At 41.2% G+C, this 253190-nt stretch overlaps 1 protein-coding gene across 1 annotated transcript; it reads left to right on the top strand.

Annotated features, from left to right (window-relative positions):
- The first annotated feature begins 26891 nt into the window (after positions 1-26891).
- slc2a9l2 (solute carrier family 2 member 9, like 2) lies at positions 26892-143042 on the top strand. The gene is made up of 12 exons (XM_067255760.1): positions 26892-26972; positions 29135-29233; positions 31145-31305; positions 40937-41061; positions 43691-43836; positions 62765-62897; positions 66819-67006; positions 70969-71079; positions 82407-82508; positions 83108-83183; positions 105563-105690; positions 142573-143042. The coding sequence occupies exons 1-12, from the start codon at positions 26892-26894 to the stop codon at positions 142831-142833; spliced, it is 1611 nt and encodes a 536-aa protein (XP_067111861.1). The 3' UTR covers positions 142834-143042.
- Positions 143043-253190: the final 110148 nt, after the last annotated feature.

Here is a 253190-nt window from a genome sequence, read left to right as displayed (position 1 = left end):
GGTGAACTTGTGAAAACAGCAACAACAGCGGTCTCCGCCCCATCGTCTGCCGACATCAGGGTGGCTATGGGCGGCACATTAACGATGCGCGCGGAGATTATCTGGTGTCTAAATACCGTGGTGAATCACCACTCACTTAACTTAAACGAAGGTATTTCTGATGTTTTCAAGTCAATGTTTCCGGATTCGGACATAGCCAAGACATTCACCTGGGGCAAGGACAAAACTGGTTACATCCTTCGGTTCGGGCTTGCAACCTTCTTTAAGCAGCAGCTCATTGACACCATCAACCAAGCGGGCCCGTTTGTGTTAATGTTTGACGAGTCTCTCAATCACTCAACAAAGAAGAAGCAGCTCGACGTACATGTTCGTTTTTGGGATGAGGACTGTGTCCAATCCAGGTATCTGGACTCTCAATTCCTGGGACACGGAAAAGCTCAGGACCTGTTGCATCACATCAAAGTAAGTGTATCTACTAGTCAACTAGCATTTCATTTTTCTCTGTTTGTGTGTGTGTGTTAGTTTGTTCATTATTCAGCACTTGTTTGTTTAAGGTATAAATACTGGATCTTCTTGTATTTTTGCTTGTAAATCTGAACAACAAATAGTTGAATTTCTAATATTTACATAACATAATACAATTTAATAATGTAAAGCACTTTGTGCTGCATTGTGTGAAAAGTGCTATATAAATAAATGTTGATTTGATTGTCTGCGTATTTCAAGAATAAACATTTCAGGCATATTGTCATTCACAGGTGTGTTGCAAAACTGAATATGAGGCAGCTTGTCTCCATCAGTATGGACGGCCCCAATGTCAACTTGAAGTTGGGAGACCTTCTCCAGAAGGAGCATGCAGAGCTGTATGGAGCTCATCTGGTCAATGTTGGAAGCTGTGGGCTTCACACCGTCCATAATGCAGTGAAGGCAGGCTTTACCATGTGGCAGCTGGACAAGCTCCTTCGGGCACTCCATTTCCTTTTCCACAATGTTCCTGCTAGGAGGGAGGACTTCACTGCCTTGACTGGGTACACCTGCTTTCCACTGCCATTTTGTGGCCACAGATGGGTTGAAAATCTCCCTGTAGCAGAGAGGGCAGTTCAAGTTTGTATTATGTTTGTTTACTATTTACTTGTCATCTTTTGATAGTGCTACATTTCTTATAATTTACTATATTTGTAGCAAATATATTTCTCCAGGAGCTTGCATGATTGTCTCACTTTGAGAGTTCATGGAATAATTTTTACAGTTTTTTTTGCTTCCCCCTGGAAAACCAATCTAAAGTGCTTTAGGTTGCCAACTATGTAAATATTATTTGATTTGATTATGCAGTACGTGGATGCTGTCAAGCAAAAGAAGCTCCCAAACCCGGGCACTGCTTCTTACGACACCATTGAGGCAACACGAGCTGATACCCTTATCATTGCCAAACTCCAGTTCTTCCTGGCGATATCCAGGACCTTCAACCCCTTCCTGACCAAGTACCAGACCGATGAGACAGTTTTGCCCTGTTTGGCCAAATATCTGAGTGAGCTGCTAAAGGTAAACAATTAAAGTAATGCCTAATTCAACTGAATATGATAAATCTATATATTAAATAGTCCTGCCACTAATTGCTTGCTGTATCCTCTTAAGAGTCTACTGAGACATTTTTTAAAGAGAGAGATCCTGCAGGACCTCACCCCCCTGCAGCTGACCAAAGTCAATGTGGCTGATGAGGCGAACTGGATTCCATTTACGAATGCTGATATAGGCCTGGGCGCTGAATCTGCCATAAAGGTAAGTTCGATATATTCTCTTTGTAGCATTGCATTGCATGTATGGATTTTTGCACTGTACACCAATCTAACCAGTTAGTGTAAATGTTAATACATTTACCTTTTTAAAATGTTATTGTACTACTAGCAATGATTAGCAGTTACTGTATGTAGTTTAAAAAATACATTTATTTATTATATATTTATTATTTATTTTATTTATCAAGTTCAATGAGAGGGCGATAACCTTTGTTAAAAAACTATATCTTACTCTCTATACCATTTACAGTGTGTGTTTACAATTGATGCAACCCGCCCTCTTCAGAGGATTCAGAACGCGGCGGCCCGCCTGGTCTACAATCTACCCAGACGCTCCCATGTTACCCCGCTCCTCATCTCTCTCCACTGGCTACCTATCATGGCCCGTATCAGATTCAAGACCCTGGTATTGACCTTCAGAGCAGTGAACGGGACTGCACCCGTCTACATCAAGTCTCTCCTGCAGCCTTACACCCCCACCCGTCACCTACGGTCTTCTTCAGACAACCGCCTGGTGGTCCCACCGCTCAAGACCGCCCGGTCCCAACACAAGCTCTTCTCCTGTCTGGCCCCCCAGTGGTGGAATCAACTCCCCACCTCCATCAGAGACACTGACTGTCTCTCCACCTTCAAGAAAAGGCTCAAGACGCACTTGTTCCGGGAGTACAACGGTACTTAGGAACGGTTCGGTTGACCCGATGTTAGTTTCCTCAAGGATCACAATGACTCTTGCTTAGAGACTTGTTGCTCTTGTGGTTAGTGGTAACTGATTTAAATGTTTGTTCTCGCTGTGATATATTGTTTTACTACTGTTGCTTGCTTTTTTTCCCACAGGTACACTTGCACTTATAGCTGTTCATGTTGTTTAATTGTAACTTGTTTAACTACATGCTCTTATGGTTCTTCCCTTTGGCACTTACTTTGGTTGTTCACAATGTGTGCTTCATGTTTTGGCTACTCGCGATGTTTTTTGGCTATCTTGTTGTTATGATCAGTGACCTATGCACTTTGTAAAGCTCTCTCTTGGAAGTCGCTTTGGATAAAAGCGTCTGCTAAATGAATAAATGTAAATGTAATGTAAAAATGATGTTCTACTTGTCTGGCACTTCAGAGTGAGCCAGGAGGCAGGGTAGGGGAGCTTTCTGTGCTCATCTTCAGGAGAGAGTGTAGGCAGGGCCTGGTTAGCACGGTTAAGAAGCTACAAGAGAAATGTCCCTTGAAGTTTCCAGTGGTCAGGGCCATAGCATGTTTGGACCCCACAAGCATGCACAGGGATCCAGAGTGGTGCCTTACAAATATGAAGACTACAGTGCAGAAATTCCTGCAGGATAGTCAGTTGGTAGGAGGCATCTCAGCTGGTTAGGAAAAATATATATAAAAATATATATATTTATAAATAAAATACATATGTCCTCTAATATTGGCATATTACGAAATTCAACACATTAGTGATTACTTATTTAATTCTCTCATTGCAGGTGATGTGATCGTCCAATAGTTTGAGAGCTTTCTCACAGTTGAGGCTAGAGATGAGCGTTTCCTCTCCTTTCAGCCACTGCAGCAGCGGATTGACGTGTTCTTGCACTCAGCACTCAGAGAGTCTTACCCTGAGTTGTCAAAGTTCTGTCAGAGCCTTCTAACTCTCTCCCATGGACAAGCCACAGTCGAGAGAGGATTCTCAGTCAACAAGCAGGTCGAAACCTGCAACATCCTTGAAGAGTCGATGGTGGCTCTGAGGTTGATTTGCGACAAGGTCAGTGCCTGTGGGGGTGTTCTAAAGGTACCTCTGACCAAGGAGCTCCTGGCTTCTGTAACCTCTGCAAGGTCAAAGTACAGAATTCACTTGGAACAAGAAAGGAAGAAGAGACTTCCAGACAGAGCCTCAAGAGGAAAGAAGCTGAAGACGAGTTAGAAGTGCTGAAAAAGAAGAGAAAAGTCTTAAGAGAGGTGTGCGACTCACTGCAAAAAGATGCAGATCAGCTAGCAGAGAAGGCAGAGGGGAAATCTGGGTCATTAATGGCCCAACTGATCACAAAATCCAACACCTTGAGGAGAAGACACAAAGAAAAACTCAATGATCTGGAGCAAACTAAAAAGTGTATTGAAAGCAAATCAAATGAACTGAGGCACATGTCAGGAGTTTGAATCGGTATACTATTCACCAAGTTGGTGAATGAGTGTTGCTCTTTGTTAATTAACGTATATTTTAATAAACCTTGCCTTTGCTTTAATTTATTCTTTCAAGCTTTGTTTCTTCCGAGCTTATCTGAGTTCTGTTGTATGGTTGTGCTCTATAGATTTATTTGCAAACTACAACTGTTTATTAAGTTAAAGGTTTGTTGCAGCTTAGAACTTGAAGTGCCGATGAGGTCTTAAAATATTTTGAGAAGGTCTTAAAAAGGTATTGAAATTAACTTCAGGATTCCTGCATATACCCTGTAACTTAAAGGGGTTTAAAATAATTCCTTACCTCATATTGCTGTGCCTAATTCCCTCGCTATGTTATTGTGTTGTAGCCTACTTTGCTAAACTTCATGTTACTAATCCTGCTTGTTAACGTTGTTAACAAGTTGCTGTCAAGTAACTTGTTGCTGTCAACTTTTGAAGTTGATTAAAATAAATACTGTTATCCACAGGGCTTTATAATTTCACAAAATTGAATGAAGGACTGAATTAATTTGTTAATTCTCAATCACCACAGGTATGCTAGATGAGGCAGTGGATTGCATCCAAGACTTGGAAGCCAAGCTGAAGAAAGCCTTACCACCCCCGGACCTCTTCAGCCGGTATTGTGCGTTAGATGACCAGATGAGATTTTACACCAAATTTCCATCTGAGCGTGTGTTTAAGATGTTCTGGGACTCCATTGCCCCATCTGCCTCTTGACTGGTCTACTGGAGTAAAGCAAAGAGGATAAGTGAAGGCACCAGTGAAAACATCAGTCCCAGTCCCCCTCGCAGCATGCCATTAATTGATGAAGTCCGTCCAGGAAAATTCAAGAAGTACTGTCCCAATGTCCATGTGATACTGGACTGCACTGAGATTGCTGTGGCGGCAGCCTCTTCACTGACCCTGCAATCAGAAACGTTCTCCCACTACAAAAACAGTACAACCTTGAAGGGACTGATCGGAGTCGCTCCCCATGGTTTGGTGACATTCTTCTCGCCACTGTACACTGGAAGCATCTCTGACAAGGAGATAACAAAGATCAGCGGAATCCTTCCCTTGAGTCAGGTGATGGATGAAGTGATGGCCGACAAAGGATTTATCATCCAAGATCTCTTTTCTGGTGTTGGGGCCAAACTCATCATTCCGCCCTTCAAGCGTTCAGCCCAATTTACAAGAGAGGATACTGAGAAGACACAAGCCATAGCGTGTCTCAGGATAGTGGTCGAGAGGGTAATAGGCAGAATCAAGTCCAATCACATCTGGGACTCACCTGTACCTCTCTCTCTGATAGGCACTGTCAGCCAGATCTGGCACAACTGTTGTGTTATGGTGAATTTTCAATTTCATTTTACAGTACATTCACATTTAGCAGAAGCTTTTATCCAAAGCGACTTCCAAGAGAGTTTTACAAAAGTGCATAGGTCACTGATCATAACAACGAGATAGCCCCAAACATTGCAGGTAGCCAAACATTAAGCATACAGTGTGAAAACCCAATAAGTCCCAAAGGGAAGAATAATAAGAGCATGTAGTTTGACAAGTTACAACTAGAGAGGGTACAATTTCTGGGGAAATTGTAGGGTGTGCTTGCTTGCGTCGGTTGCACAGGGGTCCGTATTTTAATGACATTTTTACAACTGATATTTCTGTATATTTTATATAAAAATGCATAGGGCCTACTTATTATTTATAAAGATTAAATAGATTTAAAAGCATCTTTTTTTTGCTGCTCATTTACAACTCAAAATACGAGTGAATTGTAGAATGAAATCATGTCTTCTCATTTTCCCTGCAAGAGGCAGCCTCATAGCTGAATCAAAACGAATAAATTTGGCAGACCGGTGTAAAAATGTACCTAATCTTATATTCCTAATCTGATATTTTCAGTCATTTAGCCTACTCATATTGCATTCATTCATTAATAACGAACCCCCTTTGAAGATTATTCGACGACGTTACCGGCAGTAGAAAATGGAATCGCGATTCAAACAGTACCATCTGCTAACTGAAAATATGCCCCCCAAAACGTAAATAAGCTTGACATTTATTTAGTGGAAAATCGCTCATTCATAAAAAACTCACTGGGAGCGATCATTGTCAGTAACAACGCAAAATGCGATATAGCCCTGTGTGGAGAAGCTGCCCCGGTAAATTCTACTACTAGTAGGTCTACAGTACAGTACTAGACTGTCTTCGTCTTGGTAGCGATTGCGTTGGTTGAATTCGATTTAACGTTCCGTTGTACGGTTTAGGCTGAAATTAATTATTTTCATGAACAGATTGACAAAGTTTAGGCTGTGGCAATGAAGTTCAGGTTAGTAGTCAGATAGTTTCACCTATTCAAAGACTTTTGATTTAAGTAAGGGGAGTGACGAACATGTTCTGTCGCCATTGGACTTCCTAAACAGCTGTGTAGATGTTTTTGTAGTGTCTCGCGTAGGCTACAGCGTTGCGGTGAGCAACACTGGTTTGAAACCACAGGTAATGATAATTTCACCAACAAATCGTTTACTTGTAATGTAATGTCATAATAAATCCTACAACGAAAATGCATTTGTGAGGAATGTTTATTTTACGAAACTTTTGACACCTAAGTTGTCTATGTAGGCCAAATATTGACTGAGATTTAGGGGTGCAAAAATAAATAATAAAAATAATAATATATATGTGAGAGAACAAAGGTTGCACACCCAATTAAACAGCAAGAACCTCAAAAGTGCAAGAGTGTACCTGTGGAAAAAGCAAGCAACAATAATATATTTTACAGCGAGTACAATAATTTTAAGACAGTTACAACAAACCAACAAGAGCAACAAGTCTCTCAATAAGAGTCATTGTGATCCTGGAGGAAACTAACCTCAGATCCAGCCAATCATTCCTAAGTGCCGTTGTACTCCTGGAACAAGTGCATCTTGAGCCTTTTCTTGAAGGTGGGGAGACAGTCAGTGTCCCTGATGGAGGTGGGGAGTTGATTCTACCATTGGGGGGCCAGACAGGAGAAGAGCTTGTACAGTACCAGTAAGTAAGGCAAGTAGGAGCATTAGCGAGGCAATGTGATAATTACTTAATTAACTGGATAAGAGCATCTGCTAAATGTAAATGTAACTGATTAATAAATGAACTATACAGGTTAATTCATGAACATGTAAAATGTTGAATGAGTAAATGTAACTGATTAATAAATGATTAAAATACATATAGTGAGAGGCCAGGACAGTAAAGTGTAATTATGTAAACATCCATGTATGTATATGAATGAATCATCTCTCCAGATTCTTTCAACATATACATTTGTCGAGTGTCTGTGACAAAGTCACACCATTCAAGGCCGGTTACTGCTAATTGTCCCTGAACCTGCCAGTAGTACCGGTGTGCCTCAGGCTGACAGAGCCATTTTCCGTCTTAAGGTGCGCGACCTGCGAAGCATCATGTTTTGTGGTACTCTTCACTTCTACAAGTCCATACGGCAGTGACTCTGAAGGGTCATAGACCCTACCGTCTGGACTAGCCCCAAGATGTGGTGCTTCTGGGGGAATGACAAATCCAACAGACAGCACATTAACTCGCATTAATTCAGCATAATTAGTCAAGACTTCTGACTCCATTTGCAGACCTCGTATCATTGCAGCAGTTTGCTTTTTGGAGCCTCTTATCATTTGGCCAGCAAGGGCCTTTGCTGCAGCTTCTGGATCTGCATTTCCCTCCCAAGAACAGCAGGCCTCTCGAAAGCGACTGGCAGTTAACTGTGGTTGACGTAACTGCGCCCATGCAGAACATTTGGACTGCTGCCTGGTTCCCTTCTCAATTTCACTGGCCATTTGTGGTGACACTAGCAATGACTGTAGATGCAGTTGCTGGTGCAATGTGAGCACAAAGTCCAGTTTAGAGAAAGTATGCTGATCCAAAGGAAGAGGAAGAGCAGGGAATTCAGGAGCCAAGTGGTGCAGGATAATGTCACTTGATGTTTCCTGTGGAGGTGGACAATGGTATGATAGAGGGGATCCACGTGGAACAGGGCCAAATTTGGATGGAGTCAGCTCTATCTCAGACAAGCCATCTAACACAAGGGCAATGAGAGGCTGGGGTTGCACCTCGTGCAGCTTGGCTCCAGCAGCCATCAAATCAGGGTCAGGAAATGGTCCTAAAGAAAGAAAAGATACAGTAAGTCAACCACTTAATTCAACATTGATTTCATAGTAAAAGTAAAATGGACATAAGTTGTCACTTGACCTGAGTATGCCTGGTACAATGTGGACCTAAGACCACTCTTGCCTACTGTTGTTGGCTTTCGCACCACCACATCACTCACAGGTTCTGGATGGATTCCCTAAAATTCAGAATAAAATATGATTGCTGTTTGTGTGTGTGTCTATAGCCTGGCTCCACCCGTCTACTTCCACTTAATTTTCATTTTCCTTCAATACTTCAAATCAAATGAAGTGAAGGGGTCTAATTAGGACCAGGCAGATGTGTGTGTGTGGAGCAGTATTTGAATCATCCATCATCATCAGTCATGTGAAAAAGAGTAGGCTAAATAAACAACCTTATCTTTCACCCACCTGTGTTCTCGGTCTATGCCATCGCTGTAAATCACTTGTGCAGGCCAGAGGTGGAGGAACAGTCTTCTGGCCAAGCTGCAAATAATGTGCTGTCTGGTATAGGAGGGCCACAATGTGATTGCAGAAACCTTTTCCAGCTATGCAGCTGCAGGAAAAGGCCATAAGATGTCAATTGTCAGCGGCAAGTGATATCTATACATCCCTAAAAAAACATAAGAAAACATTTTTCCTCTGAGATGGGTAGCATCTAGCCCTCACAAAAACCTGCCCCTCTACTACATTTGATACTGACACGCAAACAAACGCACATCAACAGACATTGCCAGAGAAAAATGTTAACTGATGATGTTAGCATTCGGCTAACATTATTGTCGCTACACACAAGACGTTCACTTGGACAACCACAGACATCCCAAGTCTCCCGGAAGTTCCGGGAGTCTCCCGCATTTCAATAGCGGCTCCCTGACGCCCGCAAATGCAATACAATCTAGCGAGAGGCTGTCCAATGGTCATTTCTGGTGGAGACAGGTGCATATCGCGCATCCTGATTGCATCCCGGGGTGGGGGTGGGGTGTACGTGCTGGTTGAGGGGGTACATCATGCGTCCGGATTGCATCCCGGGGGGGCTAATTTTAATGCTTCATTAAAATTAGACTATAATGCTTTAGTAAGGTAGTCTTTATCCTTTATACTCTACATACATTATGTCTAAGTGGACACGCTACTGATATGTCATTGTAGTTAACAGGCTGCGTTTCCCGAAAGCGTCGTAAGCCTAAATTGATGGTAGAATCCATTGTAGGACGAATCTTAGTTTTACGGGCCGTTCCCAAACACATCGTAGGTAAAGTGTCTCTTAAAAATTTTGTAGCTCTTGAAAGCGCACAGATTAGCCTACTCCTTACGAGCATGTTTGTTCCTCGGGTGTTTTTGCTGTAGGAGGAGAAATTCTGCAGATTTCTGGCCGGACTCGACCCGGTCCTGAGGGCAAAATGTCATGAGCAGGGAGCTACTAATTTGGTTGAGGCCCTGACCATCGCCGGACGATGTGAGATAGCCAGGGAGACGTTGAATATGGGCTGTTCTAGCACTTATGCACATCTAGCCCCTACTGGGAATAACACAGCGGCGACGGTGCACTCCATATCTGATGGAGGCTTGTATCGAGTTATGGACCGGCTTGCAGGGGGCAGAAATGAGACTTGAAATTAGACGAATGGCAGAGGAAGATAACCTACTGAGATCCAATGGCTGGAAGAATGAATGGAAAACTCCTCCCCAGGGGCGTGTGTATCGATGTCAGTGTGACTGTGGGGGACGGGGCTGTCAGTCACGTAGCTCACAGGGTGAACAGAGAGGGCGTTCCCCTGACCGTGGCTGGCGTGAACGTGGAGCAGAGAGGAGTCCCGGGGCAAGAGGGGATTATCTGAGGTCCTACGGTGACCGAGCCCCCTCTCCAAATGGCCAAGACCGGAGAGCTGCCGGGGCCTCATGTAACGATGAAACACAGGGGAGGCGCGGAGTGCGTTTCCTCTCGCCCAAGAGGGAATACCCGGCCAGCCAGTCGGGAAAAGACTTGTAGCTGATGTTGCGGCCCAAACATCAGCTACAGAACCCATGGGTCACCTGGTGGAAGAAAAAAAGATCACGTGCAATGTACCTGTGGAAGGCACACCAGGACTGCAGCGTACCTCATATGTGAGGGGCAACATTGAGGGGACGGAAATTAACGTACTGCTGGATTCAGGAGCGACAGATTCCTACATCAGTGCAGACTTTCGCATGTCCGTTCCAGCTCTTCGCAAGCGTCCCTTCAATGCTGATTTTATTGCTGCTTGTGCTGTGAACGGTCAAGTGCTGGACACGTTGGGCACCATAACAGCCACTCTGCATCTAGGAAATGAATCCTGGCAGCATGTTTTCCATGTGCTTAGGGGGTCTACTCAGGCAGCACTGCTGGGCCTGGACTTTCTCGTGGCCAACCATGCCCTCCTGGACTTGGCTCTTGGCAGGCTGCTGTTATGGGACACTGCCATCCCACTGTTAAGCAGCAAAGACTTGATCCCAGAATGTTGTAATGTTTCCATTGCCGCTGCTATGACATTGCATAGGGAGATATTCAGCACATCCACAGGAGTGATTGGAAGTGCAAACTTATCAAACATCACATCAAAACAAGTGATCACCCACCTCTACGACAGCGTGCCTACCGGACCTCACCAGAAAAGAGGGATGAGATAGACAGACAGGTGACTGCCCTGTTAGCTGACAGGGTAGTTGAGGAGAGCTGCAGCCCCTGGGCCTCGCCAGTCGTTCTCGTGAAGAAGAAGAATGGTGGGTGGAGATTTTTCATCGACTATCGTCGCTTGAACAATATCACAGTAAAGGACTCTCATCCCCTCCCAAGACTGGATGATACCCTGGATGCATTAGCAGGCTCCCTCTGGTTTAGCACTTTGGATTTTTCTAATGGTTACTGGCAGGTTGAGGTCACTGAAGAGGACAGGGAAAAAACAGCCTTTACAACGGGCAGGGGCCTATATCAATGGCGTTCAATGCCTATGGGACTCACCAACCCACCCGCTACGTTCCAGCGCATGATGGAGCTGGTGCTTAGAGGGCTCCCCTGGCAGGTGTGTATGGTATACTTGGATGATGTGCTTATATACAGCCCCGCCTTTGAGCAGCACCTCTCCAGTTTGCGTGAAGTTTTCTCCAGGATTCAAGCAGCAGTCCTCAGGCTTAATCTGAAGAAATGTTACCTAGCTCAAGACCATGTTGTGTTCCTGGGGCATGTTGTGTCTCGTCATGTTCTGCACCCGGACCCTCGTAACACGTCCAAGGTCAGGACCTGGCCTACACCACAAAACCCCACTGAGGTGAGGGCGTTCTTGGGCCTCTGTTCTTACTATAGGCGTTTTGTCAAGGGCTTTGCCCTACATGCTGCACCTCTGCATCGCCTAACCTGCAAAGACACATTTTTCTGCTGGACGTCTGATTGTGATGCAACCTTTGAGTACTTGAAAGAGGTGCTCTCATCTGGCCCAGATGTCACCATGCCTGACTTCAATGTTCCCTTTAAGGTTTATACTGACGCCTCCTTGGAAGCAGTGGGGGCTGTGCTGGCTCAAGACCGAGAAGGATTGGAGAGAGTGGTGGTTTATGCCAGTCAGTCACTCTCACCCACTGAACGGCGTTGGTCCACCTTAGACAGGGAACTGTGGGCTGTACTGTGGGCTGTACGCCAGTTTAGACATTACATTGGGTCAGCCGCATTCACCATAATAACGGATCATAAGCCTCTTCTTGGACTTCGTGGCATGTTTATTGACAAAGACCCCACAGGGAAAAGGGCGAGGTGGATACTGGAACTAGATCCATTTAACTGGGTCATGAGACACAGAGATGGACTGAAGCACACTAATGCTGATGTGCTCTCACGGCGGCCTCCGGACCCTGAGTTTTGTACAGAAAACAAGGCCTTTCCAGCAGCTGCCAGTCAGGTGAATGCTGTGGGCTCGGACGGAGAGCCAAGTGTGCCCGACACGGACTCCATGTCCTCAACTGTCCTGATCCCCTCTGCTCTTCTCACAGGGGTGCAGCCTGTGGGAATGGATGGTGACGCAGATGACCAATCCTTCATGCATGCTCTATTGCATGATGGGATTGGCATGAGAGACCTGCAGTGGGCTGACACTGATATAGAGACAGTGTTGGACTGGATTGCTGAGGGGGGAGTTCGACCGCCTCGGGGAGACCTGAGAGGCAGCTCTTGATGGCTCAGGAAATTATGGACCGAATATCCCCGCCTCTCAGTTGTAGATGGACTGCTCTCCCGAGCTGTGTCTTCGCCCCTCACAGGGGGTTCTCTGTGTCAGGTGGTTGTGCCTCCCCCACTCATCCCTGAGGTGCTGCGACACCTTCATGGGGGTCCTGCTGCAGCACATTTCTCTGCGGAACGAGTGTGGGTTGCAAGGCAAACTTGTTACTGGCCTTCCATGCTGAAAGACATTCAACGGTGGTGTGACCAGTGCGTTCCATGCCAGACCCGCAGGGCTCCTGTGCCTAGGCACCGGGCACCAATGGGGGGTCTCCAGGCGACTCGACCGTTCTAAAGAGTGGCTACCGACATTCTTGAACTACCAGTGACTTCAAAGGACAACAGGTATGTCTTGGTAGTGGAAGACTACTTTACGAAGTTTGTGAATCTGTATGCCCTCCCTAATCAGACAGCACAATCTGTGGCCCAGTGTTTGTTTGAGGATTATGTGCTGGTGCATCGCATTCCGGAGGTCATCCACAGTGACCAAGGGCGGCAGTTTGAAGCGGAGATTGTACAGAGGATGTGTCAACTTTTAGGGATTAAGAAGACACGGACCACGCCCTACAACCCCAAATCGGATGGCATGGTGGAACACTTCAACCGGACTCTCATAGATCAGCGGGCCAAGTTGTTGCTCGCCTGTGGAGGCGAATGGGATGATTACCTGAAGCAGGTGGCTTTCGCCTACATCACATCTGTCCACACCTGCACCGGCTTCACTCCCTACTACTTGACTCATGGGCGGGAGGCTCGTGTTCAAGTGGATGTATTGGTGTCCTCTTGGACAGGATGTTCGGAAGGTCATTCCTCTCATGCTGACTTTGTGACTTCTCTGGTGGGGAGGCTGGAAACAGCCTTCGGCACTGCCGGTCGGACTGGGAGACCGCCAGTTTGTTTCATGTACTTTGTTACCTATTGTTGATGGTTGTCCATGTTGACTCTGTATGTGAGGTTACTGCGTTTTGCAGGCTGTTGTTGCAGTTGGGATTTGTCTTAGTTTTCTTCTATGGTTGTGGTGTTTTGATGTTGTGTATTGGTATCCTTCATGTTTTGGTTGTTTCTGTGTTGAAACGGGGACGTTTTTTTGGGGAGGGGGGGGGGGGTATGTAAGCTATTTTCTTGTGAGCTTTTATTGTGAAAAAGGGGGTTGTTGTTCAGACGGTCTAACGAGAGAGTGTGGTCCTGAAAAATAAAGTGAGACATGCGGTGCCGTCTTGGTTTCGGCATCGGAATCCCGTGTCCTTATTTTACAGCCAAAAATAATAGCTACTGTCTAAAACCTTCGGATACACAACTATGAGGCTGCCTCTTGCAGGGGAAATGAGAAGACATCTATTTCATTCTACACTTCACTCGTATTTTGAATTGTAAATGAGCAGCAAAAAAAATATGCTTTTAAATCTATGTAATCTTTATAAATAATAAGTATGCATTTTTATATAAAATACTGAAATATCAGTTGTAAAAATGTAATTAAAAAACGGACCCCTGTGCAACCGACGCAAGCAAGCACACCCTACAATTTCCCCAGAAATTGTACCCTCTCTAGTTCAGTTCATGTAATACATACAGCCCAACCGTTCATCATGGCCAATATTACCACTGTGTGTACTCCCTGCCTGAACGTTATGACTATGGCGAGCAGCTCTCTCCCCTCTGACCTTTCTGTACTAGGGGTGAGGTCCACTGCACGTTAAAACATCACATTCAACATTTCTCTCATGACAATTCACCCAGTTATTGGCACACACGTTTAAAACAAATCAACCCACCAGTCACCTCCAACACAAGGAGCAATGTTATCAAGGTGAAATATACACACGTATGGTACTTAGTGGCCTGAGGTTGGGGCGCTGCGAGGAGCCACTGGGAGAACTGGCCCAGAGAGTGAGTGACTTGTCCAAACAGGGTCGACCACAAACTGGTTGGAGCAGTAGACAGACAACAGGGAACAAGTCAGTTCGGTCGGCAGTGGTCTTTGTCGAGTGGTCGTGTACAGTCTTCTTCCTCTCCGTGTTTCCTTCTGCTCTTGCCGACATGCCAGCCCTTTTCTCCTCTCCGCGGCCGTATTACCACGCCGCTGAGGGTCAATTAATGACAGGACCTTTCCTGTCAGTCCATCCTCACTGTGCTACATCACACAAACACAATATACCATGATCGGAGCCTGTCCATCGCGACAAATGTACAGGTCTGTTTGTCCAGAAAAGCTCAGGAGTTATGTACAGAACAATTCTTTCAACTTACATCTACAACAATGAATATACATGTAAACGGTTGAGATGCAGGTAAAGCTTACAAACTGCTTGTAGAAGCTCATATAAGTTCCCTTATCCCTTAGACCTAGTTTCCCCCAAAGCACTAGCTAGACTATTAGATGGGGATAGATCTCCTTCCTATACTTTCACAGTGTACAGTTTCTCTCCATTTCAACCCCCTGTTGATGAAATCCACATGGTCTTCTTGAGAGCAGGGCTGCCTTCCCATGTTTTCTTAAATTTCTGCAAATTAAGTTACCCTCAACCATTCCTCCCTGATAATGCTAACAAAGTTAGCGAACCACTAAATGAAGACCTGAATAACTTGAATAAGAGGATAGTCACAGAATAAGTGTGCAAGAGACCAGAGACTAAAGACAGAAAGGGGCTGTAGTGGTAAGTTTTTGTTTCTCATATTTACATTGAAGAGATTGAGTTGCATGACTGTCATATTTCGATTTATGTTTGTATCATGTTGTTAATGTTAAATTTAAAATAGGCACTCTTTATGTAATATGACTTTGGTATTCAGCGCAGGATTGTTTGACTGGTCTGGCTGTATGTGGATATGGCCAACAAGCAAGTAACCAAAAAGAAATGGGAAATATTTTTGTACAAATAAAGTTACCCTGGCTGATAAGGTCTTTTGTCTTTGGAAATAATTTTCTGGACACTGATATTGACTTGGAACCCATGGAATTTGCAACCAAAACCAAATGTGCTCTTGAAAACAACTTATTTTTGTAAATGTTCATGTATGAGTTCATTTTGCGAGTGTTCATGCAGTGGACAAGAAACATGTTTTGTGGGCTGGACCTTTCTGGAACAGTTTCAGGGTAGTCAAATTAGTATAATGTTCATTGTTAGTGAAAAACAAGTACACATACTCAATCTACTTTCCTATTAGGATCTATGTTGCCATGCAGGTTAGATCTGTCAAATTTAAGCATATGAGCATATGAGTTTCTGCGTTGTTTGAATCAGTTTCTTACATTTTTCTTTTTAAATTATTTACATACTCAACATTTATTAATCTGTTGTATCTTATGGTTTCATGTCACCAGAAATTACATTCAAGTAGAACTTTTTTGCTTTTTAATGGTGTTCCTCCCATGGATGAAAAGCTGACTGCTTATGATTGAGTAATACAGTGCAGTATAGCCAAGAGAGAGTTCTCAGATTACTACTTGGTTTTCATTCCCTGGTGATTTCTCACTGTGGCAACAGCAGTGTTTCAGTTCCAAAGGTCAAAAGCAGGGAGTTCACAAGACATTACAATCCCAGCCTTATCATCAAGCCACTTGTACAAGGTATTGTAAAACTGAGTGAGTGCTTTGGCATCATGCGTCATAGATACAGAATTGTGGTGTAGATGTTTTGCGGGTTCATTTGATATCTTTATTTTGTCCCTGTTTGTATAGAATCTATCTTTATATGCACCCAGAAAAAAAAGAATGTAGGGAGTATTTTGGTAGTTCTGTTGCATATTCTGTTGCAGTCAAAACTATAAATTCTCAAAAAATATACAGAAATGCATTTTTAGGAGCACATGGCAACAATGTATTGCCTTTCATACATACCCATACAGACTACCACCGAACAGCATTCCAGAGGTTCAGGCAAACTATTAAGAAGGATTAGTAAAATGGGTTTTGTCTGAAAGAGATTTCTTGGTGGTATAAATATGGATCTGAAATTATTAAAATAAACAAGAATGCTTGTTTCACTATTAATTGGGTGTGCTTTGCCTTAGGCAAGGGCACAACCTTTGTTCTCTCACATATATATTATTATTATTATTTTTATTTCTTTTTGCCCCCTAAAACTCAGTCAATATTTGGCCTACATAGACAACGTAGGTGTCAAACGTTTCGTCTTGGTAGCGATTGAGTTGCTTCTATTGGAATTTACGTTCCGTTGCATGGTTTAGGCTTAAGTTAAGTTTTTGTGGCGAAAAGTGAAGCTAACGGTGGCTAATTTGCTAGCCACAGTCACTGACGTTACTAACGTCACTGCGTCACTAACGTCACGAAAACACGCGTGACTACCTTTGGCAGAACATTCGTTTCGCATCTGTTAACTTGGGGGATAGCTAGGCTAACTATAGCTTTACTGCAAGGCAGCTGCAGAAACGCCACAAGAAAAGAGGCCAGGGTGATAACTATTTACTCATTTTACTTTGTGACACACAATTGTGATGTGTAATGTACAATATAAGCTGATATTATTAAAGAAGTACATCTACTTTCGGAAACAGTAGTCTACTATTTCACTGAAGTATTAGCATCATGACATTAGCCTGTGTTGCCCGGGCAACACATACTACAGTGGTCTATGATGTAGCGTTATCTGTTTTCAATCGTTAAAATATACATTCCTCACATATACATTTTCATTGTAGGATTTATTCTGACATTAGAAAACGATTTGTTGGTGAAATTACCATTACCTGTGGTTTCAAACCAGTGTAGCTCACTGCAACGCTGTAGCTTACGCGAGACACACTACAAAAACATCTACACTACACAGCTGTTTAGGAAGTCAAACGGCGACAGAACATGTTCGGCACTCCCCTTACTTAAATCAAAAGTCTATCTAACTACTAACCTGAACTTCATTGCCACAGCCTAAACGTTGTCAATCTGTTCATGAAAATAATTAATTTCAGCTTAAACCGTACAACGGAACGTTAAATCCAATTCAACCAACGCAATCGCTACCAAGACGAACACAGCAGTAGTCTAGTACCATCTGCTAACGGAAAATATGCCCCCCAAAACGTAAATAAGCTTGACATTTATTTAGTGGAAAATCGCTCATTCATAAAAAGCTCACTGGTAGCGATCATTGTCAGTAACAACGCAAAATGCGATATAGCCCTGTGTGGAGAAGCTGCCCCGGTAAATTGTACAATTTACGATTTAGCGATTTTCCACTAAATAAATGTCAAGCTTATTTTGTTTTGGGGGGCATATTTTCAGTTAGCAGATGGAACTGTTTGAATCGCGATTCCATCTTCTACTACCGGGTAACGTCGTAGAATAATCTTCAAAGGGGGTTCTTTATTAATGAATGACTGCAATGAGTAGGCTAAATGCCTGAAAATATCATGAGAAGGGAAAAACTTAAAATGACGTTTAAGTCATAGAGATTAGGTCAATTTTTACACCGGGCTGCCAAATTTATTCGTTTTGATTCAACGATGAGGCTGCCTCTTGCAGGGGAAATGAGAAGACATCTATTTCATTCTACACTTCACTCGTATTTTCAGTTGTAAATGAGCAGCAAAAAAAAAAGCTTTTAAATCTATGTAATCTTTATAAATAATAAGTATGCATTTTTATATAAAATATACAGAAATATCAGTTGTAAAAATGTCATTCAAAAACGGACCCCTGTGCAACCGACACAAGCAAGCACACCCTACAATTTCCCCAGAAATTGTACCCTCTCTAGTTAAATATAATACTCTACCTCAGCTCTTTTAAATCTGTCCTTTCCCATTTTTAAAACACAGTTTAGATGGGCATGTTAAAACTAAACTAGAAAGGTCAGTAGAAGGGAATGGGAAAGTGCCATTGGTTGGTAATAAAATCCATTCAGTGTACAACTGTACATTGAATGCAGGTACCTGACAAACAGTTACCTTCTGCTACCTTGGTAGGATGAGGGGTGGCAGAGACACACTGAACTGACACCCCAGCGCCCCCTTGGGTTTCCCCTTGCATACAGCAGATGTAGTAGTGCTGTGGTCTTGTCTCATCAGTGACAGGGTTTTGGCAAGTCACTCCCACTGATGACTTACCAGTAGTATGAGTATGGCATTAGTCATGTAAACACCATGCTCTGATCTTTTTTTTTTTTTTAGGTGACATAGTCCACTTAAATTCTATCATTCAAAAAGTGGAAAAATGTAAAAAGATATAATACAGCTGCAAGCAGCGATGCGGGTTCCTCCGCAAAATGGCAAAATATTATAAACATGTACACTGTAGAAGATCTTGGACAACAAGAGAGCATAACTACTTCATGTTTGGCCAACAACAACAGGTTAAATGGGGTTTTGAACTCATGAGCATAAGGTTACACGACAGTCTCTCTATCCTCTCTGCTACACACCAACTGTAGAGATTGTATGAATAGAAAGGGAAGAGTATTAACTTTGGTCAGCTTTGGGACAAAGGTTAAGAAACGGTTGACATTTCCAGGTGAAATTCCATGAAATTGCGCATGGTATTTCAGAATGATGTCATCCTGTTTAACGAAACAGATAATCAAAATTATGACAGGCCAAAAGGTTGTGGCTGGATTTGAACTTACGACCTTAAACTATGCAGGTCATCATCTCAGCACATTGAGCTATTCTCAGTATTGAGCATTTTAAAGTTCTGTTACTGTATAAAAAAGTAAGCTGTTTCTCCTGTGGTAAGCGTTGTTAGATTCAGCCAAAGTTGAAACTACTCTAATTCAATCATATTTTGACATACCAAGGTGAAATTGTTTATGGTACTTCAGAGTGATGTCGTCTGTCAAAATTATATTTGATTTATTGACACAAAGAAATTGAGGCAATGTGGATTTAAATAAATACACCTCTTTCAGTCATTTTGTATTTGATTCAACTGTCTTAAGTAATTGTCTTCCTCCTACCGGAGGAACCCTAATAATAATATTAGGAATACTAACAAAAACAATAGTTTCCCTCCTACCGGAGGAACCCTAATAATAAAACTAACAAAAACAATAGCTTTCCTCCTACCGGAGGAACCCTAATAAAAAAAAGCATAGAGTAGCTGATTGGTAGGCTGGCATGTGTCACTGGGGTGGTTTGCTGATGATTGTGGTTGCATTGCAGCTTTGCATATTTCATTTTCTTCATTTACCAGATGGTTTTATCCAAAGAAAGCTACAAATCGGGCATATAGAAAGTACAGCAGAAGATCAAGGGTCAGAATTGCATAGTTCTACAGTATTTCAGTAGTTAGAGTAAAGGGACAGTCTGTTTTTACTAGACGCATTGCAAAGTAACCACATCTCAGCTACCAAGCACGCTGAATAAAAAAAGAATATACAGCACAACGATAACATATCAATGACCTAAATATACGAATCTTGATTAAAGTAACTAGCGAATTATTGTATGGTGAACAAAGAATTAGTACAATAATAAGATCTCAACTCCTCAACTATAGTCTCACAATAATGTTTAAATGACAGCATTTCATAGTAAAGTGCAGCAAAAAATTACATAAGTGCAACATCAAGCACCCATGGGTGCGATCTCTTTCCAGACTGTGAGAACAGGATCGTGAAAACAATGTGCAGAGAAGGGATGTATTTCAAGGTATCGGTAAGAGTAATGAGCTGCTATAGTACCGGTAAGTGTTGCTTTTAGGTGTCTTAGGTGGCCAGGCAAAAGAGAAGTTAGTCGTCATTCACCACTGTGGGGCACGGAAGTAGAAGCACCACATAATTGTGGCAAGCCGTTTTAACATTTATTTCTACAAACGTACTAGTCACTATTTTGAGGTTACTAGTACTTATTCTTTAGTTACTAGTAACTAATCCAATAGTTACTAGTATCTATTCCAGTTTTACTAGTAACTTTTCATTAGTTACTAGTACCTATTTTTTAGTTACTAGTAACTAATCCAATTCTTACTAGTATCTATTCCCGTTTTACTAGTAACTTTTCATTAGATAGTACCTATTCTTTACTTACTAGTAACTAATCCAATAGTTACTAGTATCTATTCCCGTTTTACTAGTAACTAATCCAATAGTTACTAGTATTTATTCCCGTTTTACTAGTAACTTTTCATTAAATACTAGTACCTATTCTTTAGTTACTAGTAACTAATCCAATAGTTACTAGTATCTATTCCCGTTTTACTAGTAACTTTTCATTAGATACTAGTACCAATTTTTTTGTTACTAGTAACTAATCCAATTCTTACTAGTATCTATTCCCGTTTTACTAGTAAAATTTTAATTTTTACTATCAAGTAGTCATTTTTACTCGTCATAGGCAATGACGAGTAAAAATGCAATTGTTACTAGTAAGAATAATAATGTTACTAGTAACAATTGTAATAGTTACTAGTAACTAAAGAATAGTTACTAGTATCTAATAAATAGTTACAAGTAAAACTGGAATAGATACTAGTAACTTTGGATTAGTTACTAGTAACTAAAGAATAGTTACTAGTATCTAATGAAAAGTTACTAGTAAAACTGGAATAGATACTAGTAAGTATTGGAATAGTTACTAGTAACTAAAGAATAAGTACTAGTAAATTCAAAATAGTGGCTAGTACATTTATAGAAATGAATTTTAAAACGGCTTGCCATACATAATGGGAATGCGAGGACCCTTCTTTCTTTGAGTAGGAACATCTATCTATATATTATCAGGTCATGAGAAGACCTGATGTTGGAGATTAAGCACCCGAGTCACATACACAGACATCAGAGGCATGAGGGGGATTGTCCTGTGTGCCGCAGTAAAGGCAAATGCAAGAATTTGTGTCTGATCCTTGCGGCGACTGGCAGCCCAGTGGACTGATCACAGCAGGGGAGTTGTGTGTGAGTACTTTGGGAGCATACATGTTGGAAGGGCAGCTGCATTCTGGACCATGTGCAGAGAATGCATGGAACATGCCAGTAGGCCAGCCAGAAGGGAATTACAGTAATCAAGACAGGAGAGGCTGCCACAGAGATGCTGCCACAGAGATGCTGTCGATAGTGATGGAGAGCTCTCGTCCTGGAGAGGATCTGGCAGGGATAAATCAATCCATCACCTTCACAATTGCTGAACCAGCAGTAAACCGAAATGTTTTCAGGAGACTTCCGTATCGTAGATATCAGCTCCTTTGTTCTTCCTTTTCTTTGAGTTTACTGGAAGTCAGTAGCTCCCTTAGAGGTTTTGCTTTCTTTAAAAACATGGTTTTATTGACGTGGCCTTTTCCACTCACTGATGTGTGCCCATTCGGGAAAACTTCTTACTGAAGTCTACTGAAACATATGCCATTTGTGTATATGGTTAAAGAGATACAAAAGTAAATTTTTTGATGAATCCATTGTAAAGAAACCTCCACCTAATGAAAATGAAACGAAAAAGACATTGGCACCATGATAGTAAAATCAGCACGTTTTATGTATATTTCTCTCCATGTCTAATCCATTGTCCATAATTACCAACTGTAGAAAACACCAGTTGCCACCAAAATTCATTAAGCTAGCAGTTGCATATTAGTCTGGAACATCTCCGTAAATGTTTGATTTCCATGGGGTGTTGTCAAGGGGCGCACACTAAAATGCATTGTGATGCAATTGGATAGAATTGGATGGATACATCATAAATATAATCATCAGAGCAACAAAATGTCATCTTGGTTGTCTCGCTCCTCATCACATCATCATATCCTCATCATATCAAACCTGCTCATATTTTATTGACGATTGTGATTGGCCCGGTTCTATCCAGGTCGCATGGAAATCTGTTTGAATGAGAAGGTGGTCCGCATTATCTGCCAGAGTAAATAAAACATGAGCTTGCAGATTCTTTTGGTTCCCAGACCTGCTAAATATCTCAAATAACTGATCCAACTGACCGACCAACCTACTTTAGCTATTTTCAAGGGTCTCCCATTGCAAGGTTAACCTACCATAAAGAGTATAGTTGCCTTCTAAAATGCATCAAACTAGCTATTCTACATGTGTCAAAGGATACTTAAACTAAAAAAATGCTATAATAAATAAATACTATGTCTTGTGTTAAAGACTAATACCAACTCCCTTGTTCAATGGAGTCCCACAAGTTGTGGTTGTCTGTGATTCATGATGTTACTTGAATATTTGATCTCTGATGTATCTGCTACAGGTTACCTCACCTCTGTTCCTCTGTCTTTTGGTTTGCAGATTCTAATTCATTTATGGACAGAAGCATTGGCAGAAGGTCCGACAGATGCGAGAGAAGCCATCTGTTTGTGTCAGTAAGTGTGTTTTCTTTGTGTGTGTGTGTGTGCACGCACACGTGTTTGCACATTGTCATTTTCTTATGTTAATCATTTGACAGGGGGAGTTTTTATTGACACAGCACTCTTATGTTTCCTGAATGGATATAGGTCAGTTTGAAGTTTTTCCTTACTGCTAGCTCACTGGACTGACTGGGGGTGAGTCAACACGTTAGTAAATGTGGTACAAATACCGGCAAGGGACACATTTTAAGGCATTTGTGATGCATTGTGGTGCAGCGTTGTTTGATTATATATACACTTTTCCTCTTAATAATGATTTAGTATGAGTTGATCTTCAATATGTAAATGTGGCAGTTAAATTAAAGTTTTAAACAAAAGGGATTCTGGTTTATAAGTCTATACTGGAAAGTAAGATGATGTGCATGATTTGACTACATGACAGCTATAAAATAAAATAACACAAAAAAGTTGCGGAGGTGTGAGGTTTCCCAAAAAGAACATTTCATGTTCAGTTGACACCTTTTATACAAACTTCTTTAAAAAATGTATGCTAATATGGAAAGATATTCATCTAAACTGATATTTCATGAAATTAATTTAAGTAGCCTAATCCAAGATGGCACACGTCTTTTCCAGATCACCAATATTTCTACCTACGTGAAGTTCTTTGTAAAAAGTACATTCAGGTTACTACGTAGAAATGGCAGGTTCACTTCTGATGCAACACTTGTGTTGCGTAGTAATAGTGAGCACTGAAAAGGCTGACATACTTATTTGATCAATCGGTTATAAGATATTTGAATTATTAGTAAAACATCTAAAATACACATTTACATTATCAGATGCATTGTTAAATGTTGGTGTACAAATACTCCTAACAGGTTAACATTTGTCTTAGAGGGACACAGTTCTGTTTTTTTAGTTGACCTTTCAAATACAGTATTTAATTATCAATCAACACAAAACTATGCATTTTGTCTTTTAGACTTGTACTGAGAGAAAAGTTATACCATTACTGTTCAAACTTTTCTTGCACTGTTTTTACTTATTCAGTTCAATAAAGGTTTAGTCCTCATTTACTATAATAAAAAACGAACATGTACTCAGTGTGCGAATTATACAATGACAATCGGGGGGGTCAACTCGTGGGGGTCAAGTCACTCTTCTGTATTGTACACTGCCTGGTCACTCGCGCACGGTGTTTCTTGAGTTTTATTGGGCACTGGTCACTCGCGCTGTGTTTATTGAGTGAATTTTGACTATGGCAGACAATGTAATAATGTGTGATATTCCCTGCCAAGAACGTTATATAAATGCATCGACCCCCCCGACCTATGGTTTTTACCTCTTTTGGGGGGGGTCCGAGTCTGCAGTCTGTTGATGATAATAAATAAACTAAGTGGTCACCAACAAAGTATCGTAAAGCAAAACTTGCAGCAAGTCAGACCCACACACACAACAGCCGACCATAATTTCCGCTCAAACACAGACCCACACAGTGATGTACCAGAACAAAAGACACTATCAACATTACAGGTAACAATCTTTTTTTTAATGACCACCAAGACCTGTTGTTCTTACCTCTTTTTTGGAGAGGGGGTCCAAGTATTAATTAGGGGGGTCAGACCCCCCCCCCCCCCCCTAAACCTTCCTGTAATTCGAACTCTGTGTACATATATGCTGTACACAGAGTTCGAATTACAGTTAGTTACAATTAGTTATAATTCAGCAATATTGTCGATTGATTTGATGTAATTCTAAAAGACCCTTGACCAAACTCCTCTAGGAACTATACTGAAAAAGGTTTCTGTGTCAGTCAGTTTGCAGACTCGAGTGTATGATGCACTGTTGTTCATTGACTACAAAAATCAGTGTGAATGGATATTTATGTTTCATTGATTGCTGCATCCAGTTGAGCACACTTACAAATAATATACTTGACTATAAATATATTGACTATCATAGATAAAAAGTGACTTATGTGCTGCCATTGCACCAAGGCTGGAAATTGATTGGACATAAATGAGTACCACCTGGATAACTATCATGCTTTCATTAGGTTGCAAGGAGCCTTATTAATTCCATTCCCTTTTATATATTTTTTGTAATTGTAATGACCTCACCTTCAGTGTTTACAAAGCTTTGGTAATGATTTACCTATTTATATCAGTTCACAAGTCATGTACAAAAAGTTTAAACACTTGTTAGTAGAAGTCATTGACGCGAGGCACCCCATGTGAAAGCTGAAATTTGTTTATACTGTTCTACATACTACTACGCCACAGAAGATGAATCACCAATAGTTAGGGCCCCGGTTGTACGTTTGAATGTCTTTTTATTTAAGGCTTTGTGCAAAGTGTTTCTCATAACAGAAAACAAACATCAATTATCAAACATCATTTAGCAAACATGAATTATTGGCGTAGCCAGAATATGTGTTGCAAGTGTGGCAAGATGAACCAAACTGAACAGAAAAGGGTTGTACTAAACCAAAGTGTGTACCATGTTGTGAGCCCTCTTGTTAACAGATACTACTGCCCTTTGGACGTCAGCTGTTTTTCATAAATGTTTTAAGTCTGTGTTTCATTTCCTTCTGAGGGGGAATCTTGTATCATCTTCAGGGTTCTCTGAGAATGGAGCAACCCATTCCACCTTATTGGTTAAAATGGAGTGCACTGTAGGGGCCAAGTATTTATTTTTGGCACCATCTGTCTTTCATTTGTATCTTTATATTTAGCTATAGACAGTAACTGAAGCTCTGTCAATGCAATTGAAGGTGGTAAAATCTATCAAACACCTTCCCCAACAATGTGGGGCATAACAAAATTAGATGGTACTGCACAATTCAAATCACAAACAAAGCCTAGTTAACTGTGCATGAAAAGTACCCATACGAGCCTGGAAAGTTCTGGAACAGTAGTAGGAACAGAGGAGATGAAAATGAACCTAAACCAGGCGGAGGAAAGAGGATTTGCCTGTTGAAATAAATAAATAAATAAATGGCCGTTATCCATCTGTAAAACATGGTTGGAGGTAGTGCTACATGTGTAAAAGTGCTTGCCTCAGATCAAGGTTCAAGTTACTACTGTCATTACTCCACAGTTCATTCCCTCTGTTATTTGCATAGCTATCACATTTGTTGGCAGAAGTGTATTGTGGGGGAAAGTATGTAACTTACCAGACTTTGACCAAGGTGCAACCTTTTTTGAATTACTACTTTTTGGTGAAGTAATCCTAACCCACACAAGTTATAATTACAAATCCTCAACTGACAAGATATATTGCTAACCATAGGGCAGTGTCAAACTGAAATCCTAATTCTGGGATTATTGAACATGCTATTTTCTAAGGCAAGAACATTTTTACTTTAGGGCATTAAGGGTATTTATATAATTGTTAACACTCATGATGAAGCAAAGATTGTTCAGAATGGTACTGCAGATAAGCCCATGAAGATTGTCCGTACCATTGCAAGGTTGCCATAACTGCATCAACTTATGTGCATGCCACGACCAACCAACAAAGGGAGTACAGCTGTACTTATCCATGTGCTGTCTAGATTCACGTATTCATGTCATTGATGAAACACGCAGTTATTTGAAAAACTCTGTGTGTTTATCAATGATACATGTTTATGTGAATATGTTTATCAATGATAATTGTTCACACAGTCCCTGGGTAGCCAGTGGCAAAGTATGGGGGTGTGCCAGTGATCCTTGAGTTAGTTTGCATTTTTTGTTGCATCAGTGGCATTTTTTTTCTCAGCAAATGCTAAGCATTAGAGCATTACTATGGTAATTCTTTACCCCTCTTGACCTCTGGTTGTTGCACTTTACAATTAACCACTAGGTGGCAGACTAAATATAGCTTATGCTGTCTAACCCTCAATTAGAGAGCCATATCTTCATCTGATATTGAAATATGTTAGCATTGTAGCCTCACCTAGCCATCTAAGATCCGACTTGATAAAATTATATCTGGAGATTATCCAAATATAACTTTTTTACACAAATATGCTTTATTAAAGAGTGTCATGGTTAGGCTTATACTCTTTCTATTCCACTCTGGGCATATATTACATATTGAATGTTAGAGTGCACCATTGTGAAAAATATACTGTGTACTGTATATTATATATTTTACTAGAATTTTTGCTTGGTAGCAAATTTCCTCTTTACGTTGAGAAACACATTTATTTCCCAAAATGAACCACTTCCTTAATCACATTTCCTGTCACCATGTCTCACCAGAGTGAAATAAGTGAGTAACTTGACATCACTCTCATTCCAGTGCCCTGAAAACTAGACATGGAGAAAAACGGTCAAAGTCAACATGTCGAAACAAACAACAACAGCAAGACAGACAATTCCAAAGGCCAACCCAAAGAAGTGAGTATGTAATTTTAGTCGAATTGCTGGATAAGCACAATAGTTGTTTTTTCCTCACCCCCGTCGCCATCTCAACTGATACATTTGTCAATCATTCATGTGTAAAAAGCAGGTGGTTGAGATAACAAATATGGGACAAAGCTGTGTCTAGGAATGCTAGTAACCTCTTTACAGACTATTATGCCCCTTGACCCTGACCCATGCTGATAATCAGATGTGATTATTATTGCATTATTTACTTTATGTACAGTGTCTTATGGTTAATTATGCAATTCAGGACATGCTAATAAAAACAACTCAGAATGTGGTTTTGTGCAATACCACTTGTTTTAACTAAGCAATTTAAGATGTGTTGAATCTGTTCCATTTGTAATTGTGTTAACACAAATTCACTAAGGATGTAATTTTTCACACTCAAATCCATGTGTTTGTACACAGATCAATCATATCCTATTATAGTTTCTGACAAGTACTTAGATAGCTTTTAACTGACAACTATGTTAACAGACCTGTTGCACTTCATCCTGAAATACCTTATTTAGGTTTTCTGTACAGACTATGATATAACTCTGAAAGTAAAAGCCAACTGTTGCTTAACATACCTGTAATTTCTTCTCTTCATCCAACATTGATACAAATATACAGTATGACATTACCTTATTCTTGCCTTATAATTAATGTCACATTATGGTCATAGAGGAAGTCAATTAATATTTAATGTATTTCCTCTTTCAGTATTTAATGAATGCTATTTCTGTGCAATGACAAGTTATCTTTTAACACTATTATTGGAATTATAGCCCCAGGTTGCATTTTCCACAAATCACTAACATATGTAACCCTCTATCACTGTTAAATCTAAAAATTAACTTGACCTTAGATGAACCATTTAAACCAAGGGCTTGACACATATATTGTTATCAGTTCATACTGAATGTTTAAAAAGATACAGTATTTCCTTCTTGCATGGTAATAAGGGGAATACATCTTCACAAAATTGGTTTGTTGGTTAAAAGTAAGGTAGAAGTATGTGGGGGGAGGAAGGGGGTAATTAATACAACAACAAAAAAACATATACACACGTGCAAAACCAAACAACACATAAGACAGGTAATTTAATTCCAAAGTAGTTTAGAATACCACACAAAGCTGTGTCAGGATGACAAAGTGATAAAGGGTACTAGATAATATGACTGGAACCTACAGTATACATCAGTGGTATTTGGGATTCTTCAAGCCATTTGTATGTACTGTAAATGCATGTATTGGAATCTTACACATATATGCAATCACTAAGAGAAACCTTGAGTTTGCAGCAATCCATCTTTTTTCAATCCTCGCACATAGTAGGCGTGCTTGGAGTCCCTATTCCTGCCATTTCAAACAAGGAACTTGTTACCAATCTGTTGGCATTCACTCATTCAATTTTTTGTCAAGGCTGTAGGCTGCTTCCTTCTTTACGGTATGTCCTGAAAGTCAAGGACATATGAAGTAGCCTTCAGTCGTTGCCATCATTTTTGGCAATGACAAATTTTGTGTTTTGCAAAGTTTTCTGGTTCAGGATTTGTGGATAATTTTGTCACGTTTCTATGGAATACTGGAAAACAATGACACACATTTCATAGGTTTTAAAACCTTTTAACGGTGAAAAGGTTTGATATATGGAAATACTCCCCTCTTTTACAGCAATCAATCTGCTCTTTATAAAATCCAATCCGAATGATAGACTGATTTCAGCTGACTGGAACAAGTTCAAACTTTCCCATATGCTGATGATATTACTTAGTGAAATTATGTTAGCAGTCATTTTATGCCAGGGCCCAACAACTGTGAAATGTGGGTTTTTGTGATGAATTTTGTTGGCCAATGAAGCTTTTATTTAAAAACCATCTGATCACTCCTTGGGGGGTAGGTTGGTTGAGGGGCAGTTCTATGGACAAAATGTATGTCACTGCCAATACATTTGGACACAACTGTATATTTTAAGGCCCACGTGGAATGTCTTTACTACCCTAGTTTGAAATGTCACCTTGATTGAACTAAAAATACAGTTATAAAGATCCCTAACTGTTTTGTAAGCAGTATGCAGTATATGTGTTTGTATGTAGATTTTTTTATTGCATATTAAAATGACCTCATACAGTATGTGTATTACCCTGCAGAAAATCACAGCCTGCCTGGTGAGTGCAGCCTTCTTCAGTGCTCTGGGGTCATCTTATCTCTATGGTTATAACCTTTCAGTCGTCAACGCTCCAGCATTGGTGAGTCTAACTATTGGATACTTTTGTTGATAGCCCCGTTGGAGGGTTGGGGCTTGTCATTTATGTTCTCATCCAAGGCCTTGTTCACACGTCATGATATATTGCACCAACTAATAATATGGGATTATTAGTTGATTCTGAAAAATTGAAACAATATGCCTATGATATCTAACAACATCTTCAAAGGCTCAGAACACAAGATCATTGAAGCATGCCAAATGCCTCTTTAGTGCTTAGAATTATGATTGCTGCTTGATTGGAAAACATCACATTTTAATCACATGTATCTCCTGAACTCCCTGTTAACAAACCAAAATGGCTGCAATTAAACCTCATGAATAGATTATTGAGAAAGAAGGAAAATCACCAAAATAACCAAACATCCACTCAATTCTAACCGGCCCATTTGGGAATTTGATGAGATTAGATTGGTTTGTAGCAAGTGTCATAGCCTTTACTTAATCACCCAAACCTCTGTCAATCTTTTTTCACAGAGCCCATCAAGCAGCTCAATGATAGGGATTATGAACAACATTATAGAGGACCCATTTTGAGTTTGCAACATGTGTATGGAATGCACAATACAGAGACTCTGATACATTTTTGTATTGCTAGCAAGAATGAGTTGTGGCTACTCAATGGTAAAATATCAAATTCAGTCTATCATCTGTATTTTGCAAAACCCTCAACAGAATGTAGACGCTTACAGTCTCAGTGGGTACACTACTCAGCAGTCATTCTTGGGTGGTTCTTGGCTTTAGGGACCAGGCAGAATGACTGCCATGGAATTAGACATTCCACTATATTTCTTGAAAGGGAAATTAAACTCCCCATTAGTTGGTTAATTTGGTGTCCAGAGACATGGCCTATCTCGTCCATAGTTTTTCCCCGTCAATCTATTTCCCACATTGACACACACACATTCAAACTTAAATTGTAGAACATTCAACGTTCACATGCTAGACATAATTTCAATATAATAATTTCATTTAGACATCTATGAGCAAGCACACAGACAACAAGAAAGAAGGTGGCCAAGCACAGTACACTGTTCACTGTAGAGAAGTCGTTGATAGTTTTGGTCTTTACATTTATAAGAAACATTTATTGGTGGATGGCGTTTGGAAGGAAAAGTTCAAGTAAAATAAACTGAAGCTGGAGGAAATGCGGTTTATTGCTACCCTGCAGGTGAGATGTTGCAGTAGTGTAATTTATTTTTTATTTGTTCCCCTCAGTCGTAAAGTCTAAATTTAAAAAGGGTATTCCTATTCAGACAAGATTTAATAAGGCAATATTTAAAATTCCTCTTTGGCACATCTGTAATATGGTTCATTGTCATTTCTCACATGTGACAATGAACTATTCTTGTCACGCTCCCACCAGGTCATTCCACTACAGCACTCACCCTCTCCAGAGTACTAATCACCATCACCTGTTCCTCATCAGCAAGCTCCACCAGTACTTCAGCACACACCTCTGTTACTCAATGTCTATCCTTGAACATGGTAAAGGACTCCTTACCTGCTCGACTTAAAATGATTAGCAGCGTAAGCTTAGTTATTCTGTCTCCAACGTTTCTCTCCAGCGTTCTCCTCATCTTCGTGCCTGTACCTCGTCCAATAAACTACCGGTCACACTAGTCATCTGTCTTTGGGTCTGGTTTATCCTGACGATTCTAACCTACCAAAGAGCATACATAACTGTCTTGAAAAAGAACTGCTACAATCTGTGAACAATTGCGTGACAACTAGAGATCTTGTTATCTGTCCACCTATTTGAAACATGTGGCACTCAAAGGTTATGCAAAGGTCTGTGCCAATAACAAAAAAGGCTTTCATAATTTATCCATCAGTTGTGAATTATAAATTGCTTTGCTAAGTCACTTTCCCCCTCTCCCTCTCATATGCACAGTATATACAGGACTTCTACAATAAGACCTGGATTGAGCGATATGGAGAACCAATCGGAGAGGAAACAGTGAAATTGCTGTGGTCCATCACAGTTTCTATATTTGCCATCGGAGGCCTGATTGGAACACTTGCTGTCTCCCTTCTCATTAAAGTAATCGGAAGGTAGGTTGGACGTTAATGTAATATATAACGAAAAGTGCATTTTGGGGTTAAATCAAACAAAGACACATGACCCTTGAGAGATTAGGTCCCCAATGCAGATTGTTTTATTTTTGTTCTCCCCTTTGTCTATACCCCATAGTCACATGTTCTAATTTATGCAAAAGAATATTCATAAGAGTTAGGGCACTGGTGGACGTTTGAATGTCTTTTTATTTAAGGCTTTGTCAGAGTGTTTTTCGTAACAGAAAACAAACATCAATTATCAAACATCATTTAGCAAACATGAATTATTGGCATAGCCAGAACATTTGTGGCAAGTGTGGCAAGATGAACCAAACTGAACAGAAAAGGGTTGTACGAAATCAAAGTGTGTACCATGTTGTGAGCCCTCTTGTTAACAGATACTACTGCCCTTTGGCCGTCAGCTATTTTTCATACATTTTGTGTTTCATTTCATTTTGAGGGGGAATCTTGTGAAACAATTTTGACATGAACAGTCCATTAAGTGAGATGTTTGGCTTCATGACAAGGTCCCTAGTTCCCTTCTAATCTGTCATTAGAGAGACTGGTGGGTGTTGGGTTTTGGACAGGACTTACATGTCTTACAGACACATTCAAATGTGTAAACAGGGAAGACTTTCAGCTCCAGCACAGCTCTGGCTTTATTTAATGTAAGCTACTGTATTCAGGTGCTGTTTAGTGTAACCTACACACCATGAAAAATGGCTGGGAGCTTTAATATTCATTATAGTCTACTGGGTCAGTAATTATCATGGCACAGATATGAAATTATAACACAAAGTAAGTAGCTTCCTAAGTCGTGCTCTGTCTATTGTCTTAGGACATTTAATGTACTTTCATTGTCCCCGTAATATACTCTCAGGATTGTAGAACAAAATTATCTGCAACAGAGGGTCATTGTCTGTACACCCAACAGATTTAACATTGGTATACTGCTCTAGGAATTTGTGTGCAACCTTTGTATATGTGCTTTCTTAAGTTCAAACAATCCAGCAGATTTCATAGCATTAAAAATGCCCAAATGAATCTCAGAACCAGACAGATTCCTTTTCATTTAAGCTAGATTTTCAGTTTATTCATGCTGATGATTAGATAGTTTCAACTGTCCGTCATCATCAACTCTTGTTTTCAAGCTGAATATTGAGAATACAATGCTAGCAGCAGGCTCCGTATGACTTTGCCATATCCTTAGCGTAGACATGAGAGGTTGTTTCTCTCGTCAAAGCCCATAATGATTCAGCAGAGTTAGATTTCCCCAGTTGCAACTCTTGATTTCTGAACTGGGATAGAGGGTGATAATGTAAACCCTAGTGGCATGTTGACACCAGCAAGCAATCATTCCTTGTTTACCGTAAATCCTTAGGGAGCTAGGTGACTGAGCAAGAGAGAGAGAATGGCTAGACAACCACTTGCTGTAATGAAAGTCAAGGTGTTAAAGTCCCTTAGCGTCATTTATCTCACATTTCTATCAGTAAGAATGTTTTTATGATTGCATAAAAGCATAGCCAGAATGGCCACAACGCAATCCAAAAAATCCTGTATCTCTGAGATTAAAGAATCGCAGTGAAGAATGGTGAGGCTGTCTCATTGTGTAAATAAGGGGATTTGTCTTTGCCCCAAGAGAAATTGTCCATAATAGCCTTATGGATATGATCCACAAACACTAATTTGTTGTATGTTTCAAATTGGGTTGATTTACTTTCAGCATGGCCTAAACTCACTTTGCGAATGTGCTAATGTGGTAATGACAGAACATTTTGTGAGGAATGCAAAGTGCTATCTTTGAACAGAATGAATGTAAATAAAGCATGGCGACAGTGGAGTGTGTGAAAATAAGCTGTGGGAAGTAATACATGTAATAGCATTATGTATTTTAAATACCTTAAACATTAACTGTAATAATTCATGGCTACTTGAAAAAAGAGTAAACATACTACAGAAATGCTTGATAAAAAAAATGCTTGATGCATTATTTAACAATTACAAAAACAAGTTCACATCCAACTGGTAGGGCAGATTATATTTTCAGAAATCAAAGGAGACTTTTACTGCTCTCCAAACATAGGCCAGAGATCTTTCTATAATCTAAATTAATTATATAGTTTGAATCAATGTTACTCTAGAGTAAAGTTCTTTAAGTCCATTCTAATTTATAATTACCTATGGCCAGGTCCAGGTTTCATTGTCTAGTGTTCTTAACTGACAGTATATTTGTATGATACAATTTAGAATACTGGCCACAGTTCAGTACATATACTGTTATGGGTTGATTTGCTATTGATTTTCCAGACTGAAATCTGTAGCCTGCCAGCAGAGTTGGGGATTGGTCTTGGTCTGATCTATGCGATTCTGTCTGCCTTGGCACAGTTGGGTTGACACTATGGTGTTGAAAGGACTTTGATCTATAAGAATATTACATTCACAGGGTTATTGTAAATAAACAATTAACAATGGAAGGTGTACACAAGTCCCCAATCAACAGAAATATGTTGTCCTAAATCTCAGCTAAGCTAAGCCTTTTCAAAATGCTTCTTGGCTTCATCCCAAACAACAGAGACTAGAAGGCTATGGCCCATTTTCAGGTCATGGGATCCAGCATTAACATTTCAGATGAAAAGATGACTATGGGACATTATAAGAAAGAGCAACAAACTCAGTTGTTTAAGTAATATTATTTTATGATTGCTAGGGAAACAGCAATGGTGGGTGCCAGAGCACCTCACCATGAACTACACACAAATTTATGCTCTTCCCAGTGGGACGTGCCCAGAACACCTCACCAGGGAGGCTTCCAGGAGGCATCCTTATCAGATGCCTGAGCCACCTCAACTGGCCCCTCTCGACGCGGACGAGCAGCGGTTCTACTCTGAGCCCCTCCCGGATGACCGAGCTTCTCACCCTATCTCTAAGGGAGAGCCCGGACACCCTGCGGAGAAAACTCCTTTTGGCCGCTTGTATTCGCGATCTCATTCTTTCGGTCACTACCCACAGTTCGTGACCATAGGTGAGGGTAGGAACGTAGATCGACATCGACAGAAACGACATTACATTAACTCAAAAACACATTACGTTAACTCAAAACGGAAAGGGTTGGTACTACACTTCGTCGCTGATTGGATGCAGTAGGCTAACTAACAAGAAATAAGAAATTGATCGACAGAAGTACAAAATGCAATAGCCTGACCGAGTTACGTGCACCAGGACATTTGTTTGGCTATCGAAGAATGTAGCAAATGGTACACTTCTTATGCAAAAGTATAAATTGCGTGTTAAACGTAAAAATCGATAGCCAAACAACCATTATGGCATTTCGTACTTCTGTCGTGGACTATTAGTTTTTTCTTCTGAAAAGTCCTGCTTCCTTCAACTGCGTTTTTAGCGTGCGCATAGGCCTACTTATTTTTATGTTGTGAAACGTTAACAGCATATCTAAGATTATTTCATAGGAATGTCCCTGATTAAAATAAAGAGTAGTGCAAGTCATGACTCTGAATTGTTAACATGTTTCTTCTTTTCTTCCAACCAAAACGATCAACTTCATGATAATGACAGAGTTACGTGGACCAGGATGGTTGTTTGGCTATCAATTTTTACGTTTAACACGCAATTTATACTTTTGCATAAGTAGCCCACTATTTGCTACATTCTTCGATAGCCAAACAAATGTCCTGGTGCACGTAACTCTGTCAGGCTATTGCATTTTGTACTTCTGTCGATCAATTTCTTATTTCTTGTTAGTTAGCCTACTGCATCCAATCAGCGACGAAGTGTAGTACCAACCCTTTCCGTTTTTAGTTAATGTAATGTGTTTTTGAGTTAATGTAATATCGTTTACCATTTGGGAGAGCGTGTCTTTGTATTGGGGAGAGGTGAGCAAGTCATCCTATTTGGGGGGAGTTGACTCATATTTGGGGGGAGTGTTTTCATTTGGGGGATGTACTCATATTAGGGGGTGTGGTTTGCACTTCAGGGCCACCGTAGAAATCGCCTGCATGTTACTGCCACCATGGGTGATTCGAGGAAAAGAAAAAGAAGGTTCAGCGAACAGGAGATAGAAATATTGGTTCACGAAGTTACAGCTAACATTAACATGTTACAAGGAAGAAATACACCTCTCCTCCCATCTCTTTGCGGCACACGCCCACTTTCCCATAATTCAGGAAATGGATCATGGGAGCTAGGAATAAGCTGGATACCCTCCTAGCAGCGGTAATCTGCTTTTTTACTCAAGTGCGCTGCCTTTGTAAATACGGTTTTATGTCTTTACCCGCTATTGTAATTGCAATCCTCATAGTAAATGAGGCCCTGAGAGCCATAACAAAATATTCAAATGAGAGCCATGACAAAATGAACTTCCCAAATAACTAAATTTACATTTCATTATTTTGGGTTTACTGTAAGACCTCAAATAAACAGACTGATTGTTAGCAAAAGCAATTAATTAAAAGTAATTTATATATGAGACCAGAATAGGTAGAATTCCAAAACCATGTACAAATAGTAACCCTGATAATATCAGCAAATTACCCAAAAGTTAAGGATTATTAGTTAGTAGTGCACAGTGCTCGTGATGCAGTCAATGATTAAGATGTCAGTGAAACACAAATACAGATTACTTGAACTATATATAGTGCACAGTGACCATGATAAAATTGGTGGCACACACACACACACAAAATATTTTGGAATTATAAATAGACCTCCACATCATCTATTTTAGTCACTTATGCACATCATAAAATACATTTCTCATTATTTTAAACAAATTGCGCATGCATTCATGCAACTGATTATGTAGCCTTAATTTGTCTGCTGTTTCCTACATTATCAATTGCTCATATTATGTTGATCAAAATGTATTCAATTGGTTCTCTGTAAAATTGTCTTGCCACCACAAACATCTAGACATTTAGTTCATAACATAAGTCATTACATGCACAGTGGTTGAACCAGTTGTCATAATTTTAGGCCTAATTCACCATACAGCACTTGCATGTACAGTTCTTTCTAAGGGATTTCTTCCTAAGGGGTATTTTCTATGTTAACATTAACGTTTGTATTTTTTCCTTTGTGCTATGCAATGTTTCAAAATCGTCTTGTAATTTCAGAATCATAATACCCAAACAAACAGAGATTCTTGGCGATATTAGAGAAAATTGTATGCCAAATGCATGTTATTTAGTTGGTGCATGTTCCTCATACCAGGTAACATTGGAACGTGGTGGTGGGGGACTTATTTAACTCTCCAGGATATAATTTCAGCGAGTTTTGTAATTAGAGTGCCAGGTTTTGTGCTCATTTTGTTCTCTGTGTTGCTTTTGCACTTTCAAGCTTGACCTGCCTCCTAAATTTTCACTCCATTTCTCAGTAGTACATGTACATTTCAAAGAATCCAATGTTCTACTAATGATCGAAAGGTCAACTTGTCGGTGCATGGGCTTCTCAATTTTCTTGGGCTTTGTTCATTTAATAAAGTAAAAGAAAACATCTATAATGGTCAAGGTCAAGGTTGAGATGGCCCTTTGGTTTGGGATTGGACTCAATTTGAAGAGGGTTCTTCAGAATCTAATCTGAGAAAAACTATGTATTCATCATTCTTACATAAATATACCTTATCATTCTTACAGTACATGTGAGGCAAGTCACAGGGGCACCTGGCATAGTATCTTCTAAAACAGCTATTCTGGCAATATGATTAAATAATTGGAAGAATTATTAAGTAGGTGAATAGATATGTATAGTATGTGTAAGCATTAAATATTGTAAGTCAATCCATAAAATTGGCAAGATGTTTTTATTGTTGTTTGTTGAAAATTGATTAATAGCATGACGAGCTTTCATCTTGGCTTCTTGTGAAATAGATGTGAATGCAGCCTAAAATAAACTAATCTATAGGTTTGGATTTTGAATATTCAAGCATCACACAGTATACAAGACAAAATATGGAATTTAAAGTCCATTTCAAAAAGTACATACTGTACTGTGTCCCTTGTTTTTAACTTTGACATATCAGTGCCTCTCTAGATTTAGATTCAGCCCATTAATTGCTGGTGAAATAAAAACCTAGGTGTTATTCAAGGGAATGTATTCACATTGAAAAGGACTACAGGGTCTTTATTACAACAGACATACCGGTAAAGAGATTGCACCTTTGTTGGATTTCCAGCTCAATCACTTGCACTTGATGATGTATTCTTGGTTTGGAGTCAATTATCCTTTTAAAGACTGGAATAATGTCTTGGCTTCATCTAATATTTTATCCAATCAAATACAAATATTCTTGGATTTGATCAGGATCCCATAGAGTTCTTGCTTGTCAACTAGTGTATATGGCAAAGTTAATTATAATAAACTAATATCTCTAACTACCTCTAAACACAGCTGGAATTCCTTGTTGTGCCTTGAATTTTGTATCATTATGACACTCATTCAATAGTTCATCTTAGTTAAAGTTTCATCATTATGACAATTATTAAGTCAAGGACATTGATTTGAACCCTTTGTGCCAGGAGAAATAAGTATTTTATACCATGGTCTGGGTGAATAGCCTACTCAATTGGCTGCAGGGTGTCCATTAAGTAAGAGATAATGCCCGGCGAGGTGTCCATTTACGAGGTATCCATTATGAAGAGTTAATTCATTATAATGAACACCTTTGTCTAGCATTATCCCTTACATATACAAGACTCAGATAATTGTTTTTTAAATAAAGTGTACAAAAAGTGTCAGTCCCCAAAGCGATTGCGCTGTTTCTGTGTTTTACACCTGCAGAATCCCTAAAGTTGCATTTCTCGGGTGAAAATCCATTTCAGGTTAATGATGTAGCTAAAGAGGTCCAGAGCTTTAATTCAGTGAACCAGGCTTTTATTTTCATTTCCCAATCAACAAGCAATGCACAAGTAAGGGCACTTTTAATTACTACCCATCACATAATTATTGACTTGTTTAGGAAATGTTAAAAAACATTTTTGATATAGTCAGACATCCGAGTTTTTGTGAAAATAGTTTGGCAGTCACTTTGCAATGGCAGACGATGTGAGCAATCTATCTCAGCCTTCGTTGGTCTTTTTCTTGAAGGTGCTTTGTCTTAAGTCATTTTAGCTGATGCTGGCAGACAGAAAAGAGAACTGAATGAAAAACATAAGTGTATCAGAATTCCATGGTCTAAGCAACAAGCAGTACGCCATCAGACAGCAAGTACTTAGTTTTGATGATAGATGACTTTGGCCTTTGGAGCAAAGTGAGCAGAAACCAGTCATGGCCTCTAAATGTGCTGTCTCCAGAAGAACCATGCATAGATTTGAATGTATCTTTTTGACAGTTTGGAGACACATTTACCCAATCTCTGCAGAAAAACTATGGAGGGGGTTATTTTGTATAAAAATTTAAATTATGACTTTTTCTAAAGAAGGGTTACAGTATGCTGGTTTCCTTCCCCCAAAAGGAATAAATGCCTTAATCAGTGTATGCCTTCATTTTCATTGCATCTTTTGAGTAAAATCCTCATGTTATTTTGCACCCTATGGGTTCACTTCTAACCATGCTTTCGTGTACATTTGAATGCTTGTTTTGCCCACAGCTATTCAAATCTGATATTGCTTTGTCAGTAACAATAAAAGAAAGAGCTTAAGAGTGGTTGTGATCATCACAGGCGTAAAGGCTGTAGTCAGAGAGAGAGAGAGAGAGAGAGAGAGAGAGAGAGAGAGAGAGAGAGAGAGTGAGAGAGACAGAAGTAAGAGACAGAGAGTGTATATGGACCAATAGCCCTGTGTCTGACTGATTGTAAAGAAATAACCATTTATAGCAACAAAGAATACGATTATATAACCAATAAAAGCAAAGGCACGTTATATGTTCTCAAGGGTTCTCCTGCTTTCATCTGATTTTGTTGTAATTGAATCGGATGGACTTGGTGAAGCGTGAAGAAAACGATCACAAGCTTGCACAATAATAATAAAAACTGGATAGGGAACCAATGACAATTGTAATGAGTTCTAAACACCAAAAAGAATTGCAGTGATTTTTGGCGTAACACCAGCTGCACTTGGCATGAAGAGTGCATGTCGTGGCTAACGTATTATTCCAAAAATATACAATGATGCAGTTTTTTGGTGGATGGGTTAGGGTTTGAATTCTCAATCAGGTCTTAGTTACTCTAATGGAAATGTGGCTGAGATTCCTTCCCTGAATTGCCAATGAAGATGGTTATGTTGCGTTTCCGAATGACTTCTGCTGTGATTTGTACCCCTGAGGGGATAATCTCCTTTCTGCTCTCCCTCCTCTACCTTTCAAGTATTCATATGGCAACATGTTGTCAGGGTTATCTATAGGGGCTCCCCATATGAGGGATTTTTTTTTTGATCCACTGCTGATTTTATACGTTTGCCCACTGACAAAGAGATGATCAGTCTATAATTTTAATGGTAGGTTTATTTGAACAGTGAGAGACAGAATAACAACCCAAAAATCCAGAAATACACATGTCAAAATTGGTATACATTGATTTGCATTTTAATGAGTGAAATAAGTATTTGACCCCTCTGCAAAACATGACTTGGTGTTTGTTGGCAAAACCCTTGCTGGCAATCACAGAGGTCAGACGTTGTAGTGGGCCACCAGGTTTGCTCATATCTCAGGAGGGATTTTGTCCCACTCCTCTTTGCAGATCTTCTCCAAGTCATTAAGGTCTCGAGGCTGACAACCTTACAACCTGTGAGGTGTTCCATTTCCACCATGCTGTTTTGTTTGAAGTAGCCTATGGTATATAAATAAAATAATAGTTTCTTCACAAGACCTGCAGAAATAGACTACCATACTGCCCCTATTAAACATGGGTTTTGGGATAAACAATGTTAGGTATGAATAAATGTAAGGTAACCAATGTAGAGACACTACAACAATGTTTCTCTGTCTCACAAGCAGGCATTTTAATCAGTATCCTATATCCACTGTCATTGTTCTTTCAAACATATTAGGCCTATTTGATGCAACTGACATCTGACATATAGATAGATATCATTAGTTTGTAGCAGTAATTAAGAAAATGTTATTGTTATTTTATGTGTTATGTCCTTGCAATGTTACATGTCAAATTACAGTACATTTACATTTATGATTTAGTCATATAGCAGACGCTCTTATCCAGAGAGACTTACAGTAACAGGGACATTCCCCCGAGGCAAGTAGGGTGAAGTGCCTTGCCCAAGGACACAACGTAATTTTGCACGGCCGGAAATCGAACTGGCAACCTTCAGATTACTAGCCCGATTCCCTAACCGCTCAGCCACCTGACAGTATATCTATCCAGACAGATTAAAGTTTTACTTAAAAAAACAGTACAGTATATACTGTACATACAGTACACACACACACACACACACACACACACACACACACACACACACACATAAATACATACTGAATAAGCAGTCCGAATCCACTACTGTATGATATGCAAATTAATGGTATTTTTAAAGCAAACTGTTATGCTATTATTTTCACCAATAAGGGATTATCCTCATAACCACACACATTCTCCCCTCTCAGCCACCCATTCTTTTTTTGCTCTCTTTCTCCTCACTCTTCCGTCTCACCCTCTTTCTTGCTACAGGAAGGGAACCTTGCTCCTGAATAATGTCTTTGCAGTGATAGCAGCTTTGCTGCTGGCCCTGGGGGAAATGGCAGGATCTTTTGAGATGCTCATCATTGGCCGTCTTTTAATGGGGGTGGACTCTGGTGAGTGCCTTTTTCTACAAGGCTCAAGACATGTTCCCCATTATATTTGTGCTCTGGACTCCAGAAATGTTGTCATGCCACAGCTAATGGAAATCTTCCCCACCCCAAAAAAGAGAAAAAAGGATCCTTGAACTGCTAATAATAGAAATAGGGAGAGACTCAATATTCTCAGTTGCTGATTCATAAAGCCTTCCATACTGTATAAGGGAATGAATCAGTGCCAAAAATTCCTTAGTCGTAATTAAACTGCAGAGAAAAAGCATTGTTTATGTTTCCTGCACCTCCATGTAGAATCACAATGTTAGTCAAACTCAAGTATCCAACTTGTGTACAATGCACATTTTCCTTTGGACATGGCCGCTATACTTCTTGTAGTATGCAATGCGTCAACTACTGCATCCTGTAACAGTAATAATTTGAATAATTTAGTAATAATAGTGTAATCAACTTGGGTTAACAATCGTTTGTGTAAGTTAAGTCAACGTTATTGAGCATTTCAACTGATCATTCGCTAAATTCAATAGCTGTAATAATAACTTAAATGACAGAGGCTTCCACATTTTTGGTTGATCTTACTGGGCAAATACTGAAATATATAAATGTAATTAAAATATATAGCAATTCAATATGGTTGACCTCAAATTACCTCAGTAATTGTCAAAATGGGAAATTGGTAGCCATTCATTATTGCAACCCTGATAGTAAGACATTTCCATAAGTACTTAATTTGTGGGGAGATATTTCACATCACTTAGCTATTACATACATTTTTATATAGAGCTCATGTTACAAACCAAAAACAACTGGCTGAGGTAGCCGCAAATACAGTTGAAGACAACACATTTTTCTTAAGGCTACATGAACTACCATGTAACTGAATAGCAATACCCATTGAAAAATTGTGTAGGGACATGTGAATTGTTATGTAAGTAAATATAGTAATAAGTAATGTCATACATTTAGTTTCAACTGTATAGGCAATTACAAAAGTGTAAGAAGGCACAGAATGGGGAAGAGTTGTAAGGGTAAGTGGTGTTGGAAAGCTCAGCCTCTCAAATAATAAGGTTTATTTGTGTAATAACTTGAACCGCAAGGAAGCATTCCTTTGTAACTACAATGTTGTCACTGCACTGTAGGTCTGGCTTTGTAGTTACATGGTAGTTGTCCAATAATGACAACATATTATATATTCTCGTTAAGCTTCTCAAATGTGAATTTAAAAGCTTACATCTCTGTGTTTAATATGACACACATTAAGGACATTTGTATCATTGCCTTTGGGAGTGTGTTGAATTTATGAGATTACCCTGAAATCATATCAATCACATATATGCATGAATAAAAAAGAAAAGAAAATGGTATAAGTCTTTTGTAAGTTTTGCAGCAACGTGCTTGATTGCTCTCATTTGTATTCATGTTGCACCTCACTGATTCACTGGTTCAAAATCAGTTTGTTAACTTCAAGCCAGTATAGTGTAGCTTTGTGTCAGGATACTGAGTTCTTGCTAATTAATTCTAAATCAACCTAGCTCTATAACGAATCTTCATAGCCTAATAACGGCTGTCCCAACAACTCCTATTAAACTCTACAGTAAACAAACCACCCATATCTATCCAGCCTATACTGTCATTGTCTTTGAATGTTCTAAACTGAAGCAAATTAGTCCTTTAAAATCCATGAAGCATGATCAGTGGCGCCTTAATGCACGGGCTTACCTGGGCTTAAGCCCGGGGCCTCGACCAATCAGGGGCCTCTTCATAATAATACAAAATAATAATGATGATAAACGTCCGTAGGCAGGGGAGGCCCCCCCCCCTCCCCCTTATCTAAACAAAATGTAACAAAATGTAACAAAAACTAGAGAGAGTACAATTTGTAGGGTGTGCTTGCTTGCATCGGTTGCAGATGGGTCCATTTAATATGAAACAAGCTGAACCCCCTTTGAGACAAGCTATTCTAACAACATTGTCACCGGCAGTATTTTTCAGATGGAATCGCGATTCAAACGGTACCATCTGCTAACTGAAAATATGCCCTCAAACGCAACTTTTTGGTCTCAGTCTAGAGCCCTGCGTGGAGAAGCTGAATTGTGCTACAAGCAAGCTAGCCTAGCTGCTGTTTATAGCCAAACTTCACTGAGGGGATTGTTTGAATGCGCCAGAAATTAACGTTTCTTTTGACATAAAGTTTAGGCTGTGGCATTGAATACAGCGACGCACCACACAAGCTTGTGTTACTTACTGTACATGCAAGTCTTGAATTGCTTAAATGTATAATGCTGCTAGTACACCACGGCACGATACGATACTTGCTGTGCAACATTAATGCACGTTGTATCCATGCGTCGTTGCTAACGTGTGCTGACGTTGTGACGTAGGCTAGCACTGAGTTACCTTCGTTGACACAAGACACTTTTTGCCACAAAAACTGAATTTCAGCCTAAACCGTGCAACGGAATGTAAATAACAATACAAGCAACTCGTGCGATTGTGCGATTGGCGTGTGGGGGGCCTCAAAAAATGAAAAAAAAAGTCCATAGCCCAGGGGCCTCAAGTGCTATTAAGACGCCCCTGAGCATGATGTCCTACATTTTGTGCCAATTATGTTGTTTGTTTTTGTTTTGGATAGGTATTGCCCTCAGTGTCCTACCCATGTACCTTGGGGAGATTTCCCCCAAAAGCATAAGAGGCTCCATTGGCCAATTCAATGCTATCCTTATCTGTTTGGGGGTGTTCACAGGACAGGTATTGGGACTTCCTGAACTACTCGGAAAGGTAAGGCTTTTATTGAAGGGGTTGACTGTTTGAATGTTCATTAGCTTAATAAAAAAATTGACATTATTAAGGACTGTAGTGATCCTCTTCCATTTGATAGGACCCCTTTCTGGCCAGCCACTTTTGATATCTATATTCAAATTGTAAATTTAGCAGTTGGGGTTACACACACCAGGTTTGCGCCCTGAACCCATTATGCATTCAATATTTTGTCAGGTTTACTGTGAACATATACTTGTTGACACATATTTCCTGGGGGGTGTTGCTGGCGAGGTGAGAGGTAGAGTTTGATTTTCGCAATGAGTTGCTTGGCTTTGTCATGACTTTGAAAGTGAACTGGAACATAGCCAGGGAACATAGATTGATGCTTCCCCTACAAAAAGTGTCATATAGTAGGTTACAATAAATGCCATAGGCAACCAATCCTGAAATCTAGGTTAACCTGTGGATCAGATACTTATGGTGCCTGCTTGGTTTTCTCCTGATTATTTTAATTTGGCTGACTGAACTTCTGGGGCAGCCACACTTGAAGACCAGACCTCTCCTATAGCCACATCCACATCTTCCTGAGGCAGTGATTCTTCCCATTTCAGTAATAGCCTCTATAATGCTTTCAACCCACGTACTGTACCTCTAAAAGGTTCCATCTGTTCCAGTCCTACTCAATAAGGTATCAGTTGGAATTCTCAATCAGGTCTTGGTTACTCTAGTGGCAATGTGTCTGAGATTCCTTCCCTGAATTGCCAATGAAGATGGTTATGTTGCATTTCTGAATGACTTTTGCTGTGATTTGTACTCCTGAGGGGATCATATCCTTTCTGTTCTCCCTCCTCTACCTTTCAAGTATTCTTATGGCAACATGCTGTCAGGGTTATCTATAGGGGCTCCCCATAGATATACACTGAGGGATTTTTTTGGGGATCCACTGCTGATTTTATACGTTTGCCCACTGACAAAGAGATGATCAGTCTATAATTTTAATGGTAGGTTTATTTGAAGAGTGAGAGACAGAATAACAACCCAAAAATCCAGAAAAACACATGTCAAAATTGGTATACCTTGATTTGCATTTTAATGAGTGAAATAAGTCTTTGACCCCTCTGCAAAACATGACTTGGTGCTTGTTGGAAAAACCCTTGTTGGCAATCACAGAGGTCAGACGTTGTAGTGGGCCACCAGGTTTGCTCATATTTCAGGAGGGATTTTGTCCCACTCCTCTCCCTCCTCTCCCACTCCCTCACCAAGTCATTCAGGTCTCGAGGCTGACGTTTGGCAACTCGAACCTTCAGCTCCCTCCACAGATTTTCTATGGGATTAAGGTCTGGAAACTGGCTAGGCCACTCCAGGACCTTAATGTGTTTCTTCTTGAGCCACTCCTTTGTTGCCTTGGCTGTGTGTTTTGGGTCATTGTCATGCTGGAATATCCATCCTTGACCCATTTTCAATGCCCTGCCTGAGGGAAGGAGGTTCTCACCCAAGATTTGACGGTATATGGCCCTGTCCATCACCCCTTTGATGCGGTGAAGTTGCTCCTTCTGGCCCTTAGCGTGTTTGACGGTGGAGATGGTGTTGTTGGGGTTGGAGAAGCGAGTTGCAGTAGTCCAACTTGGAGAGGACAAGTGCTTGGACTAGCAGCTGGGTGGAATGCTCAGACAGGTATCTCCTAATCTTCCGGGTGTTGTAGAGGGTGAATCTACACAACCGGGAGACTGCAGCAATGTGGGCTGTGAGGGATTGTCATCCATGGTAACCCCGAGGTTCCTGGCAGAGGATGAAGGGGTCACCGTCGCAGATCCCAGGGTGATTGAGAGATCGTGGGAGATGGAGGGTTTGGCTGGGATGATGAGAAGTTCTGTTTTGGCAAGGTTCAGCTGGAGGTGGTGCTTGTTCATCCAGGCAGAGATGTCTGTGAGGCAGGCTTCGATTCTGGCTGAGATCCTCGGATCAGTCGGGGGGAACGACACGTACAGCTGGGTGTCGTCAGTGTAGCAGTGGTAGGAGAAGCAATGGTAGGTGATGATCGGTCCAAGTGAGGTGGTGTACAGGGAGAAGAGGAGGGGTCCAAGGACAGAGCTCCTGGGACACAAGTGGAGAGCTGGTGCGGGGCTGACCCTTTGCCTCCCCAGGAGACCTGGTAGGACCTTCCCGACAGGTACGATGTGATGGATTGGAAGAGAGGAGAGGGGAGGAGAGAGGACTGGATCAAGGGGACAGGAGGTGGGGCGATGAGAGAGGATGAGGTCAGAGATCTCTGCCTCGGACAGGGGAAAGAAAGAGTTTAGACATTTAGTTGGATTAGTCATAGAGGGTGAGTGAATAGGAAAGATAGGTTCAGGAAACTGGCTACAACTACTTTCTTCTCAAAGAAGGAGGAGAAGTAATCTGCTGACAGGGAGGAGGGGGAGGTGGGTTAAGGAGGGTGGAGAAGGTAGAGAAAAGTTTGTGAGGGTTGGAGGCAGAGTTAATTTTGTTCAAGAAGTAGTGAGTTTTAGCACCAGTTATGTGAGTAGAAAAGGATTTAAGGACTGAGTGATACTTATCGAGGTCCAGTCCGTCTTTGGACTTGTGCCATGTCCTCTCTGCTGCGCGAAGGGTGGATCATTCTTCACGAAGAACATCCGTGAGCCACAGGCAGGAGGGAGAAGATTGTGCAGGCCTGGTTGACAGGGGACAGAGAGTGTCAAGTGATGCAGTTAATGTGGATATCAGGGTGTTGGTGGCAGTGGGGTGAGACGTGAACTCGTCAATGGGAGGGAGGATGTAACAATGGAAGACAAATGGGAGGGGGATAGGGAGCGGAGATTGCGGCAGAAAGTTACGAGCGGTGGGGAGGTAGGAGGAGTTGGAGGGAGAGAGACAGAGACTTGGATAAAGAAGTGATCAGAAATGTGTAGTGGGGTTACAGAGGTTACGTTAGTGATACAGTTACGTGTCAGAGGTCAAGCTGTTTTCCTGCCTTGTGGGTCGCCGGTGTGTTCAACAGCGTCAGGTCGAAGGAAGTCAGGAGAGATATGAAGTCGACAGCCTTCAGGTCCCCATCATCACCCTCGCACCCCAAAAGTGAATGAGGAAGATAGGCGAAACAGTGGCTGTCTGAAGATGTTGGCCAAATCAGCTATAATTAGATTAGGTTACCTGAACCACAAAGTGAGTTTACAATAACGTCCAAAAGAAAACACACAGTTTGTGTAAATTCTGCAAAGAGTTTTACTGGCATTTAGAAAGAAAACATTAAAAAAGGTAAGCTGGGCGTAAGTGACAATGTGCCTTTGTACCAAAACTCTTCAGAAATCTTTTCCCCCACTACACAAAGAGATTTAGCTAGTATTAGCTATGTAACATACTGTATGTTTCAGGGCGTTAGTTTCGGTTGCTAGCCAAATTTGGTTTGTGATAACAAGCCAGGCCACATAAAGCAATGTAGCTAATGATGAATATAAAGTTATGTTACATCAACGTTAACTCATGTCAGCTGCATATCTCTCCCGACCTCATAATGTTAAGTTAAACGCTCCGGTACCGCGCACCTTCACTTGGGTGAGAGAGAGATGTGAAAGCAGAGACCTGTTTTTCCTGCCATAAGCACACAGCAGTACTAAGAGTGTTTAAGAGATTTTTTGTCCAAATGCAGTTACAGATCAAATCTAACTTATTACTTAGTCAAACCATACTGCTTGTGTATTTTGAGTGATCTGGTCTTGACCCGGTCTCGCCCTGCCTTGGTCTTGGTCTTGACTCGGTCTCGCCCTGCCTTGGTCTTGGTCTTGACTCGGTCTCGACTACAACACTGATGTACAAGGAAAATATTCTACAATTTTTAAAGCCTTAAAAAGGTTGTGGTAGTTCGACAAGAGGGATCAGTAGTTACATCAAAATTACACAGAAATAAATTGTTTACTGGCATTTCATTTGAGCATTCTATAGTTAGCTTGCTTTAACAGAAAGTTGAACAGCTCTTCTCTGCAAAAGCTAAATATGTTTTTACAATACAGTAGCAGATTCCAACTGTTATTATATGCGTCTTTCTTCAATGTCTCTTTCTTCAATGAGTGAATATACAAAGACATCTGTTTGTCTAAAATAACTCAACTAAATTATTACAGGTACATCTGAAAACTATGTATCATCCCTCCCACTTAACACTTACATCAATAGATGTTGGCCCAGTAAAGCTAGAAATCAATTCATTGTGGATTTTAAATGAGTTCTTGAACTTCAAATCCCCCTGGAATTCTTGGTGTAAATTCCTGAGGATTTGACCAAGTTGCGTAAATATGGTCCTATCTCTGTCACTTTCAGTTTGGACTGACATTTATATGTCAAAAGTGTGGCAACAGAGCACATGGCGAGCTCAGATGCTCATTTTTAATTCATAGGGATTGGCTGATCTCATCAATCATTCCATCCTCCAGATCACCTTCATAAATATTGTATTACAATGCATATGTAAAAAATGTTTTCAATCTTTTACAAAGATCTTTTACCCTAGGAAATAAGTGCTCTGTCTACATAAATGGCAGACATGACTCTTTGTTGGCCTTTCAGTGTGAGAGGAGACTCCATGCAATTCAAACAGGTCTCTGGTGCTTTGTGACACTTAGTGGCAGATGACCTCTGTTGTCAGTCTCTCTCTGGGTGCAATTTCGTTATAGACTTTGACGAATGATAATCCTTGTGACCTTAACGTATGTCTACCGACCTCCTTGCAGTGGATAAACACAATCATTTTAGCTTTATTCAGCAAACACCTTTGTAGCAATTCCATAAGGAAATTCCTTCTTGAGGAACATGCCTTCAAAAAGGTATACTATTGTAATTGGACAATCAATTGAATAAACTTCTTATCTCTATCATCAAATACTTTTACCATTTATAATCCTGAAACGTATGTGCTGGTTGATAGCAAGTGGAAAGAAAATCTATGGGAAGTCTCATAGGCATGGCCCCTGGAGTGCAATTCATCTCAGTGTAAACGTATGCTTGGATGGACGATAGAATGTCTTCAGGAATATGAATGTCTTAGCAGACAAAATTGGTCATTGTGTTTCTGTGGAGAAAGTGGTTCTACATGTATGTGTGTCCTTGGCATATACATACAGATTTGTATATTAACACTTGTCAAATGTGGTTGATTTTGTGTATTTAATATTTTCACATCTTAGAGCGTGTCTCTGTACTTTTGTATTTGTGTGGGCAACAGTATGTGCATGCAGGACGGTGCATGTTTGCACTGAGTGTTTATATTCTGGTCCACTCTCTTAGTATCCAACCCTAGCCACTGATTATGAGTCCTCTCTAAGGGAATTGTTTGTCAGGCCATGCTGAATGATTGGCCTTAATCCCCACTTGACACACACTGCCATGGAGAATGTGAACACAGACTAAACATTACTGCATTTCAAAGCAGAGGTAGGTTGTAGAATAATGTCTTACTTACTGGTATATCAACCGTATTTGTAGTACAGCATTTACAGCTTGTGGTATTTGAGTTTATATGCATACAATTGTACCACTTTTACACACCAGAGTTTGTTGCACTGTCTAATAGAAAATTAGCCTGGTCCTAAACAGACTCTCGTACATTTCATTTGTACAGAGTCTGGCCTCGCTCCATTGACAAGCATTGACTTCCTTGTAGGCGGGTACTCTGTTGAAGTTGAAAACTATTGGATCTGCCCAGAGCCACTCTGATCTGCCATAACCAATCGCTAGCGTTCGCCTTAGCCAATTCCTTCACCACTACTGTAACAGAGCTAGCTGCCGTAGCTGGAAAATCAAACTGTTCCCGAACCCCGTGGGGAGGAGGGCCACAACATCATGGCCACCAACAAAACTCAGCAAAACTTGTTCTTGCTCTGGCTTTAGCTTATGGATATTCGGCAGGGTTGCCACAACGGACCGAATGTCTTCGCTCGCATCTGTCTCCGCTGCCATTACGGACAACACAAACTAGCGCACGACAGCCACTCCCTCTGTTTGCTGATTGGCCGGTAGAAAATTAACCAGAGACATCTGACTTACTTACCTCATGGCCAGACCTAGTACAGAAGCAAAATCAAAATTGAGCGGAAGTACGTAGGAGGGAAGAGCCAGGCTAATAAAAAAGTGTTGAATACCCCCAAAATGGTAAATCTTTTTGTAAACAATCTTAATTTTAAACTCTTTTTAGAAAACTGTTCTCTGATCATGAGCAATAATTGAAGTAGTGGAGTAGTACTGAAGACACTTTAAGTAGTCTACTCAAATTGTGAGTGTAGACTTGGCACACAGTATTTACATATTGTACATTGGAAGGAGCTTGACCGTCTCCAGGCTGTTCAGAACTCTGCTGCAAGGCTTTTAACGCATATTAACAAAAGAGCACACCTGTTTTAGCATCACTTCACTGGTTATCAGTCCAGTATAGAATTCAATTTAAAATCCTAGTCCTTACCTTAGAGCCCTGCATGGTCAAGTTCCTCCCTACATCTCTGATTTGATACAGCTTTATACCCCCACTTGTAATCTGAGGTCATTAGGGCAGAAGTTATTAGTGGTTCCCTGTACACATTTTAAAACTAGAGGGGATCCCACATTCCGAGCAGTGGCTCCTAGGCTGTGGAATGTCTTGCCTCCCTTTCTACGATGTGTGACTTCTGTTGAAGCTTTTAAAAAGCAATTGAAGACTCTGCTATTCAAGCAGGCTTTTTGTTAGTCAAGGCTTTTTATGGTTGTGTAGGGCTGTTTTGGCAGCCCCTTTGTCACTGGTCACCCAGACACTCGTCTGGGACAGTCGTTGATTTGCATGAATGCTAAAATGACAATCACACCTTAATGACACACCTCTGGAAAGGTGGTCTCAACAGTTGAAGAGGAAGGTGGACCGAGGAAGACTCTGAAATTATCATTAAAAGTAAATATTGTTCTAAACAACTTTTAATGTCATGTTTGATATGATTTTGTTTCTTATTTTATGTATTACATTCTAGAAATAGCGTTGGCGTTAGGCGCCTAGTCTTCATTGTGAATACCTTTGGTTAACCATTGCTCTGAAGGTATGTTTTATATTTGATGATATTTCATTATCATTGTATTGATTACATTTACATTTAGTCATTTAGCAGACGCTCTTATCCAGAGCGACTTACAGTAAATACAGGGACATTCCCCCGAGGCAAGCAGGGTGAAGTGCCTTGCCCAAGGACACAACGTCAGTTGGCATGACCGGGAATCGAACTGGCAACCTTCGGATTACTAGCCCAATTCCCTCACCGCTCAGCCACCTGACTCCCTTGATTATTATTATTATTAATTGATTAATTATTATTATTACTGATTATCTTACTATTTAGATAATAAACTATTATTGTGCATTTTAAGTTACTTGTTCTCCTTGAAACGTATCTATCACGCTACGGCGGTGAAAACTTTGATCTAGTCTGGTTGATGCGGCTAATACTGATTATAAACATTGACTTTTGGAGTAGGTTTTAACTTAAGGCCTCTCTGAGTCACTTACGGTGGATCTCCACTCTCCGAAGGAATTTACCGGAGCTAATGAGTGATTGGTTTACATACCAGGTATACTATGGTTAAATCCATATTATAGTAATGATAAACGACTGATTAGTGAACACGCATACTTTAGGGTCGATGCTCTGATCAAGCAGACGATTTTTACCTACGCCAGAGTTTCATGTCATTAACTGTTTAGCGCTCAAGGTCACAGGTAACGCACTTGTGCACATTTCTAAAATTGGAGTCAGATATTAACGAGTCAATTATCTCCCTGAACATCTAACCAGAATTGAATTGGGTTTCCCAAGCCGGGGACAAACACCAAGCGTCTCCAGCCTTACGATCCTCTTACCTACAGTTGTTTGTCATATTGTTTTATTTGAAATGTTCTTGTATCTTAATTTGTGGTGTATTGCATTTTGTTGTGAAGCACTTTGTGATTTTTATCTGTGAGAGGTGCTATACAAATACATTTGACTTACTTACTTACATCTACTGTAAAGCATCTTATGCACAATTTGGTGTTGATTTTCCAGTGGCACCCTTTAGCAAATAGTTGCCAACAAAGACAATTTATATTCATACTGAAGCATTGCATAATAAAGTAAAATTGTGTGCAAAATCAGGGAAACTCATTTCCCTCCCTCGTTGCCCTCCAACCTCTGTTCATCTACAGGCTCTACCTTTACATGTCCTCCTGTCAGTCTGACTGGATGGGATCTTTCTCTCTGGAGTGTTAACTTCAAGAGGGCAGTAGGCTATTTGGTTAATTAAATGGCAGGTTTGGTCTAAGCGGGGAAAACTTCATTATGTTGACTTGAAACCACTGTCATTTTGCACATGCATTGGATAAAAGATTGCCTTTTTTTGTAGATTTCTTGCAGCCAGATGCTGGTGAAGAGATGCTATGTTTTCTAGGTAGCTTGCAGCAAATCTTGTTGATATTACTTTTTGATATGACTTTCCCCTAGCCTGGTCCTAACCAGACTCTCATACATTTCATTTGTAAAGAGGGTCTGGGATCGCTCCATTGACAAGCGTTAACTTCCTTGAAGGCGGGTACTCTGTTGAAGTTTAAAACTATTGGATCTGCCCAGAGCCACTCTGGATCTGCCATAACCAATTGCTAGCGTTCGCCTTAGCCAACTCCTTCACCACTAACGGAGCTAGCTGGAAAATCTAACTTTTCCCAAACCCCGTAGGAGGAGGGCCACAATATCATGGCCACCAACAAAGATCAGCAAAGATTGTTCTTGCTCCGGCTCTAACTTCTGGATATTCGGCAACGTTACCAAAACAGACCAAATGGCTTCGCTTGCACCTTTCTCCACCGCCATTACTGAACTACAACTCAAACTAGTTATAGTTCAGTCCCCTATTATAGAGAGTTGTGGTCACACGGTGGGCTTCCCTGTCATACATCAAGTGAATCTAACTGTTAATCAAGTTAAAAGACAAGTAATTGCATAATACCTCTGTTGCCAAATAACCTACAGGCCAGGAGCCCAAACTTTTAATTATTGTCAGTTGTTGATGATTGAAGGGTTGATTCCATTCAAATGTGGTCATTCAGTGTTTTTGTGTTGGCGGAATCAGAGTTACTCTGTTTTTGTTCCTGGTATTTTGCAGAAAATATTTTATTATGTCCAACTAAGAATACATTTATCTACACCTTTTATTGGCAAGGCATTTGATCAATGGATCAACTCAGTCAATTATTGCTTTACATAGAATGTCGGTGTCTAAATGTTCATCTTGGTCCCGATTGCGTTGCGCGTATTACCGCGAACGTTCAGTTTGACGGTTTAGACATAATTTAAGTTTTTGGGGCAAAAAGTGAGCTAGCGGTAGCTAACTAGCTAGCCACAGTCACAAACGTCACAACGTCACAAACCCGCGATTACCTATAGTAGAACATCAGTTTAGTCTCTGTTAACTTCTGGGAGATAGCTAACTAATCCACACTGTGGAAGTCTATTTTACTCTATACTACACCCAGAATGTCCAGGAGGATTGTGTATTACAGATATGCTGCATCTAGCCAGCGTATTAGTTTTCTTGTCTGGGGTGTGTGATAGTGGTATTTTGATTGATATCGTGAGCTTAGTTGGACAATACTGAATTGTCGTTCAACTCAGTCAGGCTCTTTCATTGGCAGTCTGATTCAGTATTTACTGTCATTGGTAATGATATTAGTTTTCTAGATGTGTAAATTCAACAATTTGAAGCAAAATACTTTGTCCAGACATGGGATCGAACTAGGGATTCTTGTGATCTACAGAGGCATCCATCAGATCAGTGGCAGTCCTAGTACATTTGGCGCCCCGGGCAAGGGGCAAGGTTTTTTTTAAAGTTTTTTTTCTGCGTCAATCCTGGTGAATCAGATGAAGCACTCCAATGTGTTCATGCTTCAGTTTTTGTGGTTCAAATCCCACAAGGGTCCTTTTGGAGTCTCCAAAAGAAAATGCCTGGATGTACTCTTAGAAAAACTTGTAAAATATGAATATATTGTGGCAGGCCCACCCATAGAAATTGCTGGGCCCCTGAAAAGGTCCAGTGAATGGGCCCGGCCCAAATAGTAAGTAAGTAAGTAAGTAAGACTTTATTTATATAGCACATTTCATACAAGAATTGTAGCTCAAGGTGCTTTACACAAAATCAATAAAAACAATAATACAAGTGATAAAAGTAATAATTAAAATAGCAAATTATAAAAACAATAATATAACTAATAAAAGTAGTAAACCCGTTCTGAGATAAAATTACTTAAATGCTTTGGTAAAAAGGTAGGTTTTAAGCTGTCTTTTAAAAATGTCTAGCGTATTTGCTTCCCTAATATTTATGGGTAATTTGTTCCATAGTTTTGGGGCGTAATTGACAAAGGCCGAATCACCAATCTTCTGGTGACCTCTAATAGGCCTGCATTTGATGATCGCAGTGTTCTAGCTGGTGTGTAGTTTATAAGGGAGTTAGCAATGTAGCTAGGTCCTTGTCCGTGTAGAGCTTTGTATGTGAGGAAAAGGACCTTAGTCAATTCTGAAGGTAACGGGGAGCCAGTGTAAAGTAGCTAGGACAGGACTAATGTGTTCTCTCCTTTTAGTTTTGGTTAATAATCTAGCTGCAGAATTTTGAATGAGCTGTAGTCTTTCAGTGGTTTTCTTGGGAAGACCAGTGAAAAGTGCGTTACAGTAGTCCAGCCGGCTGGATATAAAAGCATGAATTAACTTCTCTGCATCATTTTGGTTTATGAAAGGTCGTACCTTTGCTATATTCCTCAGGTGAAAGAAAGCTGTTTTGGGCTTTACTCAAATTAACGCATGCGCATGTGTGCTCTCTCTCTCCTACATAAAACATTATGTTAACCGAGAGTGACTTATTCAGTGATGAGCAAGCCCAAACAGAATCTGCAGATTATTTTTTCAAATTTTCTGCGGTTATTCAGACTGAAAATCAGCGGAATTCCGCTAGCCTTCCTGTTCTTATGTCGGAGCGACCGAAGATGTTCCACAACAGTTTGACGCCGAATATGGTCAATTGAATGTTGACAGACAAACGTTTTAATATTGGCTACAGTAGCTAGTCCAACGTGAACGTTAGGCCAAGTGTATCAGTTTATGGGTTGACAGACTTCGTTCGATTGCTATCACAGACCTACCTACACTGGTGGCAATGGGCTCTGTTTACAGGTAAAATATTTCAAAAGATTAGAGACGTAATATGAATTGACAAGTTCATTTAAATTTTGGTAAGGCTTCATGCTGTGGTCCAATTTTGTCTTCCAGCCAGTAGGGTACCACCTCTAGGCCTCTTCAGGCATGTGTTTTCAAAACAAAGTACAGGTGGAAATAAAAACTTTCAATTTCATTGTGTTCAAGCTTCAATTATTCAGAACCAGTAGGACTTACATGGGTCCTGACAACAGGGGAAATAACTTCAGAGTGTCACCTTTCAAAAGAGACCACAATCATGTATGTACTACAAATGGTTCAAGAACAGCTTTCAATTTACTTTGGGTATGCCCTTTTTTATTAGCCTGGTCCTAACCAGACCCTCGTACATTTCATTTGTACAGAGGGTCTGGGATCGCTCCATTGACAAGCGTTAACTTCCTTGAAGGCGGGTACTCTGATGAAGTTTAAAACGATTGGATCTGCCCAGAGCCACTTTGATCTGCCATAACCAATCGCTAGCATTCGCCTTAGCCAAGTCCTTCACCACTACTGTAACGGAGCTAGCTGCCGTAGCTGGAAAATCTAACTTTTCCCGAACCCCGTGGGGAGGAGGGCCACAACATCATGGCCACCAACAAAACTTAGCAAAGATTGTTCTTGCTCCGGCTTTAACTTTTGTTGCTGGTTGTTTTTCCCGATAGACTCTGGTTATTAAGCATGTCTCTTGAGTTGCTAATAGAGATTGATCTGTGGGACAGATTAATTTATGTTAGACAGATCCGTCTAATGCACAACATCCGCTGTTGGTTTATTTTGGTTGCCCTTTCTTACCATCAATGGTCAATTTAATTTTGTTATTTTTTACTCTCCCCATCACTCTAGCTTGAGTGAATCTATTTCACCTTGGATCTGAATGTGGTGTTTGGTCTCAATAATTTACGATTCAAGACAGTGGCTCACTTGACTTACTTCACCTACCACCTCCGCCTTCTTCCTTTTTTCCCTCCCGTTGATGCACACACACACCCACACAAACAGATTGGTTCACTTAGCCACATTTGTTATGCTGGAGATGAGCTACAATTACACACACCTTGAAGATCTATGTACGATAAATATCAGAAAAGCATGTAGAACATGTATTATTAAGTATAGTTTTTCCTATTAAGTATATTATTTCGTATTATGCATACATACAGCATATGCATATATTTGTTTAAAATTGTTTTAGTCAAGTGTATTTAAGTATATTAGAGTTTAGATATTATCCCGAACCCTACAGGACTACAGGTTCATGTTGGAACAGGACAGATCTTCAGACAATTGTTTTGGTCTTTGTTGGGCATCACATTTCCCTCTGTATTGTTTTACTTCACCACTACAAACTGTTGCTACTGTTTTATCTTGGAACTGCAGTTCAAGTATTTTGGTCTCACTTATATCCTGTAAGTGAGATGAAAACTGTACATACTGTGGCAACCAAGGGGCGCAGCCAGGACCGCACGGCACAGCACCACTCAAAAGCACGGTTTGTGATATGCCAAAGCAGGCGTTTATTACCATAAACAACCCCAAAAAATGTTCTTCTTCCTCGGTTGAGGGAACGGTCGGGACTGGTCTGGGTGGGCTGTCTGGACTCCTCATTCTAGCGATCTCCCTTTGCGGCAGGGGTGGCCCGCCTTTTATAGTGGGGCCATCCTCCATCCCACTCATGAGCCGCACCTGTGGAGCTCGTTGTCTCTTCTTGGGGCGGAGCCCGGACATACCTTCCCCCGATCACCTGACCCCGGGCTTGCCGGTGCCGCTGTCCAAGGTGCTGCGCCCCTGGGTTGCCACAATACACATTTGAAAGTGTTTACATGTGACTGGTTTACAGAGAATGTATGTATGCATAAGCAATTCACTATTAGGTAAACATGTTTTTAAGTCCTAAATGTCTCCTCATATTGCACAGTTTTATAGTTTTAGTTTTTTAGTGCATTTTTTCTGACTGTATCTATGTAGAGTGTGTTCATGCATATGCATACTTGCTAAGATGTTTTGGCATGCGTATGCTTTCCTTGGAGGTTTTACATAGCCAAGGGACATTGGAGCAGAACATTTGAGCCAAAGAAAACATCCCTTCATACGAGACCTGTAGAGTAGTGTATCATTAAGAGGCAGTAGACTTCCATCCTTATAGGTTCCTCTAAAAGACATGGCAGCTCACAGTGCATAACTGAGATGTGTGTTCTGCTACCGCAAAGGCACTGATGAACCAGCTAAGGCTCTGGGGTACAAGCTAAAGCACTGGTGTAACACTTGCAAAATTACAATAATTTAGTACCTTGCTCACACAATTAATCCAAATGTTGGAGACCTGCACCACGATGTGGGTGGAATGATTGCATAATTGAGTAGTATCGTGGAAGTTTTTGAGAGAATCAATCGTTAAGCTGAAGTCGGGTGAAGTACAGAGTTAATGTTTATTTGACGTATACATAATAACGTTACCAACATAACATCATTGACACACAAACATAAGACAATAACACAAAGACAATTCCATACAGCTCCATCTAGTATTCTAGAATGGAACCGGAAGAATCCAGCCCACCAGCAGTACACAGCTGATGGCCCTGAACCCCCCAGAAAATTCTTCAACAGACTATTTTATAGATACGACAGTTCTCAAAAGTCATTGGTCGATCCTACAGACATGCAGCTATACCAAATCTCTTCTGTTATTGGTTAACTCCTTAGAACAATACAGTTGAATCCACAGTCCAACTGCTTCTTCCTCCCTAGGTGATAAGAACTCTTCTAGTCAACCAGACTTCACGTCTCCTAGACTTCACATCTCCTAGTTAGGTGTCATAAAACTGCAGGTGGCATCTCTGCTAAATGGAGTTGAATCAACATTCATTGTATCAAGCTTCTTAGCCAACTGTAAACTTATTTTAAAACACATTCATTGTACATAAGCCCGAAATGTATTTCACAGTAGTGGCTAGTGACCAGTGGCGGTTCTACATTGAATTACACCCAGGGCGAGATGCCCTTCGCCCCCCCCCCCCCCCCCCCCCACCCCTAAAACAGCCTGGGGTCAAATTGACACCAAACATAATAGGAGGGTTACATAAACATGCCCTTACACGCTAAATGTCTGTTATTACATGCTATATTAATATAACTTTTAGGGAGGAACACTTTTAGTTATGAGTTAAACTATACTTTGTCACGAAATATAGTTGTAGCAAATAGCAAATGTTCGTCTTTGAAACTACCTACAGATTTGAAAATTCCGTTGGCTAATTACAGGGCCTAACCTAAATAATGAAAATAAATAACTGAACTTGTAACAGTTTTGTTGCAAAGCACACTATTATGGTGAAATGTTGTCTCGTGTTTGTTGAGTTAAAACCGAAATATTGTTGTTGCATAGCAAGCATCATAGCAAAAAGGCTAACAAACGTAAGAATTAGCCTATACCCATTTTTTTTATTTGCCATCTCACACAATAAAAAAAAACAAAAATGTGCAGGAACTTTAGGCCTATATTTATAATATTATGAATTGTCCGTCCCATTTGGGAGACCCAGTCAGATGAGCTGTCAGTCCCTCTCCCCTTTTTTCACACAGCTTCTGTGCACGGCACCTTCTCAGCAAGCATCTGTGCCTGCAGCTGCCTGAAGGGGGCGCCAATTTGCCAATTCCCCACACAGTGAAATGATAGAAAAGAGAAAACCGCTTCGCGGCGCAGAGATTTTTATTTATTTATTTTATGCTCGTGCGCCCCCCACGTGACATGAAAAAATGCCGCCCCGGGCGGCTGCCCGTCCGCCCGTGCCTAAAACCGCCCCTGCTAGTGACAGTTGTCCAACAGTTCAAATGCAGGATTGTGTGTGAGTAGGCTATAACTATGCAGAGATTTAGGACAACCTAAATTCCTCAGGCTGAGATGGAAGTTCGCCGACATAGAAATCCCAGATCAGAAAGGCATTTTCATGCAGCCATATTCTTTCTATTTACATATTGGGACATTGACAGCATTGATTGAATGCGTATTGTCTCGGAAGGGGGACTATGTACAGTCCGGCGAGATGAACCAGGTATTCAATGAACAATCATTCATGTCAGCAAACCGTCCTGAGCTTTGCACTGGTTAGTTGATAATTTTGTAATATAAAAGAAACCCGTGCTGAGCCAAGTTAATACAGCAGACATGAGTGAGTTAACTTCTTTTATACCATGGTCTGGGTGAATACTCGATTCTCGATTCAGGGGTGTCCATTATGTAAGGGATAATGCCCGACGATGTGTACATTATCACCTGATAATGGACGATGCGGAGGCGTGAACCGTCTGAAGCGCAGCGTCTTGATTTGATTTGGGGACAATGACATGGCTGGATAGCTGGCTAGTCTTGTTGTTAAACATACTGTCAAATTATGATTACTGTTTGGAGAATATGTAAACTTTGATGCGATCATCTCACATCCATTTGCTATTCAACTCGCTACACAGGCTGCGGCTATACTGTAGCCTAGTACTAGCATATGGCCGATACTTTGTTCGTGAAAACTTGATATTGATTTGAGGACAATGACATGGCTGGTTAGCTAGCTAGTCTTCTTGTCAAACATATTGTCAAATTATATTGACTGTTAGTCAACCCAGTGCCGGTCCTTGCTATAGGCGACATAGGCAGCCGGCTAGGGCGGCATGAAGAGGGGGGCGGCAATTTCCCAAGTGCATCCAATTAAATTAACCCTCCCGCTGTCCTTGAGTTTCAAACACACTACCAACAGAGGGTGCCAACCGCGGCATGTCATATGTCCTTGTTGTGGTTGGCGCCCTCTGCTGGCACACATTTTGTCATGCTGTTGACTTGGTGGTGGTGGTGGGGGGGGCGCCAGGGGTACCTTGCCCAGGGCACCAAATGTGCTAGGACCGGCACTGAGTCAACTGTACACAATGTTATTGCCTTTGAATCTTGCTAGAATAACGTTAGCTTTCTGGCTAATAGCTCAGCCAAAGGAAAACCGGTGTTGGTTCTATGAGCTGAGTGGACTAGAAATATCAGAGTTGGCTAATGTTGAAGAACGTTAGATTTCTATTGCTAAACGCATGAAAACATCAATTCATGTTTGTTAAGTGACCATGTTATAAGCGGGATAATGCCCTTCGAGGTGTACATTATCACCTGATAATGGTGATAATGTGCTGATAATAACCGTCCTCTGCTGCACGTCAGACGGTCCATGCCTCCGCATCGTCCATTATCAACTGATATTGTACAAACAACCTGAAAATGTATGTAATGGAAGCTCTTAAGATTTACATGGCATATGGCTCTAAATACATGTGCTTGGTTCACTGATTGATGGCCTTTATTTAAATTGCGGTTTTGGAAATAAATGACAGACACTGATGAAGAGGCATGTTTGAAGGAGGAGCAGCACTGCTCGAATCTGCTGACTTCCTCCAGACTCCAGTTGGGAGAGGAGTTGAAAACGGAGCCCTCAAGTCGGATGTTTTCTGCTTTTCGTGGTTTGCTGCGTTTACATCAGTCATATGAGTTTAGATAAAATGTCCTACTAATGTAGGCGTATTTAAATGATTTTGTGTGCTTGGAAATTGCTTGGTCCGGATTTGAGCATTAGCGAAATTGAAGGTGTCAGATGATACAGTGACCAGTCCACCGTTCTATATGTTATATAACTAATTGAACTTTATCTTTAGATTCTTAACTTGAATGCAGATTTTAGATTGGTTAATACTAGCCATCAATCACTCCCTTTCACTGCGCTTCTTCTATTCGTAAATATTGTCGTAACGAGTGAGATTTGACGATATAACTACAGAGGGTAAAATTTCTGGGAACATTTTAGGTGTGCTTGCGTTGGTTGCAGATGGGCTATTTTTTTTAACTTACATTTTACATTATATTTTTGTCTTTTAAATAGGCTTAAGTCACCTATGCAGACTTATTATTATTGTATAGATTAAAAAACTATATGACTTAAACTGACCCTCAAGTTATTTCCTTCTAGTGATATTTTAAGAATCTAATCATATTGCATTTTATTGCCCTTTGAAACAAGCTGATTCTAATAATGTTGTCATTGGCAGTATCTTAGCTGGAATCGCGATTCAAACAGTACCCTCTGCAAACTGAAAATATGCCCCCAAAAACATAAATAAGATTGAATTGTATTTCTGTAAAACTGGCTGATATAACAACATGTAACAACATGACTAGGGGGTCATGTGACCAGCTATCCGCGCTTTAATTAGGGAAAACCGCCTTGCGCCTATCCACTCCAATCGTTCAAATGTATTTATTATTATTATCGATTGCTCTACAGGACTTATGATCATCATTTGATAGCCATCTCATGTTTAATTGCTTTCATAATATATCAGTCCCACCACAACATAGATTAAAAAGCATACATTTGTTGCTGCTCATTTACACTATACTAAGAGTGAAGTGTAGAGTGAAACAGGGTTCTCTTCTCAATTCCTTTATTGCAAGAGGGAATGGTGATAGGCTGTGTGGCAGTATGCTTTTAAATCTATGCAAACTTAATAAACAATAAGTATGCATACTTATTTAAAATATCAGTTGTAAAATGTAAGTACACTCATGAACATTGTCAGAATATTTGGATGTTTGATAGTAGTTTAAACAATAGGTTTTGTAAGTGATATAGTAAAATAAAATGGCCCAGCTGCAACCTACGCAAGCAAACCTCACAATTTCCCCAGAAATGTGATCCTCTCTAGTTTTATTTACTTTAGTCATGGTGATGTGATGGTGGCTGATAGGATGAGGTCTTTCGGTGGTATCCTATCAGTGGGTCATTAACTCATTTTCTGGTTAGAGTCGACCGGTCCTGTTGTCTACATATCGACGTGACTTAATAGCAAACATTGTCTGCTTGTTTGCCCCGTCTTAGTCTACAGCATGTGTGTAGGGGTGCTTTTGGCTATAAATATAGAGAATAAGACATACATTTGTAGCAGTCTCATCTGACCACATCATTAAAACACAATCGGCCTTCTTCGCCATCCAGTATGCTCTGATTACATCACCAAATGCCCATACAAAGGAAACCATCTCTCCACGCTGCATTGTCATGGCCTCATCTCTCCCAATTAGCTTCAAAGGTTTTTCCTAGACAACCTGACTCACCAGTTGTCTTACCAGTCTCCCTGCAAGATAACCAAGTTATCCATGGGATCTACTTTAAACTAAAATTATAAAACAAATAATTTAACTATATTTTGTAACTTTAGACCAGAAACTATACAAGAAAATGAAAATTATTGTGAACAAACATAAGACCAGTTTACATCAATTGTAAGTGTGGATGAAGTAGGGGAAGATGGGATAACCCAATCCCAATGACCAATCACCTTCTGACCTCAGACACAGGAATCCTTTGACTTCCCTCACGAGTGGTAGATCATTTCAACTGCAGCTAAAAAATTCTTTACTCTACCAAAACACTTTGTTCTTGCTAAAGCCTCTCTTCCTTTAAAACTCAACTGGAAACACACCTCTTCATTCAAAACACACTCATCACACTCTCGTCCCCACCTAACTACAATAACTGCTTCAAAGTTTAAATAACATTTTAATAACATTATTAGTTATTAATTTGATTTTGTTTTCAAGTCATTACAATGTTACAGAATATGATGTGATTATATGGTGCGGCTTATACACCAAGCTCATGTATTTTTCTTCTTATCTCTTGGGTTGATTGCAGGAGTCCAGATGGAACTTCCTGTTTGCCTTCCTGGCGTTGCCTGCCCTGCTCCAGCTCTGTGTTCTACCCTTTCTTCCTGAGAGCCCCCGCTACCTTCTGATGGAGAGGAGAGATGAGGCTGGAGCAGAGAAAGGTACACACTGTGACATGGCTACACAAACACGAGCACTCACAAACGAACAAAACGAAAATATCTGAAGAGAATTCCCATTGTGCACTCCTCTGTTGAAATGAATGAGGCACCATTTTTAGCCTTTGTGCCTCTTTAGGCTGTCAGCTCTACTCTTGGCTTGAGACCATGGATGGATTTGAGAATAGATCACTCTTTGTTGATTAAATATATTACTCCAGCCCTTCCTATGTACTTCCTATGTACCGTTTCCTGCACTTGAACCAAACTTCATTGTCTGATCCTTTGGCCTTATTGAAAATGCTTCGTGATGCATACAATTAGCAAACTGTAAAGTTTGAATATTGTTTTCCCACTTACACGGTTAACAACCTTTTAGTACTATTTGTAGGTAGTAAGCATGGTCTTCGACCATGTGTGAAATACATTTTGACTTACATACAGTAATTTCAATAACACACTTAAAACAATACAACACATCCAGCTGTCACCTACCAGTTGTCCTCTTTCTTTGTACTACAAATAATTGGAGCAAACATTCAATTATACCAATAATTACATTTTTATATCAATACAGCAGTGTTAAAACTTGCCAAACACATTCAATCCCTTTATGCCTGTGTCACACAGTTTCAGGTGTATAACAAAAATGACTGTGAGTCTGTGTACATCTGTACAGTTTATAGACCATGAATCAATCAATGTTTTGGAACAGTGTGATGAAGGCTGAAAGACAAAGAGAGAAAGTGCAGGCATGAATAATTACACTTTACTTGGTGTATCAATGAAGCCAATGAGAAAATAATATTAATAGCTTATGCCTATTTACTTTATAAGTGTGAAAAAAGTAGTGAAATATGCAATTATATATAGCCGATTAATTCTTTATCAAAGAGTTCCCACCCATCCACCCTGCGATGCTTCTCCGTTCTAGCTCCCCAGTGGTAGACAGAACTCCCAGTTCAACTATACACGTACCACTGCTGAAGTAATGATGCCAGAATGGTAGACATTGGTTATCCATGGGAAACAGAAGAGGGAGGCCAGCACCCCACCAGTGGCTTAAACAATGGCCCGATATTTAGCAATGATTGATGTATTTTTCCAAATTTTTTCCCCATTTGGTTGAACTATTCCTCTCATTGTTAAAAATAGTGTTGGGCGGTATGCCTAAAATGGAGGTCTATATCACGGTATAATTCTGAAGCTTGGACGATAACGGAAGCACTATATATTTGTTTTCCTTCAAATGTCATAACAATGCAATTCGCACCACTGCGGCTAATCTACCACACTCTGATGTGTGCGATGTTTGCATAGATTGATTGCGATATTTGCGTTAAGGTTGATGCAGTGTGGACAGTGAGCTTTACCATGTGCGCACAAGGAACAATCATCAATAAAATGACTGGAGATAGGTCTAAGAATGCTTGAAAACCAAAAGACTTAACCAGTCCCAAACTTTTCAGATGCTAGGAGACCTTAATTGATCATTGATAGGCTGTGTAAAGAAAAGAAAACATGCTGAGAACATGACAAGTTCTGTTACCTTAGGCCTATGATAGTTTTGGGTGGTTGTGATGCAATTTATTTGATGTTTGGGTGGCATTTATGGGTAAACCGTGTGAAAGTGAAAACACTGTGTTTTAAACCTTCACATGAAAATTGTTAATGATCTTAATGGTTGTGCTGTTGTAGTGCTCTCTTCCTGTTGAGCTCTTTCTTATCTCCTCTGAAATCTTGGGTTAAGTGGAACATCCATTGAGGCCACTTGTCAGGAGCTGGAGATCATTCAGTTTCACATGGAAGATTCAAGGTTTGGGTCTACAGCATGGCCTGCAATCAAATACATTTGAGATTTGTGTTGTACTGAGCAGGTAGGAGTAAATAAATAAGGTAAATATCAACGTTTATTTGACCAATGCCAATTAGTACTCACAATGCACCAACATATAAAATAGAAAATCAAGCATAGGCTACTGTACCAATAATACTGTAGGATCTATTCGTTATCCACTTAATTTAAGGCCATCACACATGTTAAGTTATTTCTAAAGCATTGATTTCGGTGTAAAATTGCGAAACATTAAACCACATTTTCCTGGTTATGATGGTACAAAAGCCTTATTAATTCCAAAACTGTACCGACATTCCAAAATAGTTTTCGAACAGATTACTTCATCCATTATTTATTAAAAAAATATCTCTTTCTGTATATTCAAGTAATAGCTTCTGTTTTCATTCAATTGTAATACAATTTTTACTGAATTTTTTCTTAATTATTCATGATATCAACCTTTTTAAATGCAGTACAAAGTTCAATTTCACAGCACTTGGCTGTTTGCAATAAAAGGGGAAATTAGGTTAATGAGTGTCTATATTGGCCTAGATTTCTAAAGGTGATTGGTGGCCTGATGGACTGGAATTAGATTGGACACATACTGTACATGAACATAAATAGACAAGACATCCTGACACACTCAAACAAATCCAACCTTAGTTTGTAGATGGCCACTCATATTGGTCCCCATCATTCTGCCACAGTAATGAAAACCTAAGTATGGATCAGTTTTTTACTTCTCCAATTATTTTTTTATTCTGCTTGCTCTTCAGGATTTCCATAAAGATTTGTGTAAAATGTGTATTTGTTTGGAGTGCCTTTCCAGTGCTTTTGTTTGCCCCTTTACAACATCCACTATGTATACTTATGCTGTTGAACCAACCTATTCCACTATAATTTAATACAATTAAATTAAATAGCAATCTGTTTGTGCCTACAATGATTTTACCATAGATATTTACTAATAATAGTTAATAATCTAAATTAGTTTACTATTAATTTCTTAACATAAATTGTTTTCAAATGTTAACTAATGGACTGGTATCAACCCATAAACTCTCAGCCTTTCTGGCATTTGCTAACATTTGCCACAGTTTGCAAGTTGTGTGTGTGTACACAGCATACAGGTGGGTGAGTATATACCTGTCTAATGAAAACATTGTGAGAAAGCATTCATAGAAAGAAAACGTCAGTTCACACAAAAAAGTGAATCTAATCCCAGCTCCATTTTCTTTCCCATTACCCTTGTTCTTCCATCTTTGTTAGCAAACACATTTGTTGTTTTTTTGTCCAGACATTACCCCCTTGCTGTAGTAGGTTCCTATGCTATTTTGTACAGTCTGTCTGGTCTTTATAAGAACCTCTCTATTTGTGTTACTCTCCTCATTTCACTGAAGAGAAGGTCACATTTCAACAATGGTGCCACGTTGCCCCACAGCCGTCCTTCTGAAAACAAAATAAATCCCATCACAGACACTAATTCTGTATGTACTATATTTATATTTTCCCCTGCTGCAAGAAAAACCCCATGTCTCATCAAACGCCTAAAATTTGCAATATGAAACCATGCCACTCATTCTGACAAACCCAGCGTGCAGCTAGATTAAAGTGCTTTTTTAATTTTCTTGATTACTGGAGAAAGGGGCCTTCCTGTACACATGATATGCTAATTTGTCTCCTAATTAATGCACATGTTTCTCAAATTAAGTTTACACCGTGGGCGACATGCACAGTTGAATATTAAGTTAAACATAAAATCTTAGAACTCGTGATTCTCATGTCAGTGAGAATACCTGGTATGGAACAGATACCATAACCGTAACCTTCCATATAAATGGCATGGCAAAAGCGCATGCCGCACTAACAAAAAGACACCTTGTGCTATATACAAACAGTACCACATAATGGTGTACATATTGCAATGAAAACTGGTAATGATGCCAATGAAAACCTGCCACATCCATAGCTCATAACTCCATTCCATGCTCAAGTTCTTGGCCAAGTTGACCCATTATTTACTGAATAAATAAGGCACCTTGAGAGCACATGCCAGTGTAAATGTATTAGGTCTGTGTTTGTGACAGCCTTTACAGCCTTCTTGGGGAAGAAGGATGTCAGCAAGGAATTGGACGAGGTCCACGCAGAGTGTAGAGCACAGAACAGTTTGCAGACGGCTTCCGTCCTTGAGCTTCTGCGTACTCGTGCTGTACGATGGCAGATCATCACTGTCATCGTCACAATGGCTTGCTACCAGCTGTGTGGCCTCAATGCAGTAAGTGGCACCTGTTTTCCTGTTTACCTGTTTTAAGGTGTTTGTTCACCTTATTACTTTGTTATGTCTCATCTGTGTCATATGGAAAAAAAACAATACAACACCTCGATGATAGTAATAACTGTATCAGTACAGTAAGTAATACCTGTAATAACAAAAATGTCCTGATGATTATAATAATTTGGTCAAGTATTTTCTTTTACAAAACCAGAGAGGTATTCAGAATCATCTTAATTCACCAAGTTCACACAAACAAGGAATTTACTGTGGCAGGAAGGTATAGGTATAAGGCATATGATAAACATGAGTCAAAATAGAAAATGTTGAAAATGTACAACAGTTATAAATAATTCCAAACAATACTATACAATGTAAAAAATTAAATAAGAATAAGAATATAAAATAAGATAAAATAAATCTGATAAGACATGATTGGTGCATTGTGCAGTGTACAATAAAGTGATAAATGTTGGTAGTTCTGGGCCTTATGAGGCCAGCTGTGGATGGAAAGAAACTGTTGTTATGGCGTGAGGTTTTGGTCATTGAGAATTCTCTCAGTGTGTGAAAGCATAAGAACAAAAGTTTGTCACTAATCCACTATCTGTAACACTATCCACAAGATTAAATAGTACAGTTCCTTTAATGCTTCCTCATAGACAGGGCCTACTTGAAGTCAAGGTCCGATTCATCACACTGTACAAAGAGACTGAACCATTATAATCATAAGCTGTCTGTAATGGAAACCAGGGCATTTGAATTAACATACTGGCAATGTCTGATACTGACAGAGACCATCAAAAATGCGACTTTAATAAATAATTTCAAGAGCTGATATTTGCCACATAAATATGTTTATGGCAATTTCCTGTATGTAAAGAATGCCCATCAAGCTTTGCAGACAGATTAGGACAATAAATGGAATAGAGAATAGAGAGCATAAATAAGCAATTGTAGGCAGTATGGGTGGTAAATACTCCCTTGCAACAGAAAATTGGAGGATTTACGATTCCTAATGTTAGGGAAAATGCAAATTTAGAAATAACATCAGAATTCGACAGTTCACCGAGCACTCACAAAAACATTACCTTAAATTTCTATTTAAAATGTATTCTGTTAATGGCAATTTTGATTTGATGAGAGCTTGACAGGCAAGATAAGATGGTTTATAAGCATGAGGGCTCATACTGAATAGGATGTTAAAATAATGTATCCAAAGGAATACTGTAGGTGAACAAGAACAAAAGGGACAGCAAGGGCTTCATGACATTATTTGACCTTCGTACTGTAATGGGCATAAAATTCACCAGCTTTCCAGTCCATTAAATTGACTACCATGTGACCATGGGATTTTAAAGGAGTACTGATCTACTGTGGCATCAAAACACAATAGTCCAGTGTATATAGTACAGAATGTCCTCACTTAGACATTATACATACAGTTTATATTGCTTAGTTGAAATTACAGGGATTCCTAATCTTATTTTCAATAAATTAGGACTGAAAAGGGGAAATTACATCTCAAACAGTTTGGGTTCAACAGATGGCAGCAATAGTTATGTGTACAGTTATGTCACAGATGATGTCATATTTATACTGTTGTTTACTACACTAGCCCCCACTCACTTGCATCTGTAACCATCTAGGCTGAGAAGAATAGAAAATAGGAAACTCAAGAATACAGATTGTTATACAATTGAGTATTTAATGTTATAACATTAGTTGTCACTTAACATTTCCAGCTTTTCACGTGAATTGATGAGCAGTGATCAAGCTACACACTTGGCCCCACCCTTCTAACATCCATAGTTGCCTATAAATTCTGTGAAATTCCTCAAAGGCAAATAAAACGTCATAATCTTAGACATAATTTGTATACTGTTCAACTTATGAGAATACATTTCATAACATGCAACATATTTTCATTTTGAAAGATCCAATTAAGTATGATTTCCAATTCAGCTGTGGTCAACAACATCTTTGAGGGGTTCTTTTGGAAAAACATATATCTCCATTTGTATTTATTGTCCAGAATTGTGTTTTGTTGTGCACTCCCGGGAACTCTCTGGTACTTAAAAGATAGCCTGATCCTAACCAGACTCTCGTACATTTCATTTGTACAGAGAGTCTGGCCTCGCTCTATTGACAAGCGTTGACTTCCTTGTAGGCGGATACTCTGTTGAAGTTTAAAACTATTGGATCTGCCCAGAGCCACTCTGATCTGCCATAACCAATCGCTAGCGTTCGCCTTAGCCAATTCCTTCACCACTACTGTAACAGAGCTAGCTGCCGTAGCTGGAAAATCTAACTTTTCCCGAACCCCGTGGGGAGGGGGGCCACAACATCATGGCCACCAACAAAACTCAGCAGAACTTGTTCTTGCTCGGGCTTTAGCTTATGGATATTCGGCAGCGTTGCTACAACGGACCGAATGGCTTCGCTCGCATCTTTTCCGCCGCCATTACGGAAGTACAACAAAAAAGTACAAACTAGCGCACGATAGCCTCTACTAGCGCACGATAGCCTCTCCCTCTGTGGCCAGACCTAGTACAGAAGCAAAATCTAAATTGAGCAGAAGTATGTAGAAGCGCAGAGCCAGGCTACTTAAAAGATACCCTAACCCTAATATTAACTACATTGATTAGAAAAAAAAGAAAAAAAAAAGAATATACATATATATTTTTTTTGGGGAGTACCGAAGACCCATTTTGACCCAGGAAAAACCCTGGTAAAACTCAGCTGACTTCTCGATATCGCTCATTTTGAAGATGAAGTCAGAGCAGGGCAATAATAATCCGTATCAGACCGCAGACCGGCGATGAGGTCAATACGCAGCTGGCAAGACTACCCATTAGCCAATCAGAATGCTCGTACTGTCGTTGCCATATAATAATTTGATTTATTTGACATACTTCAAAACGTTTCTCATGTGTCATCATTCTCCCATTGGAGTTGTAGTTTCTCATTTCACCAGTTTATATCTGTACCAGGGCCGGATTAACAAATTTCTGTGCCCTGGGCAACAAGGCTCAAGGAAAGTGATATAACATTTTAGTTGACATTGTCCAGGGCCCCTTAGATGTCATGTGCCCCTGGGCAAGTGCCCAGTTGCCCTAATGGTTAATCAGGCCTTGATCCGTACACGTGTCAAACTCTCCATGGAGGACCACATATTCTTCCGTCAAACTAGTTTTTTATCAATCCCACAGTTTGCTTAGCAAGTGGCAAACAAATTATTTTGTGCGTAAGTAACTTAAATAAATGAGTCCCCAGGGTTATTTTTTACCTGCTTTTATAGGCAGCCAGCTATTTCTCATTATATTTTAATTCAAATGTATGAACTGGGTAGTTAGGCTTGTCAGCTTTCCAAATACAATAACTTAATGTTTATTATGAATGATTATGTTTATTTTTATTGTGAATGTATTATTTGACATAAATATGTTTTTAGTTTTAAAAATACCTTAAATGCGTCATACTTTTATAATAATGTTTTACCTAGCTTTAACAAATGTTACCTGCCTGCAGATGGCACATGGTAAAGAAAACTTTTCTTTTGCCACTGACCTTGGGGACTGGATTCATATTCATGGTTATATCAGTCTTTTACATTCTCTTCCCACCCCAGTTAAATACCCCAGCCACTTGCCTCTTTTCTAATTCTGTATGGTCTATCACTGAAATGTTGATAAGCCTTCATGTATGTAGTGAAATTGTGTTTAAAATTTTCATTTGTGGCTGGGGAAACTGTCTTCAAACACCATGCGAATGGAATATTACGTGATGTGCATTTTGATATTAGCATGCATAATTACCCTGTATATTTTTCTACAAAATCTTGTTCTTTTTCCATTATGTATAATATATATCTGTGTACCTATTCAAAAAGCTGATCTTCAAATTCCCTTGTTGAAGTAAGTGTGAATAATCTGATTGGGTTTGTGGCTTTTGGTTATTCTCAACAGATCTGGTACTACACCAATGGGATTTTGCGAGAGGCAGGATTTCAAGAGCAACTAATCCCATACATCACTCTCAGCACAGGTGGCATAGAGACTCTGGCTGCCATCATTTCAGTGAGTATGATGGACTCTAATGCAAAAGCAGACAGCAAAAATGACACTTTAACAAGCTATAGTAATAACGCTACATTTAAAAAAGTAGTTTCATCTGTCATAAAAGTACTATTATGATGAAGACTAATCAGTTTTATTATACAGGTGTTATCAGACAGTTCATTTAACTGGAAGAATGTCAAATTACATATCAGCAAATTAATTGAAATATAACCTTTACAAAATATAACGTTTCAAAATTATCATAATATTTGCTTAGGTCATTCATTGTTTTGTTCCCAGTACCAAAAGAAACCCTCTACCTCTTTCCTTTTGTCAAAACTGACATAAGTAGTTTTCATTTTTGCTTTTTGATCCTTTCTTCTGGATCAATTTCTGCCAATGCAGCCGACTTGACTGAAACTGCAATCAGGCGTATGAACTAGGCTATGTTTGAAGCTGTGTCCCAACGAATTGTCATATCAAAGTTCACTAACTGTGAATGCATGCATTCTGAGTAGCTTTGAAAAAAGTTTGAAACAGACAAGATGTGATCTTCCATTAAGATGGAGTTGCTTGGGACCTAATGTGATGGGCCTCATCAGGGCTGTATTTGCACTGGAAGGAGCTCTTGTCTTGAAAAAGCAGTTTCACAATAATGAAAATTAGCTTTTTCATAGGCTATCATCAAAATGAGATCAAACCATGAGTTAAAAATGAGGGATTACATTTTCTTCTTCAAACATTGATATCAAGCAACAACGTTGACAAGGTACACAACCAGTTTTTACTGTAGGAACTGTTGTAGCGCTAAATAGAGTTTCATAAAGTGGTTGCAACATTTGTTAGGAACTGACTAGATAAGTTGTTTTATAGAAGATATTCTTTGGTCTTTTTTCGGCTAGATATATACACTACCGGTCAAAAGAAAACACCCCCATTTTCTACATATTTATTGATATTTAAGCAGTTCAAGTCCAGTGAATAACCTGAAATGGTACAAAGGTAAGCGGTAAACTGCCAGAGGTAAAACAAAATAGTTTAGGAAGACAGACAGACCATTATAACCCTTAAAAGTGTAAGTCTTTACTTTAGATAGAAATTACAAAGAAAGCCAAGGTGTCAGTGAGTACAGTTTCCTACACCATCAAAAGGCACTTAGAAATTGGATGAAACTCTGACAGGAAGAGGTCTGGCAGACCCAAAGCCACAACAGAATCAGAAGACAAGTTTCTGAGAGTCAACAGCTTGCGTGATAGGCGGCTCACAGGACAACAGCTTCAAGCACAGCTTAACACTGGTTGAAGTAAGCAAGTCTCAGTTGATGGTTGAAAGTGATGGTTTGGGGGCTCTTTGGCTGGATCCAGAGTCGGCAATACCCTCTGGTATACGCCTAGTTGGTCAGGGGTTCATCCTACAGCAAGATAATGACCCAAAACATACCTCCAGGCTATGTCAGAACTACCTTACAAGAAAACCACAAGACGGTAGGCTTCAAATCATGGAATGGCCAGCACAGTCTCCAGACTTAAACCCCATCGAGCTGGTTTGGGATGAATTGGACAGAAGTGTTGGGAAGAACTTTCCGAACAATATTTGATTTCCATTGTAGAAAGAATGCTAAATCTGCGATTTCAGATTACATTTTACATATTTCAGAGTACATTGAGACCAGGGTTCTAAATTAACTTTTTTGATCACAAGCCAAGTTGGCTGGTAACTTTCTAAAGTTACCAGCCAATCAGAATTTCCACTAGCCAAATTCTTTCCGGTGAAAATAAGAACAATTATGAGTTTCACTGAATGCATTTGATCATTTTATTAACATTGTTGGCATGAAAAACACAGAAAATTAAGTAAAATGAAGCACAGAAGTATGATGCAAGGGTATGTGAAATCACCAACACGTGACTAAGTAAGGACACGATTTATTGTAAATGGCTAAAATGTCCATTCGCATCATGATGAGATTGACTCCTGCCCATGCATTTACAGTAACGTTTTTCTAAGCAGGCATTAATTAAACTGACCTAATATACTCTTTATTAAGAACAGTGTATTTACATTACACTAGACTGTGTCAGTAAGCAACATAATTTTTCTTATGCGTAGACTACATGCGGCAATCCTTACAAAACATGACAACATTTTCATTGTCAAACACAAGCCATTCCCAACCCGTCAGCCATTTGGCATTACATTGTCTTTTCTTCGTTTCTCTAGTGCTATCAATATCCTCATCCCCTGCCTCGTTCCTTTTCTCGCCCCCAGAAGTTTGTCCTAACCACCGCCGCATTAAGTTAACTTTTTACTTTACTTTACTACTCTAGCTAGCTCTTATTACCTCCAATGATCCTCTATGGTTCGTTTTACTTCTTCCTTGTGTTTTCTGGTGGACGCTCCGTTCATTTCCACAGTTTCTCGCGCCGGTTTCACTTCAACTGCGCGCAGCCAATGGGCGTATAAAACGTAATCACGTAGCATTACGCCACAGTGTTCATGGGAAACTTAGGAAGTACTGCCAGGGGGATAAATGACCAAGAACCATGCCGAGAACAGAGCCTTATGTATCATTCATCTAATGCCTCATGTATCACCGGCCAAACTGGCTAGTGAGTTTTTATTAACACCCGCCAAAATGAATTTTAACCCGCATTTGGCGGGTTGGCGGGTGTTAATTTAGAACCCTGATTGAGACATTAAACTGCTTACATTTAAATAAAAACTGAAAAAATGTAGGTGTTCTAAAACATTTGACTGGTAGTGTATATATTTTTTATACAGATCAGATCAGAGAAAGATATGAAAGCAGGGAAAGAGAGTGGGAGGTTAATCTGGTAGGAAATGGCCCAGTCTAGTATCGTACCAGGGCCCTTGCAGTTAGGCGGTGGGTGAGCGGTGAGGGAGTCGGGCTAGTAATCTGAAGGTTGCCAGTTCGATTCCCAGCCGTGCAAAATGACGTTGTGTCCTTGGGCAAGGCACTTCACCCTACTTGCTTCGGGGGGAATGTCCCTGTACTTACTGTAAGTCGCTCTGGATAAGAGCATCTGCTAAATGACTAAATGTAATGTAAATGTAGGCCCCAGCCTTTCTGCTTCTCGCTCTACCTGGTGAGCAGCTGGTTAACTTGTTACTGACATCAAAGAGAAACAATTCAACAATTAAATGTCCAAATTTATTTACAATCATGTATTTCCTGTGGTGGTTGTAGTTTACACTATTGTCATTCAGGAATAAAAGGAACTAGAGAGGGTACCATTTCTGGGGAAATTGTGAGGTGTGATATTTTTAAGCAATTACTCATATTGCATTCATTCATTAATAAAGAACCCCCTTTCAAACAAGCTTTTTCCACGTGATAGTTTTAGCTTTGAAGTATAGTAACACTAGTTCAACATTAATCAAATTGTGTTATCATCTGATGAATCCCTCTGTACATCACAAGAATCACCAGTTCGATCCCTGTGTCTGGCAAAAGTATTTAGCTTAGAAAACGAAGAAATTGGGAAATCCTGTGAATTCCTGCTAGTGATATTTTTAAGCGTACTCATGATTGCATTCATTAATAAATAACCCCTATTGAAACAAGCGGATACTAACAACGTTGTCACTGGCAGTATCTCAGCTGGAAATCGCAATTCAAACAGTACCATCTGCAAACTGAAAATAAGCCCCTCAAAACGTTAATATATGAAAGCCCATAGGGGACTATTTTCAAATGACAATACAATTTCAGAAATTCTTTATCATTTTCAATATATATAGGTGTTATTTGAGACAGTATTCAAATGAAAATGCAATAATCCAAATTGAATTTGCATTGTCACATGTCATATGGGCATTCTATGACAACATTAAAATTATAATGGAATAACGGTTTGACATTTCATTTGCAAAGACGTATCCCTCTTTACAGTGAACTATATTCAAATGTTAATGCAAATGTGAAAATATAAACAATGCAGCTTAATTTTACATTTGTGCAAGCATTATTTGAGTTGTTTGAACATTTTAATGCACTTTTTACTATTTGAAAATGAAAACGGCATTTGACATCTCATTTTCAAAGACTCGAATATGCTGTGAGGCGTACAAAATTCAAATGCCATATGCTAAACAACGCCCCCTGCGAATTGCATTTCTATTTTCAAGTCACCACGCTCATTTAGGGACAAAATTAAATCATGAAAAATAAATCCGTCAGACCTCTCATCAAGGCGGGTCTTCAGTTAAAATGTTACATTGTGTCCACTCTACAGAAGACATGTGACGTTTGACACATGACAACCATTCTTTTTATTTTGATACATATTGTTCAATATGTATTAACCTCAAATCTCTCCTCTCACCAATTTTGGACAACCAGTAGGTCACAGTAGTTTATTTAGGTTTGCCCTTAGTTTGAGTAATACACCTTTGCAAGCCTGTGTTTTCAGATAATATTTGATCTGCTCCTAAATATTGAGAACTGAGAGCAAGCTGCCACCAGTGTTGTGCACGTTCATACCTCTCATGAACTCGTTCAAAGTTCAGTTCATACAAGTAAAAATGAATCGTTCACGTTCATAGTTCACCATTTAAATTCTGAACAGTTCATTCTGTTCATTTCATAGTTTTAAGGTGTGTGTTTACTGTGTGTAAAAATCCCACAAAAAATAATAAGGTGCATCAGATAAGATGTAGTCACTGAGTCTGCGTCTCTGCTTTCACTTGCCATTTTTATGAGACTGTTGTCTTGAAATACGTTGCTTATTTGGTCCACGTGTGTGCGATGAATCATGGGTAATGTAGTGCGAAGTCGAGTTAGTTGGTTTAGGCTAGGCTACAATTTTACGGGCACTGAGCAACATGGTGCAAGCATTCGATTTAGACAGCGTCTCTCCTCAGGAGAAGGAAAACATTCCGTAACGTTTTAGCTAGACCTCAAATAATATGAACATGTTCACCGTTCAAATTCATTATTTGTCATTAAGTTGCGTTCAGTTCATCGTTCTCATAAAAATGAACGTGTTCAATGAACGCGTTCTTTTGAACTCGTTCATGCACAACAACACTTAGTACATAGACAGTACTCTGTCCTGGGGGAACATTTGGTCCACAGAGAGAGGCCTCTTGTCTGGGAGCTTCTAACCCACCAGCATCTGTCAGTCATAGCCCACACCAAGCACAACACTACTGCAGGCCAAACTGCCCTTGGAAAATCAGTGTTCATTATTGTAGCATTAGTATTGCCTTAGCATTGTTTTTTATGTGCCAGATGATGTAAGGTAGTTGTGCAACTGCAGTTACAAATAAGGACTGTATAGACTGTAAATGACATTTGAAAAGTAGAGGGTGTTTGTTTGCCTACTTACATTTTGAGACAAACTGTACACAAACTTTTGTAACAGGAGAATCTCCAGTAATCTTCAAACCTTGTCCATGCTCCCCTTGGAGCTTTACTGGCTTATTTTACAAATACTGTAGTTGTTTTTGACAAATGAAATAAACTGACATTTTCTCCAGAACCATTAGGGAAAGTACTTTTGTGTCAAAGTAACCAGAACTCAAATTCTCAGTTTGTCACAAGGTGAGTGTGTAGGAGGTGGACCCAAAAGCAAGTAGACAATGGCTGGATAACAAGAACCAGGACTTTACTTAACCCTTGTGTTATCTTCGGGTCATTCTGACCCATCAGTCATTGTGACCCACCGTCGTATTGCGACAAATTTACCTCATACAAAAACAAAGTGAAGCATTTTCTTTTAACTGTCGGGCTGTCTCAGACCCCCCACATTGGAATGGTTAAAAGAAAATTATTTTTATTTAAATTAGCAGTAAGACACAATTTTCCATTCTTACATGAGTGTTTACTAAAACTAAACTGCTATGGTAGCCTGTTGACATGAGTCTTGTTAATGTTAAGCAGGGGCTAATCTTACAGCTTGCCGTCCTCATACAATAATAAAGTGAAGCTGTTTCTCTAGAGCTATGGCATTGATAATGTGAGTTTGGGTGTGTTGCACCAGGTGCTTGATTTTTACATAATACCCAGTGACTCTTTGTTGAGTGGTTAATTGAAATAAATAAACAAATTGGGTGCATTGCATCAGGCACTGTCAAAAACAGAAAAAGAAAGAAAAGAAAGAAAAATTATAATAAGTAGGCCTATAGTCTAAGACAAAAGTGATCAAAAGTCGGGGGCGGGGGCCCACACCAATATTCTTTCAGGGGGCCCAGAATTCCTAGCAACGGCCCTGTCAATACATTACGACATCAGTGAGCCGGGTTCACGTACACTAGTGACACTCGTCTGGTCTTGTTTGGGGAATGTGTATCGAGCTCTCTGCCACAATGTCGAGATGGTGTCTCGTTGGATTACCGGCGGAGAGTCAGTGCGAGCAGAACCATATTGCCAAGAAAAATATGTGTATTCTTAATAAACATGATTTAACTACTACTGACTCTTTCTGTTTGACCAAGTAAACAAAACAGTGGGCGTGACACAGCTGCAGTTTCCCTTAACTCCATAAGCAATCCTCAAAAATGTATTCATTCTATTTGGTTCTTAGAAACTGATGAGTGCAGAATACACACTGTTATCTAAACGTCAAGATATTCTTAAATGTAATTTATATCACAAAATACTCTGCAAGGTGTATTGAGCCTTACTTCTTAAATCTCAATATATGTTATATTGTTATTCACTCTGTTTTTGGCAGATTTAAGGTACAATTTTGAAAAGTCAGTGTTTCCCCTAGGTTTACAGCTTTGGGGGGGGTTGGGGGTGGTCGCGTGGCGGCGGGGAAATGACATGCCGTCGTGTAAATAAGATAAATAACATAAGGCCATTTAGTTTGTTTAATAAAAGAGCAAGCTATAGACCTGTTTTATAGGAAAGGTAACCTTAAATGACTGATTTTTTTAAATATTTTTTTTACTTGACCCTCCAGGGGGGGCGGGGGGTGGGTCGGGGCGCCCCCCTAATATAATGGTAGGGAAACACTGAGAGTAGTCAATAGGGATAGAGCACACAGGCCTAATGGATGGAGAACCATCTTGTGAGGATTCAGCTTAACCCTTGTGTTATCTTCAGGTCATTCTGACCCATCAGTCATTGTGACCCACCATCGTATTGCGACAACTTTACCACATACAAAAACAAAGTGAAGCATTTTCTTTTAACTGTTGGGCTGTCTCAGACCCCCACATTGCGAAGGTTAAAAGAAAATTATTTGTTTTTGTATTGGGTAAACACGATGGTTCGTTATGAACCTTTGGGTCATGTGACCCGAATGCAGCACAAGGGTTAAAAAGGTAAGCAGACCTAGAATTGCCGCCTGGGGGAGAGTAAAGCAGTCACAAAGGGGCCTTAGCAGTGTACAGAGAAAATAAAACAGGTTCAGAGATGAATCTGGGGGTTCTTCAGCCACTTCACTGCAGCCTATCATGTAAGAAAGCAAAAGAGAAAAGATGTTATTCAGAGAAGAGTGGTAGCAAAACTGCCGACTGGTGTCTGTCCAGGACAGAGAGCATTCAAGCTCTGTTGAGCAGGTGGTCTGAAAAACATGTTATGTTTTGAAAGCTTGTCACTTTTGAAAGTGTATCGTATTTTTCTGTAACAAGACAGTTATACAAACAAGATCTCAAATACAACATGCACAAAAAAGTCAATTTAGCAGATACCATGACAAATAATGTACATATGATTACTGTGTGACGTGCCCTGAAGTCAGTTGATTAGTCTGTGACGTTTGAAGTGGTGATCATCAAAAAGATGGCAGGGAGTGAGTGGTGCGTAGTTGAACCAGGATATCGTTCCACTGCTGGGGAGAAGGACGGAGAAGCACGGCAGAGTGGGTGAGCATGAACCCCTCTTTCTGGTCAACCAATAAGGTTGGATTATGTCCTAGGGGTAAGGGTCAGGTTTGAAGACCAGCTGTCCAGCTGCATTAAGGATGAGCTGCAGAGGGTGTGTGGCACAGGCTGGTAGGCCTGCTAAAAGGGGGTTGCAGTAGTCAAGACAAGACAGCAGTGTGGTCAGGTGGTTGAGAGTGTCGAAGGCTGCGAGCAGGTGAAGTAGGATCAAGTCAGATGAGAGGTTGGAGGCTCTAACTGTGTTTAGGGTATCCATCACCACTAGGAAAGCATTTAAGTGACGGTCTTTGATTCCTGATTGGTGGGGATCCAGCAGGTTGTTCCTGAGAACACAACATTCCAGAGTTTTAAATAGGAATAATAGTAGAGATACTATATAATTAAAATATCACACTGTGGAATTGGAGATAAATGCTTAAATTGAGTACAGTGTCGAGTACTAGCAGCAGTCATTTCAATTTGAATAGTTTATAGTTAATAGTTTTTCACGTGGGAAGGAATTTCAAGAGTAAAGCCAGATGGAAGTGCTGTAGTAAAGAGGATAAATAATAAAAAATAAATGTGTAGGAGAAATTGAGTGGTGATGACATTCTCCTCTACCTAGTGTATCTTTATTGCATAATATCCATTCCATCCCCAGATTTTACTTTCTGATCTCTGCTTGTTGGTCTCCTATTCTCTTTCTCTAAATGTTTAATAGGATGACACACTACTCACTCTCTTTCACTCAAAAAGAGAGAAAATTAAATTCAATATGTAATTTTTTTTGCCTTGCCTGAAAATGTTTTCTGACACATTGAAACGCTTTTGGCAGATTCAAATGTAATTTGCTGTAATACATTTTGTCAACACTAGTTCACTCTCTGAAACTAGATCCCTTACTGGACTGTACATCAGCAATCAACAGTTCTGAAGGCATACTAATTACGTTTAATGAAGCTTGCGTGAGAGGTCCATAGTGAGATGGCTTTAAGGAAGAAAAGATGATTGACAGTTGAATTCATTTTGCTCATTCAAAAACCGCTTGTTAAACATTCATATTGACTTGTCAGTCAACTTCAACTGCGTTGAAAGGCCTCAGAAACTCTTCACTTTAATTATACATCAAAGCAATGTTTTTGATTGTTTTTCATGCAAGCTTGTTGACTATTCTTTTAAATTATTATTCTGCATTCCACTAATGAATCATCAATTACAATAAAATTGGCCCTTTTCAGTAAATTCCTCTGTAAGTCTGTACAGTAGCAAGGGTTAAGCTTGTGTAAGATGAGAAATATGGAGCAATTATTTACTTATACTTGGGCTGGACTAGCCATTGATGTGATGATTCCACACTCCTTTTTCACATCAGTGCTTTGATGTACGGCTAGAGAAAGCCCCCACTGACTTATTTAGCTTTTAATTGGCCTTTCAGGGGAGGGGGTTTGTCTTGTCTAAAGGTTTATATCCTGATGTGGTTGTCCTTACCAGAGTTTAAAAAATACACACAGTCCAGAATGCCACAGTAATGAGTCATCATGTATTGTGTAAATAACATACCGGTATTAGCTATCTTAACCCTCGTGCTGCCTTCGGGTCACATGACCCAAAGGTTCATAACAAACCATCGTTGTGTTTACCCAATTTTACCCAATACAAAAACAAATAAAAATTATTTTCTTTTAACCTTTGCAATGTGGGGGGTCTGAGACAGCCCAACGGTTAAAAGAAAATGCTTCACTTTGTTTTTGTATGTGGTAAAGTTGTCGCAATACGACGGTGGGTCACAATGACTGATGGGTCAGAATGACCCGAAGATAACACAAGGGTTAATAAAGGTTGTGAAAAGATCTCAGGTTCTCAAGTTAAGATGAATGAGCATTATTCTTGCCTCATACATAGCCACCCCTACCCCAGATGTTTTGTCTTGGGGGTCATTGCCATACTAATATTACTCTGGATAAGAGCGTCTGCTAAAAATGACTAAATGTAATATTACAACTAAATGGTTGACTAATGTCTAAATAATGCACTTTTTCACATTTGCCATTTATCCCCCACACATGCCATTGTCCAACTGTGCCATTGCCCTTTTACAGTTTGCCTCTGTTGCCGAGGAAACACACCTATGGGTAGCGTGTCTTACCAATGATGTCACAAAGTGGACTGTGACACATCACATTAGGGTTAATGTCATGCCACAAGCGTTTTGTTGCAGAAAAAGTTATATCAAATGTTGACAGACCATACTCAGGCAATCTGTTAACGATAACTGACCTTCCATGAGGGCAGAATGGATAGCGACTATTTTTGCAACTATTCTGTCAGGTTATGACAGTAGGGTGACACCAGAGAGAAAACAATAGAATCGCTAAGGTCAACGCCTGCATGTTTGCTCTGATTTATCTTAATGCATTCAGATACTGTATAGCCATGTCCCAAAGACCTGATATTTTAAATAGCAGCCAAATGTATCAAACACTGGGAAACTCTGTAGGCCTACGCTCCGTGCATGTATCATAGGCTGACAATATCTTTGTCAGCCTATGATGTAAGCTGCTGTGTCAGCGCAAGACAACACAGATTACAAACATTTTGACAAAAATATTTTGTGAATATCAGTCATCCTATGAATTTATCAGTTGTGGGGAAGCATGGCAGGTCGAGCATGGTTATGGACAACAAACCTGGTGAAGATTGTAATGCTGATGAATAAATGAGCTCCCACTTTATCTACTTTATCATCCTTTCTCTCTTCAACTCATTTGCTGCCCAGTGCTGCCGTGAAACATTCTTGACCAAAGCTCTTTGCTTTGAGGAAGTGTTAGTCAAAGGACCACATGTCTTGTAATGCAAAGCTAAGAGACCGTGCCATTAGGAGTAACCAACCAATACTCAACAACACAGCCAAGCACATATACAGAAGCTGACACACAATGCATATACATATTCAACTTTTTTTGCTTTCCAGTCTGCACAAATTCGAAAACGTTCTTTTCCGGAGCTGGAGCGAGAACCGTGTGAAAACCCTCATTAATCTCTCCTCTCCATCTTTATTACTCTGGGACCCCCTGGAGAGTGACTCTAAACCAATGACCTCTGAAAGACTGTTCAATCCCACAGCTTGGTTTGAGTGGAGACTTTCACTGTTAATACTTACATGCTTTGATCCTTGGGAGTGGTTATGGAGGGGAAAAAAGCCATAACTCTTGCTGAAAAACTATTTGTGGGTGGAGTTGCAGGGTTAGGATCATTACACTGTCAATAGAAGTTTGTGAACTTTAGGGGTCATGACCCCTAAAGGGGTTGAAAAAGGATAATGTGTGTTTTATTTATTACCCCTGCAAAATAACATTGACAAACCATGTAACGGTGGGGTCTTGTTTAGAAAAAGGACACTTTATCTCAGTAGGATGTGCAGGTTGAAAAAAATACATACCTTCAAGCAAACTGTGCTTCATGATATTCAGCCAACAACATTTTCTTATTCTGGTCTCTTTTTCTACATACAGGGTCTTGTAATTGAGCGAATTGGAAGAAGACCTCTGCTCATATTTGGTTTCTCTGCCATGGCTGTGTGCTTCAGTCTTCTCACTGTATTCCTCAACTTCCAGGTCAGTTCAAAGGCAGTTTTTGCATCGTTAATTAAATCCAGTCATTAACAATGCAAACGGTGAGCAGACAGATAATATGCAGGTGTTAGTCCACAGTCTCTTATTGGACTAGTATTCAACGAATACATTAACCCTAAAGTAGGTTAGTTACCTGTTTTAATTATGTTGGAATCTAACATCATGTGAACTACAATAGCATAATTGGTCATTGGCTGTTATCACATAAACAGTACATTAACAGAACAGTACAGGTACCGCTATAAATGTAGCATTATACTGTTTTCTTATTATGGGAGCAAATACAGTTTTATGTAGAGAGAGAGAGAGAATGAAGATATGTTGACAGAACATATCTTCATCTTAAATATTTTATTCCGTATTGTATTTCCACTCGTCTACATCTTTAGACGGTAAGAACATATGGATTGCACTATCTCATTGACCAATTTAAGTTTGGAAGTGATGTTTATCTACGAACAGTAGATATCAGGCAGAAAGTCCTTCTGTGGGACCATTTTGGACCAATGTAATTTCTGTTCTGGCAACGCAGAACGCATTAAAATCAATTCACTCCTTCTCTCTCTCTCCCGGTTCCCCAGGACAGAGTTTCGTGGATGCCTTATCTCAGTTTCACCTGTATATTGGCTGTAATTGCCTCCTTCTGTTCCGGACCAGGTAATTCTACCTATTAGGATTCCTCTCTTATCTCTCTGTGTTAAAACTACCAGAAGTGTTAGGTGAATTGGCTACAGTTAGTTGGGGAAAAAGATTTGTGTAGGAGATATGCTTAAAAATATAGGCCTACACCAAAACCTATGCCACCTTCATACCACACAATATTATGTATCACTAAGAATATCAAAACATTTGTTGAGTCTCAAATTGCTGCATCGGCCTACTGGTTATAATTTCTCTGATTACATTTAGTCATTCAGACGCTCTTATCCAGAGCAACTTACAGTAAGTACAGGGACATTCCCCCCGAGGCAAGTAGGATTAAGTGCCTTGCCCAAGGACACAACGTCATTATGCACGTCCAAGAATCGAACCGGCAACCTTCTGATTAATAGCCCGATTCCCTAACCGCTCAGCCATCTGACCTCCCAATGATTCTGTATAACCTTACCTTTGTTTGCATATTTTACACCACTTTCACCACTTTTTTATTATTAGGTGCTTTTTTTCAGTTCAGACCACAGTCAAATTCATTAATGAAAAATCTGGCTACAGAAACGCCAACACTTATCCTGCCTTGTTGTAGTTCATTTTGGTTGTTTGAACAGTTACAGAAAACTGTATTGACAGTCGATCCACTGCACTTAAACCATAGAAACAATCAGCATTGCGCCTGTGAAAAGAATCACAGGTGCAGGTGCTAGTACAGATTAGCATACCAATTAGCAGGCAAGGCTTGTCACTAGTCTATTTTTATCAGCCACCAATGCATGTGTTGGGGACAGTCTGCTAGGTCTGTATGAGGAGGCCTGGCAGAAGGCTGGTGCTAAGTTTCAAGTTGTTGCAAATCAGCTACATTCTACATTCTAATTGAAGTCTGCTGGGAGATTTAATGCTGGGAACTGGGAATCCTTCTTCTAATGCCCATCTATAGAGCTTGTGGGACATTAAGGGGTCTCTCTATGATTTATGGCTTACCAAATCAAACGAAGCCCTCGATGGCAGAGAGAAAGAATACACAGGAGTGATGACCCATGAAGTGCTTTGTGCACTTGTGCGTTAAAAGGAGAGGACACTGTGACGTCCCTTCACCATGGAAACGGTGGCCCAGATATTTTTAAGTTGCACCAACAAAATATCTGTATCACATGAGCTGTTCTCAAAGCAGTGTAGGTTTTTTTTTCCTGCTGTGTTTTGGTCATATTATCCTTTTGAGGCTTTTCATGTTGAGCTACCACTCGTGCCACACTCATGTAAACTACAGTATATGAGGATCTGTGAAGGTAACAGTACATGTTGATCCATTGAGCATGTAAGGAGAGTATTATAAGATCATTTGAATGATTTTAACAGTATCATATCGTACATGAGATAATTATGTTATAACACATTTATTTAATCATTTACACCAGCAATACCCCCTCATGTTATTGAGGATTCAACTTTTTTTTTCTAATGAGAAGAATTTCTACAAACAGAAATAATACAGAAACTTAGCTTGCTTGATAATCCAAATCATGCACCAACCCAAGCAAAATGCTACATTTATATTAATAATAATAATGAACTTGGAAATGTCAGAACTCAAAGACGATATTTTGCATCCTATTGAGGCTCTTGTGAGGATAACTTGGTTTGCATCTGCCAAAGGACCATTAGGACCTTAAAATTCAAAATTGACTTGGCGCTTGTCTTTCTATAACCCAATGCTGTGACAATCTCTCTAATAATGCCCGGAATCTCTCTGTATCTGTATTTTGAATGGGATTTTAGGGCAGCGTGTTTCCTACAATTATCTCGAGAACCGGGTACTCTGCAAAGTTCATATTTTGTAGGTGTCCTTTTTATAATCCAAAGGAGTGCAGTGCCACAAGTGAGATGTTTGGACAAGCATTTCGACATAAAAAAAAAAAGGCTGACAGTTTTGTGACAGATCTTTTTCAGCCATGTTCAGCTCGCACCATACACTTCACTAGTGTTGAAGTAGGACTAATGCGACTAAAGGCATTTGCAATTAAATGAAACTAAGTGCTATAATTCCAAGAATCTGTGTTTATGTGCCACCAATTTTATCATGGGCACTATGCACGGGCACTATGCACTATCTATAGTTCAAGAAATCTGTATTTGTGTGTGTCACTGACATCTTAATCACCGACTGCATCACGGACACTGTGCACTACTTGCTTATAATTGTCAATCGTGAAGCTACATATTTTGTGTTTTATTCTGGGGTAAGTGGTTATCTTTTATGTGCTTTTCCACCTAAACCTTAAAGTCAAGCATGGGATGGCCAATAAAGAATGATGAAAGGAAAAGTGATGAATAAAGCTTTTTGAAGGTTTCTGAGCCATGTTACGTTGTGTTGAAGCCAATGTTTTTTTGGAAGTTGTAGATATTTAATGATCAGGAGACAAAGATAGAACAAAGAGAACATAAACTATGTACGTTGTGGAGGAAAGTTCTTTCCGTTTCCACTGGAACGGTGTGACTATCAGTTTAAGTTCTGGGTTGATATTAGACAACCATACGTTAGCACCTTTTTTGGGGGGAATCCCATGCCCTGATTTCACCTCAGCTGTGTCTCCCGTCAGCTGATAGGTAATCTGAAAAGGGAAAAATTGGCTGCCTATGACCCAAGCATCCGCCTGCGCCGCTGTCCATGGTGCTGATCCCCCCCCGTCTCCCAATTTGCTCTGGGGCTGCCACAGACCACTGTGCACAGCAGACTGTCTGCAGCCAACCTATAGTGCTCTACAAAGGTGTCAAGGCCATCATTCCTTTTTATATACAAAACATTCATAATACCAAACAGGGGAGTGGTGTTATTGTTTCTCCCTTTCCTAGTGCCCTTCCGTCGTTTTACAGAAACAGCTTTTCTAACCCTGTAGGCCACCTTCTAGACCCCAAAGCCATTTGTTTTGAGAATAATGGCTGGCTGATGAAGATATTGGTTGGCTAGCCAGCTCAGCCGAAACCTAAATGGCTGCTGCAGCCGCCAAAATGTTAATAGCTACAAATGGCTGAAGCTGCCACTTCATGTCTACATATGTGTATGTTATACTGATTTACTAGATCTCAATATTTCCAAGTTCTAAAAGAGTACAAAAATATCGATAAAACACTAGTCCTGACACAACGACAAACGGCATTCTAGTCCTGACAAAACGGCATTCTTACTTCCAAAAACTGAAGATCTAACAAAAGTCTGAGTATCCAACATAGAAATTAGGAAAGTATGTGAGAACAACACGATTACATTTTCTAGTTGTTTCCGCCATTTCAGCTCAGCGTGAGAGAAAAATGCATTGCTTCTTTTACTGTCTATGTTTATGATCATCACTATCGGAAAACGCGCAATTTTAATTGGTCATCAATTCACTGTGAGTCCTGTGTATCATAGCAATGAGCACGAGACTGTGGCGAATCCGGTGTACAAAATTGATTTAGTTTATCATTTATTTTTTGTCTGTGTATGTCTCTATGTGATAGATATAATTATTGTTTGATGCAAATAATTTCAGCTGGCTCAGCCAAAAAATATCAGATGGCGGCTCAATTTGTCTTACAAAATTATTAGCTTGCTTTGGCTGAAACTCAAATGGCGCCGCTTGGCGGCGGCTTCGGGGTCTACCACCTTCTGGTACAGTACACCTTCTGGTACAGTAGCCGTAACCCTAACCCTACACTCTCATAAGCCTTTTTCAAAGTGACCTCTAGCATCTGTAAAGGTCAAACACACATGGTCTGGAGTCATCCAAATCAATACTGTCGATAAAATCATTTTTGGAGCATTACACTTATCAATGCATCGACATTCCTCATATTCCCATCTCCAAAATAAATCTAGATTCTGTTGTCAAAGATTTGAATAATAGATTTCTATGGATTGATTGCTTCCCTTTGAGCTGTAATGAACTGAGAGTGTTTGGGCCTGAGGGATAATCCCAGTCAACAAATACACTAGCTTTCCATTTTCACAGAACTGCTGTCACATTATGCCAATCTCAACATTGCTTGTGCCTTAACGTTTGCTCTTGGCAATGCACTTATCATTCAAGCCAATGATTATTTGGCAAGACATTAACAAGGTTGGAGGAACTATCTGCCCACACTTTGGAGTTACAATTTATCTGTCACCTGAGTCCTTTGAAAAACAGACTAACAGAATACATCACGTGTCACGTCAAATTTCACCATTTATTCATATACATGAAAAATAAGTTTAACATTGGCGGAATGGATGTACATGGGGAAGCGCTCCCTGCCTTCACTGCAGCATGCATGACATGAGGCAGGGAGCAATGAGTTAAATCCCCAAAACACAGACACTCCGCCAGTCTATACTGTCAGAGCCGGAACTCGAACTTGGATTTCCAGTGTGAGGGTTCCACTCACATTTCTTGAGCCACAGGAGGAGGGTGAACCCAAAAGTGAGACGCACACGGTACTGGAGAGGCTGAAGGTTTTAATTGGCTCAGCAAAAGTAAGAATAACAAAAAGTAGCACTCCAACCAAAACAGAACTTGCATAGTCAACCGGCATCAGAAAAACCTAAACAACGAGCAAGGTAGGCATGAGACAGTGTCCCCTAAATACGCCTACAGAACGAGGCCCAGGTGAACCTAATAACACAAATCAGAGCTGAGCAAGCCGGGCATGAGGACATCTAGTGGCCAAAACACAAAAAACAAGCGATACACTGACAGGACCCCCCCCTCTAGGAACGGCTCCTGATGTTCCTCCCAGGACGACCCGGCGTACTAGCAAGAAAGTCCCAAATCAATTTGGGGTCGAAGATGTCTCTGGTAGGAACCCAGGAGCGCTCCTCCGGGCCATAGCCTTCCCAGTCCACAAGATACTGAAGTGATCCCCGCACCCGACGGTAATCCAGTATGCGGCGGACCGTGTAAGCAGGGTGGCCGCCCACGATGCGCGGAGGACGGGGAGGTTTGCCTGCTGGAGCAAAAGGGGAAGACAAAACAGGTTTTAGAAGGGAGACATGAAACGTAGGATTAATCTTGAGAGACCTGGGTAGGTGTAAACGGTAAGCAACAGGGTTGACTTTCCTTGCCACCTTGAAAGGCCCAATGAACCGCTGGGAGAGTTTGCGGGACCCCACTCGTAAGGGAAGGTTCTTTGTGGAGAGCCAGACTCTCTGTCTGGGACGCAGGATGGGGGCAGGTCTGTGTCTACGGTTAGCCTGTCGTTGGTACTGTTGGGAGACTCGAAGAAGCTTGTGTCGAGCCCTCCTCCAAGTCAGACGATAGTGTCAGATGAGGGCATGAGGCCACTAGATGTCCTCATGCCCGGCTTGCTCAGCTCTGATTTGTGTAATTAGGTTCACCTGGGCCTCGTTCTGTTAGGTGTATTTAGGGGACACTGTCTCATGCCTACCTTGCTTGTTGTTTAGGGTAAAACTATTTCCTGAAAAAATACATGTTTGTTTGGGTGGCGGGGGACCTCCTGCTCTCTGCTTCGTACCACCTTGTGGGATTTGCTCTGTAAATTTGACTGCAGTGCTGTGCAGTGCTGTGACTCAAATATATATTTTACTATTAATGACAAAATAGTAACGCACAGTGACTTGGACAAGTAACCTTCATCTGATTACTGGTTTGGAAATAGTAATGCGTTAGATTACTCGTTACTGAAAAAAGTTCGATGAGCACAGAAAATTGTTACCACGTCAGCGCACACTGAACAGATGCTTTGAGACGGGTGACGAGGCAGGACCTGAACGCTTCGCTCACATCAGCTTGCCCAGCCGTGCCTGCGATTTTATCATTTGGATGGCGTTGTCCACACTAGCGTAACACATGAAAAGGGCCCACGTGGAATCAAGCCGTTAATGCTGGCTACTGCGCCACCGTGCGAAGCCGGCAGGTCACTTGTAAGGCGCTCTTGCCCGACTATTAGCATGTGGCTACACCTTATTGACTAGTCTGAACGACCGGAGAGGAGATACTTGAAAAGCCCCATCATGATTGAACCCTTGCTACTTTTTGGACGATTGCATCCACGACGCCCGGCTCTCGGAGCGCAGGCTATTGCACACATGACTAACCGTCGGCGGCTCAGCCGGCATAAAACCCACGAGTCAGGACATTAGCAAGTAAACAAACAACGATTGGGATGCTTCTGATGCAGCACAAGTCTCCGACTTTCACAGGGGTTGACGGTATGCACTTGCCCTTTGGCGAGGGCTCAGATCGGGATGCGTTCCCCGCAGGCTAACTGCAGCATGCAGATATTGCGATCAGCATTGGCATTGGGCCAACAGCGGACGACTGGTTGGGCCCTATACCGTCCTCCGCCCTGCCCTTGATGCAGCCTGCGTGGTGCCTCATTGTTTACAGCCGACACATATTGCAGTTCTTTGACATGGGTATACCGAGAGCCAGGGATTCGCAAACGAAGAAGGAAGGTGGGCCAGGTAAACACTCTGCTCAATCGAGGTCCCTTGCCGACCAGTCTAGCCTCGCATTTATTCCTGGAGGTGTAGGCATGTATTCCAGCCTTCGCAGACAGGCATTGTGGTACGCTACTACTCTCAGAACATAGTTCGCAGTAGGCCATGTAGTAGCCTACCTATTGGAGTCTGTTAGGACTCCCTGATTAGTAAGCCTGGCAATTGATTGCTCATGCCTGTTGTTACATCAATTCACGTTCAGTAATCGTAGCCGCTGGCTTTCATACAGACCATCTCACAAGCTCTTCTTGAAGATTATGAACAAACATACAGGCCAGATCGGACAGTCATGCCAGGTAATCGTCCAGCTCGATACATTACTCGGGAAACACATCGCACAGCGTATCACGGTAGGTTACACGCCGGCAACGTTCAATTCGGCCAAAGTTCTTAGACATCCCAAGGCTAAGGTCGCTGCCTTTCAGTAATACGGATTCCTAGAAAATATGCTGACATATTGCATTCCTCTTCTCACGAAAGGACACATTTCTTGAGAATGGCCCCCTCAGACAGTCCCGTGGTGCATAATCATACGTTGGAATATATGTTCATCATTATCATTAGGCTACTTATTGTATCTGAAGCATTGATTACATCTGGAATACATGTTCAGCATTGTCATTACACATTTAGGTATATCTAAAGTATTGATTGTCTTTTACTGTAACAGACACGTCTAACATATGAAATAGCAAAGAATAGCATCATAGATTTCATTCCTCCACATTCGTTGCCGTTCAGAATTTGTCCGGTAAGTTTAAGCTATCAACCGATAACATTTTCCGTCTCCATTGTTACTTTAGAAATGTCACTCGGCCGATGTGCTCCAGTGTTTCCGCTATATTCATCATTACTGCTGCTACAGAAACGTCATCAAATGCGAGCGATTAGATTACGGAGCTGTCCGCTCCACGATTGTCGACTGTCTCCGTTCTCTCTCCGCTGGAGAGGATGAGCAACTGGAACCGTGAGAAGACTTCAATCACTAGCGAAATCATGACAACCAATTAAACAGCGCAAATCAGCAAGCACATCTGTTCGGCTCAGTCAAGCATCGACAATCAGGGCAGATGGTATAAAACAGTAACACTACTAGCTAAAGTAGGCTATCTAGCGAATTCTGGCTGCTCCTTGAATGCATGCTTGTGAAGCAAAGTATCTCGTAATGCCCCCATTATTGTTGACTCCTATTAACCTGATAAGGCGTGCACATTGTATTTGTCCTTGCACAACATTTTAAATCCTACTCCCCGCCATCGATCGGATGCCTGTCCAACAGGTCAGCGCACCGAGAAAACATGAACATGATTCACGTCCGTACCTGCAAATTTCGCTCCTCATGCCTGATATGCTGCGAGTGCTCGTGGTTGGCTCCTGGACGTGGGCCCCCCTGCAGCACAACAGCAGCACGGGAAACGGAGCCACGCTTTCCCTTCCCCGGAGCCTTCCCCGGGGGAGCACGCAGTGGCGCGGATGGAATGGCCTCGCCGCACTCGAGGAACAAACAGGAACAGCTCCTCGTGGCCGAACCCCATCTTGTACAATGGACAGTCCTTAATGTTGGCCGATCAAGGCCAAACGGGAACTGCGCCCTGACTCGGCGTCCCGAGTTTTCACAGACCACATAGGTGCAGAGTAGCCTGGTCCTAACCAGACTCTCGTACATTGCATTTGTACAGAGAGTCTGGCCTCGCTCCATTGACAAGCGTTGACTTCCTTGTAGGCGAGTACTCTGTTGAAGTTTAAAACTATTGAATCTGCCCAGAGCCACTCTGATCTGCCATAACCAATCGCTAGCGTTCGCCTTAGCCAATTCCTTCACCACTACTGTAACAGAGCTAGCTGCCGTAGCTGGAAAATCTAACTGTTCCCAAACTCCGTGGGGAGGAGGGCCACAACATCATGGCCACCAACAAAACTCAGCAAAACTTGTTCTTGCTCCGGCTTTAGCTGTTGGATATTCGGCAGCGTTGCCACAACGGACCGAATGGCTTTGCTCGCATCTTTCTCCGCCGCCATTACGGAACTACAACACAAACTTGCGCACGACGCATCAACGTCATCATTCTCAGCCACTCCTTCTGTTAGCTGATTCGCCGATAGAAAATCAACCTGAAAAATCTGACTTACGTACCTCATGGCCAGACCAGATGTACAGAAGCAAAAATAAAATTGAGCAGAAGTACGTAGGAGGGCAGAGCCAGGCTAGGTGCAGAGCTCCTAGGACGGAGAACCATCAGGAAGCAGCTCGAAACCTTCTTCCAGATCCTTAAAACACGCACACGCCGTCCGGGTCCAAAGAGACGGACAGGGAAACGCGAAACGAAAGATAGGCTAACACAAGACATAGAACGGGAAGCGACCAGCAATGGCAGAGTATGCGTGTGCGTGCATGTGTGCGACTTTATAGCACCGCCTATCAAGCTAAGCCTATGGGCTACGAACACGGCGATGGGTGATATGACGCGCGCTGCCCGAGTGCCATGCCTGAACTTGCTTCGCTCATATAGAGCTCTGGGAGTTGACGTCACGCAATCCCAGCATGCACCAGTCATCGCCATTTTGGCAGGAAAGTGGAGAGCCAAGTGGAGCGCCAGAGTGTACATACATATATACTTACATATTATACATAGTTTAATTTGCTGCCTATTTCAATAAACGTTGATTCAACATGGTGGATAGCTGCTGTGCACCGGGATGCCTGAACCATCGGGGAAAAGATAAAGGGAGAGCATTTTATAGTATTCCTAAGATCCAGAGAGAAGAACCCCATAATTCCTGACAACCACCCATGGCTTCAACTGAGGATCATTCAGTCTCTTGGAATGACTTATCTGTAATAAATATGTAATGGCATTTTTGTGATGAAAAGTGCACTGATATAATGTACGTTAGCCAACGTTAGTAGCTAACCGTTGACGAACGTTACAGACTAGCTAACGCTAGCTAGCTATACAAGTTATAAAACTGACTGCATTAACGTTACACATAGCAGTTTGTAGCCGGTAGACTTCAAAGCTGAATATTCATCATCAATAATCCAGCTGATTGCGTCCATTTATATCCTTCCAGGCTTTTGTAGGCTTTCAAAGACTCTCCAGAGTAGGACGAATGAAAGTTGATAGAGAGTTGTAAATATCTGGATACAGAAGGTCAGGGAAGCCTTCCGTTTCACTCGTTAAGGTCGTAAAAATAACTGTGAGCATTATATGGATCACTAATGTTTAATCGATCAAGTTTTGCTTTATAGCTGCCTATGTTTTTTGAATTAAAGTGCACAGTGAACTCGGACAGGTTGAAATCCGTGCTGGCGCCGTTCATTTTTGCCCCTACTTTCCTACAAAAATGGCGAACTAAACAGTAAAGTCACGTGACGTCCGGAGCTCTATAGTATGAAAACTGGCATAAGATAAATACACAACAAAAAACAGGAATAACTTTCCTTTATATCAAGACATTTTAAACCACACATGAAGGAAAGCATGTATCTATCTTTGTAATTTTGTGAAAGGTGTTAGTTTGTTAAATAAGGTAACATAACCCCAGACTGCCATACTATGCCAATTGCACATACAGTATATCTCACCTAACAGGCTGGGCCCACATTCTTTACAAGCTGACATTCTTGTAGGCAACGGTCACACAGACCAGTAACAATGAATGAAATCCCCCCAATTACTTTTGCCAACCCTCTCAGTCAATGCACAGCAGAACACACTAGATGTAGAAGAAGACACTGTCAAGGTTAATTGGGATTTTTCAGTGCCTGGAGCCATAATTCTGACTGACTGCGCTAATAGCTCAAGTGAATCTGTGTGGGTTTTACCCATTTTCTTTCACTTCTGGGAAACCACTGGAGCTCGAGCATCACTTTGAGCAGAGTAAGTCATGATCTCATGTTTTAATGTTACAACTAATTCACAACTTGTTAGAACATGTTTCCCAGATAATTAGCATCAGTTTTTCATGAGTGTCTGTAACTAAACCAACAGTTTTACAGCTTGTTCACTGACAACACCTGCTCAGAACAAGTAGTCTAGGCAGTGGCGATTTTAGACCCTTTTTAGGGGTGCTGAATAATTTTTTAATAATAATTAAAAAGTTCATGAAGGGACATCCTTCGTTTTTTCATTCATTCAATATTTTGCATAATAATACATAAATGTATGAATTGTTATCCAGTGAAATTAGGGATTTATTTACAGGCATGCAAACTCCTCACCTTTTTGAAACCAAAATGGGTAACCTACGTGATTCGTGGCCGTGGCCAACACAGCATTTTACCCGTGCTTCCCAACTTTACAACTGGCTCTGGAACCAATGCTATACAAAAAATGTCTTTATGGTTAAAAGAACATGACATTGTTTACAAGAGCACAGATTCTACATAGATCTAGCCTCTTAATTTTGCTCTCAAAGTGCACCAGATTCATGCGTTTAACTTTGAAATGTAATACATTTTCTTCCGGTGCCCCCGGACCCCCCTAGAGGGTCAGGGGTTCGCCGTATCCTTTTCACCTTTTTCACTCTTGACCTGTTTGCATGCCTGTTATTAGCAAGGGGGTTTTGCACTTTTGCAAGGCACTGTATTCATGTCACATTGTCATTGGGGGCTGAGCACCCCTAAAGGTCTGATCCTAGAATCGCCCCTGAGTCTAGGCCTAGTAATATTTTCGTTATCACACGATGACTGACATATTGTCACATTATAAACATATTTTTCCAAATAGGCTTAATAATTTTATTAGCACTAAATACATTTAAGTGTTTTGCATAGTCGATGTTATAGGTCACTTTTAAAATCATGTCATACTTTATCATTATATCCTGGTCATGGATGCATTAATCATTGCTGCCTTTCAAAGATGTCAGGTAAAAAGCAATTAATTAATTAATTTTGAGGGGGGGGGAATGTCACTATTGCCTGTCTTCAAAACTTGAGAGCCCTGATAATTTCACCCACAAATCGTTTACTTGTAATCTAATGTCATAATAAATCCTACAACGAAAATGTATTTGTGAGGAATGTTTTTAACTTTTGAAAACAGATGCATCATAGACCACTGTAGTATGTGTTGCCCGGGCAACAGAGGCTAATGTCATGATGCTAATACTTGAGTGAAATAGTAGACTACTGTTTCCGAAAGTAGATGTACTTCCTTAATAATATCAGCTTATATTGTACATTACACATCACAATTGTGTGTCATATCACAAAGTAAAATTAGTAAATAGTTATCACCCTGGCCTCTTTGCTTGTGGCGTTTCTGCAGCTGCCATGCAGTAAAGCAGTTAGCTTAGCTATCTCCCAGAAGTTAACAAGCTGCTAAACTAATGTTCTGCTAGAGGTAGTCACGCGAGTTTTCGTGACGTTAGTGACATAAGTAGCATCATTGACTGTGGCTAGCAAGTTAGCCACCGTTAGCTTCACTTTTTGCCACAAAAACTTAAACGTAAATAAAAATACAAGCAACTCAATCGCTAGCAAGACGAAACTTTTGACATCAACGTTGTCTATGTAGTCCAAATACTGACGAAGGCTTAGGGGTGTGAAGAGAAATAATAATAATAATATATATGTGAGAGAACAAAGGTTGTGCCCTTGCCGAAGGCAAAGCACACCCAATAATGAAACAACTTTGGAGCCTATGTTAATTTATGAATATAACCACTAATCTGTAGTTCATAAGAATCAGTTATGGGTGCTCACAGACATAAATCCATCTAAATAGTATGCAAACCCCAAAAAGTACATACCTATGCAGTGCAGCTCTTTTACACTTCTTTGATTGTGTAGTGGTGTGAAAGTGTTTAATTATTCACTGGGGAAAAATATAAAATGTGATAGATGTTGCCTACCTCCATCCATCCTTTTCCCTGTATTTACCTGATTACTGAAGGATGATGTGCAGTTCATGTCTTTGTCCCGTGTAGGTCAGATAAAACTTCAAGAAAACCTAGTCCATTATAAGACAATAGACTATCTTCTTTCACAACTAAACAATAATGGCTTTGGCTGCTGTCTGTACGTGTGTGTGTGTACTTACTAGGAATAAGAAAATGCCCCTATCTTCCGAGGTTCTCTTAGCATTGTTTATTGAAATGGACTACAGTTGTTGATAGTGAATCAATCTCCAACAATTAATTTAATTAAAGTCTATAAAGACACTTAATGTAAAACACATCCTACAAGGAAATAAGTAGGTGGCACCTTGTCGTACAAATTGGGTACAGTGCACATGTGCTGTATCTGTCCTGTATGTCTTGTAAGGCATGTTCTCATGCATAATGTATCAGTTTCGTCATGCATTATAATATAATTTACTCAATTCATTTGACAGATGTGTAGACCACCCACAGAGTGTATCATCTCTAAATGATCAACCTCATTAATCACGTCATTTCAATCAAATAAAAATGCAGTTCATGTGTTCTCACAGAGAATGGGAAATAGACACAATGTTATGCTTTTCCATCAGATCTCCATTCATTTCATTTCCATTTAGTCATTTAGCAGACGCTCTTATCCAGAGCGACTTACAGTAAGTACAGGGACATTCCCCCGAGGCAAGTAGGGTGAAGTGCCTTGCCCAAGGACACGTCATTTGGCATCGAACTGGCAACCTTCAGATTACTAGCCCGATTCCCTACGCTCAGCCACCTGACTGAGATCTGCACAACATGTCAATGGATTTTTACTGTATGGCATTTTAAGAACAATGTTTCCATTATAGTGGAGACTCTAGATCACTGTAAATGAAAGATAATCCATCAGTTTCTTCAGATTTGATTTATTTGTTTGAAAAGCCAAATTACTATGGGCATTGAAGATGGCAAGCAAAACGATTTGTTTGGAAGAGAGCCCAGTCTTATGGTTTGCTAGATAAAACGACTTACAGTCCACTGCTTACATTAGAACCTCTTCCAAAAGGTGACTATATTGACAAATAATAATGTAAAGAAAAAATACAGACTGTATAGTTGGTCAGATTTTTTTTTTGCATGCACCTAAGCACAAGCGTGGCTTTTAAGTGCTCACAGAGCAGAGAGAAACTAAAACGGGGGAAAAGGAGCAGTGAGCTACGGTATACAGAGGAATCTTCTATCAGCCTATAAAAAAAGGACTATGCACCTGATGGAGGTGATGATTATCCTTAATGCGAAAACACAAAGTAAGTCATACCTTAGCCTTGGGAACACACCCTTGTTTTAAATCCTTCCCAAAGTTTAGGACTGTTGGACCATTTAATTTTGACTCCATGCACCCCAACCACCCCCAGGGGGAGTCAGGTGGCTGAGCGGTTAAGGAAGCAGGCTAGTAATAAGAAGGTTGCCAGTTCGATTCCCGGCTGTGCCAAATGACGTTGTGTCCTTGGGCAAGGCACTTCACCCTACTTGCCTCGGGGAGAATGTCCCTGTACTTACTGTAAGTCGCTCTGGATAAGAGCGTCTGCTAAATGACTAAATGTAAATGTACACCATGCATTGCATATTGGCAGCCACAAATGATGGATGTGCTCGCTGTTTTTCATCATCCTAAGCAATTCAGATGATTCATTGTTGTACCATTGTCTTGTTGCAGCTGGTGCTTTTGAATTCATTGAAATACCTTGATTACTTTTTTTTTTACTGACGCCAGCACTGATAGAGAATATTATTGTTCACTCGCATTAGACCATCTCTAACCAAACAATGAAGTACAATACAATCTGTCATCAAAATAATTGTCAGTCAAAGTGTCACATCCACATGTGCGTCTGAACAATGCGGATTTTAAGGGAGACAGTGTGCTTTTGGGGCTCATAAACTGTTTCCGTTATGTGTCAATTGGATTTGCGAGATTTGGTGGGGCCAACCAACATTTTGCTGCGTACACAGCAACCCCCCCCCCCCCCCCCCCAGAGACATTTCATGTGTGTATGCATCGCCCCCGCCCCCCGAGACGAGCTTTCACAGGTGTTTGCGCGTCTATGTTGCTTCACTCCGTGTGCCTGCGCCTCGTCCATTACTGTTAGCAGGACAACTTGGTTGCCGTTGCCTTCTCAGCATGAGAAATACAAGGTGTGGCGTGAGAGTACCATGGCACCATGACCATAGAAAAGAAGCAATGTTTATAAAGGAAAGCTAAAGTGTTGACAGACAAGATGAAGTGGCCAAGACAATGGGGCTAGTGAAGAAGATGAATAGCCTCCATAACTAAGACACAGAGCAGAAGAGAGAGACAGAGCAAGAGAGTACTCAGAAGTCAGTGGAGTGCTGGATGGTAATGAGAGGCCTGCTAAGGTGAAAATGACCTGCCACATGGCAAGGCACACTTTAGAGATGTCATCTGCACAGGGAAAAGAAATAGATGGGACAGAGATGGAGAAAGATTGCCTGTCAATGTAAAGTCCAATTTGTTGAAGACAAGAGGAAGTTAAAGAGATATGGTAGAGAATAAGGTACCAAATGATTGACTGACAAGAACAAATTTGTGCTTAACAAATTAAAGATATAACTTACATGACAGAAAGAGGGAGAATAATTAGACTTTATGTTAATGTAGAAATCCATTAAGAATTGGAAATTATTATCCATGTTCACAACAAACAGTGCTACTCAATCCTTTTTTTTTAAGGGAAAAAACTCATATGTGTACATGAATGCCCAATACTTACCAAGAAAGCTCTGAAATAGCAAGATCGTCATTATGTACATTAACTACAATCATCTTATTGCATACAATAGTATCAGTTTCAGCAGGAGACTTTCTTTCCCCCTTTCTTGCTTGACTCCAAACCACCAAGGTGTGTCCACCTTGATCTTGCCAATCACATAACAAGATGTAAAACATTGACTTGATTTAAAGTCTCATGCATTTGTATTCACAAGACACTACAACGAGTGACCTTTTTTGTGAATTGTGCCTTTTAGATGAACAATAAAAGGTTTGAGCTTTCAGCAACCTTAATTCATGAAAATTACACTTAGATTTTCTTCTTCCCCTTCTGTAGTTGCTTACAAATGACTGCAGATTTTTTTTAAATAGAGTATCTCCTGGTGCTGTATCTTTGCTTTTTTTTATGTAGAAAAGGGAGAATTCATAAGTCATTTAGCTGGGGTAACCATATGTTTGGGGGGCAGGGTCAGATCTTATGTATACTTTTTTTTTTTACCTCGTCTGCATTTTGATATTAAAGTATGATTGGTATTGTATGTAATTTTGTATGGAAAATATAACTCTTGTCCTTTATGTCCCTTACCTGTAACAATGCAATGTAAACAGTAACACCAAAAGTTGTTATCCCAAGTATACTAAATGGTTATTTTGGTTCATAGGTTAAATCTATAACAAAAGCCTACACTGCTGATGTTGTACAAAAAGCTTTGTCCAATGTTGCTGGGTCTGACAAAGTTAATCTTTGGAATATGTTGCTGAACAGGAAGTTGAAATGCATTATTGTTTCAACATGTTTGTCATATTAACAGAACATCTGTTGAAAGACCTTGAAAGCATATACTTGACTATGTGACACGTCACATGATTTTGACACAAGAAATTCAAACCTCATACATATTATTCCTTAAGGACTATTTTTTATGTCACAGTTTGTCTCACAAGAGTCACTGGCATAGACCCTTCTTTGCCCTCCCTGCAGTAAAAACACAGGTACAGTAGCTCCATGTGGTTCCACCAGTGCCTGTAATGCAAAGAATATGGCATGTGTATGGACCTGCCATACACATTTTTCAGCTTTGCATGTTGTACAGTGTTATGTTTTCTCTTGATCTTGTTGGCTAGGGTCATCCAGTACATGCCTCACTGTTGGTATGCAGACAAAAGTGCTACTTTTGAGAATTAAACTGGTTCTGTGAAAACATATTTGATCACAAACTTTTGGTGAGTGGAACCTGTTTCCATTATTGAGGTGTGCAATAAGTAAGTAAGTAAGTAAAGTTTATTTGTATAGCACCTCTCGCAGATAAAATCACAAAGTGCTTCACAACAAAACGCAATATAACACTACAAATAAAGAATACAGAACATTTAAATAGAAACATGACAGACAACCATAAAAAACCCTCAACTAACTAAAAGCCTGCTTGAATAGCAAAGTCTTGACTTGCTTTTTAAAAGCTTCGACCGAAGTTGCACACCGTAGAAAGGGAGGAAAGGCATTCCACAACCGAGGGGCCACTGCTCGGAATGATTGATCCCCTTTAGTTTTAAAATGGGTACAGGGAACCTCTAACAGCTTCTGACCCAATGACCTCAAATTACAATAACTGTTGTTTAACATCGTCTTGTGAGCACTGGATATAGAAAACTTGTCACAAGAACTTCAATGTCTGGAGAATCCCCATGACTTGACACCAAGGCAAATTGTAGGATCTCAAACCTGATCTGCTGGTTTATATTCTTGGTCAATTGATGCACATGATAACACCCAATTTTTTTCAGATTGTTAGAAATGCTAATAATGCTTTTCAATGTGCATATGTGCTTGCACATGCAAATGTGGACGCAAGAATGTCTCGTTGTTTTGACAGCAGGAAAAACGACATTAGTAGACTTTAGTGTTGTCTTTATGTAATTAGTTTTATTTATAGTGTCTGTGCAAAGTTATATAATATCACAAGCCTCCAACTAAAACCCACTGAAGCAATAAACCAGCACAGCTTGTTTCAGTACAAGCATTGAATACAGAAGGTACCAGGGTAATCAGAAATTCCATATGGTCAGTAACTATGAATTGTAGGGCTCCAGGAATTCTCCACCCATACTGTTACACAACAACTGGGTGAGGACTGTGACGGTGCTGGGTTTATTCTATCTGTCCTTCACCATTCCGGACTGTCAGCACCTCTCTACACTCTGGGCCAAGAGTCACTGCAGCAAAAAAAAAACAGTCTCTTCCTTACCCCCCTCACACTATAAACACATGCTGTCTACTCGGAAGGCCTGCAGAAACATCTGTTATCGCTGCAGTTGACACACACACCCTCATTACCACTGCCTCTTCAGACCTCCACAAAGTAAAACTTGCCATGCCTCCACAACATATGAACTCTGATTGACCTTAGAGATCAGGACACATTTATGCAATAGTAATGAGGATTAATTTAGATTACTTTTAGTATCTTTCTTTTGTGTAGAAATATACAGATACGGGCGAGGCCTGAATTTTATACTTGACTCTTTAAACTCATGTAATTGGTGGAACAATGTTTTGTATTGTGTAAACAATCCTTGAAGAAAACTTGTCAGTTACAAGATCTAATTTAATCAGTAAGCTGAGTGAATCAATGTCCACTACATTCTGTTGAATAGTTGTGTTTCAACTAAGAATGCTAAGCTTCCAAATGGCATAAAATAGATTTTATTGATTAAAAAAAGTGTTTCCAAAATGAAAAATTAAATGAAAATAAGTGATTATCAGGTTATGAGAGGTGAGAGGTTAGATTGGAACCAAAATAGTTTATAAAGACATCTGATTTAGGTCAGTTGAATTCATAAACCAATAACGTGAGCATTCTTTGGGGGGTCATATGTAGGGGAGAACCATGTATAAATATATACATATAAAGATACAAGTAGATACAGTACTGGGATATTTTGAGTGCAAAAATATGACGACATTCTGTCCCTGTGCTATCCTGCCTGATTTCATCATCCACAATCTTGCTTGCTTCGTATTGGTTTCAATTTGTATGCACCACGGTAATAGGAATTTCTCATGGGGTGGGGAAGTAAGTAAAATTGGAAATATCTCGTAAATGAATCCAAAGAGGAATTTAATTGCTCATCCCTGTTCACTAAGTTTGCAATCAGAAAATCCACACACACTGAGGATATTTAGGCTTTGGGCCCTTGCAGTGATAAGAGGAGTATTTTGTCAAAGTTTGGTTGGATTATCCTCCAAGTTTGTAGAGATTGTATACTGTGAGGTTCCATGAAAAAAAAATATACACTCACTGGCCACTTTATTAGGTGCACCTCGCTAGTACCGGGTTGGACCCCCTTTTGCCTTCAGAACTGCCTTACTTTCAACAAGGTGTTGGAAACATTCCTCAGATATTTTGGTCCATATTGACATGATAGCATCACGCAGTTGCTGCATTTTTGTCGGCCCTATATGTTTGTCGGCCCTATATGTTTATTGTTTGCACTTTCCTGCCACAGTTAATTCCGTGTTTGTGTAACATACATGGCGAATAAACCGAATTCTGATTCTGAACATCTGATCTGATTCAGAGCATCTGAATAACGCGCCATTGACTTTAGACTACGTTTTTCCTGGTCTGTGGCGGAATTGTTTTTCTGAAACTGCAAAATAGCACCAGGAAACGTTTACGCCGGAACACGCCTCGTTTTTTCGCTGAACCGCCCCTGGGAGCGCAAGGTCATTCCCTAATTTACAGACGTGCGTCTGTGGAGGGAAAAGTCTGCTTTGCGTCGAGTGCAAACTAGGAATAATACTTGCGTCGTTGACAAAGTCAATTGCGCTGGGTGCAAGATAGGGCCCACACACTTGATCTGGCTTGGCTCTTTGAAAGGCCACATTAAGGCTTTGAGCATTTTCACATGCAGCATTTTTTTAAGAGCAAATTGGTCTAAGAGACCACACTTTTGGCCCATTAAACAGTTAATGCACAATAAGGAAATTGTTACATCTTTTTTTCAATGTTAGCAGGGTAATTGTTTCCCGTTCCTTGCCCTAGACAAGGAGATGTGTGTGTTTGTATGTCTGTGTTTTATAGTGTGTCAAGGATATAATCTCAAAGTGGAGAACAATCATAGGCCCTCGTTAAACTGCAATATTTAGCATGCAATTTTCATTTTTCTGGCAAGCCTTATGTTTAATCTCCTTCCATATTACAAAATGTTGTCTTAAATCACTTCTCTCCAGCTGTTGTCCCTCACATAACCTAATATATGTATTTACATAGTGACCAATATTTGTATTTATTTAGTTATTGAATGTCCTAATGACTATGATGTTTATAAATAAGCATTACTTCTCACTAGACTGCAACTGAAAAGCTTCTTTCAGATTGCTCTGTCGGAATCTTTGACTTTGTTAATGATTTATTCATTCTTGTTCATTGAACAGATGTCACATATCAAATATGTATTATTCATTCATTTGGAGAGGATAAAGAACTCCCGAAGTGTTGGAAACTAATTTTAGATACAACTGAAGTTATGTACAGTAATAGCATGCAAAAATCCATGTTGTTGCATGATCTGGTGGGGTGTGTTTGTGTGAGATTATGGATTGGTGGGTGTTATTGTGCATTTGTTGAGACTGACATGAAAGGGCAAACTTTCATATGTAGCTTGACATTGGGTCGCAAAGTCATTTTGGAATGCTTTCAGTAAAAGTACAGTATTTTTGTCCTCCTGTGTAAGCTCCCAAAAGTCACAAGCAACATCCAACATTCAATGAGACAGTTTTAAGCAAGTTGATGTAATGCGATTTGCTTTTGCTTGCATAACTGCAAGTGTTATTTTTTCATGATGCAATTTAAACTAGAGAGGGTACAATTTCTGGGGAAATTGTAGGGTGTGCTTGCTTGCGTCGGTTGCACAGGGGTCCGTTTTATAATGACATTTTTACAACTGATATTTCTGTATATTTTATATAAAAATGCATAGGACCTACTTATTATTTATAAAGATTACATAGATTTAAAAGCATACTTTTTTGCTGCTCATTTACAACTCAAAATACGAGTGAAGTGTATAATGAAATATGATGTCTTCTCATTTCCCCTGCAAGAGGCAGCCTCATAGCTGAATCAAAACGAAGAAATTTGGCAGACCGGTGTAAAAATGTACCTAATCTCTATGACTTAAACGTCCTTTTAAGTTTTCCCTTCTCGTGATATTTTCAGGCATTTAGCCTACTCATATTGCATTCATTCATTAATAAAGAACCCCCTTTGAAGATTATTCTACGACGTAACCGGCAGTAGAAGATGGAATCGCGATTCAAACAGTACCATCTGCTAACTGGGAGTCAGGTGGCTGAGTGGTTAGGGAATCGGGCTAGTAATCTGAAGGTTGTTGGTTCGATTCCCGGCTGTGTCATATGACGTTGTGTCCTTGGGCAAGGCACTTCACCCTACTTGCCTCGGGGAGAATGTCCCTGTACTTACTGCAAGTCGCTCTGGATAAGAGCGTCTGCTAAATGACTAAATGTAAATGTAAATGTAACTGAAAATATGCCCCCAAAAACGTAAATAAGCTTGACATTTATTTAGTGGAAAATCGCTCATTCATAAAAAGCTCACTGGTAGCGATCATTGTCAGTAACAACGCAAAATGCGATATAGCCCTGTGTGGAGAAGCTGCCCCGGTAAATTCTACTACTACAGTACAGTACTAGACTACTGCTGTTATCGTCTTGGTAGCGATTGCGTTGGTTGAATTCGATTTAACGTTCCGTTGTACGGTTTAGGCTGAAATTATTTTCATGAACAGATTGACAAAGTTTAGGCTGTGGCAATGAAGTTCAGGTTAGTAGTCAGATTGTTTCAACTATTGAAAGACTTTTGAGTAAGGGGAGTGCCGAACATGTTCTGTCGCCGTTTGACTTGAACAGCTGAGGAGTTTTTGTTAGCTACTCACACTAGTGTCTCGGGTAGGCTACAGCGTTGCAGTGAGCTACACTGGTTTGAAACCACAGGTAATGGTAATTTCACCAACAAATCGTTTACTAATGTCAGAATAAATCATACAACGAAAATGTATATGTGAGGAATGTTTATTTTAACGATTGAAAACAGATACATCATAGACCACTGTAGTATGTGTTGCCCGGGCAACACAGGCTAATGTCATGATGCTAATACTTCAGTGAAATAGTAGACTACTGTTTCCGAAAGTAGATGTACTTCCTTAATAATATCAGCTTATATTGTACATTACACATCACAATTGTGTGTCATATCACAAATGGAAAATGAGTAAATAGTTATCACCCTGGCCTCTTTTCTTGTGGCGTTTCTGCAGCTGCCTTGCAGTAAAGCTATAGTTAGCCTAGCTATCCCCCAAGTTAACAGATGCGAAACGAATGTTCTGCCAAAGGTAGTCACGCGTGTTTTCGTGACGTTAGTGACGCAGTGACGTTAGTAACGTCAGTGACTGTGGCTAGCAAATTAGCCACCGTTAGCTTCACTTTTCGCCACAAAAACTTAACTGAAGCCCAAACCATGCAACGGAACGTAAATTCCAATAGAAGCAACTCAATCGCTACCAAGACGAAACTTTTGACACCTACGTTGTCTATGTAGGCCAAATATTGACTGAGTTTTAGGGGGGCAAAAAGAATAATAATAATAATAATATATATGTGAGAGAACAAAGGTTGTGCCCTTGCCGAAGGCAAAGCACACCCAATAATATATATGTGAGAGAACAAAGGTTGTGCCCTTGCCGAAGGCAAAGCACACCCAAAAATACATCAATCAGATAATATGATATGAGATTGTCTTCATAAAAACACACCATTTAATTAACAAATTAAAAAATGACAAAACTGAATTGGCTGGCAAAATGGCTTTATCAAGATGACAAGATCCATGCAGAAAAACAAACCATATGGCTATAGCATCAAACAATACAGCACAATCTGGATAACAACTAACAGTAACGAACATGATACATCTTGTCTACACTTATTAGCATAGTTTTATGCACAAACATTCGTTAAGAATGGTTGGATGTCCCTAACCAAATCGACTACAATATTGTATGAGTCTGTACAGATAGGGATTTAAACTCCAACTTGACTGGCTGGCGCAGGCATACAATTGTGAGGGGTGCTCGAAAGGATTCTTTCCAGGTCCATGGTGTTTTTTATCTTATTATTTTTCTCATGTTGACCTTGTGAGTGACATTGCTGTTTGTGTTCTCTCTCAGGTGGGATACCCTTTGTTCTAACTGGTGAACTCTTTGAGCAATCATACCGGCCCGCTGCCTTCATGATTGCAGGCATTGTCAACTGGCTGTCCAACTTTGCTGTGGGACTGCTGTTTCCTTTCATTCAGGTGAGTTTAATGATTGTACAAAAAATCTCCACCAACAGTGTGGCATTGACTAGGGTTCTAGGGAGTTTGGCGGTTGGCTGAGAGGAGACACATGACAAAAATAATCACCAGATCAGAGGCAGTAAGGTCTGTTGCAAGGTATACAGCATGAAGGTCCGAAACCTGATTTTTATAGTAAACACTGAGTAGAACACAAAGATAATAAACACTATCTATTATCTTTGTGTATACAGGTAGGGTTGGGTATACAAGAAATGCTAACTAATTATTAGTAATAAGGCAGCCTTATATGTCATGTCATATTTGGTGCTGACAGCTTCCTCCCTTGTCTAAACTCTTGAGGCCCTAAATACATGGAGATGAACCGGATAAAAGGTGACATGCTTACAAGACTGTAACTTTAATTCATACTGTAATCAGTATGAATTAAAAAATGTATGTGAAGATAATAATGGATAATTTGATATAAGATAATGCTAAGGTAATAGGAAAGTAATACATTTCTCCAACATGCTTGAAATCTTATTTTGGGCGACACTACATTAGGATATGTGAGCTGCTCTGGACCTACATAGCAACTTTTGTGACAACATTTTAGTTACATAGGAACTGGTATGTTGTTACACTTCATTACTGTTTGGTGGTACGCATTATTACCCAAGTGAAACTTGGTTAGGGTGAGGTTGACTTTGCAGGGGTAAAAGGATGTTAACATAGATCTCATTTGATGACTCCTTCAACTCCCTCTTCACAACATCCACTCACTCCTTACACACCTTCCCCATTCTGTGTCTTGTAATACTTTTGTGATAACCCATACCACTAACACGTAATACCATTTAATTACAAAGCAATTCCTATACTACAGTAGGTTTACAATTACTATGTAGTCACTAGGTTTGGGTATAATCATGTTGGTATAATCTGTATTTTGTAGAACTAAGAATGTGCACGGTAAAGTGCTTTGTAAACAGTAAACTGTCAGAAAGATAAACTATGAAAAACAGTAAACTGTTAGTGTTTTCAGAAAATGTATTTCCCATCGCCTCCCTTCCGTTTCCTGGGGTGCCACAGCAGTCTCTTCTTGTCTCCCCTCCTCTACCTCTCTGGAACACTGAACCTCTCTCTCGCTCTTTTCTTTCCTCGCTATTTCTGCCCTTTGTTTGAAAGTTTTGAAGATTTAATAGCCTGAGCCACTTCTCTGTATGTTAATATTGGAAGCAGATGGTGTTGGATGAGAGATGAATTAATTTGTTGGCAGTTGGGGGTAATGCTTGATTCTTGGCTTACTGTGTGTTGTGTTTCCTCCTGAAAATGCATTGCAGGTCACGTGAAAAATTATCCAAAGACTCGTAGAAAGACCGAGTCGGGAAATGAACGAATCGTTCGTTTCCTCTAGCTACCACTACAGAGCCTATGCAGGTCACGTGAAAAATGATCCAAAGACTCGTAGAAAGACCGAGTCGGGAAATGAACGAATCGTTCCCTCTAGCGTTTCCTCTAGCTACCACTACAGAGCCTATGCAGGTCACGTGAAAAATGATCCAAATACTCGTACCCGAAGACCGAGTCGGGAAATGAACAAATCATTTCTGTTTACCTTAGGCTGTAAGGTGAACCCCGTTATCGTTTCAACCCGCTCCACAGTCTGGCATCTACACAATCTTTAGCTCATAAAAAAAGAACGAGTCCTGCTAAGCTACCAAAAAAAAGTTTGTTGCTGAAATTCCAGTCGATTGTCGATGCGTCTATGTTTTATGCAGAACTAGTTTCTTCAGAGCGTAATAGGATTTTGGTGGCACGGTTCGACACGTGATCCTTCTACACCAATAAGGTAGCTGCATTTTGTCAACACGGATGGATATGGTTGTCAAATAGAGGGTGGGACCTTGCACGTTTGTTTCCTCTATGTTTATTTTGCCGACTACATTTCTGCCGCCATGGTATCAGAAATAGGGCTGTACAAAATTTTAGGACGTCTATGTGATTGTTAGAGTGCATGTCGGAGAATAGCATGTCGCGCTTCACACCGCAGTTGAGATTGTGCGTCTTTGAGAAGTCATATAGCTAACTTTTCAGTTAATTTAAGCCTGTTATTGTATTAGTCTATATTCTTGCTAATTTAAATTAAGTTAACTGGTGATCTTCGTTGTTTGTATTATTCCCCTGCTAGCTAAATTGCACATGTCTGTTGATTCGATAGCGATTGCTGCCTTTGCTTACGTTTGTATTTTCGGTGCAACTATGCAGAATTAGTTTTAATTAATAAATAGTGGGTTTATTGTCATTATTTGCTACAGAATGCTTAGCCTATCAAGCTCAAATGAAGCAGACAGTGTACATGCTTTCGAGTACCTTAACCCTCGTGCTGCCTTCGGGTCACATGACCCAAAGGTTCATAACGAACCATCGTTGTGTTTACCCAATTTTACCCAATACAAAAACAAATAAAAATAATTTTCTTTTAACCTTCGCAATGTGGGGGGTCTGAGACAGCCCAACGGTTAAAAGAAAATGCTTCACTTTGTTTTTGTATGCGGTAAAGTTGTCGCAATACGACGGTGGGTCACAATGACTGATGGGTCAGAACGACCCGAAGATAACACAAGGGTTAATCGATAGGCTAGGCTACTGACCAACGTCAATTATTAATACGTCAATTAATAATTGGCAGCATTTATGCCATTTAGAACACTTTATGAGTGGAAGGTCTCTAAGTAGCCTAACCTTATTGCTTTAGGGGAAATAGTACGAAAATACAGTTAGGTCCATAAGTATTTGGACATTGACACAATTTTCATCATTTTGGCTCTGTATACCACCACAATGGATTTGAAATTAAACAATCAAGATGTGCTTTAAGTGCCGACTTTCAGCTTTAATTTCAGGGTATTTACATCCAAATCAGGTGAACGGTGTAGGAATTACAATACATTTTACATTTTATATTTTTAAGGGACCAAAAGTAATTGGACAATTGGCTGCTCAGCTGTTCCATGGCCAGGTGTATGTTATTCCCTCATAAAGGGAGTTCGTTATTTCATTGACAAGGAGCAGATAAAAGGTCTAGAGTTCATTTCAAGTATGGTATTTGTGTTTGGAATCTGTTGCTGTCAACTCTCAATATGAAGTCCAAACAGCTGTCACCATCAGTGAAGCAAGCCATCGTTAGGCTGAAAAATCAAAACAAACCTATCAGAGAGATAGAAAAAACATTAGGTGTGGCCAAATCAACTGTTTGGTACATTCTTAAAAAGAAAGAACGCACTGGTGAGCTCAGCAACACCAAAAGACCCGGAAGACCACGGAAAACAACTGTGGTGGATGACAGAAGAATTCTTTCCCTGGTGAAGAAAAACCCCTTCACAACAGTTGGCCAGATCAAGAACACTCTCCAGGAGGTAGGCGTATCTGTGTCAAAGTCAACAATTAAAACTTCACCAGAGTAAATACAGAGGGTTCACCACAAATGTAAACCATTGGTGAGTCTCAAAAACAGGATGACCAGATTAGAGTTTGCCAAAAAACATCTAAAAGAGCCTGTACAGTTCTGGAACAACATCCTATGGACAGATGAGACCAATATCAACTTGTACCAGAATGATGGGAAGAGAAGAGTATGGAGGAGGGAAGGAACTGCTCATGATCCAAAGCATACCACCTCATCAGTGAAGCATGGTGGAGGTAGTGTTATGGCGTGGGCATGTATGGCTGCCAATGGAACTGGTTCCCTTGTATTTATCGGTGATGTGACTGCTGAAAAAAGCAGTAGGATGAACTCTGAAGTGTTTCGGGCAATATTATCTGCTCAGATCCAGCCAAATGCATCAGAACTCATAGGACGGCGCTTCACAGTGCAGATGGACAATGACCCGAAGCATACTGACTAAATGACTAAATGTAAATACTGCGAAAGCAACCAAAGAGTGTTTTAAGGCAAAGAAGTGGAATGTTCTGCAATGGCCAAGTCAATCACCTGACCTAAATCCAATTGAGCATGCATTTCACTTGCTAAAGACAAAACTGAAGGGAAAATGCCCCAAGAACAAGCAGGAACTGAAGACAGTTGCAGTAGAGGCCTGGCAGAGCATCACCAGGGACAAAACCCAGCGTCTGGTGATGTCTATGGGTTCCAGACTTCAGGCCGTCATTGACTGCAAAGGATTTGCAACCAAGTATTAAAAGTGACAATTAGATTTATGATTATGTTAGTTTGTCCAATTATTTTTGGTCCCTTAAAAAGGGGGGGGCCACATATAAAATGTGTTGTAATTCCTACACCGTTCACCTGATTTGGATGTAAATACCCTGAAATTAAAGCTGAAAGTCTGCACTTAAAGCACATCTTGATTGTTTCATTTCAAGTCCATTGTGGTGGTATACAGAGCCAAAATGATGAAAATTGTGTCAATGTCCAAATACTTATGGACCTAACTGTATGTGCAATATTACATTAGTTATTAAACTAGGCTAGGGGGGGGGACAGACTTATGTCGTTGTTGTAACATTCATTCATTCATTCTTCCACGAATGAAAACACTGATCAACCATAAAAACAATCGTAATGAAAAATATGATATATAAAACTGTACAAAACAGAATAAGGAATAACAGATTAAGGACACTCAGTCCTCACTGTCAGTGTCAGGACAGTTATCTTCCAGTTCCTCAGTTTCTTTTGTGTTGGCACAATTACAACAATGACATAAGTCTGTGCAACACAGTCCTGCAGAAAAACATGAACATCTGCCTGTCTCACACGCACTTTTGCAGCCGCAGTGTATCACACGCAAAACACTGTCAGGGGCCGAATTTCTGTTACGTGCAAGGTCCCCATCCTCTATTTGCCAAACATATCCATCCATGTTGACAAAAAGCAGCTACCTTATTGGTGTAGAACGATCACGTGTCGAACCGTGCCACCAAAATCCCATTATGTTCTGAAGAAACTAGTTCTGCATAAAACATAGACGCAACGATAATCGACTGGAATTTCAGCGACAAACCTTTTTTTGGTGGCTTAGCACGACTCGTTCTTTTTTAAGAGCTAAAGATTGTGTAGATGCCAGACTGTGGAGCGGGAATCATTTTCTAAAAGACTTTTCAAACTTCAATGCCACAGGCTAAACTAGATTATGTCAAAAGAAACGTTTTTCATTTCCGGCACATTCAGTGAAGTTTGGCTAGCAACATCAGCTAGGCTAGCTAGTATGGAAGCAAATCGTTACCAAAATTCAAACGCAAATGCATTTCCAGAAATGCATTTGCATTTTAAGAATGTGGCTGCATTCTTTGACTCATAAATGAAATTAGTAATCAATCATCTTATTTGCATTTTAATTTTCTTCTTCAAGAGTGCTCAACCTTTCACTTAATTAAAATGTTAATTTTTTTTGCAGAAATGCAAAATGAACGAAAAAGCATTCTGAGCGGCGCAGCAGAGTGACGTCAGTAGCCGCTCTTCTTCAGCTCCCTGCTGACCGAGCTACCCATCTTGTTCGGTAGGGAGCGGTGTGCACATCTGCATTGCATTACATTGCAAATGTGCCGGGAAATTGATTGAATTGCTGGGTCTTTAGAGGACGCATCACAGACTGAGCAACTTGATGTCAAACAATGACTAAAACAGTGGCAGAGCTACTATTAATGTGTAAATCTGTGACAGCAGAGTATGCAGACAAACTCTCTATGACTTGTTCTACTCGGTCACGGGCATCAGACCCAGATATATTATATTCGGGGATTTTGTATTTTGAGCGAGCGAGAGACTGTCTAATGGTCATTTCTGGTAGAGATAGGTGCATATGGCGCGTCCTGATTGCGTCTGGGGGGGGGGGGGGGGGGGTCTGTGCAGGTTGAGGGGGTACACCATGCGTCCGGATTGCGTCCCGGGGGGGGGGGGGGAGAGCTACCTCCCGGAAATGAGTCTCTGCAGGTTGGGATGTCTGAGATTCACCATAACCACGTATTAACACTTCTATCTGAAGTGTGGTGAAGAAGGTAAATGGTTTTTGTCGCCGGGTACTGTGGTGGATCCTAGTATCGGAGTTCCATTGATGTTGGCTTTTAATAGTTCTCATGCCTGCGCTTAACTCAGAGTGGAACGTTGTGTTCTATTCATAACGTCGGATAAGCATTGGCAAATGATCGGATTTCTTCTCATCGTCGGCGAAGACCAATGGAAGACGCGGAACTGTAGGCAAAGCTGTATATATATAAGGGTTCGTGCACAGAGGGGATTGTTGGGAAAGAGATGGCTGCTTGAGGAAGCTCCCATTTATTAACATTTCACAAACAAGCAACAAACAAGTTGCATATTTGCATAACGTATTCAAGTGTTACCATTTAGTGCAATAGTAGCTACAGAACATATACTGTGCTGTGTAAACTGTACTGTATCAAATAGCGTTTCAGACACAAAAACTTTTCAACTTTCAAACTTAAACGGTGCACTCCCATGCGCACATACCGGCAGTGATCTACAGCAGTGGTTTTCAACCAGTGATCCTTGAGGGAGTGCTAGGGATTCCCCAGCAAAATTAGTTAATAGCGTCACAATCATTTAACCACTTAACTTTGGCTATTTTTGAAAAACCTTGAAAAAGTGTGCACATCTTTGAATATTTCTATTTTTTTTAAGCGAAAAGTTACTGATATCTTTGCTTCTGGGGGTCCCTGGCACAAAATATTTTCAATTGGGGGTCCGCGGCCAAATGTGTATCCATTTAGGGGTCCTACGTTTGTTTTCCATAATGAGGGTTTGTGCATGAAAACTTCCTTTGCACACACTGTCTTGCTCTCGTAATGTCTGTTTGTCTTGCTCTCGTTCTGTCTCTCGTACCACTCTCGGTTCCACTTTTACTTTTGCGCGCTACCTGTCTCACTCTTTTCCGGCCTCCAGCTTTTCCTGCTGGAGCCCGCCGCTTAAAGGTGGGGGGCGCGGACCGGCCATAGAGCCCATAGAGTTAAAGTTGGTGGACTGTAACCTGTAAAAGCCATAGATTTAGGAGGTCTTTAGCTGTAAAAATCCATAGATTAGCCTCACCGCTATATAAGCCGCAGGGTAGAAAAATTTGAAAAAAGGCGTGGCTTATAGTCCGAAAATTACGGTACTGGATATTTTGGTTGCTTATTTTCACAAAATTGCATTTCCTTGCCCTAAATGTATTTTGTTGTCATTTAGACCTTAAGAAACGTTACTATATTTCAAATAAAAACAAACAACACTCACTTTCTGTCTGAGGGATTCCGGTGGTGGATTGTCCTCAATCGTTTGATCTAGCCTAGCTAGATCTAGCTTCTGCTTCACACTACAAATTCTATAAGAGTGCTCCGGAACCCTTTTTCAGTAATGAGGTCCCTGGTGCTACCCTAAACGTTCCTCTTGTTGCCGTCTCACTTTTCACTGCGACAGAATAATCCTTTGAACTGAGGGCGAGAGAGAGGTTTCCCCCCAAGAGAGGGATGAGGGAGGAGAACAGAACAGGCAGGCCCCAGTTTTCCCCAAAGAAGGGAGTCACGTAGCAGCCATAGCCTTGTTCAATTTCCTGTCTTGTCAGGGTAAAATCCAAGAGAACCTTACTTCCTTTAACGGAGTCCAATCATGTAGTTTGATGTTTTTTCTTTACGATTCCCTAACAATAGGCTTTTGCTCATGGACAGTAGGGATTTGCTGGTGTGGTTTTACAAGATTTTCGAGTCCTTCAGGTGTACTACAGTAATGTCAGTTAGGTTAAAGTCTGTATGAGGAGGGGCAACTCAAGCAAGGTGACCTTGACCAATCACACTGACAGTTCTATGTATTATCAATTGTCTTTGTTTTTTTTATGTAATTGATGTAAGAATTAAAATGCTTTTTGTTGTTGCTTACAGACAGGCAGTGATGTATTGATTAAAATAGCATGCGCTTCATAGGCTAAGAGTTAGGGTTAGTGTTAGGTTTAGGGAGAATTTGGTAGAAGGCATTGCAGTGGTCAGTAATGTTTATTCACATTGTAAAATCTGCTGCACATTCTCACTATAAATCTGTGTGATTTAAGGTGAGAGTACAGTATATTGTAAAATGCATGTGAGTGAATATACTGTATGTCCACTATATTTGCCAGATCATTAACATTTTAAGCATCTCACTAATCAACTGGATGTGTTTATAAATAATAAATACTTTCTACTTACTTTGATGAATGCCCTCTCACCTGTTCTTAAATATGCTGTGTGGTCCATGTATTCTTGTCTATATGCTAATAGGTCAACGACACACATGAAAAGTCTGTAGGTCATGCCAACCTTTTAGTTAAGTGGATATCTCTGACATTATCTCTCTAATAATGGCAGGAATCTCTGTGTGTGTACACATTTGAATGGGTTTAGTTTCCCACGATTAGCTCAAGAACCAGGCACTCTGTAAAGTTCATTTTCTGCATGTGTCCTCCATATATATCCGTATAATCCAATGGAGTGCAGTTCCGCGATTGTGGTGGTTTGGATAAGCATTTCGACATCAAATATTGAAAAAATAATTTGTCGCACCTGTCGCAGGTGATTAACAAAGGCATTCGCAATGAAATGAAACTAATTGTACTAAGGAAAATAGGGAAATTCTGTTTAGTTATTTAGAAGTGAATTCACTTTTATAACCGATATTCAGCTGCTTTCAAAAGGGCTGGATAGCAAACAGAACAACAATATAAAGTGGATATACTATCAGTATAGATCAGTGAATTTTTACCGATGTCTGCACATTGCAAATGTACAAGCGCTGTATGGTGAATTAGGCCTACAATTATGACAACTGGCTCAACCATTGTGCATGTAATGACTTCTGTTATGAACTAAATGTTTAGGTGTTTGTGGTAGTCAGACTATTTAACAGAGAACAGAGTACATTTTGGTAACATAAATAATTTATAACATAGCAAACAGCAGACAAATTAAGGCTATATAATCATTTGCATGAATATCGGCTATCTATAATCCCAGGAATCTGTGTGTGTGCCACCAATTTTATCATGGGAGCTATGCATTATCTATAGCACAAGGAAGCTCTATTTGTGTGACATCTTAATCACCGAATGCATCACGGGCACTGTGCACTTGTACTGTAAATTACAAAACAAAATGGTAAAAAGTAAGAAATAAATGTCTTTATGCTATTTCCAGCCTGCAGGCATTGTCTGCACAGCCTTGTTAATTACTGAAACAGATCATGAGACTGAGATTCTGACCTATAGTTGCCTACTGTAGAGGGTTTGAACATGCCCGTGAAGGTGATAGAACGGATGAGTGTGTCTGTGTGGGTGTCAACAATGGTACATTTATCAATAAGAAATATTTTGCCTCTCTATTTGCTGACCTATACAGTAACTAGTTCCCATATCCGTGTATTGGATTTACGGAGATGTCGCAGTACTAAAGAACACAATATTGTATTTTCTGTGGGAGGAATCAATGTGGCATTTAGCTTTACATGATCTGCCAGAATGCTAAAGGTCTCAGAGAAAGCATCTCTTTTCACCCCTGTTCTTAATTTATCTCAAATTTCTCTCTATATACAGTATAGTAGAACTTTCTGAAATATCGGTGTGGAAGTTATATTTGATCAACCATGAAAGTGTTTTTTCTTACCTCCATCTATCTTTCCCAGACAAACTATTAAAAGAGATATCCATAACAGCTCTTAACCAACCGCCCCTCCCCCATCTTCCTTCATATCCCTCTTTCCCCACCTACTTTTGTCAAGGACATGAACAAAATTGCAGTAGTTTGGCATTGGGCCATACTTCTATAATGCTGATGCCAGATCAACGTGGGAACACTTTTATATTTTTTGCCAATATGTGATTAAGTTTTTAGTAATTTAATGCTGACCATGTGTTTAAAAATGCTTCTGCAGGTCAATTGAAATTACTTTTTGCATCATATAGATACTATTATAGCTCACTAAGATATTAGACTTCCCATGCCATCCTCACTAATGGCATTGGTTACAACAAAAGTCATTTCTAGTTCAATTAAGGTTAAATCATTTTCTTTTATTAATGTTGTCTAAAAGCTTGTTTTTCTAAATGCCAAGCTTACATTCATGGACTGGGAAGACATTTGACATGGTCAATAGGGCATTACATATGTCATAAGGTGTGTTATGTATGGAGTACTGTGTCTCACTGGTGGACTTCGAATGCGGCCTTAGAACTTCTCATCCCTTTCGCTTCCACATACTTGTGTAAGGCAGACTTTTCCAAACTGATCACACTCAAAAGAAAATGAGGTGCGGTTGTGTGTAACCGAAATGTAATTGGAAATTCAACAGTTTTGCAGGACAAAGCAGGCTGAATTTTCCCATTGAATGATGAAAAAAAAATTATATTGGCTAATAATAATAAAAGATGGCAATTTAAAAAAATGTCATAGAGGCTAATAATATGAAAATAATAGTAAAAATGGCCTAATAGAGGCTAATAATAATAATAAGAGGCATATCATATTAATAATGGAGACTAGTAATAATATACCTATTATTTTATACCTTAGCTATAATTATACTACTACTATCATTAATAGTTATTTGTTCGGGGGGGGGGGGGGGGGGGGGTACAGTTCCAAGTACAGAGGAACAGTTTGGGAGGGCCCTATTGTTAGAGGGGCTAGTTAAATTATACATTATGTATGTCTTGTGTTGATATTGAATGTCGTTAGTGTGACATTTGGTTTGGTGCTTCAATCTAGAGGAAAAAGTTTGTGTGGAGCCCTGTATAGGCACTCATAACAACTCAAAGGTAATTAAAACAGCCTTTATGTAATCTAAATCACTTCTTTGACAGTCTGTAAGAGAAAAGGTTATGTATAGGGTAAGACAGGGTAATTACCCCCCCTCCCCCAAAAATAATATCTCACCACTCACACATGTATGTGGATAATGATTATGTTAAGGCAAATAAATCATAATTAACTGGCTACAATTATTGTTTGTACGGTAACATGGCCCCCCAAAGGGGTAACTGGCCCAGGGAGGCTAGTTACCCCAGTTAGGGGTTCAAAAGAATATATTTTAAAGGGGGCCAGTTGCCCCCAACGCACTAATTATATTAACATATAACATATTACTACTGTATAAAAATATATCCAACATTTTCTTTCTAAACAAGTGAATTATTTGTTAAGGCCTTCCTACATACATGAAATATGTATGGATCCAACTCAATTGTAAGTTATCTGGAGCTCTTTAAAATGTCCAAACAATTAGATACATTTACATCAAAATTGTTTTGTGGGAATATATCCAAAAATTATGATGACAGAGAACATTTATTATTGAGTTTTGGGGTGGGTGGGGGGGGGGGGTGTAGTTACCCCAGGTGGCTAGATACCCCCCATTTTACCCTAACCTTGCTTTCTTGTACAGGCATTTATTTTTAGCTCTTCTTTTATTTTCTTTAATCTTACTAGCTAACGTGGCTAATGTTGGTTTGATAAATAATAAATTCATTATCATACCTAGCTCTGTAACAGGACCTCTGGGACACTTTTCAATTTGGTCGCCGAAGACAACCAAATGTAAAAAATTCCCTTCCAAGACTATCTTGTAACATGGCCAATGTTAGCTAGCTATCCACAGCCAAACTAATCTACAACTCACCCCTACATGTTTTCTTAAATATGAAGTTGAGTTATTGTAGGCAGAAATTTCAAAACAAAATTGCAGACAAAGAAGGCAGTACATAATGTAACCATTGTCTTTGGTAGTCTGTAAGGAAAACATAGTTTGGCGTCCACTCATCCTTCTGTGTGCTGTCACTGGCTCCGTTTTATTGGGGAATGGGATGTGGGGCTGTGACACAAGCCAAAGAAAAGACCAGTAAGCCTCTTTGGCTGTAGTCTCTCTGAGAATTACTGAAACAGAACGTGCATTGTAAAAAATACAAGTAATAAGTGGAATGTAGCCAAATATAAGAGTAAAAGTAACAGTTTTACGTAACAATTATACTTTAGTAAGAATTATTGTTGCATTGTAGCTAACTTACTGAATCTTAGTGACGCTAGCAACGAGGCTCAACGTGTGCTCGCCAGCCATATACTGTGTGGAGCATGAAAATCCGGAATCCTTGGTTATTGTGCTAGGCGACTTTAACAAAGGCAATCTCACTCAAGAACTCCCAAAATATAGACAATTCATCAAATGCCCTACCAGAGAAGCAAACAACTTGGATCACTGCTACTCTACAATCAGCAAAGCATACCATGCGGTCCCCCGAGCAGCACTGGGTCACTCTGACCACGCCATGGTCCACCTGATTCCTGCATACAGGCAGAAGCTAAAGCGCTGTAAGCCTGCTGTGAGGACATCAAAACAGTGGACCAGTGAAGCTATGGAGGATCTGCGGGCGTGCTTGGACTGCACTGACTGACACTCACGACTGCTACCAATAGTCTGGATGAGCTCACAGAGGCTGTGAGATCATACATCAGCTTCTGTGAGGACTGCTGTATACCAACACGCACCAGGGTAAGCTACAACAACGACAAACCCTGGTTTACAGCTAAACTCAGTAGGTTGAGGTCAGAGAAAGAGGCTGCGGGGAGTGGGGACAAAGACAGTTTCAAGGAGTCGAAGAACAGGTTTAGCAAGGCGGTGAGGGAGGCTAAACGACTGTACTCTGAGAGACTAAAACACCAATTCTCTGCAAACGACTCTGCTTCTGTCTGGAGAGGGCTCAGGCAGATTACCAACTACAAGCCCAGAGCCCCCCACTCCACTAACGACTCCCGCCTGGCCAACGACCTGAATGAGTTCTACTGCAGATTTGAAAGACAATTGGACAGTCCTGAACTACCCCTTCCCACCCAGGAGGCCTCCCACCTCCCCCCCTCTACAGTGACAACTCTCTCCATTCAGGAGGGTGAAGTTAACAGACTTTTCAAGAAGCAGAATCCCCGCAAAGCAGCTGGGCCAGACTCTGTCTCTCCAGCCACCCTCAAGCACTGCGCTGACCAGCTGTCTTCGGTGTTTACCTACATCTTTAACACCTCCCTTGAGACATGCCATGTGCCAGCCTGTCTCAAGTCCTCCACCATCATCCCTGTGCCCAAAAAGCCAAGGCCAACAGGACATAATGACTACAGACCCATCGCCCTGACCTCTGTGGTAATGAAATCTTTCGAGCGCCTGGTGCTGGCACACCTTAAATCCATCACTGACCCTCTACTGGACCCCCTGCAGTTTGCCTACAGAGCCAACAGGTCTGTGGACGATGCAGTTAACATGGCCCTCCACTTCACCCTACAGCACCTGGACTCCCCAGCATCCTATGCCAGGATCCTGTTTGTGGACTTCAGCTCTGCCTTCAATACCATCATCCCCGCCCTGCTTCAGGACAAGCTCTCCCAGCTGAACGTGCCTGATTCCACCTGCAGGTGGATCACAGACTTCCTGTCTGACAGGAAGCAGTGCGTTAATCTGGGAACACAAGTCTCTGACTGCCGGTCCATCAGCACCGGATCACCTCAGGGCTGCGTCCTTTCTCCTCTGCTCTTCTCCCTGTACACCAACAGCTGCACCTCCAGTCATCCGTCCGTCAAACTCCTGAAGTTTGCGGACGACACCACCCTTATTGGGCTCATCTCTGGTGGAAACGAGTCTGATTATAGGTGGGAAGCGGCCAACCTGGTGACCTGGTGCAGCCAGAACAACTTAGAGCTCAATGCTCTTAAGACAGTGGAGATGGTTGTGGACTTCAGGAAGAACACAGCCCCACTCACCCCCATCACCCTGTGTGACTCCCCAGTCAACACTGTGGAGTCCTTCCGCTTCCTGGGCACTATCCTCTCCCAGGACCTCAAGTGGGAACTGAACATCAGCTCCCTCATCAAGAAAGCACAACAGAGGATGTACTTCCTTCGGCAGCTGAAGAAGTTCAACCTGCCAAAGACAATGATGGTGCACTTCTACTCAGCCATTGAGTCCATCCTCACCTCCTCAATCACCGTCTGGTACGCTGCTGCCACTGCCAAGGACAAGAGCAGGCTGCAGCGTATCATCCGCACTGCTGAGAAGGTGATTGGCTGCAATCTGCCTACCCTCGAGGACCTGCACACCTCGAGGACCCTGAGGCGAGCGAGGAAGATTGTGGCCGACTCCTCCCACCCTGGTCACTCCCTGTTTCAGTCACTCCCCTCCGGCAGAAGGCTGCAGTCCATCAGGACCAATACCTCACGCCACAAAAACAGTTTCTTCCCTTCCGCTGTTGGCCTCTTCAACAAGGCCAAGGGACCACACTGACTCTACATTTACATTTACATTTATTCATTTAGCAGACGCTTTTATCCAAAGCGACTTCCAAGAGAGAGCTTTACAAAGTGCATAGGTCACTGATCATAACAACAAGATAGCCACAAAAGCATTGCGAGTAGCCAAAACATGAAGCACACATTGTGAACAACCAAAGTAAGTGCCAAAGGGAAGAACCATAAGAGCATGTAGTTAAACAAGTTACAATTAAACAACATGAACTGCTATAAGTGCAAGTGTACCTGTGGAAAAAACAAGCAATAATAATAAAAACAATATATCACAGCGAGTACAAAAATTTAAATCAGTTACCACTAACCACAAGAGCAACAAGTCTCTAAGCAAGAGTCATTGTGATCCTTGAGGAAACTAACATCGGGTCAAGCAAACCATTCCTAAGTACCGTTGTACTCCCGGAACAAGTGCGTCTTGAGCCTTTTCTTGAAGGTGGAGAGACAGTCAGTGTCTCTGATGGAGGTGGGGAGTTGATTCCACCACTGGGGGGCCAGACAGGAGAAGAGCTTGTGTTGGGACCGGGCGGTCTTGAGCGGTGGGACCACCAGGCGGTTGTCTGAAGAAGACCGTAGGTGACGGGTGGGGGTGTAAGGCTGCAGGAGAGACTTGATGTAGACGGGTGCAGTCCCGTTCACTGCTCTGAAGGTCAGTACCAGGGTCTTGAATCTGATACGGGCCATGATAGGTAGCCAGTGGAGAGAGATGAGGAGCGGGGTAACATGGGAGCGTCTGGGTAGATTGTAGACCAGGCGGGCCGCTGCGTTCTGAATCCTCTGAAGAGGGCGGGTTGCACATGCTGGGAGACCAGCGAGCAGCGAGTTGCAATAGTCCAACTTGGAGAGGACAACTGCTTGGACTAGCAGCTGGGTGGAGTGCTCAGACAGGTATCTCGTGATCTTCCGGATGTTGTAGAGGGTGAATCTACACGACCGGGAGACTGCAGCAATGTGGGCCGTGAGGGAGAGCTCGTCGTCCATGGTATCCCTAAGGTTCCTGGCAGAAGATGAATGGGTCACCGTCGCAGATCCCAGGGTGATTGAGAGATCGTGGGAGATGGAGGGTTTAGCCGGGATGATGAGAAGTTCTGTTTTGGCGAGGTTCAGCTGGAGGTGGTGCTCGGTCATCCAGGCGTAGAAGTCTGTGAGGAAGGCCTCAATCCTAGCTGAGATCCCCGGATCGGTCGGGGGGAACGACAGGTACAGCTGCGTGTCGTCAGCGTAGCAGTGGTAGGAGAAGCCATGGGAGGTGATGATTGGTCCAAGTGAGGTGGTGTACAGAGAGAAGAGGAGGGGTCCAAGGACGGAGCCCTGTGGGACACCAGTGGAGAGCTGGCGAGGGCCTGACAGTTTGCTTCCCCAGGAGACCTGGTAGGATCTTCCCGACAGGTAGGATGAGATCCACTGGAGTGCAGTGCCAGTGATGCCCATCTCAGAAAGTCTGGAGAGCAGGATCTGGTGGTTAACCGTATCAAACGCTGCAGAAAGGTCCAGCAGAATGATGACGGATGACCTGGAAGCCGCTCTGGCAGACTGGAGGGCAGTGGTGACTGAAAGGAGGGCAGTCTCTGTGGAGTGGCCAGTCTTGAAGCCCGATTGGTTGGGGTCAAGCAGGTTGTTCTGAGAGAGAAAGTTTGACAGTTGGTTAGATACAGCACGTTCAATTGTTTTTGAAAAGAAGGGTAACAGTGATACCGGTCTGTAGTTCTGGAGGACGGCAGGGTTAAGGGAGGGTTTTTTGAGTAGAGGGGTAACTCTAGCCTGTTTGAAGGCAGAGGGGAAGGTACCGGAGGTAAGAGAGGAGTTTAGGACATGGAGAAGAAAAGTTATGATGGAGTGGGAGATGGTTTGAAAGAGAGGGGAGGGGATAGGATCAAGGGGACAGGAGGTGGGGCGATGAGAGAAAATGAGGTCAGAGATCTCTGCCTCAGACAGGGGAGAAAAAGAGTTTAGACATTTAGTTGGCTCTAATGACTTCCTGCTTAAAACACACTGCTTTTTGCACTGCATTACAAAATTGTATCTTGTACATTTGTATTTTTAGTAATATTTGTATTTTTATATTGTAATTTACGGCAACTTATATTTTATTTGATTGTATATTTAATTTAATTCTAATCCCACTTAGTACTGCTAGTTTATGTACCCTTAGTATAGATAGTCCACATATTTAAATTTTAGGTCCCTATATGTTTATTGTATGCACCTTCCTGCCAAAGCAAATTCCTTGTCTGTGCAAACTTTCATGGCGAATAAATCCCATTCTGATTCTGATTCTTAGTAATTAATTAGAAACTGTCACTAATAAACAGAGCGGAGGACCTTTTTGGCCTGTGTCCCATTCACCGCTCGTCTCCGGATGTGCATGACTTTGACAAGGCTCAACCTATATTCTCTCTCATATATATATATTATTTATTTATTATTATTATTTTCCCACCAAAACGTGAATTTTTGCACTACATAGACAATGTCGGTGTCACACTGTTCGTCTTTGTCCCGATTGCGAATCCGCGCGTAGCCTAGGTGTCAGCTATATTTTTTAATTTTCAGTTACCAGATTGTTAAAAAACTATAGGCTGTCGCTTTTAAGTTATCAGAGCAACATACAACTATAGCAGGCCTATTTATGGTCAAATGTTGACCAAATAGTCATCTGACAGTTGTATTAAAATCAACAGAAAATATTTTTACAAAAATACATAGGCTTACAGGTTTGGACTGGGATTGAAAAACGGCCCGGGACTTTGAAACGCAGACTGGCCTACGAACGTGTATTATTATAATATATTTTTTGCATTATGCCGCGGCCGTTTGACCGGCCGTTCAGTAAATCTCCCGACTCTCCTGATGGCCAGTCCAACCCTGGGCTACATGTATAAAGACTAAACAACTATAACTCTATGATATCATATATTTATATCCTTTAGCCTATTAGAAGATTGGTGGAATCTTTTATTTGCCATTTTTGTGTACACTACACACACATGCATGGTGACAAGGTTTTGTAATCATGATGACCAACAACATGTTCCCCTGTAGATATGCTTACTGTAACAGAACGCATTTGTTTAACTCTATGTAGGCTATTGCAAAATATTAGTCTTCAATATTAGTCTTCTATTAGTCTTTTTTTCTCCATACCAAATAAACTTTTTCTAAACTCTTAGGTAATTGCTTAACAGCACAAAGCTGCTGTAACATACAATAATGATGAATGAAGAGGGACTAATTCAATTTAGACATTAGAAGTGTGATTTTGATAGGGAACATCACTAGTATGGGATGTTGATGTGGAATCTGGTTTGCTGGTTAGTTGAGTTGGTTCTGAATAGGCTAGGCCCACTATAAGGTCGCCTAATTGGCATAGTCAGGTCATGGACTTCTGCTTTGTTCATTGGGTTAAAATGAAGCCAAATGGAATGGAGGCGTTTTTTTCATGGTTTTGGGCTGGAACCTTAGTTCTACTGATGAATTAATTTATGCTTGAGTATAAAATGTTACTATATAGACAATTATGTGCTTCGAACTTTGTGTCAAGGCCCTTTCCTGTTTTGGCTTGATTGTGCTCCTATGCTCAAAGTGAGGTCCATAGATCCATCTGCCCAGTGCCCAGTAGTGATCGGGTGTTGGAGCCGCTGTATCGAGGTCCCACCCATACACTCTGCGACCCAATTGCAAGCACACAATAACCCATTTTTATATCATCAAATAACGAATTGAAAACGCACTGATGAGAAAAATTAGCACTTAAACAGACATCAGCGGGAGAAGAACTACCTTAAATTACAGAAACGATCTTTAGGAAAAAATCATTTGACGTGATTTTTTTGTTTGGCTCATGTCCCATCCGCTAGGGATGGGCAGATCGATCCTAAAGTATCGATATTTTCGATACTGGCATTGTATCAAAAGGATCGATTCTCAATTTGAAATATCGATCCTACCTGGGATTTCTTTTAAACAAGTGATTTTAGAATATTTTTATAATAGTTGTAGGCCGTATAGTATAGAAATTTACTTAACCCTTGTGTTATCTTCGGGTCATTCTGACCCATCAGTCATTGTGACCCACCGTCGTATTGCGACAAATTTACCTCCTACAAAAACAAAGTGAAGCATTTTCTTTTAACTGTCGGGCTGTCTCAGACCCCCCACATTGCAATGGTTAAAAGAAAATTATTTTTATTTGTTTTTGTATTGGGTAAAATTGGGTAAACACAACGGTGGTTTGTTATGAACCTTTGGGTCATGTGACCCGAAGGCAGCTCAAGGGTTAAATAGGAAAGTCAATTGGAACTATTTTTTCTTCCGCTGTGTCTGTGCTTATCATGAGTTCATCAGCGACAGCGTGCCACGCTCTCTCACTCTCACTCAGTGAAAGCACACTCAGCGAAGATTCGAGTGCATTGCTGCGGTCATGACTGAAAGAAAAAGAAGCATAATCTGGAGTTATTTCACTCCAGTTAACAACGATGAAGCTTTATGTGACATTTGTCAAACAACAATACGCCATTGTGGCAATACCACAAACATGACAAGCATCCAAAAGTTCACCTCACTCTAAAGAGCACAACGAAGTACAGCTGACGCGAGCAGAGGAGGCAACACAGACACGTAATGCCTATTGCGGTTTATTTAATATTAATAACGAATACAAATATTTAGCAATATCAATATCGGTATTGATATCGACGATACTGGTCTTGAAAGTACTTGGTATCGGATCGAAAATGATTGGTATCGCCCATCCCTACCATCCGCTAACATGGAGGGGGCGGGACTTATGACCTGTACTGCAGCCAGTCATTAGGGGGCGATCGAGATTTTTTGGCTTCACTTTTCAGAGCTACCGTCCAGTGTTTTACAGTCTGGCGCAAACGTGTAGCGCACTAAGCCAATCTTCAGGCTACAGCTCTTACTTTGAAATATGTTTAATAGTGGCCCCTCCTTTCACCCCCCTCACGTATCACCTGTCTCCCCTTTGCCGATTTTGTGATGGGAATTGGGGAACGAAAACACTTGTACGTGTGTCTCGCGAATTACCAAGCGTCAATTGGTAGCGCAGGGCTCAAATATATGCCTTGCCAATTGCGAAATGTGATGGAAAAACGATTGGCCACAATATACCCTGACCTTCCAGGCTGCGATATCAACACCCTGTATAATAATGATCATCAGTCTTGTAGTAGAGTAATCAATGCCATTCAATATCCGAACAATTGGAGCATGGGCAGAGCAGGGTGTGGCTTCTGTTTTCTCAAATGCCCCGAATCTTTAGGTGTAAATTTGGGTTGTAATTTTCGACAAATATAACAATATAAGCCCAACATAATGTTTATATTACATAAAGCTTAAAATTAAGCTTCCTGGTGGAGCTTGTACCACCGACTCCTTCTCAATGACTCTCATAGAACAAAAAGAAAGAGTCTAACAAAACTATTTCACCCAAAAGTTAGTGCTCAAAGAGCAAACGTCTTGCCACCGGCGACGTGTCGGACATACCAATGATGGGAAGTGACCTTCTGTCAAATGTCTACCATGGCTTTCAACACCGCCCGTCAAGGTCTCTCTACATTTAGCTATAGCAGTCAACACCAAAGTTAAAAAAACAGCCATAGCCGCCGTTGCACATATATATAGAAATAGGGTGGCTGTTGTAGGGGCCGTGAGGGACATTATTCAGAATACCCTCTCACACACACAACTGAAATGCTCTCACAAACACAACTGAAAAGCTCTCACACACACTACTGAAAAGCTCTCACACACACTACTGAAAAGCTATACGCTCACACACACAACTGAAATGCTCTCACACACACTACTGAAATGCTCTCACACACACTACTGAAAAGCTATACACTCACACACACAACTGAAATGCTCTCACACACACTACTGAAATTCTCTCACACACAATACTGAAATGCTCTCACACACACTACTGAAAAGCTATACGCTCACACACACAACTGAAATGCTCTCACACACACTACTGAAATGCTCTCACACACAATACTGAAATGCTCTCACACACACAATACTGAAATGCTCTCACACACACTACTGAAATGCTCTCACATACACTACTGAAAAGCTCTCACACACACTACTGAAATGCTCTCACACACACTACTGAAAATCTCTCACACATACTAGTGAAATGTGCTCATATACACAACTGAAATGCTCTTGCATAATAATGTGGAATATAACAGTTCAGTGGTGAATACGAGCATTACGATTAAAAAGGAAGGCCTTCCTTTCAACTGAAGGAAACAGGAAGTCCACACCAAGAAGTGCATGTGCTTTTACTGGATTTGAAGTAGTACTTAAACCACAATGCATGTTCACCTGATCCTCTTTGTTTTTCACGTCCAAACGTAATTTTTTGAGGTGAGAGGCAATGAAGAGGATATTGTAAGTTTTTTTTTACTAGTGCTCTGCAATGCATTGAGTCATTGCAAAGTGAGGAGTCCAACAATTTCGGCCAGGAGAGGCTTTATAGAGAGCTTGGTGATCATACACAAACTCTATCTGCATTTCTTGCTGTGTCCAGATATGATCATGATTATAGTGATGTGAGTAATCTACTAGGATCATTGTATAGATGCTTTCGCAACTTGCTTTATGAACATGAGGCCAGACAGGGATCCAGTGATGTGAGTAATCTACTAGGATCATTGTATAGATGCTTTTGCAACTTGCTTTATGAACATGAGGCCAGACAGGGATCCAGTGATTTGATACCCCCAACAATATTGACTGGACATCCAGGTCGGCCCCGATACAGCATAGCCGCCATACATTAATTGTAGACTAAGGTAAACATTTGTAAAGTTGTAAACTTTATATATATTTTTTTATATTACTTTGAAGGCCTACGTACCCTAGCTACTTTACCAATATCATATCACCTATATTAAACCTAACTACACAATCTTGGTAATGAACGGCCTTTACATGTGGTTACCCTGATGAAAATGAATGAAAATAAACAGATTGATCTGTTGAGCTGGCATGCCCGTAGTTGTTTTGTTTGTTTGAGAGAAACGAGTTGTCACGCGTTGCACACAACACACGCGTTCAGACACAGCCTATCGATAGAGAACCCCCAAGTCGATTTCTAAAATCAGCGAGAAGTTCAAGGAGATCAAATATCAAATTAATTCTCGAAGTTGAAAATCACAGGGAGTTGTATGACCCCCAGCAACAATTTTACAAGGACAACGTAGGCTAGATAAGGATCAATGCTGGGATATAGCCAATGCCATGTTTATGTACCATGTCAGCGTAAAGGAAAGCTCAGAGTAGCTGAAAAGCTTGGTGACCGGCGCGAAGAAATGTGCGCTGGTGCGCAGCTTTTGCTCAGTCGTAGCCGATCGTGGCGCTGCGCAGCGCTTCCAGGCACTTCGCAGCCCAGGCGTTAGACAGTGTTCTGATTGTCTCCGCTGAGGACAATATGTTGAGTAACGCCGTTGCTTCGGCTGAATTGCTTGAGGGCTGTTGAGCACATGGTTGAGCTGACATCCTTGTGCACCTTTCGTTTCATCTGAGGCACCTTCCGTTTCATCTGAGACACCTTCCGTTTCAACTGAAATACCTTCCGTTTCAACTGAAATACCTTCCGTTTCAACTGAAACACCTTCCATTTTAACTGAAATTTTCATATGTGTGTATGAGAGCTTTTCATATGTGTGTGTATGAGAGCTTTTCATGTGTGTGTGAGAGCTTTTCAGTAGTGTGTGTGAGAGCATTTCAGTAGTGTGTGTGAGCGTATATTTTTTCAGTAGTGTGTGTGAGAGCATTTCAGTTGTGTGTGTGAGAGGGTATTCTGAATAATGCCCCTCACGGCCCCTCATAGTTGCTGTCCAAAGATTAATTTAATCTGTCCTTGTTTGTGTGTTCGTTCGTCATCTGCCGCTTGTCCGGGGGTCGGGTCGCGGGGGCAGCAACCTAAGCAGGGAGGCCCAGACTTCCCTCTCCCCGGCCACTTCCAACAGCTCTTCCTGGGGGACCCCGAGGCGTTCCCAGGCCAGCCGAGAGACATAGTCCCTCCAGCGTGTCCTGGGTCTTCCCCGGGGCCTCTTCCCAGTGTCCTTGTTAATTCAGTTTTTATCAAAGTAACAGTGATGGAAAATTATCACAGTGTCAGTCACCGAGTGATCCTACCATTTGTCAGAACATTCGACATTTAAAGAAAATGGATGTTAACCCAGTTTAACCTGTTTACGTACTTCCTTTCAAATAGAAATCAGGACACAATCATCCAAAATTCTTATGTTGCTTGATGGTCGTTTATTATCAATCAGTTACAAAGAGATAACAGATAGAAGTAATCATTCATAAGTACAATACATGTTTCAGTCTTGCCCTCTGATCCTAAACTATGATTTCAATCAGAGTTCATTTGTTAGAGGAAACAGGGAATTTTATGTGCCTTGACAGCATGATAACCTATCTAAGGATTGTGAAGAATGACACAGGGCACTAATTATGTCTCTTTCTCTAATTCTCACTTCACTCATGCTCTCCCATTGCCTCTATCTCAAGATATTTCGGGAGGAAGACAGTAACTGGAGATGTCTGGTAAAAGATAGCGAGAGAAGCAGAGAAAGAGAAAGAAGTAATGAGAAAGGGAGATAGAGAAATCAAATAGTTAATATACAAGAGAGATGGTCTAGTCAAGAAGTAGCGAGGGATGAAAGAGGGAATAGAAAAGGAGTATGGGGAGAGAAAGAAAGGGAGACAAGTGAAACACTGGCTGAGAAGAGGATGAGTGTAAGAGGGAAAATGACAGGCGGGTTATTTTTAGAGCCACCACAGCAACACAAATAAATCTGCATTGACTGGCAGCACTGGTGACATTGGCAAAGGTACCCCCAGGCAGTGGATGTGTGTGTGTGTGTGGGTGCCAGTGAGCTCCTTAGTCAACAGGGCACACACTGGCACCTGGACCCTACTCTGGCCAAACCCAGGTTGTCTGTCAGAACAACAACCATCAAATTATTTCTCAAACCCTGTCTCGCCCTATGGCCCCTGCCATCGTAACAATTCACCTTAGTATGGTCAGTCAACCTTTAGCTTTGACCCCTGACTTGACCTTAGGCACACTCATTCTGCTGCAGAGGCTGGACTGAAGGCTACAAATCCTCAAACATAAGCACAGCACCGATGTCACCAAGGAAATGTCACCCATTCTTTTCAAGAAAATTCCCTGTTGGCATTACTGACCATCCTACAAGAGGGGGATTTATTGTTTGCTCTGACATAACTGAAAGATAAAAATGTCCATTCAACCACAAAAATGGAAAGTGAAAGCAGTTTCTCTGTAATTGTCATGCAGACAGAGATTTGTAATCCTTTTTACTGAATTACTGTACTTGTTTAGCATTTCGGACTAGTTTCACTGTGAAATAATACTAGGTATTATATCTGTCATTACACATTCACTTTGCATGACATCCATATTACACTATCACCATATCCTGTTATTCCCCCCGAAACTAACTTTTATTATCCCTCCAAGCATTCACAACAACTGAAGACGTATGAGATAATACCCAATTGCTCTGAAAGTGCCAAGTCAATGAAAGGAATAGTTAAGATGAGTTCAAGACAAAATATATGTATTTATTACACATATGTGAGGTGCAGATGTATGGAGCTAAAACAGTGACAGTAAACTGAGGTATTAAAAATTGAAATTGGCATTGAAACAACAAGTATTGGCACTGAAAAATGTTCAACTGAAGAAAAAGAAATCTCCCAATCCTATTATTTTATTTTGATATTTGTATTCATCATGATGGGTTTTTCGATTTCAATCTTTACACATTTTCTTGATTTCAGTTTTTTTTTCCAATTTTTTTTTTTTACGCTGTCAGGATTTTTACAATGTCACTGGTTTTCAGTTTTAACTTTCTGGTTTTCAGTTTCAACTTTGTGTCACTATTTTGGCATAGAGGGGAGGGGCTTGAGGGGAGGGAGTGACACCCCCCTGGTGGAGGGGTGCGCACTCCACCATACAGGTGTCTGTTACACTCAAGTTGAGTATCACAGAAGACTGGACAATGAATACAGGAAATCAAGAGAGTATATGGTATCACAATATGGGAGGATACAAGATGATTAACATAGCCTTCATAGGCACTAAAAAAGGACACTGTATGCTAGATAGCTTTTGTTTAGGTCTTTAGATAGGACTCCCAGAAATGGCCTTGTCGCTCCTTCTATTTTCCTCATTCATTCAAAGTTGCATGGCATTATACACTTTGGCAAAATTGTGACCTCTGACTTACATCAGCGACACAGGCCCTTCCTAGTCACACCTTACAAAGACCTAACTTATGGCTTTGCAGGCATATTAAAACAGAATCATAACAGTTTATCAATGATACAAGAAACATAATTAATAGATAGACATATTTATCTCCTGGACATAACCAAGGGTTATATGCTCATGAACTTAATATTGCAAGGTATAGATCAAACATTGTTTATTATATTCACAACATTTCAAACAGTATAGAAGTAATAAAGTAATCACTATCTTTAATTGTTGTTAACTGATCAATGGTTTAAGGACAGACCTCTTCACAACTCAAACAGGACTATACATATAACTTATTTCTAAAAACGCACCTGCAGAATGCATACATTTCAACTTTATATTCCAATTACATTTCATGTTTTCAACTTGTCAGTGTTTTACATAGTTTTGGTGATTTACCAAATGTAAAACAGCTATTACTTCCAGCTTTGTGAAAGCTCATTACTACAGAAAGCGATAAGGATTGTCTTTCGCTTTGATCTCCACCTCCAAAATGCAGCGCTCTTCATTCCCTCTCTCTCCACCTTCATTAATTCCCTAGTATGTACCCATACCCGTAAACCGATGACAGATTTAGTTAATCCTAACGTGACTTTGCTTGACAATGTGAAACAATGGTACAACACTGTAGCCCAGGGGTGGGCAATTAATTTTCCCGAAGGGCCACATGAGAAATTGGGACCGTTGTGGCGGGCCGAACCAATACGGTGAACTTAATTCTGCTCAATATTAATTTGATTACTTTATAAACAAACTGTAAATTATATGGTTTTGAGCTGCCACTGGGGATACATGTTACAATAAGGCTATGAAAATATAGCTGCAAGCAGCAATGGCCTCCTTCAAAATGGCAACATGTTGTAAAATTGACATAATACACTGGGATTAATTAGAAGACTTGAAATTGTAATTTCTGTCATAATAAAAAAAAAAAATGTTTATACCTCTGACTGGATTAGAACCCACCACCCTTCCCACATCAGCACTGCATCTCATCCTACTAAGCCATTCACAGACTTAAACATTTTATCATTCAGTTTTTGTATCAGAAAATAAGACATTTCTCCAATGGCAGGCATTGTCAGATTTGGTTAAAGTTCAAACAGCTGTAATTTAGTCCTATTTATATATGGGACATAAAAACGGGACAACGGGATGACTGGGTTGCTGCTGTAAAGAATAGCTTACTCATAGTGCTTTGAAAAAGGTTGTTTGGGGTGCCATAACTTGTCATGGAAGGGAATTTCAAATCATGCCTAGCATCAGTGGCGATATGTCCTGGCTTAGGTAACTGAAATTAATTTGTGCAACAGGCAAGGGAAAAAAATCTAACTCGGTTGTGAATCTGACACTACCATGCGTAGCCTTACAAGTGTGGTGAACCTGGCTTGTTTTGCTAAACAGATGATCGGAGTGTTGTAATGGGCTCAAATAAATACTCATTGCTATGTTTTACAACCGGAGGATTGACCGGACTAGAAACCGCAAAAAAAAATGGCTTTGACTGATTTTGAACCTTACAACCCTTGGTTTACCAGCACAACATCTCATCCAATTGAGCCCTTCCCAGATCTGGAATTTGCCATGTTCAGTAACTGGATAAAAAAATAAGACGTTTCTCCAATGGCAAGCATTGTCAGATTTGGTCCAAGCTCAAACATATTTCTCATATTTTCACATATCAAGGTGAAACTTCGCAGGGTACTTCAGGGGGTTGTCACCTTAAAGCCTATTAGGTTTGAAAAACCATCATTCAAAATGACATTTGATTTAGTGACACAAACATATTGAGGCAATGTGGACATTTACATAAATACCCCTTTCATCCATTTTGTATTTGATTCAACTGTCTTAAGTAACGTTTTTAAATACATCAATGATACATATCTGTACAAAATTCCAAGTCAATTAGGCCTTTGGTTCAAGAGAAGAGGAATTTTGAAGATTTCCCAAATTATCACTGTACAGGAAAATCCATCATGGTGGACCTTATGGGTCCTTGAGGCTTTTTTGTTCCTCATGAAAAATGAGGCATGCACACCAAGTTTCAGAAGAATTGGAGCAATGGGGTGGAAATGCCATCACTCTGAAAAGTGGACATTTGGGCGTGGTCTGTGGCGCCCCCTATGGTCTGATGTGGGCCAGTCTGTGTTTGGGCGGTATTTGTGGCATGTTGTATCAATATGCCAAATTTCAAAACTTTTTACCAATGTGTTCATGAGATAAATTACAATAATAAATATAGCTGCAAGCAGCGATGCGGGTTCCTCCGCAAAATGGCAAAATATTATAAACATGTACACTGTATAAGATCGGGAGTTGGACAACAAGGGAGCAAAACTACTTCATGTTTGGCCAACAACAGGCTGAATGGGGATTTGAACTCATGAGCATAAGGTCACAAGTCAGTCTCTCTATCCTCTCTGTGACACACCAACTGTTGAGATTGTATGAAGTAAAAGGGCAGAGTATTAGCTTTGGTCAGCTTTGGGACAAAGGTTAAGAAACGGTTGACATTTCAAGGTGAAATTGCATGAAATTGTGCATGGTATTTCAGAATGATGTCATCCTGTTTAACTAAACAGATAATCAAAATTATGACAGGCCAAAAGATAATGGCTGGAATCCAACCAACTACCTTATACTTTACAGGTCACCATGCCAGCCCATTGAGCTATTCTCAGTGTTGAATATTGTCATGTTCAGTTACTGTATAAAAAAGTAAGCTGTTTCTCCTGTGGTAAGCGTTGTTAGATTCAGCCAACGTTGAAACAGCTTTAATTCAATCATATTTTGACATACCAAGGTGAAATTGTTTGTGGTACTTCAGAAAGATGTCATCCTGTTGAACTAAACAGATAATCAAAACTATGACAGGCCAAACGACTATGGCTAGATTCCAACCTACAACCTTATACTTTACAGGTCAACATCCCAGCCCATTGAGCTATTCTCAGTGTTGAATATTGTCATGTTCAGTTACTGTATAAAAAAGTAAGCTGTTTCTCCTGTGGTAAGCGTTGTTAGATTCAGCCTAAGTTGAAACTGCTTGTACATTTCCTATAAAAACGGACAACGGGATGACTGGTTGCTGCTGTAAAGAATAACTTTCTCATCGTTTTTTTAAACAGGTTGTTTGGAGTGCCATAACTTGTCATGGAAGGGAATTTTAAATCATGCCTAGCATTAGTGGGAATGTGTCCTGGCTTAGGTTACTGAAATGAATTTGTGCAACAGGCAAGGGATCCACCTGAACAATCAATTTACTTCATTAGAGTTATCTCTACCATGCGTAGACTACAAGTAGTTAGATACTGTGGTGAACCTGGCTTGTTTTGCAGTGGTTTACACAGTCTCGCTAAACAGATGATCAGTGTTGTGATGGGCTCAAATAAACACGCATTGCTATGTTTTTACAACGGGAGCCTCTGACTGGTTTTGAACCTACAACCCTTTGCTTACCAGCACAACATCTCAGCCAATTGAGACATTCCCAGACAGGGATTACACAAAACTGGATAATAAAAAAAGCTGTTTCTCCAATGGCGAGCATTGTCAGATTTGGTCGAAGTTCAAACAGCTGTAATTCAGTCATATTTCAACATATCAAGGTGAAACTTTGCATGGGACTTCAGGGGCATGTCACCTTAAAGCCTATTAGGTTTGAACCATCCTTCAAAAATACATTTGATTTAGTGACACAAACATATTGAGGCAATGTGGACATTTACATAAATACACCCATTTCAGCCATTTTGTACTTGATTCAATTGCCTTAAGTAACGTTTTTAAATACGTCAATGATAAATATCTGTACCAAATTTCAAGTCAATTTCACCTTTGGTTCAAGAGAAGAGGAATTTTGAAGGTTTTCCCAAATTATCACAGTACAGGAAAATCCATCATGTCGGACCTTATTAGGTTCCCTCCTACCGGAGGAACCTAATAATAATACCAACAATTACAATAGGGTTCCTCCTGACAGAGGAATCCTAAATATAGCTGCAAGCAGCGATGCGGGTTCCTCCGCAAAATGGCAAAATATTATAAACATGTACACTGTAGAAGATCGAGACTTGGACAACTAGAGAGCAAAACTACTTCATGTTTGGCCAACAACAATAGGCTGAACGGGGATCTGAACTCATGAGCATAAGGTTACAAGTCAGTCTCTCTAGCCTGTCTGCTACACACCAACTGCTGAGATTTTATGGTTAGTAAGGGCTGAGTATTAACTTTTTATAGGATATTGAAACTCTTCTTGAGTTGATCTCTTTCCAGACTCTCAGTCAATGCACAACTCATGGCGGACCTTATGGGTCACAGAGGCTTTTTTGTTCCCCATTGGAAATGAGGCATGTACACCAAGTTTCAGAAGAATTGGAGCAATGGGGTGGAAATGCCATCACTTTGAAAATCGGACTTTAGGGCGTGGCCTGTGGCGCCCCCTACAGTCGAAGGTGTCCCATATTTGGTGTAGGGGTACCCACTCAGATGTAGTATCAATGTGCCAAATTAGAAAATTTATGATCAGGGCCTTTTTGAGATATTGAGGCACAAGGAGAAGAAAAATAATTATAATAAGAATACCAACAATAACAATAGGTTCCCTCCTACTGGAGGAACCCTAATAATAATAAAACTAACGAATACAATAGTGACTTTGACTTTCAGTGCTTCTAGTTTTGAATAATAGAAGCTTGAACACAATTAAATAGTTTTTTTTGCATACAGATGCTTGCAGATGACTATAGGTGGAAGGTATTAGCTGGAAAACACAATGGGACCACAGCATGAGTAAAGTAGATTATAATACCACAATAAATGAATACTTTACACATGTTTCTAAGGGTACATCTAGGCGTTTTCTAAAAGTGCCCTTTGGAGACTCCAAAAGGATCCTTGGTAACCATGGTCAAATACTTTATCCATACTAGGATAAAAAGGTATTACTTTTCATAATTCTTGTCTCTAATGAAAGGTGGTACTTAAAGCTATCACATCCCATATCCAAATTAGTATTGCTGACACACAGCAACTGAAGCATAAACACATTAAAGTGCTTTATCTGATTCATCAGTATTTATTTCTGATACTTCCAACTATTAACCCCTGTTATATAAATGTATGTACTTGAGTTGGATGTACTTTTATTTATTTTGCATTTATTGGGCTTGTCTGCTGCTGGCAAGGCACAACCTAGGCTATTTTCTTTTCATATGTATATGTACCGTATTTTACGGAAAATAAGCCGCGGCTTGTACTTCGATTTTACAGTTTTCTTGTGCTTGTGCGGCTTATATTTCGAAGTGGTTTATAGTCCGGTTTTAGAACAAAAAAGTGGCTTCTCTCAAGATCCCTACTGACCGTGCAGCTAATTTTATGCTCAACACTTGAATGGGGGCTTATTACTTGAAAGAAGAATTATTTACTGTTTTCTCAGTTACACTATCAGGGCTTGGAAATACAGTGACTTGCTAAAGTAGGCAAATGGCTAGTAGTTAGAACATAACATTTCATAATAATTTCAGTTAATCAAACAGCTGCAAACCCAGTGAAATAGGCTAGGCTAGCTAGCCAAATAACGCTAGCATCGCTAACAACATTACTAATTCAACTTTGGTAGTCTAACCGAGCTCTTTGTAAGTTCGTTTTAGATATAATTGTATATGATAGTGTGGACAATAAGACACGGACGCGGTCTCTTTTCATAACTTGTATTTTACCACTGCTCTTCTTGACATCGCCATTCGAACATCCCTCACTGATTTCACGTAATGCTTTCAGCATCAAGCCTACGGCAACTCCCAGGGACAAAACACCCTTGTCCATTGTCACATAGAAAGGTCTGCTACAGTAGGCTATCCTCAGGATTTGCAAGGTAGCTAAACTTATAACATATTTAAATAATTTTGTAGACATAACAATGGATTCTACCACTAAATGAGTGACTTGGATTTATTTCTGGACATACTATCCACAAACGAAGTGTGTTACACAATGCTGTAACGCCTGGGACACACTGCCTGCGATCGCCTGCGATCGCCTCCTTTTTTCCTGTCTTTTTAACGGATTCAGGGATGTGGAATGAGATCGGGAGCTTGGTGAACTAGCTTACCGGTAACCTTGCTTGTTGGACTCGCTAGTTATTTTACTTTAGCCTATTCAGCCTCCCAGGTATGTTCTTTATGCTATTGTGTAGCTGAATAACTGTTAAAGTGTTACGTTAACATACCGGACACCTATACAGCCTGTTGTTCTGTGTGCTAATGTGTAGTTGAATAACTTGCCTTTCCAGATTAAATGTCTGTTCTTGGTCTTGGATTTTGTAAAATACATTTCTAAATAAATGCGATTTAGGCCTATAGTCCAATGTGATTTATATGTTTTTTTCCTCTTCATGATGCATTTTTTGACTGATGCGATTTATACGCCGGAGAAATTTATAGTCCAAAAAATATGGTATACAGCCTGCATAAATATTCATACCATTTATTTACTTTCTTTGTAGGCTACATTTGTTAAAAGAATCAAAGCTGAAATTTGAAAACCATTCAATCAGAATTTCATGGATTACATAAACTCAAAAGATTTATAAACCAATTATTAAAAATATTCCTTTACAAATGATTAGACTAAGAAGAGAACAAATTAAATACACAGTGGCAAATTCCATGAGCCTAGGATAAACCAAGTACTTTTTACCGATTAAAAATAGCACAAATACATTTCTAATGAAATGTCGTTTGAGATGGGCATCACTGGCACTGCACTCCAGTGGATCTTATCCTACCTGTCGGGAAGATCCTACCAGGTTTCCTGGGGAGGCAAACTGTCAGGACCTCGCCAGCTCTCCACTGGTGTCCCACAGGGCTCCGTCCTTGGACCCCTCCTCTTCTCTCTGTACACCACCTCACTTGGACCAATCATCACCTCCCATGGCTTCTCCTACCACTGCTACGCTGACGACACGCAGCTGTACCTGTCGTTCCTCCCGACCGATCCGGGGATCTCAGCTAGGATTGAGGCCTACCTCACAGACATCTCCGCCTGGATGACCGAGCACCACCTCCAGCTGAACCTCGCCAAAACAGAACTTCTCATCATCCCGGCTAAACCCTCCATCTCCCACGATCTCTCAATCACCCTGGGATCTGCGACGGTGACCCCTTCATCCTCTGCCAGGAACCTTGGGGTTACCATGGACAACGAGCTCTCCCTCACGGCCCACATTGCTGCGGTCTCCCGGTCGTGTAGATTCACCCTCTACAACATCCGGAAGATCAGGAGATACTTGTCTGAGCACTCCACCCAGCTGCTAGTCCAAGCACTTGTCCTCTCCAAGTTGGATTATTGCAACTCGCTGCTCGCTGGTCTCCCAGCATGTGCAACCCGCCCTCTTCAGAGGACTCAGAACGCAGCGGCCCGCCTGGTCTACAATCTACCCAGACGCTCCCATGTTACCCCGCTCCTCATCTCTCTCCACTGGCTACCTATCATGGCCCGTATCAGATTCAAGACCCTGGTATTGACCTTCCGAGCAGTGAACGGGACTGCACCCGTCTACATCAAGTCTCTCCTGCAGCCTTACACCCCCACCCGTCACCTACGGTCTTCTTCAGACAACCGCCTGGTGGTCCCACCGCTCAAGACCGCCCGGTCCCAACACAAGCTCTTCTCCTGTCTGGCCCCCCAGTGGTAGAATCAACTCCCCACCTCCATCAGAGATACTGACTGTCTCTCCACCTTCAAGAAAAGGCTCAAGGTACTTAGGAATGGTTCGCTTGACCCGATGTTAGTTTCCTCAAGGATCACAATGACTCTTGCTTAGAGACTTGTTGCTCTTGTGGTTAGTGGTAACTGTTTTACATTTTTGTTCTCGCTGTGATATATTGTTTTTATTACTGTTGCTTGCTTTTTTCCACAGGTACACTTGCACTTATAGCGGTTCATGTTGTTTAATTGTAACTTGTTTAACTGCATGCTCTTATGGTTCTTCCCTTTGGCACTTACTTTGGTTGTTCACAATGTGTGCTTCATGTTTTGGCTACTCGCGATGTTTTTTGGCTATCTTGTTGTTATGATCAGTGACCTATGCACTTTGTAAAGCTCTCTCTTGGAAGTCGCTTTGGATAAAAGCGTCTGCTAAATGAATAAATGTAAATGTCTGGTAAAAGAATGCTATCCAAAATGGCGGCATCGCTACCTTATAAGTGGCCGTTGTAAAAACCCACACCAGAGCCTCTTGTCTTCTATGCTCTTTGATATTTACAAGGGAACCGAAGTTATGACCAAGTTCACGTGAATGACTGGATGCTTCAGTCGGTGAATTTAGAATGATGCAACAAGAGTCCATGGCTATTTATGGATGTAAGACATCATTTTGGATGAAATATTTCACTTTGCTGGATTGTTTAGACCTTTGACAATGTAACCAGACCATTTTTGTTGGGATGTTTTGTATAACTGTACAACTCTGTACATCTCTGTTTTCTTTCAGTTTGTTGACATATTAGTGGTCGGGAAAATACGTATATTGTACCATTTGTTGCGACTGAATCTTGAAATGGTGTACATCAATAGAATCACAAGAATCCTATCTCTCCAACGATATATGGCATATGTAACAGTCTTATATAAACTATTTGGTGCGTGCGTAGCATAGTTTAGTACTTAACAATCTGACGGCCCCCGGGTGGCCCATGGAACACTCATTTTGGAGTGTAATTAGATGCCTGCCTCAGCTAGAGTGGGAGCAAAAATACAGATGAAATTCTATTGGATTAAAACAAGACCACCCCAACTAATGTTGCTTAAGTTTTGATTCTGCAGACATTGTGGGGTTAGAATTAGTATTTGAATTACATTACAGGTTGGGGTTAGGGACAGTTTTAGGGTTAATAAGTAGGTTTAGAGTTCAGGTTAGGTTTTTGGGTTAAGGTTTGGGATTGGGGAAAACCGGATTGGACTGAATTCACGTTAAGCCACACCCACCTTAATTACCATTGTTAGTCCATCAAGCATTGCTTCTTTGTATAGCAGATACTACTGTAAACTGCTGTATAAGTAGCATACTGCACCGATCAGTGTAAGTGATTATTTTTGGAGTAATGCCTCCAGATCGACGGTTAGATGTCAGATCATATTTGCAAAACTGGATTTTAAAAGATTACTTACTAGTATGATTAACTACTGCTAATATTATCATAATCCAGTTTTGGATTAAATAGTAACCATAATTTGAAATCCAGTTTTGCAAATGTAATCTCACATCTAATAGCTAACTAGTGTAGGCCTACAGAGAGAGTACAATAAAACAGTACGATGAAACAGACAAAAGTATGTTTGTTAACCTTTAAGATATTCAGCTGAGAATGGGGCATACCACTAGCCTGGGTGCCAGCCAAATTTAGCCCGCCCACAAACAAATTTGGTCGGGAAATTGGGTCTGGGGTCGCTCGGTTTGGGAAAAACTATGTCCGAACAAGAGCTGTTCGGACCAATCAAATTGTCAGGGCGGGCTTTATAAGATGATGGACAGATGATCAACAGTAACGTAATCAACCACATCACCAAAGAGCGCTTGGGTTTACATTTACATTTAGTCATTTAGCAGACGCTCTTATCCAGAGCGACTTACAGTAAGTACAGGGACATTCTCCCCGAGGCAAGTAGGGTGAAGTGCCTTGCCCAAGGACACAACGTCATTTGGTTGGCATAGCCGGGAATCGAACTAGCAACCTTCTGATTACTAGCCCGATTCCCTAACCACTCAGCCATCTGACTCCCTCTGGGTTGAATTCGTTTTCAACAAACAACAAACTACGTTGCTCTGATTAGTTGTAGGTCTATCCAATTGAGTGAAGAGGCATTTTTTTCCGGGTTCGGTTGAAACACGCCCCATACTCACAGCCCAACGGAGCGATATCAGACTCATATTCTGACTAGCATATCACACTGTTTTACTGATTTGTATGTTCCATATGGCATTTTGCACCTTAACGACCGAAAGCTTGATGGATCTTCTTCAAGTAGTGACCGGTAGCTAAGGTAGGATTAGTCAAAGCCGTTTTGGGTCATGGCTGTTGCGATAGGTCAATTACATTTATAGTGTAAGTAGGGTGAAGTGCCTTGCCTAAGGACACAACATCATATGGCACGGCGCGGAATCAAACCGGCAACCTTCTGATTAATAGCCCGATTCCCTAAACGCTCAGCCATCTAACCCCCCCAATTGCGAGTCCTCACAAGAATAGCAATACAAACTTGTGTGTGTGTGTGTGCGCACGCTTGAGGCCAAGTAGAGTCAGGCTGAGCCAGCACCACAGATTACATTTACATTTAGTCATTTAGCAGACGCTCTTATCCAGAGCGACTTACAGTAAGTACAGGGACATTCCCCCCGAGGCAAGTAGGGTAAAGTGCCTTGCCCAAGGACACTACGTCATTTGGCAGAGCCGGGAATCGAACCGGTAACCTTCAGATTACTAGCCCAACTCCCTAACCGCTCAGCCACTCCCTGTTCACGGGAGATAAAGCTTATACAGGAAAAAGTAGCTCCCTTGTCCTCCTTAATCCATAGGGCCAGCAAAAAAATTATTAATGACAGGACAGAGGATAGGGACATTTATTTGGTCTATGATTCATCGTGTTATTGTGATACGAACCCTGAGGTATTTTAAGAGGAGATTTTTAAACTTTGCATACAAGCATTATGTCACAAACGCTGTTTTCTGGGTCAGCCAACACAACGTTGCCCTCTTTATTCTGTTAGAAAATATTCGAAAGAGAAAGACAGCCAGAGAATAACATGGTGGTGATATAACCTAGGGTTGCAATTGAGGTCATTAAAGGTGAATACAAATATGAAGTACTTTGAGTCCACTGATGTTTGGCCACAGAATGGTTTATTACTATGGGTAATAGCTTTTATAGGCATAATATCCTCATGAACAACAGATTAAAGTTCCCTCAGTGACATCACACACAGGGTTACTCAAGTTTCCTCATCTCTGGTAATCTCTCTCTCTGGGTTTAAAATCATTAAACCCTGTTATTGGCAGACAGCATGAGTTCATCCTTTATGATTTAGGCTATTTCTGGGATTCCAACTGAAAATGCTAGTAAAATACATACACCTGAAAAGCTGTAACATGCTGATAATTAATTGATATATAAACTAAGTAAACAATGGTTGTTCTGGCCTGAACTTGCTCACTGCTTCGTGCATCGAGGAATTTGAAGAACTTTGTATTCTGTGACTTGCTTTTAACACATTTTGGCCTGTTTACTGGTTTAGAGTTAAAGCTACTTAGATCTCATTGGCAGCTACCCGAGAAAACATGACGGCATAATGATTTAATTTACATTTAGTCATTTAGCAGACGCTCTTATCCAGAGCGCCTTACAGTAAGTACAGGGACATTCCCCCGAGGCAAGTAGGGTGAAGTGCCTTGCCCAAGGACACAACGTCATTTTTTGCACGGCCGGGAATTGAACCAACAACCTTCTGATTAACAGCCCGACTCCCTAACCGCTCAGCCATCTGACCCCCCTTTATTATGAACTTCTCATTGTAGTATTTAAAAAGACCAACCAAATCCAACATAATATTGGGTTCCTCCTTAATAATAATTTTGATGGAGCTTCAGCATTGCAATTTTAACTGAAGTTTTACTACCTTGAGAGCTAGCCTCTGAGATGTCCTCTGTTCACCCGCTTTGCTGTCTTCACTGGGTGTCTATTTTTAGGATGTGATTCACCAGAGCCGGGATGCTCTTTTGACCCTGGAGGTGAACAGTGGACCCTGAGGCGCTTGGTGCGTGTGTGTGTGTGTGTGTAACTGTACTGTATGTGTGTGTGTGTGTGGGGGGGGGGGGGGGGGGGGGATTGAGCTCCACTGCTCAATAGGTATGCTACTTCAGTAGAAATAAAATGAATAAGAAACGTCTCTGGGCTTTTATGGCATGTCACTCTGTCAAGCTTTGAGTAACAGACAGGCTAAACATGAGGGCTAAAAGCTGACAACGAGAGAGAAGGGGAGAGAGGGGTACGATGAGAGAGATAGCATATTTTTTGTTTATTTGGTAGAAAAATCTTAGCTCAGTTGAAAATCACCTCAGTTTTTCTTTTTTAAATCAACTTGGAAATTATCTTAAAAGAAGGAAGTGCTGGTATGATCATGTCTACAGTAAATTACTTTAAAAACAGGTATTTTCTCTAATTCTATGATTTGTTTTGTCTTTGTGCAGGAGGGCCTCAAGACCTATGCTTTCCTGGTCTTTGTGGTGGTCTGCGTGCTCGGTGCCTTATATCTGTACTTCATCCTCCCTGAGACCAAAAAAAAGACTTTTGTTGAAATCAGCCAGAGCTTCGCCAAGATCAACAAGATCCAAGATGAAGATGTTTTGAAAGACAAGGAAATGGAAGGAGTACTGAATGTCAAACCTGGAACCAAAGAAGTGGAGAACGAGATAGAAAGCGACATCATCGAGATGGAAAGTTCCTTCTAATTAGAACAAAAGCTGCTCAATGACAGTTACACTACTCTAAAATGTATTTGTATGTATGTATATATTTATTAGGCTGGTGCAGGGATGCCATTTTCTGTATCTGCTTCGCAAACCAAAGTATCTGTTTGTATTCAGAAGTGTAAAGGAAGTGGGCAGGGTTTGTTGTTTTTTTTTACCGTGGTTTGAAGCATCAAGCCTAATCATGATAACTCGTCTAAATTAATCATTAACTATTTTTGAAAACAATGTAATATTTGAAATAAATTGTCTTTCAAATCAATATTTATAAATTATTTAGTGTTTTTAGTAGGGCGGCTGTGGCTCAGGGGGTAGAGATGGTCGTCTGCGTATCGCAAGGTTGGCGGTTCAATCCCTTACTCCTCCCAGGCCATGTGCCGAAGTATCCTTGAGCAAGACTTGGAACCTCTGGTTGCTCCCGATGGGCAGGCCGGCGTCTTGCATGGCAGCTCCGCCGATGTCGGTATGTGTGAGTGTGAGTATGAATGGGTGAATGAGAGGCAAAAAATGTAACGTGCTTTGAGTACCGCTAAGGTAGAAAACGCGCTATATAAATGCAGTCCATTTCATGATATTGCATTTACCGCCATTGAGCTGAATTTGTCCACCTTATAATGTGGTCTCATTGATGCTGTTCTTATGTATATTCCACTATGGCAATTTTCTTTAATTAAAATAAAGTTTTGATTTGATTTGAGTTTAGGTTGAAAGGGCAATCCAAACCTCAGACTCCAGAAGAAAACATAGTGATAGTCAGCCTTATCATCAATGTCATTGTGTGCTGTTGAGTTATAGCAACTGCCTCCTCAGATCTGGCCTCAAAGAGGCAACACCCATTTGTGCCACAACAAGGCACTACATTACTAGCCGTTGGGTATTCTGAAAGTGGAATAAGTGCCCAAACACCGTTTTACAAGAACCATAAAAAATGGCAACAAAGGTCAAATCCAGGCAGGCCACTAACACAGTGTAACTGTGCAAAAGACAGCGATACACCAAACTGCAATGCTGGAATCTAGCGAACCTAGCCATTTTAATAACTCTTAACTTTGAAAGGATTCAAACTGAAATATCCCAACACCTCCCTTGAAAGCCACTCCTCCAAAACACATGAACGTGCTGCCTGACTACTGCCAGGAGCTAGGTAGACAGACAGACAAGTACCGTGTCCAATCATTGCATGCGGTCCGAATGCCATCCAATCATTAGTGCCGGTTTAACCTTAATGATTGGTTGTGTTTATTATAGTCCTGTGACGCCCACAGATATCAGATTGATTTCATTTTACTGTCAAACCTTAAAATGTATTGGTTGCTATCAAGATTTGAAGTTTATGTCAGAAAATATTGAATGCAGAACAAAGGATCAGTTGTGGCCAGTTTAGTAGTTGCTGCTGTACTGTATGTGGCACATACACAGTGCATGATTGTACAATACCATCTGTAGTTTCTTTGTGGGTTTGTGTGGATGAGTTACTGTCAGCAAAATCCAATTGATAAACACCTTAATCTGATTTTATTCCGATTCTGACAGAAACAGCTGACTTTAGACCACTCCAAAAACGTTATAATTTTCATTATCCAAGTGCCGTGTTTCAAGTGTATTCTGCATCAGGACAAGAACAGGAAAATGCTGACCAAGTTTACATTTGCATGCCAAGAGAAAATGGTTTCTCCTCATTATTCTCTGAGCAAATCGCCATGATTAATGAAGTCTCAATAATATACTGACCTGTCTTCAGTCAAGTTCATATCAAGTCAATATGAGCACTGCAGCACCTTTTGCTTCTTGTCCAGAAGGAGGATTTGTAAGCTAGGAGACACTCACACCTCTCTTATATGCTCAAGGTTTTGCTTGATATTACTGAGAACTCATTGTGTGACCTCCTGTTGCATTGGTTTTCTTCTGAAAAGTAACAGTCAAGATGTGGACTGATAGGTTGCTCTCACAGTTCATAATTGGATATAATAGGGAATGTGGACCATTGTTCTCTGTTCTTCTTCGGTCTTTTTCTAATGTCTAATGTTTCTGGTATTTATTTATATATACAGTATATACCAATCAAATTGCTAACATAACTTTCCAGTATACTTATGACATATTTTAGTAAGTATAAGTGCAACATAATGGATTGAAGAAGAATACTTATACTTATAATACAAAGTAACTATAATACTAACAAATACAACTTTTGTTGTCATTCTAAATTGTACAAATTACTGAGTGGTGACAGGACACAAAAGTTCCCAGATTGCAGCCATAAGACGTGTTGCAGCCGTATTAGAGAGAGAAGCATGTATGCGCAAGTGACATAAAAGTAGTAAAATAAGCAATGCACATGTATGACCCATTTTCAGAAGAGATTTAAAACAGTGATATAGATGAAATAAGAGCATGGAGGACCTGGATTCCAGGAGAGACACATATTCCAGAAGATGAAAGTGCTAATACTGGAAATAATGTCTTTATTAAAACCCTGTGAGAAGGCCGGCATTAAGGGAGGGAGATAGCAATGAAAGGAGAGAAGCACATAGTAAAAATTACAGACATGGGATCTAGATCCTCCCTAAATCTCACTGCAGTCAAACTGCTTTTCAACACATGGGCTCAACTTAGAGGGGATGTGTGACCAGAGTGACGTCAGTCACACATGGCTCCAGAAAGGGGTTACTTGCACTTGTGTGTAGAGTGTCAAAATGTTTTGATGCCCATGGACTAAGGAACCCTGGGATGCACAGATGGACAATCAGTTGTGACACAGCAGTGTCGCAGTGTCGTAGTGAAACATCATGAATCCAAACGAGGCTCCATGAAATTACCACCCCCTGAGACAACACATTTTCTGCATTGGCAAGCCGGCAGGCGGGTGAGGAGAAAGATAATTGGAAGTGTCAGGTCTGTAGCTCTGTTTCACATTTGTGAAGAAGAATCACTTAATGTACAGTTATTCTATTCTATTACAGATAGGATATCAAGAAGCATAAATACCAAAATTCACTTGAGGTCTGGAGCAGATGAAGTTTCTGATATGACATTGTCTCAGTCAAAATCATAAATTAAAAGAGACTAAGAATGCAGGGTGTAATTACTCTGACATTATGCAAAGTGGCACTGGTGAACTATGTGGGGGTGCTATGCAAATAGCTTTAGTAACATCTGTGAAGGCTGAATTTAAAGTATTTTGAAATATAGGCAACAGGAGGGTGCCTTGTAGTTAATTACATAAAAAGGTTTGCGAGACAAAATGAAAGTTGGACAATTTGATTGAAAGGCAATTTCAAGTCATTTAATGTTTTAAACCAAAATATCACTCAAGATGAGACAACGTTTGTCATTATGGAGTATTGTGTGTAGAATAAACTTCCTATAATACAGCAGCATGTGCAAAGTGTAGTGATCTGAATACTTCCAAAGTAAACAACCTGAAATGCTTTTTGGTATGTTATGAAAATATCTTATACAAATATTAAAACTCGTAGATGTACTCGCATGTGATATAGATTTAGGTGTTTGTTAAACTCTTTCTCCAATTAGCTGGTTGTTAATACTTTTACACCTAAAACCAAAACTGATTGTCCACCGTGGAGACAGACAAAACATTCCTTCACAGTTACTTGACTGCTGACTGCACCACTGACTGCTGACAGCAAAAGCTGTTGGAAAAAAAGGATTGAAAATAAACTTGACAAGAGTGGTGGCATCAATCTTTTCATCCCCTTGTTGTGAGTGGGCATATTTTGATCAATAGGCAATCCACAACCTTGGGTGTAATCTTCACATAGATATACTGTAAAAATTATAAGTGTTGGGATGACTTTAGCCCTGTGGTGATAAATGGTGTCTGCACTTGATAACAAACTACCTGATTTGGCATGAAGGCTATTTTAACATAAACAGTTTGTGTCACCTGAAGCAGCTGTCAGCGCCTGAAGTCTCTACCCTTGTGGTTAGGAGTGGGCTGGACTGCTCTGGACACCCCAGATAACTGTCATACAGTTGTATTACAGTTGTGTGTGAGTGTGTGTGTGTGTGTACACCATGTATATTTACGGAACAACCATAGTCTCTGTCTCTGTTCCTGCAGTTTTTTTACTTTCTCATACTCATTAATGGACAGTGATTAGCTTGAAGTACAATTCCACTCTTCACCAAGCCCCTGTCAAGTAGTACCAGTGTGTATTTATGAACCATCAGTCATCCTGATGCTTCAACTTTGCATAAAAGTGTCTAAAGTCTGAAATACTAACCTGTGATGGAATAGAGGGCTTTCTTATGGTTGTTTTACAAAACGTGAGGAAGGCAGTGCACGTGTTCTATACAATTTAAAGCCTTTAAGCAGTGCACAACCAGGTAAAAAAAATAGGGAAGGAAAGATTAACTTTAAAGAGAGCAATACCATACAGAGGGAATAAATGACTCACTCACAGCCAGAGCTGTATGGATTTTCAGTTTAATACTTAAGGCCACCACACACGGCAGGCGAGCATTGATAGTATAATATAATTGGAAACAGTGACGTCTCTGATATCACTATGGCTGCCTTTGGGAAAAGCTCTGTGATGCAGCATGCCATGCTGAAGAAAGATTTGTGACATGTTGGCAAGGTTTGCCACCAGCAAGTGTGTTCACTTTGGATTTTGGTATCATGAGCGCTTTCTCATGAAATCGGAGTGAATTCTGTGAAATATTGCAGTGTTTATGGTGAACTAGATTATTATTTAGATAATAACTCTTTGTAAAAAAGACAGGATAGTTTGATGCCTTTTATTACACATACATTTGAATAATATAAACTTTAAGACAAATATTTTATATAAAAATGGAAATATTAATTAAAATGTTAACTTAATGTCTATATAAATATAATAACTATTGTCAAGCAATAATATTGAGTGAGTTTTTAAACTGTAATGGAGGTGTTGTTCATCGTTTTTTTATCTAGGCTCTCTCTAGAAGGACACACTGAAGGAGCAACAGTACAGTAAACATGCATCTACCAGAGAGAAAATATTTATTCAGAACACAAGCTCCACTCCGTTTTTAAAGTCTTTCACTCGGAAGTGGTTGAAATGTTGTCAAGATATTGTTCAAAATATGAAAAAATTCTGGGATGAAGCTAAACCCAACGCTTTTCTTTCAAATAAAAGTGCTAGAGCTATATGGACTTACATCTTAATTATGATTGCAAAATCATGACTATAAAAACATGCTATCAGGGGGGGAAAGTGGGATTACCCAGGGCCCCAATGGGTGCAAGGGTTAGGGTTAGGGTCAAAAATCTTGGAATTAAAATGTGTTGAATGAAAAAAACAGATATGACCAAAATTGGAGAGGGGGGGACACATTTCCACTCTTCATCGGGCCCAAAATGTAAGTGGTTCATCTGCTTGCTATGCTTGCTTCCAGCAAGGCACACCACTGTTATCTTACATTTGTGACAGGTGCTGGGAGTTTCGTCCACAAGTAGGTCATCGTCATTTTACAATTTTTTACAAATCATGAAAGTGCTTATCATCATGAAAATTATGTAGCATACATTGAAATCTGAAAAGAGTTGAAGAAGATAAGCATATTTTTATGTTATCCCTTAAATCAACTAGCAGAGAAAATAAAAGATTGTGAACTTTTTCACACTTCACACAGGTAATGGATGGAAACAATAGCTGGTTAACTCCACCCTCAACCATCTATGGACATCGGTGTTGCAATTGCACTAGCTAGCTCACATAGCTAACAACGTTTTGGCTAAGGAAGACATACAAACGCAATGCTGCTGATTCTCTGCATGTTCAGCACATAACATAGCAGCAGAAAAACATGAACATGCTTGCCTACATATAGCTAAAGCAAAAAAAGAACCCCTCTCACTTTTATTTCCTTTTATTTTCAGCAAACTTAACGTGTAGATATTTGTATGACCATAACAAGATACAACTAACACAGGGACTCATGGACTGAACCAAATTTACTAGTTATTACTGCAAGATGATACCCCTCTCTTCCACCAAGGCACTTGCAAGTTATAATTGGAAAAGCATAATTGGAGTTTGAGCGCATTCTAGCTCTGTATTTTTCCCCAAAAGAATGCACATGGAAATGAGGACTGTTATGGCCCTTGTTTGACATCTGAGCCTAGGGGTAAAAGAGGCTTAGCATAAGACCGCTGATAGAGCTGAATGTGCAAGAGCACATTAAATAGAGGTAGTCCTTAGACCCTTTTTACTGGGGCACGTGCCCCAGTATAAATCTGATGTGCCCCAGTAAAATCTAAAGTTTGAGTTTTAACAATTTACTTTATAAGTCAGTGCATTAATTTAGGTTGATAAATAATAAACGCAGTATCCCAATCAACGCTTGTAAAAGTGTTTAACCGAAAACTGGGCAGATGTTCATTTGATCATTCTTTTCACAATTTTACCTCAAACATCATATTCAATTTTTGTTTTTTGTTTTAAAATTGTCCTAATTCTGTTCTGTCACTTTCTCAGGCCCCGCACAACATCACACTCTGGCATCTTTGACAAGCAATTCCGACGGCAGCTTCAACAGTGTCATGATCAATCAATATCACAGCAAACAAACAAAAAGGAAAGAACTATTGTGTTTTTTTTAAATGAGGGGAGGAACTCAAGAGGTTGCGCTCAACAGCACTGGTTTCTGAGTGACATATACAATAAGCGAATGATAGAACAGATAAAGAGTTCTAAGTGAGTTCTATAAAACAGAGCAGTGACCCTTCCTGACCTTTTTAGTCAACCACTCAAACAAATTAAGAAATATGCATAGAGAACTGGAAAGGGAAAGTGTAGAGAACTCATAGCACTTTAAATACATGGCTCCACCCATACCTCCCGCCCATAGCCTAAACAAGTCTTGTTTAACATAATCCACACAAAAAGGCTCAAAATGTACAATCATCACACCAAGAAATCCATTGCTTTGCACTCAAATTGATCAAAACTATGGTCATGTCAATCTGTTAAAAAGCTTTGTCAGTACCCAGGTGCGCCATAATGGGGGGGGGGGGGGGGGGATTAGGATGATTCGAAGGGCCCTGGTCAGACAGGGGGCCCAGCAGAACTCCATACTTATGAGTCTGATTTTGGGGCCCTGAGTACAAATTTGCCAGGGGGCCCAGAAACCCTACCATAGTGGTGCCCCTGTCAGTGTACATGTTAATAGATTATATTGATCAATTAACTAAATATAAGTGAGTGAACAGAAGAAAAATCCATATCAAATCAATATTTGGTGTGACCACAATTAGCCTGCAAAACAACATGAATTATTTTAGGTACACTGCACCTAATCAGGGATTTTGTAGGCAGGTATTGTATATGATTAAATAATGATACCAAACAGGTGGTAATGATCATCAATTCAATACGTAGGTTAAAACAATAATAAATTAATCAGAAATAGCTGTGTAGGAGAAATAAAACTGGGTGAGGAACAACCAAACTCAGCTGACAAGGTAAGGTTGCTGAAGACAGTTTACTGTCAAAAGTCATACACCATGGCAAGACTGAGCAGAACAGCAAGGAAACTTACTGCAGGAGATGAGAGACACATCATATTTAATTCCCTTCACAATGGAACAATGTCCAGCAGTGCCATCTGCTCAGAATTTTCAGAAGCCAGTGAGACCCTGGTTCTGTTATCTACTGTCCAGAGAAGTCTAGTCAGGTGTGGCCTTTGTGGAAAACTTGAGGCCAAAAAGCCATACTTCCAATGTGGAAACGAGGCCAAGTGACTCAACTATGCACAAAAACACAGGAACTGTGCTGCAGAAAAATGGCAGCAGGTGTTCTGGGCTGATAAGTCAAAATAGGAAATATTTGGCTCCTTAAGTGTTTCTACCTTTTATTATTATTATTATTGGGTGTGCTTTGCCTTCGGCAAGGGCACAACCTTTGTTCTCTCACATATATATTATTATTATTCTTTTTGCCCCCCTAAAACTCAGTCAATATTTGGCCTATAGACAACCTAGGTGTCAAAAGTTTCGTCTTGGTAGCGATTGAGTTGCTTCTATTGGGATTTACATTCCGTTGCATGGTTTAGTCATGGTTTTGTGGCGAAAAGTGAAGCTAACGGTGGCTAAATATTTGGCTCTAGCAGAAGGCAGCTTGTTTGCCGAAACGCTGCAGAGCAGTACATGAATGAGTGTCTGCAGGTAACAGTGAAGCATGGTGGAGGTTCCTTGCAAGTTTGGGGCTGTATTTCTGCAGATGGAGTGGGGATTTGGTCAGGATCGACAGTCTCCTCAATGCTGCAGGCAGATACTCATTCATCATGCAATATCACCAGGGAGGCAGCTGATTAGCCCCAAATTTCTTCTGCAGCATGACAAAGACCTCAAACATGCAGAAAAAGTCATTAAGAAGTATCTTCAGCGTCCTGGAAGTGATGTAGTGGCCCCCACAGGGTCCTGATTCCAACATCCTCGAGTCTATCTGGGATTAAATGAAGAGAGAGAAGCAACTGAGGCTGCCTAAAGCCACAGAAGAACTGTGGTTAATTCTCCAAGATGTTTGGGCCAAAACTGCTCAAAAACTGTGTGCAAGTGTACCTAGAAGAGTGGATGATGTTTTGACGGCAAAGTGTGGTCACACAAAATATTGATTTGATAGATTTTCCTCTGTTCACTCACTTTGCATTTAGGAAATTAATTTAAATAATCTTTGAAATTCTAACATCTTGAGCAATTTTTTGAAAACCTAATCCTGATGCAGGTCGTCATAAGAAAGATACTAAAGCTGAGGACTTCAACCTTAGCAGACTGTCAATGTCAAAGGTGACTGTTAAGTACATGGGTATCATTTGACTGACAGAGCCTGAGAAATGGTTGAAATGTGTGAGTCTCACGGCTAATGTGTGAGACTTGAGAGCCCTGGCTATGGACTATGTGGACTTTATTACTGCCGTACTTGATCGGGACATTCCTAACTCACGCCTCACTTCCCGACCTCCCTCTTGCTCTCCAGTTAAGTGGTCACTACATGTTCATTGACCCCCACTGTTGCGAGAGAAACCACGGAAGTAAGGAACCATATTGACTCTGGACTATGATCCACTATTGGTTGGTGTCAAGGAACAAATTCTATTTTTGGTGGCCAAGACGCGAAGCGGCGAAGCCACCTTAAGTGTTTCTACGTATTATTATTATTGGTGGCCAATAATAATAAGCCTTTGGCGAGAGCACAACCTTTGTTCTCTCACATATATATTATATATGTGAGATATATAGTGTGATATACTATATAGTGAGAATTTGTTTTCCTGTTTCTCTTTATTATTATTATTGTTGGAATGCTGCTTCAGCATTCCAAGTATTGTTCTTTGAATCTTTATTGTTGGAATGCTGCTTCAGCATTCCAAGTATTATTCTTTGAATCTTTATTCAACTTCTTCTATTTCTTCCAAGACACCTTTCAGTGCCTTCAAATCTTCAGCTATTAAAACCGTTCAGCTATCAAAAAGTTCAGCAGTTTCAGGCCATGGGTGCTATGACTTTTCAGCTTTGTACCTATTATGCTTGAATTAATATAAATCAATATTCATAGTATTTTTAACATGGGTTTCCAATGGAGTTTTCTTTCAAATCCTCTCAAACTTCTTTAAACTTCTTCAACTTTCAAATCCTTCTTCTTCCTCAATCTTTCAGCTAGAGCCACCATTTAAACTTTAAAATGTTGACAAAACCCTAAACTATTTTTAAATAATTCAGCTTTTTGATATCCATTCAACTTTTTTCAATATCCCTGATTATGTTTCATGACCTTTTCAAGCCGTTTCTGAGATTTACATGGGTGTGTACGTGAAACCCTAGAGTGCAGACTGAAACGCTTAGAGTGGAGGGCAGCTTCGGATGTCGTTGAAAAAATATTTCTAGTTTGCCAGCATTGCCACAATTTTCGCTATTCATGCTTCATTTTTGGATCAATAGATAGCTAATTTTGTGCTGGTCGTAAACAGTTGTCTGTTGAATCCAACAGACGTACACATTTGTTCAGAGCCCCACAAAAGCGAGACAAAGTCCAACTCTCGCCCCATAGAGACCAATGCAAATCTGGTGACAAAATCGTCAGAGAAAGCAAAAAAAACAAGATTTTGAAACTGCCGGTAGAGTCGTATTTCTGACCGCACAGAAATATAAAGGACATCTTGGATTGGATGTATAGTTTTGCGTCTAGGTTAACTTGTTTGAGGTGTGGATTCTAGCTACATTTCTGTTATTCTCTGCCCTCAGCGTGTTAGCAATCATAGCTGCACCATCACCGTGGCAACGACAGACACGCACCACTCAGTCTCACGCAGGTGATTGCTATTAGCTGATTAGTGGAGTCACAAGACAGAGCTATTCAGTCAACTCGTCTCATTAAAAGACTAAGAGCACTATAATTTCAGCTACTAAAACGAATATACTACTTCTACTATTTCTACAGTTTAACAGTTCAGCTTTCAGCTTCTCCCGCATTGTAGGCTATTTAAGCTCTTAGCTTTGTTAGATGATGCAGTTCAGCTTCCACACTGCCTCTTGAAATTCTACTATTTCTTCGATTGCTTCACAACGTTCAAACTTATTCTCCCGCATTGTATTTAAGCACTTAGCTTTGTTAGATGATGCAGTTTAACTTCCACACTGCCTCTTTTGTGTGACTCACACATTTTTGAAATTCATTTCAGCTTTCAGCTTGCGGGTATTTTCTAATTTATGTAGCCTATTTTCAGCAATTTAAAAACAAATAATTAATCTTTCAGCATTCCAACGCATTTTCTGCAGGAAATGCACTTTCTAGTTATTATTATTCCAACTTCTTAGTTCTTCCGTGTCCATTAACTAGTCCTGCATACTTTCACCTATTCCTACAATTTTTGTATCAAAATGTTCAGCTCCTTCAGGAGATGTGTGCTATGTCTTTTGGTATTTCTCACTTTTATACTTTTTAATATATTAACGTTTTTGTGCAAATTATTCTCCCTTTAAAAGTAATGGTAAATCCTTTCAAATCATTAAAAAAGCTTTCTCCTCTTTCAAACATAACTACTTCAGCATACTTTACCAGAGCTAATAGTGTCTTACTGAGTGTACTTCGTGACTGCCATCTGACTGTAAGTAACCAGAGTTTGTTTCATTCATTTGTGTTTTGCTAATTATTTGCCTCTTTGACAGAGGGTAAGGGTATAGCAGCTAAATTGGTCAATAGGTAGCTAGCTAGAGATCGAGTTTCAGGGTACTTGCCGCCGAGTGAGACCCTGGCTTTGTTTACATAATTAGGGCCATTGTAGAATTTGGTTAAATCAGCCCTGACTTCTGTAATCAGATTCAGAGCTAATAGTGTCTTACTGAGTGTACTTCGTGACTGCCATCTGACTGTAAGTAACCAGAGTTTGTTTCATTCATTTGTGTTTTGCTAATTATTTGCCTCTTTGACAGAGGGTAAGGGTATAGCAGCTAAATTGGTCAATAGGTAGCTAGCTAGAGATCGAGTTTCAGGGTACTTGCCGCCGAGTGAGACCCTGGCTTTGTTTACATAATTAGGGCCATTGTAGAATTTGGTTAAATCAGCCCTGACTTCTGTAATCAGATTCAGAGCTAATAGTGTCTTACTGAGTGTACTTCGTGACTGCCATCTGACTGTAAGTAACCAGAGTTTGTTTCATTCATTTGTGTTTTGCTAATTATTTGCCTCTTTGACAGAGGGTAAGGGTATAGCAGCTAAATTGGTCAATAGGTAGCTAGCTAGAGATCGAGTTTCAGGGTACTTGCCGCCGAGTGAGACCCTGGCTTTGTTTACATAATTAGGGCCATTGTCAGCTGCGCCTTTAGCATATTTAGGCGAGTAGCACTGCAGAGGCAGCCTCGTCTGGCAGCCTCGGTGCACGAAGACTCGGTCGAACAAAGACAGGGAGTCTACCTGCGGGAGTCCACCGAGGATGGCCGACGTGGTGGATCACCTCTTCTGATAAGTATCACCCTATTTGTATTCTAATCCACCTACAACATATTCATAGCTAGCATGTGTTTCTTCACCCTCTACAACATCCGGAAGATCAGGAGATACCTGTCTGAGCACTCCACCCAGCTGCTAGTCCAAGCACTCGTCCTCTCCAAGTTGGACTATTGCAACTCTCTGCTCGCTGGTCTCCCAGCATGTGCAACCCGCCCTCTTCAGAGGATTCAGAACGCGGCGGCCCGCCTGGTCTACAATCTACCCAGACGCTCCCATGTTACCCCGCTCCTCATCTCTCTCCACTGGCTACCTATCATGGCCCGTATCAGATTCAAGACCCTGGTATTGACCTTCCGAGCAGTGAACGGGACTGCACCCGTCTACATCAAGTCTCTCCTGCAGCCTTACACCCCCACCCGCCACCTACGGTCTTCTTCAGACAACCGCCTGGTGGTCCCACCGCTCAAGACCGCCCGGTCCCAACACAAGCTCTTCTCCTGTCTGGCCCCCCAGTGGTGGAATCAACTCCCCACCTCCATCAGAGACACTGACTGTCTCTCCACCTTCAAGAAAAGGCTCAAGACGCACTTGTTCCGGGAGTACAACGGTACTTAGGAACGGTTCGCTTGACCCGATGTTAGTTTCCTCAAGGATCACAATGACTCTTGCTTAGAGACTTGTTGCTCTTGTGGTTAGTGGTAACTGATTTAAATTTTTGGTTCTCGCTGTGATATATTGTTTTATTACTGTTGCTTGCTTTTTCCCACAGGTACACTTGCACTTATAGCTGTTCATGTTGTTTGGTTGTGACTTGTTTAACTACATGCTCTTATGGTTCTTCCCTTTGGCACTTACTTTGGTTGTTCACAATGTGTGCTTCATGTTTTGGCTACTCGCGATGTTTTTTGGCTATCTTGTTGTTATGATCAGTGACCTATGCACTTTGTAAAGCTCTCTCTTGGAAGTCGCTTTGGATAAAAGCGTCTGCTAAATGAATAAATGTAAATGTAAATGTACTTTCAGCTAGAGACACCATTCAACCTTTAAAATGTTCACAAGACATCCAGCTATTCCCAAATGATTTAGCTTTTTAAAATGTTCAACCGATATTGAATTATGACAGTTTCAAATACATGAAAACTTTTGCTCCTTCTTGATTTTTATGAATGAGCAGCAAGCAGAGTGGCACACTGCTGGCTATTCTTTTTCTGATATTCAACTAAATTGTCAAACAAATTCCTCTAACGTTCATATAGTTTAACTTACAGAAACAAGTTATACCTTAAAATGTAGGTACCTCTTTCAGCCAATGTAACTACTATTTCGCTCGTTAGCGATCACAGCTGCTCCATCGCCGTCGCAACCAAACAAACACGCACCAGGAAAGTAGAAGGAACACGTTTTTGAAACTGCAGGTAGAGTCGTAATTCTGACTGCACAGACATATAAAGGACATCTCTGGTTTCGGCAGAGTCTTGGGTCTTGGAAAATATCCTTATTTTTTGGATTGGACGTATAGTTTTGCATCTAGGTTAACTTGTGTGAGGTATGGATTCTAGCTACATTTCTGTTATTCTCTCTTATAATCGAGCTAGCGCGATGGCTCTCCATAACTAAAAACGGTTCGACTTTTTTTCCATAATCGACCAAATTGGCCAAACAAGGTATGTACATTGAGCTTAAAGTGTACATAATCTAGCTAGATCGTTTTTATTTTAGAAATTTTCACAGAAATCTGCAAAAATCGAGGCTCAAGACTGTCATAGCTGACCGTCACGAACAGCCAAACTGGAGTCGCGTAAGTGTTTGCTGCAGCTGGCGTTAATCCTACGAACAAACGCTTCGTAACTGGAAAGTTTTTACTTTTAATTGACGATATTGAACACAGATGTTAAGTAAATTGTCTTTACTCTAAATATCTTCTCCGTTTTCAATTTGAAGCAGTAAATCTAACACAGTAAGAATTCTCCCACGACATCCGCTCGCTCTGCTTTGACCAACAAATATGTTTTCTCAGTCCACCATACATTAGACAAGCTAATTTTCAAGCACTTTCGATACAAGATACAGGCCATGTTAGAGTTGATATATGTATATATATATATATATATATATACATAATTGTGTGGGCAATGTAGAACAGCAGACAGATTTGAAATATGATCTTTTGTTATGGCCATTCTAGTGACACTACGACTTTCATCATATGGCGAAACCAGGTCACATAGCTAGCTACGTTTTTCCAGACATAATATTCGTTACCTAGCTACAAACAAATGCTTCGTCACTGAAGAGTATTTACTTTTTATTGGCGATATTGACAACAGAGGTTAAAGAAGTTAACTTGTCTTTAATCAAAAGATGGTCTCCGTTTTCAATTTGAAGCAGTAGATATAGCTTACTGTAGAAAGTCTCCCATTGCATCCTCTCTCTAGCTTCGCTTCGGCTACAGATGGACGACAATGACGATGCATGCATTATTCACGCCTACGGTGTTAATACAGTCTGTAAAAATACCACTTTGACAAACTTGCAAGATGATCCGCTGGTTAGATGTAGCATGATCTTGTTTACTACCCACAATAGTTCAGCTTTTTTTGCAGCAGCATTTTAATCAGAGTTACATTTACATTTAGTCATTTAGCAGACGCTCTTATCCAGAGCGACTTACAGTAAGTACAGGGACATTCTCCCCGAGGCAAGTAGGGTGAAGTGCCTTGCCCAAGGACACAACGTCAGTTGGCATGACCGGGAATCGAACTGGCAACCTTCGGATTACTAGCCCGCTTCCCTAACCGCTCAGCCACCTGACTCCCATATAGTTAGCTCCAGGTCCACTCTAAAATACATTTCAGACCTTTTGAAACCTAAGCAAATGACTTTCTACAACATTTTCACTATTTTCAGCTTTTTTTGCATGGTCAGCTATGTTTCGCAGGAACAGCCTTTTCTAGTTATTATTATTGTTTATTTTCGCCCCCCTAAGGATCAGTCAATATTTGGACTACATAGACAACCTAGGTGTCAAAAGTTTCGTATTCGTAGCGATTGCTTTGGTTGTATTTTTATTTACGTTCCGTTGCATGGTTTAAGTAGAAATTGCGTTTTTGTGGTGAAAAGTGAAGCTAACGGTGGCTAATTTGCTAGCCACAGTCACTGACGTTACTAACGTCACGAAAACACGCGTGACTACCTGTAGCAGAACATTTTGAATGTTAAGGAAAAGCGTTTTTTCTCTACTCCTCCTACAATTCTTGTCGAATCTTCTTCAAAATTGCCACAGATGATCTTCAGACCAAGCCTCACAAAAGTTATCCCCTGGAGCTTTGATTTTCGCAACAGTTTGTTAGTTACAACCAATCAACTTGATGTGGCTGAATTGATGTGGCCGCCATTTTGAATATAATGTTTTTTCGCCACCTCTCCTGTAAGGTTTGTCCAATCTTCACCAAATTTGGCACAGATCATCTTCAGACCAAGCCTCACAAAAGACATCACATGTGTTTTGATTATCTAAACCTTTTGACTGGAACAGCCAATCAAAGTCGTCAACCAAGCCACCATAAAAGAAGTTAGGTCATATCTCAGCACCTCTTTACTGCATTGACACCAAATTTGGTATCAGGACTAGGGACCCTGTTCTAAAGAGGTCCAAAATAGGTCATGCCATTTCACCTCTAGGTGGCGCTGCAATAAGCAAACATTTTGCACCATTTATCTTCAGATCAAGCCTCACAAAAGACATCACATGTTTTTTTGATTTTCTACAATTTTGACTGGAACAGCCAATCAAAGTCGTCAACCAAGCCACCATAAAAGAAGTGAGGTCATATCTCAGCACCTCTTTACTGCATTGACACCAAATTTGGTGTAAGGACTAGGGACTCTGTTCTAAAGAGGTCCAAAATAGGTCATGCCATTTCACCTCTAGGTGGCGCTGCAATAAGCAAAAGTTTGGCACCATTTATCTTCAGATCAAGCCTCACAAACCTTTTCACATTCCGGTAAAGCTGATCAAAGTCGGTGATGAAGATCATATCTCAGGAAATATTCGCTGAATTGACAACAAACTTGGTACAGGTGCTCAGGACCCTGTTTCAAAGAGGTCCACAAAAGATTGTGTCATCTAACCTCTAGGGGGCGATCCCGTGTCTGACACATATGAAATTGTGATACCAGCTGAATTGATGTGGCCGCCATTTTGAATGAATGAATAAAAAGTTTTTGGTGAATACCAAATATTCACCTAATTTGGCACAGATTATCTTCAGACCACAATCACCTTGACATGTCAAAATAGAACTGAATTACAGCTGTTTAAACTTGGGACAAATCTGACAACCGCTTGCCACAGGAAAAATTCCTTATATTTTTACGCAGTCACTGAAATCTGATTTCCAGCACTGAGAATAGCTCACTGGGATAAATTGGTGTCCTGGCAACGTCAACGTCAGGTTCAAATCCAGCCAAAGCTGACAAGCTTGTCATGTCTCTGATTCTCTGTTTAGCGAGACTATAAGCCACTGCAAAGGAAGCCAGGTACACCGCAGTGACTAGATGTCGAAAGTTTCTTCTGGTTTATCTGACCTGCTTGGCCACCACATTGCTGCTTGCAGCTATATTTGGTGGCCAAGCGGCGAAGCCACATTAAGTGTTTCTACCTTTTCTTCTTCTTCTTCTTCTTCTAATTGGGTGTGCTCAAGCCTTCGGCGAGAGCACAACCTTTGTTCTCTCACATATATATTATTATTCTTTTTGCCCCCCTAAAACTCAGTCAATATTTGGCCTACATAGACAACCTAGGTGTCAAAAGTTTAGTCTTGGTAGCGATTGAGTTGCTTCTATTGGGATTTACGTTCCGTTGCATGGTTTAGGCTCAAGTTACGTTTTTGTGGCGAAAAGTGAAGCTAACGGTGGCTAATTTGCTAGCCACAGTCACTGACGTTACTAACGTCACTACGTCACTAACGTCACGAAAACACGCGTGACTACCTGTAGCAGAACATTCGTTTCGCATCTGTTAACTTGGGGGATAGCTAGGCTAACTATAAGCTTTACTGCAAGGCAGCTGCAGAAACGCCACAAGCAAAGAGGCCAGGGTGATAACTATTTACTCATTTTACTTTGTGATGTGAAACACAATTGTGAAATGTAATGTACAATATTAGCTGATATTATTAAGGAAGTAGGCCCACATCTACTTTCGGAAACGGTAGTCTATTACTATTTCACTTAGGCATTAGCATGACATTAGCCTCTGTTACCCGGCCAACAAATACTACAGTGGTCTATGATGCATCTGTTTTCAATCATTAAAATAAACATTCCTCACAAATACATTTTCGTTGTAGGATTTATTATGACATTACATTACAAGTGTTGTGTATCCGGTCTATATTGTATAGCCTATTGTTCATTCATTACAATACCACCACGCCACCTAAGGGCGCTGTAGCTTATGTTATGTATGCTGTGTGTAATGCCATTGGACTTGAATGAAGAAGTGAGATAAAGTATGGACGTTGAACATACGGTGCACGTTCCTGCCTCGTTCTTATTTTACAATAGTAACCTACAATACTAGTAAAGTGCTTACAGCTAGGGATAGAACAAATTGGCGACGAGGATGGCGACTGCAGCAGTGCCTCTACCTGCTTTATTCCTGCCGTGTGCCGGACAACCTACAATTCCGTTCGACATGTGGGCTAAAATGTTCATGAACTATCTGCTAGCTATTCATGCAGAGGGGGACGACTGGCCAGACACGAGGTTACGTGCAATCCTCTTACACTGTCTGGGTACAGAGGGCCAGCGTGTGTTTTACACACTTGCAGATACAGGTACGACCTACAGTGAGGCAATGAATGCACTGCGTGCACACTTCAATCCAGCAATAAACGTTGTGGTGGAACGGCATAAGTTCAGGCAAAGAATACAGAGACCGCAAGAGTCCATTGCAGAGTATGTTGCCGCGCTGCGCGAGCTTGTCACGACGTGTGGATTTGAAGAATATAGAGACGAAATGATACGTGATCAGATAATTGAGCATGCTAGCTGCGCAAAGATACGTGAGAGACTGCTAGTGCAAACTGATGCAAATTTGACACTAGAGAAAACACTGCGAGTTGCATGCCAGGTGGAAGCTGCCATCGGATATGCGCGAACTCTAGGTCCAGAGTCCCAGGCTCCCGTGCACGCTGTGACGGCGAAGCCTGCATTCAAACGTTCATTAAAGAACAGAGTGAAGAACAACCCTGCAGAGCATGGGAACGCCACTCCAAGACAGGGGGATAGATGCTGTTTTAGGTGTGGGTCATCTACTCATCTTGCAAATGCTCCGGACTGCCCTGCGCTGAAAGTGACTTGCCGTAAATGCAATAAAGCAGGACATTTTGCCCGAGTTTGTAAGTCTTCTGAAAGGTCAGCTGAAAAACCAGCCAAAAAAGTAGGTGAAGTTATTGTGCTGGGAATAAATACAACACAACCAGCTCAGAAAATAACCTGTGAAGTGACTATTAATGCAAAGTCAACTTCCTGCCTTGTAGAACTAGTGGTGGATACGGGCGCTGCTGTGTCCATCATTCCTGAACCTGTTTACAGAGAGCATTTCAGCGATGTGCACCTGACTGAACCTCAGGTTAAGTTAGTGTCATACACAAAGGCAGATATCCCAGTGCTAGGCTGCCTATCAGCTACAGTGCGGCATGAAAATACTACAGTGCCAGCTACATCATTGTGAAAAAGACAGCTACGGCTGTTTTGTGGATGGACTTATTCAGGGCACTGAGACTTTCCATTGTAAACAACACTGTGCTTTCAACTGTGGCTCCAGTGACCGAGGTCAAGACTGGACCAGTGAAACTGGGCTTAGCTAAAGGCTTGGTCCACCATGTGAAGGTGAAGGAGGGCAACGAAGCTGTACAGCCCGTCCAACAGAAGCTGCGGAGGCTTCCTCTCTCCTTGAGACAAGCTGTCTCCACGGAGCTGGAGAGACTGTTAGAGATGGACGTGATCGAGAGGATTGATGCATCTCCATGGGTTTCACCCATCGTGGTCACGCGATGGAAGAACGGTGCGGTGAGACTGTGTGTGGACTTACGTGAGCCTAACAAGGCAATAGTGATGGACAGTTATCCACTTCCACATATGGACGATCTGTTCTCCGAGATGAGCGGTGCTACGGTGTTTTCCACCATTGACCTTGCGAACGCTTATCATCAGGTGCTCTTGGCTGAGGAGAGCCGAGACATGACTGCATTCATAACGCACAACAGACTTTTCAGGTTCAAATGAGTACCATACGGACTGTGCTCAGCTCCAAGTGCGTTCTCCAAGATGATGTCGCTTGTACTGAAAGGCCTTAAGGGGGTCCAGTATTACTTGGACGATATCATTGTGTACGGCAAGGTCAAGTAGGACCACGACCGCAACCTGCAGGAGGTGCTCGCCGCGATCAAGGGAGCCGGCCTCCAGCTAAACAATGACAAATGCCAGTTCAACCAGTTCAGCCTGCGGTTCCTTGGGCACACGATCTCTGCCCAGGGCTTGCAGCCACTCAGCGAGCACGTCAGAGCCATTACAGAGGCTCCGGCGCCGAGTGATGCTACAACGCTACGCTCATTCCTAGGGCTCACAGCGTGGTACCAGAAGTTCGTGAACAACTACGCGTCGCTCGTGGAGCCCATGCGAGCATGCCTGCGTGAGGACACATTCCAATGGACTTCAGCAGCTCAGGAGAGCTTTGAGAGGGTCAAGGACCGCATCGTGAACAGCTCAGCGCTGTCCGTCTTCGACACCAGCCTCCCCACCTTTGTGTCTACAGACGCATCAGACTATGGCCTGGGGGCGGTACTGACACAACTACACCCAGATGGAACAGAACGTACAGTTGCATGTGCCTCATGCTCACTCAACTCCGCTGAACGTAAGTACTCCATTGTTGAAAAGGAGGCGCTAGCCTGTGTGTGGGCAGCTGAAAAATTGAGGACTTTTTTATGGGGTACTAGGTTTACACTACGCACAGACCACCAGGCTTTGACCACACTACTTGCAACAAAAGGCCTGGGCCGCGCAGGGATGCGTATTGCGCGTTGGTCGGCAAGACTACTGTGCTTCACATACGATGTGGAGTACAGTCCTGGCTCACAAAACCAGGCTGCCGACTGCTTTTCCCGGTTGCCTCTCGCAGCAGAAGAGGATGCAGAGCCAGTGACTGAGCCAGAGCTTGTTGCTCTGTTGGACACAGAACTGAAAGCTCTCTCTCTGAAAGACTTTACTGAGGCATGTCAGGCGTGCCCTGAGCTCACAGCTCTTAAGAGCACAGATACACAGGGGCTGGCCTAAAACAGCAAAGTCCCTACCAGAAGAGCTCAAACCTTACTTTGCCACGAGAAATGAACTGTCAATACAGGATGTGATCTTTTTCAGGGGCACCCACCGACGACTCGTGCCTGTTGCTTTAAGGAAGCAGCTGGTGGGCTTGGCACACGAGACACACCAGGGTGTTGTCCGCACCAAACAGAGGCTGCGGGACTTATACTGGTGGCCCGGCATGGACATGTGTTTGCAGGAGACTATCCGTACACGTGGATCATGCCAGATCAATGACAAAAGTGCCAAGACTCATCCCGCCCCTCTCCAGCCCATCCCACTTCCAGATGCCCCGTGGCAGAAAGTGGGGATAGATATTGTGGGACCATTCGAGTCAGCAAACTGGGACTGTCGCTTCGCAGTGACGCTGACTGACTACTACACAAAGTGGCCAGAGGTCGCTTTCACTTCAACCATCACAACTGCGGCAATCACTACCTTCCTATCTACTGTGTTCTCCCGGTTTGGAAACCCTACAGAACTGGTGAGTGACAATGGAACTCAGTTCACCTCCAGCGAGTTTGCAGAGTACCTTGCAGCGAGAGACATTGAACACAGTAAAGTGTCTCTCTACTACCCACAAGCTAACGGAGCCGTTAGAGCGCTGGAACCGCGTTCTCAAAGAAACACTGCTCTCTGCCGAGCAAGAGAAGAGGCCATGGAAGCCGTATGTACAAGATTTCTTGCTCACCTACCGTGCTACTCCACATGGCACCACCGGGGTGTCACCGCATGAACTCATGTGCAACCGACTGATGCGCACCAAAGTGAACATCGGCCCGGCACGCAAAACTGACCCACTGCAGAGGAACAACTACGCAGTCGGGTCGCCGCCAAACAGAAGGCATCGAAAACGTACACTGATGTGAAAAGGGGAGCACGTGTTCCAAAGATCAAAGAGGGAAGCTTAGTAGGGTAAGGAAACCTTTCCATGTGAAAAAGGGACAGTCTACGTTTCAGAGACCTACCAGAGTGATACGCAAAGCTGGTTCAAGTGCCTTTGTGCTAGAGGATGGGCATACATGGAACGCTACCCACCTCTCTCTGGTCCCTGAGAGTGAAACAGACAGAGGTGCAGACCCTGAACCTGTCGCTTGCCCTGCCCCTGCTCCCGTGACGGAGTCGGATCAACAACCAGTTGACGCTGGGGTCATGGACAGACCTATGAGTGAGAAGGGAGCCTGCTTGGCTTAAGGAGTATGAACACTAGTTCTGATGGACTGTGAGGGATGAGGAGAGAATAAGTTGAGATGTGAAAATAATACTGTTGACTACTGAAACAATACTGTTTATGTTGAACATTGCTGATTGTCATTTATATTAGGCTGTTGTAAGTGCCTTTGTTACTTTGATTAACATTTGAGATTTTACAGTTTCAAGAGAGATTCCCTGTTCAAGTCACAGTTATATTACAGTGAAGCTGTTGGTTATGGTTATTATGAATAACCTTTCTAATGTGAAGATTCGTGATGATGCTGACAATATAGCACTTATTATTTATTTAATATTGCACTGCTGGTGTCTGTGTAACGGGACATAGTACTTTTGTTTACAGGTAAGCTTCTAAAGAGAGGGGGAATATGTTGTGTATCCGGTCTATATTGTATAGTCTATTGTTCATTCATTACAATACCACCACGCCACCTAAGGGCGCTGTAGCTTATGTTATGTATGCTGTGTGTAATGCCATTGGACTTGAATGAAGAAGTGATATAAAGTATGGACGTTGAACCTACGGTGCACGTTCCTGCCTCGTTCTTATTTTACACTAGTAACCTACAATACTAGTACAAGTGCTTACAGCTAGGGATAGAACAACAAGTAAACGATTTGTTGGTGGAATTATCATTACCTGTGGTTTCAAACCAATGTTGCTCACTGCAACGCTGTAGCCTACGCGAGACACACTACAAAAACATCTAGCGTTACACAGCTGTTTAGGAAGTCAAACGGCTACAGAACATGTTTGGCACTCCCCTTACTTAAATCAAAAGTCTTTCAATAGGTGAAACTATCTGACTACTAACCTGAACTTCATTGCCACAGCCTAAACTTTGTCAATCTGTTCATGAAAATAATTAATTTCAGCCTAAACCGTACAACGGAACGTTAAATCCAATTCAACCAACGCAATCGCTACTAAGACAAACACAGCAGTAGTCTAGTACTGTACTGTAGTAGTAGAATTTACCGGGGCAACTTCTCCACACAGGGCTATATCGCATTTTGCGTTGTTACTGAAAATGATCGCTACCAGTGAGATTTTTATGAATGAGCGATTTTCCACTAAATAAATGTCAAGCTTATTTACGTTTTTGGGGGCATATTTTCAGTTAGCAGATGGTACTGTTTGAATCGCGATTCTATCTTCTACTGCCGGTAACGTTGTAGAATAATCTTCAAAGGGGTTCTTTATTAATGAATAAATGCAATATGAGTAGGCTAAATGCCTGAAAATATCACGAGAAGGGAAAACTTAAAAGGACGTTTAAGTCATAGAGATTAGGTCCATTTTTACACCGGTCTGCCAAATTTATTCGTTTTGATTCAGCTATGAGGCTGCCTCTTGCAGGGGAAATGAGAAGACATTATATTTCATTCTACACTTCACTCGTATTTTGAGTTGTAAATGAGCAGCAAAAAAAAGATGCTTTTAAATCTATGTAATCTTTATAAATAATAAGTATGCCATATGCATTTTTATATAAAATATACAGACCCCTGTGCAACCGACGCAAGCAAGCACACCCTACAATTTCCCCAGAAATTGTACCCTCTCTAGTTATTATTATTGGGTGTGCTTTGCCTTCGGCAAGGGCACAACCTTTGTTCTCTCACATATATATTATTGTGAGAATGCTGTTAAGCATTGTGTTGGCTATGACTTTTGGTATTTCTCACTTTTATACTTTTTAACCCTATCTTCGGGTCATTGTGACCCATCAGTCATTGTGACCCACCGTCGTATTGCGACAACTTTACAGCATACAAAAACAAAGTGAAGCATTTTCTTTTAACCGTTGGGCTGTCTCAGACCCCCCACATTGCAAAGGTTAAAAGAAAATTATTTGTATTTGTTTTGGGTAAAATTGGGTAAACACAACGATGGTTCGTTATGAACCTTTGGGTCATGTGACCCGAAGGCAGCACAAGGGTTAAGACATTAAGGTTTTTGTGCAAATTATTTTCCCATTAAAAGTAATGGTAAATCCTTTCAAATCATTAAAAAGCTTCCTCCTCTTTCAAACGTAACTACTTCAGCATACTTTCAGCTAGAGACACCATTCAACCTTTAAAATGTTCACAAGACATTCAGCTATTCCCAAATGATTTCAAATATTCAGCCAATTTTGAATGATGACAGTTTCAAATACATTAAAATGTTTGCTCCTTCTTGATTTTTATCAATGAGCAGCAAGCAGAGTGGCACACTCTGCTGGCTGTTCTTTTTCTGATATTCAACTAAATTGTGAAACAAATTCCTCTAACGTTCATATAGTTTAACTTACAGAAACAAGTTATACCTTAAAATGTAGGAAACATTGTCCTCTTTCAGCCAATGTAACTACTAAAGAGCTCACATTTACAGATGTTCAGCTATGAGCCTTGAAGCAAGAGCAGCCTTTCAAATTCCCCCACTAACTTCAATCGAGAGGTGGGTAAAATTTGTCAGAGAAAGCGAAAGAAAAAAGATTTTGAAACTGCCAGTAGAGTCGTATTTCTGACCGCACAGACATAATAGGCTGCAAGGTGAACCACGAAAAGTATTTTAGAAAATGATTCCCGCTCCACAGTCTGGCATCTACACAATATTTAGCTCATAAAAAAGAACGATTCGTGCTAAGCTACCAAAAAAAGGTTTGTCGCTGAAATTCCAGTCGATTATCGTTGAGTCAATGTTTTATGCAGAACTAGTTTCTTCAGAGCGTAATAGGATTTTGGTGACACAGTTCGACACGTGATCGTTCTACACCAATAAGGTAGCTGCTTTTTGTGAACATGGATGGATATGTTTGGCAAATAGTGGATGGGACCTTGCACGTAACAGAAATTCGGCCCTGACAGTGTTTTGCATGTGATATACTGCGGCTGCAAAAGTGCGTGTGAGACAGGCAGATGTTCATGTTTTTCTGCAGGACTGTGTTGCACAGACTTATGTCGTTGTTGTAATTGTGCCAACACAAAAGAAACTGAGGAACTGATGGATAACTGTCCTGACACTGACAGTGAGGACTGAGTGTCCTTAATCTGTTATTCCTTATTCTGTTTTGTACAGTTTTATATATCAAATTTTTCATTACGATTGTTTTTATGGTTGATCAGTGTTTTCATTTGTGGAAGAATGAATGAATGTTTCAACAACGACATAAGTCTGTCTCCCCCTCCCCCAGGTTAATGTAATAGCCTAGTTTAATAACTAATGTAATATTGCACATATTTTCGTACTATTTCCCCTAAAGCAATAAGGTTAGGCTACTTAGAGACCAGTGGCGATTTCTTTAAGACTGCAAGGGAAGCTCAGCTTCCCCTAACATTTCAAAAATTCATGGTCAAATATTTGGGTGTGCTTTGCCTTCGGCAAGGGCACAACCTTTGTTCTCTCACATATATATTATTGGGTGTGCTTTGCCTTCGGCAAGGGCACAACCTTTGTTCTCTCACATATATATTATTATTTTTTTATATTTTTTTTGCCCCCCTAAAAGTCAGTCAATATTTGGCCTACATAGACAACGTAGGTGTCAAAAGTTTCGTCTTGGTAGCGATTGAGTTGCTTCTATTGGAATTTACGTTCCGTTGCATGGTTTAGGCTCAAGTTCAGTTTTTGTGGCAAAAAGTGAAGCTAACGGTGGCTAATTTGCTAGCCACAGTCACTGACGTTACTAACGTCACGAAAACACGCGTGACTACCTGTAGCAGAACATTCGTTTCGCATCTGTTAACTTGGGGGATAGCTAGGCTAACTATAGCTTTACTGCAAGGCAGCTGCAGAAACGCCACAAGCAAAGAGGCCAGGGTGATAACTATTTACTCATTTTACTTTGTGATGTGAAACACAATTGTGAAATGTAATGTACAATATTAGCTGATATTATTGAGGAAGTAGGCCCACATCTACTTTCGGAAACGGTAGTCTACTATTTCACTGAAGCATTAGCATCATGACGTTAGCCTCTGTTGCCCGGGCAACACATACTACAGTGGTCTATGATGCATCTGTTTTCAATCGTTAAAATAAACATTCCTCACAAATAAATTTTCGTTGTAGGATTTATTATGACATTACATTACAAGTAAACGATTTGTTGGTGAAATTACCATTCCGAAATTACCAATTATCATTACCTGTGGTTTCAAACCAGTGTGGCTCACTGCAACGCTGTAGCCTACGCGAGACACACTACAAAAACATCTTCACAGCTGTTTAGGAAGTCAAACGGCGACAGAACATGTTCGGCACTCCCCTTACTTAAATCAAAAGTCTTTCAATAGGTGAAACTATCTGACTACTAACCTGAACTTCATTGCCACAGACTAAACTTTGTCAATCTGTTCATGAAAATAATTAATTTCAGCCTAAACCGTACAACGGAACGTTAAATCGAATTCTCCGCCATTTTGAATGTTAAGGAAAAGCGTTTTTTCGTATCTCCTCCTACAATTTTTGTCGAATCTTCTTCAAAATTGCCACAGATGATCTTCAGACCAAGCCTCACAAAAGCTATCCCCTGGAGCTTTGATTTTCGAAATAATTTGTTAGTTACAGCCAATCAAATTGATGTGGTATAAGGACTAGGGACCCTGTTCTAAAGAGGTCCAATAGGTCATGCCATTTCACCTCTAGGTGGCGCTGCAATAAGCAAAAATCTGGCACCAATTATCTTCAGATCAAGCCTCACAAAACGCTTTCACATGGTTTTTGATTTTCAAAACTGTTTTTCCGGTAAAGCTGATCAAAGTTGGCGATGAAGCCGCCAAAACAGGAAGTGAGATCATATCTCAGGAAATATTTGCAGAATTGACATCAAACTTGGTACAGGTGCTCGGGACCCTGTTCCAAAGAGGACCACAAAAGGTTAGGTCATCTAACCGCTAGGGGGCGATCCCTTGTCTGACACATGTTAACTTGTGATACCAGATGAATTGATGCGGCCGCCATTTTACGTTTTATAAAACGTTTTTTCCCTATTCCTCCAACAAAATGTTCCAATATTCACCAAATTTGGCAGATTATCTTCAGACCACAATCACATTGACATGTCAAAATAGGACTGAATTACAGCTGTTTAAGCTTGGGCCAAATCTGACAACCGCTTGCCAGTTGAAAAACTGCTTATATTTTTACACAGTAACTGAACACAGTAATTTCCAGCACTGAGAATAGCTCACTAGGATAAATTGGTGTCCTGGCAAGGGCAACGTAAGAAGTTCAAATCCAGCCAAAGCCAACGAGCCTGCCATGTCACTGGTTTTCTGTTTAGCGAGACTGTAAGCCACTGCAAAGGAAGGCAGGTACAACTAGGGATGGGTATTGAGAACCGGTTCTTGTTTAGAACCGGTTCCCAGTGAACCGATTCCTTGGAATCATCAGCCAAATTCTAACGATTCTGCTAACGGTTCTCTGTGCCGTTGCGCATGCGCAAACTTTTATAGTTTATTCAGACTGCAGAAAACATGGCAACTAGGCAGAAGCGTTCTAAAGTTTGGTTGTATTTCACACAACAAAATGACAACAACGCCACTTGTAACGTGTGTAAAAAGTCTATTTCGTCGAAGGGAGGAAATGCCACAAATATGAAGACCCATTTGAACACACAGCATGGAATGAAGTTACTGGAATGTCATGTGTTCGATGCGCGCAGCTAACGTTCGCGCTTCATAAAGGTGAGCTAAACTCCTCAAAAGTGATCACAACCACTTGTCACTGTGTGAAGCAATTAGCAATTTTAACTTCTATCCCGTCGTTTGAAGGATACATTTTTGCTCCGACATTCGTCTACCTTTATTGATCACTTCACATTAATTATCGGAGGGCGTGTGTTATCAGCAAACGTTCGCGTTGTCGTGTTAACCCAATATTAGCTAAACTGAGCGACACTGTCATATTATATGATTTGACCTTGGCTGAAAATGGAAGATTCTATAGCTAAGCTAGCGTAGCTATAACTGACATAGCATAGCTATAGAATCTTCCATTTTCAGCCAAGGTCAAATAGAAGTGTAGAAGAAGAGCAACGACAAAATGTAAATGTGTATGTATACATACTGTATATGGTGTGTAGCATTATAGAAAATTATATAAAAGAAAATGTATGTAAATTAACCCGTTTGTGCTATTTCCCCCCCCCCCCCCCCCCCTCTGCCCAATAAGAATCAATAAGAGAATCAATAAGAGAATTGAATCGATAAGCAGGAATTTATGGAATCAGAATTGTTAAAATCTTATAAATACTCATCCCTAGGTACAACGCAGTCGCTAGCTACCTGTAGTCTAGCTGTATATAGTCATAGCAATCCTCACACAAACTATCAAAATTATTTTTGATTTTCGAAACGGTTTGATCGGTACAGCCAATCAAAATCTGCGGCAAAGCCTGCAAACAGGAAGTTGGGTCGTATCTCAGCAAATATTTGATGGATTAAAAGCTCCGAACCCTGTTCTGAGAATGTCTCAAATATTTTTTGTTAATTTTACCTGCTTTACCGGTTTGGCCACCTCATTGCTGCTTGCAGCTATATTAATAAGGGGTTTAGTTGGGTTGGACGGTTAGGGTTCGGGACTTTTATACAGACAGCACTAGGCTGCCTTTTGTACTTCAAGAAAGCTATATATTTCTTGCAAATTGGAGTCTGCATTGCTCTATTCACCTCTACCCCATCCTGTACAAAGTACGCTCTGCTACAGTATCATCAATAATAATTACAGATCTGACACTCGGGGAAACTGGTGTCATTTTCTACCCTAAACAAAGAAAATTTAATTACTTCAGTTTTCAGCAAAGTGCACACAAACATATTCATCTTTGTAATTGGTAGCATTGATCATCAATAGGCAATGTTAATACAGAAGATAAACCATACAGCAGAAACATTTAAAGAAACAGGCACCAAGGTTTTCACATTGTTTTTTATACTGTGAACTCTGAGGTTTGTCAGAATTCCTCCGCTGTTGCTTTAAAACATTGTTGGTACATTACTTTACAGGTTTTTTAACACAATACTGGCATTTGGAATGTGTTTCACCTATAACAGTGTCCAGTCCTGTGAACTGTTTTTCTACCTGCTGAGAGGCTGGAAATAGTTACTGCACTGCTCATAGTGGACACAGAAATGAGTGTGAAGCACCATTTAAGGTTTTTTGCTGTCATCTCAGGGGAGCAGCCCTGTTGGAAGTATATTGCCTCCCAGTTGATGGTGGTACCACTCCACCTGAAGGAAAGTATTGAAACTGTAATTGGGCTGGCATTTGCCCTTATGGGTAATTAAGTGTTTGTAACATGGAACATCGCAAAATATTACACAATATGCCCAATGTACTGGATAGAACCAACATTAAAGAAAGGTGACAAAATAAAATGGATGGTGACCACTGAGTAACCACAATGGTTGTAGTCAATCTTCTAAGAGGTCCTTTTTTCACTGGCGTTTGCAGCTCTCAATGACTGGCTGCAACCCTGGGGAAATGGACTGTGCAGAGTAAATGTGGAAATGGTTGTTAGTTGAAACAGAGTGGGTGGGTAGGCAGTTCCCAGACTCTTCTGGCCCTTAGGGCCTCATTGGCTTTCCTGCCGTGTCTCTCAGTGTATCTGTGTTTACCAACAGCTACTCTCATTTCCATGTGCACTATGCTTCCTCTGTCAGGAGGAGGAAGGGAGGAAAGCTGCTTATTTTTGACAGTAACACCCAGACAAGCTGATTATGCACCAACCATATGTACTATTTGCCCACAGAGTCTGTCGCTCACTTTCTCATTTACAGACTCACACAGAAATTCACACTCTTCATGCACTGTTCACAAATACATGCATATGTATATATGGTGTTTCTGTGACACCCTCCGTTTCAATGAATGTGTATAGGTCATAGACCCATACATTCTGTTTTCCCTGTAATTTTTGGTACATGCAGGGAAACATCTGAATAGTATCAAGTTGGTTGTTAGAGATGTCAATTATTTCTCCCTGTGCAACATCGACAAAGTAAATCCCAATCAACAAAACAAAAAAATCAATACTTTGTTTTATAAGGGCAGTATTTCACAAATGAATAATTATAATAAAAGATACAATATAGCATCAATTGATGCCAAGAAAACACTAAGAGTCATTTCACTGAACACTTTGGTATGTCCTGGATGTAATAATTGTCTCCCCACCTCCACACTCGCCCCTTATTTCTCTTGCAATGAAGGGTACTAAGAATGTAGTCCGGTTCCCCTTGCTATGACCTTCACATTTTCCATTGATGTCATGCTTTGTTCATGCATTTTCCTCTTTCTTTCTCTTTAAATGTATTTTCTAAATTAAATGTCTCTCTTTCTCTGTGTTTCACACAGTCAGATGGTTGAGCGGTTAGGAAGTTGGGCTATTAATCATAAGGTTGCTGGTTCGATTCCCGGACGTGCAAAATTACGTTGTGTCCTTGGGCAAGGCACTTCACCCTACTTGCCTCAGGGGGAATGTCCCTGTACTTACTGTAAATCGCTCTGGATAAGAGCGTCTGCTAAATGACTAAATGTTTCAACAACTTAAAACCATCTCAATTCTCTGTCTCCATTTCTCTCACATACTTTCTCTCAATACCTTTGACTCCACTAATATTAATTATATATTTATGCTGTGCTACATTTTCATATATTCACCAGACATTCTGTCTTTGTGAACAAATTCCATCTGTCAGGCCACAATGGTTGTAAACCTTAAAAATAGTCACAGGCGACTGACGTATGTTTTTTCACTGAAAACAATTTCATGGCTCCCAAAGTGTCACTCCGCTTGTGACATACACTCTCTTTTGTTATCACTGCCGAGCTCCTTAAGGATTGAGACTGATAGCAGAAAGCATAGCAATGTCAGTACCAGTTGAAAGGGTGTTAGGTTCACTTGGATTGAGCTAGATTCATTCAGGATAGGGTGGCCATATACTGTTAAACACAAAGACAGTCTGATGGAATCGATTGAGTGCTGTCAGGACAGACGGAGACCATTGGTTGTTTGGCATCTTACTCTCCACAGTTGTCTGGTTGTGTCTGTGTTTAATTGCTATAAATCTCTGTCCTGGCTCCATCTCATTCAGAAACCCCTAGAGAAAAACATGAAGATTCAAGAAAAGGGGGGTTGTTTTCCATGTGTATTTAGTCAAATCACAATCAGTTTTCATTTAGTAATTATTATTATTAACTATTTAAACTTGTTTCAGTCTTTCCAAATGTAATTGATTGTCGTCTTTGTATCAAACAACAAAAGTTTGATAGATTTCAGAAGCAATTATAGATTAACTGTGCTACAATGTAGCTTACTAATAAGTATGTTTAATCAAATGAATTGATTTATTACTTTAAATCGATAAGTCTTTAAAAGTTCGTTTTCAGTGCCATTTGAAAATCTTACAAAATACCTGGGTCTCTGGGCAGGTCTGTAGTTTCCACCTGGGTTTTAATTGTGTTGGAGTTTACCCTGCAAACACAATTCAGTTTAACAAGATCTGTTGACCAATGTTTTTTCTGCACCCCTATAGAGTTCTATGTTCTTTTAGCTCTATTTCTTCTTAAATGCTCCTGAGAATTTTTAATTTTCACTTCGGAAATCGGTTAGCCTAGTTTTGTAAGCATTGCAAAATGTAGATCCAATCTTTCAAAACGTTGACTCAGAATGCTATATTCCTTATATATTATTGACCTGACAATATAGGCTGGGTTACACACTTGGGTTACTGACTGTTGAGGAGAAACAGAGATGGGTTTTGGTACCCTGTTGCTTATGACCTACGATGACACCTTTCAAAATGATTCTGTTACCATTACCTGTCAACAGGATATAAACATGTTATTTCAGACAGTACCCCATAGAAAGATCGATTTTATTTCCACTTCTCTGCTCTACAAAGCTATCAAGTGGAGGCTATGTACTGTAAAGCAGAAGTGCTCGTGGAAGTTTGAGTGCAAAAGCTTAAGGCTTTACACAAGTGCACTCCGTTATTGCAGATGTCATATGTTTTTTTGATTAGATCCTATGACATAAACTATAAAATGTAGGGTTACTTTTAGCTTCACATTTTATAAGATTGAAGTGCCCAAAGCAGAGGTGGATCGCACAGCCAAGGTTGGTATGGATGGTTATCACAACAAGAACTGTAACTATGCTGAGTGCAGACATTTTTGTCTATGAATCCAAGAAAAAATGAAAGTCTCTGTTAACCGGAACTCTGAAGACCCTGTGTGCAAAATCAGTACTTCCTAAGGTGCTGGGATACAAGCTAAGTCATTGGTTAAACACATGAAATTATACAAATTTGATATCCTCCAGACACGTCCTCTACACACACCCTAGACTTTCGAAGGCTGCTTGTGTCACTTTATGCAGAAAACATGTAAACGCACCATTGGTGGCATGAAAAACATTGAATGATCAGAGCGTGGCTATTGCAGAAAGACTAAAGCAGCAGAAAAATATTGCCCCCTATCTTAAAAGTGAGGATTTCTTTTGTTGACAATTTTCATTCAATGCAGACTTGATTGCGCTACTATACATAATTAATTGCATATGCAAATCATTCACTAGTTCAGCAAATGGAGACAATAGCTTTATTACTTCAAAATGTTGCAGGATTGTCCCTCTTCTTATTCTATTGCATACATTTCAGCAATGCAGGGACAGTTGGAGAGGCTGCACAAATGAGTTCTCGGGTGTACACAAGCATGTCATTTCTCAGCTTTCAATTGAGTCCACCGGGAAGAGTCTACTCTGGTTATGAATAATGAATAAGATGTTGCGATGGGTTGTATATTTATTTTTGGTCACTGCATTAAGTGATGACAGGATCACTCATACCTGTGTGCTGGAGAAGAAAAAATAGGTCAAAACAGAGCTACACTTTTTGGATCTTGACTTAAGAGGAAAGGAAGCCAAAGGTTTACACATGCATAGGGAGTCACAGAGCCTATGTTGGGAGTGTTTTTTGGACAGAGATTGGTGATCAATTGTTCGAACAGCACGAGTGTAATTGATTGGCCCTGTATTTCTAATTGAATGAAGTGAGAAAAAGTACTGACAATAGTAAGTAAACATAATTGTATTGGTTCTCATTTCAAATGTAACTTTTAACACAACTGTTTGTAGTGTGATAGTATTGTAATGTTCTATCAGTGTGGTCCAGCTTATCTTTTAGACAGTGGTGAATGTGATGCTGAGTAGAAAGAGAAACTGCTCTAGTTGGAATTAATTTAAACCAAATGATGGCAAAACACCAGAAACATTTCCAACTAGAGAGGGTACAATTTCTGGGGAAATTGTAGGGTGTGCTTGCTTGCATCGGTTGCAGATGGGTCCGTTTATTAACTGTAATTTTTACAACTGATATTTCTGGATATTTTATCTAAAAATGCCTACTTATTATTTATGAAGATTGCATAGATTTAAAAGCATAGCCTACATTTGTTGCTGCTCATGTACAATTCAAAATACAAAAAGTGAAGTGTAGCATGTCCCTGTACTTACTGTAAGTCGCTGTGGATACGGGCGTCTGCTAAATGACTAAATGTTATGTAGAATGAACCTAACCTATATGACTTAAACGTCACCTTAAGTTTTTCCCTTCTACAGTAGTGATATTTTCAAGCATTTAGCCCACTCATATTGCATTCATTCATTAAGAACCCCCTTGAAACAAGCTATTCTAGCTAAGTAACAACGTTGTCACCGGCAGTATTAGATAGCATAGCGATTGAAACAGTACTGTACCATCTGCTAACTGAAAATATGGCCCCAAAAAACGTAAATAGCTTGACATTTATTTAGGGGGAAATGGCTAATTCAAAAGAAGTTTGCTGGAAGCGATCATTGTCAGTAACAATAGGTGCGTTCGACATGAACTGACTTCATGCAGCGCTGCAGCCGGCTGCAGCCGGCTGACTTGAAACAGTGAATTCTGGTTAGACTTTTTGTCCGACTTGAGACGGCGCCGAGGCTAGGTCACTGTGACGTAGCCATCAAAGTACCGTGAGATCGATTCGAGAACTGCCGGCTGTGTAGCCGAGCGCATTTTCTCACAACAACTTTGACGCGTGTTTTGTAATTATTCTGACACCTTCAGTTTCGCCAAAGCTCAAATCCGGACCAAACTGTTGAAATGAATAAAAAATGTGTTAAAGAAAGGGTTGTAGTCCGCCTCTTCACTAACGGAAAGATTACGTTTAATTATAAATAAAGTAAAGTAAGCAAACAGCGCTTGATCAGCCATGACTGACGTCAATGCAGCAAACCACGAGAAGTATGGAAGGCCTAGTGGGCAAGTATTAAGATGCCCCCGTGTGTCAACCATGCGTAATTAACGCCAACTTTGCATGCAAAGACTCCATTACGCCGACTTCCGTACAAAGTAGGCGTCTTGCGCATCAAATTGAACCGTGTCACGTGACACTGGAGGATATCAAAGCACGCGTTTATTTAGACGCGTGCTTTGTGACACGTTAAAAGCACGCGTCTAAATAAACGCGTGCTTTTTTGAGACGTGTCTAGCAAACCACACGAAATTAACGCCTGGTACAGGTAGAGGCTAACAACAGTTGTATATTGCCACCAACTAAGTTTGCGCATTTGCCTATTAAGGAATGTTGGCAGTGAAACCAAATTGCGCACAATACTGAGGCAACGCAATCGCAGTGCAAGGGAGGTTCACAAAGCTCCAAGCCAGCCAGCCTAATATTACTGCATTTATTTGTCTCTGCACCCCTTGTTATATCATGACAGAGTATTGCAATTGTGACCACCAACTTAATACTAATAGCTAACTAGCTAACCAACATTGTATTTGATAGTAGCCTAGCTCGCACGAGCATCCTAAGACCTACTTTACTTACGTATTAGATGTTACAATTGTTGTCATAATTTCCCATCAGAGATTCAAGCAAGCAGACTTTAATTTTGGAAAACCAGACACTGATTGAGCCAAACCAGGCGTTAATTTTGTGTGGTTTGCTAGACACGTCTCAAAAAAGCACACGTTTATTTAGAAGCGTGCTTTTAACGTGTCACAAAGCACGCGTCTAAATAAACGAGTAGCATGTACCTGCAGAGCCGGAGAGCTGCAGTTTCAGGACCGCAGTTCTAGGACCCTCGTTTTATCTGACAGCGCCACCTAGCGAATTGGATAACCATGGACCGGAACAAGATAATCAATATTTTCCTGCAGTAGTGAATGCAGGTTACGGCTCGACATTAAATTATAACAAGAAGAGAAAGAAATGTAACGCACTCTTTTTGGTATTTTGGTGGTCGCGAAAATCTAGAAATCCTTCAAAATGTTGCTGGTTGATGGGGTGGAGGGAATTATGAAGAGTTGGATGGAGCGATGCAGGTGTATTTGGTGGAGGGGTGGATGGATGTGATACTGCGATTGTTATTGTTTATTATTGTATATTTTAAATATATCCATATCTGAATAATCAAATTCCCCAGTTTTCCTTGTTTCTTGACTCTCTCAAACCATTCAAATAGCCTATCTTGTTGTGATCTAGTGACACGTACTCAATAGTATATTTCGTCATCCAATTCGCTTGGTGGCGCTGTCAGATAAAACGAGGGTCCTAGAACTGCGGTCCTGAAACTGCAGCTCTCCGGGTCTCCGGCTCTGCAGGTTCATACTATTGAAATAAACGAGTGCTTTGAACGTGACACGGTTCAATTTGATGCGAAAAAGACGCTGACTTTGTATGGAAGTCTTTGCATGCAAAGTCGGCGTTAATTACGTGTGGTTGACACACGCATCTTAATACTTGCCCACTAGGCCTTCCATAGAAGCTGGAATGTCCGACTTCACATTGTTTGAATTTGCCGGAAATGAAAAACATTTCTTTTGACAAAGTTTAGGCTGTGGCATTGAAGACAGCGACACACCACACAAGCTTGAGTTTAAATACATTATTTATTGTGAAATTACTTACTGTACACAGGGCCGGATTAAGACATTTTGAGGCCTGGGGCTAATTACCAGGATGAGGCCCCTATATCCCCCCGACGCACATCATGACACGCACACAAACCAACGCCAGGTGGGTATCTATACTTTACTGAAGTAATTATTTTTCAGCCGACTTTCTACTTCTACTCCTTACATTTTCACGCTGTTATCTGTACTTTCTACTCCTTACGTTTTTTAAATAGCCTCGTTACTCCAATTTCAGTTCGGCTTGTTTTCATTCCGGCTTGTCGTTCAAAAAAACACACACAAAGAACTATCCAGAAAAAACGCGCCATCCGGATAGAGTGAATTTGATTGTGGTTGGATGAGAAGTATAAACATATACCATTCCGACACCCTATTGGTTTATACGTGATCCATCACCTGTACATGACACAAAATATCGTCAAACTCCAGCAAGGAAATGGCAGACGTATGTAGCCTATGTAACAAGTCTTGCCTTGTAGGGGAAATTAGAGTGTTACCCTGGAAGACTTAAAGAGCGAAAGGAGCTTAGTCCCCACTCTAGTGCTTTGAGTCTCAATATGCACTCGGTGTATATGTTTTACCTGACACTATTTTATTATGTACTACAGGAATAAGTAGCGTAGGCTTCAGATAAGTATATTGATACGGTGGCCTCCTGAAGTGCATGTGGTGGAAACAAGCCTACCTCCACATCCCCACCCACCTAATCCTAATAGTGTCAGTGAGACGCCCCTACCCCAAGGTAACTTGATAAGATATTGTCAGATGTCTTAATTTTAACAACAGGTCATTTATTTTGCCTCTCTTATGTTACCCTATCTCCTTTAATAGGATAAAATAACAAAAAGTTACAAAGATACAATACTGTTATTCTGGATCTCTTAATAAAATGTAACACTTAAAAGAAAACCTCTTAACACCTCAGAAATGTTTCTTAGAACACTTGAATTCACAGATCGACAGTTCAAATTCACAGTTGAGACCCCTAGTACATTCAAACACAGTTTGTATTAGTGAAATGTCCGTGTGTGTGTGTGTGTTGAACTGTTATACCAGTCTCCTTTCTGACGACTTTGATGCGTTGACTTGAAGATTTCTGATGACAGGATTAACAACTGAGGCAGAACAATGAGATGTCGTAAGGATGGCAGGGTAAACAAAAACTCAGGAAAACTTCCTGACACAAAATGTTTTAGTAGAGGAAACGTTTCCTCATTCCCTTTCGAGTGGCCGCTGTTTTAGTAAGACGTGAATGATATTCGCTCAAGTCATCATACTGACTGGTTTTGATATTTTCACTTTACATTTACACTTACAGTTTAGTGCAGTGTAATTGTTTGCCGTGATAATTAAATGCTAGTGTGATAATAAATGACCAAATCATACAAACTGTCATGATACATTATTTTAATGTAATGCAGGAATGTCTTTTAAAATAGTATCTGCTGGTGCACATGTCATGCACTAACCTACATGAGAATATGATACGTGTTTGCAGTGGACGGATAGCCCCCCCCACCCCCCCCGTTGAAATGAACGAATGACTCGAAAAAAGATTCGTTAATTTTACTGAACGAGATTCAAAGAACCGAATCAGTAAAATGATCCAAACTTCCCATCACTATAGCCTACGAAGATGTCCGTGGCAGAGACTCTGGAGAACTCGAGCAAAATGTCCGAACCAAGCACCAGCGATGATGTTGGTAGCTAGGAAGATTAGCCAACCCTTCTACATCCCTGGCCGTACCTGGAAGAATTTTTCGACATGTTTGGATGCAAAAACAACTCCTTTCGAATGCGCTGCAAGCTCTGCGCACCCAAGTAAGGCTACCACGAGCTAATAGGTGCGTTCGACATGGACTGGGGCTGCATGAAACGATCAAGCGCTGTTTGCTTAGCGTCACTGTGTCCAATCCCGACCGGTTTTTAGCTAACATTCTGATAAAATGCCACTTCAAATATTGATAAAAATAATCGTATCACGTTTTCAGCTGATTTACTGACTTTACGTTAAGCTTTAACTTCTTACCTTTCGAGCTAAATATTGTTAAAAAATTTATAGTTAGCTTAGCCTTTACTAGAGCCGGTCAAAAGACGCTGGCGCCTGTAAATTAGCCGTGCGCTACCCTTGTCCAAACCCGACCGCACTTCTAAACACTGGCCGCTGCTGTTTTTCTGGGGATATTAACTTGATCCAGGGTCACCAAACTGACCATCAATGCTGTCAACATATCCGGGGACGTAGTTATGTCCTCCACAATAAGATATCACGCTTCAACATCTCCAAACTATGCAATAAAATCTCAATTTGACTGTATACCACCACCTGCTGGATGTTTTGTTGAACTCTTCTCAAAGTTTGCTAGCCCCCATCCCTTCCTCCCCTCAACTACAGATCACGTCACACATGATCGTGTATTTTCATTAGCAAGACAAAGTAGTGTTAAGCTAGCATTGAAATACACTCACATGCTAACCCATAGTAGCACTACGATGACAACACAGACACACTTGTCAGAGTAAAGATCGTCGCCCAAGCGTCGCCCGAGTGTCGCCGAGTGGTCTTTCGGCCAAAGTAACTTTCCTATATTATTTAGACATGTAAACGTCCATATATGTTCATTTAATTTTACACGTAGATTGTTTGGTATGCCTAAAATAATACTTCTTACACTTTGCTGGCGATAGCAAAAGAAAATGCCGTGAACTCCTATTGTCCAAACCCGAACGGGGTTTGGAAAATAGGATTTGAGCGTTGGCGAAACTGAAGGTGTCAGAATAATTACAAAACACACGTCAAAGTTGTCGTTTGTGAGTCTGGCCAATCATGAAATAGCTGTGTCGTCATTAGAACCCGTGTAGTTGCTCTTGAGAAAATGCGCTCCGATACACAGCCGGCAGTTCTCGAATCGATCTCACGGTACTTTGATGTCTACGTCACAGTGACCTAGCCTCGGCGCCGTCTCAAGTCGGACAAAAGGTCTAACCAGAATTCACTGTTTCAAGTCAGCCGGCATGCATGAAGTCAGTCCATGTCGAACGCACCTAATGGCTTTCACAAACTCGCCGTCTAATTTGAATAAAGGCTATTGATAACATGCCTCTGAAGTTTGACTTTTTGCAACATACTTATAGGCAACTAGTCATCATATCTTCCGCTCCATGAAACACATGTTAATGCTTAGTAGTAGGCTACACATATATGGTTCTTTAATGTATTTGCATTGAACTTAAATGTGTTCATTTTCAATGGGAATAAACAGGTGTAGCCCACATTTTTCAACATTAACATTTAAATATAACAAGTCATTTTGGCCTTTGGAAAAAAAAAATTTGGGGGGAGGTGGGGTCGTGCATTATAGACCCCTGTGCCTAAGCTTTTGTCCTTAATGGCATTTTTTCCCCTTACTACTTTTACTTTTATACTTTAAGTAGTTTTGAAACCAGTACTTTTATACTTTCACTTGAGTAAAAAGCTTGAATTTATACTTCAACTTCAACAGAAGTATTTTTAAACCCTAGTATCTATACTTCTACTTGAGTAATGAATGTGAATACTTTTGACACCTCTGCACATCAGTGCTTTAAAATCCACAGAGCCACTATATAAATATGATCAGTTTAAACATGTGACTCACCATCACCATCATCACATCAATGATATTAAAAGGCCCGTTTTTGCCCATTCTTAATGCAAACTCATCAATGAGCTCTTCAAAGTCCAGTTGGCGCAGTATGTCATGCTCTATTGACTAGGCACCGAATCCAGGATTTGGTTTCGGCCGAATATTGGGCTTTTTGACGGGAGTCGGTTTCGGCTGAACCTTAGATTTATTTTCCACCGAACCCGAACACTATGCTTGCACTACGCGCACTACACTGGTCGAAATAGTGGCGCCGCCGTTGATTACGGGAAGGTGTTTACGTAGGTGGACCGTTCAATGCAGTAGGCTGAGAGAAAGTGAAAATGGAACTCGTGAGCAGAAAAAGTGGGCGATTTCTTTAAGACTGCCCTAAAGTAGGCTATAAAAATTAAATGTAAAAAAAAATTATGCTCGAATATTTACTATTGTGTTAACATTTTAAATGCGTTAAGAACACGTTCATCTCGAAGACGAGTTCGTTCAGAATCAGCTACGTAGCAGGTCGACTGACTGATTTCCTTCTCATACAGTCCAGTAGTGTCACAGTGCATTTCCCTGTTGAAGCCCAGCTTCAATGGACTTCAATAGGGCTGCTTTGAACAGTTTTTTTTCAGTGCTTTGAAACTATACGTTCATTGGATAAATTCTGCGATTATGTCCCGCCCACGGACGCTCAGCGTCTCTGGGGGTGAATGGAGGAGTGGGCTCGCCTGGACTCTGGGCTTCCGCGTGATGATTGGAGGGTCTGTCGAAAGACTGCATCTCCTTTTGATTGACAGCCAGTTTGTACCATAAAAAGTCGCCGAAGCCATACGAGCTCAGTCCTATCGCGGATTTTGGCCCCACTCTCGTGCTTTCTTTGACCGGTCTTTTTTCTTTTCACTCTGAATGTTACTAATGTTATGCGCGGTGCCGTTGACTCACTCGACATCGGGCAACCTGAGGCCCCCCTGGTCGCGAGGCCCAGGGCTGCAGCCCCTAAAGCCCATTGCCTTAATCCGGCCCTGACTACATGCAAGTCTTGAATTACTTAAAGGTGACATGACATGAAAACTTCACTTTAGGAGGTTATTTAACATTAATATGAGTTACCCTAGCCTGCCTTTGGTCCCCCAGTGGCTAGAATTTTCGAAAGGTGTAAACCAAGCCCTGGGTGTTCTTCTCCGCCTTTGAGAAAATGAAGGCTCAATTGCTCTGTTTGAAAATCTCCTCCTTGTGACGTCACAAGGAGGAAGGTTACCTCCCCTCTCTCTGCTTTGCCCGCCCAGAGAATCTGGCCTGCCCATAAGAAACTGAGCTACGACTGTGCAAGTGTTTTTATCCTAGAGAGACATCATGGCTTGCAAACGAACGAAGCATTACATTTGCTCAGTTTGGATGTACAAAAGAAAACAAAAATCTTTTTACAGTTCCTTCATCCGAGCCTCTGAAGACCCAGTGTCTTAATTTTATTTTCTCTGGAAATGCGCCTACACAACTTCTGTTGTAGGCGCATTTGTTTTGTATGTCTGCGCCAAACACTTCAGCCATGACTGTTTCATCAACTTGAGATAATACAAAACTGGCCTTGCTGAAATTAAATTCTGGATCAGTACTAACTGTCCTTCGTCCAGCTACTAACCTTGGACAGGTAAGTTAACTAACTATATATCATTTTGTAGCTTACTGTATATGGTTACCTAGCTTGCTACCCTTAGAATGTGGCTGTAACATTAGCTCTGCAGCTAACAGATGAGTTACTGTCGCTAATGTAAAGGTAGATAGCATCAAGTATGTGTGTGAATACACATGCTGTAACATGAGTGTTGTACACTTCTTTGTTATTTGGATAACCGTTCTGCTGTTGGTGTTATGGTGTGCGCGATATCCGCCTTTCCCCTCATTGAAATGACTGAGTGTGTACCTCTGCAAACCAGGGTTATCAGATGAGAATGGGCAAATTCGAGGCATCTTACAGCAACGGGGCTACAGCCGTTGCGATACATCCATTGTAAACATTAGCGCATGGTGCCGCCCCTCCGCTCCTCATTAGCATTTAAAGCTACAGACACCAGAACAGCGCGTTCTGAGGAAAGCTCCTTGTAGGACTGCTAGTAGTGGCTGTAATTCTGCACCAAGGCTGAATTTCGGGAAAGAGACTTGTGATACAGTATTAGGGGACCACTAAGGCCTATATAAAGCATCCAAAAACAGCATGTCATGTCACCTTTAAATGTATGATGCTGCCAGTAGCCTACTGTGCGCAACAGTCTTACTACATCTATGCACGTCGTTGCTAACGTGTGCTGACGTTGTGACGTTGGGCTTGCACTGATTCCCTTTGGCGACAAAAGTAATTTCAACTTAAACCGTGCAACGGAACTTGAATAAAAATACAAGCAACGCAATCGCAAACAACACGAACCTTTTGACACTGGCGTTGTCTATGTAGCGCAAATATTGATTGATCCTTAGGGGTGGGAAAATAATAAAAATAACTAGAAAGTGCATTTCCTCCAGAAAATGCATTGGAATGCTGAAAGATGAATTATTATTTTTTAAATTGCTGAAAATAGGCTACAGAAATTAGAAAATACCTGCAAGCTGAAAGCTGAAATGAATTTAAAAAATGTGTGAGTCACACAAAAGAGGCAGTGTGGAAGCTGAACTGCATTATCTAACAAAGCTAAGTGCTTTCATTGAGTGTGTTTACTTGGCTTCCTTAGTAGGATTCAATGTGTTGATTGAATAAAACATACAGCAGTAGGGCCGATACAGGAAGACACGGCGACACTTTGTTGCAGAAGGATGATGGTGCAAGTTTTGTCCGTGGAGCATACAACGATTAATAAAAATAATGTAGACGCGTTTATTGAGTAATCACATAACTAGAGAGGGTACAATTTCTGGGGAAATTGTAGGATGTGCTTGCTTGTGTCGGTTGCACAGGGGTCCGTTTTTGAATGACAGTTTTACAAATGATATTTCTGTATATTTTATATAAAAATGCATACTTATTATTTATAAAGATTACATAGATTTAAAAGCATCTTTTTTTTGCTGCTCATTTACAACTCAAAATACGAGTGAAGTGTAGAATGAAATATGATGTCTTCTCATTTCCCCTGCAAGAGGCAGCCTCATAGCTGAATCAAAACGAATAAATTTGGCAGACCGGTGTAAAAATTGACCTAATCTCTATGACTTAAACGTCCTTTTAAGTTTTCCCTTCTCGTGATATTTTCAGGCATTTAGCCTACTCATATTGCATTCATTCATTAATAAAGAACCCCCTTTGAAGATTATCATTGTCAGTAACAATGCAAAATGCGATATAGCCCTGTGTGGAGAAGCTGCCCCGGTAAATTCTACTACTACAGTAGGGTAGACTACTGCTGTGTTCGTCTTGGTAGCGATCGCGTTGGTTGAATTCGATTTAACGTTCCGTTGTACAGTTTAGGCTGAAATTAATTATTTTCATGAAGAGATTGACAACGTTTAGGCTGTGACAATTAAGTTCAGGTTAGTAGTCAGATAGTTTCACCTACTGAAAGACTTTTGATTTAAGTAAGGGGAGTACCGAAGATGTTCTGTCGCCGTTTGACTTCCTAAACAGCTGTGTAGATGTTTTTGTAGTGTGTCTCGTGTAGGCTACAGCGTTGCAGTGAGCAACACTGGTTTGAAACCACAGGTAATGATAATTACACCAACAAATCGTTTACTTGTAATGTAATGTCATAATAAATCCTACAACGAAAATGTATTTGTGAGGAATGTTTCTTTTAACTATTGAAAACAGATGCATCATAGACCACTGTAGTATGTGTTGCCCGGGCAACAGAGGCTAATGTCATGCTAATGCTTCAGTGAATGTCAGTGATTGTAGCTAGCAAATTAGCCACCGTTAGCTTCACTTTTCGCCACAAAAACTTAACTTGAGCATAAACCATGCAACGCAACGTAAATAAAAATACAAGCAACTCAATCGCTACCAAGAAAACATTTTTGACACCTAGGTTGTCTATGTAGGCCAAATATTGACGAAGATTTAGGGGTGTGAAGAGAAACAATAATAACTAGAGAGGGTAAGTAAGGGGAGTGCCGAACATGTTCTGTCGCCGTTTGACTTCCTAAACAGCTGTGTACTGTAGATGTTTTTGTAGTGTGTCTCACGTTAGCTACAGCGTTGCAGTGAGCTACACTGGTTTGAAACCACAGGTAATGGTAATTTCACCAACAAATCGTTTACTAATGTCAGAATAAATCCTACAACGAAAATGTATATGTGAGGAATGTTTATTTTAACGATTGAAAACAGATACATCATAGACCACTGTAGTATGTGTTGCCCGGGCAACACAGGCTAATGTCATGATGCTAATATTTCAGTGAAATAGTAGACTACTGTTTCCGAAAGTAGATGTACTTCCTTAATAATATCAGCTTATATTGTACATTACACATCACAATTGTGTGTCATATCACAAAGTAAAATGAGTAAATAGTTATCACCCTGGCCTCTTTTCTTGTGGCGTTTCTGCAGCTGCCTTGCAGTAAAGCTATAGTTAGCCTAGCTATCCCCCAAGTTAACAGATGCGAAACGAATGTTCTGCCAAAGGTAGTCACGCGTGTTTTCGTGACGCAGTGACGTTAGTAACGTCAGTGACTGTGGCTAGCAAATTAGCCACCGTTAGCTTCACTTTTCGCCACAAAAACTTAACTTAAGCCTAAACCATGCAACGGAACGTAAATTCCAATAGAAGCAACTCAATCGCTACCAAGACGAAACTTTTGACACCTACGTTGTCTATGTAGGCCAAATATTGACTGAGTTTTAGGGGGGCAAAAAGAATAATAAAAATAATAATAATAATATATATGTGAGAGAACAAAGGTCGTGCCCTTGCCGAAGGCAAAGCACACCCAACTAGAGAGGGTACAATTTCTGGGGAAATTGTAGGGTGTGCTTGCTTGTGTCGGTTGCACAGGGGTCCGTTTTTGAATGACATTTTTACAACTGATATTTCTGTATATTTTATATAAAAATGCATACTTATTATTTATAAAGAATACATAGATGTTTTTGCTGCTCATTTACAACTGAAAATACGAGTGAAGTGTAGAATTAAATAGATGTCTTCTCATTTCCCCTGCAAGAGGCAGCCTCATCGTTGAATCAAAACGAATACATTTGGCAGACCGGTGTAAAAATTGACCTAATCTCTATCACTTAAACGTCATTTTAAGTTTTTCCCTTCTCATGATATTTTCAGGCATTTAGCCTACTCATATTGCATTCATTCATGAATAAACAACCCCTTTGAAGATTATTCTACGACGTTACCCGGCAGTAGAAGATGGAATCGCGATTCAAACAGTACCATCTGCTAACTGAAAATATGCCCCCCAAAACGTAAATAAGCTTGACATTTATTTAGTGGAAAATCGCTCATTCATAAAAAGCTCACTGGTAGCGATCATTGTCAGTAACAACGCAAAATGCGATATAGCCCTGTGTAGAGAAGCTGCCCCGGTAAATTGTACTACTACGGTACAGTAGTAGACTACTGCTGTGTTCGTCTTGGTAGCGATTGCGTTGGTTGAATTGGATTTAACGTTCCGTTGTACGGTTTAGGCTGAAATTAATTATTTTCATGAACAGATTGACAACGTTTAGGCTGTGGCAATGAAGTTCAGGTTAGTAGTTAGATAGACTTTTGATTTAAGTAAGGGGAGTACCGAACATGTTCTGTCGCCGTTTGACTTCCTAAACAGCTGTTTAGTGTAGATGTTTTTGTACAGTAGTGTGTCTCGCGTAAGCTACAGCGTTGCAGTGAGCTACACTGGTTTGAAACCACAGGTAATGGTAATTTCACCAACAAATCGTTTACTAATGTCAGAATAAATCCTACAACGAAAATTTATATGTGAGGAATGTTTATTTTAACGATTGAAAACAGATACATCATAGACCACTGTAGTATGTGTTGCCCGGGCAACACAGGCTAATGTCATGATGCTAATACTTCAGTGAAATAGTAGACTACTGTTTCCGAAAGTAGATGTACTTCCTTAATAATATCAGCTTATATTGTACATTACACATCACAATTGTGTGTCATATCACAAAGTAAAATGAGTAAATATTTATCACCCTGGCCTCTTTGCTTGTGGCGTTTCTGCAGCTGCCTTGCAGTAAAGCTATAGTTAGCCTAGCTATCCCCCAAGTTAACAGATGCTAAACGAATGTTCTGCCAAAGGTAGTCACGCGTGTTTTCGTGACGTTAGTGACGTAGTGATGTTAGTAACGTCAGTGACTGTGGCTAGCAAATTAGCCACCGTTAGCTTTACTTTTCGCCACAAAAACTTAACTTAAGCCCAAACCATGCAACGGAACGTAAATTCCAATAGAAGCAACTCAATCGCTACCAAGACGAAACTTTTGACACCTACGTTGTCTATGTAGGCCAAATATTGACTGAGTTTTAGGGGGGCAAAAAGAATAATAATAATAATATACATGTGAGAGAACAAAGGTTGTGCCCTTGCCGAAGGCAAAGCACACCCAATAATATAAATGTGAGAGAACAAAGGTTGTGCCCTTGCCGAAGGCAAAGCACACCCATTTACACATGTAAATGGAGTAATCGTATTATTGGCATAAACCGACAATTGCTAGTAATCGGATTTCTCATGGTCAAGTAAACGCACTCATTGGCGTAGTAGAATATAACAGTTCCATTAGCAATAGTAGTAAAGGAGATATTAGCAGCACCTGCAGAGTCACCTCTTGTAAATTGTAACAGGTTGAAATACTATCAAACTCTGTCTTGTGACTCCACTAATCAGCTAATACCAATCACCTGTGTGAGCGACTGAGTGGTGCGTGTCTGTCGTTGCCACGGTGATGGTGCAGCTATGATTGCTAACTCGCTGAGGGCAGAGAATAACAGAAATGTAGCTAGAATCCACAAGAGATGGGCGAACGATGCCTTGTGAAGCTTTGGTGGTTTCTTCCGGATTGTGCCGGCCCAAAGAGCCGAACTATCGGCGCATTGAAAATGAACAGCGTCATCTAGCAGCCGTTTAAACTGGCTGAATGAGGCGTAGTGGTTGTCTCCGACGGTAGACTACCCTACGTTATTTAATATTTTAATTAAGGCGACGTGTTCATTTTTATCATTTTTATTTATATTAGTGCTCACACATTAAAATGTTGTGATTAATCTAGATTAACGCCAATATTACAGTGAGATTAATCTAGATTAAAAAAAATTATCTATGCCCACCACTAATCACAACATTTTAATGTGTGAGCACTAATATCGGATAAAAATGAACACGTCGCCTTAATTAAAATATTAAATAACGTAGGGTAATCTACCGTCGGAGACAACCACTACGCCTCATTCAGCCAGTTTAAACGGCTGCTAGATGACGCTGTTCATTTTCAATGCGCCGATAGTTCGGCTCTTTGGGCTCATTTGAATTCCGCCGAAGGCATTCAGAATGTGTGCTACCCAAATAATGACTAAAAGTAAGTCTTTGAGAATGGGTTTCTCAAGCCAGGTGGCGCATTAGACCAGGAGCGCATCTCCTGTTTCCAAAATGCATCACAAACTGCTTGAGAAAGCTGTTCTACTATGATAATTGGTGATGAAAATAATTGATGTTCAATAAGATGTACTTGTGTTTATTAACTGCGCTACATCAGTGCTTGGCCCGGCATCTTCCGCATTAGCTAAGGGATGCGTTTAGGTAGTATTTGAGACTGGAAGAACTCCTACAGTAAACTAATTCCGCATAGCACAAGGTGCAAACAACCTTAGTCTTGTCGAGGTTTCCATTGGGAAGCTTCTTAAAAATACATTTTCCCTGAAGCAAACCAGGCGGCTTCATAGCTGCATCCATGTCACGTTTAATGTGATAATTTCATACACAAGGCATACACACAGGTTTGAAGACTTGTTCTCACCCCCTACAGTGCAATTCGGCTAGGTATACATCCGCGCTAAAATATCAAGGTGAAAGTCATCATAGCTTGCGTAGTATAGACCCAGCTCCCAACCCAACTTTGAGAATAGATTAACGGCGATATTTTTTTTGTCGCCGATAAGAGTCGCAGCGCATTAACGCTGGTAACGGCCCACCACTAGTTGTGATACATCTGTAGGCCGTTAGAATTATGTCATTTTCTCACAGTAAAAGTTAAAGAATATCATCCGAGGTCCCTGCACTGGGATGCGAACTCGGGTATCTAGACTCGCATTATTATTACGTTGTCGTACAACGCTTTAACCAGCTACACCACCGAAAAAGCCGTTACTTGTCGATGCGGGTGGACGGACTTTATACAATACGGTTTTTATATCAATTAAACTAGATTACACTGATTTTTTCTTATTCTTAACATTTGTGATATGTAGACCTATTGTGAACTGGGGGGACTTTATTTTTACAAATTATTATTACTGTTGAGAATGTTGACGAATCATAAACATTTGTTTTCCGGACACTGTATAGACCTAACTAGTCCTATCATGTTACGTTTAATTTCAATAAAATACAACACAACACTCAAGTGCACGGATTTATAATTATTACAATACGGATTTGGCTAAATAATAATGACTGATGGAAGAAACTTGAGCGATGCCTGGTGCTGCTTCTCTGGCAATGTGAGATTTGTCTTTAACAAGAAGCTGTGGCTTCGTTCCTTCTATGGCTCTGGTTCAGAAGAGCGGCAAAACTTCGAACCAGTTCGTGACGTTTGAAGCATTGAACGTCATCTATCACGTGGTTTCGTAATTTGATACAAGCTCCAAAACACTTTTTCGCGTATTGGTTTTGCGACACCCCATCCCTAGAATCCACACCTCAAACAAGTTAACCTCGACGCAAAACTATACGTCCAATCCAAAACATAAGGATATTTTCCGAGACCCAAGACTCTGCCAAACCAGAGATGTCCTTTATATGTCTGTGCGGTCAGAAATACGACTCTACCGGCAGTTTCAAAATCTTGTTCTTTTTGCTTTCTCTGACGAATTTGTCACAAGATTTGCATTGGACTCTATGGGGCAATAGTTGGACTTTGTCTCGCTTTCGTGGGGCTCTGAACAAGCTATCTATTGATCCAAAAACGAAGCATGAAGAGCTAAAATTGTGGCAATGCTGGCAAACTAGAAATAATTTTTCAACGACATCCGAAGCTCCCCTCCACTCTAAGCGTTTCAGTCTGCACTCTAGGCTTTCACGTACACACCCATGTAAATCTCAGAAACGGCTTGAAAAAGTCATGAAACATAATCAGTGATATTGAAAAAAGTTGAATAGATATCAAAAAGCTGATTTTTTTTTTAATTGTTTAGGGTTTTGTCAACATTTTAAAGTTTAAATGGTGGCGCTAGCTGAAAGATTGAGGAAGAAGAAGGATTTGGAAGTTGAAGTTTTAAGAAGTTTGAGAGGATTTGAAAAAAAAACTCAATTGGAAAACCATGTTAAAAATATTCTGAATATTGATTTATATTAATTCAAACATAAGAGGTAGAAAGCTGAAAAGTCATAGCAGTCATGGCCTGAAACTGCTGAATTTTTTGATAGCTGAACGGTTTTAATAGCTGAAGAAGCTGAAGGCGCTGAAAGGTGTCGTGGAAGAAATAGAATAATAATAGAAGATTCAAAGAATAATACTTGGAATGTTGAAGCAGCATTCCAACAATAATAATAATAATATAATTTGTTTTGTGTTTTCAGTTTATGAAATAAACTAGATGTTAAATATGTTTTGTATTTGATAAATACAGCTGACTGTAACATTGACAAAATATCACCCACTAACGCCTGGGACACACTGGCTGCGAAGCGCCTGGACGCGCCACGATCGGCTACGACTGAGCAAAAGCTGTTCACACCAGACACGCATTTTTCCGCGCCGGTCACCAAGCCTTTCAGCTACTCTGAGCTTTCCTTTATGCTGACATGGTACATAAACATGACATTGGCTATATCCCACTATTGATCCTTATCTACGTTGTCCTTGTAAAATTGTTGTTGGAGGTCATACAACAACTCCCTGTGCTTTTCACCTTTGAGAATTCATTTGATGCTGATTTTAGAAATCGACTTGGGGGTTCTCTCTCGGTAGGCTATGTCTGCACGCGTGTTTGTTGTGTGCAACGCGTGACAACTCGTTTCTCTCAAACAAACAAAACAACTATGGGCATGCTAGCTCAACAGATCAATCCGTTTATTTTCATTCGTTTTCATCAGGGTAACCACATGTAAAGGCCGTTCGTTACCAACATTGTGTAATTATAAAGTCTACAACTTTACAAATGTTCACCGTAGTCTACAATTAATGGAGTAAAATCTTAATAACATGTTTTTTTATTCAAATATATCAACTAATATGGTGTATTTCATCATCCTGCAGCCGATTTCGCAAGCGTCTCGCGAAAATATTCAACCAGCTGCCGAAACGATCGCTGCAGATCGCAGGCAATCGCGGCGCTTCGCAGCCATTGTGGTCGGTCCCATTTGATAACATGGACGCCGAAAGAAAAAAGGAGGCGCTTCCAGGCGCGTCGCAGCAGATCGCAGCCAATCGCAGGCAGTGTGTCCCAGGCGTAAGTAGTCCCCATATTCATTTTTGAATCCACTAACTGTAATTAGTTTGCTCAAGCAGGCAATGAAACGTACAAGAACAGACACAATTTGTAGCCTTTATTGATCTGTCCAATTTCTTGACTTGAGTGTTTCCCAAAGCTGTCTGTTGAACACAGTAAAGCAATGAATAACCAAGTACCAAGACTTTCTTAATCCTGAAAGCTCATTCATTGCTTGTCCATGAGCTACAATTGTTTCCAGTCAGCAGAGCCCATGATTAACTAGGAGCAATTTATGACTAGTAAGAGTTCTAGGAGAAGACTGATACCCTATTCACAGGTCAAACCCTGTCTTGGAGTGTGACTGCACACTTTACAGAAATTAAATACAGCCACAACAATAAACCACCCTTCCATGAGTTGAATAAAGAAAACCGTGTGCCCATAAAGTGAGATGAAGATAAAACCGGTCACAGCGAATCCAATACGCAAATTTTTTACATCAAAGATTTGTATTGTTCTCATTGATTTTCCCAGGCCATCCTATACACTTCCATGAATGTCAGACAGTACAGAACTGTGGGTATTGTGTGCCAGACTATCTGAGGTTCAAATTTACTTTAATATCTTGGTCCTCCCTGAAGTTGAATGTGATGTGTGGTTGGTGTATGTATTGGCAGCAGACGTGCCGACTGTGCTCCTGGCAAGATCCATCTCTGCATTGATTTTGTTTAATAGAAACCTGTGAGCAAAGAAAATAATCTGGGATTTAAGGTGAAACAGAAATAAATCCTTACAAGAGTCCACAGTGTCTGGCAGAGAGAAGCTGTTTTTGGATTTCAACCCAAATCTAATTCATGTGAATTTGATATCCAAGATAGTTTTTAATTAATCTAAGAGATAACAATAATTACATATTCAATTCAATAGCACTCTTATTTGAACTTTCTTTATTTACATTTACATTTATTCATTTAGGAGACGCTTTTATCCAAGGCGACTTCCAAGAGAGAGCTTTACAAAAGCTATAATCAGCTTTATAGTTGATTAATCTCAGTGACAACCTGGGAGACAGGTTTAAGTAAGATTAGAGTTTTTGTTTAATATGTCCCTTGATATCAGACATTTTTGTAAAAAGAGGGCCCCTATAAAATACACAGGATGGATGTGGCATTTCAGTAAATACAGGGTGAGCACAGGTTCATTTCCTGTGGGGGAATGCTGTCTGAGGTGTAACTATTGTATTCACATTTATCACTCGAAGAGAGCTTATACAGAGCAGGCCTTGGGCAACGCACGAGAACATGAAATGAAAGCAGCTTGATCTCATGCATTTGAAAGTGTTACCCCTTGACCCCGATTAAGTCTTCACGTTTCGGTTTGGCCTCAGGTGTAATTTACACACATGTGAACTGCATTGCTAAAATCTAAGGTGGATCTTTCATGAAAAAATGATTGGAGGGTGATGGAATTCTAATACAATAGCCCTACATGCATTACAATTTATTATGAGGTATGTTAACAAGATGAAGCCTTTTATCTGGCCTAAATGTATTAACTGTAGTCCTAATTGTCTTGTTTAATGGTCGTAACCCAAACCCTAGTAAAGTCATTGAATAAACCAATGGAATGACAAAACTGAACCATTCACTAATTATGCAAATTTAACATTTGAGCACTTGTTACAATTTGTCTTTACACATGGATTAATATTTGCTGAATAAAACTGATTTTTAGCCTTTGTGTTAAGTTTGTAAATTGAAAATTAATTTGAAAAGAATAGTGATCCAGCAACAGTAATGTGTTTTGCTAAATGTTCAGTTATATAAAATGTGTGCTGTTTACACGTCCATCTTGAAACCATCTTTCATGACATTTCATGAGCATGGCATCTTGTAAGAGGATAAGAATACAACTCATTTGTCAACCCCAGACTGTTGTTTAAAAGTGTTATGGTAATGGGACTTTTAAGGGGTATCTCACGCTGAAAAGGCAACGCCAACCATGTAGCTTTGCTAACGTGAACAGTAACGTACGAGGCAACATAGATGCGCTAATAGATGCGGGGGGGGGGGGGGGGGGGATCGGGTGTTTTGCAGGAAAATTGTGGTTGGCCCCCCAAAATACCAAATCTCGCTCCAAGGTTTTTGGAAAAGTTGGCAGCCCTGATATTTTGTGTCGTATTTTGTGTCAAACTTGTACATTTCCGTTTGTATTTTGGCTACACAAGCTATTTGCTTTTTCCAAAGGATTTTGTAACGGCGACCCACAAGGCAGGAAAACAGCTCAACCACATCCTGACACGTAACTGTATCACTGACTTAACCTCTGTAACACCACTACACATTTCTGATCACTTCTTTATCCAATTATCTGTCTCTCTCCCTCCAACTCCTCCTACCCCCCCTCCCCTCGTAACTTTCCGCCGCAACCTCCGCTCCCTATCCCCCTCCCATTTCTCCTCCATTGTAACATCCTCCCTCTCTCCCATTGACGAGTTCACGTTCCACCCCACTGACACTGCCACCAACACCCTGTTATCCATATTAACTGCATCGCTTGACACTCTCTGTCCCCTGTCAACCAGGCCTGCACAATCTTTTCCCTCCTGCCCGTGGCTCACGGATGTTATTTGTGAAGAACGGTCCACCCTTCGGGCAGCTGAGAGGAGATGGCGCAAGTCCAAAGACGGTCTGGACCTTGATAAGCATCACTCCCTCCTTAAATCCATCTCTGCCCAAATAACTGGTGCTAAAACCCACTACTTCCTGAACAAAATGAACTCTGTCTCAAACCCTCACAAACTTTTCTCTACCTTCTCCACCCTTCTTAACCCACCCCCCCCCCCCTCCTCCCCAACAGCAGACGACTTCTCCTCCTTTTTTGAGAGAAAATTCACTGACATTAGCAGTCGGTTCCCTAAGCCCACCTTTCCTACCCACTCACCCTCTATGACTGACCCAACTAAATGTCTAAACTCTTTCTCTCCCCTGTCCGAGGCAGAGATCTCTGATCGCCCCACCTCCTGTACCCTTGATCCAGTTCCCTCTCCACTCTTTCAAACCATCTCTCCCTCCATCATAACTTTTCTTCTCCATGTCCTTAACTCTTCTCTTCCGGCACTTTCCCCTCTGCCTTCAAACAAGCCAGAGTTAGCCCTCTACTCAAAAAACCCTCCCTTAACCCTGCCGTCCTCCAGAACTACAGACCAGTATCACTGATACCCTTCTTTTCAAAAACAATTGAATGCACTGTATCTAACCAACTGTCAAACTTTCTCTCTCAGAACAACCTGCTTGACCCCAACCAATCGGGCTTCAAGACTGGCCACTCCACTCAACTGCCCTCCTGTCTGCCAGGGCGGCTTCAAGGGCATCCGTCACCATTCTGCTGGACCTTTCTGCAGCATTTGATACGGTTAACCATCAGATCCTGCTCACCAGACTTTCTGAGACGGGCATCACTGGCAATGCACTTCAGTGGATCTCATCCTACCTGTCGGGAAGATCCTACCAGGTCTCCTGGGGAGGCAAAATGTCAGGGCTCCGTCCTTTGACCCCTCCTCTTCTCCCTGTACACCACCTCACTTGGACCAATCATCACCTCCCATGGCTTCTCTCTGCTACGCTGACGACACGCACACTGTAAAAAAAATAATTCTGTATTTCTAAATTACAGGAAACACAGATAGAAAGACAATGGCAAAGCGTAAATGTATATTTTTACAAAATACACAAAAATGTCATTTTTATTTACAAATAATAATAAAATGTTCACCAAAATGTTCTGTTAACCCTCGTGCTGCCTTCGGGTCACATGACCCAAAGGTTCATAACGAACCATCGTTGTGTTTACCCAATTTTACCCAATACAAAAACAAATACAAATAATTTTCTTTTAACCTTCGCAATGTGGGGGGTCTGAGACAGCCCAACGGTTAAAAGAAAATGCTTCACTTTGTTTTTGTATGCGGTAAAGTTGTCGCAATACGACAGTGGGTCACAATGACTGATGGGTCAGAACGACCCGAAGATAACACAAGGGTTAAAACACATAATTTCAAAACTAGCTATTTTAACAGTTATTTAGCAGATATTTATTTTCATCCCACGGACAAATAACTTCTTAATAACATAATTTTTGGTTTATACATAGGAACCTTGAATTGTGAACTGAGCTCGGGTAGTTGACGTCATGCAATCCCAGCATTCACCATTCAATATCAAAGACTACAAAAGCCTGCAAAAGCCTTTTTGCTGTCATTGACCAATGCACTTTTAGTAAAGCTCTCTCTTTGAAGACGCTTTGGATAAAAGCGTCTGCTAAGTGAATAAATGTAAAGACTGTGGTGGAAATTTAGAATATAGTTACAATGTACGTGTTTTATATAAATAGGTAATGTAATGAATGGGGGCTTTATAGGATGCATGCTCTGTAGAATGGATGTAGCAGTTGGTCTTAAGGTATTTATGGTGTTGTTTTATCATGCCTAACTAAGAAGCCAGAGGCATGGAGGTTGGGGGATTCTTGAGTTCCCGTGGCCTAAAGGGAGAAGTGTAGATGGATTAGTTGATCTAGCAGCACTGACCTTTTGGCCAAGGAGATTGTGTCCTGTGTCCTGTTTTGTTTCATTAAGGGTATTTTTACTATCCTCATTTAGAGAGGGAGCCAGACATCAAAGGACTTGGACACTTGGCCTGGGGGGTTATATTGTTTTAACTGTCACTGACCAGTGCTAGCCAATCACAGAGACCACTGCATTGATGTATTGATTATTTATTAGAACATCTGTTTTAAGTTTATATAAGGCAGGGCTTTATGGTTGTTCTCCATCACTCTTGCGAACGATCTGTGGCTAGCACGTCCTTCGTAATGACTGATCACAAAGTACTTTGTTTAATCTTATGCTATTGTACAAGCTAAATAAATTGTATTGAAACTGCATCTTTTGACTATTCAGATCTACACAGTGCCACTTGAATTCTTCCATTGCAAGACTCCAGAGTAGGACGAAGGAAAGTTGATTAGATAGTTGTGTAGCCGCAACGCTCCTGTTACCCAGAATGCCCTGCGACAAGCTGAAAAGCTACAGAGTTAAAGGTTTAAGCTTAGTTAGATAAGCATTGTTTGGAGTTTTGTTGTTGTGAGCAATATTCCTCTCCAATTCATACATTACATTTACATTTAGTTTAGTTTACATACAGCTAGCTGAAGCTATGGGGGACAAGGAACATCAGGGTCTACCATAAACAGGACCAACCATTCATCGTCCAGAGGAGGAGAATCACTCGTCCTCAGGGACTACGCCATCCTGGACTTCAAACACCGCCAGAGACACATGGGAGGTGGAAGGACGTGTCCATCCAGCTTAACCCCCTATGCCACCACACCAGCTCTGCACTCCGCCCTCCGTCCCCGAAGGCCCGACGGCGTCCCCGTTCAACACCCTCATCGCCCCCACCACCATCACCACCACCTTCCTGGCAGTCACCACTACACCCGTTCCGGCACCAAGCCCTAAGACCCGGGGGCACCAACACCGCCCCCCAGTACGAGGGTCCGGAAAGGAGAAACCAACCAAAACCAACGGGAAGTACACTGCACATTACATCTGCACCCCAGTACCCTTTTTCATCCCCTCCTTTCCTCCCCTCTCCATCCTCTCCCCTATCATCTCACAGGGTTCCAGTTGGCCACACCATCACATCAGCAGCACCAAGACTGGCCCCTCCCCCCCCCCACCCACACACCCCACCCTACCTACCCGGACATTACAGAGACCCTCACCACACACAGAGAACACACTGCACTGCACCCGTACTAGGCCTGACCTGCAGCACCCCCAACCGTCCCTGGAGGAGGGGATACCTCCTCGAATGGCTCCTCCCGAGGTTTCTTCGAAATTTTCTCGAAAGAGTTTTTGTGAGGAGTTTTTCCTTGCTTTCTTGGAGGGTTTTAGGTTGGCGCAGGGAGGGCCCAGACTGGTGAAATATTCATGTCTTTTTGGAGGGGTAATTGTCATTGGGTGATTGTGTAAAATGTATGGTCATTATCTGAACTTGGTGAAATGTGGTGGAAGTTTTAACATGTATTTATGAATACCTGTTACTAATTTTGGTAAAACCAATAAAAGCGTAGCTGAAGCTACAGTTGTAAATATCTGGATACTGATTACAGCATCTAAACTTGTTTTGAATGATGATCGTGATATCTTGTTTTGGCTTTATTGAATATTTTTATTTATTGAAAATGCTGTATTTTTACATTGAAGTAAATAAAAATCATAACATGGGTTTATAATGTGAACGTACACAACGTACATATGTTTGTACAATTACAAATAGTTTTTCCCCCCGAAAATCTGGTTTATTAAGGATAATAGTACACATTTAAAATTAGAAATGCAGTTTTTTTACATAGAAGTTCAATTAATAAAAGTAATATTTACCGGCAAAGAACAGCCTGTAATGTAATATTACAGATATATCTTGTTAATTTGGTACAGGAAAATAACAATTATTTTACGTTTAATTCATGTTAAGATTTTTTTTACTGTAATTTAATGGGTTTAATCTGGCGTCCCAGCTGCCAGATTGTTCCTGTTATTTTACTACAAGGGCGTGTCTAGAACATTTTGAACAGGGTGGCCAGGCAGGGGCACATTCCCCAATTTCCTGTTTTTAATCTAATTTAAAGATCCTGTAAAGTGGAATTAAAAACGAGTTTCAAGTTCACCACACCACAGAATAATGTGTTATTAACTACCCATCCAAATTCGAATAAAAAAAAAACCCCGACAAGTATGTTCAATTAGGCTTTGAAATCGTAAGAAAATCAGCAGTCTTCTCTGTTCGAGACTGGGGGGGCGTGTCGCCTGAAGGAGTTGAAGCTCGGCCCCCTCGCTGGAAGGCGCCGCCTCTCTCAAGTAAGCTACCTACGAACCAGATAATGGACGCTACGTCAAGCCTAACAAAACAGTATAGAATTAGAATGTATTTGTTCAATGAGTGAAACATACAGATACATATAAATGAAATATTCCCCTGAGCTGTAACACAGGAGTAAACATTTACAGCAGACAGCAGACAGTGAGCTCTCCAACTACTTCTAGCACATTAGCTACCATTTCACCAAAATACCATCATTCTACACCGAGTAGCCTAATATCAAGTTAGCGGTTTGCACTAATTATAGCAGAGATACCTCTGGAAAAGTTATCTAGTATAATTATAACAAGCACACAGAACTGAGTGATGAACTGCTGGCGGCGGTGTATGGTCCAGGTGCGACCGGAGGATGAACCGCCAGGGGGGGCGATGCTCGGTACGGCTCCGCGCTGCAAGAGAAGCCGTGTGTTGGTGAACCCCGTCTGTCTCTGGCAGTAAAGTAACACGTGACTGTAACTCCACTACTTTTGGCGGTAACTAGTAATGTAACTAATTACTCTTTTCAATTAAATAACGCAGTTACATTACTGAAATTTAAATGGGCTCGTTAGTCGTTACTGTTTTCTTGCATGAATTCCCCAATTTACTCTTTTTAATCTAATTTACAAGTTTACGGCGACGCAGTGTATGAATGAATCAATCCGCATTTTAGACTAGCTCACACAATGGCCGACAGTTCGGACCATGCTAGCTTTTTGTCATGGAAATATCTACATCATTTTTCCCATGTCCAGATCAAGGATAAAAATATACTGGTTAGTTGTAGTTTTGTGCAGGTGCGAGAACTTTATCCACTGCGAAGAATAGTAATTATAATCTTCACAGGCACCTAGTAAAACAACACGCTTCTACAAAGCTTATTGTAAAAGAACCCAGTGCTAGCTCCGCTGATCAAGCAGTCGGAGCTACTTCATCAAAACAGCCGAGGCTTGATTTTAAACAGAAGTATTTCCAGTCTCTAAGCCAGGCAGAACTAAACAGACTGATTGCCAGGTATGTTGTCAAGACATGCGACCTATGTCAACAGTTGAGTCCGTTGCCTTCAGGGAACTAATTAGCAACATACAATGATATAACATTTGTTTGTCCCACACTGTGCCACTGCAACACTAAAATATTATAAAACTATCTGTGTGCGTTAATTTGATAATAGAAGCAGGAATTAAAAGTAAGGCAAACGTTACTTTCCGTTGTAACTAATTACTTTTCTATGCAGTAACTAGTAAAGTAATGCAGTTACTTCTGAAATAAGTAACTAGTAACTGTAACTAATTACAAATTTTCGGTAATGTTCCCAACACTGCTCGCCGGTCTCCCAGCATGTTCAACCCGCCCTCTCCAGAGGATTCAGAACACAGCAGCCCGCCTGGTCTTCAATCTACCCAGATGCTCCCATGTTACCCCGCTCCTCATCCCCCTCCACTGGCTTCCCTTCACGGCCCGTATCAGATTCAAGACCCAGGTACTGACCTTCCGAGCAGTGAACGGGACTGCACCCGACTACATCAAGTCACTCCTCCAGCCTTACACCCCCACCCGCCACCTACGGTCTTCCTCTGACAACCGTCTGGTGGTCCCACCTCTCAAGAGCGCCCAGTCCCAACCCAAGCTCTTCTCCTGTCTGGCCCCCCAATGGTGGAATAAACTCCCCACATCCATCAGAGACACTGACTGTCTCCCCACCTTCAAGAAAAGGCCCAAGACGCACTTGTTCCAGGAGTACAACGGTACTTAGGAATGATTTGCTGGACCTGATGTTAGTTTCCTCCAGGAACACAATGACTCTTATTGAGGGACGTGTTGCTCTTGTTGGTTAGTTGTAACTGATTTAAATTCTTGTACTCGCTGTGAAATATATTGTTGTTACTTACTTTTCTAGAGGTACACTCTTGCACTTTTTGAGGTTCATGTTGTTTAATTGTAACTTGTTTGACTGCATGCTCTTATGGTTCTTACCTTTGGCACTTATTTGGTTTTCACAATGTATGCTTCATGTTTTGGCTACCTGCAATGTTTTTTGTTGTTATGATCAGTGACCTATGCACTTTTGTAAAGCTCTGTCATGGAAGTCGCTTTGGATAAAAGCGTTTGCTAAATGAATAAATGTAATGTAACAACAATTTTAGACTACATGTTAAGTTTAGTCATGTTTCCTTTATTTCTACAATATAACTACTTTATATTGCAAAGACACATAATATTCAGCCATGTTTATCCAGGGGAGAAGATATAGATAGGTCTCCAAATTTTAAAAGCTGTTGTCACAATGATGGTAGTGCACAGACAAAATGTTCAGACGACAAAATTCCCTGGTTGCTCCAGTCTCCCTGAACTGGAAACTTTTGGGGCCTTTTGAGAGAAAAAAATCGGTAGTAAGGGCTTCATGTACAAATGTCATCGGAGGCAACGGTTATGTATTTTTGATCCTTTACTGTAGACCAGTGTGTATGAGTGTGTGTTTGTGTGTGGTAGTGAGTGAGTAAGTGCATAAATGAGTGAGTAGGTGTGTATGTGTGTGTGTGAGAGGAGAGAGAGAGAGAGAGAGAGAGAGAGAGAGAGAGAGAGAGAGAGAGAGAGAGAGAGAGAGAGAGAGAGAGAGAGAGAGAGAGAGAGAGAGAGAGAGAGAGAGAGAGAGAGAGAGAGAGAGAATGAAGCCATCTGTTAATCTCTTTGTGGCATTTGTGGATTTATAGAAGAGCAGGGAAGTCAGGTGGCTGAACGGTTAGGGAACGGTTAGGGAATCGGGCTAGTAATCAGAAGGTTGCCATTTGTGTCCTTGGGCAAGGCACTTCACCCTACTTGCCTCGGGGGAATGTCCCTGTACTTGCTGTAAGTCGCTCTGGATAAGAGCGTCTGCTAAATGACTAAATGTAAATGTAAATGTAAGAGCATGAAAGAACATGAAAAATCTATCATTTAATTAGAACTTTATTGGTGTCATACTTGTAGCCTGCCGAACTGAGACCGACACAGGTCACAATTACTTTTCCCGGGTTCGTTTATTAACTGTTACTTTCGCAGAAAGCACACCCCAAGAAATGATTTAAAACAAAATAATACAAAACAATATGGCAGTGGACTTAGGAACACTGACAAAGAAAACAAAACAATATAAATATACAGTCACGGAAACACTGGCGTTAGCCGCCACATACGAATCCATAGACATCTATCCAAAAATATACAATAAACACAAAACATCATCCAGTAAAAGATGAACAGGTATAATTCAACCCTTTTAACATACATGTTTTAAACAGTATTACAACATTTACCTAGATGTTTACACGGTTTACTCCGGCAGTTTCCAAAGGTGCTGCTTTCATGTTCGGACGAAAAAGAAAAGAAAGAACGACCAAGATGCACCGCGTCAACACCTGGTTCGCGACACCACCACCCAGTGGCCGAAACAAACAACCCAAAATGTACCCCTCAGGTCCACAACAAAATATATATACATTTTAGTCATTTTTTAGTCATTTACATACACATGCATTCACCCAGAAACTAAAATGACGGGGGTGCTACAACTAATTCACCACCCGGCTACATACTCATTGAATTTTTACTAGAGATTGATGTTCTTTGTAGGACACCCAACAACCATGACTGATGAGTAGCTGGAGTAAATTACTCAAAGAGCACTTCTCTATCTCAGCTCTAAGCTAACTTTGCTTTACGGTCAAGTGAGCGGATAATTATTGCCCTCCTGTAACATGATCAGGAGAGTAGTTGCATAACAATTCTTTCTCTTTCTCTCCCTCTCTTTTACAAATACACACATGCTCACACACCCCAGAACACACGCACAACCTCATGCATTTGTGATGGTTTAGGAAGTTCCTCAGTGTCATTCTGGGGTCAATACTGTGGTCAGGTTACAACTAAAATGAAGCACATGGTGTGAAAAAAGGCGTGTTACAATAGCAATTCAAACATTTGTAACACATTTATTGTTTGTATAAGGAAAGGGGAAGCACCATCACAGTATCAACAGTGGCACAGGGCAAACATGGCAATGTGTGACACAACAATCCCCCCCTTACTCTTGTTTCCTTCCCACCACCCTCTACCCCCTGACACGAAGGACTAAGGCAGTGTACATAGATAAGAACACATAACAGCAAACAAACATTAGCAAAACTACCAATACAACATATCCATTGCTCTGCACATCCATTCCCCTGCTACCTAGGAATCCCACGACCATTACAGGTGGAAACCAAAGGCATTCAGACACAAACAAATTAGATAATTATGCCAATTTCCTCTGTCATCCATGATGCTATCCACATACACCACAGTACACAGTACACAGATAGCATATGTACATCAATAAACCAAAGAATGTATATAATAGCATATACTGTATCCAACATTCTAAACAAGTACGCAAGCAAACAACGTGAAAACATAGATGTAAAAGACAGTTACCCACAAACATTTATAGTAAAAAATAAATGTTCTCATGTAACTTAGATCATCAAATGTAAATGTAAGAGCATGGTTGTGTAAGCAATAGTTAAAGGCTGTCACATATGATATTCCTTAAAAGACCCAGTTGTCAAATGCAAACACCAGACTGACAATTTTCCCTATGCTTTACATTTTAAGTAAACATGTTTATACATGTAGTACCTGAAAAAATGAATGATTGTTTAACACTCTTTTTATATTTTATTAGCCTATACTAAACTAGAATATAGCATACACATAAATGAGGAACTACTACAAATAAAGACAGCATAATGAATACCATGAACAGAAATGAAAAATATATATAACACACATGGGAATTTAGTGGACATGTTGAAAGTCTAGACTTGTTGTTGTTCACCTATTTCATTAAGAAGTTCAAATACTACATTACTACAGATGATAGGGTTATATGACAGGGACACATCTGGGTTCGATAGCAATTATTTGGCAATTTTCTCCTTTTACCGCAGACACCATTGCACCTTCAGGTGTTTTCTTTCCTCTCCACTGAGCGGAAAGATATGCTTCTGATGCAGGATATTTATTTTTATATAGTATCCATATGTCTTATAACATATACAGTATATTTGCAGTAGTTATGTATAAATAGGTCTGTTCACTTATATCTAACATATCTTTTTAGAGGAAACCCTTATTTTTGCTCAGACAAATCTTCATTGGTCACTGTTGCTTTATGTAGATACTGGATTGGATTGTTAAAACCAATGTTCCTTCTGATGTCCTATTTACTTTTATCATTAATCAAAAAGTTTGCCACCTATTTTGTGATGGAAGATGGCAAGATGGCAATAACCTACTTTACCTCTTTCAAATAGAATTACCTTCCAATTATTTTAAGTATGTGCATAATCTTATTTTAGCTATACTGGATGCTTCCAATTCATGCCCCACCCATAGGCATAGACAGTGCATAATTTAAAGTCTTGACTCAACTTTTCAATTAGTCTGATTGAGACTTGAGAAAATAGCACAACCAAGGTACCCATGTTTTATGATAGGGTGATGTACAATCACTACTTATGCTTAAACACTAAGTAGAAAATACTATAGGTAATTAATTGTGACTCCATTTCTAACTTCTAGGTATGTTTGCACCAACCAGTTCAAATGGATTATAGTCAGAATTGTCTTCCACCTGGGACTCATGCTCAATTTCACACCAGTTCTCAGAGTTCCCAGAGTGGAATTTATGCTGACAGAGTGCCATAAGAGAATCGGCTACCCATAAACCCTCAGGGGCAGCAAGGCCAATCAATAATGCAGCAAATTACAATCTCTCACTGTGTAGAACAGGAACTTCGTGTTCATCTCTGCTGAAATAGCATCTCTAATTATTGCAGACTATGTCTAAGTCTGGAAATATGAACTGGGAAATGTAACAATGTAAACTAGAGAGGGTACAATTTCTGGGGAAATTGTGGGGTGTGCTTGCGTTGGTTGCAGATGGGTATCTTTCCAGGCTGTGAATATCAACACCCTGTATTTTTTTCTAGGAGAAAAACGGAGCACAGCTGCCAGCTGTAGGTATATGCAGGTAGCAACCAAGTGCTAAATAACCATTTAGCTGGTCGGCTCCATGACACCAGGTAAGTAGGGCTTGTGAGACTGCTTACCAAAAGAACGAAGGGGAACCCACTTGTCTAGCAGATTAAGACATGTTCATAGGTACCTAGCGAAAAGTAGCCTCAACTTTCCTAGACTTTTAGCGTACCATTGCTGAGGGCTCGCTGATATGTCTGTCTTACTAGAACGGCGTATGTATGCGTCGTTGCTAACGTGTGCTGACGTTGTGATGTTAGGCTAGCACTGAGGCCCCTTGGTGCACACAAAGCACTTTTTGCCACAAAAACGTTGTAAGCTCTTAAACCGTGCAATGGCACGTAAATAAAAATACAAGCAACACAATCGCTATCAAGGCGAACCTTTTGACACCTATGTAGTCCAAATATTGAGGGATCTTTAGGGGTGGGAAAATAAATAAATAATAATAATAAATAATATATATGTGAGAGAACAAAGGTTGTGCTCATCGAAGGCAAGCACACCCAATGAAGGAGAAAAGTTGCAGTAGATTTATTTTTATAAAAAATGTTGTACAGTTGGATAAGAAGATCTAGGAATATGCTAGGCTGTGTATCTACTGTACAGTAAACACAGTTCACTGGTATTTTGTTTGTAAAACTTTTTTTGCAAATTCAAGTATTCATTATACAGTATGTTTCATTTTGTTGAACGTGCATAATTAAAAAAACACATAAAATATGTCATATTGAGTGACAACAGGACCCAAGTCCAGACACAAACTGATTTTCAGTCAGACATGCATACTAAATACATACATTACAGCAGACTGAATTACAGACATAAATGAGCTGGTTATATTATTGTTTATGAATATCCATCAACTTCTGGTAGGTGTACTGCTTTTCAAAGTACACACAGAAGCTTGCAATTCCCCCTAGTGGAAATTGGTATATCAGGCCACTTTTAGGTTAGGCATAAAAACCAAGTGGTCGAAATTATGGTGCTAAAGGTTATGGTTAGTGATAACAATTGTATCATTATGATTTACATTGTTATAAATTGAACATTCATATTGATATGCATTTCATGATTATTAACTTTTTGCATGAACATTTTGAATGTCCCCATGTCTAAATGATAAAGTTTGAAACCAGAAGCATTTCCTCAGAGCATATTTTATCATTATGATAATGATAAATACCAATATTTACATCAGAGGTGCCACAACCTTATAAAATTACTGTGAAAGACATCTTTTAAAGCAATTGGTTCAGTATTTTCTATAGGAATCTGAAAAGTTTACTTATGGAACCAGAATAAAAAATACCCAACCCCGCAACTAATACTTAAGAATTACAGTAGCCTATATGGAGTACAGCACTTTTTACTTTTGCAGTCAGAATTGCATTCTCATAATTGTGTGAATTCATCTTGTGAATCTGTATTTAGCCATCTGTTCTTGTTATGATCACAGTATTTTTCACAATATGTTTTATTAGTTCAGATTTAGGATTCCATTCAGTCTACTTTAATTGTGGTAACCATGGATTTATGTCGACAGTGTTGTTTTTGAACAAAGGGAAATACCAGTGGCAGACAAAGGTGTTTACAATGCCGTTATGTCAATATAACATTCTTGACCATTTTCTCTCAAGCTGTGTAGTGTCAATAAGGAATCCCTGGAGCATTGTTAAAGGAGGCAATTAAAGGTCTAGTTAAATTGCCAAATAAATAAATAAATATTGTGTCCAGGCACTAATTAACATAAAAATAACAAGGTCTGAGATAGCAAAAAAGCACCAAACCATTCCACTACTACTGCAACAAAGTATACAACTTACAATTTTATTTGAGGTAATGAGAATTTGTCCCATAACATAGAAGCAGTACATATGATATTCAATCATTTGTACTGGGTTTGCATTTTACGAATGCAAATATCGTCAAACGATTCCTACGTTTGATTTTTGTTTTTTTCCAAATCCAATGTCAGAAGCCAAAACAACAAAAGTTGTTTCATGAACTGCACTCTTTAGGTCAATCATTTAGGTCAATGATTCTCGCCGGGATAGTTTGGCTGCTTTTTACAAAACTCAGTCCAGACCAACTTTGATCATTTAGGAAAATGATTCTCATTCTGTAATTGAACTCTGCCCATGATGCACTGTTAAATTGTCAGCAGCTCAGACTGCAGAATTCAACAAGGGAGTCCAGCACAGTCTCCTGAGGATTATTCTACTCATTCCACAGAAAATGTCTAATTTTTCCTTCCTCCTTTCTTCTGCCAAGTAATCCTGAGTTTCAATATTTCAAACTGTGAAACCGATCTGCAGCCTCTGGGAAGTTATTTACCGGAAAGTCTCCACACTGTTTTAACATAATTCAAAAGACATCTAATCCTGAGCTGAATGTGCTGCCCTTGTTATGACTTTCCCAAATGTCCCATCATGCAAAGAGGTGCATGTAAATGCAAATAAACAGGCTAGGTTTAATGAGACATCTAAACCAACATGCAAAAACCAAACAAATAACATTTTACTAAACAAAGATGTGTAAACAAAAGGGTTGTACCCAGTTAACATGTCCCACAATTTCATGAGGAACTGATGAGCTTTTGTTGAACAATGGTTTGGGGGTCAAATGTTCATTTTGGTGTTAGTTGTAAAGCATGATACAACTGTGTGTACTCAAAGGTAATGTGATAATGAAGTTTGACCAAGATGGGGATAGTTGGTTTTCAGAGAGTTGTTACTAAGTATGAAAGGTATACCATCACTTATATCAATAAATCATTCTGAATACCATGATTCACACTGCTGAATGTGTAAATTTTCTTGAGGTTACGGACAGTGTTATGGCTTTATCGTAATGTTGTATTTTTAAGGCTTCAATATACAAAATGTGTAACTAAAAACAACAATATAATAACTGTTTAAACTGTCATGTGTTAGTATAATAATATCAATCATGTTTAATCAATCATTTAAAGCAAATTCAATAGTTAGTACAATGTCTCAATAGTCATCTATAAACATAGGTACTTATTGATTTCTTATGACTTGTAAATCCCCATAATTCACTTAACAAATTGTCTGTATTGAAAAATCTATCATTTAATTAGAACTTTATTGGTGTCATACTTGTAGCCTGCCGAACTGAGACCGACACAGGACACAATTACTTTTCCCGGGTTCGTTTATTAACTGTTACTTTCGCAGAAAGCACACCCCAAGAAATGATTTAAAACAAAATAATACAAAACAATACTGCAGTGGACTTAGGAACACTGACAAAGAAAACAAAACAATATAAATATACAGTCACGGAAACACTGGCGTTAGCCGCCACATACGAATCCATAGACATCTATCCAAAAATATATAATAAACACAAAACATCATCCAGTAAAAGATGAACAGGTATAATTCAACCCTTTTAACATACATGTTTTAAACAGTATTACAACATTTACCTAGATGTTTACACGGTTTACTCCGGCAGTTTCCAAAGGTGCTGCTTTCATGTTCGGACGAAAAAGAAAAGAAAGAACGACCAAGATGCACCGCGTCAACACCTGGTTCGCGACACCACCACCCAGTGGCCGAAACAAACAACCCAAAATGTACCCCTCAGGTCCACAACAAAATATATATACATTTTAGTCATTTTTTAGTCATTTACATACACATGCATTCACCCAGAAACTAAAATGACGGGGGTGCTACAACTAATTCACCACCCGGCTACATACTCATTGAATTTTTACTAGAGATTGATGTTCTTTGTAGGACACCCAACAACCATGACTGATGAGTAGCTGGAGTAAATTACTCAAAGAGCACTTCTCTATCTCAGCTCTAAGCTAACTTTGCTTTACGGTCAAGTGAGTGGATAATTATTGCCCTCCTGTAACATGATCAGGAGAGTAGTTGCATAACAATTCTTTCTCTTTCTCTCCCTCTCTTTTACAAATACACACATGCTCACACACCCCAGAACACACGCACAACCTCATGCATTTGTGATGGTTTAGGAAGTTCCTCAGTGTCATTCTGGGGTCAATACTGTGGTCAGGTTACAACTAAAATGAAGCACATGGTGTGAAAAAAGGCGTGTTACAATAGCAATTCAAACATTTGTAACACATTTATTGTTTGTATAAGGAAAGGGGAAGCACCATCACAGTATCAACAGTGGCACAGGGCAAACATGGCAATGTGTGACACAACAATCCCCCCCTTACTCTTGTTTCCTTCCCACCACCCTCTACCCCCTGACACGAAGGACTAAGGCAGTGTACATAGATAAGAACACATAACAGCAAACAAACATAAAACTACCAATACAACATATCCATTTCTCTGCACATCCAGTCCCCTGCTACCTAGGAATCCCACGACCATTACAGGTGGAAACCAAAGGCATTCAGACACAAACAAATTAGATAATTATGCCAATTTCCTCTGTCATCCATGATGCTATCCACATACACCACAGTACACAGTAAACAGATAGCATATGTACATCAATAAACCAAAGAATGTATATAATAGCATATACTGTATCCAACATTCTAAACAAGTACGCAAGCAAACAACGTGAAAACATAGATGTAAAAGACAGTTACCCACAAACATTTATAGTAAAAAATAAATGTTCTCATGTAACTTAGATCATCAAATACTATTTTGCATTTTGGCCATATTATAAAAAATATTCTAAGTTATATACCAGGCAAGAGTAAATCATCTGTAAATGTCCCTCTCTCCGTAGGGATTTTGATCAACTCCCAGCTTCCATCCAGTTGCCTTCTAAATATTTAAATAGAAGAAGAAACTTGTATTGTCTCACAGTAAGACACACAAACATGGTCAGGGAGCCTAGACACTGAGAACACACACAAGTGAAACCTATTCTCTGCATTTTTCCCAGTCACGCCATCACTCCTACAAGGGCAGGCAGGAGGAGTGGGCAGCCATATCAGATTTCCCGGGGACCAGTCCAAGTGCTCATGTCCATGTTTTGACAGGATAGGAGAACAACCTGTTCTGCATGTTCTTGTGTTGGGATTCTTTGTGGAGAAAAGGGAGCACGGGGAAAACTCCACACAGAAAGGCCTGGAAGACCCAAGGCCCCCCTGAGCACCAACAGGCCTTGCAGCAATCAAACCCAGGACCTTCATGCTGTATACTTCATACTGTATGGCACACAGTGTATATATAGCATGTATGTATACAGTATATACAAAATACCAAATACCAAACGTTTAGTATTATTTCAAACTATGTTTTTTTGATACAGTGGTAGTTTGATGTTGCACTTATCATATGACGTTTTTGCTGCAATGTACATTGACATGTTATTATTGCACTGTTACATATTTTTTATTGTTCACTGCCTGGTGCAGTAACCAGTAAACACAGACTGTTCCTAGACTCTCAAGACTGAAATACTATTAGAAATGGGCGGAGCTAGTTCTGGCATGGCACTCAGGCAGCGCGTCACGTCATCAGCTGATGTCAATCACGCAATCAACTGCATGTGTGTAAATTGAAGGTCCAAGCCTTCCCCTTCCAAGGTTTTGAATACTGCATGCATTCACAGACCAGAGGCCTGTACTACAAAGCAAGTTCAACGTGCCCTGTATGTTTAGGCTACGTTCACACTGCAAGCCTTAATGCTCAATTTGGATTTATTTATCAGATCCGATCCAGATCCGGCGTGTTCCATTGACTGTAAAAAGAATGGATGACGTGTCTCTGCTACATCATGTCAACTATTCCTAACGACATACAATATAAAACTATAATAATTATGATATGTGGGCTAAAGTTTTCTGTACCGACAGTAAATAATTTTTGTGTGCCGTGATTAATAAATTATTTTGGTTAAAGTTAATTCAGCAGAATTATTGAAGTTGCGACAGAACAATCACATTCACATTATTCACAGTTAATGTGAATAATGCTTATTAAAGCTGCAGTAGGAGTTCCACACAGTTCTCACATGGAGAGAATATGGCAAAAAACGACAAAAAGGAGAACCAAATGGCATGGTAACCAAAACAAAGAAGGAATAAAAAAAAATTCAACAACTCAACCTCCATATACAAAAGATCCTGAGCAAGATGAGAGAGCAAATTAGTTTTGGAATCAAAATAATAAAAGGCTTGGATGAATAAAAATGAATACGGTGAAACTATAAGATGATCTTATGCATTTTGATTGACACCATAGACTGTTTGACTGGTGGTCTTACTAGTAGTCCAGTCATTTTATGAAAAAAGGTAGGACAAATTGCAACAGAAGTAAACTCAACTGATTTTGTATCGTCAATATGTCCTGAGTAAGGGAAAAAAAGCCCCGAAGTAACCCTTTAGGGGAAAGTTTCAAAAAAGACCCAAATATAGCCTATCCATACGCCTATTCATTCTTTTTCTCACGTGAATAGGGTAATATTTTTAACCTTTCGATATCACCATGAAAATTACTGAGTTGCTTACTTACATCAAGACAAATGAAGAATGTATTACAAGTTTTTTGAAATTGTTTGGTAACATGGGCAAACGGTGCATAATCTAATTAGGTATGCACTAATTTGCATAAATACCACAACATATCTAAACATTGGATATAGCCAGGTGAAAATGTCACTGAATGTCAAGGAATCCCAAAAGGTTACACCACATCCCAGAAATAATGAAAAAGTATACACACCCCTAATTGTTACCATAAGTGGTCTCATTACCTTTCTTTGCAGTTTAGGAAATCATTATTATAGATTAGAAGTGTATCAGACACCTTCTTTTTTAATGTGAACAAGATACACACACCCAAGCTAAATCTCGAACCACATTCTTTTATGTATTTCTTTTTTTAAAGATTACAGCTGCTCACTGTTGCAAAAAGCATACATTAAAATCAGGGCTGGACTGGCCATCTGGCATACCGGGAATTTGCCCGGTGGGCCGACACACTTTTGGGCCGACTCGCCGATATAATGTATGTATTTTTATTTTTTTTGGTCGGGCCGGCCCATAAAGAACTGACAGCAGCCCATTGTATTTTTTGTTTTTTTGGTCGGGCCGGCCCATAGAGAACTGACCGCGGCCCATTTTTTTTGTTTGTTTTTGGTCGGGCCGACCCATAGAGAACTGACAGCGGCCCATTGTTTTGGTTTTGTTTTTGGTCGGGCCGGCCCATAGAGAACTGACAGCGGCCCATTGGTTAATGTCCTTAATTGGCACTCGCCTGACCCAATCAAATCCAAGAAGACACAAGCTGTTGGCTAATGCCTAACATGGTTTGTCATCGTTAAAGTTTAGCATCGATAAAAATGGAGAAACGAAAGCTTAGAGAGGCGCAGAAAAGCTTATAGAAAAAAAGCACAAAAAAAAATATGCCAGGGCTGATTTTCGGTCCCAGTCCAGCCCTGATTAAAATATTACTTTGTCATATTGCACCACACACTGATGCAGACAGGTTCATACAGTATCGGTTTGCTATTGCATCATTTCCACTGTGGGAAAAAAGGCAGAACAGCATTCTGGTTTGTTACGTCTAAAGCAACTGGATGTAGGATGTCATCCAGGTGCTTTTGACTTACTGCCTCAGACATATTGGGGAACGGGACATACTGTATAGGATGGAAGCATGCCATTTGATACGTAGGTTCAGTACACATGGCATGTCAGCAGACAAGACCTGCAACTTGATTCCTGTTGTAGAAACCACTCAACTGCGAGTCCCCATCCCCCATGCCACTCCATCCCCAATCTTTCCACAGCATAGAGAGTGAGACAGAGAAAGAGAGAGATGCAGTGTTATTCCATGCCAGCAACACCAACCACAGCCAAGCATTGGTTGGATCCAGTTACCTGACTCTCCTTCTCGTACTTTGTGGGTCAAGAGTTATTTATTATGATTCTTTTCTGTAGGGGATCATACCCCAGGTCACTCATTTTACCCAATGTCTGCATGCCAAGGTGTTTTAATTATTTCAGCCCTAGGCCTGTTTTTGATATTCTTTCATCATGCATGTGAAATACTGACTTGACAATGGGAAAGCAAAAAACATACAAAGTATTACTGTGGGTTTTAGAATCAATAGCTCTCCAGTCTTAATTGTTGACATTGTCATTTCCATTTCAAGCACACCCTTAAAGGTCCTCCACCACATTGATTTTGTAGAACACCCAATTGTACCGTTTTTTGGGTAATTATCATCATGTCCATGTATATATATCTCCCCTTGCACTTTTTTCAATTAACTGTGGGAGTCAGATGGCTGAGCGGTGAGGGAGTCGGGTTAGTAATCTGAAAGTTGCCAGTTCGATTCCCGGCCGTGTCAATTGACGTTGTGTCCTTGGGCAAGGCACTTCACCCTACTTGCCTCGGGGGGAATGTCCCTGTACTTACTGTAAGTCGCTCTGGATAAGAGCGTCTGCTAAATGACTAAATGTAAATGTAAACTCAACGTTCTCTAAAAAAAATTACATAAGACTGATTACAATTATTTCATGTTAACTTTATTCTTACATAATATTTCTATTTGATTCATATATTATTGGTGTGTTTCTGTTTGCTGAAAACACTATCCTGCATGCTACTTATTATTCCTCTTCCGCCCACTTTATTTGCCTATTTAACTACACTTTTACATCGGTAATGTGAAATAATCAATTTCAATTGTATTTAAAATAATTGACTAATTCAAAGAACAACAAAAGCTAGAAACACCATTCAAACTTTATTGGATATGCCGTGTGCTATTACCTTTGACAATGATAACTCAGATAGGGGGGGTCAGATAGCTGAGCGGTTAGGGAATCGGGCTACCAATCAGAAGGTTGGCGGTTTGATTCCCAGCCGTTCGATTCCCCGATATTTTCCACCTACACTGGCCCTCATACTCCGTCGTACTATTCAAGCTATCAAAACAAAATCATTTCAACTGCTTCAGCAAACAGACACATTTTCTTCAGAAAATAAACTGTGATGTTCTGTTTATTTGGGGAAAGGGAGACCCCTAGTGGTAACGTAATGTTTATGTTGTTCTAACGGTCTCGCTACTAGTGATGGGAAGTTCGGATCATTTTACTGATTCGGTTCTTTGAATCTCGTTCAGTAAAATGAACGAATCTTTTTTCAAGTCATTTGTTCATTTCAACGGGGGGGGGGGGGGGGGGGGGGCTATCCGTCCACTGCAAACACGTATCATATTCTCATGTAGGTTAGTGCATGACATGTGCACCAGCAGATACTATTTTAAAAGACATTCCTGCATTACATTAAAATAATGTATAATGTATTTAGTGCAGTGTAATTGTTTGCCGTGATAATTAAATGCTAGTGTGATAATAAATGACCAAATCATACAAACTGTCATGATACATTATTTTTATGTTCATTTCCCCCCCCGTTGAAATGAACAAATGACTCGAAAAAAGATTCGTTCATTTTACTGAACAAGATTCAAATATCAAAACCAGTCAGTATGATGACTTGAGCGAATATCATTCACGTCTTACTAAAACAGCGGCCACTCGAAAGGGAATGAGGAAACTGTTTCCTCTACTAAAAAATACAATGCGGGTCACGTGAAAAAAGGATCCAAAGACTCATAGAAAGACCGAGTCGGGAAATGAACTAATCGTTCCCTCTAGCGTTTCCTCTCACTACCTGTACAGAGCCTATGCAGGTCACGTGAAAAATTATCCAAAGACTCTTACCCGAAGACCGAGTCGGGAAATGAACGAATCGTTTGTTTCCTCCAGCTACCAGTACAGAGCCTATGCAGGTCACGTGAAAAATGATCCAAAGACTCGTAGAAAGACCGAGTCGGGAAATGAACGAATCGTTCGTTTCCTCCAGCTACCAGTACAGAGCCTATGCAGGTCACGTGAAAAATGATCCAAAGACTCGTAGAAAGACCGAGTCGGGAAATGAACGAATCGTTCCCTCTAGCGTTTCCTCTAGCTACCACTACAGAGCCTATGCAGGTCACGTGAAAAATGATCCAAAGACTCGTAAAAAAGACCGAGTTGGGAAATGAACGAATCGTTCCCTCTAGAGTTTCCTCTCGCTACCAGTACAGAGCCTATGCAGGTCACGTGAAAAATTATCCAAAGACTCGTACTTTTAGACCGAGTCAAGAAATGAACGAATAATTTCTGTTTACTTGGACGAGCCTATGCAACAGTCCCGATGCGCGGCCACGAGAAAATGAATGAATCACTCTTTGAGAGGACTCGTTACTGTCGAGTCCTTGTAAGGATTCGTTCAAAATGAACAAATCGTTCACGAACGACACATCACTACTCGCTACAGTTCAATTATACATTATACATCTTTTGACTCTCGATTTAAGTTGGCCAGAAAAACGTTTGCCTGTAAGTATCTTGACAGTAATTAAATCTTTTGTTGATCCCTTTTGATCGTTCTAATGTGTATTTGATTGCATAGGCTAACACATTTGCTACATACGTCTTTAACAGACAATATATCTGTAATCGAATGAAATACTGAGATGTATTCTTTGTTCTTTGTAGTTTTACAGTGATTCCTCAGTAAAGAGCTTGGAAAGGATCATTAATGCTTCATTCTTTATCTTGGGGAAACTGTCATACTGACTGGTTTTGATATTTGAATCTTGTTCAGTAAAATGAACGAATCTTTTTTCGAGTCATTTGTTCATTTCAACGGGGGGGGAAATGAACATAAAAATAATGTATCATGACAGTTTGTATGATTTGGTCATTTATTATCACACTAGCATTTAATTATCACGGCAAACAATTACACTGCACTAAATACATTATACATTATTTTAATGTAATGCAGGAATGTCTTTTAAAATAGTATCTGCTGGTGCACATGTCATGCACTAACCTACATGAGAATATGATACGTGTTTGCAGTGGACGGATCTTGACAGTAATTAAATCTTTTGTTGATCCCTTTTGATCGTTCTAATGTGTATTTGATTGCATAGGCTAACACATTTGCTACATACGTCTTTAACAGACAATATATCTGTAATCGAATGAAATACTGAGATGTATTCTTTGTTCTTTGTAGTTTTACAGTGATTCCTCAGTAAAGAGCTTGGAAAGGATCATTAATGCTTCATTCTTTATCTTGGGGAAACTGTTAGCTATCTGCTGAGCTAATGTAGCAGTCTAGGCTGCGCCTCACACACACAGAAGCGGGGGCAGAACAGTAAAAAGGCAGCTCTTCCAACGGCCAGCGTTCGTCGATCTGTAAGTACAAAATCACCCAAAGCAACCACCATGGCACATATAAAGGAAGAAGAGGAATTGGATGAACTACAAAACAAAATTACAAATATCCAACTGCTCAAGAACCAGCAGACAATCTGTAGCTAATTCTATGGCATTGAAAGCACGGGCTAAAGCAGAAGCTGCGCGTGCGGAGCTAGCATTCGCTAGAGAAGAGGCAGAGCTGATAAAACAACAAGCCATCCTAAACGCCAGGCTTCATGAACTGAGACTAGAAAGCGCGGCGGCTGCTAACGCCGAAGCTGAAAGTCTTGAAGCAGCTGCTGAAGAAGAATATAAACTGTCAAATCCACTTCAGCAACAAACAAAAAAAACACAGTGCCTCTGACTCCATTTGAAATTCATAGTGAAAATGCTGCAATGCAGATTCCTATTATACATCCAGGTCACCAGCCTTATCAGAGTGCAAAAGCAGCCAACACTGTGAATTCGGTTACAGTTTCACAATCAGATGCAAGACCACAGACGACCTCACATTCACTAGTGCGCCAGCCTTTCATGGACAGCGGTGAAGCAAACAGATATGAGAATCAGAGTAATAGGTCACCAAGTGAAATCAGTGACCACGGGTTTATGGAGCTGGCTTGACACCACTCGCACAGAGGAGAAGACACCTGGAGGCCAAATCAGGTACACAGCACTGCACAGAGAAAATCATACAGCTACGGAGAGCTCCCCCACTATGTGAAACAAACCAGTGATGATTTCAAGCCTCCCCAGCCTTACCATGCACAGTCATTCCCTATGTACAACACAAGCCCATCCGGTGCGCTGGCTGCAACAGACCTAGGGTGAGACAAACACCCATCAGCGCTACATCCCAGAGCCCGCCCCATGGAAAACTGATGTATATGTGAGTACTGTGGATCACAGCGGGGAGCGGCAGCCACAGGAGGCCATTCAGTCTGTGACGTCCAAATGCACGGAAATCTGTGGGAATGTGAACACGTCAAAATCCTGCTCCAAAATCTGTCTCGCATTAGTGTATCCTGCTGGCCAAAGAGACCGAGCCATGAAGACCTACATTGTTTTTGACGAGCAGAGCAACAAGTCCCTTGGAAGAACAGAATTCTCTGAACATTTAGGAATTCAAGGCACAGGATCGAGGTACACTCTGAAAACATGCTCAGGAGTGGTGGATACAGCCGGGCGACGTGTCAGCAACTTCATAGTGGAGTCAGTGGACAACATCCACATTCCCTTGCCTACTCTGATTGATTGTGACATGCTGCCAGACGACAGGTCTGAAATACCATCACCAGAGGTAGCCAGACATCATCCTCACCTCAAGCACTTGACAGACAAAATCCCAGCCCTAGATCCCAACGCGTCCATCCTTCTTCTCCTTGGGCGAGACATAATCCGGATGCACAAAGTGCGGGAACAATGTAATGGGCCACACAACGCACCGACCTTGGATGGGTGATAATCGGAGATGTGTGTCTGGGAAGAGCACATAAAACCACTACTGCCAGCGTCTTCAGAACCAATGTGCTGATAAGCGGACGCCATTCCATCCTCAACCCATGCACCAGCAACTTAATGGTCAGAGAGAAGATTGACAGCGCTGTACCACCCCACACCTCTCCATGTGTGTCTCATGCAGTCAATGAAGCAGACAACCTGGGCAGAGATGTGTTTCAAAGAACACAGCGCGACAATCAGCCTGGCCTGTCCATCGAAGATGAGTTGTTCCTTGACCTCATGTATAAGGAAGTCTACATAGAGGAAGCAAACTGCTGGGTACCACCGCTGCCATTCAAGCCAAACAGGCTGCGTCTGCCCAACAACAGACAACATGCTGTCAACCGCCTTGCCTCCCTCCGCCGCATGCTGGAGAAGAAACATGGCATGAAAGAACACTTCTTCAACTTCATGCAAGCAATGTTTGACGCTGATCAAGCAGAAACTGCCCCAGCGCTGAGGCCACAACAAGAATGCTGGTACCTACCAATATTCAATGTTTATCACCCACAGAAAAAGGACCAAATACGTGTAGTGTTTGATTCCAGTGCGAAGCACTAAAGCACCTCCCTTAATGACGTTCTTCTCAGTGGGCATGACATGAACAACACCCTACTGGGGGTTCTCATGCGCTTCTGCAGAAAACCTGTAGCGGTAACTGCAAATGTGCAACAGATGTTCTACTGCTTCATTGTCCAGGAAGAGCATCGTGATTTTCTACGATTTTTGTGGTTTAAAGACAACAACCCAAACAAACCCATCACTGAGTACCGCATAAAAGTGCACGTTTTTGGCAACTCTCCTTCCCCTGCGGTAGCCATCTACGGCCTGAGAAGAGCAGCCCTGTACGGAGGATAGGAACATGGCAGTGAAGCTAAACAGTTCGTCATGAGGAACTTCAATGTTGATGATGGGCTTTCCTCATTCCCCACCGACGAAAAGGCCATCGCCATACTGAAAAACACAAAAGAAATGTTAGCAGAGTCAAGCATCAAGCTACACAAAATAGCCTCTAACAGCCGTGCTGTGATGGAAGCCTTTCCCCCCCGAGTATCGGGCCAAAAATCTGGTGGATCTAGAGCTAACTGCTGAACCCTTGCCACTGCAGCGCAGTTTGGGACTCACCTGGAACTTGCAGTCAGACACGTTCACCTTCCGTGTATCCAGAGAGAAGAAGCCGTTTACTATAAGGGGAATCCTGTCTACAGTCAATGGACTTTACCACCCCCTAAGTCTTGTGGCACCTGTCACAATTCAAGGAAAGGCCTTAGTCAGGGAGCTGTCTGCCGAAGTAACTGAATGGGACGCTCCTCTGCCAGCGCTGAAAGAGGAACAGTGGAGAATGTGGACGGACTCACTCTGTAAGCTTGAGCAGCTTCAGATTGAGAGACCCTATGTGCCTGTTTCTTTGATCTCAAAGCAATAGATGAAAAAGGACACACTCACATTGGATTCCTCATGGGCAAGGCAAAGCTGGCACACTGTTCCACGGCTTGTGCTTTGTGCTGCTGTCTTGGCTGTTGAAATGGCAGACTTGATTACAGAAGAACTCAACATAGACATCCACAAAGTCACATTCTACACAGACAGTCGTATTGTACTGGGATACATCAACAACACAAGTAAAAGACTATGTATATGTCGCCAACAGAGTCACTCGCATCAGAAAGTCAACAAGCCCGGAACAATGGCACTTTGTCAACACAGAACACAACCCTGCAGACCACGGCACTCGCTCAGTGCCGGCAGCCATGTTGAAAGACACCAACTGGTTCACAGGTCCAGCCTTGTTAGCCAAAGACCTCACAGCCAGAAGAGTTTGAGCTCATTGACCCTGCAGCAGACGCGGACATACGCCCACAGGTCCAAGCTTTCATAACCAAGGCCTCCGAAAGCAAGCTGGGATCAAACCGATTTGAACGCTTCTCCAGCTGGAAGTCACTCATTCGAGCCATTACCAAGCTCATACACAAGGCCAAGTCCTGCACAAAGGGCTCAAGCAGCAATACGGATGAGTCGACACAAGCAAAACTAACAATCATCAGAAATGCTCAACACGATGCATTTGCTGAGGAGATTAAATGCCTTTCCAGAGATGAAGTTATTCCAAGTCAAGCCCTCTGAGGAAACTGAATCCAATTGTGGACAAGGACGGCCTGCTGAGAGTTGGACGCATTCCTTTGGCCGACATACCCTGGGAAGAGAAACACCCAATCATTGTCCCTGGAAAGCACCATGTAGGAACCTTATTGGTTAGGCATTACCATGCAAGGGTTGCCCATCAGGGAAGACATCTGACAAAAGGTGCTGTTCACTCTGCTGGACTGATTGGAGGCAAGAGACTGGTGTCAAGCATCATACATACAGGGTTCTAAATTAACAAATGCGGGTTAAAATTCATTTTGGCGGGTGTTAATAAAAATTCACTAGCCAGTTTGGCCGGTGATACGTGAGGCATTCGATGAATGATACATAAGGCTCTGTTCTCGGCATGGTTCTTGGTCATTTATCCCCCTGGCAGTACTTCCTAAGTTTCCCATGAACACTGTGCCGCAATGCTACGTGATAATGTTTTATACGCCCATTGGCTGCGCGCAGTTGAAGTGAAACCGGCGCGAGAAACCGTGGAAACGAACAGAGCTTCCACCAGAAAACACAAGGAAGAAGTAAAACGAAGCATAGCGGATCATAGGAGGTAATAAGAGCTAGCTAGAGTAGTAAAGTAAAGTAAAAAGTTAACTTAATGCGGCGGTGGTTAGGACAAACTTCTGGGGGCGAGAAGAGGAACGAGGCAGGGGATGAGGATATTGATAGCACTAGAGAAACGAAGAAAATAAAATGTAATGCCAAATGGCTGACGGGTCGGGAATGGCTTGTGTTTGACAATGAAAATGTTGTCATGTTTTGTAAGGATTGCCGCATGTAGTCTACGCATAAGAAAAATTGTGTTGCTTACTGACACAGTCTAGTGTAATGTAAATACACTGTTCTTAATAAAGAGTATATTAGGTCAGTTTAATTAATGCCTGCTTAGGACAAAACGTTACTGTAAATGCATAGGCAGGAGTCAATCTCATGACGCGAATGGACGTTTTAGCCATTTACAATAAATCGTGTCCTTACTTAGTCATGTGTTGGTGATTTCACATACCCTTGCATCATACTTCTGTGCTTCATTTTACTTCATTTTCTGTGTTTTTCATGCCAACAATGTTAATAAAATGATCAAATGCATTCAGTGAAACTCTTAATTGTTCTTATTTTCACCGGAAAGAATTTGGCTAGTGGAAATTCTGATTGGCTGGTAACTTTAGAAAGTTACCAGCCAAATTGGCTGGTGATCAAAAAAGTTAATTTAGAACCCTGCATACATAAATGTGTGACCTGTAAGAAGCTGAGAGGAAGAATGTAAGAACAGAAAATGTCAAACCTACCTGCGGAACGACTCAACCCAGATCCTTCGGTCACAAATGTAGGTGTTGATGTGTTCGGCCCATGGACCATAAGCTCAAGACGAACTTGCGGCGGCATTGCAGAGAATAAACGCTGGGCAGTTATCTTCACTTGCATGGTAACAAGAGCTGTGCATATCGAAGTGCACGAGTCTCTGTCCTCCTCAAGCTTCGTTAATGCACTGAGGAGATTCACAGCTGTTCGTGGTCCTGTCCGTCTGTTTCGTTCTGACCGGGGAACAAACTTCATAGGGGCATGCAAGGAACTTCGGATCAGATCTGATGACCATGAATTGAATACTTACCTTCACGATCAAAGCAGCACCTGGACCTTTAATCCTCCCCACTCTTCCCATATGGGTGGAGTGTGGGAGCGAATGATAGGTATTGCCCGTAGAATACTGGATGCACTGCTGTTACAGACAAACACTGCTCACCTGTCTCATGAAGTTCTGGTCACACTCATGTCTGAAGTCATGGCCATTATGAACGCTAGACCCCTTGTTCCGGTGTCATCCGATCCAGACATGCCCACAGTCCTTACACCTGCCATGCTGCTAACACAGAAAGTCGACCCAGTGCTGCCACCCGTGGGAGAGTATGACCTTAAAGACCTGTACAACAAGCAGTGGAAGCAAGTACAAGCGTTGGCCGACGCATTCTGGAAACGCCGGCATCAAGAATACCTGGTGTCACTCCAACCAAGGAGGAAGTGGCATGTGGACAAGCCAAACCTGAGCGAAGGAGATGTTGTGCTTTTCAAGGATGCACAGGTCAAGCGGAGTGAATGGCCTGTCAGAGTGGTGGTGAACGCCATTCCCAGCAAAGACTCTGAAGTTCGCAAAGTGGACTTGAGGGTGGGCAGACAGGGTACTCAGCGGGTGTATTGTAGACCAGTCTCAGAAGTTGTTCTACTTGTAAAAGGTGAATAGTGTTATAATACATTATAACAAGCGGGGAGTGTTATGTTCTGTTGTTTATTTGAGGAAAGGGAGACCCCTAGTGGTAACGTAATGTTTATGTTGTTCTAACGGTCTCGCTACAGTTCAATTATACATGGTGAAGTAAACGGTCACACATCTTTTCTCTCTCGATTTAAGTTGGCCAGAAAAATGTTTGCCTGTAAGTATCTTGACACTAGTAATTAAATCATTCGTTGATCCTTTTGATCGTTCTAATGTGTATTTGATTGCATAGGCTAACACATTTGCTACATACGTCTTTAACAGACAATCTCCCCTATTTTGACGATCTGAAACACAAGTATCAAAACGCAAAGCGCAAGTAACTTTGTGGGCGGGACTCCGGCTCGGTTGCTATTTTGCCGGCGGGATAAATGACTTTGCGCCTGGCGCAAATCTAAAATGGGTAGGTCCGAAGTAGCTACATTACTAATGGGTGTGGTTTGGGCGTAACGTGCAATAAACCAATCAGAGCGTCATCTCACATTCCCTTTAAGAGCAGCGCTTGTTCCATGGCGGATTGCTATTATAACGGCGGATTTGCCAGGCGCACGCCAGGAGCGGTTCACAGCCAAGGAGACCGACGTTCTAGTCAGGGCCGTAACAGATAGATAAGTGACATTGTATGGGAAAGCGAATTCTGATTCTGATGGAGATGGGAGAAGAAACCCACCCAAATTAGCTTCGGTTAAACAGGCGTGGGAGAAAATTGTCACAATTGTTACAAATCACGTTCACATACATAGAGATTTCTCATGAAAATCTTTTTATAAACATTGAAGAAATGTAACACGCCATAAATCCAAACAATGTAACGTAGCTTCGCAGAAAGAAGACCCTGGCCTTGCCAGCAGTGTGCACGGACCAAGCTTGCGCCCTTAAAATAGCATCTGAATAATGCGCCATTGACTTTAGACCACGTTTTTCCTGGTCAGTGGCGGAATTGTTTTTCGGAAACTGCAAAATAGCACCAGGGAACGTTTGCGCCGGAACACGCCTCCTTTTTCGCTGAACCGCCCACGGGAGCGCAAGGTCATTTCGACGTGCGTCTGTGGAGGGAAAAGTCCGCTTTGCGTCGAGTGCAAACTAGGAATGATACTGCGTCGTTGACAAAGTCAATTGCGCTGGGTGCAAGATCGGGCCCAATATATCTGTAATCGAATAAAATACTGAGATGTGTTCTTTGTAGTTTTAAAGTGCTTCCTCAGTAAAGAGCTTGGAAAGGATCATTCACGCTTCATTCTTTATCTTGGGGAAACTATCTGCCGAGCTAATGTAGCAGTCTAGGCTGCGCCTCACACACACAGAAGCGGGGGCAGAACATAAACCTTTTTTACTTTTATATCTGAAATAATTCTACATTCTATGTATTACTATATTTCTTTATCAGCTACTCCCAAAAGTTACCGTATTTCTTCGATTAAACGCCGCCCTCAAATAAACGCTGCCCTATCTTCCCTTGCTAACCTCTCTCCCACTGCCTCTCATCTTGATGATCCAGAAACATTTCTTCTGAACCGCAAAAGTTTGAATCATTTCATTAACGCTTTTTATTCTCTACTACTTTCCTTTGACACATATGAGCTACCCAATATCTCCTGCAAATGGGAAAGCGACCTGGGTACTGAATTTATTGAGGATGATTGGAAAGAGGCATTAGATGTGATCAGATCAGCATTTACCTGTAATAGACTGAGGGAGACTCAGTATAAGATACTTCATAGGCTGCATATCACCCCAGTTATTTTGCATAAAATAGATCGCTCCATCTCTCCTCTCTGCAGTAAGTGCAAATCAGAAAGGGGGACCTTTTTAATTGTTTCTTGGAGTGCAAATTTATAGCTAGATTCTAGAAGCAAGTTGCCAAAGTAATCAGTGAGGTCCTCAAGGTTGAGATGTAGCACCCTCTAAGGTGCTACATCTCCCCTCTCCAAGATACACAATCCTTGAGAAGCTCCTCTTAACTGCTCGAAAATGCATCTTACTTCACTGGATTAAAGAGTGGCCACCAACTATTACATTATGGTACAGAGAGATCTTTAACATTCTCCCACATGAAAAGTTGGTGGCTATTATAAAAGGGAATGAGGGTTTGTTTTTGAAAATCGGGTCCCCTTTCATAGACTACCTACCAGACGACCTCAGGTCCTTACTTATGAGAGGGGAATTAGGTACTTTTTGGAGTCATACCAGACCTCCTTCATAGCCCCGATACATTTCATTATGTACTCATATTTCCTTACACATTTGTGCATGTAGTGGACTGGAGACAGTACATTGTATACTTTCTTAAATAATCTTGTGGACAACTTTTCTTTTTTTTCTTTATCCTTCTATGTTGTATGTGTGGATTGCTGTCTGTTTTGGGCGGGGGGAGGGTGGGGATTGTTGTTGTGTGCTTTGTAATGTTATCCCTTGTCTAAACCAATAAAAAGTTTGTTTGCCCTCGAATAAACGCCGCACCAAAATTGAACATTGTGTAGGCCTAATAAACGATGCCCTCGATTAAACGCCTCACCCAAAAAATCTGAAAATAGTTATTTAATTGGTTAAATTAAAACACAGTATTTATCACACAAGTAAATCACAAGTGTACAATATAGCGAGGTAGCTGACTTTGCCATTCGCAAATTCGCCTTAGTTTCATCAACCCCAAGTTCGCGTGCTACAGATTTGTTGCTGCTGGTGAGTGCTTTCTGCACAGCTTTCTGTTTGAAAGCTAAAGTGTAAGAACGTTTTGGCATGCTGCTTCAGATTTCTTCTACAAAATGTAGACACACGCGCGGCTTCAATTTTACACTAAGCTTTGTGTTTGACCTCCTTTTATATTCTTTGTTTGTCTATGGCCGCACTGCAGCTACAATTCACTAAATCTCTCTTCCTAATTAAACACTGCCCTCGAATAAACGCTGCTCTTGAATAAATACTGCACCAAAAATGAACATTGTGTAATAAACAAAGAAATAATGTATTTTCAGATGTCTCCACAGGTTTTGAATGAGATTTACTGCGCATCTGGACTCATCTTTGAGGGTTTAGGTTGGTTGAGGTGCAGTTCTATGGGTAAATGTGAAGCCCTCTGTGACATTGCTTGTAAAAAGGGCTGTAGAAATCAATTGTATTTGATTGCTGGATACCTCAGAGAAGGTTGACCAGTCCTGGGTGTTTTATTGAAGTGTGTTTGGGATCACAGTCCTGCTGGAAGATCCATAACCTTTACAGAGCCACAGCTTTCTAACAGAGGGTTCAATTTTGTCCTAAAGGGGTGATTGATTGCAAAACCGATTTTACCTTGTCATAGTTGAATAACGACAGTTCGGTGGGTAAAATGAACATACAGTGAACCTCAAAGTCCATTGACACCTCTTTCCTATGCAAATCTCAAAATGAAAAAATGTGGCTGTAAAACGCTAGCTTTTCAACAAAGCCACCGTACTGACGTCAGTCCGGGGACCGCCTTTTTTGGCTCTGGTCTGTATCTTTGTCACGCCCCAAAATTTACATCCAGACCAGCCCACTCACTGGTGTTCTTGCCCAGTCCGAGGTAGCGTAGATCTCCGATGCTAGTTTAGCTGCGCGCTGCTCTGTGTAGGCTACTAAGCAATTACAAAGAATAACGTTTTGAAGTATAACAAGGATATTGAAAATGGACCACGGTCGTAAATGCTGTGTGCATTCGACAGGCATGGCTGCTGTTTGTCTATGAGAAGATCCCGGCGAAGTTTGACACTATTCATTTGCTCTGAACATTTCACCCAAGACAGTTTTGACAACCTTGGACAATTTCAAGCAGGATTTGCTAAGAAGCTGAACCTGAAAAGATGTGCTGTTCCGACCGTATGCTCATCGCAACCACAAGCTGTAAGTAGGCTACAGTATGATTTTGTCGGTAACAGTTATTAGCAATGCTAATGTCTCCTGTATCTAGTATAGGTAGAATGCTAAATATGTTTCTAAACACATCAACATACTTTACTTAGCAAATGACTCTACCTAGACTAGCTGTAGTCGGCATTAGAAGGGAAGCTTCCGAAAAAATAGCCAGAAAACAAATAGCAGTCTGGCCTATTGCTAACGCCTGTCTAGATTATCTATTTGAAAGAACTGGAGAAAGGCAGGTGCTAGATACAGGATACGTTAGCATTGCTAATAACTGTTACCGACAAAATCATACTACAGCTTGCGGTTGTGATGAACGTAAGGTCGGAAGGCACCTCTTTTCAGCAACAGCTTCATAGCAAATCCTGCTTTAGCTACATTGTCCCAGGTTTTCAAAACCGTCCTTGGTGAAATGGTTCGCGCAAATGTGTCGAGGGTCGAACTGCACAGGGATCTTCTACGCTACGGTATAGACAAACATCAGCCATGCCCGTCTAGTCAATGTTAGCTAGACTCTAGGTCATCTGCTTTTTATTAACACTGATTTGCAAGGAATGCAAGAATAGCTAGCGAAAACACCTAGACTGTAGGCATGTAAACTAGTTTAGCTTGCTAACGCAAGAGCATAGGTAGAATGTGTGATGATTTAGTTTATTGGCAATGGGGCTAACGTTGTTTCATGTTCCTGACTGTTTCATTCAAATAAATAACCTGTGTTGTTATGTAAATCTACAATTCACGATGCATGTTTGTCCAGATCTTTGTCAGGTTATTTTTCAGTAAGATGTCTAGAGCTAGCTAACTGAAGCTGAGTTGAATCACGATATAGTTTGGTTGCTATAAGCTGTAAAGTTCTACCCACCTTAGTCAATCCAGTTTGCTTCGACAACAGAAGTGGAAACAACTAACGTTATCATTTCATATGATATCTAGTCAATCTGTTGAAAACAGTGTTGTGTAGACACAATAGATTTATTTGTTTTAATAATTTAATAGTTTTTATTTCAAGTTACAGTGAGTGCTGTTGGCCGTGTTGCGTTTTGCTCCCCAGCTTCACTCGTTGAAAACCAACCAATCAGCACGCAGCTTATCTAAATATTAATGAGCATACCATTCAAGTGTTTTTTCCCGGGAAAATTTCAGAGGATCTATCAGGGGGCATAGAACAGCACCCGGGCCATTTTCAACCCAACCAATGTTACATACCCTATTCGGAGACCTTAAGGAACAGTGTGAAATACCCCCCAAAAAACAGTCAATCACCCCTTTAAAAATTCCTTGGTTGTCTCCTGATTTAATGATGACATGGATATGTTTAAGACACCCAAAGCCATAAGGAGCAAAGCAATCTCAAATACCTAACTCCTCCATGTTAGAATGTATGGACAATGTTCATTTATTTGAAGGGTACATTTGGTTTTGTGTAAACAAAGAGATGGTGTGCTTTACAAATGTACTGTATGAAAACAAGAAATTTTCCCTAACGTCTTTTTGGCTTTGAATTCCGGCAGGTGTGGCTTGTTAAAAACTTGCCAGGCGGGTGGTTGGTTGATATTTTCTCCACTATTCAAGCAACCCTTCAATGCTATCTTTAATCAACATTTTTATACAAATTTGTATTTAAACTTTTTTAGTAAGACATTTTTATTTTTTATTTTTAAGGTTATTATCAGTGTTGGGGTAGTAACTCAAAAAAAGTAGTAGATTACACATTACTAGTTACCTTTTTTTAAAGTAATGCTTTACTTGAGGGGAGTCAGGTGGCTGAGCGGTGAGGGAGTCGGGCTGGTAATCAGAAGGTTGCCAGTTTGATTCCCGGTCATGCCAACTGACGTCGTGTCCTTGGGCAAGGCACTTCACCCCACTTGCCTCGGGGGGAAAGTCCCTGTACTTACTGTAAGTCGCTCTGGATAAGAGCGTCTGCTAAATGACTAAATGTAAATGTACTTTACTAGATTACACACTGCTGAAAGTATACTAGTTACATTACTTTTGGATTACTCCGTAACATCACCTGAGATAACAAATAACAATATATGTACCATATATATGCCCAAATCAACTCAAATTCTTGTTATAATGAGGACATATCTCTTTGCTTTATGCTTTTTAATACCACAAAGCTGACAAAAAATGTTATGAACATCAACCTAAAAGTTGTCAAGCATAACAAAATAAAATAATGCTTAAAACTTTAAATGGCAACATTTCCTCTACTATGTATGCTGCTACAAGTCTGTTTATCTCTGCTTTGGTAACCTGCTGTTGAAAGTCAAGTCGTGGTTGCTTGGCTGGTGTCGGCAACAATGGCAAAGGCAACAATGGCAAAGGCAACCTTTTATCGGCGTCAGTGTCACTCAGGGTCCGGGGATCTTTAGCTACTAGTTTTGAGTTAGCATGTTGCCGTTGAAGATGCTTTGACAGATTAGAACTTGTGTTCGCGGCGATGGAGAGGTGTTTTTGGCGTGGGCACAATGTAGGCTACATTGTACAGTTACGTGTTTGTCCTTTCGCTCAACTAATACGAAGTAATGTGTATACCTCCATCCCTCAAAAGACGTCCTAAGCGGCTCTGCCAATCTTCTTTCGCCTCCTGAACTCTGGGGCTAAGTCAAGTGACGAATGTTACGCAAACACACGTAGGCTACTGTAAAGGGAAGTTTGATTTGTTGTTTTTTTCTCCTCCCGATATGCAGATCGCAGTAATGCAAGTAATGCAAGTAACGCAAGACATTTTTGTATTATGGATTCAAAATCTTTGTGTCTATTCCAATATGTAATGATAGTATTCAATGACACAAATCTGTGTTCTATAAAGAGTGGTCTGGAGTCGCAGAGGTCCGATAATATCAGCTTTAATGCAGCAGTTGGAAATCAACAAGTACAGAGCTCTGGGGTTGTCTACGTTTCCCTACCCGCAACAGAGTTTGGGCTGGCTCACGAAGTCCAACTGGCTATCTTTCCCTGCCCCAGCATATAATATACAGTGCAATTAAAACACAAGTATGAAAAGAGGGTTGAGCTTGTTCTCTCGTGCATCAGGGAGTTGTTCTTGCCTACGCGTCCCACCTGCTCGGGTGCCATCTCCACAGGGTTTCAAGGTTGTTTCTGAAAATGCAGATAGAGACACAAAGAACAGCCTGCTTCCCACACTCAGTGTGAGACCCAATGTTTAAGCCTGAGCACACTTCTAAGTTCATAAGACAGAACTTTAATAAGCACAATGCATAACTTTACTAAGCACAATATATTCTTTAATTAGTAACTGTAATGCGATTACTTAAGTTATCAACAGTAATGCGTTACATTACTGCGTTACAGACAAATGTAATATGATTACAGTAACGCGTTACTTTGTAACTTTGTAACGCGTTACCCCAACACTGGTTATTATAGAATAGTACAACAATTCCCATTTTGGACCCCACAGTTTTTTTCTTTAAACCTACATGTACAGTACATTTTGAGATTTAATATATGCCAGGATGTGTTGGTGCTTCCAAATAGTTGTAAAGGTGTTTCATAATGATGATGTATGGAACAAATAGTTACTGATTACAGAAGTCTAATTGCGCAGAATATTAAAATTGCAACGCGAAAAACGTGAATGCAATGAATAAAAATGCTTATGCCTACAGTATATGCATGATTTATATTAAACATCCTGACTGCTCTCAGTCGTAGTGAAACCTCAAGGCCTCTTCAGGCCTCTGTTTTCAAAACAAAATATAGGCGGAAATAGAAACTTTCACTTTCCTTGTGTTCAAGCTTCTATTACTCAACACCAGTAGGACTGACAGGGGTCCTGACAATAGGGGAAATAACTTCAGAGTGTCAAAAAAACCTTTATCCTAAAAGGTTAAGGAACATTTGTACAGTATATGGCTTTCCTCTACTAACCAAATTGTCTTTTTTCCCCAATCAATATATTTTCCTATAGAAAACAAGTTAATTACAAGACTATATAACGGTCACATCTTTGGATCTGTAACTTAATGAGTAGAGAAGTCTGGAAATGTTTACACACTGGCACGGAAACTATGCCAGAGACAAACTTCTGCCATTCCAATAATAGTCACTATTTACATTTATAAATAACAATTAAAAATCATAAATTCCATCCTTAGGCTTTCTGAAATGAAATTATAAAATATAACCTCCTTTAGAGTATTAGGGAAATACCATAACTTTCTTCCATACCTTTTCCTAAAACTGTTAGGTGTCTCAGTAAGGTTTAAATGTTGTGTGCCATGGCACCTAGCCTAACGCTTACAGTGAAGGCATAAGTAACGTGACCCACTCAATATATAAACTTACATCTGTGTTTCACATAACAATATCCCTAAATGAAAGGACAACACTGTATTTTGAAGAGCGTTCCACTCTATTCTGGAAGAAAACCGTTTTTTCTTATTGCTCTCTGTGTTTCATGTTGAGGTGTCTTTTCACTTTCTTCAACTGAGCTACCTTATACTTTTGTTGCTGAGCACTCCCCCCACACAAAACTCACTCTGGGGAAATTCAAAGAAAGAAAACAACACAAAACGATCCTTTTCTTGTTTAAACGTGGTGGCACCTAAAAAGGGATGTTTGGGGATGCAGTGCGTGTTGTGTGTGCAGGTCATGTGTGGATAGATCTATAAAAAACTATCACACATAATATATTTCTTAATAACACCATAATGACTGGAACAGACAGGATCTTTTTTTTAATTATGTGGCATTAAAGGGAGTCAGGTGGCTGAGCGGTGAGGGAATCGGGCTAGTAATCCGAAGGTTGCCAGTTCGATTCCCGGTCATGCCAACTGATGTTGTGTCCTTGGGCAAGGCACTTCACCCTACTTGCCTCGGGGGAATGTCCCTGTACTTACTGTAAGTCGCTCTGGATAAGAGCGTCTGCCTAATGACTAAATGTAAATTTCACCATTAAATAGGTTCACTCAGTTTAAGAAATTGACATTGATCTGTTATCTGAACTGAAATAGATATGAATATCCATAACTAGAATATCTACTACTATAATAACTATAGAATAGTTAAATGTATTATAAAGAAAAAAGCTGTGTGAATAAAACACCCCAATCCCATTTTGGGCCATATACATTTTGACAATAAAGAATTAAATGAACAAGTGTCAACATCTGATGAAATGTGATCAAGGACATGCATCGCAATGTCTTTATATGAAAATAGTCTTTGACTAGCAAGAATGGAGAAACGACTGTAGGGAACAATTCAGGATGTGGTTGATTGAATACCACTGGAGAATATTCAAATTGTATGTGGTAGGTAACTGACAAACGAGACATACCATTTGTTTTCCACAAGGAACAGTTAACTGCTTAACCACGATTCTAGAATTAAGCCTATTTCTTCCATCTTGCAATACCTCTTCTGTAAACGAGAAGCAATTTTATGTTGTCCTGAAAGAAAGAAATCTGCAGAGAAAGACAAAGATGAATATAAGCATAATTGGGTTAGGATTTATATAGTAAAGAGAAACGGACAGAGAAAAGTGAGGGGGGGGTGAGAGATGGGGGGGGAGCGTTAGAGATGGGGGTAGGGCAGAGAAAGAGACAGAGAGAGAAGAGAGAGAGGAAAGATGTTGATGGATGTGTACTGACAGAAGGTTATATTCCCCCTGAGCCTGCCTCCACTTCCTTCTTCTTCTGTCTTTATGGATCATCAAGGCCAAGCTTACCTTTAATATCTTCTCAAATCCGAGAGGGGAGGAGAAGAGGAGGGTGATATACGCATAGCTCTCTGGTTTTTATTAAATGGTGTTGATGCATCTTTTCGGATTCCTCCCTGCGGACTCAATGGTAGAAAGCTTCATTGTAAGCACTCCCATTATTGGCAAGGGAAAAGTACATAAGAGGCAGTAAACGTACATCAGTGAAAACAAAACAGAGAAATAAGCAGATTCCAACTGGTTTTCATCTGAGCATACAGTGTATTTGTATGAAAAATGTGGCCCTGACATTTGGGCTAGGGTGAATCCCCATAAAATGACACGAGAGTTTTTATATTTTCTATAATAATTTGACACTGCAGTTTAGAAACATTGCATTCACAGTGGATGAGTGGTGAAACTCTCTGTTTACAAAAAGTACATGCCCTGAAAGTGTTATCTAGTGTCCCGCTTGATCTACTGTGATCTCTTCTTTTCACACTATTCAAAAGAAGTTTAACACTATGAAAATTAGGGATGGGAAGATTCACCGGTTCGCATCGGTGCATCGGCATAAAAGCTCACGATGTGATTGCCCGGATCAAAAAAGTGTGCACCGGATACAATGTGAGATGAAATCGCGATGCCTCGTTTCTAACATTTTTGCGTCGGTATAATCCGATGTATTTATATCGAATAGTGTGTAGGCTAACACCTTTAGTATTTAGAAATGTGACCAATGATTTGTGACCAATCATTTTATATTTAGATAGATTCCTCCTCTCTAAATGGAGTTAGGCCTGAAAGGGGTAACTAAAGTTCGGGAGGAAGATGGCACACCAAGACTCCTCCTTCTCCAATTAAATTAATACGCATCAGCCCAGTGAAGCACGGAAGAATGCGACCAAACTCCCTTTGGTCAATTAAGAGTTCTGTATAAAGTATCTTCCATTCCTCTGGTCCCTGTGCTAGCATGTTGTTGTCACTTCGACCTTCCGTGCACCCTGTTGTTGCTATCACCCTGCCTGCCTGCCTGCCCGCTCTGCTCCGCTCCGCTTCTGTTCTGCTCGCCCCGGCTCCCGCTGTTCGCCTCCCGGCCTCGTCTTCTGCGGTGGGGGCTGGACGTCCTGGACCTCCACCTGGCCGACCACGTGTTTCCCTCCCGGCTGGTGAGACGGTCCTGCCCACGGCGTTCTGGCCGCGTCCCCGAGTGGTGCTGCTTCGGGCTCCTCTGCTTCCTTGGGTCCCACGGTTCCACCTCCTGGTCCCGGGCCTCGGCCTGGCCGTCCCCCATGGTCTCCGCCTACCAGGCCTTCTACCTGGAATCGCTCCGGGTGTCGCTCCTCGGCCGGTCGGCTGCCCGTGCTGGCCCCGGATTCTCCTCCTCTACTCGGCGTTCCCGTCCTCGCCTCCTCCGCCGGCTCTTCATGCTGCTCCCTGTCTTCTGCTTCGCGGCGACTGGCTCCGCCCGCTCCACGCCTCCCGGTGCTGCCTTCGGTTGGACCGTCGCCGGCCTGCGGCGCTTCCTCCGGGCTCGGGGGATCCATTCCGCCGGTCTGCCTGACGGCCAGGCTGTTCGCCCTCTGCTCCGGGGAGTCCGGGGAGCCGGCACGCCTACCCACTCGCCGCTCCGCCCTCTCCTGCTACCGGGCGCTGAGCCGCGCCCCGTGGGTTCCCGCCCCCTGCCTCGCCTGCCCCAGCTTTGGCTCTCGCCCTCACTGTCCTCTTGGCCCTGTTCGCGGCGTTCCTCGGCTTCTTGGTGCCCCCCTGCCCCGCACCTGCGTGCTCTGTTCCGGCCCCGCCTGCTCTGGGCCGCGCCATCCCTGACCGTGTCCTGTGCTTTTCTCCCTGCAGGTGGCTCAACTCCGGCTGACCCCCCCCCCCCCCCCCGCACTGCCCCTCTACTGCTGCCGGGCGCTGGGCCGCGCCCCACGGGTTCCTGCACCCTGCCTCGCCATTGGACCGTCGCTGGCCTGCAGCACCTCCTCTGGGCTCGGGATCCATTTCACGGAGGGAGAACAGCCTGGCCAGCTGTTCTCCCTCCGTTTTGGGGAGTCTGGGGGCAGGCGTACCTCCCCGCTCCCCCCCGCACTGCCCCTCTACTGCTTCCGGGCGCTGGGCCGCGCCCCACGGGTTCCTGCACCCTGCCTCGCCTCGCCCAGGCCTCCCGCCCTCGCTGATTTCCTGCCCTGTTCCCGGCGTTCCTCGCCTCCCTGTCCGTGTCCTGTGCTTTGTCCCATGCCGGTGGCTCCCCCCCTGATGCCCCGCCTGCCCTTTTCCCATTGGGTCCCTGCCCGCTCCTGCCTCCGCCTTCACGCTGGCCATGCGCCTCCCCCCACTCGCTCCTGCCTCCTGGCCTTTCCCTGTGTCTCCCTCCCTCTGTGTCAGCCCCTTCCGGCTGCTGCCCATCCCGTCGGTGCCCTGCCCGCTCCTGGCCTGCCTCTCCCGCTGCTGGGCGCCGGGCCGCGCCTGGCAGGTTCCTGCCTCTTGCCTAGCCCATGCCCCCTGTTCTCCTGCCCCGGCTACTGCCCTTGCCGGCCTTCCTGCCATTGCGGCGTTCGTCGCCTCCCGGGGCGCTCCGACCCCGGCCCTGTTCCTGCCCCTGCTAGCTCCGGTCTGACCCTGCCACCTCAGGGCTGCGCCCCTCTAACCTTGCCCTGTGCCTCCTTCCTGCAGGTGGCTCCGGGCCACCCGCCCGCTCCGGCCGCTGCCGTTCCCGTCAGCTCCCTGCCTGCTCCCGCCTCCTGCTCCCGCCCCGCCTCTCCCGCTGCTGGGCTGTGCCTGGCGGATTGCCTCACCCCCGGCCCCTGTTCCCCTGGTCCGGCTCTTGCCCCCATTGACCTTCCTGCCCTGTTTGCGGTGTTCGTCGCCTCCATGGGCTCCCCACCGCCCCTCTGCCCTGCGCCTGGCCCAGCCCCTGCTTGCTCTGGACTGGCCCTGCCTCCTCCGGGCTGCGCCCCTCTGCCCTTGCCCTGTGCCTTCCCTCCTGCAGGTGGCTCCGCTCTGGCCATCCTGCCTGCCCCGGCTGCTGCCTTTCCTGATGGGGCCCTGTCACCCCTGCCTTGCGCCACCAGCGGCGCTGCCCGCTCCGTGGACCCCTCTGCCTCCGGGCCTCCTCCCCCCCCCGTGTCTGCCTCCCTCCGGGTGGCCATCCCCCAGGGTGATTACGTGGTCCTGGCGTCCTTCTCCTCCCGTCCCGGGTTGCTGCCCCCCGCACCAATGCCATGCGCCGTGGCCCTGTCCTCCTCTGTTGTCGGGTTTCGCTGTCCGCCCTTCTCCCGCTCTCCTCCTGTCCGGCCCTGGGGTGTTCGGTCGCGGCCCCCGCCCCTGGCTCCTGCCTGGCCCCCTTTCGCCTCCTCTGGCCCTCCTTCCCCTGCCCCTCCTGTCCGGACCCGCGGGCCCTGACCCTGGTGGTCCGTCGCGATTTCGATGGCTGCTCTTTGTCTGCCTGCCGGAGCCTCCGTGCATGCTCTTCTGCGGCGGGACCCACCCTCGCTCCTCCTGCTCCCTCGACCCTGCGGGCCTTGGGACCTCGTTCGAGGCCCTCCCATCCGCCCGCCTTTCTGGGTTTTCTTGGGGTTCACTGGCAGGACTCAAACTGCTTGCTGTCCGCCTGGCATTGGATGCAAAAGCAGGCCGTGCATCTTCGTGTTTCTTGAAGCACTCCGCTGGATCCTCCTCAATGAGTCCCCTCCTCCTCCATCTCCTGGTCGACTTCCTCACTATCGGCCCCCCTTCATCTCCACTGGCGCAAGGGCCCCCACACTGCATCAGGCTTGGCTCTGCTACCAGCCTCCACCAACCACATCAGGCTCGGCTCTGCTACCGGCCTCCACCACACTGAATTAGGCTTGGCTCTGCTACCAGCCTCAGGCTTGGCTCTGCTACTAGCCTCCACGAACCACAACAGGCTTGGCTCTGCTACCAGCCTCAGGCTTGACTCTGCTACCAGCCTCCACGAACCACAACAGGCTTGGCTCTGCTACCAGCCTCAGGCTTGACTGCTACCAGCCTCCACGAACCACAACAGGCTTGGTTCCGCTACCAGCCTCCTTCACACCGCATTAGGTTTGGCTCTGCTACCAGCCTCTACCACACCGCATCAGGCTTGGCTCTGCTACCAGCCTCTACACTGCATCAGGCTTGGCTCTGCTACCAGCCTCTACCACATCGCATCAGGCTTGGCTCTGCTACCATCCTTTATGAACCGCAACAGGCTTGGCTCTGCTACCAGCCTTTATGAACCACAACAGGCTTGGCTCTGCTACCAGCCTCCACACTGCATTAGGCTTGGCTCTGCTACCAGCCTCTACCTCACTGCATTGGGCTCGGCTCTGCTACCAGCCTCTACCACATTGCATCAGGCTTGGCTCTGCTACCAGCCTCTACCACACTGCATCATGTTCGGCTCTGCTACCAGCTTCCTCCACCATCAGGCTTGGCCTGCTACCAGCCTCCACCAACCGCCTACACCAACCACATCAGGCTCTGCTCTCTACCAGCCCCTCCTCGCTATTACACTAACTCCCCCTCCCGTCTCTCCATCCAGAAATTGCCTCTTGGCACAAGAGACGGACCACTTCCTATTTCCGGATCCTCCGTTTTCCTGTACCATCTTCCCATGATGGCACCCCTCCACAACCTTCACTCCACACCCAAGAGGCCATCCTCCAAGCTTCATTCCACGCACACATACACCTCTCCATCCACACTTCCACTATCCTGTACCTTGGCAGCATCGGCTTCATCAACTTCTTCTGCAAGTTGCTCTCCCTCTGCACGGCTCCCCCTCACTGCCGACCTGCTAGCCGCCTGCATACACACCGCGCACTGGCTACTCCTCCCCTTCCACCGATTCCACCCAAGAGGCCATGCTCCTCCTGGCCTTCTTTGGCTCCCTGAGGTGCTTGAGTTCACGTCCACCTTCAACCCCTATGCTCACCCGTGCGTCTCTGGCATCACGCTACATTCCCCAGTTTTTCCCTTCTCGTGATATTTTCAGGCATGTAGCCTACTCATTGCATTCATTCATTAATAAAGAACCCCCTTTGAAGATTATTCTACGACGTTACCCGGCAGTAGAAGATGGAATCGCGATTCAAACAGTACCATCTGCTAACTGAAAATATGCCCCCCAAAACGTAAATAAGCTTGACATTTATTTAGTGGAAAATCGCTCATTCATAAAAAGCTCACTGGTAGCGATCATTGTCATTAACAACGCAAAATGCGATATAGCCCTGTGTGGAGAAGCTGCCCCGGTAAATTGTACTACTACGGTACAGTACTAGTAGACTACTGCTGTGTTCGTCTTGGTAGCGATTGCGTTGGTTGAATTGGATTTAACGTTCCGTTGTACGGTTTAGGCTGAAATTAATTATTTTCATGAACAGATTGGCAACGTTTAGGCTGTGGCAATGAAGTTCAGGTTAGTAGTTAGATAGACTTTTGATTAAGTAAGGGGAGTGCCGAACATGTTCTGTCGCCGTTTGACTTCCTACAGCTGTGTAGATGTTTTTGTAGTGTCTCGCGTAGGCTACAGCATTGCAGTGAGCAACACTGGTTTGAAACCACAGGTAATGATAATTTCACCCACAAATCGTTTACTTGTAATGTAATGTCATAATAAATCCTACAACAAAAATGTATTTGTGAGGAATGTTTATTTTAAAGATTGAAAACAGATGCATCATAGACCACTGTAGTATGTGTTGCCCGGGCAACAGAGGCTAATGTCATGATGCTAATGCTTCAGTGAAATAGTAGACTACCGTTTCCAAAAGTAGATGTGGGCCTACTTCCTTAATAATATCAGCTAATATTGTACATTACATTTCATAATTGTGTTTCACATCACAAAGTAAAATGAGTAAATAGTTATCACCCTGGCCTCTTTGCTTGTGGCGTTCCTGCAGCTGCCTTGCAGTAAAGCTATAGTTAGCCTAGCTATCCCCCAAGTTAACAGATGTGAAACGAATGTTCTGCTACGGGTAGTCACGCGTGTTTTCGTGACGTTAGTGACGTAGTGACGTTAGTAACGTCAGTGACTGTGGCTAGCAAATTAGCCACCGTTAGCTTCACTTTTCACCACAAAAACGCAATTTCTACTTAAACCATGCAACGGAACGTAAATAAAAATACAACCAACGCAATCGCTACCAAGACGAACCTTTTGACACCGCCGTTGTGTATGTAGTCCAAATATTGACTGATCCTTAGGGGGGCGAAAATAAATAATAATAAATATATATGTGAGAGAACAAAGGTTGTGCTCTCGCCGAAGGCTTGAGCACACCCAATTACAATTTTTGGAGGGGGGGCCAGTAAAAACTGTCTTGGGGCCAGTAAGTTTCAAACCCACTGGCCCGATGGGGCCAGTGCCAAAAAATGTTAATGTTGAGCCCTGCTAGAGGAAACGAACGATTCGTTCATTTCCCGACTCGGTCTTTCTACGAGTCTTTGGATCATTTTTCACGTGACCTGCATAGGCTCTGTACTGGTAGCTAGAGGAAACGAACGATTCGTTCATTTCCTGACTCGGTCTTTCTACGAGTCTTTGGATCCTTTTTCATGTGACCTGCATAGGCTCTGTACTGGTAGCTAGAGGAAACAAACAATTCGTTCATTTCCCGACTCGGTCTTTCTACGAGTCTTTGGATCCTTTTTTCACGTGACCCGCATTGTATTTTTTAGTAGAGGAAACAGTTTCCTCATTCCCTTTCGCGTGGCCGCTGTTTTAGTAAAACGTGAATGATATTCGCTCAAGTCATCATACTGACTGGTTTTGTTATTTTCACTTTACACTTACAGTTTAGTGCAGTGTAATTGCTTGCCGTGAGAATTAAATGCTAGTGTGATAATAAATGACCAAATCATACAAACTGTCATGATACATTATTTTAATGCAGGAATTTCTTTTAAAATAGTATCTGCTGGTGCACATGTCATGCACTGACCTACATGAGAATATGATACGTGTTTGCAGTGGACGGATAGCCCCTCCCCCCCCACCCCCCCCCCGTTGAAATTAACGAATGACTCGAAAAAAGATCCGTTAATTTTACTGAACGAGATTCAAAGAACCGAATCAGTAAAATGATCCGAACTTCCCATCACTAGTCTCTTACACAAGTGATTGGTATTAACGTCACTGTGTCCAATCCTGACCGCCGTGAACTCCTATTGTCCAAACCCGAACGGGGATTGGACACTCAGTTTCCGGTCTTTTTGCCAGCATTTTCTTTTGCGATTGCCAGCAAAGTGAAAGTAGCATTATTTTAGGCATACCAAACAATCTACGTGTCAAATTTCATGAACATATATGGACGTTTACATGTCTAAATAATATAGGAAAGTTACTTTGGCCGAAAGACCACTCGGCGACACTCGGCGACACTCGGGCCACGCTTGGGCGACGATCTTTACTCTGACAAGTGTGTCTGTGTTGTCATTGTACTGCTACTATATGGGTTAGCATATGAGTGTATTTCAACGCTAGCTTAACAGTACTTTGTCTAGCCAATGAAAATACACGATCATGTGTGACGTGATCTGTAGTCGAGGGGAGGAAGGGATGGGGGCTAGCAAACTTATGCCCTCGTCCTCCTGGGGGACTTCAATGCTCATGTGGGCAATGACAGTGAGACCTGGAGGGGCGTGATTGGGAGGAACGGCCCACCCGATCTGAACCCGAGCGGTGTTTTGTTGTTGGACTTCTGTGCTAGACACGGCTTGTCCATAACGAACACCATGTTCAAACATAAGGGTGTCCATATGTGCACTTGGCACCAGGACACCCGAGGTCTCAGTTCGATGATAGACTTTGTAGTCGTGTCGTCGGATCTGAGGCCGAATGTCTTGGACACTCGGGTGAGGAGAGGGGCGGAGCTGTCAACTGATCACCACCTGGTGGTGAGTTGGCTACAATGGTGGGGGAAGACGCCGGTCAGGCCTGGCAGGCCCAAACGTAATGTGAGGGTTTGCTGGGAACGGTTGGCGGAATCCCCTGTCAGAAGGAGCTTCAACTCCCACCTCAGGGAGAGCTTCGATCATGTCTCGGGGGAGGCCGGGGACATTGAGTCCGAATGGGCCATGTTCCGGGCCTCCATTGTTGATGCGGCTGACCGGAGCTGCGGACGCAAGGCGGTCGGTGCATGTCGCGGCGGTAACCCTCGGACCCGGTGGTGGACGCCGGAGGTGAGGGAAACCGTCAAGCTGAAGAGGCCTATCGGACTTTGTTGGCTGGTAGGACTCCAGAGGCAGCTGATGTGTACCGGCAGGCCAAGCGGAATGCGGCTTTGTCGCGGAGGCAAAAACCCGGGCGTGGGAGGAGTTCGGCGAGGCCATGGAGAATGACTTCCGAACGGCTTCGAAAAGGTTCTGGACCACCATCCGGCGACTCAGAAGGGGGAAGCAGTGCACTGTTAACGCTGTATATGGTGGGGATGGTGCGCTGCTGACCTCGATGGGGGATGTCCTGGATCGGTGGGAGGAATACTTTGAAGACCTCCTTAATCCCACCAACACGCGTTCCGACGTGGAGGCAGAGTCTGGGGACATTGGGGGGGGCCTTTCTATCTCTGGGGCTGAGGTCGCCGAGGTGGTTGAAAAGTTCAGCGGTGGCAGGGCCCCTGGGGTGGATGAGGTCCGCCCGGAGTTCCTTAAGGCTCTGGATGTTGTAGGGCTGTCTTGGTTGACACGACTCTGCAACATCGCGTGGACATCGGGGACAGTGCCTCTGGACTGGCAGACAGGGGTGGTGGTTCCCCTCTTTAAAAAGGGGGACCGGAGGGTGTGCTCCAACTTTAGGGGGATCACACTCCTCAGCCTCCCTGGGAAAGTCTATTCAGGGGTTCTGGAGAGGAGGGTCCGTCGGATTGTCGAACCTCGGATTCAGGAGGAGCAATGTGTTTTTTGTCCTGGCCGTGGAACTGTGGACCAGCTCTATACCCTCGGCAGGGTTCTGGAGGGTGCATGGGAGTTCGCCCAACCGGTCTACACATGTTTTGTGGATTTGGAAAAGGCGTTCGACCGTGTCCCTCGGGGGCTCATGTGGGGGGTGCTCCGGGAGTACGGGTACCGGACTCCCTGATCGGGGCTGTTCGGTCCCTGTACGACCGGTGCCAGAGTTTGGTCCGCATTGCCGGTAGTAAGTCGAACTTATTCCCGGTGAGGGTTGGACTCCGCCAGGGCTGCCCTTTGTCACCGATTCTGTTCATAACTTATATGGACAGAATTTCTAGGCGCAGCCAGGGCGTTGAGGGGGTCCGGTTCAGTGACCTCAGGATCGTGTCGCTGCTTTTTGCAGATGATGTGGTCCTGTTGGCTTCATCGGGCCGTGACTTTCACTGGAGCGGTTCGCAACCGAATGCGAAGCGGCTGGGATGGGAATCAGCACCTCCAAATCTGAGGCCATGGTTATCGACCGGAAAAGGGTGGAGTGCAATCTCCGGGTCGGGGAGGAGATCTTGTCCCAAGCGGAGGAGTTCAAGTATCTCGGGGTCTTGTTCACGAGTGAGGGAAGGATGGAGCATGAGATCAACAGGCGGATCGGTGTGGCGTCCGCAGTGATGCGGGCTCTGCATTGGTCCGTCGTGGTGAAGAAGGAGCTGAGTCGAAAGGCGAAGCTCTCTATTTACCAGTCGATCTACGTTCCTACCCTCACCTATGGTCACGAACTGTGGGTAGTGACCGAAAGAACGAGATCGCGAACACAAGCGGCCGAAATGAGTTGTCCGGGCTCTCCCATAGAGATAGGGTGAGAAGCTCGGTCATCCGGGAGGGGCTCAGAGTAGAACCGCTGCTCCTCCGCGTCGAGAGGGGCCAGTTGAGGTGGCTCGGGCATCTGATAAGGATGCCTCCTGGACGCCTCCCTGGTGAGGTGTTCTGGGCACGTCCCACTGGGAAGAGGCCCCGGGGAAGACCCAGGACACGCTGGAGGGACTATGTCTCTCGGCTGGCCTGGGAACGCCTCGGGGTCCCCCAGGAAGAGCTGGTGGAAGTGGCCGGGGAGAGGGAAGTCTGGGCCTCCCTGCTTAGGTTGCTGCCCCCGCGACCCGACCCCCGGATAAGCGGCAGATGATGGGATGGGACTTCAAAGTATACTTTGGAATACTCTAAAATAACTTGTGTAGGACACTTTCAGTTCATGAAGTATACTTCCTAAAGTACCTCAAAGTATACTTTTCAATACTTTCAAGTGCACTTTGAATTAATGTAAGTACGTCAAGAAGTATACTTAATAAATGTCAATTTACTCTGATTTACTAATATATTTAAATGTTTAGGGGCCCTTCACACGTCGCTGATCTTGCGTCACTAAGAGAACGAGGGCCTTCGCCAAGTAACACCACAGATCCTTAGCTGTAAGAAGCTAATTATTGTGTATACTCTCATGTTGAAATAATCCAGCTCCTTTTATGAAACGTAACACTCATTTAACTCATGGTTACAATGGTAAACCGGCACAACAATGACAATTACCACGCAACAAAACACTACATTCTAAGCAGACACATAAAAAAAACGAAATTCATGAAGTTACATTTGTATTTCGAACAAACGGCAAACTTATCTGCAAATTTTTGCATTATTTACCGCCTTGCATCATGGGAATTGACCAGCCAATGAGCCACGCTATCTTCATTTTTTCACGTCCTTATTTCGTTCTTCAGTCAGTTTGACAGTATAACCTTCAAATGCACAATGCAACCCTTCTGTCTGCTTCTTTCTCAAGTAGCTTTTTCGTTTTTTCCATTAATACTCCAATTGATAATTATTAGTATAAGAGTATAGGGCTTCAAAATGTTTTGCCAGTAATTAAGGTTACAGCTTCAGTACGAAAAAAGATTCAATGTGCAATGCATAATAGATTTTCCTAGACATGAATAATTAGAATGAGATGGATCTAAAGAGTTTAACCTGTAATGTAGGCCTACTTAAAAATTATTTTGACTGTTTTTGCTGTATAATAATAGAAAACGTACATCTTACTCCAGAAGAAATGTATACAATTTTCTGTTTTGAAGCATACTTCTTAAAAGTATATCAAAAGTGAACTATTATCTAAGTATACTTCTTAAAAGTATATCAAAAGTGAACTATTTTCAAAGCATACTTAAAAGTATATCAAAAGTGAACTATTTTCTAAGTATACTCCTTAAAAGTATATCCAAAGTGAACTATTTTCAAAGCATACTTAAAAGTATATCAAAAGTGAACTATTTTCTAAGTATACTCCTTAAAAGAATATCAAAAGTGAACTAAAATTGTACTATCCATATTTTAGTATACTTATAGCATACTTTAATATACTTCTTTTTTGTAAGGGTTGACATCAACATCGTTTTTCAAGTGCAGCTCCAAAGTATTTTCTTGAGACAATCATTCGGATTTTACGAGTAGCACGACATACAAATCGTATAGGCTCTCAAGTATGGCGTGAAATTAGTGCCAGGAGAGCGAGCTCTGTAAAAACTATTTGTAACTTGCAAAAAAGATTTGTGTCTCTTTAGAAAATGATTTGTGTACTTCGTAGTACTCCGTAGAAGAAGGCAAGATTTGTGTACTTGCAAAAAAGATTTGTAACTTGCAAAAAAGATTTGTGTACTTGTAAAAAACTGTTTTGTGTCTCCGTAGAAGAAAAAGATTTGTGTACTTGTAAAAAAAAGTTGTGTCTCCGTAGAAGAAAAAGATTTGTGTACTTGTAAAAACAAGTTGTGTCTCCGTAGAAGAAAAAGATTTGTGTACTTGTAAAAAAAGTTTTGTGTCTCCGTAGAAGGCGGGAACAATGCTCCCAAAACCATCTAAGCCAATCAAATATAGCTATTTCTGTATCTAGTATCATTGGACATTTTCCTCTGTCTATCACACAAAGAACGTCAGCGAATAAGAACAAAACTAGAATGCTGATTATTTCAATGGCGAGTCATTTGGTAAGTAGTTCAAAATATCCATGGGCATGTATCTTTAATGCAACATTTAAAGATTATTCGGTTAGCACACTCTTAACAGTATAAATTAATGGATAAGAGTCGTAAGTTGAATAGTTTTTTAATGTAAATATGTATTCGGATATTTAATTTTTTGCAAGTTACAAATCTTTTTTGCAAGTACACAAATCTTTCCTTCTTCTACGGAGACACAAAACATTTTTTGCAAGTACACGAATCATTTTCTCCAGAGACACAAATCTTTTTTGCAAGTTACAAATCGTTTTTACAGAGCTCGCTCTCCTGGCACTAATTTCACGCCATACTCAAATGCACCACAACATAACTTATATTTTGATGAAACATGAATTAAATAGCCTACTGACAGTTTCCTCAAAGCCTAAGACGAGGGAACCTAGGCTTGTAAATATCGCCTCGGTTTGTCAAACTACAACTAGCAATACGCTAGGAAGGCAGTGCGCGTTCACGCGTAGGGGAGTGGATTTCTGTGGGGGAGTGAGAATTCGGTCCAACACTTGACACAGTTTTTTGGTCTCGAAAAGAGGCCCAGGTAGAGGACGTCTGGTCACCCTAATTTTGGTGAAATGGTAGCTATGTGCTCGAAGTAGCCTAGTTGGAGAGCTCACTGTCTGCTGTCTCTGATGTCCATTTTTACTCCTGTGTTACAACTCAGGGGAACAAGCTTCATGCATCTGTATGTTTCACTCATTGAACAAATAAATTATCTGGGTCGTAGGTACTTGAGACAGGCGGCGCCTTCCAGCGAGGGGGCGGAGCTTCAGCTCCTTCAGGCGACACGCCCCCCACAGTCTCAAGCAGAGAAGACTGCTGATTTTCTCACGATTTCAAAGCATAATTTAACATACTTGTCGGGTGTTTTTTCATTCAAATTTGGATAGTTAACAACACATTCTTCTGTGGTGTGATTAACTTAAAACTCGTTTTCAATTCCACTTTACAGGATCTTTAATCAAACAGCTGCAAGACCCAGTGAAATGTTATAGGCTAGCTAGCAAAATAACGCTAGCATCGCTAACAACATTACTGGACTCAGATTTGAATTTCAACTCTCACATTAATAAAGTGACAAACATCTTTCTTTCACCTGAGGAATATAGCAAAGGTACGACCATTCATAAACCAAAATGATGCAGAGAAGTTAATTCATGCTTTTATATCCAGCCGGCTGGACTACTGTAACGCACTTTTCACTGGTCTTCCCAAGAAAACCACTGAAAGACTACAGCTCATTCAAAATTCTGCAGCTAGATTATTAACCAAAACTAAAAGGAGAGAACACATTAGTCCTGTCCTAGCTACTTTACACTGGCTCCCTGTTACCTTCAGAATTGACTTTAAGGTCCTTTTCCTCACATACAAAGCTCTACACGGACAAGGACCTAGCTACATTGCTAACTCCTTTATAAACTACACACCAGCTAGAACACTGCGATCATCAAATGCAGGCCTATTAGAGGTCACCAGAAGCAGTCATAAGAAGATTGGTGATTCGGCCTTTGTCAATTACGCCCCAAAACTATGGAACAAATTACCCATAAATATTAGGGAAGCTAACACTCTAGACATTTTTAAAAGACAGCTTAAAACCTACCTTTTTACCGAAGCATTTAAGTAATTTTATCTCAAAAGGGTTTTCCTACTTTTTAAAGTTGTTTTCTCTCTTGAACAGAAATCTTATTGGGATTTTTATTATTGTTTGAATTATTTATCACTTGTATTATTGTTTTTATTGATTTTATGTAAAGCACCTTGAGCTACAATTCTTGTATGAAATGTGCTATATAAATAAAGTCTTACTTACTTACTTACTTACTTACTTACTAATTGGGTGTGCTCAAGCCTTCGGCGAGAGCACAACCTTTGTTCTCTCACATATATATTATTATTTTTATTTCTTTTTGCCCCCCTAAAACTCAGTCAATATTTGGCCTACATAGACAAAGTAGGTGTCAAAAGTTTTGTCTTGGTAGCGATTGAGTTGCTTCTATTGGAATTTACGTTCCGTTGCATGGTTTAGGCTGAAGTTAAGTTTTTGTGGCGAAAAGTGAAGCTAACGGTGGCTAATTTGCTAGCCACAGTCACTGACGTTACTAACGTCACTAACGTCACGTGTAATGTACAATATAAGCTGATATTATTAAGGAAGTACATCTACTTTCGGAAACAGTAGTCTACTATTTCACTGAAGTATTAGCATCATGACATTAGCCTGTGTTGCCCGGGCAACACATACTACAGTGGTCTATGATGTAGCGTTATCTGTTTTCAATCGTTAAAATAAACATTCCTCACATATACATTTTCGTTGTGGGATTTATTCTGACATTAGTAAACGATTTGTTGGTGAAATTACCATTACCTGTCGTTTCAAACCAGTGTAGCTCACTGCAACGCTGTAGCTTACGCGAGACACACTACAAAAACATCTACACTACACAGCCTTTTAGGAAGTCAAACAGCGACAGAACATGTTCGGCACTCTCCTTACTTAAATCAAAAGTCTATCTAACTACTAACCTGAACTTCATTGCCACAGCCTAAACATTGTCAATCTGTTCATGAAAATAATTAATTTCAGCCTAAACCGTACAACGGAACGTCAAATCCAATTCAACCAACGCAATCGCTACCAAGACGAACACAGCAGTAGTCTAGTACTGTACCGTAGTAGTACAATTTACTGGGGCAGCTTCTCCACACAGGGCTATATCGCATTTTGCGTTGTTACTGACAATGGTCGCTACCAGTGAGCTTTTTATGAATGAGCGATTTTCCACTAAATAAATGTCAAGCTTATTTACGTTTTGGGGGGCATATTTTCAGTTAGCAGATGGTACTGTTTGAATCGCGATTCAATCTTCTATTGCCGGTAACGTCGTAGAATAATCTTCAAAGGGTGTTCTTTATTCATGAATGAATGCAATGAGTAGGCTAAATGCTTGAAAATATCATGAGAAGGGAAAAACTTAAAATGACGTTTGAGTCATAGAGATTAGGTCAACTTTTACACCGGTCTTCGTTTTGATTCAACGATGAGGCTGCCTCTTGCAGGGGAAATGAGAAGACACCTATTTTATTGTACACTTCACTCGTATTTTCAGTTGTAAATGAGCAGCAAAAAAAATGCTTTAAAATCTATGTAATCTTTATAAATAATAAGTATGCATTTTTATATAAAATATACAGAAATATCAGTTGTAAAAATTTCATTCAAAAACGGACCCCTGTGCAACCGACGCAAGCAAGCACACCCTACAATTTCCCCAGAAATTGTACCCTCTCTAGTTCAACTTTGGTAGTGTAACCGAGCTCTTTGTAAATTCGTTTTAGATATAATTGTATATGATCGTTTGGACAATAAGACATGGACGCGGTCTCTTTTCATAACTTGTATTTTACCACTGCTCTTCTTGATATCGCCATTCGAACAGCCCTCACTGATTTTCAAATAATGCTTTCAGCATCAAGCCTATGGCAACTCCTGAGGGACAAAACTCCCTTGTCCATTGTCACATAGAAAGGTCTGCTACAGTAGGCTATCCTCAGGATTTGCAAGCTAGCTAAACTTACTAACTATATCTAAAATAATTTTGTAAACATAACAATGGATTCTGCCACTTAATGAGTGACTTGGCTTTATTTCTGGACATACTATCCACAACCGAAGTGTGTTACACAATGCTGTAAGCGCCTATATTCGTGCATTGCTCTTGGTACCCAGAATGCCCTGCGGCAAGCTGAAAAGCTACTAAATTACGGGGATTAGTTTAGTTAAATAAGCATTGTTTGGAGTTCTATTGTTGTTTTCGTTCTGTTTTGATATGTGTAATGGTCTATAGTTAAGATAATTTGAGTGTTCACCCTGATTTGGAATGTTGTCTAGTAAGATGGCTATCCAAGCTGTCCGCTAGGACAGTGTGTCCGGTTATCTATCATGAGCGTTAGTCAGCTGAACGTTAGTCGGCGCAACGGCAACGTTGTTTGTTTAAGTGCGATTTATATATTATATTTAGTCATTTAGAAGACGCTCTTATCCAGAGCGATTTACAGTAAGTACAGGGACATTCCCCCCGAAGCAAGTAGGGTGAAGTGCCTTGCCCAAGGACACAACCTCATTTGGCACGGCCGGTAATCGAACTGGCAACCTTCAGATTACTAGCCCGATTCCCTAACTGCTCAGCCACCTGACTCCCATACTTCGATACTTATACTTCGATATATAAACACAAAGTGCCATTAGGGCAACCGGGTACTTGCCCAGGGGCACATGACATCTAAGGGGCCCTGGACAATGTCAACTAAAATGTTATATCACGTTATGAACACAGTCCTAACTTTCCTTAATGAGAGTACTTTATTGCAACTCGTTCGATCAAAATATTATGTCAAATCACGTAAAAAACAGTGTTTGTGTAGTAGCCAGTGCCGCCGCTCCCATAACGCGCACTACGCGCTGTGCGTAGGGCACCAACTCCTGAGGGGGCACCAAAAATTAGCCAACTGAAAATACATCATAGTTATAATACTTATAATGACGATATTATTTTAGTATAGAAATATTAGGCATGTATATTACAAAACAGGCAGAACAAGAGATATAGCCTATTTAAATGCTCAAAAAAGTTATGATGGTTCCCCCCCCCCCAAAAACAAAAACAAATACACACTCAACTTCCCAAGCTCGCTGTGGGTGCCCTTCCGTATCTCAGTGGCCTGACGAAGTTTGACGTAGGCTAGGTCAACTTTTCTAAAATGGTCTTAAAAAGATAACAGGAGTCAGGGGAAGAAAAAAAGAAAGAAAGAGACTGCGAGATGGTGCCCGTGCATCACTTTCAGGTAAGCCCATGTTTAATCATTGTTAAATACGGGAAATGTGTTGCTAATTTAATGGTTAGCCTATGCATACACCTCAAACTAGCTGACGTTATTGCTAATGTTAGCACACTCAAATATGTTTTAACTTAGGTGCAAGCTAAATTGAAATTACTTTACATTCTATGATGCTTTTATATTCGATTTATCAAATAGTTTTTAAATTAGTAATAAAGGTGGAGAGCTCCTTGGCTAAACCAGGCTAAGAAACACAAGGTACATGGGGCTGAAAAATTAAGAGACAAAAATTAAAAATTAATTTAAGAAATCAGTAACTAGCATCACATCAAACACAGGCTAGACTTCTTAGACTTCTTTGACCAAAAAATCTATGCAATAAGGGACAAACTACAGACTAGTCCTGGAGGAGTGGCCATCAACACTGAACTTTCCTCCATACCAAGCATGCTGCATGTTGAGGCTCTAACTCACTTTAACCCTATTTCTATGGAAGCGTTCATCGAGCGGATAGACTCCTCGAAACCCACTAGCTGCCTTCTCGATCCCCTCCCTGCCAAACTCCGTAGGGAACTTCTCCCTATTATTGGACCACCCATGCTTAGTATTATTAATGAATCTATTGTAACTGGCCAAGTCCCCAACGATTTCAAACAAGCTATTATTAAGCCCCTTCTTAAAAAACCAAACCTGGATCCAGGTTGTCTTTGCAATTACAGGCCAATTTCAAATTTGCCATTTCTCTCAAATTTTAGAAAAGGCTGTGGCACAACAGCTCACTGAGCACCTCTCCTCAAATCAGCTTTATGAACCTCTCCAGTCTGGATTTCGTCTCCACCACAGCACTGAAACTGCATTAGCCAAGGTAGTCAATGATCTATTATTAGCCTCTGACGCGGGCTCTATCTCTGTCCTGGTTCTTCTAGACCTAAGTGCAGCTTTTGACACTGTGGATCATGAGATTCTCCTGGAACATATGGAGAACTATGTTGGGATTTCTGGTACGTCACTTAAGTGGTTTAGATCGTATCTATCTGATGGATCACAATATGCCCACTATTATGATGGCTGCTCATCCAGGAGCTCCACTGTAAAATACGGAGTACCGCAGGGTTCAGTTCTAGGCCCTCTGTTATTTTCACTCTATATGTTGCCTTTAGGAAACATAATTAGAAGCTCTGGGGTAAATTTTCACTGTTATGCAGATGATACTCAGCTATATATGTCTATAAAGTCTGGAGAATTTCCACATGCTATGGAAAAATGTGTTTCTGGGTTAAGAACTTGGATGACTGCAAATTTCCTTCTTAATTCGGATAAAACTGAGGTTCAAATTTTCGGTCCTAAAAAATACAGAAATAATTTATCCAATCTGACCTTAGACCTAGACGGCGTCAAAGTCTCTCAAAGCCAGCTGGTAAAAAATTTAGGAGTCACAATGGACCCAGACCTTTCGTTTGAGTATCATATTAAGCAAATTACCAGAACTGCATTTTTCCATCTACGTAATATTGCCAAAATTCCTCTCAAAGGATGATGCGGAAAAACTAATACATGCATTTGTTACGTCCCGATAGGACTACTGCAATGTCTTGTTCTCTGGCCTCCCAATTACCTACCTAAAAAATTTACAGTGGGTGCAAAATGCTGCTGCTAGACTATTGACTAGAACAAGAAAGTTTGATCACATAACATCTACTCTTGTCTCTTTACACTGGCTCCCTATCCAAGCCAGAGCTGACTTCAAAGTTCTACTACTAACCTACAAATCTCTGCATGGATTGGCACCACTGTACCTCTCCGGTCTCCTTGCACCCTATTGCCCCGCAAGGACACTTATATCTCAAGATGCCGGCTATCTGGTGGTTCCCAAAATTAAGAAAAAAACAGCTGGAGGTAGGGCGTTCTCATATAGAGCACCTCTTCTCTGGAACAAATTACCTGTCTCAATTAAGGAGGCTGACACTGTTTCGACATTCAAAATTAGGTTAAAAACGTTATTGTTTAGTCAATTCTACGATTGTTAAAGGTAAGTATGTGTGTATTTACTTCTATGTAAATCTGGGGTGTGTGTTTGCCTATGTGTGTATCACATGTAACTTTTAAATTGTAATTATAGCTTATATGTTCACATTGCCCCATCTGGATGTTACATCTAGATGTTACAAATAAAGTAAATCTGTTACTGTATATTGTCACTGTTATAGTTTCCGTTGCTGTATATTGTTACTGTTATTGTTTCTGTTACTAGTTGGAGGCAACGGGGGACGGGTTGTTTTCATCCTTATTCTATAAGTATAACTTATTTTAGAGTTCTTTCCCCTGGAACAGATTTCATGTTCCAACCGAGGGGGGCTGTCGCTGTCTTGGTGTGTGGGGCTGCATCAAATACCCCTTTTTTGCTCTGTTAAATTGCTGCACCAGTCCACACTTGACCGGTGGGGATCTCATTCTATCATGACTGTAACTGTTAGCTGCTCCTGGCATTCTCTAATCCCTGCTCTCCTCTCTCTGCCCCCCCCCCCCCCCACACACATCCCTTGTGGTGTGGGGGGTTTGAGCTGTCAGCACCTGCCTGGTCGTCGGTCGGCCAATGCTGGACCTGGTCGCGAGTATCCCGGTCCTGTCCTACATCTATAAAGTTGAACAATGGATTTTGGTGTTTCAAAACCCATTGACACTGTATGACTATGTTTAGCCTGTGTTCTGCTCCTCTCTCTCACTAACCGTCTCTGGAGGAGGGGATCCCTCTCTGAATTGCTCCTCCCAAGGTTTCTTCCATTTTTTCTCCTGTTGGGTGTTTTTCTGGGAGTTTTTCCTTGTCTTCCTTGATGGTTTAGGTTGGTTGAGGGGCAGTTCTATTGGCGTATGTGAAGCCCTCTGTGACATGCTTGCGTGTAAAAAGGGCTATACAAAAAAAATTGATTTGATTTTGATTTGACCACTAACGGAGCTAGCTGGAAAATCAAACGAACCCCGTGGGGATCAAAGATTGTTCTTGCTCTGGCTTTAACTTCTGGATATTCGGCAGCGTTGCCACAACGGACCGCATCTTTCTCCGCCGCCATTACGTAACTACAACTCAAACTAGCGCACAACATCAACGTCGTTCTCAGCCACTCCCTCTGTTCGCTGATTGGACCGGTAAAAAGTTTACCAGAGACATCTGACCAATAAACCTCAAGCCCAGACGCAGTACAGAACCACAATGAAAGTTGAGCGGAAGTACGTAGGAGGGCAGAGCCAGTCTAGTAGTCCCCTACCATTACAAAGGTATTACTGGACAGTAAAGAAAATATTCAGTAGAGTAATATTACTTGTTTCATTGGGCTTTTGCCCCAGATTTTGAATGCATTTTGCAAAAAACATGACCAGCTGGATTGAAATCTGGCAATTTACTTGGCCTACATTTGTATTGGGTGAGAAACAGGTCTTTGGTTGATTTCGCAGTCAATTGGGGCTCAATTAGTAACTTGATGCATGACATCCAATGATTTTAGAAGCACCAAATTCATGAAAATGATCTGTACACGTTCAATTAATCCTGCTGCTGATTTCCAAAATCACGTCATTCGGGAAGAACATTTTGCCAGTTCCAGCCAAAACCATACTTGCGTTTTCTTTGTTTCGCCATACTATCCTATTTCCGTCACTCTGGTAGGCCCATCTTTGTCTAATATGACCATGAAACTTAGAAAACCAGAACTGTCCTTGCTCTTTTAGGTACTCTTATTTTATTATGACCTGTAATTTTGGTCTTTCTTCGAGATTACAAATGTGAAAGTATTGCTTGTATGTGTGTGTGGTAGACTTGAACTAAATCTACATCCTGCGGTTTTTATTGGACTAGTATGAATGGTGTTTTATCATAATCTACCACTAGGGTTGTTAGCAGTGAGTGCCATAGGTTCTTGGACAGTAACACATTTTTCTTTATTTTTCCTTTGAGTTTCACGCGATTGACGATGGGGTTGGAATGCATACAGTAGGTTATTGTCTTACATATCAGATGGACCTGTCAGAAACTATAACACTTTTCACTATAGCACTTTTCATATATTTTACGGCCAGTGTGTGGCATTAGGCTCATCAGCGTGTCCATGCTCAATAAAGTCTT

The sequence above is a fragment of the Osmerus mordax genome, chromosome 1 (genome assembly GCF_038355195.1).
Source record: "Osmerus mordax isolate fOsmMor3 chromosome 1, fOsmMor3.pri, whole genome shotgun sequence".
NCBI classification, from domain to species: Eukaryota; Metazoa; Chordata; class Actinopteri; order Osmeriformes; family Osmeridae; genus Osmerus; species Osmerus mordax.
This window is presented reverse-complemented; position numbering and strand designations above follow the sequence as displayed.

Excerpts from the sequence above, each read along its gene's own strand:
- slc2a9l2 (XM_067255760.1), top strand. The coding sequence starts at position 26,892 with ATGGAGAAAAACGGTCAAAGTCAACATGTCGAAACAAACAACAACAGC. Across the intron at positions 26,973-29,134 it reads CCAAAGGCCAACCCAAAGAA|AAAATCACAGCCTGCCTGGT; the intron begins GTGAGTATGTAA and ends ATTACCCTGCAG. Across the intron at positions 71,080-82,406 it reads CTCTGGCTGCCATCATTTCA|GGTCTTGTAATTGAGCGAAT; the intron begins GTGAGTATGATG and ends TTCTACATACAG.